The sequence below is a fragment of the Patiria miniata genome, unplaced genomic scaffold (assembly GCF_015706575.1).
Source record: "Patiria miniata isolate m_02_andy unplaced genomic scaffold, ASM1570657v1 HiC_scaffold_13, whole genome shotgun sequence".
Lineage (NCBI taxonomy): Eukaryota > Metazoa > Echinodermata > Asteroidea > Valvatida > Asterinidae > Patiria > Patiria miniata.
In genome coordinates, this window is record NW_024037051.1 from 2,658,794 (window position 1) to 2,887,521 (window position 228,728).

Below are 228,728 nucleotides of genomic sequence, written 5' to 3' on the forward strand. Positions count from 1 at the left end.
TCCCTCAATCGAGTTGGAATGTGTTCGAGGGTCCCGTAGGAGTCTTTCCAGGAAGTTTGGAGCATTTTTATTTTTTGACCAAAATTGGCAAACATTGCGAGGGGTTAGCCTTACATTTTGTCATACAATTTGGCTTAAATATGAATTTCTTTTTAATGATATATCTGTCCTAAATCGAATTGGAATGTGTTCGAGGGTCGCTCAGGAGTCTTTCCAGGAAGTTTGGAGTATTATTTGACCAAATTGGCAAACATTGCAAGGGTTTAGCCTGACATTGTTCATAAAACTTGGCTCCAATATGATTTTCTTTTTAATGATATATCTGTCCCTTAATCGAATTGGAATGTGTTCGAGGGTCCCTTAGGAGTCTTTCCAGGAAGTTTGGAGCATTTTCATTTTTTTGACCAAAATTGGCTAACATTGCGAGGGGTTAGCCTTACATTGTTCATAAGTTTTGGCTCAAATATTAATTTCTTTTTAATTTTATATCTGTCCCTCAATCGAATTGGAATGTGTTCCAGGGTCCCTTAGAGTCTTTCAAGGAAGTTTGGAGTAATTTGTTTTTTTGACGAAAATTGACAAAATAGCATGGGGTTAGCCTTACAGTTTTCATAAAATTGGGCTAAAATATGAATTTCTTTTTAATGATATATCTCTGTCCCTAAATCGAGTTGGATTGTGTTCGAGGTCCCTTAGGAGTCTTTCCAGAAGTTTGGAGCAATTTCATTTTTTGACGAAAATTGCAAAAATTGCATGGGGTTAGCATTACATTTTTCATAAAATTTGGCTAAAATATGAATTTCTTTTTAATGATTTATCTGTCCCTAAATCGAGTTGGAATGTGTTCCAGGGTCCCTTAGGAGTCTTTCAAGTAAATTTGGAGCAATTTTATTTGTTGACAAAAATTGGCAAACATTGCGAGGGGTTAGCCTTAATTTTTCATAAAATTTGGCTAAAATATGAATTTCTTTTTAATGATACACCTGTCCCTAAATCGAGTGGGAATGTGTTCGAGGGTCCCTTAGGAGTCTTTCCAGGAAGTTTGGAGCATTTTAATTTTTTGACAAAAATTGGCAAACATTGCTAGGGGTTAGCCTTACATTGTTCATAAAATTTGGCCAAAATATGAATGTCTTTTTAATGATATATATCTGTCCCTCAATCGAGTTGGAATGTGTTCGAGGGTCCCTTCGGATATTTCCAGGAAGTTTGGAGCGTTTTAATTTTTTGACCAAAAGGCAAAAAATTGCAAGGGGTTAGACTTACATTTTTCATAAAATTTGGCTAAAATATGAATTTCTTTTTAATGATATATCTGTCACTAAATCGAGTGGGAATGTGTTCGAGGGTCCCTTAGGAGTCTTTTCACGAAGTTTGGAGCATTTTTATTTTTTGACCAAAATTGGCAAACATTGCGAGGGGTTAGCCTTACATTGTTCATAAATTGGGTTAAAATATGAATTTCTTTTCATGATATATCTGTCCCTAAATCGAGTGGAATTTGTTTCAGGGTCCCTTAGGAGTCTTTCCAGGAAGTTTGAGCATTTTATTTTTTGAAAAAATTGGCAAACACTGCAAGGGTTAGCCTTACGTTTTTCATAAAATTTGGCTAAACAATGAATTTCTTTTTAATGATATATCTGTCCCTAAATCGAGTGGGAATGTGTTCCTGGGTCCCTTAGGAGTCTTTCCAGGAAGTTTGGAGAATTTTCATTTTTTGACCAAAATTGGCAAACATTGCTAGGGGTTAGCCTTACATTGTTCATAAAATTTGGCTAAAATATGAATGTCTTGTTAGTGATATATCTGTCCCTAAATCGAGTGGGAATGTGTTCGAGGGTCCCTTACAGTCTTTCAGGAAGTATTGAGCAATTTCACTTTTTGACGAAAATTGACAAAAATTGCAAGGAGTTAGCCTTATATTTTTCATAAAATTTGGCTAAAATATGAATTTCTTTTTAATGAAACATCTTTCCCTCAATCGAGTTGGAATGTGTTCGAGGGTCCCGTAGGAGTCTTTCCAGGAAGTTTGGAGCATTTTTATTTTTTGACCAAAATTGGCAAACATTGCGAGGGTTAGCCTTACATTTGTCATACAATTTGGCTTAAATATGAATTTCTTTTTAATGATATATCTGTCCTAAATCGAATTGGAATGTGTTCGAGGGTCGCTCAGGAGTCTTTCCAGGAAGTTTGGAGTATTATTTGACCAAAATTGGCAAACATTGCAAGGGGTTAGCCTGACATTGTTCATAAAACTTGGCTCCAATATGATTTTCTTTTTAATGATATATCTGTCCCTTAATCGAATTGGAATGTGTTCGAGGGTCCCTTAGGAGTCTTTCCAGGAAGTTTGGAGCATTTTCATTTTTTGACCAAAATTGGCTAACATTGCGAGGGGTTAGCCTTACATTGTTCATAAGTTTTGGCTCAAATATTAATTTCTTTTTAATTTTATATCTGTCCCTCAATCGAATTGGAATGTGTTCCAGGGTCCCTTAGAGTCTTTCAAGGAAGTTTGGAGTAATTTTTTTTTTGACGAAAATTGACAAAAATAGCATGGGGTTAGCCTTACAGTTTTCATAAAATTGGGCTAAAATATGAATTTCTTTTTAATGATATATCTCTGTCCCTAAATCGAGTTGGATTGTGTTCGAGGGTCCCTTAGGAGTCTTTCCAGGAAGTTTGGAGCAATTTCATTTTTTGACGAAAATTGACAAAAATTGCATGGGGTTAGCATTACATTTTTCATAAAATTTGGCTAAAATGGAATTTCTTTTTAATGATTTATCTGTCCCTAATCGAGTTGGAATGTGTTCCAGGGTCCCTTAGGAGTCTTTCAAGTAAATTTGGAGCAATTTTATTTGTTGACAAAAATTGGCAAACATTGCGAGGGGTTAGCCTTAAATTTTTCATAAAATTTGTCTAAAATATGAATTTCTTTTAAATGATACACCTGTCCCTAATCGAGTGGGAATGTGTTCGAGGGTCCCTTAGGTCTTTCCAGGAAGTTTGGAGCATTTTAATTTTTTGACAAAAATTGGCAAACATTGCTAGGGGTTAGCCTTACATTGTTCATAAAATTTGGCTAAAATATGAATTTCTTTTTATTGATATATCTGTCCCTAAATCGAGTGGGAATGTGTTCGAGGGTCCCTTAGGAGTCTTTTCAGGAAGTTTGGAGCATTTTCATTTTTTGACTAAAATTGGCAAACATTACGAGGGGTTAGTCTTACATTTGTCATAAAATTTGGCTAAAATATGAATCACTTTTTATGATATATCTATCCCTTAAACGAGTTGGAATGTGTTCGAGGGTCCCTTAGGACTCTTTCCAGGAAGTTTGGAGCATTTCATTTTTTTGATTAAAATTGGCAAAAATAGCAAGGGGTTAGCCTTTCATTTTTCATAAAATTTGGCTAAAATATAATTTCTTTTTAATGATATATCTGGCCATAAATTGAGTGAAAATGTGTTCGAGGGTCCTTTAGGAGTCTTTCCAGGAAGTTTGGGGCAATTTCATTTTTTGACAAAAATTGACAAAATAGCAAGAGGTTAGCCTTACATTTTTCATAAAATTTGGCTAACATATGAATTTCTTTTTAATGATATATCTGTCCCTAAATCGAGTTGGAATGTGTTCCAGGGTCTATTAGGAGACTTTCCAGGAAGTTTGGAGCATTTTTATTTTTTTTTGACCAAAATTGGCAAACTTTGCAAGGGGTTGACCTTACAGTTTTCATAAAATTTGGCTAAAATATGAATTTCTTTTAATGATATATCTGTCCCTAAGTCGAGTAGGAATGTGTTCCAGGGTCCCTTAGGAGTCTTTCCAGGAGTTTCGAGCAATTTCATTTTTTGATAAAAATTGACAAAATAGCAAGGGTTAGCCTTACATTTTTCATAAAATTTGGCTAAAATATGAATTTCTTTTTAATGATATATCTGTCCCTATATCGGGTTGGAATGTGTTCCAGGGTTCCTTAGGAATCTTTCAAGAAGTTTGGAACAATTTCATTTTTTGACAAAAATTGCAAAGGGTTAGCCTTACATTTTTCATAAAATTTGGCGAAAATATGAATTTCTTTCTCATGATATATATGTCCCTCCATCGAGTTGGAATGTGTTCCAGGGTCCCTTAGGTCTTTCCAGGAAGTTTGGAGCATTTCAATTTTTTGACCAAAATTGGCAAACATTGCAAGGGGTTAGCCTGACATTTTTCATAAACTTTGGCTCCAATATGAATTTCTTTTTTCATGATATATCTGTCCCTAAATCGAGTTCGAAATGTTCCGGGGTCCCTTAGAGTCTTTCAAAAAGTTTGGATCAATTTCATTTTTTGACGAAAATTGAAAAAAATTGCAAGCCGTTAGCCTTACATTTTTCATCAAATTTGGCTAAAATATGATTTCTTTTTAATGATATATCTGTCCCTAAATCGAGTTGGAATGTGTTCCAGGGTCCCATAGGAGTCTTTACAGGAAGTTTGGAGCATTTTAATTTTTTTGACCAAAATTGGCAAACATTGCAGTTTTCATGAAATTTGGCTAAAATATGAATTTCTTTTTAATGATATATCTGTCCCTAGTCGAGTAGGAATGTGTTCCGGGGTCCCTTAGGAGTCTTTCCAGGAGTTTGGAGCAATTTCATTTTTTGACAAAAATTGACAAAATATAGCAAGGGGTTAGCCTTACATTTTTCATAAAATTTGGCTCAAATATTAATTTCTTATTAATGATATATCTGTCCGTAACTCGAGTAGGAATGTGTTCCAGGGTCCTTTAGGAGTCTTTCCAGGAAGTTTGGAGCAATTTCATTTTTTGACAAATTGACAAAATTCCATGGGGTTAGCCTTACATTTTTCCTAAAATTTGGCCAAATATGAATTTCTTTTCAATGATATATCTGTCCCAAAATCGAGTTGGAATGTGTTCTAGGGTCCCTTAGGAGTCTTTCAAGTAAGTTTGGAGCAATTTGATTTTTTGACCAAAATTTACAAAATTTGCAAGGGGTTAGCCTTACATTTTTCATAAAATTTGCCTCAATATGAAGTTCTTTTTAATGATATATCTGTCCCTAAATCGAGTAGGAATGTGTTTCCAGGGTCCCTAAAAGTCTTTCCAGGAAGTTTGGAGCATTTTCATTTTTTTGACCAAAATTGGCAAACATTGCAAGGGTTAGCCTTACATTTTTCATAAAATTTGGTTAAAATATGAATTTCTTTTAATGATATATCTGTCCCTCCATCGAGTGGGAATGTGTTTCGAGGGTCCCTTAGAGTCTTGCCAAGAAGTTTGGAGCATTTTCATTTTTTGACCAAAATTGGCAAACATTGCAAAGGGTTAGCCTTACATTTTTCATACAATTTGGCTAAAATAGATTTCTTTTTTTTAATGATATATCTGTCCCTAAATCGAGTGGGAATGTGTTCGAGGGTCCCTTAGTAGTCTTTCCAAGAAGTTTGGGGCATTTTTCATTTTTTGACCAAAATTGGCAAACATTGCAAAGGGTAAGCCTTACATTTTTCATACAATTTGGCTAAAATGGAATTTCTTTTTAATGAAACATCTGTCCCTCAATCGAGTTGGAATGTGTTCGAGGGTCCTTTAGGAGTCTTTCCAGGAAGTTTGGAGCATTTTCATTTTTTGACCAAAATTGACAAACATTGCAAGGGTTAGCCTTTCATTTTTCATAAAATTTGGTTAAAATATGAATTTCTTTTTAATGATATATCTGTCCCTAAATCGAGTGGGAATGTGTTCGAGGGTCCCTTAGGAGTCTTGCCAAGAAGTTTGGAGCATTTTCATTTTTTGACCAAAATTTGCAAACATTGCAAAGGGTTAGCCTTACATTTTTCATACAATTTGGCTAAAATAGAATTTCTTTTTAATGATATAGCTGTCCCTAAATCGAGTGGGAATGTGTTCGAGGGTCCCTTAGGAGTCTTTCCAAGAAGTTTGGGGCTTTTTCATTTTTTGACCAAAATTTGCAAACATTGCAAAGGGTTAGCCTTACATTTTCATAAAATTGGCTAAAATATTAATTTCTTTTTAATGATATATCTGTCCCTAAATCAATTGGGAATGTGTTCGAGGGTCCCTTAGGAGTCTTTCCAAGAAGTTTGGAGCATTTTCATTTTTGACCAAATTTTCAAACATTGCAAGGGGTTAGCCTTACATTTTTCATAAAATTTGGTTAAAATATGAATTTCTTTTAATGATATATCTGTCCCTCAATCGAGTGGGAATGTGTTCGAGGTTCCCTTAGGAGTCTTTCCAAGAAGTTTGGAGCATTTTTATTTTTGACCAAAATTGGCAAACATTTCAGGGGTTAGCCTTACATTTTTCATAAAAATTGGCTAAAATATTAATTTCTTTTTAATGAACATCTGTCCCTCAATCGAGTTGGAATGTGTTCGAGGGTCCCTTAGGAGTCTTTCCAGGAAGTTTGGAGCATTTTCATTTTTTGACCAAAATTGGCAAACATTGCAAGGGGTAAGCCTTACATTTTTCATAAAATTTGGCTAAAATATGAATTTCTTTTTAATGGTATATCTGTCCCTCAATCGAGTGGGAATGTGTTCGAGGGTCCCTTAGGAGTCTTTCCAGGAAGTTTGGAGCATTTTCATTTTTTGACCAAAATTGGCAAACATTGCAAGGGGTAAGCCTTACATTATACTTGGACGCAAAAGAGATAAAGGGAAAACAAATATTCTTGGTTCTTTGCTGCAGCCAAAAGCAGCTATTTATTAGACCAAAACTTCTTGAGATACCAAACGATGGACCATCACTATGGTCCCTTAAACTTGTTAGTGGGCACACCTGACCCAAACCAATTGGACCTTTACCTTGGTCATCTTTTTGTGGACACACCTGACCCGAACCAGTTGGACCTTTACCTTGGTCATCTTTTTGTGGGCACACCTGACCCGAACCAGTTGGACCTTTACCTTGGTCATCTTTTAGTGGGCACACCTGACCCAAACCAATTGGACCTTTACCTTGGTCATCTTTTGTGGGCACACCTGACCCGAACCAGTTGGACCTTTACCTTGGTCATCTTTTTGTGGGCACACCTGACCCGAACCAGTTGGACCTTTACCTTGGTCATCTTTTAGTGGGCACACCTGACCCAAACCAGTTGGACCTTAACCTTGGTCATCTTTTGCGGGCACACCTGACCCAAACCAATTGGACCTTAACCTTGGTCATCTTTTAGCGGGCACACCTGACCCAAACATGGACCTTACTTTTGGTCCTAATTTTATTGTGTTTTTAATTCCATGTGATATTAACACAGATGTGCTGTTCAATCGTCGTACGGCTGGATCGAACAATAATCTCTCGTGGAACAGCAGGAGAGTTTGCAAGTCTGTGTAATTCATAAATCTCTAATTAACATAAAACGTTATTAAACCTACATTCTACAAAAACAGTTTTTCAAAAAAAATACCATGGCTGTCTGACTCCCGCAAATAAGGCCGAATCAGTCATTAAGGCGGAAGGAAGGGGAGGAGGCGGATGACGAAAAATAGAAGTTTTGGTCAAGTTTCTTGCTGAAAAGCTGCAACGCAATGATGGCCGCCAAGCCTCGTGGTCTTGGCTAAATACCTAGGCCATTGGACAGACCTTCCATCTGATTGGTCAGGGTAAGATATCATGAATCTTCATTGGTCAATCTAAACCTCACAATCTGCATATCAGCAAAACAAGACCATATTTGGTAAGGAATTTGTTTCCTTCGGTTTCTTGCGCAATTGGTCAACGGAACATCTTCAGATTTCGCAACCAACTCGAGACAAAGGCTGAACGTTGTTTGTTGCGCAACTCAAAAACTACATAAAAACTTAAAGTGCACCAAGTATAAAGCATTTTATCTTTCAGAGATAAAATCAATTATACTTGGACGCAAAAGAGATAAAGGGGAAACAAATATTCTTGGTTCTTTGCTGCAGCCAAAAGCAGCTATTTATTAGACCAAAACTTCTTGAGATAACCAACGATGGACCATCACTATGGTCCCTTAAACTTGTTAGTGGGCACACCTGACCCAAACCAATTGGACCTTTACCTTGGTCATCTTTTTGTGGGCACACCTGACCCGAACCAGTTGGACCTTTACCTTGGTCATCTTTTTGTGGGCACACCTGACCCGAACCAGTTGGACCTTTACCTTGGTCATCTTTTAGTGGGCACACCTGACCCAAACACATTGGACCTTTACCTTGGTCATCTTTTTGTGGGCACACCTGACCCGAACCAGTTGGACCTTTACCTTGGTCATCTTTTTGTGGGCACACCTGACCCGAACCAGTTGGACCTTTACCTTGGTCATCTTTTAGTGGGCACACCTGACCCAAACCAGTTGGACCTTAACCTTGGTCATCTTTTGCGGGCACACCTGACCCAAACCAATTGGACCTTAACCTTGGTCATCTTTTAGCGGGCACACCTGACCCAAACATGGACCTTACTTTTGGTCCTAATTTTATTGTGTTTTTAATTCCATGTGATATTAACACAGATGTGCTGTTCAATCGTCGTACGGCTGGATCGAACAATAATCTCTCGTGGCACAGCAGGAGAGTTTGCAAGTCTGTGTAATTCATAAATCTCTAATTAACATAAAACGTTATTAAACACTACATTCTACAAAAACAGTTTTTCAAAACAAAATACCATGGCTGTCTGACTCCCGCAAATAAGGCCAAACGCACAGCGTCCCAAGGGAAAGACAGACCAACAAGCATGACCAAATTACAATATGAATCAACAGTCATGCGAAAAAAGCTAAACTATAATTATGTATGCCACATTACAAAAAGGCAGAAACGGCTTGGCACAGATTATCACGAAAAACGCGATTGCCTAGAGGAGACAGATGTACTGCATCAAATGTATAGAGGGCAGACTCAGTCCACTTGAATTGTGGATGATGTAAATTACTAACCCCCATCCAACTACCCTGAGACCGCGCCCAGCGGTTCAATGTACGCCGTTTTTTCTCCATCCCTTTCTGCGACCGAGCCCCGAAATAGTACAGACGCGGTAATAAATCGGACCAAATCACTGTGGCATGCGGGAATTGCTCGGCACAAGTACGCATTGATAAAACTAATCTTTGTCTGAAGGAAAATTCATCGACCGCAATCAAATCGTTAGTTCCCAGATGAATAAGCAGAATTGACGGGGGAGGGCCAGGTATATCTGTCAACAGCTGATGTACATTACCTAGTTGTGCACCACTTTGTCCTTGCCACATCACTGTGAGTGGGAGACTTAAAGGGGCTTCCGCCCAACGCACTATCGAATCTCCCACTATCCATACTGGACCTAGGAACAATGCAAAGGACATTATGGCCGTGAATAATCACCGATTTGCTTGTCTGAAAGTATACTGGTCTACACCCCTGGCCATGGAGAACTTGGCACAGGACGTATGTATGTGTTAACCGCGTTTGAGCGCCATCGACCCATGGATTGTATGCTTTCTCGAGGGACCCCCATTTGAAATGCCACAGAGGCTGCTCCTATCCGCAAGGAATGACCTCTAATGCGGTCGGCAGGTATGTTGTTAAATGCGAGTGCTTTCTTAAGTACTGCGTTGAACTGATAACGAGTAAGGGGGCTACAATCAAAATGGCAGAAGTATGGACCTGCGTGGTGTGGACGTACCTGAGCATATGTGCGCAGCGCTGAAACTGGACAAATAGAAACATTATCAGATGGCTGTAAACATACAAGTTGTGGAGGACCACGTTGATTATTTTTACTCTGTTTAAATGATATGTTAACAGAACATCCGGAATTGTTGTGCAAAAATTCAACGTCAGAATCAGTAATCAAAGATGGTTGGGTTTGACTAGATCGTGAGTTAGCCGTGAATTCTCCAATACGCATGAAACCAAAAAAACGCACTTAAAATTGCGGCTGAAAACATTTGGGACTCATACAGAGATGAACAAACATGGGGAAGAGACTGCACGATCTGAGTTAGCATGGGTATAGAAATGGGCAGGCGAGAATCTCGTGAGGGGCGTGCGCGGCGGCAACCCTCAAGTAGTTTGGAAACCAAATAATCTTTAGTTGGGTCAGGCCAACCTTGTAACCTGTGTTTGTATCCAACTGCCGATACGTAGGTAGCAATGGTAGATGGGGAAATAGATTGCAATGATAGCCAGGCTATAAACTGCCGGATCTCATACGTATTCGCCGGGTTCACCCCTGATAGTCGCTGTTGACGAAACCGACAAAATGAAGCCCAACCCGTTTCATATGTTTTATGAGTACCTGGTGCTAATGAAGCGTCTAACAGCCGGCGCATTTCATCCTCTACCAGACCGCAGGAAGATGAGGTAACGGAGTTGGGATCGGGTCTGCTTGTGGGGCCAGTTCGCGGAAACGGGACATCTGGAAACGGGATAGAGAGTCAGCAATTTCATTGTGTACCCCGGGCACATGCACGGCTTTGAAAACAATATTATACTTCAGGCATTCTAGAACAAGTAGACGCACCAGATGCATAATCCGTGGGCAGGGAGATGATTGCTTGTTAGGCCCCGTGGATTAATTCCGATTTGCGTGCGCCCCCGTGCGCCCCCGTGCGCACGCGTGCGCACGCGTGCTCATGCGTGCTACCCCGTGCTGCACGGGTCTGCCCGCAATTGCGTGCCGTTGCGTGCCGTTGCGGGCAACTGCGTGCCATTGCGTGCTTATGCGGGCTATTGAGCACAGGCAAGGGTTGCTACACTAATCCCTAGATTAACGCTGACAAAAGAAATTGGGTAGCCGGCCAAGGCGGCACCAGACAAAGAGGTTGTGATAAATAATGAAAGGTTTGCGATGAAAGGGCTGGAGTTCCAATGACATAAAAGACGTTGGTGCCTGGCAGTGCCACAATGCATGGTGTCTGGATTACTCTTTTACGATACGTGACATTACATGTACATGTACTACACTTTACGTACGTAAGGCTAGGCTATTTTCATAGCTTTTTTTGCGTCGTTTGATTGAGCTCCGGACATATTATATTTCTTTTTATTTTTCGTTGAGAGCTTCGGTTTTAATTGAAAGACACCGAACGTTCTTACTGTAAATATGAACGTCAATTGAAAGACTGCTTTATTTATGTCATTATTCTTAATTTATATTAATCTGCATTTTTAAGAAAGTTCCACTCCATTATTCAAGTTAAACACCAATTATTGAAAGAGAAAGAATACACATCATCAAGTTCATTTTCATCATTCAACTTTATAGTCCTCCGATCAAAAGTCATGATAGGCACTGCTGTACATCAATCATAGGCCTGCACGTACGTATCGTCATGATATGTTGATAAAGTAATAGGCCTCATAATTGGGGCCGCGCCCATTGAGAGTCAAGTTGATTTTTTTGTTGCAATGGCGATCGGTATTTTATTTGCTGTAGGCCCATGCATGCACAATTGAAGTTGAATGTTTCATTGTAACTGTTGTATCCATTTTCTCATTGACATAAAAAAAAATGTTATGTGCTCTCAAATTTTCAATTTTGAATTACACCGACCCTAGTAAAATTTGCACTGACGACATTCCGGTACCCTGGCCGGGCGGATGCCAAATTTCAAAAGTAAATACATGTATCAGGTGTGTTTATGTTTATGAAGTTGATACTCCAATCAATCAAAGACTGTGACTCACATTTACATAATTAACAAGCAAACCGCGTAAAGATCGTGAGACTGTCATGGAGACATGATTCGTCGCCGGCCCCCAAAAAGTATTATTCACGTTCCCAGTGCCGGCCCGTCAAAATCAAGAGTAGTCAAGCTCCAGGAAATCGGTCACAAAATATGTAGGCTACAGCGAGTGGACGTGAACGTCCGTATGACAGCAGCAACATTAACATATGTCATATTTACCAAATCAACAAAAATGGATCTGACAGTATTGAAAACAAAAACAAAAACACAGAAATACCCCCCCCCCCTCCCGTGTATTAAGGAAATTCGAAACTGGGCCGCCTATTTTGGGGGGTATAATTTCACGAATTTTTACGGTGCGATCTAAAGAATGACTGAGGGCGCGCGCCTACGGAGTACGGTTGCGTTTGTTTTTTTTCTTAGAATATTTTGAGTGTATATTATTCATGAGCTCGGTGATATAGTATACAAATATTGAGTGGCTTAGCGTGGAATGGGAGGAATTTTATGGTATAATCGTAATATATATTATGGTTGCACGGCGCGTTATTTTCCCGAGCTCAATGAGCATGATGAGGCCGATGCCGAACTGGAGAATATTTATGGACAATAAAGATGCCTGATTGCCTCCTGTACAAAAGTATGTTGTACACAAACTACTGTATTTACAGCTGCACTGTATGGTAAACGAACTGAGCTAGTGAAGTTGAGCAGTACGATTTTTTGGTGAACTGGACAAGTTTTTCAAAAAAAAAAATTGGTGGCGCATACTGCAACGAAAAAAAAACTTATTATTTGCTTTGTTGAGAAAAAAAATGGCTAATATTAGTATTGGGATCAGATGGGAAGAGATTGGACTGATATTGTTCAAGTCAAATTGTAAACCATTTTTATTTATAAAGTTATGATAAAGACAGTTCGATTTTTCAAGTAGATTTTAATTCTACACGGTGTTTTAAATGAAAGTACCGGCTCACGCGGTAATGTTTGGGGCATTTCCTGTCCTTTCCTGGGCACTTTTATCATTTCGTTAAAATTTCCTGTCTTTTTGGAACGCGTGTAATTATTGGTACCACCAGAGTAGATGAGTCATGCTTGGCCCTGCCAAGTGTTTACAATTAACTAATGAGCGGATTAAGGGACACAATGGCTAAAGTCCAAGACGATGTCTATTGTGCATTTCTGCGGTTTGTTTGTAATGTTGTACCGCCTGGCACTGAGCCCGTTTGCGTGCCACTGCGTGCAAGTCCGTGCCAATGCGTGCCGATGCGTGCCGATGCGGGCCAGTGGGTTCAAAATCTCCTTTGTTCGAGCTTGCCTGCGTGCGCACGCGTGCGCACGGGGGCGCACGGGGGCGCACGCAAATCGGAATTAATCCACGGGGCCTTAATAATATGGACAACGGCCATATTGTCAGTGTTAAACCGCAGTTTGCGGTTCCGAAAACTAGACGCCCAACCAAGGATAGCGACCACTATGGGAAAGAGTTCGAGGAATGCAATGGATGGCGGGTGGGTTAATATATCAGAGGACCACTGACCTTGCATCCATTTCCCATCAAAATATGCACCAAAACCTATGCTAGCGGCCGCATCAGTGTACAAAGCAAGTGTTTCGTTATCCTCCCATTGCCGTCCAGAAAATGCTGATACGCCATTAAAACGCCCTAAGAATTCTAACCACATGAGTAAATCAAGTCGCGCTCCCTGAGAAATTTGTAGTGGGGCCGGCTCAAGCCTTTAGTGAGGTTGGTTAATCGTCGCAAAAAAGCCCGACCTGGGGCGATCGCCCTGCACAAGAAATTGAGTGAGCCTAATAGCGACTGCAGTGACACAAGCGTGGCCTTTGTCTTACTCAAAAATGCATGAATTTGATTACAAGTTGCACGAACTTTCTCCTGAGGTACTTTAACTAGGGCATGAACAGTATCTATTTCTAAACCCAGATACTTAATAGTTTGTACCGGTCCTTCGGTTTTCTCATTGGCTAAGGGGACATTTAGCTGGGCACACATAGATTGGAAAACATCTAGTAATCGTGAACATGAGGCAGATGAGTTGCCCACAAACAAAAAGTCATCAAGATAGTGCGTGACTAAAGATGTGTGACCCATGTGCTTAACTTGAAATTCCAGAAATGAACTAAACTTCTCAAAAAGCGAGCAGGAAATGGCACATCCCATTGGCATACATTTATCGAAGTAAAATTGACTTTCAAAGGAAAACCCAAGCAATTCATAATCGGTAGGTGAAACTGGCAACAAACGAAATGCAGACTTAATATCGGCTTTAGCTAACCAAGCCGATTCCCCCACGTTCATGATCAAATCAACGGCCTCATCGAATGAGGCATAGTGAACTGCACATCGTTCCCTGTCGATAAACTCATTGATGGAGTCACCGGCGGGGTACGAAAGGTGATGAATTAGTCGAAAAGTGTTAGGCGTACTCTTGGGAACCAATCCTATGGGGGAACACTGTAGATTAGAAAATGGCCGATTGTTATAGGGGCCCGCTATCCTGCCTTAACTGATATCTTTCTGAAGTTTTTCTTTAACGACCAAGGGGCGTTCCGATGCTGAAGCTAAACATTTGGAATCACGCGGCCTACGTGGACCGTCATACCCTAATGAAAACCCATGTTTAAAGCCATTACTCAAAATATGACCGTCATCTGTGAGCGGGTAATGTGTGAGCCATTGATCTAAAACGGTCTGATTAATTGGCGTTGGGACCACGAAAAGAATTCCCTTTTGAAGGAAGTTGAGTTATGGAAGGGGGTGGTGCAGTATGGCCTGAGGAAGTGGCAGTAAAAAATGGTTTATTGTAATGTCCGCCCTTGAAAAATGGTGAATGGAGCTCTGGGCTGACGGGGACCGGGTTGTGACTGCGTACGCTGCGTGAACACATTGCGGGGCGAACCCACTGAGCAACGTGATGCTCCGTGGCTAGGGCGCAGGCACTTGCTACAGGTATGAGCATATTTACAACCAGGAAATGCACAACCGTGATAACTATTGAAAGCAAAGCAGTGCCCAGGCCTTATGTTCTTAGAGGTCGTTGCCCCCATTTGGCTGTTAACAGCACGACTGACAGATACGTTAGTCACCGGAACCGCGGCAACCGTCACCCAGAGTTCCATGTCTATTTCTCCCCATGAACGAGACGGTTCAATTTCCATCTTTAAACGAAACTGCTCGTCATATGTACGCCACCCGAACCCTGTGAACTGGGTGGACGCCATACGAACGATTTCACAGTATTTTAGCAGTTGTGCAAATCTATGGGTGTGTTTCTCTAAATAAATTGTCATAAACGTATGAAAGGCGGATTGCCATACCAGGAAAGACTCGATCCGCTTTCGCGATGGGCCAGGTTTTTTGAGTACCAGGTTGTCTCCTTCCATTGCAAAGGTTAAATTGGAAGGCTCAGATCGTGAAAATACCGCATGTGCGGTATCGTTAAACAGTGGCGCCAAATCTACATATTGCCCGGACCAAATCTTGTCCTTTGTACTCTGGGCCACATGAAAACCCAACGATGCACACTTACTGATTTGAAACAATGGGACAGGGCGGTCATCCTCTACATGAACTCCACTAAATGGAATTGTCTGCTTAGTGTAAGAAGTACATTGAATACCATACTCACCACCCCCAGGACTACTAGAAGTGATCAAACTAGGCCTTGGCACAGAGTCATTGTTCATATTGGCATGAGGCAGTTCATCTTGTAGTTGAACTCGGGGAGGATGCACATCCAGGATTGGCTCATCCGCATGAATCTCCTCTGGGGCCGGGTTGGGGTGCGTTCGGGGTCGCCCTCGTCCACGGCCTCGTCCACGGCGAGCTGGTGGCTCCGGTGCACGACGAGCTGGTGGCTCCGATCGGTAAGCAACAGGTTGGCGCGATCTCTTCGGCTGAGGCGCTCCATCCGCATCTTCTCCGGCCGGTCGAACTGCTGTCTTCTTTATGTAAGGCATGTCTACAGCGTCAACGATGAAATACGTCGGTGTTCTGTCGTCCTTTCGTCCGTCCAACAGGAGCTGACAAGTGAGCGATTTCTCAATATCTTGGAAAATCGAGATGAAACGTGAAGACGAGGAACATGATGACGAAAAATAGAAGTTTTGGTCAAGTTTCTTGCTGAAAAGCTGCAACGCAATGATGGCCGCCAAGCCTCGTGGTCTTGGCTAAATACCTAGGCCATTGGACAGACCTTCCATCTGATTGGTCAGGGTAAGATATCATGAATCTTCATTGGTCAATCTAAACCTCACAATCTGCATATCAGCAAAACAAGACCATATTTGGTAAGGAATTTGTTTCCTTTGGTTTCTTGCGCAATTGGTCAACGGAACATCTTCAGATTTCGCAACCAACTCGAGACAAAGGCTGAACGTTGTTTGTTGCGCAACTCAAAAACTACATAAAAACTTAAAGTGCACCAAGTATAAAGCATTTTATCTTTCAGAGATAAAATCAATTTTTCATAAAATTTGGCTAAAATATGAATTTCTTTTTAATGATATATCTGTCCCTAAATCGAGTGGGAATGTGTTCGAGGGTCCCTTAGGAGTCTTTCCAGGAAGTTTGGAGCATTTTCATTTTTTGACCAAAATTGGCAAACATTGCAAGGGTTTAGCCTTACATTTTTCATAAAATTGGGTTAAAATATGAATTTCTTTTTAATGATATATCTGTCCCTAAATCGAGTGGGAATGTGTTCGAGGGTCCCTTAGGAGTCTTGCCAAGAAGTTTGGAGCATTTTCATTTTTTGACCAAAATTTGCAAACATTGCAAAGGGTTAGCCTTACATTTTTCATACAATTTGGCTAAAATAGAATTTCTTTTTAATGATATATCTGTCCCTAAATCGAGTGGGAATGTGTTCGAGGGTCCCTTAGGAGTCTTTCCAAGAAGTTTGGGGCATTTTCATTTTTTGACCAAAATTTGCAAGCATTGCAAAGGGTTAGCCTTACATTTTTCATACAATTTGGCTAAAATAGAATTTCTTTTTAATGATATATCTGTCCCTAAATCGAGTTGGAATGTGTTCGAGGGTCCCTTAGGAGTCTTGCCAAGAAGTTTGGAGCATTTTCATTTTTTGACCAAAATTTGCAAACATTGCAAAGGGTTAGCCTTACATTTTTCATACAATTTGGCTAAAATAGAATTTCTTTTTAATGATATATCTGTCCCTAAATCGAGTGGGAATGTGTTCGAGGGTCCCTTAGGAGTCTTTCCAAGAAGTTTGGGGCATTTTCATTTTTTGACCAAAATTTGCAAGCATTGCAAAGGGTTAGCCTTACATTTTTCATACAATTTGGCTAAAATAGAATTTCTTTTTAATGATATATCTGTCCCTAAATCGAGTGGGAATGTGTTCGGGGGTCCCTTAGGAGTCTTTCCAAGAAGTTTGGAGCATTTTCATTTTTTGACCAAAATTGGCAAACATTGCAAGGGGTTAGCCTTACATTTTTCATAAAAATAGGCTAAAATAGAATTTCTTTTTAATGATATATCTGTCCCTAAATCGAGTGGGAATGTGTTCGGGGGTCCCTTAGGAGTCTTTCCAGGAAGTTTGGAGCATTTTCATTTTTTGACCAAAATTGGCAAACATTGCAAGGGGTTAGCCTTACATTTTTCATAAAAATAGGCTAAAATATTAATTTCTTTTTAATGATATATCTGTCCCTAAATCGAGTGGGAATGTGTTCGAGGGTCCCTTAGGAGTCTTTCCAAGAAGTTTGGAGCATTTTCATTTTTGACCAAAATTGGCAAACATTGCAAGGGGTTAGCCTTACATTTTTCATAAAAATTGGCTAAAATATTAATTTCTTTTTAATGATATATCTGTCCCTAAATCGAGTGGGAATGTGTTCGAGGTTCCCTTAGGTGTCTTTCCAAGAAGTTTGGAGCATTTTTATTTTTTGAACAAAATTGGCAAACATTGCAAGGGGTTAGCCTTACATTTTTCATCAAATTTGGCTAAAATAGAATTTCTTTTTAATGAAACATCTGTCCCTCAATCCAGTTGGAATGTGTTCGAGGGTCCCTTAGGAGTCTTTCCAGGAAGTTTGGGGCATTTTCATTTTTTGACCAAAATTGGCAAACATTGCAAGGGGTTAGCCTTACATTTTTCATCAAATTTGGCTAAAATAGAATTTCTTTTTAATGAAACATCTGTCCCTCAATCCAGTTGGAATGTGTTCGAGGGTCCCTTAGGAGTCTTTCCAGGAAGTTTGGAGCATTTTCATTTTTTGACCAAAATTGGCAAACATTGCAAGGGGTTAGCCTTACATTTTTCATAAAATTTGGTTAAAATATGAATTTCTTTTTAATGATATATCTGTCCCTAAATCGAGTGGGAATGTGTTCGAGGGTCCCTTAGGAGTCTTTTCCAGGAAGTTTGGAGCATTTTCATTTTTTGACCAAAATTGGCAAACATTGCAAGGGGTTAGCCTTACATTTTTCATAAAAATTGGCTAAAATATTAATTTCTTTTTAATGATATATCTGTCCCTAAATCGAGTGGGAATGTGTTCGAGGTTCCTTTAGGAGTCTTTCCAGGAAGTTTGGAGCATTTTCATTTTTTGACCAAAATTGGCAAACATTGCAAGGGGTTAGCCTTACATTTTTCATAAAAATTGGCTAAAATATTAATTTCTTTTTAATGATATATCTGTCCCTAAATCGAGTGGGAATGTGTTCGAGGTTCCCTTAGAAGTCTTTCCAAGAAGTTTGGAGCATTTTTATTTTTTGAACAAAATTGGCAAACATTGCAAGGGGTTAGCCTTACATTTTTCATAAAATTTGGCTAAAATAGAATTTCTTTTTAATGAAACATCTGTCCCTCAATCGAGTTGGAATGTGTTCGAGGGTTTCTTAGGAGTCTTTCCAGGAAGTTTGGGGCATTTTCATTTTTTGACCAAAATTGGCAAACATTGCAAGGGGTTAGCCTTACATTTTTCATAAAATTTGGTTAAAATATGAATTTCTTTTTAATGATATATCTGTCCCTAAATCGAGTGGGAATGTGTTCGAGGGTCCCTTAGGAGTCTTGCCAAGAAGTTTGGAGCATTTTCATTTTTTGACCAAAATTTGCAAACATTGCAAAGGGTTAGCCTTACATTTTTCATACAATTTGGCTAAAATAGAATTTCTTTTTAATGATATATCTGTCCCTAAATCGAGTGGGAATGTGTTCGAGGGTCCCTTAGGAGTCTTTACAGGAAGTTTGGAGCATTTTCATTTTTTGACCAAAATTGGCAAACATTGCAAGGGGTTAGCCTTACATTTTTCATAAAAATTGGCTAAAATATTAATTTCTTTTTAATGATATATCTGTCCCTAAATCGAGTGGGAATGTGTTCGAGGATCCCTTAGGAGTCTTTCCAGGAAGTTTGGAGCATTTTTATTTTTTGACCAAAATTGGCAAACATTGCAAGGGGTTAGCCTTACATTTTTCATAAAATTTGGTTAAAATATGAATTTCTTTTTAATGATATATCTGTCCCTAAATCGAGTGGGAATGTGTTCGAGGGTCCCTTAGGAGTCTTTCAAGGAAGTTTGGAGCATTTTCATTTTTTGACCAAAATTGGCAAACATAGCAAGGGGTAAGCCTTACATTTTTCATAAAATTTGGCTAAAATATGAATTTCTTTTTAATGATATATCTGTCCCTCAATCGAGTGGGAATGTGTTCGAGGTTCCCTTAGAAGTCTTTCCAAGAAGTTTGGAGCATTTTCATTTTTGACCAAAATTGGCAAACTTTGCAAGGGGTTAGCCTTACATTTTTCATACAATTTGGCTAAAATATGAATTTCTTTTTAATGATATATCTGTCCCTCAATCGAATGGGAATGTGTTCGAGGGTCCCTTAGGAGTCTTTCCAAGAAGTTTGGGGCATTTTCATTTTTTGACCAAAATTGGCAAACATTGCAAAGGGTTAGCCTTACATTTTTCATAAAATTTGGTTAAAATATGAATTTCTTTTTAATGATATATCTGTCCCTAAATCGAGTGGGAATGTGTTCGAGGGTCCCTTAGGAGTCTTGCCAAGAAGTTTGGAGCATTTTCATTTTTTGACCAAAATTTGCAAACATTGCAAAGGGTTAGCCTTACATTTTTCATACAATTTGGCTAATATAGAATTTCTTTTTAATGATATATCTGTCCCTAAATCGAGTGGGAATGTGTTCGAGGGTCCCTTAGGAGTCTTGCCAAGAAGTTTGGAGCATTTTCATTTTTTGACCAAAATTTGCAAACATTGCAAAGGGTAGCCTTACATTTTTCATACAATTTGGCTAAAATAGAATTTCTTTTTAATGATATATCTGTCCCTAAATCGAGTGGGAATGTGTTCGAGGGTCCCTTAGGAGTCTTTACAGGAAGTTTGGAGCATTTTCATTTTTTGACCAAAATTGGCAAACATTGCAAGGGGTTAGCCTTACATTTTTCATAAAAATTGGCTAAAATATTAATTTCTTTTTAATGATATATCTGTCCCTAAATCGAGTGGGAATGTGTTCGAGGGTCCCTTAGGAGTCTTTCCAGGAAGTTTGGAGCATTTTTATTTTTTGACTAAAATTGGCAAACATTGCAAGCGGTCAGCCTTACATTTTTCATAAAATTTGGTTAAAATATGAATTTCTTTTTAATGATATATCTGTCCCTAAATCGAGTGGGAATGTGTTCGAGGGTCCCTTAGGAGTCTTTCAAGGAAGTTTGGAGCATTTTCATTTTTTGACCAAAATTGGCAAACATAGCAAGGGGTAAGCCTTACATTTTTCATAAAATTTGGCTAAAATATGAATTTCTTTTTAATGATATATCTGTCCCTCAATCGAGTGGGAATGTGTTCGAGGGTCCCTTAGGAGTCTTTCCAGGAAGTTTGGAGCATTTTCATTTTTTGACCAAAATTGGCAAACAGAGCAAGGGGTAAGCCTTACATTTTTCATAAAATTTGGCTAAAATATGAATTTCTTTTTTTATGATATATCTGTCCCTCAATCGAGTGGGAATGTGTTCGAGGGTCCCTGAGGAGTCTTTCCAAGAAGTTTGGAGCATTTTCATTTTTTGACCAAAATTGGCGAACATTGGAAGGGGTTAGCCTTACATTTTTCATCAAATTTGGCTAAAATATGAATTTCTTTTTAATGATATATCTGTCCCTCAATCGAGTGGGAATGTGTTCGAGGTTCCCTTAGAAGTCTTTCCAAGAAGTTTGGAGCATTTTCATTTTTGACCAAAATTGGCAAACATTGCAAGGGGTTAGCCTTACATTTTTCATACAATTTGGCTAAAATATGAATTTCTTTTTAATGATATATCTGTCCCTCAATCGAATGGGAATGTGTTCGAGGGTCCCTTAGGAGTCTTTCCAAGAAGTTTGGGGCATTTTCATTTTTTGACCTAAATTGGCAAACATTGCAAAGGGTTAGCCTTACATTTTTCATAAAATTTGGTTAAAATATGAATTTCTTTTTAATGATATATCTGTCCCTAAATCGAGTGGGAATGTGTTCGAGGGTCCCTTAGGAGTCTTGCCAAGAAGTTTGGAGCATTTTCATTTTTTGACCAAAATTTGCAAACATTGCAAAGGGTTAGCCTTACATTTTTCATACAATTTGGCTAAAATAGAATTTCTTTTTCATGATATATCTGTCCCTAAATCGAGTGGGAATGTGTTCGAGGGTCCCTTAGGAGTCTTTCCAGGAAGTTTGGAGCATTTTCATTTTTTGACCAAAATTGGCAAACATTGCAAGGGGTTAGCCTTACATTTTTCATAAAAATTGGCTAAAATATTAATTTCTTTTTAATGATATATCTGTCCCTAAATCGAGTGGGAATGTGTTCGAGGGTCCCTTAGGGGTCTTTCCAGGAAGTTTGGAGCATTTTTATTTTTTGACCAAAATTGGCAAACATTGCAAGGGGTTAGCCTTACATTTTTCATAAAATTTGGTTAAAATATGAATTTCTTTTTAATGATATATCTGTCCCTAAATCGAGTGGGAATGTGTTCGAGGGTCCCTTAGGAGTCTTTTCCAGGAAGTTTGGAGCATTTTCATTTTTTGACCAAAATTGGCAAACATTGCAAGGGGTTAGCCTTACATTTTTCATAAAAATTGGCTAAAATATTAATTTCTTTTTAATGATATATCTGTCCCTAAATCGAGTGGGAATGTGTTCGAGGTTCCTTTAGGAGTCTTTCCAGGAAGTTTGGAGCATTTTCATTTTTTGACCAAAATTGGCAAACATTGCAAGGGGTTAGCCTTACATTTTTCATAAAAATTGGCTAAAATATTAATTTCTTTTTAATGATATATCTGTCCCTAAATCGAGTGGGAATGTGTTCGAGGTTCCCTTAGAAGTCTTTCCAAGAAGTTTGGAGCATTTTTATTTTTTGAACAAAATTGGCAAACATTGCAAGGGGTTAGCCTTACATTTTTCATAAAATTTGGCTAAAATAGAATTTCTTTTTAATGAAACATCTGTCCCTCAATCGAGTTGGAATGTGTTCGAGGGTCCCTTAGGAGTCTTTCCAGGAAGTTTGGGGCATTTTCATTTTTTGACCAAAATTGGCAAACATTGCAAGGGGTTAGCCTTACATTTTTCATAAAATTTGGTTAAAATATGAATTTCTTTTTAATGATATATCTGTCCCTAAATCGAGTGGGAATGTGTTCGAGGGTCCCTTAGGAGTCTTGCCAAGAAGTTTGGAGCATTTTCATTTTTTGACCAAAATTTGCAAACATTGCAAAGGGTTAGCCTTACATTTTTCATACAATTTGGCTAAAATAGAATTTCTTTTTAATGATATATCTGTCCCTAAATCGAGTGGGAATGTGTTCGAGGGTCCCTTAGGAGTCTTTACAGGAAGTTTGGAGCATTTTCATTTTTTGACCAAAATTGGCAAACATTGCAAGGGGTTAGCCTTACATTTTTCATAAAAATTGGCTAAAATATTAATTTCTTTTTAATGATATATCTGTCCCTAAATCGAGTGGGAATGTGTTCGAGGATCCCTTAGGAGTCTTTCCAGGAAGTTTGGAGCATTTTTATTTTTTGACCAAAATTGGCAAACATTGCAAGGGGTTAGCCTTACATTTTTCATAAAATTTGGTTAAAATATGAATTTCTTTTTAATGATATATCTGTCCCTAAATCGAGTGGGAATGTGTTCGAGGGTCCCTTAGGAGTCTTTCAAGGAAGTTTGGAGCATTTTCATTTTTTGACCAAAATTGGCAAACATAGCAAGGGGTAAGCCTTACATTTTTCATAAAATTTGGCTAAAATATGAATTTCTTTTTAATGATATATCTGTCCCTCAATCGAGTGGGAATGTGTTCGAGGTTCCCTTAGAAGTCTTTCCAAGAAGTTTGGAGCATTTTCATTTTTGACCAAAATTGGCAAACATTGCAAGGGGTTAGCCTTACATTTTTCATACAATTTGGCTAAAATATGAATTTCTTTTTAATGATATATCTGTCCCTCAATCGAATGGGAATGTGTTCGAGGGTCCCTTAGGAGTCTTTCCAAGAAGTTTGGGGCATTTTCATTTTTTGACCAAAATTGGCAAACATTGCAAAGGGTTAGCCTTACATTTTTCATAAAATTTGGTTAAAATATGAATTTCTTTTTAATGATATATCTGTCCCTAAATCGAGTGGGAATGTGTTCGAGGGTCCCTTAGGAGTCTTGCCAAGAAGTTTGGAGCATTTTCATTTTTTGACCAAAATTTGCAAACATTGCAAAGGGTTAGCCTTACATTTTTCATACAATTTGGCTAATATAGAATTTCTTTTTAATGATATATCTGTCCCTAAATCGAGTGGGAATGTGTTCGAGGGTCCCTTAGGAGTCTTGCCTAGAAGTTTGGAGCATTTTCATTTTTTGACCAAAATTTGCAAACATTGCAAAGGGTAGCCTTACATTTTTCATACAATTTGGCTAAAATAGAATTTCTTTTTAATGATATATCTGTCCCTAAATCGAGTGGGAATGTGTTCGAGGGTCCCTTAGGAGTCTTTACAGGAAGTTTGGAGCATTTTCATTTTTTGACCAAAATTGGCAAACATTGCAAGGGGTTAGCCTTACATTTTTCATAAAAATTGGCTAAAATATTAATTTCTTTTTAATGATATATCTGTCCCTAAATCGAGTGGGAATGTGTTCGAGGGTCCCTTAGGAGTCTTTCCAGGAAGTTTGGAGCATTTTTATTTTTTGACTAAAATTGGCAAACATTGCAAGGGGTTAGCCTTACATTTTTCATAAAATTTGGTTAAAATATGAATTTCTTTTTAATGATATATCTGTCCCTAAATCGAGTGGGAATGTGTTCGAGGGTCCCTTAGGAGTCTTTCAAGGAAGTTTGGAGCATTTTCATTTTTTGACCAAAATTGGCAAACATAGCAAGGGGTAAGCCTTACATTTTTCATAAAATTTGGCTAAAATATGAATTTCTTTTTAATGATATATCTGTCCCTCAATCGAGTGGGAATGTGTTCGAGGGTCCCTTAGGAGTCTTTCCAGGAAGTTTGGAGCATTTTCATTTTTTGACCAAAATTGGCAAACAGAGCAAGGGGTAAGCCTTACATTTTTCATAAAATTTGGCTAAAATATGAATTTCTTTTTTTATGATATATCTGTCCCTCAATCGAGTGGGAATGTGTTCGAGGGTCCCTGAGGAGTCTTTCCAAGAAGTTTGGAGCATTTTCATTTTTTGACCAAAATTGGCGAACATTGGAAGGGGTTAGCCTTACATTTTTCATCAAATTTGGCTAAAATATGAATTTCTTTTTAATGATATATCTGTCCCTCAATCGAGTGGGAATGTGTTCGAGGTTCCCTTAGAAGTCTTTCCAAGAAGTTTGGAGCATTTTCATTTTTGACCAAAATTGGCAAACATTGCAAGGGGTTAGCCTTACATTTTTCATACAATTTGGCTAAAATATGAATTTCTTTTTAATGATATATCTGTCCCTCAATCGAATGGGAATGTGTTCGAGGGTCCCTTAGGAGTCTTTCCAAGAAGTTTGGGGCATTTTCATTTTTTGACCAAAATTGGCAAACATTGCAAAGGGTTAGCCTTACATTTTTCATAAAATTTGGTTAAAATATGAATTTCTTTTTAATGATATATCTGTCCCTAAATCGAGTGGGAATGTGTTCGAGGGTCCCTTAGGAGTCTTGCCAAGAAGTTTGGAGCATTTTCATTTTTTGACCAAAATTTGCAAACATTGCAAAGGGTTAGCCTTACATTTTTCATACAATTTGGCTAATATAGAATTTCTTTTTAATGATATATCTGTCCCTAAATCGAGTGGGAATGTGTTCGAGGGTCCCTTAGGAGTCTTTCCAAGAAGTTTGGAGCATTTTCATTTTTTGACCAAAATTTGCAAACATTGCAAAGGGTTAGCCTTACATTTTTCATACAATTTGGCTAAAATAGAATTTCTTTTTAATGATATATCTGTCCCTAAATCGAGTGGGAATGTGTTCGAGGGTCCCTTAGGAGTCTTTACAGGAAGTTTGGAGCATTTTCATTTTTTGACGAAAATTGGCAAACATTGCAAGGGGTTAGCCTTACATTTTTCATAAAAATTGGCTAAAATATTAATTTCTTTTTAATGATATATCTGTCCCTAAATCGAGTGGGAATGTGTTCGAGGGTCCCTTAGGAGTCTTTCCAGGAAGTTTGGAGCATTTTTATTTTTTGACCAAAATTGGCAAACATTGCAAGGGGTTAGCCTTACATTTTTCATAAAATTTGGTTAAAATATGAATTTCTTTTTAATGATATATCTGTCCCTAAATCGAGTGGGAATGTGTTCGAGGGTCCCTTAGGAGTCTTTCAAGGAAGTTTGGAGCATTTTCATTTTTTGACCAAAATTGGCAAACATAGCAAGGGGTAAGCCTTACATTTTTCATAAAATTTGGCTAAAATATGAATTTCTTTTTAATGATATATCTGTCCCTCAATCGAGTGGGAATGTGTTCGAGGGTCCCTTAGGAGTCTTTCCAGGAAGTTTGGAGCATTTTCATTTTTTGACCAAAATTGGCAAACAGAGCAAGGGGTAAGCCTTACATTTTTCATAAAATTTGGCTAAAATATGAATTTCTTTTTATGATATATCTGTCCCTCAATCGAGTGGGAATGTGTTCGAGGGTCCCTGAGGAGTCTTTCCAAGAAGTTTGGAGCATTTTCATTTTTTGACCAAAATTGGCGAACATTGGAAGGGGTTAGCCTTACATTTTTCATCAAATTTGGCTAAAATATGAATTTCTTTTTAATGATATATCTGTCCCTCAATCGAGTGGGAATGTGTTCGAGGTTCCCTTAGAAGTCTTTCCAAGAAGTTTGGAGCATTTTTATTTTTTGAACAAAATTGGCAAACATTGCAAGGGGTTAGCCTTACATTTTTCATAAAATTTGGCTAAAATAAAATTTCTTTTTAATGAAACATCTGTCCCTCAATCGAGTTGGAATGTGTTCGAGGGTCCCTTAGGAGTCTTTCCAGGAAGTTTGGAGCATTTTCATTTTTTGACCAAAATTGGCAAACATTGGAAGGGGTTAGCCTTACATTTTTCATCAAATTTGGCTAAAATATGAATTTCTTTTTAATGATATATGTGTCCCTCAATCGAATGGGAATGTGTTCGAGGGTCCCTTAGGAGTCTTTCCAAGAAGTTTGGGGCATTTTCATTTTTTGACCAAAATTTGCAAACATTGCAAAGGGTTAGCCTTACATTTTTCATACAATTTGGCTAAAATAGAATTTCTTTTTAATGATATATCTGTCCCTAAATCGAGTGGGAATGTGTTCGAGGGTCCCTTAGGAGTCTTTCCAGGAAGTTTGGAGCATTTTCATTTTTTGACCAAAATTTGCAAACATTGCAAGGGGTTAGCCTTACATTTTTCATAAAATTTGGTTAAAATATGAATTTCTTTTTAATGATATATCTGTCCCTAAATCGAGTGGGAATGTGTTCGAGGGTCCCTTAGGAGTCTTTCCAGGAAGTTTGGAGCATTTTCATTTTTTGACCAAAATTGGCAAACATAGCAAGGGGTAAGCCTTACATTTTTCATAAAATTTGGCTAAAATATGAATTTCTTTTTAATGATATATCTGTCCGTCAATCGAGTGGGAATGTGTTCGAGGGTCCCTTAGGAGTCTTTCCAGGAAGTTTGGAGCATTTTCATTTTTTGACCAAAATTGGCAAACATAGCAAGGGGTAAGCCTTACATTTTTCATAAAATTTGGCTAAAATATGAATTTCTTTTTTTATGATATATCTGTCCCTCAATCGAGAGGGAATGTGTTCGAGGGTCCCTGAGGAGTCTTTCCAAGAAGTTTGGAGCATATTCATTTTTTGACCAAAATTGGCGAACATTGGAAGGGGTTAGCCTTACATTTTTCATCAAATTTGGCTAAAATATGAATTTCTTTTTAATGATATATCTGTCCCTCAATCGAGTGGGAATGTGTTCGAGGTTCCCTTAGAAGTCTTTCCAAGAAGTTTGGAGCATTTTCATTTTTGACCAAAATTGGCAAACATTGCAAGGGGTTAGCCTTACATTTTTCATACAATTTGGCTAAAATATGAATTTCTTTTTAATGATATATCTGTCCCTCAATCGAATGGGAATGTGTTCGAGGGTCCCTTAGGAGTCTTTCCAAGAAGTTTGGGGCATTTTCATTTTTTGACCAAAATTGGCAAACATTGCAAAGGGTTAGCCTTACATTTTTCATAAAATTTGGTTAAAATATGAATTTCTTTTTAATGATATATCTGTCCCTAAATCGAGTGGGAATGTGTTCGAGGGTCCCTTAGGAGTCTTGCCAAGAAGTTTGGAGCATTTTCATTTTTTGACCAAAATTTGCAAACATTGCAAAGGGTTAGCCTTACATTTTTCATACAATTTGGCTAATATAGAATTTCTTTTTAATGATATACCTGTCCCTAAATCGAGTGGGAATGTGTTCGAGGGTCCCTTAGGAGTCTTTACAGGAAATTTGGAGCATTTTCATTTTTTGACCAAAATTGGCAAACATTGCAAAGGGTTAGCCTTACATTTTTCATAAAATTGGCTAAAATATTAATTTCTTTTTAATGATATATCTGTCCCTAAATCGAGTGGGAATGTGTTCGAGGGTCCCTTAGGAGTCTTTCCAGGAAGTTTGGAGCATTTTCATTTTTTGACCAAAATTGGCAAACATAGCAAGGGGTAAGCCTTACATTTTTCATCAAATTTGGCTAAAATATGATTTCTTTTTAATGATATATCTGTCCCTCAATCGAGTGGGAATGTGTTCGAGGGTCCCTTAGGAGTCTTTCCAGGAAGTTTGGAGCATTTTCATTTTTTGACCAAAATTGGCAAACATAGCAAGGGGTAAGCCTTACATTTTTCATACAATTTGGCTAAAATAGAATTTCTTTTTAATGATATATCTGTCCCTAAATCGAGTGGGAATGTGTTCGAGGGTCCCTTAGGAGTCTTTACAGGAAGTTTGGAGCATTTTCATTTTTTGACCAAAATTGGCAAACATTGCAAGGGGTTAGCCTTACATTTTTCATAAAAATTGGCTAAAATATTAATTTCTTTTTAATGATATATCTGTCCCTAAATCGAGTGGGAATGTGTTCGAGGATCCCTTAGGAGTCTTTCCAGGAAGTTTGGAGCATTTTTATTTTTTGACCAAAATTGGCAAACATTGCAAGGGGTTAGCCTTACATTTTTCATAAAATTTGGTTAAAATATGAATTTCTTTTTAATGATATATCTGTCCCTAAATCGAGTGGGAATGTGTTCGAGGGTCCCTTAGGAGTCTTTCAAGGAAGTTTGGAGCATTTTCATTTTTTGACCAAAATTGGCAAACATAGCAAGGGGTAAGCCTTACATTTTTCATAAAATTTGGCTAAAATATGAATTTCTTTTTAATGATATATCTGTCCCTCAATCGAGTGGGAATGTGTTCGAGGTTCCCTTAGAAGTCTTTCCAAGAAGTTTGGAGCATTTTCATTTTTGACCAAAATTGGCAAACTTTGCAAGGGGTTAGCCTTACATTTTTCATACAATTTGGCTAAAATATGAATTTCTTTTTAATGATATATCTGTCCCTCAATCGAATGGGAATGTGTTCGAGGGTCCCTTAGGAGTCTTTCCAAGAAGTTTGGGGCATTTTCATTTTTTGACCAAAATTGGCAAACATTGCAAGGGTTAGCCTTACATTTTTCATAAAATTTGGTTAAAATATGAATTTCTTTTTAATGATATATCTGTCCCTAAATCGAGTGGGAATGTGTTCGAGGGTCCCTTAGGAGTCTTGCCAAGAAGTTTGGAGCATTTTCATTTTTTGACCAAAATTTGCAAACATTGCAAAGGGTTAGCCTTACATTTTTCATACAATTTGGCTAAAATAGAATTTCTTTTTAATGATATACCTGTCCCTAAATCGAGTGGGAATGTGTTCGAGGGTCCCTTAGGAGTCTTTCCAGGAAGTTTGGAGCATTTTCATTTTTTGACCAAAATTGGCAAACATTGCAAAGGGTTAGCCTTACATTTTTCATAAAAATTGGCTAAAATATTAATTTCTTTTTAATGATATATCTGTCCCTAAATCGAGTGGGAATGTGTTCGAGGGTCCCTTAGGAGTCTTTCCAGGAAGTTTGGAGCATTTTCATTTTTTGACCAAAATTGGCAAACATTGCAAGGGGTAAGCCTTACATTTTTCATCAAATTTGGCTAAAATATGAATTTCTTTTTAATGATATATCTGTCCCTCAATCGAGTGGGAATGTGTTCGAGGGTCCCTTAGGAGTCTTTCCAGGAAGTTTGGAGCATTTTCATTTTTTGACCAAAATTGGCAAACATAGCAAGGGGTAAGCCTTACATTTTTCATAAAATTTGGCTAAAATATGAATTTCTTTTTTTATGATATATCTGTCCCTCAATCGAGTGGGAATGTGTTCGAGGGTCCCTGAGGAGTCTTTCCAAGAAGTTTGGGGCATTTTCATTTTTTGACCAAAATTGGCGAACATTGGAAGGGGTTAGCCTTACATTTTTCATCAAATTTGGCTAAAATATGAATTTCTTTTTAATGATATATCTGTCCCTCAATCGAGTGGGAATGTGTTCGAGGTTCCCTAAGAAGTCTTTCCAAGAAGTTTGGAGCATTTTTATTTTTTGAACAAAATTGGCAAACATTGCAAGGGGTTAGCCTTACATTTTTCATAAAATTTGGCTAAAATAAAATTTCTTTTTAATGATATATCTGTCCCTCAATCGAGTTGGAATGTGTTCGAGGGTCCCTTAGGAGTCTTTCCAGGAAGTTTGGAGCATTTTCATTTTTTGACCAAAATTGGCAAACATTGCAAGGGGTTAGCCTTACATTTTTCATCAAATTTGGCTAAAATATGAATTTCTTTTTAATGATATATGTGTCCCTCAATCGAATGGGAATGTGTTCGAGGGTCCCTTAGGAGTCTTTCCAAGAAGTTTGGGGCATTTTCATTTTTTGACCAAAATTTGCAAACATTGCAAAGGGTTAGCCTTACATTTTTCATACAATTTGGCTAAAATAGAATTTCTTTTTAATGATATATCTGTCCCTAAATCGAGTGGGAATGTGTTCGAGGGTCCCTTAGGAGTCTTTCCAGGAAGTTTGGAGCATTTTCATTTTTTGACCAAAATTGGCAAACATTGCAAGGGGTTAGCCTTACATTTTTCTTAAAATTGGCTAAAATATTAATTTCTTTTTAATGATATATCTGTCCCTAATCGATTTGAGGCAAATGGAATTGAAGCTTCAAATAATTTATCACCGCTGGACCGTTGACAGGGCTGGTTGGAAGGTTGGCCATTCCAGGTCACTCCCCTTGTGGCCACAATGATTTAAGTGCATGCCGAAACACGGCCACACAATTATTGCTTTTGGTTTTAAGATATTGCTTTTAATAGTTGGCCATTCTGATGTGGTTTAATGGATTATTAATTGTTTCTTATTATATGCTCGTGGTATTTGTGTACTCAGCTAATGACGGTTGCATTGTGTACTATTACTGATTCTGGTTTTGCATCTTAATTATCTTGCTCATGGCAATTGCAGTTCCGCGTCACCAGTTCGGACCGGAATTAACAGTATCAATACTGTATTGCTTATAATTGCGGTTTTGCTATCAAGCTTTGGAGGGGAGCAGACTTTGACAAGATTGTTTTAACTATACTTGCTAAGTATAATTGCAGTTCCGCGCTATCCGCTTCGGGCGGGAACAATCTGTGAGATTAATGCTGAACAATCTGTGGTATTGTTGCTATGTATACATGTAATTGCAGTTCTGCGCTATCAGCTTCGGGCGGGAACAACCTTTTACGTTATTGCCAAATATATTTGCAGTTCTGCGCTATCAGCTTCGGGCGGGAACATGATGTTTGGCATATTGAATAAACGGCTGCTCAGGCCACAGGTAACAAAGAATGCTGAGTGTGCAGCCTCTGATTCCGGTCTCTTGTGTCTTTGGTAGCATGCGGGGCTATCAGCTTCGGGCGGGAACATGATGTTTGGCATATTGAATAAACGGCTGCTCAGGCCACAGGTAACAAAGAATGCTGAGTGTGCAGCCTCTGATTCCGGTCTCTTGTGTCTTTGGTAGCATGCGGGGATAATCGATTTGAGGCAAATGGAATTGAAGCTTCAAATAATTTATCACCGCTGGACCGTTGACAGGGCTGGTTGGAAGGTTGGCCATTCCAGGTCACTCCCCTTGTGGCCACAATGATTTAAGTGCATGAACTAGTTCACTTTTAATGAACTGGTAACTGAAAGTTCGAGCACACGGTCACTTTTGCTTGAGCAGCCGCGCGGTTAGGTCTTGCAAGGAAGTTTTGTCTTGCTGAAAAAATCCCTCCTCCTCCCCGTTCGTAGCCACTTTTTGCACATATTCCGCTTAAAACATTGCCTTGGTCAATTTTGTTTTTTCGGATTGCTTGATTATGTTTGCGTGATTTTGCCGATTCTAGAGTGTTTGACGCAGTAATCTTGAATTTGAAGTACTCGGTTGCCATTTTTAGCGGAGCCAGAAGGAATTTCCCCCTTTTTTCCCACAGTGGTTTTGAGGGGGTTTTCGCCTTTCTTTAGCGGCATTATCACTGACAGACATGTCCGTTTGGCGGGAATTCCATTCCGAGACCACAAATAGGCCTCAGATTTTGGCCATTTTATTCTCTTTTTATGATGCTTCAGGGATTTTGCGGGCAAAGCACTTGACCCCTGCTTTTGTCGGTTCAGGCACAAGATGATTACGGGATTAATCACAAAAGGCAGTCTGTACTATTACCTAGTTTGTTGATTGATTTATACATCAGTTACACTTGAAGTTTATATATCATTATTTGAGCATATCGCAAACAAGCTTATGCCGAAACACGGCCACACAATTATTGCTTTTGGTTTTAAGATATTGCTTTTAATAGTTGGCCATTCTGATGTGGTTTAATGGATTATTAATTGTTTCTTATTATATGCTCGTGGTATTTGTGTACTCAGCTAATGACGGTTGCATTGTGTACTATTACTGATTCTGGTTTTGCATCTTAATTATCTTGCTCATGGCAATTGCAGTTCCGCGTCACCAGTTCGGACCGGAATTAACAGTATCAATACTGTATTGCTTATAATTGCGGTTTTGCTATCAAGCTTTGGAGGGGAGCAGACTTTGACAAGATTGTTTTAACTATACTTGCTAAGTATAATTGCAGTTCCGCGCTATCAGCTTCGGGCGGGAACAATCTGTGAGAATAATGCTGAACAATCTGTGGTATTGTTGCTATGTATACATGTAATTGCTGTTCCGCGCTATCAGCTTTGGGCGGGAACAATCTGTGAGAATAATGCTGAACAATCTGTGGTATTGTTGCTATGTATACATGTAATTGCTGTTCCGCGCTATCAGCTTTGGGCGGGAACAATCTGTGAGAATAATGCTGAACAATCTGTGGTATTGTTGCTATGTATACATGTAATTGCTGTTCCGCGCTATCAGCTTCGGGCGGGAACAATCTGTGAGAATAATGCTGAACAATCTGTGGTATTGTTGCTATGTATACATGTAATTGCTGTTCTGCGCTATCCGCTTCGGGCGGGAACAATCTGTGAGATTAATGCTGAACAATCTGTGTTATTGTTGCTATGTATACATGTAATTGCAGTTCTGCGCTATCAGCTTCGGGCGGGAACAACCTTTTACGTTATTGCCAAATATATTTGCAGTTCTGCGCTATCAGCTTCGGGCGGGAACATGATGTTTGGCATATTGAATAAACGGCTGCTCAGGCCACAGGTAACAAAGAATGCTGAGTGTGCAGCCTCTGATTCCGGTCTCTGTGTCTTTGGTAGCATGCGGGGATAAATCGAGTGGGAATGTGTTCGAGGGTCCCTTAGGAGTCTTTCCAGGAAGTTTGGAGCATTTTCATTTTTTGACCAAAATTGGCAAACATAGCAAGGGGTAAGCCTTACATTTTTCATAAAATTTGGCTAAAATATGAATTTCTTTTTTATGATATATCTGTCCCTCAATCGAGTGGGAATGTGTTCGAGGGTCCCTGAGGAGTCTTTCCAAGAAGTTTGGGGCATTTTCATTTTTTGACCAAAATTGGCAAACATTGGAAGGGGTTAGCCTTACATTTTTCATCAAATTTGGCTAAAATATGAATTTCTTTTTAATGATATATCTGTCCCTCAATCGAGTGGGAATGTGTTCGAGGTTCCCTAAGAAGTCTTTCCAAGAAGTTTGGAGCATTTTTATTTTTTGAACAAAATTGGCAAACATTGCAAGGGGTTAGCCTTACATTTTTCATAAAATTTGGCTAAAATAAAATTTCTTTTTAATGAAACATCTGTCCCTCAATCGAGTTGGAATGTGTTCGAGGGTCCCTTAGGAGTCTTTCCAGGAAGTTTGGAGCATTTTCATTTTTTGACCAAAATTGGCAAACATTGGAAGGGGTTAGCCTTACATTTTTCATCAAATTTGGCTAAAATATGAATTTCTTTTTAATGATATATCTGTCCCTCAATCGAATGGGAATGTGTTCGAGGGTCCCTTAGGAGTCTTTCCAAGAAGTTTGGGGCATTTTCATTTTTTGACCAAAATTTGCAAACATTGCAAAGGGTTAGCCTTACATTTTTCATACAATTTGGCTAAAATAGAATTTCTTTTTAATGATATATCTGTCCCTAAATCGAGTGGGAATGTGTTCGAGGGTCCCTTAGGAGTCTTTCCAGGAAGTTTGGAGCATTTTCATTTTTTGACCAAAATTTGCAAACATTGCAAGGGGTTAGCCTTACATTTTTCATAAAAATTGGCTAAAATATTAATTTCTTTTTAATGATATATCTGTCCCTAAATCGAGTGGGAATGTGTTCGAGGGTCCCTTAGGAGTCTTTCCAAGAAGTTTGGAGCATTTTCATTTTTGACCAAAATTGGCAAACATTGCAAGGGGTTAGCCTTACATTTTTCATAAAAATTGGCTAAAATATGAATTTCTTTTTAATGATATATCTGTCCCTAAATCGAGTGGGAATGTGTTCGAGGTTCCCTTAGGAGTCTTTCCAAGAAGTTTGGAGCATTTTTATTTTTTGAACAAAATTGGCAAACATTGCAAGGGGTTAGCCTTACATTTTTCATAAAATTTGGCTAAAATAAAATTTCTTTTTAATGAAATATCTGTCCCTCAATCGAGTTGGAATGTGTTCGAGGGTCCCTTAGGAGTCTTTCCAGGAAGTTTGGAGCATTTTCATTTTTTGACCAAAATTGGCAAACATTGCAAGGGGTTAGCCTTACATTTTTCATAAAATTTGGCTAAAATTGAATTTCTTTTTAATGATATATCTGTCCCTCAATCGAGTGGGAATGTGTTCGAGGGTCCCTTAGGAGTCTTTCCAAGAAGTTTGGAGCATTTTTATTTTTTGACCAAAATTGGCAAACATTGCAAGGGGTTAGCCTTACATTTTTCAAAAATTGGCTAAAATATGAATTTCTTTTTAATGATATATCTGTCCCTAAATCGAGTGGGAATGTGTTCGAGGTTCCCTTAGGAGTCTTTCCAAGAAGTTTGGAGCATTTTTATTTTTTGAACAAAATTGGCAAACATTGCAAGGGGTTAGCCTTACATTTTTCATAAAATTTGGCTAAAATAAAATTTCTTTTTAATGAAACATCTGTCCCTCAATCGAGTTGGAATGTGTTCGAGGGTCCCTTAGGAGTCTTTCCAGGAAGTTTGGAGCATTTTCATTTTTTGACCAAAATTGGCAAACATTGCAAGGGGTTAGCCTTACATTTTTCATAAAATTTGGCTAAAATATGAATTTCTTTTTAATGATATATCTGTCCCTCAATCGAGTGGGAATGTGTTCGAGGGTCCCTTAGGAGTCTTTCCAAGAAGTTTGGAGCATTTTCATTTTTTGACCAAAATTGGCAAACATTGCAAGGGTTAGCCTTACATTTTTCATAAAATTGGCTAAAATATGAATTTCTTTTTAATGATATATCTGTCCCTAAATCGAGTGGGAATGTGTTCGAGGGTCCCTTAGGAGTCTTTCCAAGAAGTTTGGAGCATTTTCATTTTTTGACCAAAATTGGCAAACATTGCAAGGGGTTAGCCTTACATTTTTCATAAAATTTGGCTAAAATATGAATTTCTTTTTAATGATATATCTGTCCCTAAATCGAGTGGGAATGTGTTCGAGGGTCCCTTAGGAGTCTTTCCAGGAAGTTTGGAGCATTTTCATTTTTTGACCAAAATTGGCAAACATTGCAAGGGGTTAGCCTTACATTTTTCATAAAATTTGGCTAAAATAGAATTTCTTTTTAATGATATATCTGTCCCTAAATCGAGTGGGAATGTGTTCGAGGGTCCCTTAGGAGTCTTTCCAGGAAGTTTGGAGCATTTTCATTTTTTGACCAAAATTGGCAAACATTGCAAGGGGTTAGCCTTACATTTTTCATAAAAATTGGCTAAAATATAATTTCTTTTTAATGATATATCTGTCCCTAATCGAGTGGGAATGTGTTCGAGGGTCCCTTAGGAGTCTTTCCAAGAAGTTTGGAGCATTTTCATTTTTTGACCAAAATTGGCAAACATTGCAAGGGTTAGCCTTACATTTTTCATAAAATTTGGCTAAAATAGAATTTCTTTTTAATGATATATCTGTCCCTAATCGAGTGGGAATGTGTTCGAGGGTCCCTTAGGAGTCTTTCCAGGAAGTTTGGAGCATTTTCATTTTTTGACCAAAATTGGCAAACATTGCAAGGGGTTAGCCTTACATTTTTCATAAAATTGGCTAAAATATTAATTTCTTTTTAATGATATATCTGTCCCTAAATCGAGTGGGAATGTGTTCGAGGGTCCCTTAGGAGTCTTTCCAAGAAGTTTGGAGCATTTTCATTTTTGACCAAAATTGGCAAACATTGCAAGGGGTTAGCCTTACATTTTTCAAAAAATTGGCTAAAATATGAATTTCTTTTTAATGATATATCTGTCCCTAAATCGAGTGGGAATGTGTTCGAGGGTCCCTTAGGAGTCTTTCCAGGAAGTTTGGAGCATTTTCATTTTTTGACCAAAATTGGCAAACATTGCAAAGGGTTAGCCTTACATTTTTCATAAAATTTGGCTAAAATAAATTTCTTTTTAATGATATATCTGTCCCAAATCGAGTGGGAATGTGTTCGAGGGTCCCTTAGGAGTCTTTCCAGGAAGTTTGGAGCATTTTCATTTTTTGACCAAATTGGCAAACATTGCAAGGGGTTAGCCTTACATTTTTCATAAAATTGGCTAAAATATTAATTTCTTTTTAATGATATATCTGTCCCCAAATCGAGTGGGAATGTGTTCGAGGGTCCCTTAGGAGTCTTTCCAAGAAGTTTGGAGCATTTTCATTTTTGACCAAAATTGGCAAACATTGCAAGGGGTTAGCCTTACATTTTTCATAAAATTGGCTAAAATATGAATTTCTTTTTAATGATATATCTGTCCCTAAATCGAGTGGGAATGTGTTCGAGGGTCCCTTAGGAGTCTTTCCAAGAAGTTTGGAGCATTTTTATTTTTGACCAAAATTGGCAAACATTGCAAGGGGTTAGCCTTACATTTTTCATAAAATTTGGCTAAAATATGAATTTCTTTTTAATGATATATCTGTCCCTCAATCGAGTGGGAATGTGTTCGAGGGTCCCTTAGGAGTCTTTCCAAAAGTTTGGAGCATTTTCATTTTTTGACCAAAATTGGCAAACATTGCAAGGGTTAGCCTTACATTTTTCATAAAATTTGGCTAAAATATGAATTTCTTTTTAATGATATATCTGTCCCTCAATCGAGTGGGAATGTGTTCGAGGGTCCCTTAGGAGTCTTTCCAGGAAGTTTGGAGCATTTTCATTTTTTGACCAAAATTGGCAAACATTGCAAGGGGTTAGCCTTACATTTTTCATAAAATTTGGCTAAAATAAAATTTCTTTTTAATGATATATCTGTCCCTCAATCGAGTTGGAATGTGTTCGAGGTCCCTAGGAGTCTTTCCAGGAAGTTTGGAGCATTTTCATTTTTTGACCAAAATTGGCAAACATTGCAAGGGGTTAGCCTTACATTTTTCATAAAATTTGGCTAAAATATGAATTTCTTTTTAATGATATATCTGTCCCTAAATCGAGTGGGAATGTGTTCGAGGGTCCCTTAGGAGTCTTTCGGAGAAGTTTGGAGCATTTTCATTTTTTGACCAAAATTGGCAAACATTGCAAGGGGTTAGCCTTACATTTTTCATAAAATTTGGCTAAAATATGAATTTCTTTTTAATGATATATCTGTCCCTAAATCGAGTGGGAATGTGTTCGAGGGTCCCTTAGGAGTCTTTCCAAGAAGTTTGGAGCATTTTCATTTTTGACCAAAATTGGCAAACATTGCAAGGGGTTAGCCTTACATTTTTCATAAAATTTGGCTAAAATAAATTTCTTTTTAATGATATATCTGTCCCTCAATCGAGTTGGAATGTGTTCGAGGGTCCCTTGGAGTCTTTCCAGGAAGTTTGGAGCATTTTCATTTTTTGACCAAAATTGGCAAACATTGCAAGGGGTTAGCCTTACATTTTTCATAAAATTTGGCTAAAATTGAATTTCTTTTTAATGATATATCTGTCCCTCAATCGAGTGGGAATGTGTTCGAGGGTCCCTTAGGAGTCTTTCCAAGAAGTTTGGAGCATTTTCATTTTTTGACCAAAATTGGCAAACATTGCAAGGGGTTAGCCTTACATTTTTCATAAAATTTGGCTAAAATATGAATTTCTTTTTAATGATATATCTGTCCCTAATCGAGTGGGAATGTGTTCGAGGGTCCCTTAGGAGTCTTTCCAAGAAGTTTGGAGCATTTTCATTTTTTGACCAAAATTGGCAAACATTGCAAGGGGTTAGCCTTACATTTTTCATAAAATTTGGCTAAAATATGAATTTCTTTTTAATGATATATCTGTCCCTAAATCGAGTGGGAATGTGTTCGAGGGTCCCTTAGGAGTCTTTCCAGGAAGTTTGGAGCATTTTCATTTTTTGACCAAAATTGGCAAACATTGCAAGGGGTTAGCCTTACATTTTTCATAAAATTTGGCTAAAATAGAATTTCTTTTTAATGATATATCTGTCCCTAATCGAGTGGGAATGTGTTCGAGGGTCCCTTAGGAGTCTTTCCAGGAAGTTTGGAGCATTTTCATTTTTTGACCAAAATTGGCAAACATTGCAAGGGGTTAGCCTTACATTTTTCATAAAAATTGGCTAAAATATTAATTTCTTTTTAATGATATATCTGTCCCTAAATCGAGTGGGAATGTGTTCGAGGGTCCCTTAGGAGTCTTTCCAAGAAGTTTGGAGCATTTTCATTTTTTGACCAAAATTGGCAAACATTGCAAAGGGTTAGCCTTACATTTTTCATAAAATTTGGCTAAAATAGAATTTCTTTTTAATGATATATCTGTCCCTAAATCGAGTGGGAATGTGTTCGAGGGTCCCTTAGGAGTCTTTCCAGGAAGTTTGGAGCATTTTCATTTTTTGACCAAAATTGCAAACATTGCAAGGGGTTAGCCTTACATTTTTCATAAAAATTGGCTAAAATATGAATTTCTTTTTAATGATATATCTGTCCCTAAATCGAGTGGGAATGTGTTCGAGGGTCCCTTAGGAGTCTTTCCAAGAAGTTTGGAGCATTTTCATTTTTGACCAAAATTGGCAAACATTGCAAGGGGTTAGCCTTACATTTTTCATAAAAATTGGCTAAAATATGAATTTCTTTTTAATGATATATCTGTCCCTAAATCGAGTGGGAATGTGTTCGAGGGTCCCTTAGGAGTCTTTCCAGGAAGTTTGGAGCATTTTCATTTTTTGACCAAAATTGGCAAACATTGCAAGGGTTAGCCTTACATTTTTCATAAATTTGGCTAAAATAGAATTTCTTTTTAATGATATATCTGTCCCTAAATCGAGTGGGAATGTGTTCGAGGGTCCCTTAGGAGTCTTTCCAGGAAGTTTGGAGCATTTTCATTTTTTGACCAAAATTGGCAAACATTGCAAGGGGTTAGCCTTACATTTTTCATAAAATTGGCTAAAATATGAATTTCTTTTTAATGATATATCTGTCCCTAAATCGAGTGGGAATGTGTTCGAGGGTCCCTTAGGAGTCTTTCCAAGAAGTTTGGAGCATTTTCATTTTTGACCAAAATTGGCAAACATTGCAAGGGGTTAGCCTTACATTTTTCATAAAATTTGGCTAAAATATGAATTTCTTTTTAATGATATATCTGTCCCTAAATCGAGTGGGAATGTGTTCGAGGGTTCCTTAGGAGTCTTTCCAAGAAGTTTGGAGCATTTTCATTTTTTGACCAAAATGGCAAACATTGCAAGGGGTTAGCCTTACATTTTTCATAAAATTTGGCTAAAATATGAATTTCTTTTTAATGATATATCTGTCCCTCAATCGAGTGGAATGTGTTCGAGGGTCCCTTAGGAGTCTTTCCAAGAAGTTTGGAGCATTTTCATTTTTTGACCAAAATTGGCAAACATTGCAAGGGGTTAGCCTTACATTTTTCATAAAATTTGGCTAAAATATGAATTTCTTTTTAATGATATATCTGTCCCTCAATCGAGTGGGAATGTGTTCGAGGGTCCCTTAGGAGTCTTTCCAAAAGTTTGGAGCATTTTCATTTTTTGACCAAAATTGGCAAACATTGCAAAGGGTTAGCCTTACATTTTTCATAAAATTTGGCTAAAATAGAATTTCTTTTTAATGATATATCTGTCCCTAAATCGAGTGGGAATGTGTTCGAGGGTCCCTTAGGAGTCTTTCCAGGAAGTTTGGAGCATTTTCATTTTTTGACCAAAATTGGCAAACATTGCAAGGGGTTAGCCTTACATTTTTCATAAAAATTGGCTAAAATATTAATTTCTTTTTAATGATATATCTGTCCCTAATCGAGTGGGAATGTGTTCGAGGGTCCCTTAGGAGTCTTTCCAAGAAGTTTGGAGCATTTTTATTTTTGACCAAAATTGGCAAACATTGCAAAGGGTTAGCCTTACATTTTTCATAAAATTTGGCTAAAATAGAATTTCTTTTTAATGATATATCTGTCCCTAAATCGAGTGGGAATGTGTTCGAGGGTCCCTTAGGAGTCTTTCCAGGAAGTTTGGAGCATTTTCATTTTTTGACCAAAATTGGCAAACATTGCAAGGGGTTAGCCTTACATTTTTCATAAAAATTGGCTAAAATATGAATTTCTTTTTAATGATATATCTGTCCCTAAATCGAGTGGGAATGTGTTCGAGGGTCCCTTAGGAGTCTTTCCAAGAAGTTTGGAGCATTTTCATTTTTGACCAAAATTGGCAAACATTGCAAGGGGTTAGCCTTACATTTTTCATAAAATTGGCTAAAATATGAATTTCTTTTTAATGATATATCTGTCCCTAAATCGAGTGGGAATGTGTTCGAGGGTCCCTTAGGAGTCTTTCCAGGAAGTTTGGAGCATTTTCATTTTTTTGACCAAAATTGGCAAAATTGGCTAAAATATTAATTTCTTTTTAATGATATATCTGTCCCTAAATCGAGTGGGAATGTGTTCGAGGGTCCCTTAGGAGTCTTTCCAAGAAGTTTGGAGCATTTTCATTTTTGACCAAAATTGGCAAACATTGCAAGGGGTTAGCCTTACATTTTTCATAAAATTTGGCTAAAATATGAATTTCTTTTTAATGATATATCTGTCCCTAAATCGAGTGGGAATGTGTTCGAGGGTCCCTTAGGAGTCTTTCCAAGAAGTTTGGAGCATTTTCATTTTTTGACCAAAATTGGCAAACATTGCAAGGGGTTAGCCTTACATTTTTCATAAAATTTGGCTAAAATATGAATTTCTTTTTAATGATATATCTGTCCCTCAATCGAGTGGGAATGTGTTCGAGGGTCCCTTAGGAGTCTTTCCAAAAGTTTGGAGCATTTTCATTTTTTGACCAAAATTGGCAAACATTGCAAGGGGTTAGCCTTACATTTTTCATAAAATTTGGCTAAAATATGAATTTCTTTTTAATGATATATCTGTCCCTCAATCGAGTGGGAATGTGTTCGAGGGTCCCTTAGGAGTCTTTCCAGGAAGTTTGGAGCATTTTCATTTTTTGACCAAAATTGGCAAACATTGCAAGGGGTTAGCCTTACATTTTTCATAAAATTTGGCTAAAATAAAAATTTCTTTTTAATGATATATCTGTCCCTCAATCGAGTTGGAATGTGTTCGAGGTTCCCTTAGGAGTCTTTCCAGGAAGTTTGGAGCATTTTCATTTTTTGACCAAAATTGGCAAACATTGCAAGGGGTTAGCCTTACATTTTTCATAAAATTTGGCTAAAATATGAATTTCTTTTTAATGATATATCTGTCCCTAATCGAGTGGGAATGTGTTCGAGGGTCCCTTAGGAGTCTTTCCAGAAGTTTGGAGCATTTTCATTTTTTGACCAAAATTGGCAAACATTGCAAGGGGTTAGCCTTACATTTTTCATAAAATTTGGCTAAAATATGAATTTCTTTTTAATGATATATCTGTCCCTCAATCGAGTGGGAATGTGTTCGAGGGTCCCTTAGGAGTCTTTCCAGGAAGTTTGGAGCATTTTCATTTTTTGACCAAAATTGGCAAACATTGCAAGGGGTAAGCCTTACATTTTTCATAAAATTTGGCTAAAATATGAATTTCTTTTTAATGATATATCTGTCCCTAATCGAGTGGGAATGTGTTCGAGGGTCCCTTAGGAGTCTTTCCAAGAAGTTTGGAGCATTTTCATTTTTTGACCAAAATTGGCAAACATTGCAAGGGTTAGCCTTACATTTTTCATAAAATTTGGCTAAAATAAAATTTCTTTTTAATGATATATCTGTCCCTCAATCGAGTGGGAATGTGTTCGAGGTTCCCTTAGGAGTCTTTCCAGGAAGTTTGGAGCATTTTCATTTTTTGACCAAAATTGGCAAAATTGCAAGGGTTAGCCTTACATTTTTCATAAATTTGGCTAAAATATGAATTTCTTTTTAATGATATATCTGTCCCTAATCGAGTGGGAATGTGTTCGAGGGTCCCTTAGGAGTCTTTCCAGGAAGTTTGGAGCATTTTCATTTTTTGACCAAAATTGGCAAACATTGCAAGGGGTAAGCCTTACATTTTTCATAAAATTTGGCTAAAATATGAATTTCTTTTTAATGATATATCTGTCCCTAATCGAGTGGGAATGTGTTCGAGGGTCCCTTAGGAGTCTTTCCAAGAAGTTTGGAGCATTTTCATTTTTTGACCAAAATTGGCAAACATTGCAAGGGGTTAGCCTTACATTTTTCATAAAAATTGGCTAAAATATTAATTTCTTTTTAATGATATATCTGTCCCTCAATCGAGTTGGAATGTGTTCGAGGGTCCCTTAGGAGTCTTTCCAGGAAGTTTGGAGCATTTTCATTTTTTGACCAAAATTGGCAAACATTGCAAGGGTTAGCCTTACATTTTTCATAAAATTTGGCTAAAATATGAATTTCTTTTTAATGATATATCTGTCCCTCAATCGAGTGGGAATGTGTTCGAGGGTCCCTTAGGAGTCTTTCCAGGAAGTTTGGAGCATTTTCATTTTTTGACCAAAATTGGCAAACATTGCAAGGGGTTAGCCTTACATTTTTCATAAAATTTGGCTAAAATATGAATTTCTTTTTAATGATATATCTGTCCCTAAATCGAGTGGGAATGTGTTCGAGGGTCCCTTAGGAGTCTTTCCAGGAAGTTTGGAGCATTTTCATTTTTTGACCAAAATTGGCAAACATTGCAAGGGGTTAGCCTTACATTTTTCATAAAATTGGCTAAAATATTAATTTCTTTTTAATGATATATCTGTCCCTAATCGAGTGGGAATGTGTTCGAGGGTCCCTTAGGAGTCTTTCCAAGAAGTTTGGAGCATTTTCATTTTTTGACCAAAATTGGCAAACATTGCAAGGGGTTAGCCTTACATTTTTCATAAAATTGGCTAAAATATTAATTTCTTTTTAATGATATATCTGTCCCTAAATCGAGTGGGAATGTGTTCGAGGGTCCCTTAGGAGTCTTTCCAAGAAGTTTGGAGCATTTTCATTTTTTGACCAAAATTGGCAAACATTGCAAGGGGTTAGCCTTACATTTTTCATAAAATTTGGCTAAAATATGAATTTCTTTTTAATGATATATCTGTCCCTCAATCGAGTGGGAATGTGTTCGAGGGTCCCTTAGGAGTCTTTCCAAAAGTTTGGAGCATTTTCATTTTTTGACCAAAATTGGCAAACATTGCAAGGGTTAGCCTTACATTTTTCATAAAATTTGGCTAAAATATGAATTTCTTTTTAATGATATATCTGTCCCTCAATCGAGTGGGAATGTGTTCGAGGGTCCCTTAGGAGTCTTTCCAGGAAGTTTGGAGCATTTTCATTTTTTGACCAAAATTGGCAAACATTGCAAGGGGTTAGCCTTACATTTTTCATAAAATTTGGCTAAAATAAAATTTCTTTTTAATGATATATCTGTCCCTCAATCGAGTTGGAATGTGTTCGAGGTTCCCTTAGGAGTCTTTCCAGGAAGTTTGGAGCATTTTCATTTTTTGACCAAAATTGGCAAAAATTGCAAGGGTTAGCCTTACATTTTTCATAAAATTTGGCTAAAATTGAATTTCTTTTTAATGATATATCTGTCCCTATATCGAGTGGGAATGTGTTCGAGGGTCCCTTAGGAGTCTTTCCAGAAGTTTGGAGCATTTTCATTTTTTGACCAAAATTGGCAAACATTGCAAGGGGTTAGCCTTACATTTTTCATAAAATTTGGCTAAAATATGAATTTCTTTTTAATGATATATCTGTCCCTCAATCGAGTGGGAATGTGTTCGAGGGTCCCTTAGGAGTCTTTCCAGGAAGTTTGGAGCATTTTCATTTTTTGACCAAAATTGGCAAACATTGCAAGGGTTAGCCTTACATTTTTCATAAAATTTGGCTAAAATATGAATTTCTTTTTAATGATATATCTGTCCCTAAATCGAGTGGGAATGTGTTCGAGGGTCCCTTAGGAGTCTTTTCAAGAAGTTTGGAGCATTTTCATTTTTTGACCAAAATTGGCAAACATTGCAAGGGGTTAGCCTTACATTTTTCATAAAATTTGGCTAAAATATGAATTTCTTTTTAATGATATATCTGTCCCTCAATCGAGTGGGAATGTGTTCGAGGGTCCCTTAGGAGTCTTTCCAGGAAGTTTGGAGCATTTTCATTTTTTGACCAAAATTGGCAAACATTGCAAGGGGTTAGCCTTACATTTTTCATAAAATTTGGCTAAAATATTAATTTCTTTTTAATGATATATCTGTCCCTAAATCGAGTGGGAATGTGTTCGAGGGTCCCTTAGGAGTCTTTCCAAGAAGTTTGGAGCATTTTCATTTTTTGACCAAAATTGGCAAACATTGCAAGGGGTTAGCCTTACATTTTTCATAAAATTTGGCTAAAATATGAATTTCTTTTTAATGATATATCTGTCCCTCAATCGAGTGGGAATGTGTTCGAGGGTCCCTTAGGAGTCTTTCCAAAAGTTTGGAGCATTTTCATTTTTTGACCAAAATTGGCAAACATTGCAAGGGGTTAGCCTTACATTTTTCATAAAAATTGGCTAAAATATTAATTTCTTTTTAATGATATATCTGTCCCTAAATCGAGTGGGAATGTGTTCGAGGGTCCCTTAGGAGTCTTTCCAAGAAGTTTGGAGCATTTTCATTTTTTGACCAAAATTGGCAAACATTGCAAGGGGTAAGCCTTACATTTTTCATAAAATTTGGCTAAAATAAAATTTCTTTTTAATGATATCTGTCCCTCAATCGAGTGGGAATGTGTTCGAGGGTCCCTTAGGAGTCTTTCCAGAAGTTTGGAGCATTTTCATTTTTTGACCAAAATTGGCAAACATTGCAAGGGTTAGCCTTACATTTTTCATAAAAATTGGCTAAAATATAATTTCTTTTTAATGATATATCTGTCCCTCAATCGAGTTGGAATGTGTTCGAGGGTCCCTTAGGAGTCTTTCCAGGAAGTTTGGAGCATTTTCATTTTTTGACCAAAATTGGCAAACATTGCAAGGGGTTAGCCTTACATTTTTCATAAAATTTGGCTAAAATATGAATTTCTTTTTAATGATATATCTGTCCCTCAATCGAGTGGGAATGTGTTCGAGGGTCCCTTAGGAGTCTTTCCAGGAAGTTTGGAGCATTTTCATTTTTTGACCAAAATTGGCAAACATTGCAAGGGGTAGCCTTACATTTTTCATAAAATTTGGCTAAAATAAAATTTCTTTTTAATGATATATCTGTCCCTCAATCGAGTTGGAATGTGTTCGAGGTTCCCTTAGGAGTCTTTCCAGGAAGTTTGGAGCATTTTCATTTTTTGACCAAAATTGGCAAAATTGCAAGGGGTTAGCCTTACATTTTTCATAAAATTTGGCTAAAATATGAATTTCTTTTTAATGATATATCTGTCCCTAATCGAGTGGGAATGTGTTCGAGGGTCCCTTAGGAGTCTTTCCAGGAAGTTTGGAGCATTTTCATTTTTGACCAAAATTGGCAAACATTGCAAGGGGTAAGCCTTACATTTTTCATAAATTTGGCTAAAATATGAATTTCTTTTTAATGATATATCTGTCCCTCAATCGAGTGGGAATGTGTTCGAGGGTCCCTTAGGAGTCTTTCCAAGAAGTTTGGAGCATTTTCATTTTTTGACCAAAATTGGCAAACATTGCAAGGGGTTAGCCTTACATTTTTCATAAAAATTGGCTAAAATATTAATTTCTTTTTAATGATATATCTGTCCCTCAATCGAGTTGGAATGTGTTCGAGGTTCCCTTAGGAGTCTTTCCAGGAAGTTTGGAGCATTTTCATTTTTTGACCAAAATTGGCAAACATTGCAAGGGGTTAGCCTTACATTTTTCATAAAATTTGGCTAAAATATGAATTTCTTTTTAATGATATATCTGTCCCTCAATCGAGTGGGAATGTGTTCGAGGGTCCCTTAGGAGTCTTTCCAGAAGTTTGGAGCATTTTCATTTTTTGACCAAAATTGGCAAACATTGCAAGGGGTTAGCCTTACATTTTTCATAAAATTTGGCTAAAATATGAATTTCTTTTTAATGATATATCTGTCCCTAAATCGAGTGGGAATGTGTTCGAGGGTCCCTTAGGAGTCTTTCCAAGAAGTTTGGAGCATTTTCATTTTTTGACCAAAATTGGCAAACATTGCAAGGGGTTAGCCTTACATTTTTCATAAAATTTGGCTAAAATAAAATTTCTTTTTAATGATATATCTGTCCCTCAATCGAGTGGGAATGTGTTCGAGGGTCCCTTAGGAGTCTTTCCAGAAGTTTGGAGCATTTTCATTTTTTGACCAAAATTGGCAAAATTTCAAGGGGTTAGCCTTACATTTTTCATAAAATTTGGCTAAAATATGAATTTCTTTTTAATGATATATCTGTCCCTAAATCGAGTGGGAATGTGTTCGAGGGTCCCTTAGGAGTCTTTCCAGGAAGTTTGGAGCATTTTCATTTTTTGACCAAAATTGGCAAACATTGCAAGGGTTAGCCTTACATTTTTCATAAAATTTGGCTAAAATATGAATTTCTTTTTAATGATATATCTGTCCCTAAATCGAGTGGGAATGTGTTCGAGGGTCCCTTAGGAGTCTTTCCAAGAAGTTTGAGCATTTTCATTTTTTGACCAAAATTGGCAAACATTGCAAGGGTTAGCCTTACATTTTTCATAAAAATTGGCTAAAATATTAATTTCTTTTTAATGATATATCTGTCCCTCAATCGAGTTGGAATGTGTTCGAGGGTCCCTTAGGAGTCTTTCCAGGAAGTTTGGAGCATTTTCATTTTTTGACCAAAATTGGCAAACATTGCAAGGGGTAAGCCTTACATTTTTCATAAAATTTGGCTAAAATATGAATTTCTTTTTAATGATATATCTGTCCCTCAATCGAGTGGGAATGTGTTCGAGGGTCCCTTAGGAGTCTTTCCAGGAAGTTTGGAGCATTTTCATTTTTTGACCAAAATTGGCAAACATTGCAAGGGGTTAGCCTTACATTTTTCATAAAATTTGGCTAAAATATTAATTTCTTTTTAATGATATATCTGTCCCTAAATCGAGTGGGAATGTGTTCGAGGGTCCCTTAGGAGTCTTTCCAAGAAGTTTGGAGCATTTTCATTTTTGACCAAAATTGGCAAACATTGCAAGGGGTTAGCCTTACATTTTTCATAAAATTTGGCTAAAATATGAATTTCTTTTTAATGATATATCTGTCCCTCAATCGAGTGGGAATGTGTTCGAGGGTCCCTTAGGAGTCTTTCCAAAAGTTTGGAGCATTTTCATTTTTTGACCAAAATTGGCAAACATTGCAAGGGGTTAGCCTTACATTTTTCATAAAATTGGCTAAAATATTAATTTCTTTTTAATGATATATCTGTCCCTAATCGAGTGGGAATGTGTTCGAGGGTCCCTTAGGAGTCTTTCCAAGAAGTTTGGAGCATTTTCATTTTTTGACCAAAATTGGCAAACATTGCAAGGGGTTAGCCTTACATTTTTCATAAAATTTGGCTAAAATAAAATTTCTTTTTAATGAATATCTGTCCCTCAATCGAGTGGGAATGTGTTCGAGGGTCCCTTAGGAGTCTTTCCAAGAAGTTTGGAGCATTTTCATTTTTTGACCAAAATTGGCAAACATTGCAAGGGTTAGCCTTACATTTTTCATAAAAATTGGCTAAAATATTAATTTCTTTTTAATGATATATCTGTCCCTCAATCGAGTTGGAATGTGTTCGAGGGTCCCTTAGGAGTCTTTCCAGGAAGTTTGGAGCATTTTCATTTTTTGACCAAAATTGGCAAACATTGCAAGGGGTAGCCTTACATTTTTATAAAATTTGGCTAAAATATGAATTTCTTTTTAATGATATATCTGTCCCTCAATCGAGTGGGAATGTGTTCGAGGGTCCCTTAGGAGTCTTTCCAGGAAGTTTGGAGCATTTTCATTTTTTGACCAAAATTGGCAAACATTGCAAGGGGTTAGCCTTACATTTTTCATAAAATTTGGCTAAAATAAAATTTCTTTTTAATGATATATCTGTCCCTCAATCGAGTTGGAATGTGTTCGAGGGTCCCTTAGGAGTCTTTCCAGGAAGTTTGGAGCATTTTCATTTTTTGACCAAAATTGGCAAACATTGCAAGGGGTTAGCCTTACATTTTTCATAAAATTTGGCTAAAATATGAATTTCTTTTTAATGATATATCTGTCCCTAATCGAGTGGGAATGTGTTCGAGGGTCCCTTAGGAGTCTTTCCAGGAAGTTTGGAGCATTTTCATTTTTTGACCAAAATTGGCAAACATTGCAAGGGGTTAGCCTTACATTTTTCATAAAATTTGGCTAAAATATGAATTTCTTTTTAATGATATATCTGTCCCTAAATCGAGTGGGAATGTGTTCGAGGGTCCCTTAGGAGTCTTTCCAAGAAGTTTGGAGCATTTTCATTTTTTGACCAAAATTGGCAAACATTCAAGGGGTTAGCCTTACATTTTTCATAAAAATTGGCTAAAATATTAATTTCTTTTTAATGATATATCTGTCCCTCAATCGAGTTGGAATGTGTTCGAGGGTCCCTTAGGAGTCTTTCCAGGAAGTTTGGAGCATTTTCATTTTTTGACCAAAATTGGCAAACATTGCAAGGGGTTAGCCTTACATTTTTCATAAATTTGGCTAAAATATGAATTTCTTTTTAATGATATATCTGTCCCTCAATCGAGTGGGAATGTGTTCGAGGGTCCCTTAGGAGTCTTTCCAGGAAGTTTGGAGCATTTTCATTTTTTGACCAAAATTGGCAAACATTGCAAGGGGTAAGCCTTACATTTTTCATAAAAATTGGCTAAAATATTAATTTCTTTTTAATGATATATCTGTCCCTAAATCGAGTGGGAATGTGTTCGAGGGTCCCTTAGGAGTCTTTCCAAGAAGTTTGGAGCATTTTCATTTTTTGACCAAAATTGGCAAACATTGCAAGGGGTAGCCTTACATTTTTCATAAAATTTGGCTAAAATATGAATTTCTTTTTAATGATATATCTGTCCCTCAATCGAGTGGGAATGTGTTCGAGGGTCCCTTAGGAGTCTTTCCAAAAGTTTGGAGCATTTTCATTTTTTGACCAAAATTGGCAAACATTGCAAGGGGTTAGCCTTACATTTTTCATAAAAATTGGCTAAAATATTAATTTCTTTTTAATGATATATCTGTCCCTAAATCGAGTGGGAATGTGTTCGAGGGTCCCTTAGGAGTCTTTCCAAGAAGTTTGGAAGCATTTTCATTTTTTGACCAAAATTGGCAAACATTGCAAGGGTTAGCCTTACATTTTTCATAAAATTTGGCTAAAATAAAATTTCTTTTTAATGAAATATCTCCCCTCAATCGAGTGGGAATGTGTTCGAGGGTCCCTTAGGAGTCTTTCCAAGAAGTTTGGAGCATTTTCATTTTTTGACCAAAATTGGCAAACATTGCAAGGGGTTAGCCTTACATTTTTCATAAAAATTGGCAAAATATGAATTTCTTTTTAATGATATATCTGTCCCTCAATCGAGTTGGAATGTGTTCGAGGGTCCCTTAGGAGTCTTTCCAGAAGTTTGGAGCATTTTCATTTTTTGACCAAAATTGGCAAACATTGCAAGGGGTAAGCCTTACATTTTTCATAAAATTTGGCTAAAATATGAATTTCTTTTTAATGATATATCTGTCCCTCAATCGAGTGGGAATGTGTTCGAGGGTCCCTTAGGAGTCTTTCCAGGAAGTTTGGAGCATTTTCATTTTTTGACCAAAATTGGCAAACATTGCAAGGGGTAAGCCTTACATTTTTCATAAAATTTGGCTAAAATATGAATTTCTTTTTAATGATATATCTGTCCCTAAATCGAGTGGGAATGTGTTCGAGGGTCCCTTAGGAGTCTTTCCAAGAAGTTTGGAGCATTTTCATTTTTTGACCAAAATTGGCAAACATTGCAAGGGGTTAGCCTTACATTTTTCATAAAATTTGGCTAAAATAAATTTCTTTTTAATGATATATCTGTCCCTCAATCGAGTGGGAATGTGTTCGAGGGTCCCTTAGGAGTCTTTCCAGGAAGTTTGGAGCATTTTCATTTTTTGACCAAAATTGGCAAAATTGCAAGGGGTTAGCCTTACATTTTTCATAAAATTTGGCTAAAATATGAATTTCTTTTTAATGATATATCTGTCCCTAATCGAGTGGAATGTGTTCGAGGGTCCCTTAGGAGTCTTTCCAGGAAGTTTGGAGCATTTTCATTTTTTGACCAAAATTGGCAAACATTGCAAGGGGTTAGCCTTACATTTTTCATAAAATTTGGCTAAAATATGAATTTCTTTTTAATGATATATCTGTCCCTAAATCGAGTGGGAATGTGTTCGAGGGTCCCTTAGGAGTCTTTCCAAGAAGTTTGGAGCATTTTCATTTTTTGACCAAAATTGGCAAACATTGCAAGGGGTTAGCCTTACATTTTTCATAAAATTTGGCTAAAATATTAATTTCTTTTTAATGATATATCTGTCCCTCAATCGAGTTGGAATGTGTTCGAGGGTCCCTTAGGAGTCTTTCCAGGAAGTTTGGAGCATTTTCATTTTTTGACCAAAATTGGCAAACATTGCAAGGGGTAAGCCTTACATTTTTCATAAAATTTGGCTAAAATATGAATTTCTTTTTAATGATATATCTGTCCCTCAATCGAGTGGGAATGTGTTCGAGGGTCCCTTAGGAGTCTTTCCAGGAAGTTTGGAGCATTTTCATTTTTTGACCAAAATTGGCAAACATTGCAAGGGTAAGCCTTACATTTTTCATAAAATTGGCTAAAATATGAATTTCTTTTTAATGATATATCTGTCCCTAAATCGAGTGGGAATGTGTTCGAGGGTCCCTTAGGAGTCTTTCCAAGAAGTTTGGAGCATTTTCATTTTTTGACCAAAATTGGCAAACATTGCAAGGGGTAAGCCTTACATTTTTCATAAAATTTGGCTAAAATATGAATTTCTTTTTAATGATATATCTGTCCCTCAATCGAGTGGGAATGTGTTCGAGGGTCCCTTAGGAGTCTTTCCAAAAGTTTGGAGCATTTTCATTTTTTGACCAAAATTGGCAAACATTGCAAGGGTTAGCCTTACATTTTTCATAAAATTGGCTAAAATATTAATTTCTTTTTAATGATATATCTGTCCCTAAATCGAGTGGGAATGTGTTCGAGGGTCCCTTAGGAGTCTTTCCAGAAGTTTGGAGCATTTTCATTTTTTGACCAAAATTGGCAAACATTGCAAGGGGTAAGCCTTACATTTTTCATAAAATTTGGCTAAAATAAAATTTCTTTTTAATGAATATCTGTCCCTCAATCGAGTGGGAATGTGTTCGAGGGTCCCTTAGGAGTCTTTCCAGAAGTTTGGAGCATTTTCATTTTTTGACCAAAATTGGCAAACATTGCAAGGGGTTAGCCTTACATTTTTCATAAAAATTGGCTAAAATATTAATTTCTTTTTAATGAATATCTGTCCCTCAATCGAGTTGGAATGTGTTCGAGGGTCCCGTAGGAGTCTTTCCAGGAAGTTTGGAGCATTTTCATTTTTGACCAAATTGGCAAACATTGCAAGGGGTAAGCCTTACATTTTTTATAAAATTTGGCTAAAATATGAATTTCTTTTTAATGATATATCTGTCCCTAAATCGAGTGGGAATGTGTTCGAGGGTCCCTTAGGAGTCTTTTCAAGAAGTTTGGAGCATTTTCATTTTTTGACCAAAATTGGCAAACATTGCAAGGGGTTAGCCTTACATTTTTCATAAAATTTGGCTAAAATAAAATTTCTTTTTAATGATATATCTGTCCCTCAATCGAGTTGGAATGTGTTCGAGGTTCCCTTAGGAGTCTTTCCAGGAAGTTTGGAGCATTTTCATTTTTTGACCAAAATTGGCAAAATTGCAAGGGGTTAGCCTTACATTTTTCATAAATTTGGCTAAAATATGAATTTCTTTTTAATGATATATCTGTCCCTAATCGAGTGGGAATGTGTTCGAGGGTCCCTTAGGAGTCTTTCCAAGAAGTTTGGAGCATTTTCATTTTTTGACCAAAATTGGCAAACATTGCAAGGGGTAAGCCTTACATTTTTCATAAAATTGGCTAAAATATGAATTTCTTTTTAATGATATATCTGTCCCTAAATCGAGTGGGAATGTGTTCGAGGGTCCCTTAGGAGTCTTTCCAAGAAGTTTGGAGCATTTTCATTTTTTGACCAAAATTGGCAAACATTGCAAGGGGTTAGCCTTACATTTTTCATAAAATTGGCTAAAATATTAATTTCTTTTTAATGATATATCTGTCCCTCAATCGAGTTGGAATGTGTTCGAGGGTCCCTTAGGAGTCTTTCCAGGAAGTTTGGAGCATTTTCATTTTTTTACCAAAATTGGCAAACATTGCAAGGGGTTAGCCTTACATTTTTCATAAAATTTGGCTAAAATATGAATTTCTTTTTAATGATATATCTGTCCCTCAATCGAGTGGGAATGTGTTCGAGGGTCCCTTAGGAGTCTTTCCAGGAAGTTTGGAGCATTTTCATTTTTTGACCAAAATTGGCAAACATTGCAAGGGGTAAGCCTTACATTTTTCATAAAAATTGGCTAAAATATGAATTTCTTTTTAATGATATATCTGTCCCTAATCGAGTGGGAATGTGTTCGAGGGTCCCTTAGGAGTCTTTCCAAGAAGTTTGGAGCATTTTCATTTTTTGACCAAAATTGGCAAACATTGCAAGGGGTAAGCCTTACATTTTTCATAAAATTTGGCTAAAATATGAATTTCTTTTTAATGATATATCTGTCCCTCAATCGAGTGGGAATGTGTTCGAGGGTCCCTTAGGAGTCTTTCCAAGAAGTTTGGAGCATTTTCATTTTTTGACCAAAATTGGCAAACATTGCAAGGGGTTAGCCTTACATTTTTCATAAAATTGGCTAAAATATGAATTTCTTTTTAATGATATATCTGTCCCTAAATCGAGTGGGAATGTGTTCGAGGGTCCCTTAGGAGTCTTTCCAAGAAGTTTGGAAGCATTTTCATTTTTTGACCAAAATTGGCAAACATTGCAAGGGGTAAGCCTTACATTTTTCATAAATTTGGCTAAAATAAAATTTCTTTTTAATGATATATCTGTCCCTCAATCGAGTGGGAATGTGTTCGAGGGTCCTTAGGAGTCTTTCCAAGAAGTTTGGAGCATTTTCATTTTTTGACCAAAATTGGCAAACATTGCAAGGGGTTAGCCTTACATTTTTCATAAAATTGGCAAAATATTAATTTCTTTTTAATGAATATCTGTCCCTCAATCGAGTTGGAATGTGTTCGAGGGTCCCGTAGGAGTCTTTCCAGGAAGTTTGGAGCATTTTCATTTTTTGACCAAAATTGGCAAACATTGCAAGGGGTAAGCCTTACATTTTTCATCAAATTTGGCTAAAATATGAATTTCTTTTTAATGATATATCTGTCCCTCAATCGAGTGGGAATGTGTTCGAGGGTCCCTTAGGAGTCTTTCCAGGAAGTTTGGAGCATTTTCATTTTTTGACCAAAATTGGCAAACATTGCAAGGGGTAAGCCTTACATTTTTCATAAAATTTGGCTAAAATAAAATTTCTTTTTAATGATATATCTGTCCCTCAATCGAGTTGGAATGTGTTCGAGGTTCCCTTAGGAGTCTTTCCAGGAAGTTTGGAGCATTTTCATTTTTTGACCAAAATTGCCAAAATTTCAAGGGGTTAGCCTTACATTTTTCATAAAATTTGGCTAAAATATGAATTTCTTTTTAATGATATATCTGTCCCTAATCGAGTGGGAATGTGTTCGAGGGTCCCTTAGGAGTCTTTCCAGGAAGTTTGGAGCATTTTCATTTTTTGACCAAAATTGGCAAACATTGCAAGGGGTAAGCCTTACATTTTTCATAAAATTTGGCTAAAATATGAATTTCTTTTTAATGATATATCTGTCCCTCAATCGAGTGGGAATGTGTTCGAGGGTCCCTTAGGAGTCTTTCCAAGAAGTTTAAGCATTTTCATTTTTTGACCAAAATTGGCAAACATTTCAAGGGGTTAGCCTTACATTTTTCATAAAAATTGGCTAAAATATAATTTCTTTTTAATGATATATCTGTCCCTCAATCGAGTTGGAATGTGTTCGAGGTTCCCTTAGGAGTCTTTCCAGGAAGTTTGGAGCATTTTCATTTTTTGACCAAAATTGGCAAAAATTGCAAGGGGTTAGCCTTACATTTTTCATAAAATTTGGCTAAAATATGAATTTCTTTTTAATGATATATCTGTCCCTAAATCGAGTGGGAATGTGTTCGAGGGTCCCTTAGGAGTCTTTCCAAGAAGTTTGGAGCATTTTCATTTTTGACCAAAATTGGCAAACATTGCAAGGGGTAAGCCTTACATTTTTCATAAAAATTGGCTAAAATATTAATTTCTTTTTAATGATATATCTGTCCCTAAATCGAGTGGGAATGTGTTCGAGGGTCCCTTAGGAGTCTTTCCAAGAAGTTTGGAGCATTTTCATTTTTTGACCAAAATTGGCAAACATTGCAAGGGGTAAGCCTTACATTTTTCATAAAATTTGGCTAAAATATGAATTTCTTTTTAATGATATATCTGTCCCTCAATCGAGTGGGAATGTGTTCGAGGGTCCCTTAGGAGTCTTTCCAAGTTTGGAGCATTTTCATTTTTTGACCAAAATTGGCAAACATTGCAAGGGGTTAGCCTTACATTTTTCATAAAAATTGGCTAAAATATTAATTCTTTTTAATGATATATCTGTCCCTAAATCGAGTGGGAATGTGTTCGAGGGTCCCTTAGGAGTCTTTCCAAGAAGTTTGGAGCATTTTCATTTTTTGACCAAAATTGGCAAACATTGCAAGGGGTTAGCCTTACATTTTTCATAAAATTTGGCTAAAATAAAATTTCTTTTTAATGATATCTGTCCCTCAATCGAGTTGGAATGTGTTCGAGGTTCCCGTAGGAGTCTTTCCGGAAGTTTGGAGCATTTTCATTTTTTGACCAAATTGGCCAAATTTCAAGGGGTTAGCCTTACATTTTTCATAAAATTTGGCTAAAATATGAATTTCTTTTTAATGATATATCTGTCCCTATATCGAGTGGGAATGTGTTCGAGGGTCCCTTAGGAGTCTTTCCAGGAAGTTTGGAGCATTTTCATTATTTGACCAAAATTGGCAAACATTGCAAGGGGTAAGCCTTACATTTTTCATAAATTTGGCTAAAATATGAATTTCTTTTTAATGATATATCTGTCCCTCAATCGAGTGGGAATGTGTTCGAGGGTCCATTCGGAGTCTTTCCAAGAAGTTTAAAGCATTTTCATTTTTTGACCAAAATTGGCAAACATTTCAAGGGGTTAGCCTTACATTTTTCATAAAATTGGCTAAAATATTAATTTCTTTTAATGATAATCTGTCCCTCAATCGAGTTGGAATGTGTTCGAGTTCCCGTAGGAGTCTTTCCAGGAAGTTTGGAGCATTTTCATTTTTTGACCAAAATTGGCAAAAATTGCAAGGGTTAGCCTAACATTTTTCATAAATTTGGCTAAAATTTGAATTTCTTTTTAATGATATATCTGTCCCTATATCGAGTGGGAATGTGTTCGAGGGTCCCTTAGGAGTCTTTCCAGAAGTTTGGAGCATTTTCATTTTTTGACCAAAATTGGCAAACATTGCAAGGGGTAAGCCTTACATTTTTCATAAAATTGGCTAAAATATTAATTTCTTTTTAATGATATATCTGTCCCTAAATCGAGTGGGAATGTGTTCGAGGGTCCCTTAGAAGTTTTTCCAAGAAGTTTGGAGCATTTTCATTTTTTGACCAAAATTGGCAAACATTGCAAGGGGTAAGCCTTACATTTTTCATAAAATTTGGCTAAAATATGAATTTCTTTTTAATGATATATCTGTCCCTCAATCGAGTGGGAATGTGTTCGAGGGTCCCTTAGGAGTCTTTCCAAAAGTTTGGAGCATTTTCATTTTTTGACCAAAATTGTTAAACATTGCAAGGGGTTAGCCTTACATTTTTCATAAAAATTGGCTAAAATATTAATTTCTTTTTAATGATATATCTGTCCCTAAATCGAGTGGGAATGTGTTCGAGGGTCCCTTAGGAGTCTTTCCAAGAAGTTTAAAGCATTTTCATTTTTTGACCAAAATTGGCAAACATTGCAAGGGTAAGCCTTACATTTTTCATCAAATTTGGCTAAAATAAAATTTCTTTTTAATGATATATCTCCCCTCAATCGAGTGGGAATGTGTTCGAGGGTCCCTTAGGAGTCTTTCCTAGAAGTTTAAAGCATTTTCATTTTTTGACCAAAATTGGCAAACATTGCAAGGGGTTAGCCTTACATTTTTCATAAAAATTGGCAAAAATATTAATTTCTTTTTAATGAAACATCTTTCCCTCAATCGAGTTGGAATGTGTTCGAGGGTCCCTAGGAGTCTTTCCAGGAAGTTTGGAGTATTTTCATTTTTTGACCAAAATTGGCAAACATTGCAAGGGGTAAGCCTTACATTTTTTATCAAATTTGGCTAAAATATGAATTTCTTTTTAATGATATATCTGTCCCTCAATCGAGTGGGAATGTGTTCGAGGGTCCCTTAGGAGTCTTTCCAGGAAGTTTGGAGCATTTTCATTTTTTGACCAAATTGGCAAACATTGCAAGGGGTTAGCCTTACATTTTCATAAAATTTGGCAAAATATGAATTTCTTTTTAATGATATATCTGTCCCTATCGAGTGGGAATGTGTTCGAGGGTCCCTTAGGAGTCTTTCCAAGAAGTTTGGAGCATTTTCATTTTTTGACCAAAATTGGTAAACATTGCAAGGGGTTAGCCTTACATTTTTCATAAAAATTGGCTAAAATATAAATTTCTTTTTATGATATATCTGTCCCTAAATCGAGTGGGAATGTGTCCGAGGGTCCCTTAGGAGTCTTTCCAATAAGTTTGGAGCATTTTCATTTTTTGACCAAAATTGGCAAACATTGCAAGGGGTTAGCCTTACATTTTTCATAAAATTTGGCTAAAATAAAATTTCTTTTTAATGAAACATCCTCCCTCAATCGAGTTGGAATGTGTTCGAGGGTCCCTTACGAGTCTTTCCAGGAAGTTTGGAGCATTTCATTATTTTTGACCAAAATTGGCAAACATTGCAAGGGGTAAGCCTTACATTTTTCATAAAATTTGGCTAAAATATGAATTTCTTTTAATGATATATCTGTCCCTCAATCGAGTGGGAATGTGTTCGAGGGTCCCTTCGAGTCTTTCCAAGAAGTTTAAAGCATTTTCATTTTTTGACCAAAATTGGCAAACATTTCAAGGGGTTAGCCTTACATTTTTCATAAAAATTGGCTAAAATATTAATTTCTTTTTAATGATACATCTGTCCCTCAATCGAGTTGGAATGTGTTCGAGGGTCCCGTAGGAGTCTTTCCAGGAAGTTTGGAGCATTTTCATTTTTGACCAAAATTGGCAAAATTGCAAGGGGTTAGCCTAACATTTTTCATAAAATTTGGCTAAAATTTGAATTTCTTTTTATCATATCTGTCCCTATATCGAGTGGGAATGTGTTCGAGGGTCCCTTAGGAGTCTTTCGGAGAAGTTTGGAGCATTTTCAGTTTTTGACCAAAATTGGCAAACATTGCAAGGGGTAAGCCTTACATTTTTCATAAAATTGGCTAAAATATTAATTTCTTTTTAATGATATATCTGTCCCTAAATCGAGTGGGAATGTGTTCGAGGGTCCCTTAGAAGTTTTTCCAAGAAGTTTGGAGCATTTTCATTTTTTGACCAAAATTGGCAAACATTGCAAGGGGTAAGCCTTACATTTTTCATAAAATTTGGCTAAAATATGAATTTCTTTTTAATGATATATCTGTCCCTCAATCTAGTGGGAATGTGTTCGAGGGTCCCTTAGGAGTCTTTCCAAATAGTTTGGAGCATTTTCATTTTTTGACCAAAATTGTTAACACTGCAAGGGGTTAGCCTTACATTTTTCATAAAAATTGGCTAAAATATTAATTTCTTTTTAATGATATATCTGTCCCTAAATCGAGTGGGAATGTGTTCGAGGGTCCCTTAGGAGTCTTTCCAAGAAGTTTAAAGCATTTTCATTTTTTGACCAAAATTGGCAAACATTGCAAGGGTAAGCCTTACATTTTTCATCAAATTTGGCTAAAATAAATTTCTTTTTAATGAATATCTCTCCCTCAATCGAGTGGGAATGTGTTCGAGGGTCCATTAGGAGTCTTTCCTAGAAGTTTAAAGCATTTTCATTTTTTGACCAAAATTGGCAAACATTGCAAGGGGTTAGCCTTACATTTTTCATAAAATTGGCAAAAATATTAATTTCTTTTTAATGAAATATCTGTCCCTCAATCGAGTTGGAATGTGTTCGAGGGTCCCGTAGGAGTCTTTCCAGGAAGTTTGGAGCATTTTCATTTTTTGACCAAAATTGGCAAACATTGCAAGGGGTAAGCCTTACATTTTTTATCAAATTTGGCTAAAATATGAATTTCTTTTTAATGATATATCTGTCCCTCAATCGAGTGGGAATGTGTTCGAGGGTCCCTTAGGAGTCTTTCCAGGAAGTTTGGAGCATTTTCATTTTTTGACCAAAATTGGCAAACATTGCAAGGGGTTAGCCTTACATTTTTCATAAAATTTGGCAAAAATATGAATTTCTTTTTAATGATATATCTGTCCCTTTATCGAGTGGGAATGTGTTCGAGGGTCCCTTAGGAGTCTTTCCAAAAGTTTGGAGCATTTTCATTTTTTGACCAAAATTGGTAAACATTGCAAGGGGTTAGCCTTACATTTTTCATAAAAATTGGCTAAAATATAAATTTCTTTTTATGATATATCTGTCCCTAAATCGAGTGGGAATGTGTCCGAGGGTCCCTTAGGAGTCTTTCCAAGAAGTTTGGAGCATTTTCATTTTTTGACCAAAATTGGCAAACATTGCAAGGGGTTAGCCTTACATTTTTCATCAAATTTGGCTAAAATAAAATTTCTTTTTAATGAAACATCTCTCCCTCAATCGAGTTGGAATGTGTTCGAGGGTCCCTTACGAGTCTTTCCAGGAAGTTTGGAGCATTTTCATTTTTTGACCAAAATTGGCAAACATTGGAAGGGGTAAGCCTTACATTTTTCATAAAATTTGGCTAAAATATGAATTTCTTTTTAATGATATATCTGTCCCTCAATCGAGTGGGAATGTGTTCGAGGGTCCATTAGGAGTCTTTCCAAGAAGTTTAAAACATTTTCATTTTTTGACCAAAATTGGCAAACATTCAAGGGGTTAGCCTTACATTTTTCATAAAAATTGGCTAAAATATTAATTTATTTTTAATGAAATATCTGTCCCTCAATCGAGTTGGAATGTGTTCGAGGGTCCCTAGGAGTCTTTCCAGAAAGTTTGGAGCATTTCCATTTTTTGACCAAAATTGGCAAACATTGCAAGGGGTAAGCCTTACATTTTTCATCAAATTTGGCTAAATTATGAATTTCTTTTTAATGATATATCTGTCCCTCAATCGAGTGGGAATGTGTTCGAGGGTCCCTTAGGAGTCTTTCCAGGAAGTTTGGAGCATTTTCATTTTTTGACCAAAATTGGCAAACATTGCAAGGGATAAGCCTTACATTTTTCATAAAATTTGGCTAAAATATGAATTTCTTTTTAATGATATATCTGTCCCTCAATCGAGTGGGAATGTGTTCGAGTGTCCCTGAGGGGTCTTTCCAAGAAGTTTGGAGCATTTTCATTTTTTGACCAAAATTGGCAAACATTGGAAGGGGTAAGCCTTACATTTTTCATAAAATTTGGCTAAAATATGAATTTCTTTTTAATGATATATCTGTCCCTCAATCGAGTGGGAATGTGTTCGAGGGTCCCTTAGGAGTCTTTCCAGGAAGTTTAAAGCATTTTCATTTTTTGACCAAAATTGGCAAACATTTCAAGGGGTTAGCCTTACATTTTTCATAAAAATTGGCTAAAATATTAATTTCTTTTTAATGAAACATCTGTCCCTCAATCGAGTTGGAATGTGTTCGAGGGTCCCATAGGAGTCTTTCCAGAAAGTTTGGAGCATTTTCATTTTTTGACCAAAATTGGCAAACATTGCAAGGAGTAAGCCTTAAATTTTTCATCAAATTTGGCTAAAATATGAATTTCTTTTTAATGATATATCTGTCCCTCAATCGAGTGGGAATGTGTTGGAGGGTCCCTTAGGAGTCTTTCCAAGAAGTTTGGAGCATTTTCATTTTTTGACCAAAATTGGCAAAAATTGCAAGGGGTAAGCCTTACATTTTTCATAAAAATTGGCTAAAATATGAATTTCTTTTAATGAAACATCTGTCCCTCAATCGAGTGGGAATGTGTTCGAGGGTCCCTTAGGAGTCTTTCCAGGAAGTTTGGAGCATTTTCATTTTTTGACCAAAATTGGCAAACATTGCAAGAGGTAAGCCTTACATTTTTCATAAAATTTGGCTAAAATATGAATTTCTTTTTAATGATATATCTGTCCCTCAATCGAGTGGGAATGTGTTCGATGGTCCCTGAGGGTCTTTCCAAGAAGTTTGGAGCATTTTCATTTTTTGACCAAAATTGGCAAACATTGCAAGGGGTTAGCCTTACATTTTTCATAAAATTTGGCTAAAATATGAATTTCTTTTCAATGATATATCTGTCCCTCAGTCGAGTGGGAATGTGTTCGAGGGTCCCTGAGGAATCTTTCCAAGAAGTTTGGAGCATTTTCATTTTTTGACCAAAATTGGCAAACATTGCAAGGGGTTAGCCTTACATTTTTCATAAAAATTGGCTAAAATATGAATTTCTATTTAATGATATATCTGTCCCTAAATCGAGTGGGAATGTGTTCGAGGGTCCCTTAGGAGTCTTTCCAAGAAGTTTGGAGCATTTTCATTTTTGACCAAAATTGGCAAACATTGGAAGGGGTTAGCCTTACATTTTTCATAACAATTGGCTAAATATTTATTTCTTTTTAATGATATATCTGTCCCTAAATCGAGTGGGAATGTGTTCGAGGGTCCCTTAGGAGTCTTTCCAAGAAGTTTGGAGCATTTTCATTTTTGACCAAAATTGGCAAACATTGCAAGGGGTTAGCCTTACATTTTTCATAAAAATTGGCTAAAATATTAATTTCTTTTTAATGATATATCTGTCCCTAAATCGATTGGGAATGTGTTCGAGGTTCCCTTAGGAGTCTTTCCAAGAAGTTTGGAGCATTTTTATTTTTTGACCAAAATTGGCAAACATTGCAAGGGGTTAGCCTTACATTTTTCATAAAATTTGGCTAAAATAGAATTTCTTTTTAATGAAACATCTGTCCCTCAATCGAGTTGGAATGTGTTCGAGGGTCCCTTAGGAGTCTTTCCAGGAAGTTTGGAGCATTTTCATTTTTTGACCAAAATTGGCAAACATTGCAAGTGGTAAGCCTTACATTTTTCATAAAATTTGGCTAAAATATGAATTTCTTTTTAATGATATATCTGTCCCTCAATCGAGTGGGAATGTGTTCGAGGGTCCCTTAGGAGTCTTTCCAAATAGTTTGGAGCATTTTCATTTTTTGACCAAAATTGGTAAACATTGCAAGGGGTTAGCCTTACATTTTTCATAAAATTGGCTAAAATATTAATTTCTTTTGATGATATATCTGTCCCTCAATCGAGTGGGAATGTGTTCGAGGGTCCCTTAGGAGTCTTTCCAAGAAGTTTGGAGCATTTTCATTTTTTGACAAAAATTGGCAAAAATTGCAAGGGGTTAGCCTTACATTTTTCATCAAATTTGGCTAAAATAAAATTTCTTTTTAATGAAACATCTGTCCCTCAATCGAGTTGGAATGTGTTCGAGGGTCCCGCAGGAGTCTTTTTTAGGAAGTTTGGAGCATTTTCATTTTTTGACAAAAATTGGCAAAAATTGCAAGGGGTTAGCCTTACATTTTTCATCAAATTTGGCTAAAATAAAATTTCTTTTTAATGAAACATCTCTCCCTCAATCGAGTTGGAATGTGTTCGAGGGTCCCTTACGAGTCTTTCCAGGAAGTTTGGAGCATTTTCATTTTTTGACCAAAATTGGCAAACATTGGAAGGGGTAAGCCTTACATTTTTCATAAAATTTGGCTAAAATATGAATTTCTTTTTAATGATATATCTGTCCCTCAATCGAGTGGGAATGTGTTCGAGGGTCCATTAGGAGTCTTTCCAAGAAGTTTAAAACATTTTCATTTTTTGACCAAAATTGGCAAACATTTCAAGGGGTTAGCCTTACATTTTTCATAAAAATTGGCTAAAATATTAATTTATTTTTAATGAAACATCTGTCCCTCAATCGAGTTGGAATGTGTTCGAGGGTCCCATAGGAGTCTTTCCAGAAAGTTTGGAGCATTTTCATTTTTGACCAAAATTGGCAAACATTGCAAGGGGTAAGCCTTACATTTTTCATCAAATTTGGCTAAATTATGAATTTCTTTTTAATAATATATCTGTCCCTCAATCGAGTGGGAATGTGTTCGAGGGTCCCTTAGGAGTCTTTCCAGGAAGTTTGGAGCATTTTCATTTTTTGACCAAAATTGGCAAACATTGCAAGGGATAAGCCTTACATTTTTTCATAAAATTTGGCTAAAATATGAATTTCTTTTTAATGATATATCTGTCCCTCAATCGAGTGGGAATGTGTTCGAGTGTCCCTGAGGGGTCTTTCCAAGAAGTTTGGAGCATTTTCATTTTTTGACCAAAATTGGCAAACATTGGAAGGGGTAAGCCTTACATTTTTCATAAAATTTGGCTAAAATATGAATTTCTTTTTAATGATATATCTGTCCCTCAATCGAGTGGGAATGTGTTCGAGGGTCCATTAGGAGTCTTTCCAGGAAGTTTAAAGCATTTTCATTTTTTGACCAAAATTGGCAAACATTTCAAGGGGTTAGCCTTACATTTTTCATAAAAATTGGCTAAAATATTAATTTCTTTTTAATGAAACATCTGTCCCTCAATCGAGTTGGAATGTGTTCGAGGGTCCCAAAGGAGTCTTTCCAGAAAGTTTGGAGCATTTTCATTTTTTGACCAAAATTGGCAAACATTGCAAGGGGTAAGCCTTAAATTTTTCATCAAATTTGGCTAAAATATGAATTTCTTTTTAATGATATATCTGTCCCTCAATCGAGTGGGAATGTGTTGGAGGGTCCCTTAGGAGTCTTTCCAAGAAGTTTGGAGCATTTTCATTTTTTGACCAAAATTGGCAAAAATTGCAAGGGGTAAGCCTTACATTTTTCATAAAATTGGCTAAAATATGAATTTCATTTTAATGAAACATCTGTCCCTCAATCGAGTGGGAATGTGTTCGAGGGTCCCTTAGGAGTCTTTCCAGGAAGTTTGGAGCATTTTCATTTTTTGACCAAAATTGGCAAACATTGCAAGGGGTAAGCCTTACATTTTTCATAAAATTTGGCTAAAATATGAATTTCTTTTTAATGATATATCTGTCCCTAAATCGAGTGGGAATGTGTGCGAGGGTCCCTTAGGAGTCTTTCCAAGAAGTTTGGAGCATTTTCATTTGTTGATGAAAATTGACAAACATTGCAAGAGGTTAGCCTGACAGTTTTCATAAAATTTGGCTAAAATATGAATTTCTTTTTAATGATATATCTGACTCTAAATCGAGTGGAAATGTGTTTTAGGGTCCCTTAGGAGTCTTTCCAGGAAGTTAGGAGCATTTTCATTTTTTGACGAAAATTGACAAACATTGCAAGAGGTTAGCCTGACAGTTTTCATAAAATTTGGCTAAAATATGAATTTCTTTTTAAATGATATATCTGACTCTAAATCGAGTGGAAATGTGTTTTACAGTCCCTTAGGAGTCTTTCCAGGAAGTTAGGAGCATTTTCATTTTTTGACCAAAATTGGCAAACATTGCAAGTGGTTAGCCTTACATTTTTCATAAAAATTGGCTTAAATATTAATTTCTTTTTAATGAAACATCTGTCCCTCAATCGAGTGGGAATGTGTTCGAGGGTCCCTTAGGAGTCTTTCCAGGAAGTTTGGAGCATTTTCATTTTTTGACCAAAATTGGCAAACATTGCAAGGGGTAAGTCTTACATTTTTCATAAATTTGGCTAAAATATGAATTTCTTTTTAATGATATATCTGTCCCTCAATCGAGTGGGAATGTGTTTGAGGGTCCCTGAGGAGTCTTTCCAAGAAGTTTGGAGCATTTTCATTTTTTGACCAAAATTGACAAACATTGCAAGAGGTTAGCCTGACAGTTTTCATAAAATTTGGCTAAAATATTAATTTCTTTTTAATGATATATCTGTCCCTAAATCGAGTGGAAATGTGTTTTAGGGTCCCTTAGGAGTCTTTCCAGGAAGTTAGGAGCATTTTCATTTTTTGACCAAAATTGGCAAACATTGCATAAAATTTGGCTAAAATATGAATTTCTTTTTAATGATATATCTGTCCCTCAATCGAGTTGGAATGTGTTCGAGGGTCCCTTAGGAGTCTTTCCAGGAAGTTTGGGGCATTTTCATTTTTTGACCAAAATTGGCAAACATTGCAAGGGGTTACATTTTTCTTACAAAATTTTTCATAAAATTTAGCTAAAATATGAATTTCTTTTTAATGATATATCTGTCCCTCAATCGAGTGGGAATGTGTTCGAGGGTCACTGAGGAGTCTTTCCAGGAAGTTTGGAGCATTTTCATTTTTTGACCAAAATTGGCAAACATTGCAAGGGGTTAGCCTTACATTTTTCATAAAATTTAGCTAAAATATGAATTTCTTTTTAATGATATATCTGTCCGTAAATCGAGTGGGAATGTGTGCGAGGGTCCCTTAGGAGTCTTTCCAAGAAGTTTGGAGCATTTTCATTTTTTGTCCAAAATTGGCAAACATTGCAAAGGGTTAGGTTTACATTTTTCATACAATTTGGCTAAAATAGAATTTCTTTTTAATGATATATCTGTCCCTCAATCGAGTTGGAATGTGTTCGAGGGTCCCTTAGGAGTCTTTCCAGGAAGTTTGGAGCATTTTCATTTTTTGACCAAAATTGGCAAACATTCAAGGGGTAAGCCTTACATTTTTCATAAAAATTGGCTAAAAAATGAATTTCTTTTTAATGATATATCTGTCCCTAAATCGAGTTGGAATGTAATCCAGGGGCCCTTAGGAGTCTTTCCAGGAAGTTTGGAGCAATTTCATTTTTTGACCAAAATTGGCAAACATTGCAAGGGGTTACATTTTTCTTACAAAATTTTTCATAAAATTTAGCTAAAATATGAATTTCTTTTTAATGATATATCTGTCCGTAAATCGATTGGGAATGTGTTCGAGGGTCCCTTAGGAGTCTTTCCAGGAAGTTTGGGGCATTTTCATTTTTTGACCAAAATTGGCAAACATTGCAAGGGGTTACATTTTTCTTACAAAATTTTTCATAAAATTTAGCTAAAATATGAATTTCTTTTTAATGATATATCTGTCCGTAAATCGATTGGGAATGTGTGCGAGGGTCCCTTAGGAGTCTTTCCAGGAAGTTTGGAGCAATTTCATTTTTTGACGAAAATTGACAAAAAATTGCAAGGGGTTAGCCTTACATTTTTCATAAAACTGGCTAAAATATAAATTTCTTTTTAATGAAACATCTCTCTGTTTCGTTTTCAAAACTACCGTACATCTGCCGAGCAGATGTAAATATCAAACTAAACCAAAGTATAAAAGATAGAGGATAAAAAAATCAAAAAGTTATGTGCTAGTCAAGCTTTCAGGGATCGGTCTGAGCCATAACAATGCCCCAGCCAATCCCTTAGTTCTCTTCCGGGGTCTCGGCGTCCCCGAACAATACACACTTCCTTCCCTGTCCATCCATATAACCCCAGAGGGCCAGGCACCATGTAAAAGCAAAGCAGCTAATAATTGTAATAATTGTTGGAAATCCAACTTTTGATGTTTTATTTTGTCATTACTGTTTTACTCTTGCTTAAATTTGTTTTAGCTTGTAAATCAAATGTTTGACTTGCTGTTTGATATTTATGTCTAAAAAAACCCCGTAATGAATGAATTAATGATAAAAAAACTGAAAGACAGAACTGAATCACACCAATTGTGTTCGTGCACGCCCGATGTCATTAATGACCAAAGTGTCCTCTACACATTCGGGATGTTATTCTCATCGAGAGTCTTGAAGGGTTTGTGAAGCAGATTGTTAGGGAATGGGTAAGTCGATACACAACTCTTTGGTTGAGGACTGTGTTAACCGTGGCCGTTTATTCCACAACAACATTAAATACACATTGATTGATTGAATTGGTTAAAGCGAGCTGAGAAAACGTTTAAATCGAATGAACTGAATGAGTTGAACCGAGTGAGTAGGTGAAATTGAATGAACTGTTCGCATGACAGAGACTAGAATGAGGAACTTCTCACAGGGCAGTACTTATATACTGGTGGAACAGGAATACTTAAGAATGGGAAAACTATCCTTGATTCTCAAAAAGATGACTATGAATGAGTAATATAGTACCTTAAAACAATGATCAAGTAACATTAGGTTTTCAACTGAGAAACTGACCAGTAACGTGTGTGGGCAGTGAAGGTCATTTACTCTGTATAAAACTATAGGGACTACACATTACATATGCATGCGTGAGTATATGATACAAGGAAAGCAATGAGAATTAATCGTTATACAGGAAAGATCTTTAAGAAGGTTCAAAAAGGAACATTGATAATTAAAGTGTGATAATTAGCTAAAAATGAAGACAAATTGATCATTAAGAATTGACAATCTGAAAACGCTACAAGATTTATTGCAAGAACGACCAACAAATTACTGTAAATTATGGACAACTGATGCAAGGAATAACACTATATGTACAATGTTTAATGAAAGAAAGTTCTACAAGTTGTTTTTCTTGTGGTGTGGAGGAAGTGCTACCCCTATTTTACTCTCTCACTGGGCGCTGATCAGTGCGGCTGATCTTGAGAGAGTAGGAACATTACTGCCCATGCTTAATAAGGCAGATAAGGGTTTGGGACCTCGGCCTCCTGGCCGCTAGCTACGAATGCCACGAGGAAATTCGGCTCCCTCTTGCCGGCCATTGGATTCATGACTATCGTGTATTGGGACTCGTACATCACACGCCTGCTGCGCTGTCTTCTTTTTCGTAACCGGTAGACCAAGCAACACCAGATGCCCAGTAACAACAGGACCAGGGCCACCGCTCCCACCAAAAGGAATACGGCCGCCACCTGTGATATGGAACCTGTAATGCAGCAACAAAACTAGGTAGTTAATTGATAGGTCGGTCGTGTATTCTGGAAACGATTGTCTTGTGATGTCTCCAGCTCTTGCTAGAAAACAAAGTAACTTTGCGAAGCCAATGATTCCAATTGTTCATTAAAATGGAAGTTTATGGTGATGAATACAGGGTGAGTAAAAAAAACGTAACCCAAATGTCAGGACCATTGTTTTAATGACATTTGGCATGTAGCACTTTCCAAATCTAGGATAAATTAGCCTATGAAAGCCCAATTCATAAGCTTTCATTTAGTACAAGAACCATTCAAATCATTTATGTAATTTTCAAGTTACGGAATTTTGAAAAGTTGTTAACAGTTTTTGAAAAGCACATGAATGATTTGAAAGAACATACAAAGAATGCAATTAAAGAAAGCTTACGAATAGGGCTTTCATATCCCAGAAGTGCTACATGCAGAACTTCACTAAAACAATAGTCCCAACATTTGGGTTTCGGTTTTGTTTACTCACCCTGTAGAATGTGATTTGATCCAGAATCGGATTCCTTTTTGAAAAAAAGTTCAGAGTTCCCCTTCGTTATTACGATTTTTTTTTAACTAAACAATTAATGGCGAAATGCTTGTTTCAACAGAAACACTTCCCACGTACCTTGTTCTGATAAAGGTGCGACAGAAACTGTTGGTGTTGGACTTTGATGTTCATCGATTTGTACAGGAATGATCGACTCACAATTGGAGCCTGTAAATCCAGTCGAGCATCTGTGATTGGACGACAACATAAACTCATGAATAACCATTAGTGACCTACAAATGCATGTGATTGGTTTGGATTCTATATAAGGACATCATCAGGTGTGTTGTACATTGACGTAAACATTCTAACAGTGAAGATTTAAAGGACACTGCGCCCTGGAAAACACCTAATTGTGCTACAAAACGCGTTTTGAAAGAGATAATGGTAATCGGAAAGAACATTTAAAAGTAGGTTATGAACATCCACACAACTATTCTTTAAAAAGTGGGCGCTTTTGTAGTACTCTTGTGTTATTCGTCCAAAAACGACTTGTGGGGTCCACTTTTGCGACCCTAAATACTAGACACAAACACAATGTGTATCGTACATTGCATGAAAACAACAGGAAACACGCACCATACTCCGTCGTGTCTGATGTAAACAATCAGTGTTTTTTCGTCTTTTCTCGGGAACTGTAAGACATTAGGTTGGTTTCCTTTCACCCAGATGTTTGAAATGGGATTAAGTAAACAATCCAAAACTGGCAGTGTTAGGTGCTAACAATAAACTCAAATTGTTTAAAATGTTGCTTTCCTTCACGTCCGCTTGTTTACTTACCTGCAAGTATACTCGAACACTGGATACTGCCCGGAGACATCGCACGTTCCTCCGTTCTGGCAGAAGTTTGATGGGCAAGCAGTTGTGGAGACTGCAGTACACAAGAGAAAACATTCAGTGCAAGTGCACACTAAGCTCGGACGAAAAATGCGACAACGATGGTACATACGAAGCACTTCTCGTCAATTGTTCATTTCCTCCTTCTGAATACTGCCCAGCCACTACGGAAAATACCACGTGACTAAAACAATACTGCACATATCTTGCCTCTTTTCACAACATTTTCACAAACAACTTTTTAAACGAATTGTTACAAACAATTTTCAGAGTGCGGTTGCTGACGGAATGACATTTGTTAATTTTTGTAAAATATTTTTGTTCAATCTTTCGGCGACCGACCGACCAACCGAAACGACGTGATAGCTAAAATGCAAGATATTTTAAAAAGGAATCATGTCTCAAGAGGTCAGACTGTATATTGTAGTTAAAATGGAAGATACAACATTGCAAACATAATAAAACGAAATGATCCAATTATCACGGAATGCCTTACTGGATTATTAGGGAATGAGTCTGAAGCATCCTGTAAAATCGTGGCTCCTGGTGTGCTGACATTTTCAAGACAAATGGTGTTTTTTCCATCGCTGGCTAGCCGATTAGTGTTGGAGAAAACTAGCTTTTTTTGAAACACTACTCCTAATTTTTCTAATTAGTTTATTCCGCATTTTCTTTGCAATTGATTACACACTTGTGAAGGGGTACAAGCCTTATAGACTGATTCTCTGACTTTACAATTCCCCGAAACCTATAACTTGCTCCGATTCATCTTAAGTGGGGTCAGGGAACCAGACTACAAGAACATGATTGGTTTTCTTGGTTTTTCCAGCATCTACAAGCCCAAAACGTAAAACAAGTCATTTTAAACAATATTGCTATATCATACCGATCTTCCAAATTCATTTATTTCTGAAAATTGTAGAAAAAGCAAATGTTGTAAAATCCATTTAAGGATTGACGTGCATATCACTACAAATGCTGAAAGATTTCACACCGGTGCAAAACAGCTTGTCCATCCAAAAAAAAATCATTTCGTATGAAACAACTCCCACTCACCCATAGCAGTTACTTCTGAGTTAACATTCAGTGTGGTCTGTCCGTCTGTGAGAGGCCTTGACGATGACAAAATCGCCAATGACGACTCGATGACAGCAGCGGTTATATTCGAATCGGCCGGGACCTGGATAACACCCGTGAATACCATTACGCCGTCTTTTTCCGACACCAGGATGGGAAAGACACGACTAATGCCACTGGTTGCAGCCAACCGCCTCAGCTCAGCTTGAATCTACCAGCCACCATACACAAGTATAGAAACCTCCCATAAATAATCATCCGAAGGTTCTACAGCGGTAACCAGTTTTTATAGAAAATAAAAGTAATCCTTCTTCTGTTCAGAACTGACTTTTGCAGATGACTATCCCGTACCAAAGTGACTTTTGCAGGCTAAAGCAGTCTCTTTTCGTCAGATAAACTCATGTTTGTTGTTATTTTGAAAGCACGTTCAAAGAAAAAGTGACTTTCCTAGCTTTTTTTTTGCAGTCTGACGTGAGATGAGCACGTTGTTGTTTTCACAACATGATAGCTCGACACAATGAAAGTCCGATGCTGATTGGCTGCTTAAAAAAATAAATTAAATAGTTTTTTTATCAGCCAATCAGCATTAAGCTCTCATTGAATCCAGCTTTCATGTTTGCCATATTTGTTTTTAGTCTGTTTCCTGGTTGTCGTCGTTGTCGTTTAGTTACCATGGCCTTAATATCAAGAAATATCAGAACGTCACTTTTGAGTGTCATTTAGTCAGTTGTTTTTGGGAGTCTTTTAAAGTATATATGAACGTGGTCCTAAAGATAAGGATTAACAAAATAAAAGCAAAAGGGCTTAACCCAATATTGAACCCCAAGAAATTGACATACCACACCAGCAACAGCGGACAACAACTCAGGCTCACTAAGATTTTCAAGAAGTAGTTCGGTTCCGTTGATCCCTTCCACATTCAGCTCAATCGTAACTGCCCTGAACCCTAAAAAATACCACGCAACGAAACCTGTGGATTAATCTTTACCAAAGAAACTCCAGATAAATTGACCAATGTGTCTTTAAAAATATTGTCTGTACTTTTATTCAAGTGACACCTGCACCTTACAGAAAAAAACGGGAGAGTTTTTCGCTGTTGACCATAGCTCAACACGCCGTAGAAGTGTGACATCACGCGGGGACGTCTAAAGGGCAGATCAATAACACGATTTTTTTTTTGGGGGGGGGGGAGAGATCATGGAGGATGGCCCCAATGCTTTGGGTTCCCCCAAAAAGTTGGATTCTAAATGCTCTGTGGTGCAATCTGAGGCAATTTTGTATCATTTGAACAATTGTTTTATAAGCAAACACCACCATTTTACGGCATGGGGTCAGGGCCACTCAAGGGTCCCGGAAAATGTTTTGATTTTAGATGCTCCGTGGTGCGAACTGAGGCAATTCCTGACCACTTATTATTTTTGAAGCAAAAGATGGTCGTGTACGCAGTGCCTTTTTTGAGACGTCGCTTAAAAAGAAACAAACATGGGGGGGGGGGGGGGTTGACCCCCTGCCCCCCGTTGATCCGCCGTTGGGACGTCTCCAAAAGTGACCATTCCTCAACCTCGTCCCCAGGGTGTCGAGCAGTACGCGCCCACAACTACCTGCTCTCTCACCCTGGTATTGGATCATTTGCATGTGCAAGATTTTTGAACACGTATGCAAATGAGGAATAGTCTGGTGCCTGCATGTGCGTTACATTAACGTTTGTTTTTGTATGTGGTGTCTGGGGTAAAAACAGCATCAATCGTCATGCCGTGAGTTATGAAAACACGATTTTTTTGGAAGTTAAAATGTTACAATCTGGCCCGCCAATATGCAGTGTCACATTCATTTCATATTAATATGAGCAAACTGCAAATGAAAGGAAATTTTTTGAAAAGGCGTGGACGTTATAATTACAATAATTGTGAAAACACGTAATGCACGTTGAAAGTATCAACACCAACTACACGATATAAATCCATTACTAGCAAATTGCGGTATCGAATCAGGATACAGGAAGAAATTTTCCTATCCAGGGCTTACTATTGGAAACGAGGTTGGAAATGAAGTAAGCACTGGGTACGAGGTTGACCATTCCACCCAAAATCTTGTCTGTCATTTTTACTGTACGATTTCAACGGGAGATCTATAGGTGAACATTTCTACTTGAGATTTCTGAGACATTAAAAATTAACAAGACTGGAATATAAGACATTGTTTCGTAGCCGACTAGACTGTACGCATCCCTCAGAACGTGACGGAGCCGTTATTTTGCTATTTTCCAACGGATCAAACCTTAATGAAAAAGTGGGTCCCGTGCTATCGCTATACGTCACGCCAAGTTTGTGCGGAACGTTTGACCTCGGCAACGCGTGATCTCGACGGCGTTCGACGTAACCACTTCTACGGCGTGCATCAACAAATGCAAATTAGGCGACGGCTGATAAATAAGGAAATTGCAAGCCCGTAACGTTAACTGTCCATGTCGACCTATGAAATGTGTGTTCATAAATAAACACAAGGTATATATTCAGCAGCTGCAAGACTTTACAGTGTGACCAAAAATGCAACCCTAAAAAATTTGCCTTAAAAGAAACAATCTGTGGATTTTTTTGGGGTTGCTGAGAAAATGATAATTATGTAAAAGTAGTCTTTTTTTTAGCCTGTTCACAAATACTTCAAACAGTGAAATATTTACTTTAAGCCTACTGTGAAATTTTCTCCATTTGTGCAATGTCTTTTGTATTTTGACATATTGACGATGCTGAAAAGGTTTAACATTGGACTAAAAAGGATGAGATACCTGCATGTTTAGGTGAAAAATAAAAAGCATTTTCATCAAATTCATTTGTGCTCTTGTCATGTTATTTGTCGAGTTCTTTGTAAGGATTAGGACATGCACAAATAGGAAGAGTGAAAATTCCTTACTGTGGTATTTATTGTATACAGGATAAAAAATGACTAATTTTACATAATTGGCATTTTCTCAGCAACCCAAAGTGCTATTTTCATAATTGCTTTAGTATTTTAAAGAAATATCTCTCAGCGCTAATCTGATACCCCAAGCAGAAAGATCCACCGATTTGTTCGGAGACAAATGTTTTAGGGTTGCATTTCTAAGGTCACCCTGTATATTAAACGAACCGTTCTGGGTACAATTGTTTGTGGAACTGTCCAAGAAGAATCCATCCAATTCTCGACAGGCACACCTGTAACGTGCGGGTCGTTCTTCGAAGGGAGCTGGCAGGCAATATTGGCCAGGTGTAGCAGTACAGAGTACAGGATTCGCTGCACAAGGATCTATGTTTGCCAAACAAAGACATGAATGAAATTGCCCAAACAAAAATTACAATGCGGGCTATGAGGACTGTAATGAGTCACAGATTAGACTCGAGTCATTTTAAAGAAGTGACTCAAGTTGAGTCGAGTCATTAGGTGAAGAAGGTCAAGTCGAGTCGAGTCGAATCACAGAGTGTAGTCGAGTCGAGTCAAGTATTTAGCTGCAGGAGTCAATTGAAAATGAAAATAAACAGGGGGGTTGCCAGCTGATCGCCATTCAACTAATTGGGACACTGACACTCAAACCACGGATGTATATGTAAACATTCTAACGTGACGTGAACAAAAACCGGCACAGGTGTAAGTCATTGCAAATATTTCCCCCCAAAGTTTTGCTTTTATTTTTGGGACTCGAGTCTTAATTATAAGCCTTCCTCGAGTCGAGTCGAGTCATTCTGATGAGGGGTTCGAGTCGAGTCGAGTCAACTACTCGCAGCGACTTTGAGTCGAGTCGAGTCATTTGCCCTTAGGGACTCGAGTTGAGTCGAGTCACCAAAAATTCTGGCTCGAGCCGGACTAGAGTGGAGTCATTGAATCGAGTCATCACAACTCTGATTTATGAAGACAAGTGTCAAGTGATGGGCAAAAGATGTTACAAATCATGTACATGTTAATCCGTTTACACATTTAGAAGGGACATATTGGCCCTTTAGGGAGATGAACATGCCCAGTAGGAGGATAAATTGGATACAACTAGTCTCTAGAGTATTTTTAGAGTATTTCTAGAATTCTTAAGGAAAAGGGACGAGGCAAAAAAAAAGTGCAACACATGAACATTTATCATTCTATAGTGTAAAACGTGGACTGTTGGTAAAGGCGATGATAATGATTAATCCGTTTTTGTAACATCTGAGGTGGTAAATAGGCTCTCGTTATTTTGTCTAAAACATTTTTTTTACCTGTTTCACAGCTGTTGTCCACACAGGTGTCGACACAACTGAAGCTGTTTAAACCATCTACACAACTTTCCCCGTCCGGGCAAGGGTTTGGATCACAATTGTCAATGTCTGGAAAAATCATACACAAAAAATAAATTATGCCATATTGTTCATAATTTATCTATAATGACTCCGGTTTTATACAGGGTGAGTTAAAAAAGCACACATGTTGGGACCATTGTTTTAGTGAATGTCTGCATGTAGCACTTTCAAATTCAAGGATATAAAAGCCCAATTCATAAGCTTAATTCCTTGTAGTACACAAATCATTCAAATCACTCATGTAGTTTTTAAGGTACGGAATTTTAACCACAATCACCGTTTTAATATTCTGTCCACGGATCACAAAAAAGGTGTGTTCTTTCGGCCAAACGAAAACAAATCACATAAGAAAGTGTGTGTGAATTGTTTTCGTTTTGCTGAAAAATTGCACACCTTTTTGTGATCCATGGACAGAATTTTAAAACGGTGGTCATGTTTATAGTTCCGTGAGTTGAAAAGCACATAAGTGATTTGAATGATTCTTGTAACTAAAAGAAAAGCTCATGAACTGGGCTTAGATATCCTAGATTTTAAAAGTTCTACATGCAGAACATCACTAAAACAATTGGCTCCGTGCGCCAAAAAAAGAGGGCGCCCTTTCACCTAGCAACGACGTCTCATGGGCGGGACATTTAGCTGGTTGACGCGCACCGTTCCTTGTGTGTGACGCACGTACAGCAGGGGATTTGTACTATGTACACGCAGTGGTACGGCCGTGCGTCGCGGCAAAATTGCAGTCAGGCAAGATGGCGTCGGTCGGTCACCTCCAAATGTACTTTCTATACCGGGGAGGGGGTACTTGTGAACGAAGCGGATAGTCCCCGACATATGGGTTTCCTTTTTTATTACTCACACTGTACACTCAGTTAAAAATCAAACGAACCTGTATCGCAGTCATGTCCTGTAAATCCCTCTACGCAGATGCAGCTGTGGCTATCCATACTGACTTCACAAGTTCCTCCATTCATACATGGGTTTGGGTCACAGTGATCTTCAACTGAAAGTTAAACAAAAATGCCAAACTATTCTAAATATCTTAAAGACAAAACTGAGGTATTGACGTCAATGATCACTAGATACTTGATCATGGAACTGCCTTATCGTGTGACTTATAAAGAAATATACACAAAGCAGATACAGGAGGGAGCAATATTAAAAAACAAGAGTTCTGCAATTAAACTTACCCATATCATTAATTGAAAGCTTCAAATCCAATGTACTTTGTCCATCAGTTAAGGGTCTTGCATTAGCCTGATTCGATAAGATTTGCATGATGATATCAGCAGTTACAGGTGAATCCACCGGGACGAAGACGTCACCTGTGAAGACTACACCATCTGGTCCAATAGAAATCGAACCATTGACGGATTCAACGTCGCTTGTTGTTGCATTCTCTCCGAGTTCACGTGCAATCTGAAGCGGGAGTTAGTGTCAAAATAATAATAATTAGCCTAATTATAACTCAAATGCCATCCACATCATGCTTGGAAATGTCACTGATGAGGTTCCAGCGTTCAGGACTTGAAATGTCACTGCATCTGACTTACCACTCTGGCCACCAGTTCTGCCAACTCCATTGAAGTTGCGGAGTTAGGATCGATGTAGTCTGAGGAGTTGAGAGCCGTGCCATTATCTCCTCCAATATTCAATACAATGCTGACTGATCTCAGACCTGGAAAAACAAAATAGCATTTTGAGACCGATCTTAACATTACCTGAGACGATGCATAAGATTCTCTAAAATGATGCCACAAGTTTGTAATGTGCTTCCTTAGAATGATCACTGGCAAATGACATCTGTGTTCTTAATGGTGTTTTCACCAGTTGACCGAAAGAAGTGTTAAAAATAACTTTTACAATTATGTTCTTACTACAATGAGCATATCTCCATACATGAGCTTAAGACTGAAGCAACTTACTCGTAGCAGTAACCAAATCCAGTTTACTCTGTCCATCAGTTAAGGGTCCTGCAGCAGCCTGATTGGATAAGATTTGCATAATGATTTCAGCAGTTACAGGTGAATCCACTGGGACGATTACATCACCTGTGAAAACTACACCATCTTGTCCATTAGAAATCAAACCATTGACAGATTTAACGTCGCCTGTTGTTACATTCTCTCCGAGTTCACGTGCAATCTGAAAAAAAAAACCGGGTTAGGATCAAAATAGTATCATCACGTTGATGCCTAATTATAAACTCAATGAATCAGCTAACAAACATCACATTCTGAGAAGGTACTGACGAAGTTCCAGCGTTCCGGACTTGATATGTGATTGCATCTGACTTACCACTCTGGCCACCAGTTCGGCCAACTCCATTGAAGCTGCGGAGTTGGGATCGGTGTAGTCTGAGGAGTTGAGAGCCGTGCCATTTAATCTTCTAATATTCAATACAATGCTGACTGATCTTAGATCTGAAGAAAGAGAGTAATTTTTAGAACGATGTTACTTCTAGACGAGACGATTGCAGATTTTTTTGTAAAATGATACCACATGTTTAAGAGATTATGTGATGTATTTCCTTAGAATGATCACTGTCGAATATCACATAATGTCCGTAATGGTTTTGTTCAGCGGTTGACCAAAGAAGTGTAAAAGTTACCGGGAAAACCCGTACTTACCACGAAGGACCCATCACCAGACATGAGCTAAAGACTTAAGTAGCTTACCCATAGCATCACCTGCATCCAGTGTACTCTGTCCATCAGTTAAGGGTCCTGCATCAACCCGATTGGATAAGATTTGCATGATGGTTTCAGCAGTTACAGGTGAATCCACCGGGACGAAGACGTCACCTGTGAAGACTACACCATCTGTTCCAATGGAAATCGAACCATTGACGGATTCAACGTCGCTTGTTGTTGCATTCTCTCCGAGTTCATGTGCAATCTGAAAAAGGGAATTAGTGTGAAAATAATTAACTAAGTTGATGTCTAATTATAACATGAACGGCATTCACTTCATAATGGGAAATGGTACTGGTGAGGTTCCAACGTTCAGGACTTGATCTGTCATTGCAATATGACTTACCACTCTGGCTACCAGTTCTGCCAACTCCATTGAAGCTGCGGAGTTAGGATCGGTGTAGTCTGAGGAGTTGAGAGCCGTGCCATTTACTCCTCTTATATTCAATACAATCGTGACTGATATCGGACCTGGAAAAACAAAACACCAACCGGAGACCGATGTAAGCTTCTAATTCAGCTGAGACGATGAAAAGGATTTTCTAAATGATGCTTCGTACCTTTATCTATGATGTGCTTCCTTAGAATGATGACTCTTGAAAGTTACATCGTGTCCTTAACGATTTTTTTTACCAGTTGACCAAAGAAGTATTTAAATTAGCGCTTAAAATCCTGTACTAACCACAAAGAACATACATGAGCTTAAAAATGAAGCTACTTACTCCTAGCAGTAACCACCTCCAGTGTACTCTGACCATCAGTTAAGGGTCCTGCATCAGCCTGATTGGATAAGATTTGCATGATGGTTTCAGCAGTGACAGGTGAATCCACCGGGACGAAGACGTCACCTGTGAAGACTACACCATCTGTTCCAATAGAAATCCGACCATTGACGGATTCAACGTCGCTTGTTGTTGCATTCTCTCCGAGTTCACGTGCGATCTGGAAAAAAGCGAGTTTAGGGTCAAAATAATATCATCCCGTTGCTGCCTAATTATAAACTAAATGAATCAGCCAACAACATCACATTCTGAAAAGGTACTGACGAAGTTCCAGCGTTCAGGACTTGAGAAGTGATTGCATCTGACTTACCACTCTGGCCACCAGTTCTGCCAACTCCATTGAAGCTGCGGAGTTAGGATCGGTGTAGTCTGAGGAGTTGAGAGCCGTGCCATTTACTCCTCTAATATTCAATACAATGCTGACTGATTTTAGATCTGAAGAAAGAGAGCAATTTTTAGCCCGATGTTATTTTCAGGAGAGACGATTGCAGATTTTTTTGTAAAATGATACCACATGTCTAAGAGATTATGTGATGTATTTCCTTAGAATTATAACTGTCGAATGTCACATAGTTTCTGGAATGGTTTTGTTCAGCGATTGACCAAAGAAGTGTTAAAGTAACCGGGAAAAACCCGTACTTACCACGAAAGACCCATCACCAGACATGAGCTTAAGACTTAAGTAGCTTACCCATAGCATCACCTGCATCCAGTGTACTCTGTCCATCAGTTAAGGGTCCTGCATCAGCCTGATTGGATAAGATTTGCATGATGGTTTCAGCAGTTACAGTTGAATCCAACGGGACGAAGACGTCACCTGTGAAGACTACACCATCTGTTTCAACGGAAATCGAACCATTGACGGATTCGACGTCGCTTGTTGTTGCATTCTCTCCGAGTTCACGTGCAATCTAAAAAAGGGAATTTTAATGAACTCAAGTTGATGCCTAATCATAAACTTAATGAATCAGCCAACAACCTCTCATTCTGAAAAGGCATGGATGAGGTTCCAGCGTTCAGGACTTGGAATATGATTGCATCTGACTTACCACTCTGGCCACCAGTTCTGCCAACTCTACTGAAGCTGCGGAGTTAGGATCGGTGAAGTCTGAGGAGTTGAGAGCCGTGCCATTTACTCCTTTAATATTCAATACGATGCTGACTGATCTCAGACCTGGAAAAACGAAACAGCAATCGGAGACCGATGTTACTTTCAGCCGAGACGATTGCAGACTATTCTCTTAAATGATACCACATGTCTAAGAGATTATGTGGTGTTTTTCCTTAGAATGATCACTGTCGAATGTCACATAATGTCCGTAATGGTTATGTTTAGTGATTGACCAAAGAAGTGTTAAAGTAACTGGGAAAAAAACCCTAACTTATCACGAAGGACCCATCACCAGACATGAGCTAAAGACTTAAGTAGCTTACCCATAGCATTACCCGCATCCAGTGTACTCTGACCATCAGTTAAGGGTCCTGCATCAGCCTGATTGGATAAGATTTGCATTATCGTTTCAGCAGTTACAGGTGAATCCACCGGGACGAAGACGTCACCTGTGAAGACTATACCATTTGTTCCAATGGAAATCCAACCATTGACGGATTCAACGTCGCTTGTTGTTGCATTTTCCCTGAGTGAACGTGCAATCTGAAGCGGGAGTCACGGTAAAAATAATAATGTCAAGTTGATGCCTAATTGTAGCCTAATTGCTATATACATCATAATAGGAAAAGGCACTGATGAGATTCCAACGTTCAGGACTTGAAATGTCATTGCATTTGACTTACCACTCTGGCCACCAGTTCTGCCAACTCCATTGAAGCTGCGGAGTTAGGATCGACGTAGTCTGAGGAGTTGAGAGCCGTGCCATTTACTCCTCTAATATCCAATACGATGCTGACTGATCTCAGACCTGGAAAAGCAAAACAGCAATCGGAGACCGATGTTAGCTTCAAATTCAGCTGAGACGATGCAAAGGATTTTCAAAATGAAGCTACCTACCGGGATCTGTGATGTGCTTCCTTAGAATGATGACACTTAAAAGTTACATCATGTCCTTAACAGTTTTATTTTCACCAGTTGACCTAAGGAAGGATTTGAATTAGCTCTTAAAATCCTGTACTAACCACAAAGATCACACATGAGCTTAAGACTGAAGCAACTTACTCCTAGCAGTAACCACATCCAGTGTACTCTGACCGTCAGTTAAGGGTCCTGCATCAGCCTGATTGGATAAGATTTGCATGATGGTTTCAGCAGTTACAGGTGAATCCACCGGGACGAAGACGTTACCTGTGAAGACTACACCATCTGGTCCAATAGAAATCGAACCACTGACGGATGCAACGTCGCCTGTTGTTGCGTTCTCTCCGAGTTCACGTGCGATCTGGAAAAAAGCGAGTTTAGGGTCAAAATAATATCATCCCGTTGCTGCCTAATTATAAACTAAATGAATCAGCCAACAACATCACATTCTGAAAAGGTACTGACGAAGTTCCAGCGCTCAGGACTTGAGAAGTGATTGCATCTGACTTACCACTCTGGTCACCAGTTCTGCCAACTCCACTGAAACGGTGGAGTTAGGATCGGTGTAGTCTGAGGAGTTGAGAGCCGTGCCATTTACTCCTCTAATATTCAATACAATGCTGACTGATCTTAGATCTGAAGAAAGAGAGCAATTTTTAGACCGATGTTACTTTCAGGCGAGAAGATTGCAGATTTTTTTGTAAAATGATACCACATGTCTAAGAGATTATGTGATGGATTTCCTAAGAATTATCACTGTCGAATGTCACATAGTTTCTGTAATGGTTTTGTTCAGCGATTGACCAAAGAAGTGTTAAAGTAACCGGGAAAAACCCGTACTTACCACGAAGGACCCATCACCAGACATGAGCTTAAGACTTAAGTAGCTTACCCATAGCATCACCTGCATCCAGTGTACTCTGACCATCAGTTAAGGGTCCTGCACCAGCCTGATTGGATAAGATTTGCATGATGGTTTCAGCAGTTACAGGTGAATCCACCGGGACGAAGACGTCACCTGTGAAGACTACACCATCTGTTCCGATGGAAATCGAACCATTGACAGATTCAACGTCGCTTGTTGTTGCATTTTCTCCGAGTTCACGTGCAATCTGGAAAAAATCGAGTTTTCTATTAGTGTCAAAATAATATCATCCCGTTGATGCCTTATTATAAACTAAATGAATCAGTCAACAGCATCACATTCTGAAAAGGTACTGATGAAGTTCCAGCGTTCAGGACTTGAAAAGTGATTGCATCTGACTTACCACTCTGGCCACCAGTTCTGCCAACTCTATTGAAGCTGCGGAGTTGGGATCGGTGAAGTCTGAGGAGTTGAGAGCCGTGCCATTTACTCCTCTAATATTCAATACGATGCTGACTGATCTCAGACCTGGAAAAACGAAACAGCAATCGGAGACCGATGTTACTTTTAGCCGAGACGATTGCAGACTATTCTCTTAAATGATACAACATGTCTAAGAGATTATGTGGTGTATTTCCTTAGAACGATCACTGTCGAATGTCACATAATGTCCGAAATGGTTATGTTCAGCGATTGACCAAAAGGTGTTAAAGTAACCGACAAAAAACCCGTAGTTACCACGAAGGACCCATCATCAGACATGAGCTAAAGACTTAAGTAGCTTACCCATAGCATCTACCGCATCCAGTGTACTCTGACCATCAGTTAAGGGCCCTGCATCAGCCTGATTGGATAAGATTTGCATGATGGTTTCAGCAGTTACAGGTGAATCCACCGGGACGAAGACGTCACCTGTGAAGACTACACCATCTGGTCCAATGGAAATCGAACCATTGACGGATTCAATGTCGCCTGTTGTTGCATTCTCTCCGAGTTCACGTGCAATCTGAAAAAAAGGAATTAGTGTCAAAATAATGAACTCAAGTTGTTGCCTAATTATAAACTTAATGGCTCAGCCAACAACCTCACATTCTGAAAAGGCACTGATGAGGTTCCAGCGTTCAGGACTTGAAAAGTGTTTGCATCTGACTTACCACTCTGGCCACCAGTTCTGCCAACTCCATTGAAGCTGCTGAGTTTGGATCGGTGTAGTCTGAGGAGTTGAGAGCCGTGCCATTTACTCCTCTAATATTCAATACAATGCTGACTGATCTCAGGCCTGGAAAAACAAAACAGCAATCGGAGACCGATGTTAGCTTCAAATTCAGCTGAGACGATGCTAAGGATTTTCAAAATGAAGCTACCTACCGGGATCTGTGATGTGCTTCCTTAGAATGATGACACTTAAAAGTTACATCATGTCCTTAACAGTTTTATTTTCACCAGTTGACCGAAGGAAGGATTTGAATTAGCTCTTAAAATCCTGTACTAACCACAAAGATCACACATGAGCTTAAGCCTGAAGCAACTTACTCCTAGCAGTAACCACATCCAGTGTACTCTGACCGTCAGTTAAGGGTCCTGCAGCAGCCTGATTGGATAAGATTTGCATGATGGTTTCAGCAGGTACAGGTGAATCCACCGGGACGAAGACGTCACCTGTGAAGACTACACCATCTGGTCCAATGGTAATCGAACCGTTGACGGATTCAACGTCGCTTGTTGTTGCATTCTCTCCGAGTTCACGTGCAATCTTAAAAAGGAATTAGTGTCAAAATAATGAACTCAAGTTGATGCCTAATTATAAACTTAATGAATAAGCCAACAACCTCACATTCTGAAAAGGCATCGATGAGGTTCCAGCGTTCAGGACTTGAAATGTCATTGCATCTGACTTACCACTCTTGCCACCAGTTCTGCCAACTCCATTGAAGCTGCGGAGTTGGGATCGGTGTAGTCTGAGGAGTTGAGAGCCGTGCCATTGACTCCTCTTATATTCAGTACAATGGTGACTAATATCAGACCTGGAAAAACAAAACAGCAATCGAAGACCGATGTTGGCTTCTAATTCAGCTGAGACGATGCAGAGGATTATCTTAAATGATGTTACCTACCTGGAGCTGTTCTGTGCTTCCTCAAAATGATCACTCTTGAAACTTACGTCATGTCCTAAACGGTTTTTTACACCAGTTGACCGAAAGAAGTATAAATTAAAAGAACATACATGAGCTTAAGACTGAAGCAACTTACTCCTAGCAGTAACCACATCCAGTGTACTCTGTCCATCAGTTAAGGGTCCTGCATCAGCCCGATTGGATAAGATTTGCATGATGGTTTCAGCAGTTACAGGTGAATCCACCGGGACGAAGACGTCACCTGTGAAGACTACACCATCTGGTCCAATGGAAATCGAACCATTGACGGATTCAATGTCGCCTGTTGTTGCATTCTCTCCGAGTTCACGTGCAATCTGAAAAAAAGGAATTAGTGTCAAAATAATGAACTCAAGTTGTTGCCTAATTATAAACTTAATGGCTCAGCCAACAACCTCACATTCTGAAAAGGCACTGATGAGGTTCCAGCGTTCAGGACTTGAAAAGTGTTTGCATCTGACTTACCACTCTGGCCACCAGTTCTGCCAACTCCATTGAAGCTGCTGAGTTTGGATCGGTGTAGTCTGAGGAGTTGAGAGCCGTGCCATTTACTCCTCTAATATTCAATACAATGCTGACTGATCTCAGGCCTGGAAAAACAAAACAGCAATCGGAGACCGATGTTAGCTTCAAATTCAGCTGAGACGATGCTAAGGATTTTCAAAATGAAGCTACCTACCGGGATCTGTGATGTGCTTCCTTAGAATGATGACACTTAAAAGTTACATCATGTCCTTAACAGTTTTATTTTCACCAGTTGACCGAAGGAAGGATTTGAATTAGCTCTTAAAATCCTGTACTAACCACAAAGATCACACATGAGCTTAAGCCTGAAGCAACTTACTCCTAGCAGTAACCACATCCAGTGTACTCTGACCGTCAGTTAAGGGTCCTGCAGCAGCCTGATTGGATAAGATTTGCATGATGGTTTCAGCAGGTACAGGTGAATCCACCGGGACGAAGACGTCACCTGTGAAGACTACACCATCTGGTCCAATGGTAATCGAACCGTTGACGGATTCAACGTCGCTTGTTGTTGCATTCTCTCCGAGTTCACGTGCAATCTTAAAAAGGAATTAGTGTCAAAATAATGAACTCAAGTTGATGCCTAATTATAAACTTAATGAATAAGCCAACAACCTCACATTCTGAAAAGGCATCGATGAGGTTCCAGCGTTCAGGACTTGAAATGTCATTGCATCTGACTTACCACTCTTGCCACCAGTTCTGCCAACTCCATTGAAGCTGCGGAGTTGGGATCGGTGTAGTCTGAGGAGTTGAGAGCCGTGCCATTGACTCCTCTTATATTCAGTACAATGGTGACTAATATCAGACCTGGAAAAACAAAACAGCAATCGAAGACCGATGTTGGCTTCTAATTCAGCTGAGACGATGCAGAGGATTATCTTAAATGATGTTACCTACCTGGAGCTGTTCTGTGCTTCCTCAAAATGATCACTCTTGAAACTTACGTCATGTCCTAAACGGTTTTTTACACCAGTTGACCGAAAGAAGTATAAATTAAAAGAACATACATGAGCTTAAGACTGAAGCAACTTACTCCTAGCAGTAACCACATCCAGTGTACTCTGTCCATCAGTTAAGGGTCCTGCATCAGCCCGATTGGATAAGATTTGCATGATGGTTTCAGCAGTTACAGGTGAATCCACCGGGACGAAGACGTCACCTGTGAAGACTACACCATCTGGTCCAATGGAAATCGAACCATTGACGGATTCAATGTCGCCTGTTGTTGCATTCTCTCCGAGTTCACGTGCAATCTGAAAAAAAAGGAATTAGTGTCAAAATAATGAACTCAAGTTGTTGCCTAATTATAAACTTAATGGCTCAGCCAACAACCTCACATTCTGAAAAGGCACTGATGAGGTTCCAGCGTTCAGGACTTGAAAAGTGTTTGCATCTGACTTACCACTCTGGCCACCAGTTCTGCCAACTCCATTGAAGCTGCTGAGTTTGGATCGGTGTAGTCTGAGGAGTTGAGAGCCGTGCCATTTACTCCTCTAATATTCAATACAATGCTGACTGATCTCAGGCCTGGAAAAACAAAACAGCAATCGGAGACCGATGTTAGCTTCAAATTCAGCTGAGACGATGCTAAGGATTTTCAAAATGAAGCTACCTACCGGGATCTGTGATGTGCTTCCTTAGAATGATGACACTTAAAAGTTACATCATGTCCTTAACAGTTTTATTTTCACCAGTTGACCGAAGGAAGGATTTGAATTAGCTCTTAAAATCCTGTACTAACCACAAAGATCACACATGAGCTTAAGCCTGAAGCAACTTACTCCTAGCAGTAACCACATCCAGTGTACTCTGACCGTCAGTTAAGGGTCCTGCAGCAGCCTGATTGGATAAGATTTGCATGATGGTTTCAGCAGGTACAGGTGAATCCACCGGGACGAAGACGTCACCTGTGAAGACTACACCATCTGGTCCAATGGTAATCGAACCGTTGACGGATTCAACGTCGCTTGTTGTTGCATTCTCTCCGAGTTCACGTGCAATCTTAAAAAGGAATTAGTGTCAAAATAATGAACTCAAGTTGATGCCTAATTATAAACTTAATGAATAAGCCAACAACCTCACATTCTGAAAAGGCATCGATGAGGTTCCAGCGTTCAGGACTTGAAATGTCATTGCATCTGACTTACCACTCTTGCCACCAGTTCTGCCAACTCCATTGAAGCTGCGGAGTTGGGATCGGTGTAGTCTGAGGAGTTGAGAGCCGTGCCATTGACTCCTCTTATATTCAGTACAATGGTGACTAATATCAGACCTGGAAAAACAAAACAGCAATCGAAGACCGATGTTGGCTTCTAATTCAGCTGAGACGATGCAGAGGATTATCTTAAATGATGTTACCTACCTGGAGCTGTTCTGTGCTTCCTCAAAATGATCACTCTTGAAACTTACGTCATGTCCTAAACGGTTTTTTACACCAGTTGACCGAAAGAAGTATAAATTAAAAGAACATACATGAGCTTAAGACTGAAGCAACTTACTCCTAGCAGTAACCACATCCAGTGTACTCTGTCCATCAGTTAAGGGTCCTGCATCAGCCCGATTGGATAAGATTTGCATGATGGTTTCAGCAGTTACAGGTGAATCCACCGGGACGAAGACGTCACCTGTGAAGACTACACCATCTGGTCCAATGGAAATCGAACCATTGACGGATTCAATGTCGCCTGTTGTTGCATTCTCTCCGAGTTCACGTGCAATCTGAAAAAAAAGGAATTAGTGTCAAAATAATGAACTCAAGTTGTTGCCTAATTATAAACTTAATGGCTCAGCCAACAACCTCACATTCTGAAAAGGCACTGATGAGGTTCCAGCGTTCAGGACTTGAAAAGTGTTTGCATCTGACTTACCACTCTGGCCACCAGTTCTGCCAACTCCATTGAAGCTGCTGAGTTTGGATCGGTGTAGTCTGAGGAGTTGAGAGCCGTGCCATTTACTCCTCTAATATTCAATACAATGCTGACTGATCTCAGGCCTGGAAAAACAAAACAGCAATCGGAGACCGATGTTAGCTTCAAATTCAGCTGAGACGATGCTAAGGATTTTCAAAATGAAGCTACCTACCGGGATCTGTGATGTGCTTCCTTAGAATGATGACACTTAAAAGTTACATCATGTCCTTAACAGTTTTATTTTCACCAGTTGACCGAAGGAAGGATTTGAATTAGCTCTTAAAATCCTGTACTAACCACAAAGATCACACATGAGCTTAAGCCTGAAGCAACTTACTCCTAGCAGTAACCACATCCAGTGTACTCTGACCGTCAGTTAAGGGTCCTGCAGCAGCCTGATTGGATAAGATTTGCATGATGGTTTCAGCAGTTACAGGTGAATCCACCGGGACGAAGACGTCACCTGTGAAGACTACACCATCTGGTCCAATGGTAATCGAACCGTTGACGGATTCAACGTCGCTTGTTGTTGCATTCTCTCCGAGTTCACGTGCAATCTTAAAAAGGAATTAGTGTCAAAATAATGAACTCAAGTTGATGCCTAATTATAAACTAAATGAATAAGCCAACAACCTCACATTCTGAAAAGGCATCGATGAGGTTCCAGCGTTCAGGACTTGAAATGTCATTGCATCTGACTTACCACTCTTGCCACCAGTTCTGCCAACTCCATTGAAGCTGCGGAGTTGGGATCGGTGTAGTCTGAGGAGTTGAGAGCCGTGCCATTGACTCCTCTTATATTCAGTACAATGGTGACTAATATCAGACCTGGAAAAACAAAACAGCAATCGAAGACCGATGTTGGCTTCTAATTCAGCTGAGACGATGCAGAGGATTATCTTAAATGATGTTACCTACCTGGAGCTGTTCTGTGCTTCCTCAAAATGATCACTCTTGAAACTTACGTCATGTCCTAAACGGTTTTTTACACCAGTTGACCGAAAGAAGTATAAATTAAAAGAACATACATGAGCTTAAGACTGAAGCAACTTACTCCTAGCAGTAACCACATCCAGTGTACTCTGTCCATCAGTTAAGGGTCCTGCATCAGCCCGATTGGATAAGATTTGCATGATGGTTTCAGCAGTTACAGGTGAATCCACCGGGACGAAGACGTCACCTGTGAAGACTACACCATCTGGTCCAATAGAAATCGAACCACTGACGGATTCGACGTCGCTTGTTGTTGCATTCTCTCCGAGTTCACGTGCAATCTAGAAAAAAAGGGAATTAGTGTCAAAATAATGAACTCAAGTTGATGCCTAATTATAAACTTAATGAATCAGCCAACAACATCACATTCTGAAAGGCATCAATGTGAGGCTCCAGCATTCAGGACTTGAAATGTGACTGCCTCTGACTTACCACTCTGGCCACCAGTTCTGCCAACTCCATTGAAGCTACGGAGTTAGGATCGGTGAAGTCTGAGGAGTTGAGAGCCGTGCCATTTACTCCTCTAATATGCAATTCGACGGATACTGTTTTCAGACCTGGAAACCAAGAAGCACTGTATGTAGTTTCAAATGTTTATTAAAGTTAATTGCACGTATTGTGAAACGCGCCCTCTTACCGCGTGCATTAGTGAGATGTGTCATAAGTTCTAAGACACTTGCACCTTCCAGTGAGTGAAATAATATTGCAACTTCAATCAAAAGGCGTACTGTGGTGGTACCATGATTGCCTCTGGATGGTACGCATCCAATTGAATCGCTTGTTCAAAATTAAAAACAGCGCTAAGTTAACTAAAGTGTCAGTTCATTTACCTTCGGATTTTTTTTGCTGAAGTTGACAATGGAGGCGCTTTTTGTTTGATCAAAAACATTTATTGTATGTCTTCATACTGACTACAACAACATCTTAAATTGGCCTACTGCCTATGGCGTCTACAGCAAATGTTCGCCATTGAAAATATTAAATTTCAGTCGCAAACTGAGTAACCGATGAAACGGTCGTGGAAGCATTTCGAATAAAAACATTACCTTCCGTTGTTGACTCTGTTGATGAGGCAGACGTCATTCCATCTGAATTTTGTTGAATGCTTGATGTAGTGTGTCCCACTGTGGTTACTTGATTGCTCCACGTTGTCGGTTCATTCATCACTCCGTCTGTTGTTGGTTGTAGAGCTTCTTTCGTGGTTGGTTGAATGTTTGCTGTAGTCGGTCCTTTCATTTCTCTGTCTGTGGTTTGATAAATGACCCCATCTGTGGTTTGTAGATTACTCGACGTTGTTGCCCCCTTCATTTCTCCGTCTGTTGTTGGTTGTATGTCTTTCTTTGTGGTTGGTTGAATGTTTGACGTTGTCAGTCCATTCATTGGCAATGTCGTGGTTAGTTGTATAACTTTCATTGTGGTTTGCTGATTGCTTGATGTTGTCCTTTGATCAATTGGTCCGTCTGTGGTTGGTTGTATGTCTCCTGTGGTTGGTTGAATGTTTTCCGTAGTCGGTCCTTTCATATCTCTGTCTGTGGTTGGTTTATTTACGTCCTCTGTTGTTTGTTGATTGCTTGACGTTGTTGGTCTCTTCATTAGCTGTGCCGTAGTTGGTTGATTGACTTCCTCTGTGGTTGGTTGACTGTTTGGCGTTGTCTGTCGGTCCACTGATCCGTCTGTGGTTAGCAGTATCGCATCCTCTGTGGTGAGCTGAACGTTTGGCGTTGTCGGTACATTCATTGCTACGTTTGTGGTTGGTTTATTGACTTCCACCGTGGTTAGGTGATTGCTTGACGTTGTCAGTCCATTCATTGGCATTGTCGTGGCTAGTTGTATGACTTTCATTGTGGTTTGCTGATTGCTTAATGTTGTCCTTTGATCAATTGGTCCGTCTGTGGTTGGTTGTATGTCTTCTGTGGTTGGTTGAATGTTTTCCGTAGTCGGTCCTTTCATATCTCTGTCTGTGGTTGGTTTATTTACGTCCTCTGTTGTTTGTTGATTGCTTGACGTTGTTGGTCTCTTCATTAGCTGTGCCGTAGTTGGTTGATTGACTTCCTCTGTGGTTGGTTGAACGTTTGGCGTTGTCGGTACCTTCACTGCTACGTTTGTGGTTGGTTTATTGACTTCCGCCGTGGTTAGGTGATTGCTTGACGTTGTCTGTCGATCAACTAATCCGTCTGTAGTTGGCAGAACAACTGCTTTTTTTGTTACTTGCATTTTTGACGTTGTTGGTTGCTTCATTGACCCCTCTGTTGTTGGTTTGAAGTGTGGTGTTGTTAGCTCTTCGGTGGTTGTTTGGACGACTGATTCTATGGTTTTGCAAATAGTGGAAGTGAAATACAAATTTCGTATTATTTTACTGAGTTTGAAAATATATGGAGTCACTTCAATCCTTATCAGGAGTAGCACTTTTTCTTATCGCATCACAAGAATTTTTCACAGTTTTAGTTTAAATTTCATAAAACGCACATTGTTAATGGTCATGATGTTCCCTTTACCAAACCTTGATGTTAAGATCTTTAAATATTACCAGGTGTCATCAGGTGAGTTTAATTCAAACCAAACTTTGTTGGAAAGATTAGATTAATTGAAATTGTTAGTTTTTCCGGTCTGTGGTTTCGTAAGCGCATGATTCGAGGCTCTGTTTGCCCATTTCTTTTCTTGTTATCAATATGGTGTATTTTTTTTGTAAGGCCGCAGAACGCCGCATGCCCCAATCTATGATATATTAGCTTAAGTTGTCTACCGACACTCATTCAAATGAGCCATGTTTTGTCGACCGTAAACTTGAAAAATGGACTCTCTGTTGCAAACTCTTGGTGGCGCACTGCATTGTGAATCACCCGAATTGTAGTTCAAGAGCACACATTTTTACCTGTAACCTCAAATGTGAAGCTCTCTTCTTGCAAGCAACCAGCCAGGTTGGTCACTTCGCATATGATTGTGTGGGGTCCGAGGCCGAAGACACCACCGGTCACACTCAGACTGGTACCGTCGCCGGAGTCTGAGCACGTTATGGGCTGGGAATCAGAATCTGTTGCCGTTACCTCGTCCCAAGTCACTGTAACTGTTGACTGTCCGGCCTCGAGAGTCTGGGTGCTAACAGTTGGAACTGTCAGAGATGGAAAAGCTGTGGACAAAAACAAACATATAAACAACACTAATCAAAACTCGTGTGGTCGGAGCCAACTCGATATCGCGCAGGCTTGTGTATTTCCTATTCCCGGGCAGTTCGACATTACTGAGTATACAGTATGTCCCCCCAAAAAGTGTCCGTCTGACTATTTTTTTGAATAACTACAATACTATTTGGGTAAATTTTGGAAACTTTTGGTTGTGCAGATACCACTAGGCCGTGGCCTCGACCTCTGAGTTTCATTTAATTTCAGTAACGCATCACTACACAATTGTCAATTGATCACACAACATCATTCTTGGACGGTTGGGATTGAAATCATTTGCTTGGCTACCAGTCATCGTGTCAAGACATCAGTTTCATGCTTTAGGGCAAATGATTCAAATCCAAAACCTCATCAGGCTTTTCTCTCACAACATGCAGGAACACAGCTTACATAACACAGCACTGGAATTTACTAAGGCATGGAAGCTGGTCACAGTTATCAAAAATGCTGCTCAGTTATTGATTAGTATGCAGTGATGCATGACTGAAATAAAAAAAACTCATAGGGGTTGTGACCAAGGTTAAGGAGTATCTGCACAACCAACAAAATTCAAAATTGACCTCATATTTTTTATTTTTGTAGTTATTTCTAAAACAGTCAGACTGCCACTTAAGTTTGTTGGGATGTAGTGTGTGGTCCTTTGGTGGGAAACAAGGCAAAATAAACAGTTGAAAATACTTCACTTCCAACATCGCAACTTTAAACCATGAATGCCACTTGAGGCTTTTTAACAATGAATGGACCGATCCAGTAAGCACCGCCCCATGGTATTCTGACCAATCACAGCCGTGATTTATGTCCGACATGCATGCACAAAAGTCCGACATGCGTGTACGCGCGTATGATGCGCGCGGCAGGAAAATGCAGTGTGGCATTGGAGAGGAGCACGCGGTTAATTTGCCCACGTGCGCAGTGGGAGGGGCTTACTGGATCGGTCCATTCACCGTCAAGAGAAGTTTACCTGCTACAGAGAAGGTAAAACTGGACGAGTCAGTACTTCCATCGGAAAACCCGACTGAACAGGTGAGTATGTGGGACCCTAGTCCAAAGTCTCCACCCATGAGGGTGATGCTGGTTCCGCCTCCTGAGTCCGCACAAGTGATGGGACCGTCCACAGTTGCCATCTCCTTGTCCACGGCGGTAACCTCCATCCAGTTCAGTGAAACGGATGCTTGGCCAGCATCAACACATTGATTCTCAACATCAGGCACGAGCACGTAAGCCGCTGTGGGATTAACAAAACCACATCAAAACTACGGTATTCGAAAACAAAGAAACAACATAGGCCTATGTTACAACTGATAATGTAGTAACCAACGGATAATGTATCACCAACCACCGTGCGGTGCACCAACCGATAATGTCACACAAATTGACCGATACTGTATCACTAACCGATAATGTAACAGAAATTGACCGATAGTGTAGTAAAAATGTACTACGTCAGTCGATTGTTGTTACATTATCGGTCTTAACTGATAATGTAAAAAAATATTGACCGATAGTGTAGTAACATTTACTACACAATCGGTCAATTTCTGTTACATTATCGGTTAGTGATACAGTATCGGCCAATTTGTGTGACATTATCGGTTGGTGATACATTATCCGTTGGTTACTACATTATCAGTTGTAACAGGCCTATCAGTGTTACTGTTTTGCCAAGTTATGCACTTGATATTTGCGTCTCGGGATAATGTAAGCTCATGGTGAATTCCAGTGAGCACAGAATCAGCATAACCAGTGTGTCTGCAAACTGGTCAGAAATAACCCGCAAAAAAGTGTTTCTGAAAGTGGCAGAATTTAACAATTCACAGGGACCCTGCTTCGAAACGATGATAGTTTAGTTAACTCAGCAAAATGTACGAGTAAAGGGTTTTCTCTCCTTCAGCTGGCCTAGCGGACTATGTTACAGTTTGGTAACACTGCAGCAACACGATGCAAACTGACTTACGTTCACCGCAGATGTAGTTCATCTTGACATTGCAGTTTCTATCTCCCCAAGCGTTGTCCATATCAGTCTGCAAATTTCCTTCATCATTAGATATAAAGACACAGTCTTCTCCATTGCCCCCATCTGGCTCAGCTGGACTTTTATTCTCATTCCAGAAAAACACGTTCTACATTTCATGTAGGGAAAAAAACACACTATAAAACCCAAATGGCTTGATATTTGATTGTTTTTCAAAATGTAAAGACAGACGCTTTTGTCCATCTGCTAAACAGAAAACCCCAAAGTGGGTCATCTGCATTGGCGTCGCCAGGATTGTTTCTTGAGGGGGGCAAAGCTCATTTCTCCGAAATCCCTGTACTTCTTTAGCATATTCTCGATTTACCATTTTACGAGGGTGGTCAGGGGCATTTGCCCCCCTCCCGAACCCATTTTATCAACAGCAATATGACTTTGCGCCTCTTTTCCCCCTTTTTTCTCTTTTTTTTTTGGCCGGGGGGGGGGGGTGGGGAGTGGGAGAGGGGGCAAGCACCCCACTTGCCCCCCCCCCTCCCCGCGACGCCATTGGTCATTTGACTCACTAGGGACGCAGTTTGTATGAGGACCTCTCAAAAAAGATGTCCACACAAACACTGTAGCAGTGACGTTGTGTGGACTTGCCCAAAATACGTCCACACAAGGTTCCCCCTCTCTGGAAAACACGTTTAGAGGCATTTTTGGGGGTTAGGTTTATCCGTCGCAAAATGAAAAGAAACACTCAAGGGAATCACAGTAAAAAAATTGGGTTGAATATAATAGCGCTATATAAATAATTTGTATTATTATTATTGAAAGAGTTTTCACATTGTGAGTAAAATGAGCTTTTCTGACAGGTTTTTTTAAAAAACTACACGAAAACAAAGGAATGTCCACACTAGGTTTGTAACGTAACTATGTAATACTTGTCAGGTTCTACTTATGAACTGGTCACAGCATTTTTTTTTGCAGCGGTGTAAATAATAAAAACACTGTTATTCGGGTAAATTAATAATGTGCTTTGATTTTTCTGATTGGTTATGCCACCATTTGAAGATCGATTCCTTCTGTGAAATATAGTTGGTTCTGGGGTTGGGGTGGAGGTAGGTGCAGGGGCAGGGGTGGGTTGGGTTGGGGTGGCCATAGCAATAGCGTTATGCATAAGTACACTCGTACAATGTATATGTTAACCCATTTATCCATTTGATAAACTAACCGTGTCGGTTCCATCGACCCACATATAGGTACCTTCGTCATCTTGGTCATTCAGCCCAATCCAGTACTCATAAGTGTCAACAAGGTTTTCTGATGGTAAAATACCCCCCAAAAGAAGAAAGAATTAAGATATAGAAAATTAAAATACAAAAGCATTTCGGAGAATGTACAGAAATAAAAAGTACAGAGAAAGACAGGCAGACATGGGTTCCAAGTAACTCAATGTGGTTCAAGGTTCAAATTTTTGTTTGTATATTAGTATCATTCGAAAGTTGTCAACTTGGTAAACAGCCGATCAGCCACACTGAGAATGGTAAAATTCATAAATTTAACAAACTAATCTATTTTTAGTGTACAATGTGAAAGAGAAGAGTGTCTTTTGAGTTTAAACACAACATTAAAACACTTAATTGAACCCTTTTTTTTTTACATGTTTGTATCTACGACATATTTAGGTTTATGGATGTGATCGTACAAAAGCCTAGGCATCGTACAGAAGCCTAGTGTAAAAGTAAGTAAAAATGACGTCGGGTTGAAGTCAAATGTCAAAAAATCGGTAAAACGCAATTAGAAATATTAATTTCACTTTTGTTTTTATAGGTTATTTTTATTATTGATGGCACTAACAATCCTTCATACTGTGAAAAAATCCTTACCGTGTTACACGTGATCTGTGAAGAAAAAAATGGGTACACCCCAAAAAGTGTGTTTAGCAATTAAACACAATTTTCCTATCACTTTGTAAACATGTTTAGAAGCTAAACATAATGTGTTCAATTCCTAAACATCAATGTTCAATTGATAAACACTATCCATCCTCCCTCTAAACATGTTTGGTATTTAAACATGTTTACAAACTGATAGCAAGAAAGCGTTTAGAAAAGCGTTTAATTGCTAAAAACAGTTTTTGCAGTGTACCAAAAGTGTTTAAACTCTATTAGAACCATATAATACCGTGTAAATAGTATTGTTGCTGTGCACTGTGTATGCTGGCTAGTTGACCACCGTCGTCACGACAGTCGCCCAAGGCCGTTGCCCAATTCACTCTCTGACCTTGACTATTAAAATTGACTATTTTGAAGCAGAAATCTCCCTCTCGTTGCCAGCCTGCTGCGGATGGGCAACAACTTCCTGGAGAATCAAAGTACATGTATACGTATATTACTGGGGTAGCAAGGTCATTTTGGGGTGGGTGATGGGGGGGGGGGGAGGAAGTGTATGTAATAGACCATGCGAAAGCCATGGTCTTTAACTGATAAGTTAGGCAAGACAACCGCATCTTGACCTCTAGATTTTGACCAATCAGCGGGAGCTTTCTATATCCGGTCTTCGGTCATTCACCCGTTGCCGCGTCATAGACTAGTCAATGTAATAGATCATGGAGAAAGCCATGGTCTGTAACAGTCGAGCAGATTCGCTGATAAATTATGCAAAACAAAAACAGCTTGACCTCTAGATTTTTACGAATCAGCGGGCGCTTACTATACCGGGTCTTCAGTCATTCACCCGTTGTCGTGTCATAGACATGGATCAAAAAAAGTTACCGAATACGCGCCCGGCTGTTGTATTACAAAACACTGCTTTCGAATTGACCAATCACAGTTTTAGTCCTGATTTGGGAATAAAAAGAAGTCACGATTAAGGAAGGTCGACTCCGATGGGCTGAGGCGCGAGATCGCATAAAAGGTGAAAAAAGGGCACTTGTGTGCAAAAAAAGGGAACTTTGAGGGGGGGGGGGGGGGTTAACAGCTATAGGAATAAAAGGCCACATGTGCACACGATGCCACTCTTTAAAAAAATGTGTGTGTGTGGGGGGGGGGGGATACCCCCTCACACCCCCTGCTGATCACGCCATGTGTCAAATATAATTCAACAATCAATGTCCGTTTCAAACTGGCGGTCCAGGGTCGCGTTCAACAATAATTAAACAAAAGACAAGACAAGCAAAATAAAGCTGGACACAGAGTACACAGTTCTATTTCATCGATAGGATATGCCAATTCACTGGGCTGGGCATGTTGCCTTCACATTGGGACAGATTTTGCTGATTCAATCATCCAATTTTTACCCCTTAAAGCCGGGGTGCGGCTATAAACGTGGCCGCTAATCCTCACTAGAATGCAGTTGCCAGCAGCGGTATGCCTTTGCACACGGCTAAGGGAAAGTTCCACAGCCGCTGCTCTAGGCTGTCCCGCGCTACCACACAAAGGCTGTGCAGTCATGCGGGTCACTTACTCTATGAATGGAGGAATTATGCGTGACCAAAATATGATGGCCTTGCCGTGACAGAAGCACAAAGGCGTTGGGATCCGTGCCATTAGGCAACCTATCAGGGTTGTTTTGCCTGGTTGAGCCGATTATCTGTAATATGCCCGACTCGGCATAATGGTAATCCGTGAAAACGGAAGCCATTATAGTAATCTCTATCAAAGTCCATGGAAGGACAGGTATTTGTTCTGTGTCACGTGTTCAAGACAAATTGTGCTTTCATTGTCACTGAAGTTGAAAAACATTTTTTCCATAAGGGCGCACCATGCAAAGGGTCCTTAACCCTAAAGGGGACGGGTTATTTTTTGACCATCTCACAGTGGTGGTGGGGGGGGGGGGCTCCTGATCTCGGCCATCGAGTGACGAAAAGTTATGAAACTTGGTTTGAACATACCCAAGGAATTTCATCACTATATAGGTTAAAGGGTTTTGAAATTATGGCTTATCATTATTCATATGCACAAATTGGTAATTGTGCTTTGTGTACGCTACATAATATGGGGAAATTTATTAGTTTTTTTTTATCAAAAGATGAGCAAGACTCGAGGCTAAAAAGTCAGGAAAGCTGGAGTCGGGATTTTTTTTGTAAGGGTATCGCGGAAAAAGTTGAGGGGGGGGGGAGATCCCAACGACCCTTTTAGGGTTAAATAAAATTGTCTAAAGCATACAAGTGACTGGATAACTATGAGGACGTCTGAAAGATCCAAAATGGCTACCATTAGACCTTAAAAGTGCTAAAAGTGCATGCATTTACCCGTTCGCCAGATATCATCAAGCAGTCTTGCCAAACCTCGGTTTTGATGAGATTCAAATTAACAAATACTTACTGGCCTGTAGTTACCCTAAAAAACGAAATGGAAACTCACGTAAAAATGATATTAAGATAGTTTGCCAAGAAAAATAATTCGCCTAAAACTCCAGTCCATTTACGGACACATCCTCCCTCCCCCCCTTTGTTTTTGTTTTCTGAGCTTACGATGATGTTATCATAGTTAACACGAATATTCACATATTTTTGTATAAGGTTAACTGTGCCTGTAATTAACTTTGTGAATTCGAAGCTCATCGATATTGAGGTTTGGCAAGAATACTGGATAATATCTGGGGGAAAAGTTAAATGCGCGCATCTTTATAGTCTTGTGCGACATGTGGAAAATCGGCCCTCTAATCAGTTCGCCGTTCCCAACAGTCCTTCTTAAGCTGTTGGAAAAAAATAGTATTATTTGTGACAAATAATGTTTGTGAAAATAATATTTGACAAGGCAAGCAACAATAGTTCGTTCTCCTCCTAAGGAAAAACAACTAAAGAAGCAGAAATAATAGAGAGAAGTACAAGACAGCCATAATTCCCCCAACTAATTTAACATCAAGCTGAATCATCTAATTTAGAATGAGAAACCCTTTTCCTTAATGCGAAACATTATTTAAGCAATATTAATATTGAGATAGTAACTGTTTAATTGAATACGTTTGAGTCTCATCAACAAAGAAGCGAATCAAGGCTACGTGAAGAGGAAAGTTTGGGTGTAAAACTGTGTTTAGCAATGAAGCACAATCTTGCTATCACTTTGAAAACATGTTAAGAAGCTAAACCTTATGTGTTCAATTTCTAAACATTTATGTTTAATGTATATTATTACTATCCACCCTTACGCTAAACATGTTTAGTATAGGTTTTCACAGCTATTTTAAACGATTTTTCATTCAAATTCACCAACTCTCATTTAATTTCGTCCACAAAAATGTACAAGCTTTTAACTAAACCAATTTAGTCATTCAGCATTCAATTATAATCTATTGTCACCCTCTATAGTCAACGGGTCGAGAATATTCGTCATTTCAGATCAAATTCGTCTAAGCTGTTGCCGGATGGTAGCATTCAGAGATCAGAATTCGTCTTATATAAACCATTTACAAGAATTCGATTTCTGAATGACAGGGTTCGGCGTAGACGGTACGAGACAAAATCGGATACTCAGAGTCGAAAACTAAATTTGAAATTGTCTGACAAAAGACAAAATTAAGCATTGGAAGTTCATTAAAGTTATGTTGCTGCAGGACGACAGAATTTCATTAAACGAATCGGTAAATTCGAACGAATAATGTTTTTAAAAACCTATACTCAAACATGTTTACAAACTGATAGCAAGAAAGTTTTTAGAAAAGTGTTTAATTTTCAAACACAGTTTTTGTAGTGTATAGTCTTCTTGTTTTGCTTGGGACATTCCACATTCCTTAGGCCTAACACCCCCCAACACACAAATGTGTAATACCTTACCTGATTCCGTGGGTTCTCCCCAAAATATTCTTATGGGATTTTACCTCCCACCTCTGAAACTGTCATTCTTTTTCACTATCTTCTTTCTACATGTTACTTCAGGCTTGCGATCTATACAGTGCCCATATATGGCGCTTTTGAGGAATTTTTGGTTACATTACCAGAAATGAATAAATAAAAAGAAGAAGAAATTAACGCGAAAGTAAGATGCCGAATCTATGTTTACAGGGAACGGAGTGCCCATCTCTCTTTCTTTAGCGATTGGGCCAGACTAATATGCTGCCTGTGCTCCACCGCTAGACCACACGTGCTAGTGATTGGCAATAAACATACAAGTGACAGCTGCTTATCACCGTTACCATATCTAAGAACTACTGGAAAAGTACTGAAAAAATTACTTTACCTGCGAAAACTGCAGAGAGAAACAAAATGATCTGGAAGAGCAGTAGTGGAGACCTGGGATGCAAAGCCATCTCCCCTGTTTGACACTTTCATCCGTCAGCATAGATCAGTCGTAAATATCCGATTTGATATCCTAAGTAACTATTAAGAAATGAAAATCCAAGCCGCCTTATAACGGCCTTATCCCATATACTGCCCTGTGTCCTTGCCTCCCTGTGATATTAACTGGTGCCAATGCTGGCCTCATCTTTCACATCACGAAGAGGTGGTACAGACACATTGTCTGATTGGCCAGCAAAGATTTTATGAAAGGCCCACAAGTGGCTGATTGGTCCGTTTCTGTAAACCATCCCCCTAACCTCCCCCGTCATGGCCCGTTGGTAAATAGACCACTAGATCATGTCTAAGTCATAAGGTTGACTGGTATTTATCGCCCCGCCGCTCAAATTCAATGGGCTTTCAAATGCTTATCGATGCATGAGGGGAAGGACACGTTCATCCAAGATTCCCTAAAACCGTTTTTTTTTGTGGGCTTGGTTGTTTTTCTCATCTTCTTCCCAGTACTTAATACAAATGTAATTTTACAATGACAGACGGCCGCTTTTTAAGTATACCTTCATGCCCGACAGTCCGAAAAGTTGCCTTTCTGAAGTAAATTACTATAATCAAATAATCAACATCTTTGGATGATCTTTCTGTTTCCCGACAGTATAAAATTGTCCCATATAAATGTCAATAAGTTGATGCACCAATGCCTTTTTAAAAATTTTAAATGCCATTTAAATTCAGACAGCCCTATGTTCCGACAACCCTTAACGAATATTTTAGCTCGAATTGACTTGTGCTTTAGGGGTCAGATACTTTGTGTTTCATGCCTTTCTCCATTCAAATACCCTTTTTTCAACGGGCTTACCCCCCCCCCCCAAATAATTTGTAAAGAGTGCCCTTTTGTTTAAGAAGTGGCCTTTTTTTCGGAACAAGTGACAGTTAAAAAAAGAAGAAGTGGTGCCCTTTTTGTGGCATTTACCGTTTTGGGTGCCTTTTACTGAATTTCGCATATGTATCGCCCTGAAAAGCACCATATGTTGGCCGTTTGTGTGCATAATCGTCGGTTTTGAGACAGCGCCCCCTTCGAAAGATGAAATCTTACGACCATTCACTATCGCACAACATGTCAGATACCCCCTTTCCCAGCTGGCTACGCCTGGTTCGAGTGTTGCCGATCAGCAGACAAATACGTAATTAAAGTATATCAAGATTGCGGGTACTACAAGAGCGGATGCAAAACACAAATGGGGGGGGGGGGGCAAAAATTGGTCTCACAGAGTTTTGAGGAAAAGATTGTGGTGTATGCAATGCCTACCTTTATTGCGACGTACGTCACTTTTTAGGGGGGGGGGAGCGAAGGGACATGGCCCCCGGTTGGCACCGCCGCCCCCCCCCCCCACACTTTTGATCCGCCCTTGGGTAACACACCATATTGAAAGTTATCTTTTCTTCGAAGAATTAGTTCTGAAAAAAATCGGATTCCAAATGAACGACATCTGGAAACAACTCATCCAGCAGTATAAAAAAAGGAGCCTGGTCATCAACCTTGATTTAAATCATGGGTCACTGATCACGAGTACCGGGTCGCTCATCCGTAACCTGCCCAGCGCTAATTCGACCTCGCGTCAAACTGGGTGGTAAACACCAATGATGAACACCCCCCCCCCCCTCTTCCAAAAAGAAACAATGCTCAGAACTCTTCAAGGTGCTTAAGAGCCATATCAAATATATATACCCTTGAAATACTTCACAGACGCCACTTTAGATCCACATGGTGGCACACAATAAGGACATCCAATAAGGACATCCACACAGCAGGCATACATCCAGGAGTCCTAAGTGTAACGTTTCGACACCCCCCAAAACGCACACTCTTTATACAGTACGTACTTGTATATTTTTGACTCATTGATATGTTACCCAGCTGTCATGTGGTAACGTTATTTCTATTGGGCAAACAAAAAGAGAAGACTGTTGTGAGTACGTCTGATCACTTTGCCAAAATATGTGAAAGTGTTTATTCAAACATCATAATAAACAAACAATGTAAAAGAAATAGGTAAGGTCAGTTTCCTCAATAATAACGTTTTAAATCAGTATGGCCAATACTATCAAACTTCAGGAGAAACATCACTTTAAAAACTAATGGTCAACGACATGTACTATCTAACCTACAGGGGAAACTTAACTTAATAATCTGATGGCCACAACTACCAAAACTCTTATCTGCCATTGAGTCTTTGACCTTGACCAAAGGGTGATGGTCAAAGAGTGGTTACACAGCAGCCCTTTGACCAAATACTGTGCAATTTGGCTATTGTGCAAAGGCACTGGGCCCGGCGACGGCCGCCGGTGATTGTATGCTCTATCTGTCGGTGCACAGGCCATCGGCGCTGTTTTCTTATTGGCTCATTCTGGTTTACACACAAACCATCGGTACCGATGGTTCGTGTGCTTCGTGCTTTGACCTCTTTGACGACTGATACAATAATGGACAACCTGGCAGTGAAAACTGACAGTGATACACTCCTGTTTTATTGCAACGGTACTAAGGTAATCCCTATAAACTGTTTCTTCATTGGAAGATTTTTTTACGATTTAGGCCTAATGTTCATTTAATTAATAACCTATGACTTTTCAAGTGGTTTAACCTTATACGAGACTTTATTGGAATTCGACCCGGCCTAGCTTGTACATTTTGGCCATTCGCCACCACTACCGCTTATTACAGCCTTACGGTTGCGAAGGCTTTGCGTCGTGCAGGAGCGTAGCAAGGCCATTTTTATTGGGGAGGGGGGATTCCTTGCCAAAGGCACGTGCCTGTCCGTCCGTGCTGAAATGTAGACACTTTTTTTTTTCTTCGGACACTTTGGCTCCGTAATATCAAATATACGGGTGGGGGGGAGAGGGGCAGGTACCATGTGTCGATATTAATGAAGGAGCCATTTTATAGATTTTATAATAAACTTGCTTTTTGGAAACTATCCATTCCTCATTCGTGTAGTATAATATTCGGCACGATTTTTGATAAAGTTTGTTTTTCGTCAAAAGAGTATTTTAACACGATTTTTAAAGCCGTGATGTCAGGGCCAAGCACTGACGACTTTTCTGTACAAATATGTACCCCAAAACGTAGCTAATTGAAAATAGCTCATAAGCTGTCAGATGCGTAATCGGAAAACAAATACCCAATGTACAAGATGTGCATCAATTAACAAGTATTCTTTTGCATGAATTAGTTGCCAATAATTATCGATGACAAGGCCCCTAACCAGTTGTAAACCAAACTCTTATAACTGTTGCTCCATCACATTAGTAATCCCTGAACAAACAATTCCAATTAAAAGTCTACTGCATGACCCTTGGATGCTACCTGTAACTAAGTAAATTATCTAGTAAACCGCACAGAGAAATTAACTATACTGTGTGCATTACAATAATTTTTAAAAGTTGATCGAAGAAACAAAGTTGAGCGGAGTCTGAGCGGGGTCTGAACCTGTCACCTCCTGATTGCCGTTTCGGTGCTCTACCAACTGAGCTATCTAGCCCTGTGATGGCGGTTTCCCATATTGACTATGCCCTTGTTACAGGGGCGCTAGTCACAAACCCGTGTATACCATGTAGCCAGGGATCACGCCCAAAGTCAGGCTTTTAGCAACATTAGCAACATGTGAAATAGAAAAAGGGGCTCAGACAGACAGGATAAGACATTGACAAAATGGGGAACCGCGAACATAGGGCTGGATAGTTCAGTTGGCAGAGCACCGGAACGGCAATCCAGAGGACGCAGGTTCAAACCCTGCTCCACTCATATCGTCAGGATCAAGGACCTGGAAATATGTTTACTCGATATGAGTGGAGCAGGGTTTGAACCTGGGTCCTCCGGATTGCCGTTCCGGTGCTCTGCCAACTGAACTATCCAGCCCTACTCTCTAAATTCCAAAGAGTGAAATTAGGGACTAGACGTTTTAGAGTGAAAATCACTCTCATTTTCGATTGAAATAGTCAGAAAAAGAACCTCTTCGGTTGAAGCTCGAGTAAAAACTCGATCTTTATACGATGAAAGAAATTTCACTCTAAAACGTCTAGTCCCTAGTTTCCGACTGTGGGAGTGAATTTTCGCTCGAATGGAGTGAATTTTTCACTCTTTGGAATTTAGAGAGTATGTTGGCGATTCCCCATTTTGTCAATGTCTTATCCTCTCTGACTGAGCCCCTTTTTCTATTTCACATGTTGCTAATGTTGCTATAACAGCGTGACTTTGGGCGTGATCCTTGGCTACATGGTATACACGGGTTTATATAGGGCTGGGTAGCTCAGTTGGTAGAGCACCGGAACGGCAATCCGGAGGACGCAGGTTCAAACCCTGCCCCACTCATATCGAGTAAACATATTTCCAGGTCTTGGATCCTGACGTTGATCCTGCACTGACGTTGCTGACATACCTCCGCACCAAATGTATCCTTTGAACAAGACTGCAAATAGTTGTACGCTTTTCTGATAAACATTTTGTAAACATGACCACTAAAGTGGTCTGCAACTATATTACGTGTGCGTCGAGACGCTTACGTACTCTCCTAATCGAATTCAAGGTTTAGGCGAGTTTGAAGATCACGAACGGAAAACTGAGGCGCCGTTGTTAATGGTCAAAATACTATTAAAAAGGGACTTGAAAAAAATCCATCAAAATGAAATAAACAAAAGTATCGACCGTATCGTTTGCTATATACTACGAAAAGTGAATCCGTAAGAAGAAAAGTGAAAGAAGGAAGTGATCTCAAAAAAGAACCTAATCCTCGGGAATCATTAAAGATGCATGTCTTTGTTTGAGTGAATCTAAGATGTTTTGAGCTTATTCTCCTCAAACCGCACATTAAAAAACAACAAAAACAAACAAAGTTTGACGGACCAACAAATCGTACACGACCTCCAACCGTTGACGTTCATCCTATCGTGGACGCTATTTTCCTCTTGTTACGAGTCAACGATTGAATGCAAATCGATCTTATGTGGACCCAGCAATACTATAGCTTAATAAGTTGGAAACTGTAAGTTGAAATGACGAGAACTGTAAGTTGAAATGACGAGAGCTATTGCAGTGTCCTTAACACATAGAATTAAGTACGCCTGACTGGTAGTAAGCTAGGATGTGGGGAAGGAGGTTGTGGGGCATGTACCGTCATGGTGTCCAAATACTCATCCAAGGACAAAACTATCAGGTGAGAGATTTTTGTTTGGATGTGTTCAAGTACAGAGTGATTAAAAAAACCCGAAACCCAAATATCGGAACTATTGTTCTATTGAAGTTCTGCATGTAGCACTTACAAAATCTAGGATATAAAAGCCCAATCCATAAGCTTTCTTTTAGTACAAAAATCATTCAAATCACTCATGTACTTTTCAAGTTACGTAATTTTAAACACAAACCACCGTTTTAAAGTTCTGTCCACTTATCATACAAAAGGTGTGCGTTCTTTCAGCAAAACGAAAACAATTCACACACATCCCTATGTGATTTGTTTTCGTTTTGCTGAAAGAACACTGAACTTTTTGTGATCCGTGGACAGAACCTTAAAACGGTGGTTGTGTTTAAAATTCTTTCATTGTTTCAAAGTGATTTGAATTAATTTTGTACTAAAAGAAAGCTTATAAATGGGGCTTTCATATCTCAGATTTTGAAAGCGCTACATGCAGAACTTCACTAAAACAATGGTCCCAACATTTGGGTTTCGTTTTTTTTTTGACTCACCCTGTACAGTTTCATCATGTAAGTCAATAATCATCAAAAGGGCTCTGTTTCATAGATTCGTCGAATGTAAACTGCAATATAATAATGTGCGCGGTTTGTCTAATTGATAGTGATGATGCATTGCTTATATGGCTTCATACCCAATTTCTCAGAGCGCTTTACATTTTATCAACCTTAGCTTGGTCACCATTATGAGGACATGGCATCAATTTTTTCTGTTTTGGCAGCTAGCGAGTCTGCTTTCTATCTCCAATGGTACCATTTTATACTCTAATTTTTATAGGCCATGGTAGTTAAGTGTCTTGCCCAAGAACACAAGCCCAATGTTCCAACCTGCCATTGACAAGCTTAGGCTTATTATGGCTTGAATTAATTGCTTTTTCATTTACAATTTTAATTATTTGTTTTTCCAAGACACAATTTATATTTATTTTCCTTTATTGTACATGCTATATGAATTGTATTTTGTTTATGGTTGTATATAAATAAATGTTATATTGAATTGAATTGAAGGGTTCGCACCCACATACCGTCGGACATAGCCTTCAGAACATACCTGTAGGGAAGGCCTTTTACTCTTTTTGTTCCTCTGTTACTATTAAATTCTCCAACTTCGTGGCTCGGGTTTCTCTAGAGAAGGGAACCTAGATTTCTAAAGACTGACTTGTGGGGTCGGTTGTCCCTATTGTTACTCTGTGCACTTGGTTACCCCATCAGGCAGATGTACACGTAAGTAGGTAGACCGTACCATTTGGACCAAAAGCATTAAGTACCTATATGGCACAATGCAGGATCGTTTCGTTTCGGGGTCATTAACTGTTATTTACAGCATTTTAAACGACGATTGTGGCACAGTTTTATTACATTTCAGATATAGATTTGTATGGGTTTTTTTGATAGTCACATTGCAGTGAATGCCTGCCTGACCCCCATCTGTTCTGTGCACGGTATGGCCGTCACAACTGTGGAAGGGATCGGCAGCACCACGACCAGACTCCATCCAGTACAGGTATGTTCCGCGGCCGAGTAGTGTCCTAAATAGTTTGAGTTGAAGATCACGAATACAAATATTACGTACTGGATTTGATAATATGCAAGGATTTTTATTGTGTTTTGAAGGGATGTGCCAAAACATTCCTAAAAGCTATGTTTTTGATTTTTTTTATAAGTATGCCTGGTAGCAACACTAAACACGTCTGTTCAACGAAACAGCAGTATCAAGACATTTAGTTTTAGCTTTAGCAGATGACATTGATCACACTGAAATGCCTTGATCAAGAAAAATAAGACCGCTGTTTTGGTTCTAGGGATCGAGACTATGTTGCCTGTCCGAAGATCTAGTTCAAAACACCAAAGACTCAAGACCTAAGACCAGGGACTCAATGCAATGACCCTAAACCAGAGACAAAGGACTCAAGACATAGGACACACCACCCAATTGCCAAGAACCTGGACCCAGGAGCGGGTACCAAACCCATGATCTAGGAACCAGGACCCAGAACGCAGAACCCAGGACCCAGGACCAAGGACCCAAAAACAATGAACCAGGACCTAAGACCACGGACCAATGCATACAACCCAGGACAAAACTCTTTGACCAAGAACCAAGGTCAAACGACTTCGGACAGAGGACCTAGGATCAAAGCCAGAAACACATTGAACCTAAAACCCAGAACTCAAGAAACCAGGACCAAAGACCACTGGCATAGTACCCTTACACAGACACTGGACCAGGGACTCAGTCACAAATGACCAAGAAGCCTGTAGCCACAACCAACAACCTGGGTCCCAGGAACCGGGGACAACGGCCAAGGAGCCTTCACCCAGGAGGTAGCACTCAGGATACAGGATCAAGGGCCAAGGATCCGGGAGCCAGGACCAAGGATCCTTTGCCAAGTAACTCTGGCACCAAAACACACAAAAACTCGGTGCATTGACCTTTGCTCCAGGACCCAAGACCTTTGACCCGAGACTCAGGATCAAGGGCAAAGAACCCAGCACCCAGGACAAGAGACATATGAACAAGGACCAAGGTCCCAGAACCCAAGACCCAGAACCCAAGACAAGGGCCTTCACCTATCACCCAGGACCCACGACAAAACCTGGACCAAGAGCTAAGGACGAACGACCAAGGACCACGGAACATATCAACAGACCAAGGACCCAAGACCCAGGACTCAGGAACTTGTATAGTTACCAAAGACCCACAACCCTAGAGGCTCAGTCTAAGACCCAAGACCTGAGACCATGGACACAGGAGGTAGGACCAACAACTTAGGACAAGGGTCAAGGGAACAATGGTGAAGGACTCTCGACCAAGTTGTATGACTATAGACCCAGAATCAAGGGCAAAGGACCCAGGATCAAGGTCCAGGTTCAAGGATCCAAAACACAGGACACAAAACACAGGACTAAATGCGTAGGACAAAGGGATTAGGAACAAGGGCAAGGAATATTTGACCCAGGACCTTTGACCCATGATTCACAAGTTCAGGGGCGCTGGACCCGGAACCTAAGACATATGACCTAAGATTCAGGACGAAGGACCCTTGACCCATTAAATCTAGACCTGGAACATAGCAGCCGTGATTAAGGATCGATTGACCCAGGAACAAGGAATATGGGCCAAGGACCTTCAGCCAGGAGGTAGGACCCAGGACCGAGGACACAGGCTTAAGGGTCACGGACCCAGGTCCCAGAACTTAGTGCCAAGGATCTAGGACCCAAGAACGATTTCCAAAAATCCTTGGCATATACCCAAAGACCGGGGACCTACACCCTAGGACCAATTAGGATTCAGGATCTAGGACCAAGCACCCAGGACCCATCACCCAGGACCAAGTCACCCTGGACCAAGGATCCAGTACCTAGTCCTGGACTCTGAACCTAGGCCCCAGGACCCAGGATCTAGGAACCAGGAACCAAGATCCAAGGCCAATTCACCCAAGAACCAGGACCTTGGACCCAGGATTCAGTCACCCAGGACCCAGTCACCCAGGATCTTGGACCCAGACCCAGTAAGCCTGGACACTGAGCACAGGACCCATAACTCAGGAACCAGGAACTAGGACACATTTAGACATAATGCCCATGTCTAAGATCTAAACGATCTTCTGACCAAAACCAATGACCAACTGCCAAAAACTAAACAGAGAAGGCCAAAGCCAAACACCAAACTTTGAAGTTAGGAACCGTAAGAGAAAACACTTGAATCCAAAACTAGACGAAGCAAAGACTAAAGATCACACCAAGAATATAAACCAATAGAACCAGAATTAAGACACCAAACACGTTGTACGTTTAACGTAAACTGTCCTTCCTTTAGGAGCGCCTTGCCAAGGCCCACGGTTCCCAATGTGGTTTCTGTACTCCTGGTATTGTCATGTCAATGTACACTCTGCTGAGAAACATATTACAACCTACTATGGAGGAGATTGAGAGCGCTTTTGAGGGCAATCTGTGTCGTTGTACGGGCTACAGACCCATCTTACAAGGCTACAAGACATTCACCAAGGTTTGCTCCTTTTTTTTCTATTAAAACCTGTCTTTTCATCTGTTTGCTTGGATAACTTTAAATAGTAGAACTAACTCTTATTATAACGGGTGCACCACGAGGTGACGTATCGTCTATGGACTTCGTGAACATGATACGTCACCTCGTCGTGCGACTGATTGCTAACCATAAATATCGAGAAGCCCTCATTCACTATAAATGAAGAAAATTGCCTATAATGCCTGAAAAGTAAGAAGTATCCTCTTGAAAATTGAAACTCTCGACACCAAAGAGCCTTACGTTCTGAATGGTTTCCATGCACATTATTTTGTGTACAGAAGCTGCCGTATTGAAAGCTAATGAAAATAATGATAGCAGGTTGCTGCTTAACTACTACATGTATGTAACAAATGACTGCTTTGATGCGGGATATGACGTTTTGAACCCGCGAGGGGCGCATATTACCCGAGGCGCAGCTATGGTGCTATGCGCCCCGAGGGTGTTCAAAACGTCATATCCCAAATCACAGCAGTCAACAATTGTTTTGTTTTACCGCTGTCTTGGATTCTTTCAATGTATTTTGATGTAAAAATCCCGAAACAAACGGCACTTAACACAACAATCATGACAACCTAACAGCAACTCACATGCATGTCACGTGCTCGAAACAGCTGATCGTCTGCTAGTTCGCTGCTCCCACTCATGTGTGAAAACACAGTAAAAATAGCGTGGGTACCAACGATACAAGCGTATCACACCGTACGTACCGCACGCACTATTAGTTTTTCCACACACCACGAGGCCGAAGGCCGAGTGGTATGTGGGACACAGACGCACTACAGTTTCCGTGTTCCACGAGCGCAGGCTTGATAACGAATTTATCTTTAAAGGGGCACTACGTCCTGAAAAATGGAAAGAGAATTTTAAAACCTTAAGATCAGGTAGAATGCGGATGTGCGCAAGAGGACCATGGTGAATGCTATATAGAATCATTGCAAAAACGTTCATTTTTTTCCCTTAAATATAGGATGGATGCTGTGGAGGAACCAACACTACATGTTGTAAGAACATTCCCAATGGCATCAGTGTACAAGAGGAAGGTGTAAGTATCAACAGGATGTTTTATATATTTTTGTTTTCAGTTCTAGAACTTAACTTCGAAGTATGTGAAGCTTATGAGTTCAAGGATCGTCTTTAATTCTCTCATTTGAATAGTAGACCTACATTTATACAGTTTAATAAAACACAATCATTGTAACAGTGATTGGATCAATGAGTTCTGAAAAAGAATGTATAAGCTGTTCAAAATGAAACACTTTGGTCTGCAAAAAATGTTCCAAGTTGCACACAATACATAGGATAATTTTGTGTATCTGATGTTAGCAGTAAAAGCTTGGACATGGTTCTCAAGAAATAGCGCGAAGTCAAGGAAAAGATGAGAGTAAATAGAAAAAAAAAATTTCCGGTTTTTAAATAGGTATTGACAACACTGTTTGATGCAAGCAAGTTCATGCCCTTTGACCCTTCCCAAGAACCCATCTTCCCTCCCGAGCTCATGGTAAGTTAGGAAGTATCAGTTTTGAAAATACCAAATTTCAGTTGAATGTCGTAAAAGGATTGTCCATGAAATAACTCAATGTGTGTTGACCAGTGCCTTTGGTGCCGCACTGTTTAATTTATTGCTGTCTTCGGAGAAAACGAAGGAAAAGACCGTGATTACTGAGGAAAAAAACAGGTGTCATTAAAAGCTGCAATTTTCCGAGGAAATGTGTTGGTTTGCTGAAAATAATGATGAACATCATGCTAATTCTCTAGATCAATTTGTACGAGATGGACTCCAGACCCCGGACGTTTGTTGGGGTTCGGGTGGCCTGGTTTCGTCCCGTCACACTGCAGCAGCTGCTGGAACTGAAGGCTACCAATCCAAAGGCGAAAATCGTTGCTGGCAACTCGGAAGTTGGTTAGTGATGATGTTCAATATTTCCCTTCCGAGGACTTAACCGGGTGACTAAAGTATTAAAACTGGTGACAGTCATTCTCTTCCACAAATAAATCAAGTCTGCAAGAACTAATGTGCCTATGGAATGGGTTGAAGTCACTTCCCATAGACATTGATAATTATGGTTGTAGCCAGCCTCGACTCTATAAGATCGCGCAAGGCATGATGTGAAACAACATGGCGCAGCAAGATCCTGCCCGAGGGGAACGAGGTTGGGTTGTTGCCAAATAATGCGGACGCGGCCATATGTTATGGTAGGAATGCAACGTACACTACTCGGGTACGCTTCGTGCGCACGCGCAACTATTTACCCCAGCAAGATACTGGTAAAACAAATCTTTCCTTTGAAAGCTCAAGGAAACATACCATAACATGTACCTCTAACCTTTGATAGGGCCTTATAGATAAGAAACCAGGTTAAACGTGCACTGAATCTCAAGATGTGTAGATCATCTGTTGGTTTCTTGAGATGAAAAAAAAAACCCAGGTAGCTAAAGTAAGATGGCTTTAAAAAAAAAGTCACTAAACACAATAACTTTGCTTTCAAGGAGCTTAAATACAAAGGCATCTATAAATCATAATATGAATGAGAAAATCAACACATTTCTTTTACTATTCGTGATTTTATAGATTGCAGTACTCAATTTGTTTTGTTTTAATGTAATGAAGGTGTTGAAGTGAAGTTTAAGAATCAACACTATCCTGTTCTCGTTGATCCCACTCACATCCCTGAGCTGACTAGCGTCGAGAGGACGCCCTCTGGAGTTAGAATTGGCGCCGCCGTGTCTCTGACGTCAGTCAGTGATCACTTGAAGGAAATCATACAGAAAGAACCAGGTATGCTTCAGATGTCAGATTTTTCATCAATGTTCCACGGATACACAGACCCAGAAAACATTGCTTTGTTGGTGTTCACCAAAATGAAATATTTGGTATGAATGGTTAAATTTAACCAGAGACTACAGTTTGAATACATTTATTTCCTTGCAGAGCATAAGACGCGTGTCTTTGCGGCCATTGTGGAGATGCTGCGCTGGTTTGCTGGACATCAGATCAGAAATGTGGCGGTAAGTAAAATTAAACCCTATTCTCCGACGTCGAGTGAATGGACTTCACGCATCCTCGTGGTAAAAAACACATACCAGTCTGTAAGTGTCCTTCATTTACAGTGTAAATGAAGGACACTTCACTAATCTTGAGCCTCCTTGCGCTTAAGCCTATGCAAGGGTTACTCTGTAAATTCCAAAGAGTGAAATTAGGGATTAGACGTTTTAGAGTGAAAATCACTCTCATTTTCGATTGAAATAGTCTGAAAAAAAAAGAGCCACTTCAATCGAAGCTCAAGTGAAGCTCGATCTTAACGATTGAAGAAATTTCACTCTTCAACGTCTAGTCCCTAGTTTCCGACTGTGGGAGTGAATCTTCACTCGAATGGAGAGAATTTTCACTTTTTGGAATTTAGAGAGTAACGCAGTCAAGCCATACTCCCTGGTATGTACACGTTCAGTTGGATACAAATTGAACGCAATTCGTGTGGAAAGCAACGTTTGGTTTTCAGCTAGTTATAATCGTGTCTCAGAAACCACGATAGTGAAAGTGTGTTTTTAATTAATGGACATTTTCTACCAGAGATACGAAGGGGGCACATTTTTATAGCTTTTTTTCAGAGAAGTCCTGTTCTATGGCAAATGTAAGCTCGCTAGATCTTATTACACTTCGAACTGATGAAGGAAGATTTTTAAATGTCTTTCAGACCATCGGTGGTAACATAGCAACAAGCAGTCCTATTTCTGACCTCAATCCGTTGTTTATGGCAGCCGTCTGTACCATTGAACTTGTTTCAAAATCAGGTGAGAAATTTATGGACAATTTGACAATTACGCATGACTTTGGAAATTGGTTGATTTGTTGTGACTTTTCTTCTTTTCTTTTGTGGAAGAAAAATATGTCATGAATTTATACTTAATAAATATTACATGTCCACCAATGCCTTCAAAACACCTTTCTTAGTTCAGATTTTATGTAAAAACAGGTATAGGGCATGTCATATGATGTAGAAGATATTAAATCCGAATCATCATTGTGTGGAATTTACGAATAAATCAAATCAAATCAAAAGATCGCTAAATGGTTGGTTGATTTGGTACATCAATCAGGTAAACGTACTGTGAGCATGGACGGCAATTTCTTCACCGGATATAGGAAGAATGTTATCAAGACAGACGAGATAATCTTGGCTATCAATGTCCCCTTCACGTGTGAGGTAAAACAAAGAAGAATATACTAAAATCTTTGATTACTTATGATGTATTTTCTTTTAAAAAAATGAATCAACTCAGGCAACATATTTGTTGGCCAGTCATAATTCCCCAATATCTTAGATGAAATTTAAAGTTTCCAACAATCACTCTGCATTGTACCTCGGGTAGTTGAACGCCTTCTTGACACAAAATTGAACCTGATTAAAGTGTTGTCCGTGATCGCTCTGTGTGGTTCCTCGCCTAACACATTCGTTGTGTTTTCCTGCACTCGATTCAAGTTCGAGTGATATAAATTACAGGTTTTAGTCCGTGCACCCGATTCACTCAAAACACAGGCAATTCCGATTGTTACCAACGAGCAGCAGTGAATTGGTCCTTGTTTATAATAAAACAAAACGAAATCTTATCTTAACAGCAGGATACCTAAAACCAAAAAATAATTTACAACAATGAAAATTGTAATCTAGTCAATCACAAGTCAATCGTAGGCCAATCGTAAAATCACTCCCAAGTCAATCACAAGTCAGTTACAGGTCAGTCACAGGTCTGTCACGAGTAATCCCATCTTAATCCAGTCTCAAATGGCAAGTTGGCGAAGCGACAAGGCCATTCGCTGTCACGGCTCGTCTCTCGTTACTAGTGACAATGGTCTTGTGATGTGACTTGCGATTGAGTTATGGGAGACTCGATTACAACTCTTGATCAATAACCAAGGATCCGGTGATCTTACACTCCACATAGAACGAGTACTTCTACGGCTACAAGCAATCTCCACGTCGCGAGGATGATATCGCCATAGTCAATGCTGGTATGAGAGTAGTCTTGAAGCCTGGTACTAATGAAGTACAGGATTGCAGCCTTTCTTACGGTGGCATGGCGCCAACAACAGTCCTGGCTACGAAGACAATGAAGAACATAACGGGAAGGTAGGCAGTGGTTACATCGTTAGTAAATTCATTGCTGGCCACAGACGGTGCCAACCTAGTGTCCTCTTTGTATATCTGACTTCCTGACTGACTTACTTGCTGACTCACCGACTGTCACTTGTGACTTAGCTTGCCAGTAGGCTGGTGAAGGGAGCCGGGCAGTTCTATCGTATGGGATGACCCATACGATATGGGCTAAATACGGTCATTTGTGTACATCAGATGCACGAAAGTACTCCCAGGGAATATCGGAACTTCTCTGAAGTAATTGAAGAGATTGTTTGCACTCTCGGACCATCTGGCAGACTTGTATTCGAGTCACCTAACATCGAGTCCGAGTCCGAGTCACTTCTCCCGAGTCCGAGTCCGAGTGATGCAGGTCGAGTCCGATCCGAGTCACGAGTCACAAATGTCGAGTCCGAGTCCGAGTCACGAGTCCCCTATAATATACAGTGTATATTGGAATTCAATTTTGAGGTAGGCCATACTGCTAACTTACAACATTCATAGTGTGAATACTTCAATTTTTTTCACAGCTTTTCTCTAATTTAATGAACTGGAAATGCATGACTAACATGTCAAATAAGGCACGGCCCCAGTGTCAGGAAGGGAATAATCTGGTACCGAACTCTATGAAGCTTGCATTTACGCAAGATCAAATGTGGACGCTGGGGTTCATGTTTCGATTTCCCAAATCAAAATATATTTGTAATGATATTGTTGACAAAATAGGTGATTTGTGGTAAATTTGGTCGAGTCCCGAGTCACACAGGTCGAGTCCGAGTCCGAGTCATTTGTCATTCAAGTCCAATTCATGAAGAAAAAATGGGGCTCGAGTCGGACTCGAGTCCGAGTCACGAGTCATATAAGTCTGCTAACTAGGCTTGCCTTTCTCTGTTTCCCCCTTTTTTCTACTGAGACCGGTTAAAGATTCTTCAAAATTAATGAGCAGCGTGGCTATTGGAAGCCTTATAAGAAACCTAGGAGAAGCCAGTGCAGTACGATACCACTATAGCTGCTCTCCCCCTGCATGGTACAGGATCGTTTGCAAATCCAAAAAAAGTGGATGTGATAGTGAAAACACGTAATACACGTTTAACGTTAGAACACCAAGTACATAATTTGTCACAAGGTTACAATGTACTAGATTTAGCCGAGATTTCAACCATCTTTCCCACAAGGTGTTGGAGTGATGGTTTAGTGGAGGCCATGGCCTCCTTTCTGCTCGAGGATCTACCTCTATCGCCCGGTGCCCCAGGCGGTATGGAGCCCTATCGGCAATCACTCACCCTCAGCTTCTTCTTCAAGTTCTACCTCGCTGTCCTGGAGCAACTTAGACTCGAACAGGTGATTTTGAGGGAAAAGGGGAAAGGGACCACATTGCTCCCCCTTCCCAATCTGTTGTCTTGTGTAGGCTGCGTTAATTTGAACTTATTTTATTTATTTTTAGTTCACGGCAATGTATTATCTTGGCAATACCATTTACTTTCAACAATTTAAACATTTGTGACGCCCCATCCATTTAAAATCTTTAACACGTGACATGTGCACATCGATTTCTCGTTTCATCGTTTTTACCATATTTTATCAACTATGTTTAACCAATCTATGTGGTTTTTTTGGTGTTTTTTTTGTGTGGAGTGAAATAAGGAAGGCTGACAATGATGTCTAAATCTCTTTTGAGAAAGTTGTTAAGAATGTTTATCATTCGACGTTTCAGTCAGTATGATCTGATCTTCTTCAGGACCTCCGAACCATTGTCCTAAAGGGAATATAAAACATTTGCAAACATTGAAAAACAAAACTATCGAATTATTATGAAATACCTTCCTGGACTGTTAGTGAATGACAGTCTAAAGCATCCTGTAAAATCGTGGCACCAGGTGTGTTGTCGTTTTCAAGAAAAGTGGTATTGTTGTATCAATTTCCAACGCTGGTCGGTCGACCAGCGTTGGAAAAACCTGACTTTTTTCAACTACTGCCTCCAATTTACCAAATAAATTCAGTCCACATTTTGTTTGCAATTGTTTAGACGCCGTGAACGGGTGCAATCTAGCTAGACTGGTTCCCTGACCTGACAATTTCCCGACGACTATAAATTGCTCCATTTCATCTTAAGTGGGGTCAGGGAACCAGACTACAGGTACATTATTGCTTTTCCTGGTTTTCCAGCATCTACGAACACGAAACTTCAAACAAGTCAGTGTAACAATATTTGCTGTAAAATACTAACCCCAAAGCCATCCATTTCTGAAAATTAATGCAAAAGCAAATATTGAATATTCTCTTTAAACATCACTCAAGATTATATCTTGGGAGTGTGACCGCAAACATTGCGCCGATTGTTATTGGTTATTCGTTTTAAATCTTTGTCAGCCTGGCATTATTAGTGGCTCAGCCGTTCCACCTTCCTACAAGTCAGCCAATCAGCCCTACCATAAGAACTCAGCTCGAGGTGTTCAGTTGTATCAGGTAATTTGATCCGACAACATTCAACAAGACACAGACCCAGGTGAAGCGAATCTCATCATTTCGACCTTGATATAAAAACAAGGTCTGAACATTTGTCATAAGTATTTCCCGTGTTTTCCCTTCGATTTCTACCCAAAATCTACGCAGAGGTTTCTTTGGAATAACCACTTTGTTCAAGCACGAAGCAATACAATGGTTCTAGTTGTTCATGCTCCCCATAGTCTCGCAAGTACACTACTTTCTTGTGCGTCACAAAGAAAACCATAAGCAGACATGACACGCTACCAAATCAATTCAACAGAAGAAAAGGTATTTGCCATTCACGATTTGCCACACTAAAAAGCAAAATAAAATAATAGAAGCCACCACAACCGTAGCTTGCGTGGAATAACATATTTATCCGATTTTAAACGAACAAAACGGGAAACACACAGAGACTGACAGACATTCACCGACTCTGATAAAAAAAGACTTATAATTGCAGGCCAGGATAGAATGCATTACAATTATCACTCTTTTTCGAGTCATCAGGAGAAAAAAAAACAAATCAGTTAATGTTATTTCTCACGTCACCTGGAGGTACCATCGGGTCAACCTGATTCAGACGCAGTTGGTCGACCTTTGACCCATCAATCTGCCTTCAAACAGGCCACAGGAGAAGCTATATATGTGGACGATATGCCGCCTATTAAAGGTATACGACGACATTTACCCATTTTAAACAACCATACACAATATATGTATCTAAAAAAAATTACAGAATATGTATTTTGGAGATACTATTCTGAAGTTCGAAGGGTTTTGAGCTAGGCCTACACTTGATTCTATAGATCCTGATTTCTCTTGCATCGCAGATTTTCGTTATATTTTGTGCCGTTTCGATACAGAAAATAATTGCTGTTTATTAGTGGAGAAAAACATTATGTCCTGTTAAAAAATATAGTTCCCAGTATGGGCCGTAAGTATATTTGCGAGAAAGTAGATTTGACGTAACAATCGGATAGCGAGTGAGTAGCAGTGCGTGAGAATCACACGTTTTGTGTATTCTTAGAACACATAAACGAACTGTATAATTGTTCAGTAGAAAGTAACTTTCAATAATTTTACCTTGTTATATGTAACAGCATATTGAAATGTTTTGCTACCATTGGTAAAAGGGATATTGTAAGAGATTGACAGTACAACACAGAAAAACCACAATGCAATTTTTCTCTCAAAAGATGTACAGGTTGCTCTTAAGTAAATAACAGAGAGAAGTCAAGGGTAGTATTTGCATCATCAAACTCCGCACCATCGTATCACCACTCTACCATACCCAGTGTTGGCAGTTTCCTTTTACAATGCATTCGTTTAATTTATGGTCTATTGCATTCAACTAGTTCCGAGCCCCAACGCATGCATGCGGAAAATTTGGCTATGAGAATCTTTCAGGATTCTTATGTCTTCATTTTCTGAAATAGGTGAGCTGTACCTTGCATTGGTCATGAGCAGGAAAGCACACGCTAATATTCTGTGAGTATATTTGTTTTTCATTCCCATCGGGTAATCAAAAGTCACAAGTCATGTAATTTTTAGGTCTGTTCACGATCCCATTTTAAGACATTAAAGTTTGTGACAGGGTGAATAAAAAAAAGTAGGTTGTTCAAAATACCAAAGGAATATGTACATGTTATTGGCCAGTAACTGTGAACATTTTCAAGTAATTTGCATACCCTACTCCAAGTAATTTCTATTTTAATAGAAATACAAAAATTTTGGAAGCGATGCTGGATGTTAGAGCACTTTTTTTAACTTCTCTATCTCTGCTTTACGTTAGGTCTGTCGATACCACGGTAGCTCTAGCACTGAATGGCGTCCACGCGTACGTGAATGCCGACGATGTGCCCGGTAATAACTTGCTAGGATCGTCACCAGTGTATGACGATGTCCTGTATGCAGATAAAACGGTGAGCTTCGTTTGTTCATTACATATTTGTGATGTTGACAAATCCCAGTCCACAAGCACTTCCCCTCATTATTAAAAGTGCTGTGAAGTGTGAGGTGTGTTACTTTGTACAGTAGAATGCCGCTATACCGAACACCACTTTAACGAACATTTGGCTATACCGAACATCATCCTTGGATCCCGGTTTTAATGTACAAAACGTACCGAACATTGCTGTTGGAAAAAAGTCAACAGACTAACAAAAAATCCACCGGGTTATTTGTGCAACTTTTAATTCCCGAATGTCAAATGAAATATGGTTAGGCCTACATCATGTTTAAATGTTGAAGAGCATAGATGGCTATTATTTCACTAAGGAATAAAAGGGAAAACCACACATTTCTGAGTTTTGTAACGACTCCTCGTGCGGCCGCGGGATGTGAGAAATGCCAGTTCACAATTGCTCAAAGAGGGTACTGGCTGTTCATTTTCTATAGGGCTTACCGAACGATCGCTATTACGAACATTTTCTGTGAATCCCGCGATGTTAGTTGTAGCGGCGTTCCAATGTACTTCGGAAAGTGATGATAGTCTGCGTTTGGAACGGAGATAAAGACAGCATGTTCAAATCATTCACATCGATTTGTTTAAAACACTAACAGTCAACTAAGAATGTAAGTGATGTGGGTTGAGTTAGCATAGGCCTACAGAACTCTCTTTATAGGTTATCCCCCCGCCAAAATTGTTTTCCCTTTCTTTAATAAAATATCTCAGCTATTTCGTTTTGAAAATGTCATTATTTTTTCTTTGGTCTTGTAATCGTCAACTATACGGCAGCCATCGGAAGTGATTTCTTTTCACTCGGTGCCCACTCATGAAAATGTAATTTTACACAAAATAGTTTTTTTTCGATTTGTTTCTATTTCTTAAAACATACCTTACTACTGCCGATTCAGTACAAACTTTTAAGGACTCTTTTTTTCCACCAGGTGAATTGTGTAGGTCAGGTGATCGGGGTGATAGTAGCTGACAACCAGGCTATCGCGCAGAGAGCTGCCAAGTTGGTGCGAGTGGAGTACGAAGAGCTGCCGGCTGTTTTCACCATAGAGGTAGGATAAATTAAATCTTGTTCCTAGTCCTTACGTACACTGATTGGGTTTGGCCCTTCACCACAGTGCTATCCGAGGGCATACGAGAAAAACAAGTTGAGGGACTCGAACCCATGAACTCCTGCTTATAGTACAGACGTCTTTTCCAATAGACCATCGAGCCTTCGGGGTCGGTTCAAATCTAATGTTTGTAATCAGAGGGTACCGCAATGTTAGCGTTATACCAAACCTTTTTGACTGAGTAATTTGCACGCGTGGGAATATGGGGTTAGATGTTGACAGAATACGATGCAGAGCTGCTGCTGGTGATGAAAAGGTACAATATGAATATGAAAGTACAAATAAGTAAAGACGATCGACTTTTGAGTTCAACTCATCGATCTCCAAGTGAAATCCGGTCTCATGCCGTACTGACAAAGGTTAAAGTACACAAAAAGTTTCATTAAGAAAATTCCAGGATAGGCCATCCCCGATATTCCAATAGTCAGGTGGCTTAGATCTTAGGGTCATAAGAATCTGTCTGCCGAGTTCGGTGCTTTGGACCAGTTGGTTACGATTCCTACCATAAGCCACTTGACTATAAAGCCATAATGTTTGTTTACCCGATTGCCTAATACTGAACATTAGATCATCACCGAACTTTTTGAAGCCGCGCTAGCGTCTCTACAACATCCACGCTGGCCAAGATAGTGTTACCCGCGTACGTCGTGTAAGACGGTACGACGTACAAGAAGACTATCCTGTCTAGCAAATATGCTCTACAGGTATGAAGGAATAAGCTTCTACAACCTGCACAAATGGTTTATAACTTAAACCATTTAAGGGTTTTGAAATAAAAACCGAATGATCGTTGTTTCTTAATCAGGATGCCATAGAACAAAACTCATTCTTCCCTGTAAGCCGGTGCATCCAAACGGGAGACTTGGACCAAGGCTTTGAGACTTCCGATCACATCATTGAAGGGGAGGTGCGGAGCGGTGCTCAGGAGCATTTCTACCTGGAGACATGGACAACCTTGGTCATCCCGGGAGAGGGAGGGGAGGTCGAGGTCATCTCGGCCAACCAATCACCGTCCAGAACACAGGTATGAGCCGGTTGCCATAGAAACGTTTTTTTTTTATCTTAATCTGGATTATAATTTTTCCCTCTGAACATAAAACAGGCTTGGGAATTTTTTTTAAAAATTGTTAGCCTACCTGTCAAATGGTATTAAAGGACAAAAATTCGTCGGTAAATATTTATTTAATTCTGAGAAACTCTGCCCGAAATAGTACAGGCAGTCGGTACATAAGCAAAATTTGTTAAGGATATGACCAATAGCTGTTTCTTTATTGAATTAAAAAAGGGTTCCTTAATTCGTAAAAAAAGTGAGCAACGGTATTCGGTTGAGTTATTCTGCATTCGCTACGACAAGTCGTGGTTAAAATATTCATTTTACAATTACAGCGGAACACGCACTGAAAAGTGGCAATGTCATTGATGTAATATATATCCATATATAGGTGGAACAAAAAATATATCACATTTTGCATGTTGAAATTGGGATTAAAATAAGACACCAGAGGGGAGCTAGGAAGTCTGATCGTCCCCTCTTTGCGTTGCCGCTCTTCTCAAATGGTGTAAAACTACACTTACCAGAGTCATAGTTCATACTCTTAAACCTAGTTTTGACATCGGGGTAAGAAACGAGAGAACAGCGCAACCATTAACAAGACCCAAACTGCATCGCAGACATACGGAACCCATCATCCGCAAATGTCACCGACAAACCAGACTGAAGCAAACTATCTCGCAGACGATCAACTTTGCCGACGCTTCCGCGCACTGTCTGCGCAGTCTGCATTGAAGCGCACATGTCGATATTGAAACTATAGGCTCAACTGACGAGCAAGTTTACGACTATTGGGCATCAGTCTGGCAGCGCTCTCTTTTCTGCAGAGCTATTGTCTTATGGGTCTTCGGGAATTACAACTCACATAGGCACATACTGATAACAGACGTATAGCCGTAGCTCTGGAGGTCCGTTTCGAACCCGACCCAATCATTATAACTCTCTCCTCTTTTTATTTCATTTCAATCAATTACAGAGCCTTGTAGCGGAGGCGTTAGGCATCGCAAGCCACAAGGTGGTATCACGTGTCAAACGACTAGGTGGCGGGTTTGGAGGCAAGGAGGCCAGGGCGTGTCTTCACGCAGCAGTGTGTGCCGTCGCAGTAAACAAGTAATGGTCTATTACTAAACCTGGCTAAGTTTATAGGGTGGAAATATTCAAGTGGAGATAATCAACGGGCGATTAAACGCACACTGATAAAGACATTTCCATGGTGCCGGTTAAAAAGTAAAAAGGCACACAATCTGCGATGTGAAACGTGAATTTAACAGAAAATTAACGGTTGAACCGGCCAGAGAGGCCCAAACGAAGCTATTATGTGCATAGTATACACTACGCGCATACATGTACTTGATTCCACCAAGTTGGTATCCGCAGAACACTTTTGTTTCTATGAGTTGATGAAATGTATAAACATTAAAACCACAATCGTATTCCCTTAGTATTGTTTCAGGTTTATGATCCAAAAAGTACGGAGCTTTTAAAGGGACATAGAGGGAAAAAAAATTGAAAACATCTTCGTTAGAAAGAAAAAAATCTTCGTTCGAACGAAAAAAATCTGCGTTCGAACGAAAAAAATCTGCGTTCGAACGAAAATAATCTGCGTTCGAACGAAAAAAATCTTCGTTCGAACGAAAAAAATCTTCGTTCGAACGAAAAAAATCTTCGTTCGAACGAAAAAAAATCTTCGTTCGAACGAAAAAAATCTGCGTTCGAACGAAAAAAATCTGCGTTCGAACGAAAAAAATCTTCGTTCGAACGAAAACAAATCTTCGTTCGAACGAACAAAATCTGCGTTCGAACGAACAAAATCTGCGTTCGAACGAACAAAATCTGCGTTCGAACGAACAAAACTTTTCGTTGTTTTCCCGAAAGATGTTTTGAACAATTAAGTATATCAACTAATGGCTTAAGCCGTGTTTGTTTGGGCTTTCTTTATGCATGAGCCTTACAGACTCGCAAATAAAGAAAAGCGGTCTTATAAACATGACATTAAATCATTGGTTTTCGGTGACTTTTTGTGAGTTTGTAATTGGTATTTATTTTAAAGCCTAAAGCTTTTGAAATTGACATTGCTGTTTACTTTAAAGTACTCGTGGTTTGGCTAAAGGTTTTAACACTTGTGTAATAACAGGACCCTTTCAGGACCCTACTTTGCAAGAAAGGCCAGAAATATTGTGGTGCCAAATCACTATCGAACTAAACATGGGAGAGAAAAGCACCTGTTCATCATCGGGATTCAAAACCAAGACCAGTTTCATAATTGGGGTATAATTTGCAGGGGGCACTTGGGGGCCTGTTTTTCTTGGGGGGGGGGGCACTCAATCAGTTATGTCACAGTTAAAACACTGACCAGGGGGACTACCACCAGATTTTTCCTTCTCTAATTTCATAGTGCAGGCTGTGACGGCCCTTGCAAAGAGTCCTGGGTTTCAATCCTAATGAGAACCATATTTTTTTTTTATCTTATCCCATATTTGCTTCTTTCATTTCGATCAAGCACCACGGTGTTAATCTTGATTTTTTCCCGTTATCTATATATGACGACACCATTGGTGTAAAATATAACCAAATTCTTGGAATTAACTTTTAAATTAACCACGTCGTCAGCAATGGCGTCTGTGTCTCCGGCCGGCAGCCCAAGAAGGCAGATTTTTTTCGTTCGAACGCAGATTTTTTTCGTTCGAACGCAGATTTTTTTCGTTCGAACGAAGATTTTTTTTCGTTCGAACGCAGATTTTTTTCGTTCGAACGCAGATTTTTTTCGTTCGAACGCAGATTTTTTTCGTTCGAACGCAGATTTTTTTCGTTCGAACGCAGAGTTTTTTCGTTCGAACGCAGAGTTTTTTCGTTCGAACGCAGATGTTTTTTCGTTCGAACGAAGATTTTTTTTCTTTCTAACGAAGATGTTTTCAATTTTTTTTCCCTCTATGTCCCTTTAAAAGCTCCGTAAAAAAGCAAATACCAAGTTCAGAAAAAAAAGGAGAGACTTTCGGCAGATCACAATTATTTCATATTAAATTTATTAAATGACCCTTGCCCTACGGAACTTTACGTTAAGCATCGATGATAAAAGATTGGTCCTGGTTCCAGATCCATTTTCCTTATTATTCTTACCAAAGCACAGCTCATATTTTTTTCATTGACATACGTGTACATTAATCTTCTACACTTTATGACAGAGTCAAGCGTCCAGTCCGCTTAATGCTCGACCGAAACGAGGACATGATGATTTCTGGCACACGTCATCCTTTCCTAGCCCGCTACAAAGTTGGAGTAACGAGCTACGGGCAGCTGAGGGCGCTGGAGGTCGATCTGTACTCTAACGCCGGCAGCACTTACGATTGTTCGCCGAGTGTAAGACGCTTTCTTTTTTTGAGAAAGTAGATTTTTACCAAAAAGACGTAATTTTAACTTGAATAAATTTTTCACGATGGTTATGCCGCATGTCTAATGGACCGTTCCGTATTTATACATAAGCCCCGCCCCCTTTGTACAAAATGGGACTCCTTTCCCTTTCATTGGTTAAAACCTCTCACGCGACCGGTCACCTCCTAATATAATTATATTCACTTAGGCATGCGCAATACTACTAACTAGTCCGTATTTCATAGAAACCTAAATTCACGCTACATCAGTTCATACTTCACGCGAATGCAAAATTTGACGTCACAAAGCATTCGCGCCGCAATTCGCCGGGGTTAATCCGCCGTGTAATCGCCGTGAATTTTTTTTCACGGCGAAACTGGTATTTATCCGCAAATTCACGATGTTGAAATTCATTGTATGAAAATACCTTCAACTATTTCGAGTTCGCAGCAAGAAAACATGCCTTGACGTCACAAATTCACAAAGACCACTCAAGGCGGCAGCTACCGTCGGTGGAAAAGAGTAAGAAAACAAAATGAAGTTAAAGAGGGAAAATAAACTTGGAAAAGCAAGCTCCAACACATGAGCCCATTTCCTAATTCACGCGGGTCATAAAAAACTATCAGGTTTGCGTTGATCTTTGTATTCCATTTCTCCTATGTTATCATCGTCGTTCATCGTTGTAGGTACTTGAGCGGTCGATGCAGAATGTTGACAATTGCTACAAGTGTCCCAACGTCAAAGTCACCGGTCATATGTGCCGTACCAATCTGGCATCCAACACGGGATTCCGAGGTTTCGGGAGCCCCCAGGCAATGCTGGTTGCGGAGACGATCATGTCAGAAATCGCCTTGAAATGTGGACTGACGCAGATCAAAGTAAGCCCAATGACCTTACCTTCAACACTGCAGCGTTGGAATACTAAATATCGGTCCCGAGACGCAATTTTTCGTTGTCTCAGTCTTGACTCTGTCTGGAACCGTTAAGGTTTTGGTCTCAGTCTTGCTCTCGATGTCCAAGGACCGACTTGGCCGCCACCAGGTTGAGTGCCTTGAGTTTATATATTTCAATGTTCAATTGCACCGAACTGCATTACATTCCATTTCTTCACCTCTGTGCATAAACTTCATTAGTGGGGTCGATGTTTTGCACATTGGTCCCATTCCTTGCCCAACTATGGATGATAATGACCTTTTGACTTCGTTCGTTAATCTTACAGGTCAGGGACGTCAATTTTTACAAGGATGGCGACGAGACATTCTACGGCCAGGAGTTAAAGCATTGGAACCTCGATAAATGCTGGGACCAGTGTCTTGTTCAGAGTGACTACAACAATCGCAGACTAGACGTGGATGAGTACAATCGGTAAGATTATCGGCAAGGAAATGTATCGCAGGAGTCACTTTGTAGGTGACGCCAAACACGCAAGAAGGCTTTGCCTTGTCTGATCGTTTACAAAAGGTTACAGGTTTAGTTAGTTGTTTTGTTTCATCCTAGGCCCGGAAGTATACTTCTTCCACTGACAAGGTCAAACTGTTTGTTTTCAATATAGTGGATCTAGGATTTTTCAAAGGAGAGGCTAAGGTTTTTAAGTCCAGATTTTTCGTGGGCTGTTGACGTGTTGCAAGTAACACCGACAGGCTGTCTGTGTTAAAGAGGTCAAAGGTTTGTGGCAATGTGATTAAGATTTGCGATATTTCACGACGTAATGTCTGGATTATGGCATTACGAATATGGCAGTATTCTTTAGTTAATGTTAATGGAAAAAAAACATTAGTCAAACGGACTGGGAGAGAGGTTAGTCATCCTATATAGGCTTTCCTTTATATCCGTTCTTTTAGTCAAGGCCAATGTCTGTCTGATTGTTCGTCTCGTGATGACAGATTATCAACGATGGTTGTTACAATTAAGTTAGATATTTTATTGCAAATTCGACAAGTAACCTGAAAGGTGCCTTCTTGTATTTCGTTTGTTTTTCACAGTAAAAATCGATGGAGGAAGCGCGGTCTGGCCATTACACCGACAAAGTTTGGTATCTCCTTCACCGTCAAATACTATAATCAGGTAGTCATTACATATAATGTCAGTCAACAAATTCTTAGTTAAGGTTGTATGGTTCGACATTATACTGGAGACTAACGTTTCAGAAACGATCAGCATATTAGCTATGTCGGGATTTGTAATCTAGGATAAAGTTGCTTGGAGTTGCTCCAACGGCGCCTATAGGCGCCGTTGGATACGATTCTTCGAGGATATCTGGGCACGATTCGTATTCCTGGGGTTTCAGAACCTTCTAAAATTTCATCAAAGAAAATGAGCCTGGCCCTGCACTCAAAGGGCAAAGGTTTTCTCCAGGTTTGTACTCCTAAATGCAGAGTCCCAATTGAGCCACAACTGTGAACCCCATTCGACACAACTTCTGAACCTCAATAGGGCCATTTCGGGCACAATTCATGAATTGTTTTGTTCGGACTGTTCCAGGCCGGTGCGTTGGTGCACATCTACAACGATGGTTCAGTCCTGGTTTCCCATGGAGGTACCGAGATGGGTCAAGGGTTGCACACCAAGATGATCCAAGTAGCTAGCAGGACGCTGAGGATTCCTCAGGAGAAGATTCACATTAATGAGACCAACACCAGCCAAGTGCCGAACACCTCCTCGACTGCTGCCAGCTTCAGCTCCGATCTCAACGGCATGGCCATCAAGGAGGCTTGTGAAACACTCCTGCACCGACTAGAACCGTTCATCCAAGACAATCCCAAAGGTACCTGGGAGAGCTGGGTCGACGCCGCGTACAAAGACCGCATCAGTCTGTCATCCACGGGATTCGGCAGGGCGCGTGATCTGTACTTCGACTGGGAGAAAGGGAAGGGGGATCCCTATGCCTACTTCGTATACGGTGTGGCGGTCTCTGAAGTGGAGATTGACTGCTTGACTGGGGATCACCAGGTGCTACGGACCGACATCGTCATGGATGTGGGTGACAGTCTCAACCCGGCAATCGATATGGGACAGGTATAATTGTAGTGCCCATTGAGGTCTAAGGAGGTCTCCCTAACATGGGTTGAAGCCACCTAGGATTAAAGAAGAGAAAAAGAAAGAAATGGGCTGATATCACAGTGTCTTAATGAGCAACTACCTCAAAACCACAGATGTACAAGCGCAGAAGTACTAGCTAAATTATTTTTAAAATGTCTTTGATTCATGACAGGTGTGTATGATAAGCAATTACTGCAACATTTTCTTTATTGATTAGTTAGAAGACACCTAAGGCTAGAGGCAACAGGAAACAAGAAAACAAAGAAATACGGTTACATGATCACGGGTACCGGATATGTTACCAAGACGAGCAACTTAAAACGCGAAAGTACCACCTGAGGACGTTTTGAATATGGCCTAGATCTGTGCAGAGTTGTGCAGTTACCTTCTTCTTGTCCACGATTATATAAATATAATCGGACTTTGTGAATTACATCTTCAGATTGAGGGAGGGTTTATCCAGGGCTATGGCCTGTTTGTCCTGGAGGACTATCGGGTCAGCCCGTCTGGTCAGCTGCTGACCACTGGTCCTGGATTCTATAAGATTCCCAGCTTTGGCGACATACCGGCCGAGTTCAATGTCAGTCTGTTGACCAGGGCACCTAACCCATTGGCCATCTGCTCATCAAAGGCAAGTAATTTATTCTACTGAGACTTTGTTTCGTTCTTAAGCCCGACATTACCTCCAAGATCATTTAAAATTCTGCAAATATTGTTGAAGAGGTTAACATGCATGCATGCTTACTAATACTGGGAGGCTAGTATTAAGTAAGCCGAAATGGTATCTGATTTTTTTTTTGCAGGCTGTTGGAGAACCTCCCTTGTTTCTCGCAGCTTCCATCTTCTTCGCCATCAAGGATGCCATCCAATCAGCCAGGGAGGATGCTGGCATCCCTCGAGCATTCCGTCTAGACAGTCCAGCCACGGCAGAGAGAATCCGCATGGCATGCCAAGACCAGTTCACTAAACAGGTTAAGACCAAACGACTAACATCCACATAGCAAATATAAAAATAAACATATTAACGGCTCAATAGTTGTACGCTGGCATATCAGCAGCTATTATCCTTGATCGACAAGCCTTTTTACGAAGCATGCATTCCCAGGGGAAACAGTCAAAGAGTATATCATTGATAATATCAATTTCAAACTTTGAAATATTGAAATCTCAATACTTGACCAGTCGCCCTTATTTATGTGAGAAAAATAACGATTCTGTTTTCCTCCATTTCAGATTTCAACTCCAGAGGAAGGAACATACAAGCCGTTTTTCCTGCGTCCTTAAATTCGAGATGGAGCCAAAAGTTGACTTAGCATATTAGTAAAATAAGTGCCAAAAAGTAATGCACTCTAGTTTTCATGTCCCGTATTTTGAGCACGGTTTTTGATTTTTGAAGAAAACTGCACAAATAATGAGATAATAATGAAATGACATATTTAGAAGCCACTGTATTTTTAATGCAAATTAATAAAGTTATAAAAAAGGAGGAATCCTTGGCAACTTGTGAAACATATTCTTACTTTTACATCTTTTTTTTTCCTTGCCGCGTGTAAAACGCAAACAAATTGTACTGTTGTGTTTACCTAGTGTGCCTTTTAATACTGATTCGGTTAATTATCGGCCACAAACGCATTCTTAAAAGAAAAAAAGAAAATAAACGAAGACCGGATGACGTACTTACCCAGCATGCAGTATGTGATATGTATGTTGCTCCGGACTAAGTTTTCGAACGAGAATTTGTGAACACCTGGTCTTAGCTCTGAAGTGCGAGACGTTGAAGAGGTTTACGTCTTGGCGGGTCTGAATGAAAACTCCATGATCAAAATCAAAATCACGGAAAGCCTCTTCCAGCATTGCCGACAAGAAGATGGAGAGCAGTGTGGTGCCATGGACACACCCTTGCTTTACCCATTTGTTACGGTGGCGGTGTCCGATGTTTCACCGTATTTCACCTGACGTGGCCATCATTCCAGTATGTAGTACCTCTACCATTCTAGTGAATTTCTCCGGGCATCCATGTTTTCTCAACAGCTGCCACAGCCCTGTCCTTCCCACAGTATCGAAGGCCTTGGTAAAATCCACAAAGACCACATAGAGTGACTGCCCTGTTCAATACATTTTTCCTGGAGACAGAAGATTATGTTCACTGTGCTTCGGTTTACGTGGAAGCCACATTGTGTCCCCGGTATTATTTCTGGTGTTATGTAGGTAGTGATTCTGTTCGGGAGGATCCTAGTGAACGCTTTGCTAGTTATGGAAAGAAGTGAAATCCCTCGATAGTTTCCACAGTCTGTTCGATCGCCTTTCTTAAAGATTGTGACGATGGTAGCTTCTTTTCATTCCTGTGGTATACAAAATCCTCTTCTCATGCTTTACTGATCATTTTGAGCAGTCTGTAGGTAAGTATGAATCCACAGTCTCTCCAGATTTTTGAAGGGATTCCATCGGCGCCAAGAGCTTTACCATTTGCTAGAGAGGCAACCGCTTTCACTACAACTCTTTCATAATTGGTGTCTTATCTAGTATTGTTATGACATCTTGCTGTTGGATGTTGGCAAGTGTTGTGGCTTCAATGTCACCAGGTACATTGAGTAGCTTCTGGAAATGCTCTGTCTACCTCCTCAGGACACTCTTACTGTCTGAGAAGATCTCCTTGATTCTGTGGACCCCAAACTTCTCTGAATCCCTGATAGAAATATCATTCCTGTCTGCTGCCCGCTGAAGGTCTTTTGCGTTCTTTTCCCACCATACAGTTTTCTAGTGTACTTTTGTAACAGCCCGTAAATGTCTTTATACGCTGCCACTGTGGATCTAGTACTTCTAGTCTGTAACACTCTTTGGTGGTCCAGGTCTTTCTTTTGCATTAGTAGTTTCAGTTTGGAATCTTTAGGATCGAACCAATCTTGGTGTTTCCGATTGGGCTTACCAATAGCATATTTTGCTGTGTCATACACAACTTTCCACTCCTGGTCCAGTGACGAACATTCCTGTATTTCCATAGTGCCTCTTTCATCTCCTCTTCTAACCTTTTCTTTACTCAACAGTATGAAGCTTTACAGTGTCTAGCTTGAAGGGTCTAGTAGAGCCTTGTCTGTTGTGTTTAGGCGAATGGTGAAGGTGACTTTGGATCTTAGCAACTGGTGATCGGCCCAGCAATTAGCTCCAAACAGCTCGGGTGCTGTGGATATCCATCTTGTCTCGCTGCCTCGTATAAAATGATGTAATCGATCATATGCCAATATGTCTGGAACGGGGTGCATCCAGGTGGTTTTGTGATTGTCCCTCTTCTTAAACAAGCCAAATGCACACACACACAAAAACACAGGGCAAGCCTCTCTGCTTTACAAAACAGGTTTATTGAATATCAAACGGCGCAATTTTTCCATATTGTGTTCGTTTCAAATATATCGATGAAGATGAGTTTTTGTACATGTACATTTTATATTGTACAACATTCTTGTAACTTCAAACTGGCGGTCCAGGGTCGCGTTCAACAATAATTTAAAAACAAGACAAGGCAAGCAAAATAAAGCTGGACACAGAGTACAAAGTTCTGTTTCATTGATTGGATATGCCTATTCACTGGAAGTCTTTTCATGTTGGGCATATATATGTTGCCTTCACATTGGGCCAGATTTGCCGATTCAATCATCCAATTTTTAACCCCTTAAAGCCGGGGAGCGGCTATAAACGTGGCCGCTTATTCTCACTCGAATGCAGTTGCCAGCAGCGGTATGCCTTTGCACACGGTTAAGGGAAAGTTCCAGAGCCGCTGCTCTTGGGCTGTCCCGCTACCACACAAAGGCTGTGCAGTCATGCGGGTCACTTATTCTATGAATGGAGGAATTATGCGTGACCAAAATAAGATGCCCTTGTCGTGACAGAAGCACAAAGGCGTTGGGATCCGTGCCATTAGGCAACCTATCAGGGTTGTTTTGCCTGGTTGAGCCGATTATCTGTAATATGCCCGACTCGAGCGATCGGCATAATGGTAATCCCTGAAAACGGAAGCCATTATAGTAATATATATCAAAGTCTATGGAAGGACAGGTATTTGTTCTGTGTTTTGTGTGCAAGACAAATTGTGCTTTCATTAATTGTCACTGAAGTTAAAAAACATTTTTTCCCATAAGGGCGCACCATGCAAAGGGTCCTTAACCCTAAAGGGGGCCTGGTTATTTTGACCATCTCACAGTGGTGGTGGAGGGGGGGGGGGGCTCCTGATCTCGGCCATCGTGGAATTATGGCTTATCAATTATTCCTATGCACAAATTGGTAATTGTGCTTTGTGTACACTACATAATATGGGGAAATGTATTAGTTTTTTTATCAAAAGATGAGCAAGACTCGAGGCTAAAAAGTCAGGAAAGCTGGGGTCAGGTCGGGATATTTTTGTAAGGGTATTGCGGAAAAAGTTGAGGGGGGAGGGGGCAGATCCCCACGGCCCTTTTAGGGTTAAATAAAATTGTCTAAAGCATACAAGTGACTGGAAAGCTATGAGGACGTCTGAAAGATCCAAAATGGCTACCATTAGACTTAAAAGTGCTAAAAGTGCAAGCATGTACCTTTCCCCCCTGATATCATCAAGTAGTCTTGCCAAACCTCGGTTTTGATGAGCTTCAAATTAACAAATACTTACTGGCCTGTAGTCACCCTAAAAACTTAATGGAATATTACGTTAAAATGATATCAATATAGTTTTGCTAAGAAAGACAATTCGCCTATAATTTGAGTCCATTTACAGACACATCTCCCCGCTTTGTTTTTGTTTTCTGATCTTACGATGATGTTATCATTGTTAACATGAATATTCACATATGTTTGTAATAGGTTAACTGTGCCAGTAGGCCCTAATTAACTTTGTGAATTCGAAGCTCATTAATTTTAAGGTTTGGCAAGAATACTTGATGATATCTGGGGAAAAGGTAAATGCGCGCATCTTTAGACTTGTGAGATCGAATTCGTCTTATGAAAACCATTTACAAGAATTTGATTTCTGAATGACAGGGTTCGGCGTAGACGAGACGAAATAGAATACTCAGGGTCGAAAACGTGTGCTCATTGTTTGAATTTGCTTGGACTAAATTTGAAATTGTCTGACAAAAGACAAAATTAAACATTGGAAGTTCATCAAATTTATGTTGCTTGACGAATTTCGATAAACAAATCGGTGAATTCGAACGAATAATGTTTTTAAAAACCTATACTTTAACATGTTGACAAACTGATAGCAAGAAAGTTTTTAGAAAAGTGTGTAATTGCCAAACACAGTTTTTGCAGTGCAGAGTCTTCTTGCTTTGCTTGGGACCTCCCACATTCCTTAGGCCATACAACCCCCCCCCCCCCCAAACACACAAGGGTGTATTTACCTGCAACCGCCGACCCCTATTTGTCCCTCTTCTGTTTGTAACTTAAATTTTTAAGAAGACCCCGATGTGTTTTGCAGACGATCGTAAATTAGGGACCTTCGGGAATTGTCGACCTTATTGTCCTCTATGTTTCCACGTCCCCCATTGAATGCAGAAACAAACTCACACACCCTTAATCCGGCCCCGGACCGCCTTTTTAATTTGTGACTCCGATAAAACACTGACATTTCGAGGTACAACAAAATAATGTAACAAATTGACAGTAAAGCAATCCTTATAAACCTGCAAGAACTTTTTTGGATGTAGCCATATTTATCATAAACAATCACAATCTCTTATTATGGGGGATTTCTTGACCTTGTTCGAGTTCCCACGTTTGGCAACCCTTCGCCTACTTTTAGCCAAATTAACGGACACTACCTTTTTTCCCTGTTTTTGTTTTCAGTGGGTGAAATATCAAAATGTTATCATTTGTTCACATGATTCTCCATTTAGTTTATTAGGCTATGCCAGTCACTAACTTTGTGAACTTTAAAATCACGGCAAGACTTCTTGATGATATCTGGAGTAAATGCCCACAACTTTAGGGTATAATGGTTGCCATTTTATCTGTTATATGTCCTCATAAATATCCAGTCACGTTTTGCTTCAGAAAAAGTTATTTACCTAAGGATATGTAAGCAGAATCCCCAAATAGATTTTTCAAAAAACATAAAAAATAAAAATAGCCCAAATATTTTTAAAAAAAATAACATATTATATGGCAGCTATTTACGATTTATGCAGAATAGGCACTCCTTCCAAAAAAGAAAAAAAAAAATCAGGTGTACTCCTTCTAAATATGTTCTCTACGGCTATGCGAATTTATCTGCCAAATGTGGTGTTTTTGGACCAGTCTGTCACGATGTATGTTATAGGGATTAAGGTCAGGATGGCGTAGCGGTACTTTCGTCGCCTTCCCCCGCTGTGGCCCGGGTTCGAATCCCGCCCGGGCCAACATGTGGATTAGACTTTTAGTCATTACCTGATTCCGTCGGTTTTCCCCAAAAAAATCTTATGGGATTTTACCTCCCACCTCTAAAACTGTCATTCGTTCTCACTATCTTCTCTCTACATGTTACTTCAGGCTTGCGATCTATACCGTGCCTATATATGGCGGCTTGCGATCTATACCGTGCCTATATATGGCGCTTTTGAGGAATTTTTACAGGGAATGGAGTGCCCATCTTTCTTTCTTTAGCGATTGGGCCAGACTCATATGCTGCCGGGGGGGGAGAGAGATCGCCACACCTCCTCAACAGCAAGTCTGTTACCTTCCCAGCTGGGTTGAGAGGAGAAATTGAGGTAAAGCGCCTTACTCAAGGGCACAACACGCATGGCCACGGCGGGGCACTTACCCACAACGTCACGATCCTGTGCTCCACCGCTAGACCACACGTGCTAGTGATTGGCAATAAACATACAAGTGACAGCTGCTTATCACCGTTACCATATCTAAGAACTACTGGAAAAGTACTGAAAAGATTACTTTACCTGCGAAAACTGCAGAGAGAAACAAAATGATCCGGAAGAGCAGTAGTGGAGACCTGGGATGCAAAGCCATCTCCCCCGTTTGACACTTTCATCCGCCAGCATAGATCATTCGTAAATATCCGATTTGATATCCTAAGTAACTAATAAGAAATGAAAATCCAAGCCGCCTTATAACGGCCGTATCACATATACTCCCCTGTGTCCTTGCCTCCCTGTGATATTAACCGGTGCCAAGGCTGGCCTCATCTTTCACATCACGAAGAGGTGGTACAGACACATTGTCTGATTGGCCAGCAAAGATTTCATGAAAGGCCCACAAGTGGCTGATTGGTCCGTTTCTGTAAACCATCCCCCTAACCTCCACCGTCATGGCCCGTTGGTGAATAGACCACTAGATCATGTCTCAGTCATAAGGTTGACAGGTTTTTATCGCCTCGCCGATCAAATTCAATGGGCTTTCAATCAGGGTTCGACTTTAGTGATAGCCCGCTAGCCAAATGCTAGTCAAAACAGCGGCGGGCTAGTCAAACTACTCCTGAAGTATAGCCCGGTTGGCGAGTCAAAAATTATTGGGACACGCCAAAGATAAAAGGACTTTGTTTCTAATGTTGTTAAATGTTCAGGGTTAAATTATTAGATCTGCTTATTAAAAACACTATTAAACAAGATTGCCTCAGGTAACACGTTTACATGTAAGCATATTGTTGTTTACGAGACGCTCTACAAAAGAAGAAAAAGATGCACGGCTGGCTACTGCCAAATAAAAGGTAAGGTCGAACCCTGGCTTTCATACTTATCGACGCATGAGGGGAAGGGCACGTTCATCCAAGATTCCCTAAAACCGATGTTTTTTTTGTGGGCTTGATTGTTTTGCTCATCTTCTTCCCAGTACTTAATACAAATGTAATTTTATAATGACAGATGGCCGCTTTCAAAGTATACCTTCGTGCTCAACAGTCCGAAAAGATGCCTTTCTGAAGTAAATTACTATAATCAAATAATCTTTGAATGATCTTTCTGTTTCCCGACAGTATAAAATTGTCCCATGTAAATGCCAATAAGTTGTTGCACCAATGCCTTGTTTTAATCTTCTGCTCAACTGAATGGAATGTAAAAAGAAGTGGTGCCCTTTTTGTGGCATTTACCGTTTTGGGTGCCTTTTACTGAATTTCGCACATGTATCGCCCTGAAAAGCACCATTTATTGGCCGTTTGTGTGCATAATCGCCCCCATCGAAAGATGGTACCAGCGCCCCCCCCCCCCCCCCCCCCACCCGCTTTTTGAATTTACGGAGGCCAAGTGTCCGGAGAAAAAAAACTGTCTACATTTCACCACGGATGTGCAAGTGCCGTTCTTCAATTTTTTTTTTTACCCCCCCCCCCTCCAATAAAAATGACCGTGCTACGCCACTGTGTTTAACCCCTCGTTACCTACAAGGTCACACTTACAGGCCTAAACATTGTCCAGGATGGTTAAGGGTTGTTACTGAAGAATATCATTTTTTTCAATGGGAAATATTATGTTTATTCACATGATTGTGTACATGGTGAAACATAGGCTACATTTTGTAGTGGTGTCGGAATATAGGGGTGTCAGAACATAGGGGTGTCGGAAAATAGGTTGAGCTGTCGGAACATAGGGGTGTCGGAACATGCAGGTGTATTACCGTACGGGGTACTCTCCCACAGTAATTTGTACAGAATCTCTACTTGCAGCACAAACTGTCCCACAATTCCATGCAACACATAACACCATGATATCGCACGCATCCAAACTATCTGATAAGGGGTCTACGGGGGCGGATCCAATTTTGGCTCAAGGGGGGGGGCAGTCAAGAGGGGGCATATGCAACTTTCTGCATGACTTTCATATTTAATTTTGCCCGAGAGCGAGGAGTGATGCTCGTACCATCTTCCAATGGGAGCGCTGCTGAAATCTCACGACCATTCACACTATCGCACAACATGTCAGATACCCCCTTTCCCAGCTGGCTACGCCTGGTTCGAGTGTTGCCGATCGGCAGACAAATACGTAATTAAAGTATATCAAGATTGCGGGTGTGTTCATATTCCTCCATGGTAATACCAAGAGCGGATCCAAAACACAAATGGGGGTGGGGCAAAAATTGGTCTCCCAAAGTTTTGAGGAAAAGATTGTGGTGTATGCAATGCCTACCTTTATTGCGACGTACATCATTTTTTTTTGGGGGGGAGGAGGGACATGGCCCCCGTTGGCACCCCCCCCCCCCCCCCCCCCCACTTTTGATCCGCCCTTGGGTAACACCATATTGAAAGTTATCTTTTCTTCGAAGAATTAGTTCTGAAAAAAATCGGATTCCAAATGAACGACATCTGGGCACAACTCATCCAGCAGTATAAAAAAGGAGCCTGGTCATCAACCTTGATTTATATATCATGGGTCACTGATCACGCGTACCGGGTCGTTCCTCCATGTTCATCCGTAAGCTGCCCAGCTAGCTCTAATTCGACCTCCGTCAAACTGGGTTGTAAACACCAATGATGACCCCCCCCCCCCCCTTCCAAAAAGGTACAATGCTCAGAACTCCTCAAGGTGCGTAAGAGCCATATCACATATGCCCTTGAAGTACTTCGCAGACGCCACTTTAGATCCACATGGTGGCACACAATAAGGACATGCATCCAATAAGGACATCCACACAGCAGGCATACATCCAGGAGTCCAAAGTGTAACGTTTCGACACCCCCCAAAACGCACACTAAATTTATACAGTACGTACGTACTTGTATATTTGTGTCGCATTAATATGTTACCCAGCTGTCATGTGGTAACGTTATTTCTATTGGGCAAAGACAAAAGAGAAGACTGTTGTGAGTTCGTCTGATCACTTTGCCAAAATATGTGAAAGTGTTTATTCAAACATCATAATAAACAAACAATGTAAAAGAAATAGGTAAGGTCAGTTTCCTCAATATCAAACTGTAGGAGAAACATCACTTTAAAAACTAATGGCAAACGACATGTACTATCTAACCTACAGGGGAAACTTAACTTAATAATCTGATGGCCACAACTACCAAAACTCTTATCTGCCACCGTGACCATACCAAAGGGTGATGATCAAAGAGTGATTGCACAGCAGCCCTTTGACCAAATACTGTGCAATTTGTCTATTGTGCAAAGGCACTAGGCCGACGGCCGACGGCCGCCGGTGATTGTATGCTCTATATATCTGTCGGTGCACAGGCCATCGGCGCTGTTGTCGTATTGGCTTATTCTGGTTTATACACAAACCATCGGTACCAATGGTTCGTGTGCTAAGTACTTTGACCTCTCTGACGACTGATACAATAATGGACAACCTGGCAGTGAAATCTGACAGTGATACACTCCTGTTTTATTGCAACGGTACTAAGGTAATCCCTATAAAACGTTTCTTCATTGGAAGATTTTTTTTATGATTTAGGCCTAATGTTCATTTAATTAATAACCTATGACTTTTCAAGTGGCTTAACCTTATACAAGACTGTATTGTTATTCGACCCGGCCTTGTACATTTTGGCCTTTCGCCATGCACCACTACCGCTTATTACAGCCTTCGGTTGCGAAGGTTTTGCGTCGTGCAGGAGCGTAGCAAGGCCATTTTTATTGGGGAGGGGGGATTCCTTGCCAAAGGCACGTGCCTGTCCGTCCGTGCTGAAATGTAGACACTTTTTTTTCCTTCAGACACTTTGCCTCCGTACAATCAAATATACTGGTGGGGGGGGGGGGGAGGGGCAGGTACCATGTGTCGATATTGAAGGAGCCATTTTATAGATTTTATAATAAAACTTGCTTTTTGAAACTATCCATTCCTCATTCGTGTAGTATAATAATTGGCACGATTTTTGCTAAAGTTTGTTTTTCGTCAAAAGAGTATCTTAACACGATTTTTAAAGCCGTGATGTCAGGGCCAAGCACTGACGACTTTTCTGTACAAATATGTACCCCAAACTGTAGCTAATTAAAAATAGCTCATAAGCTGTCAGATGCGTAATCGGAAAACAAATACCCCATATACAAGATGTGCATCAATTAACAAGTTTTCTTTTGCATGAATTAGTTACCAATAATTATCGATGACAAGGCCCCTAACCAGTTGTAAACCAAACTCTTATAACAGTTGCTCCATCACATTAGTAATCCCTGAACAAACATTCCAATTAAAAGTCTACTTGGATGCTACCTGTAAGTGTTACTTATCTAGTAAACCGCACAGAGAAATTAACTATGTGCATTACAATAATTTTTAAAAGTTGATCGAAGAAACAAAGTTGAGCGGGGTCTGAGCGGGGTCTGAACCTGCCACCTCCTGATTGCCGTTTCGGTGCTCTACCAACTGAGCTATCTAGCCCTGTGATGGCGGTTTCCCATATTGACTACGCCCCTGTTAAAGGGGCGCTAGTCACAAACCCGTGTATACCATGTAGCCAGGGATCACGCCCAAAGTCAGGCTGTTAGCAACATTAGCAACATGTGAAATAGAAAAAGGGGCTCAGACAGAGAGGATAAGACATTGACAAAATGGGGAACCGCCAACATAGGGCTGGATAGTTCAGTTGGCAGAGCACCGGAACGGCAATCCAGAGGACGCAGGTTCAAACCCTGCTCCACTCATATCGTCAGGATCAAGGACCTGGAAATATGTTTACTCGATATGAGTGGAGCAGGGTTTGAACCTGGGGCCTCCGGATTGCCGTTCCGGTGCTCTGCTAACTGAACTATCCAGCCCTACTCTCTAAATTCCAAAGAGTGAAATTAGAGACTAGACGTTTTAGAGTGAAAATCACTCTCATTTTCGATTGAAATAGTCAGAAAAAGAACCTCTTCGGTCGAAGCTCGAGTAAAAACTCGATCTTTATACGATTAAAGAAATTTCACTCTAAAACGTCTAGTCCCTAGTTTCCGACTGTGGGAGTGAATTTTCACTCGAATGGAGTGAATTTTCACTCTTTGGAATTTAGAGAGTATGTTGGCGATTCCCCATTTTGTCAATGCCTTATCCTCTCTGACTGAGCCCCTTTTTCTATTTCACATGTTGCTAATGTTGCTATAACAGCGTGACTTTGGGCGTGATCCCTGGCTACATGGTATACACGGGTTTATGACTTCTGACAAGCGCCCCTTAAAGCTACAGTCCATCATTTGTAATTTGTGCATTTTGTTCCTTTGAAGCAACAAAAGAGTTCAAAATCTAATGAAGGATACTAAGCAACTAACCTGATGAAGTTTCAGCTAAGCTTCAGCTGTACATTCCGAGAAAAACAGCATTCTAAGATCTCAATTTCAAATCAAAAGTTACTGAATCATGTTTTGAATTGTTTTGAATTGCAGCTATACGCGACGTAGCGCACTGATCCGACGAATTATAACAACCGCGCGCGCGTGTGCGTCGTTCCAATGCTTGTGCGTGCTGCGCTGAATAACAAAACGAACTACTAATTTAAATTTTCCTACGGTGCTTCTTAAGAATCACCGTTGGAAATGCCTTCTTTCGTTGATTACTTCAAAATGACAGCTTCCCAGAAAGAATAATTTCACAGGGAGTTTAGTTCCCTTACTATCTTTCAACCAAGTTTGTTTTTCAACAATAATTACGCCAGTTACTTTTCGGATGGCTGCAAATGATGGACTATAGCTTTAAACAAGGGCATTGTCAATATGGGAAACCGCCAACACAGGGCTGGATAGCTCAGTTGGTAGAGCACCGGAACGGCAATCCGGAGGACGCAGGTTCAAACCCTGCCCCACTCATATCGAGTAAACACATTTCCAGATCTTTGATCCTGACGTTGATCCTGCACTGACGTTGCTGACATACCTCCGCACCAAATGTATCCTTTGAACAAGACTGCGAATAGTTGTACGCTTTTCTAATAAACATTTTGTAAACATGACCACTAAAGTGGTCTGCAACTATATTACGTGTGCGTCGAGACGCTTACGTACTCTCCCAATCGAATTCAAGGTTTAGGCGAGTTTGAAGATCACGAATGGAAAACTGAGGCGCCGTTGTTAATGGTCAAAATACTTTTAAAAAGGGACTTGAAAAAAATCCTTCAAAATGAAATAAACAAAAGTATCGACCGTATCGTTTGCTGTTTACTACGGAAAGTGAATCCGTAAGAAGAAAAGTGAAAGAAGGAAGTGATCTCAAAAGGGAACCTAATCCTCGGGAGTCATTAAAGATGCATGTCTTTGTTTGAGTGAATCTAAGATGTTTTGAGCTTATTCTCCTCAAACCGCACATTAAAAAACAACAAAAACAAACAAAGTTTGACGGACCAACAAATCGTACACGACCTCCAACTGTTGACGTTCATCCTATCGTGGACGCTATTTTCCTCTTGTTACGAGTCAACGATTGAATGCAAATCGATCTTATGTGGACCCAGCAATACTATAGCTTAATAAGTTGGAAACTGTAAGATGAAATGACGAGAACTGTAAGTTGAAATGACGAGAGCTATTGCAGTGTCCTTTACACATAGAATTAAGTACGCCTGACTGGTAGTAAGCTAGGATGTGGGGAAGGAGGTTGTGGGGCATGTACCGTCATGGTGTCCAAATACTCACCCAAGGACAAAACCATCAGGTGAGAGATTTTTGTTTGGATGTGTTGAAGTACAGAGTGATTAAAAAAAAACGAAACCCAAATGTCGGAACTATTGTTTTATTGAAGTTCTGCATGTAGCACTTTCAAAATCTGAGATATGAAAGCCCAATTCATAAGCTTTCTTTTAGTACAAGAATCATTCAAATCACTCATGTACTTTTCAAGTTACGGAATTTTAAACACAATACAAACCACCGTTTTAAAGTTCTGTCCACTTATCATACAAAAGATGTGCGTTCTTTCAGCAAAAAGAAAACAATTCACACACATCCCTATGTGATGTGTTTTCTTTTTGCTGAAAGAACACTGAACTTTTTGTGATCCGTGGACAGAACCTTAAAACGGTGGTTGTGTTTAAAATTCGTTCATTGTTTTAAAGTGATTTGAATGAATTTTGTATTAAAAGAAAGCTTATGAATGGGGCTTTCATATCTCAGATTTTGAAAGCGCTACATGCAGAACTTCACTAAAAACAATGGTCCCAACATTTGGGTTTCTTTTTTTTTGACTCACCCTGTACAGTTTCATCATGTAAGTCAATAATCACCAAAAGGGCTCTGTTTAATAGATTCGTCGAATGTAAACTGCAATATAATAATGTGCGCGGTTTTTTAATTGATAGTGATGATGCATTGCTTATATGGCTTCATACCCAATTTCTCAGAGTGCTTTACATTTATCAACCTTAGCTTGGTCACCATTATGAGGACATGGCATCAGTTTTTTCTGTTTTGGCAGCTAGCGAGTCTGCTTTCTATCTCCAATGGTACCATTTTATACTCTAATTTTTATAGGCCATGGTAGTTAAGTGTCTTGCCCAAGAACACAAGCCCAATGTTCCAATCAGGGTTCGCATCCACATACCATCGGACATAGCCTTCAGAACATATACCTGTGGGGAAGGCCTTTTACTCTTTTTGTTCCTCTGTTACTATTAAATTCTCCAACTTCGTGGCTCGGGTTTCTCTAGAGTAGGAAACCTAGATTTCTAAAGACTGACTTGTGGGGTCGGTTGTCCCTATTGTTACTCTGTGCACTTGGTTACCCCATCAGGCAGATGTACACGTAAGTAGGTAGACCGTACCATTTGGACCAAAAGCAGTAAGTACCTATATGGCACAATGCAGGATCGTTTCGTTTCGGGGTCATTAACTGTTATTTACCAGACAGCATTTTAAACCACGATTGTGGCACAGTTTTATTACATTTCAGATATAGATTTGTATGGGTTTTTTTGATAGTCACATTGCAGTGAATGCCTGCCTGACCCCCATCTGTTCTGTGCACGCTATGGCCGTCACAACTGTGGAAGGGATCGGCAGCACCACGACCAGACTCCATCCAGTACAGGTATGTTCCGCGGCCGAGTAGTGTCAGAAATAGTTTGAGTTGAAGATCACGAAAACGTAATGGTACCTTATCGATCAATTATATATGGTGAAAAGATGGGATAACCCAAATTTTGCAGTTAGTTAGATAACCCAATATGTGAAATGTCTGATCTTAATAAATATAAAAAAAATTACATACTGGATTTGATAATATGCAAGGATTTTTATTGTGTTTTGAAGGGATCTGCCAAAACATTTTTTTTTTTTATTTTTTTTTTTATAAGTATGCCTGGTAGTAACACTAAACACGTCTGTTCAACGAAACAGCAGTATCAAGCCATTTCGTTTTAGCTTTAGCAGATGACATTTATCACACTGAAATGCCTTGATCAAGAAAAAGAAGACCGCTGTTGTGGTTCTAGGGATCAAGATTATGTTGCCTGTCCGAGGATCTAGTTCCAAATACCAAAGACTTGAGACCTAAGACCAAGGACTCAATGCAATGACCCTAAACCAGAGACAAAGGACTCAAGACATAGCACAAACACCACCAAATTGCCAAGAACCTGGACCCAGGAGCGGGTACCAAACCCATGATCTAGGAACCAGGACCCAGAACCCAGAACCCAGGACCCAGGACCAAGGACCCCAAAACAATGAACCAGGACCTAGGACCATGGACCAATGCATACAACCCAGGACAAAACTCTTTGACCAAGAACAAAGGACAAACGACTTCGGACACAGGACCTAGGATCAAAGCAAGAAACATTTTGAACCCAAAACCCAGGACTCAAGAAACCAGGACCAAAGACCACTGGCATAGTACCCTTGCACAGACACTGGACCAGGGACTCGGTCACAAATGACCAAGAAGCCTGTAGCCACAACCAAAGACCCGAAACCTGCGTCCCAGGAACCGGGGACAACGGCCAAGGAGCCTTCACCCAGGAGGAAGCACTCAGGATACAGGATCTAGGGCCAAGGACCCAGGATCAAGGGCCAAGGATCCCGGAGCGAGAACCAAGGATCTTTTGCCAAGTAACTCTGGAATCAAAACACACAAAAGCTCGGTGCATTGACCTTTGCTCCAGGACCCAAGACCTTTGACCCGGGACTCAGGATCAAGGGCAAAGAACCCAGCACCCAAGACAAGAGACATATGAACAAGGACCAAGGTCCTAGAACCCAAGACCCGGAACCCAAGACCAGGGCCTTCACCTATCATCCAGGACCCACGACAAAACCTGGACCAAGAGCTAAGGACAAACGACCAAGGACCACGGAACAAATCAACAGACCAAGGACCCAAGACCCAGGACTCAGGAACTCATGCCGTTACCCAAGACCCACAACCCTAGAGGCTCAGTCTAAGACCCAAGACCTGAGACCATGGACACAGGACGTAGGACCAACAACTTAGGACAAGGGTCAAGGGAACAATGGCCAAGGACTCTCGACCAAGTTGTATGACTATAGACCCAGAATCAAGGGCAAAGGACCCAGGATCAAGGTCCAGGTTCAAGGATCCAAAACACAGGACACAAAACACAGGACTAAATGCGTAGGACAAAGGGATTAGGAACAAGGGCAAGGAATATTTGACCCAGGACCTTTGACCCATGATTCACAAGTTCAGGGGCGCTGGACCTAGAACCCCAGACATATGACCTAAGATTCAGGACGAAGGACCCTTGACTCATTAAATCTAGACCCGGAACATAGCAGCCGTGATTAAGGATCGATTGACCCAGGAACAAGGAATATGGGCCAAGGACCTTCAGCCAGGAGGTAGGACCCAGGACCGAGGACACAGGCTTAAGGGTCACAGACCCAGGTCCCGGAACTTAGTGCCAAGGATCTAGGACCCAAGAACAATTTCCAAAAATCATTGGCATATACCCAAAGACCGGGGACCTACACCCTAGGACCAATTAGGATTCAGGATCTAGGACCAAGCACCCAGGACCCATCACCCAGGACCAAGTCACCCTGGACCAAGGATCCAGTACCTAGTCCTGGACTCTGAACCTAGGCCCCAGGACCCAGGATCTAGGAACCAGGAACCAAGATCCAAGGCCACTTCACCCAAGAACCAGGACCTTGGACCCAGGATTCAGTCACCCAGGACCCAGTCACCCAGGATCTTGGACCCAGACCCAGTAAGCCTGGACACTGAGCACAGGACCCATATCTCAGGAACCAGGAACTAGGACAAATTTAGACATAATGCCCATGTCTACGATCTAAACGATCTTCTGACCAAAACCAATGACCAACTGCCAAAAACTTAACAGAGAAGGCCAAAGTCAAACACCAAACTTTGAAGTTAGGAACCGTAAGAGAAAACACTTGAATCCAAAACTAGACGAAGCAAAGACTAAAGATCACACCAAGAATATAAACCAATGGTACCAAAATTAAGACACCAAACACGCTGTACGTTTAACGTAAACTGTCCTTCCTTTAGGAGCGCCTTGCCAAGGCCCACGGCTCCCAATGTGGTTTCTGTACTCCTGGTATTGTCATGTCAATGTATACTCTGCTGAGAAACAGACCACAACCTACTATGGAGGAGATTGAGAGCACTTTTGAGGGCAATCTGTGTCGTTGTACGGGCTACAGACCCATCTTACAAGGCTACAAGACATTCACCAAGGTTTGCTCCTTTTTTTCTATTAAAACCTGTCTTTATATCTGTTTGCTTGGACATCTTTAAATAGTAGAACTAACTCTTATTGTAACGGGTGCACCACGAGGTGACGTATCGTCTATGGACTTCGTGAACATGATACGTCACCTCGTCGTGCGACTGATTGCTAACCATAAATATCGAGAAGCCCTCATTCACTATAAATGAAGAAAATTGCCTATAATGCCTGAAAAGTAAGAAGTATCCCCTTGAAATTTGAAACTCTCAATATTAAACAGTTTCCATGCACATTATTTTGTGTACAAAAACTGTGGAATAGAAAGCTAATGAAAATAAGGATAGCAGGTTGCTGCTTAACTACTACATGTATGTAACAAATGACTGCTTTGATGCGGGATATGACGTTTTGAACACCCGAGGGCGCATATTACCCGAGGCGCAGCTATGGTGCTATGCGCCCCGAGGGTGTTCAAAACGTCATATCCCAAATCACAGCAGTCAACAATTGTTTTGTTATACCGCTGTCTTGGATTCTTTCAATGTATTTTGATGTAAAAATCCCGAAAACAAACGGCAGTAAACACAACAATCATGACAATCTAACAGCAACTCACATGCATGTCACGTGCTCGAAACAGCTGATCGTCTGCTAGTTCGCTGCTCCCACTCGTGTGAAAACAAAGTAAAAATAGCGTGGGTACCAACGATACAAGCGTATCACACCGTACGTACCGCACGCACTATTAGTTTTTCCACACACCACGAGGCCGAAGGCCGAGTGGTATGTGGGACACAGACGCACTACATTTTCCGTGTTCCACGAGCGCAGGCGTGATAACGAATTTATCTTTAAAGGGGCACTACGTCCTGAAAAATGGATAGAGAATTTTAAAACCTTAAGATCAGGTAGAATGCGGATGTGCGCAAGAGGACCATGGTGAATGCTATATAGAATCATTGCAAAAGCGTTCATTTTTTTCTTTAATATAGGATGGATGCTGTGGAGGGACCAACACTACATGTTGTAAGAACATTCCCAATGGCATCAGTGTACAAGAGGAAGGTGTAAGTATCAAAGGATGTTTTATATATTTTTGTTTTCAGTTCTAGAACTTGACTTCGAAGTATTTGAAGCTTATGAGTTCAAGGATCGTTTTTAATTCTCTCATTTGAATAGTAGACCTAAAACACAATCATTGTAACAGTGATTGGATCAATGAGTTCTGAAAAAGAATGTATAAGCTGTTCAAAATGAAACACTTTGGTCTGCAAAAAATGTTCCAAGTTGCACACAATACATAGGATAATTTTGTGTATCTGATGTTAGTAGTAAAAGCTTGTACATGGTTCTCAAGAAATAGCGTGAAGTCAAGGAGAAGATGAGAGTAAATAGAAATTTTTTTCCGGTTTTCAAATAGGTATTGACAACACTGTTTGATGCAAGCAAGTTCACGCCCTTTGACCCTTCCCAAGAACCCATCTTCCCTCCCGAGCTCATGGTAAGTTAGGAAGTTTTTAATTTAATTGCACTGTTTAATTTATTGCTGTCTTCGGAGAAAACGAAGGAAAAGACCGTGATTAGTGGGAAAAAAACAGGTGTCATTAAAAGCTGCAATTTTCCGAGGAAATGTGTTGGTTTGCTGAAAATAATGATGAACCAAGGGCGGATCTGGGGGGGGGGGGCAAAGGGGGCCATGGCCCCCCCAAAACGAAACCAATTTTTTTTTTTTTATGTGACACCGCAATAAAGGCAGGCAATGAGTACACCACCATCTTTTCCTCAAAAAATCATTAGTTAAAGTGGTCAGAAATTGCCTCAGATCGCACCACAGAGCATCTAGAATCCAAATTTTTTTTCGGGGCCCTTAAGCGGGCCCCGAACCCCACGCCGTAATTTTTGGGACCCACTTTTTGGGGGGAACAAATTTTTTTTGGGCCCCCCAAAAATTGTGTTCTGGATCCACCCTTGTGATGAACATCATGCTAATTCTCTAGATCAATTTGTACGAGATGGACTCCAGACCCCGGACGTTTGTTGGGGTTCGGGTGGCCTGGTTTCGTCCCGTTACACTGCAGCAGCTGCTGGAACTGAAGGCTACCAATCCAAAGGCGAAAATCGTTGCTGGCAACTCGGAAGTTGGTTAGTGATGATGTTCAATATTTCCCTTCCGAGGACTTAACCGGGTGACTAAAGTATTAAAACTGGTGACAGTCATTCTCTTCCACAAATAAATCAAGTCTGCAAGAACTAATGTGCCTATGGAATGGGTTGAAGTCACTTCCCATAGACATTGATAATTATGGTTGTAGCCAGCCTCGACTCTATAAGATCGCGCAAGGCATGATGGGAAACAACATGGCGCAGCAAGATCCTGCCCGAGGGGAACGAGGTTGGGTTGTTGCCAAATAATGCGGACGCGGTCATATGTTATGGTAGGAATGCAACGTACACTTCTCCCGTACGCTTCGTGCGCACGCGCAACTATTTATCCCAGCAAGATAGTGGTAAAACAAATCTTTCCTTTGAAAGCTCAAGGAAACATACCATAACATGTACCTCTAACCTTTGATAAGGCCTTATAGATAAGAAACCAGGTTGAACGTGCACTGAATCTCAAGATGTGTCGATCATCCGTTGGTTTCTTGAGATGAAAAAAAACCCAGGTAGCTAAAGTAAGATGGCTTTAACAAAATGTTACTAAACACAATAACTTTGCTTTCAAGGAGCTTAAATACAAAGGCATCTATAAATCATAATGTGAATGAGAAAATCAACACATTTCTTTTACTATTCGTGATTTTATAGATTGCAGTACTCAATTTGTTTTGTTTTAATGTAATGAAGGTGTTGAAGTGAAGTTTAAGAATCAACACTATCCTGTTCTCGTTGATCCCACTCACATCCCTGAGCTGACTAGCGTCGAGAGGACGCCCTCTGGAGTTAGAATTGGCGCCGCCGTGTCTCTGACGTCAGTCAGTGATCACTTGAAGGAAATCATACACAAAGAACCAGGTATGCTTCAGATGTCCGATTTTTCATCAATGTTCCACGGATACACAGACCCAGAAAACATTGCTTTGTTGGTGTTCACCAAAATGAAATATTTGGTATGAATGGTTAAATTTAACCAGAGACTACAGTTTGCATTCATTTTTTGCCTTGCAGAGCATAAGACGCGTGTCTTTGCGGCCATTGTGGAGATGCTGCGCTGGTTTGCTGGACATCAGATCAGAAATGTGGCGGTAAGTTGGCAGATAAATAAATAATAACATTATGTTTAACAAAGTCCATGTAAACCTCCGAAGAAATAGCGCTCATAAAGTAAAATTAAACCTTATTCTCCGACGTCGAGTGAATGGACTGCACGCATCCTCGTGGTAAAAAACACAAACCGGTCTGTAAATGAAGGGCACTTCACTAATCTTGAGCCTCCTTGCGCTTAAGCCTATGCAAGGGTTACTCTGTACATTCCAAAGAGTGAAATTAGGGATTAGACGTTTTAGAGTGAAAATCACTCTCATTTTCGATTGAAATAGTCTGAAAAAAAAAGAGCCACTTCAATCGAAGCTCAAGTGAAACTCGATCTTAACGATTGAAGAAATTTCACACTTCAACGTCTAGTCCCTAAGTTTCCGACAGTGGGAGTGAATCTTCACTCGAATGGAGAGAATTTTCACTTTTTGGAATTTAGAGAGTAACGCAGTCAAGCCATACTCCCTGGTATGTACACGTTCAGTTGGATACAAATTGAACGCAATTCGTGTGGAAAGCAACGTTTGGTTTTCTGCTAGTTATAATCGTGTCTCAGAAACCACGATAGTGAAAGTGCGTTTTTAATTAATGGACATTTTCTACCAGAGATACGAAGGGGGCACATTTTTATAGCTTTTTTTCAGAGAAGTCCTGTTCTATGGCAAATGTAAGCTCGCTAAATCTTATTACACTTCGAACTGATGAAGGAAGATTTTTAAATGTCTTTCAGACCATCGGTGGTAACATAGCAACAAGCAGTCCTATTTCTGACCTCAACCCGTTGTTTATGGCAGCCGTCTGTACCATTGAACTAAGTTCGAAATCAGGTGAGAAGTTTATGGACAATTTGACAATTACGCATGACTTTGGAAGTTAGTTGATTTGTAGTGGATTTTCTTCTTTTCTTTTGTGGAAGACAAAATATGTCATGAATTTATACTATATTACATGTCCACCAATGCCTTCAAAACACCTTTCGTAGTTCAGATTTTATGGATTGTTAATAAAACAACTTAAAGCAATTTATCCTCCTAATGACTATCTGTAATCACAAAATTACCACTGTAAATACATGTTTTGGACATGTCATAATGACGTAGAAGATCGCTTAATGGGTTGGTTAATTTGGTACATCAATCAGGTAAACGTACCGTGAGCATGGACGGCAATTTCTTCACCGGATATAGGAAGAATGTTATCAAGACAGACGAGATAATCTTGGCTATCAATGTCCCCTTCACGTGTGAGGTAAAACAAAGAAGAATATACTAAAATCTTGGATTACTTATGATGTATTTTCCTTTAAAAAATGAATCAACACAGGCAACGTATTTGTTGGCCAGTCATAATTCCCCAATATCTGAGATGAAATTTAAAGTTTCCAACAATCACTCTGCATTGTACCTCGGGTAGTTGAACGCCTTCTTGACACAAAATTGAAACTGATTAAAGTGTTGTCCGTGATCGCTCTGTGTGGTTCCTCGCCTAACATATTCGTTATGTTTTCCTGCACTCGATTCAAGTTCGAGTAATATAAATTACAGGTTTTAGTCCGTGCACCCGATTCACTCAAAACACAGGCAATTCCGATTGTTACCAACGAGCAGCAGTGAATTGGTCCTTGTTTATAATAAAACAAAACGAAATCTTATCTTAACAGCAGGATACCTAAAACCAAAAAATAATTTACAACAATGAAAATTGTAATCTAGTCAATCACAAGTCAATCGTAGGCCAATCGTAAAATCACTCCCAAGTCAATCACAAGTCAGTTACAGGTCAGTCACAGGTCTGTCACGAGTAATCCCGTCTTAATCCAGTCTCAAATGGCAAGTTGGCGAAGCGACAAGGCCATTAGCTGTCACGGCTCGTCTCTCGTTACTAGTGACAATGGTCTTGTGATGTGACTTGCGATTGAGTTATGGGAGACTCGATTACAACTCTTGATCAATAACCAAGGATCCGGTGATCTTACACTCCACATAGAACGAGTTCTTCTACGGCTACAAGCAATCTCCACGTCGCGAGGATGATATCGCCATAGTCAATGCTGGTATGAGAGTAGTCTTGACGCCTGGTACTAATGAAGTACAGGATTGCAGCCTTTCTTACGGTGGCATGGCGCCAACAACAGTCCTGGCTACGAAGACAATGAAGAACATAACGGGAAGGTAGGAAGTGGTTACATCGTTAGTAAATTCATTGCTGGCCACAGACGGTGCCAACCTAGTGTCCTCTTTGTATATCTGACTTCCTGACTGACTTACTTGCTGACTCACCGACTGTCACTTGTGACTTAGCTTGCCAGTAGGCTGGTGAAGGGAGCCGGGCAGTTCTATCGTATGGGATGACCCATACGATATGGGCTAAATACGGTCATTTGTGTACATCAGATGCACGAAAGGACTCCCAGGGAATATCGGTACTTCTCTGAAGTAATTGAAGAGATTGTTTGCACTCTCGGACCATCTAGCAGACTTGTATTCGAGTCACCTAACATCGAGCCCGGCCGAGTCCGAGTCCGGTCACTTCTCCCGAGTCCGAGTCCGAGTCATGCAGGTCGAGTCCGATCCGAGTCACGAGTCACAAATGTCGAGTCTGAGTCCGAGTCACGAGTCCCCTTTAATATACAGTGTATATTGGAATTAAATTTTGAGGTAGGCCCTATTCTCACTTGCAACATTCTAGTGTAAATACTTCAATTTTTCTAATTTAATGAAATGGAAATGCATGTCTAACATGTCAAATAAGGCACGGCCCCAGTGTCAGGAAAGGAATAATCTGGTACCGAACTCTATGAAGCTTGCATTTACGCAAGATCAAATGTGGACGCTGGGGTTCATGTTTCGATTTCCCAAATCAAAATATATTTGTAATGATATTGTTGACAAAATAGGTGATTTGTGGTAAACTTGGTCGAGTCCCGAGTCACACAGGTCGAGTCCGAGTCCGAGTCATTTGTCATTCAAGTCCAATTCATGAAGAAAAAATGGGGCTCGAGTCGGACTCGAGTCCGAGTCACGAGTCATATAAGTCTGCTAACTAGGCTTGCCTTTCTCTGTTTCCCCCTTTTTTCTACTGAGACCGGTTAAAGATTCTTCAAAATTAATGAGCAGCGTGGCTATTGGAAGCCTTATAAGAAACCTAGGAGAAGCCAGTGCAGTACGATACCACTATAGCTGCTCTCCCCCTGCATGGTACAGGATCGTGTGCAAATCCAAAAAAAGTGGATGTGATAGTGAAAACACGTAATACACGTTTAACGTTAGAACACCTAGTACATAATTTGTCACAAGGTAACAATGTAATAGATTTAGCCGAGATTTCAACCATCTTTCCCACAAGGTGTTGGAGTGATGGTTTAGTGGAGGCCATGACCCCCTTTCTGCTCGAGGATCTACCTCTAACTCCTGGTGCCCCAGGCGGTATGGAGCCCTATCGGCAATCACTCACCCTCAGCTTCTTCTTCAAGTTCTACCTCGCCGTCCTGGAGCAACTTAGACTCAAACAGGTGATTTTGAGGGGAAAGGGGAAAGGGACCACATTGCTCCCCCTTCCCTATCTTCCCTATCTGTTGTCTTGTCGTGTAGGCTGCGTTAATTTGAACTTATTTTATTCATTTTTAGTTCACAGCAATGTATTATCTTGGCAATACTATTTACTTTCAACAATTTAAACATTTGTGACGCCCCATCCATTTAAAATCTTTAACACGTGACATGTGCACATCGATTTCTCGTTTCATCGTTTTTACCATATTTTATCAACTATGTTTAACCAATCTATGTGTTTTTTTTGGTGTTTTTTTTAAATCACTACTATTCGTGAGTGAGAGATTTTATTAATGAAAAGTGTGTGGAGTGAAATATGAAAGGCTGACAATGATGTCTAAATCTCTTTTGAGAAAGTTGTTAAGAATGTTTATCATTCGACGTTTCAGTCAGTATGATCTGATCTTCTTCAGGACCTCCGAACCATTGTCTTAAAGGGAATGTAAAACATTTGCAAACATTGAAAAACAAAACTATCGGATTATTATGAAATACCTTCCTGGACTGTTAGTGAATGACAGTCTAAAGCATCCTGTAAAATCATGGCCCAGGTGTGTTGTCATTTTCAAGGAAAGTGGTATTGTTGTATCAATTTCCAACGGACGACCAGCGTTGGAAAAACCTGACTTTTTTCAACTACTGCCTCCAATTTACCAAAAAAAATTCAGTTCACATTTTGTTTGCAATTAAGACGTCCGTGAACGGGTGCAATCAAGCTAGACTGGTTCCCTGACCTTACAATTTCCCGACGACTATAAATTGCTCCATTTCATCTTAAGTGGGGTCAGGGAACCAGACTACAGGTACATTATTGCTTTTCCTGGTTTTCGAGCATCTACGAAAACGAAACTTCAAACAAGTCAGTGTAACAATATTTGCTATAAAATACTAACCCCAAAGCCATCCATTTCTGAAAATTAAAGCAAGAGCAAATATTGAATACTCCCTTTAAACACTCAAACGAGATATCTCTTTGTAGTGTCATCGCAAACATTGCGCCGATTGTTATTGGTTATTCATTTTAAATCTTTGTCAGCCTGGCCTTATTAGTGGCTCAGCCGTTCCACCTTCCTACAAGTCAGCCAATCAGCCCTACCATAAGAACTCAGCTCGAGGTGTTCAGTTGTATCAGGTAATTTGATCCAACAACATTCAACAAGACACAGACCTAGGTGAAGCGAATCTCATCATTTCGACCTTGATATAAAAACAAGGTCTGAACATTTGTCATAACTATTTCCCGTGTTTTCCCTTCGATTTCTACCCAAAATCTACGCAGAGGTTTCGTTGGAATAACTAGTTTGTTCAAACACGAAGCAATAAAATGGTTCGAGTTGTTCATGCTCCCCATGAATAGTCTCGCAAGTACACTACTTTCTTGTGCGTCACAAAGAAAACCCTAAGCAGACATGACACGCTACTAAATCAATACAACAGAAAAAAGGTACGTGCCATTCACGATTTGCCCCACTAAAAAGCAAAATAAAATAATAGAAGCCACTACAACCGTAGCTTGCGTGGAATACCATATTTATCCGATTTTAAATGAACAAAACGGGAAACATACAGAGACTGACAGACATTCACCGACTCTGATAAAAAAAAGACTTTTAATTGCAGGCAAGGATAGAATGCATTACAATTATCACTAGGCTATATTTCGAGTCATCAGGAGAAAAAAAAAACATCAGGTAACGTTATTTCTCACGTCACCAGGAGGTACCATCAGGTCAACCTGATTCAGATGCAGTAGGTCGACCTTTGACCCATCAATCTGCCTTCAAACAGGCCTCAGGAGAAGCAATATATGTGGATGATATGCCGCCTATTAAAGGTATACAACGATATTTACCTTTGGGCTCATAATTATATTATTATATATTTAAACAACTATACATGTATCTAAAATTGTATAGAATATGTATATTGGAGATACTATTCGAAGTTCGAAGGTTACTGTTTGTGTTGTACACTGGATTCTATAGCTCCCGATCTCTCTTAGTTCACATAGCAGATTTTCGTTATATTTTGAGACGTTTCGATACAGAAATAACTGCTGTGTAGTAATAGAGAAAAACGCATGTCCTGTTCGAAAATATAGTTTCCAGCATGGGCCGTAAGTATATTTTCGAGAAAGTGGATTCGACGTAACAACCGGATAGCGAGGGAGTAGCAATGCGTGAGAAACACAAGTTTGGTGCTTTTTGAAAATACACAAACGAAATAATTGTTCAGTAGAAAGGATCTTTTAATAATTATTACATGTAAGAGCATATTGAAATGTTTTTCTTCCATTGGTAAAAGGGATATGGTAAGAGATTGACGGTACGACACAGAAAAACTAAAAGGATTTTCAAGTTGCTTCTAATTGAATGGAAAGAGAAAAGTAAAGGGAAGTATTTGCATCCTCAAACTCTGGAACATCGTATCAGCACTCTACCATACCCCGTGTTGGCAGTTTTCTTTTTACAGTGCATTCAGGGGCAGCGGAACCGAAAAGGGGGGGGGGGGCTAAGGGGGGGGGGGGCACCTGCGGACAAGTCGACATTTCAGCACGGCTGTGCAAGTATCCCTTTTTGGTGATGCCCCCCAGTTTGCGTGCATTCGTTTAATGGTCTTTTTGCCTCCACCTAGTTCCGAATCCGAACGCTAGGTAAAGACGGCGCTCTTAAACTTTCAAACGATTCTTTGAAAAAAATGTGGCTTTTCTGAAACAGGTGAGCTGTACCTTGCATTGGTCATGAGCAGGAAAGCACACGCTAATATTCTGTGAGTATATTCGTTTTCCATTCCCATCGAAAGTCATAACATAATCAAAACATAACAAAACATAATCAAAAGTCACAAGTCATGTAATGTTTAGGTATGTTCACGATCCCATTTTAAGACATTAAAGTTAATGACAGGGTGAATCAAAAAGAAAGTTGGAAAATTAAGGTTTATTTTAATTACCATAGGAATATGTACATGTATTGACCAGTAACTGTGAGCATTTCACGTAATTTGCATACACTACTCCAAGTAATTCATATTTTAATAGAAATACAAAATTCAGCTGTATACCTCCATTTACCGATACGCATTGATGAATAATCATGGGCGTCGCAAGGGGGGAGGGGGCAAGGGGGATGCTTTCCCTAGACAAGCAAAAGAAAAAGGACAGAAAGGGGAAATAAAGAAAAAGAGGCGCAAAATCATATTTCTGTTAATTTAATGGGCGGGGGGGGGGGGGGAATGTCCCTGCCCATCCCCGAACCAATGATCAATCGGGAAAATGCTGGAAAATATAGGGGTGGGGGGGGGGGCTTTTTCCCCCTCTAGAAAAAAATCCTGGTGATGCCCATGTGAATACCCGTTACAATGAACGAAAACTGCCAAAGGAACGCAGACAAAAATCACCGTTTTATTTTCAGAACAAGATTGAATAGTTTTCATCTCATAATCAAAACACAAAATCTGACAGTCCTGACTCATAGTAAATCTCGTTTCAATTGAAATGCCTGTGGGTAATCTCTGGTCCTCACTCGGCCGAATAGCTTTAAGGCATTTAGCATAATGCCAGGGACAGCTGTGAAAATGGGTTCTCTTATTAAAAACATCCGTAACATCTGATACTCCTGATAGCAAGGATAAATTTCAGTAATTCTTGTTGCTTATCGACAGATGAGTGGAAGAACATGTATACCCGTGTATTATATGCTTCATTGGATTGCTTTATAAGGCAAAAATAATTAATCCAGGTCATTTTGTTTTGACTCGCATTGTATAGTGTTGGCACGTGCTGTCCCACTAGTCAACGACAGTTTGCATTTGATATTTTTCATCAATTATTTCTCGTTCCTTACATAATTTCCTGATTACTATTTCTCTTTTGAAGACTAAGTTTGAATTTGTAGTGATTTTTATCATTATATTAAAATGACTTTGAAATAGTCCGTAAATCTCATTTAGGGGGCCTAAGCGCGATGAAACTAATAAAAACATATAGGCCTATAAATGAATTAAGTACCGGTACTCTTTTCAATGCTGCCTTAGTTTTCGATTTCCAAATCTTCAAGATGCCTGAAAAAAAGTTTTGGAAGCGATATGCTGGATGTTAGGGCACTTTTTAAACTTCTCTATCTCTGCTTTGCGTTAGGTCTGTCGATACCACGGTAGCTCTAGCACTGAATGGCGTCCACGCGTACGTGAATGCCGACGATGTGCCCGGTAATAACTTGCTGGGATCGTCACCAGTGTATGACGATGTCCTGTATGCAGATAAAACGGTTAGCTTCGTTTTTTCATTATATTTATGTGATGTTTACAAATCCCAGTCCACAAGCACATTCCTCCCATTATAGGTTTTCCCGGCCAATTTCCTGAAATGTTCATTTACTTCTGAAAATCGGTCATAAAATCGGTCATTCTATATTCGTCTGAATTTGGATGTACGTCTTTAATCCCATTTCAATTCAACGAAAGTTCAATTGTTTTCATTGTCCGTGCATTCGGTTTTGAGAAACAGACGGCCAATTACGTTACCTGTGCATTCATTTACGTAAGCATACCATTTCTAAATTGATTTCAGGTACAGCTAATTTGATTGACGGCGGGTTAATGAAAAAAAAAATTTCCTAATTGTATCTTGTGTCGATGGCATTAACTAAAAGTGAAATAGAATGGTGAATGTGTGAAATCGCCCTCTAAAAGCGAAAAAGAAGTCTTGTAAACGAATCAGAATGGACACAAACGAAAGTTGCTGCTTAATCACTTAATTGATTGAACTGAAATGGAATCGAATGGCCTGTTAGCAAAAATGAAACGTGTGTTCAGAGCGATTCTCAAATTCAGACGAAAATGAATGCCCGATTTTCAGAAATGAATGACTAGGAAATTGGCCAGGAAAACCTATATTAAAAGTGCTGTGAAAGGCGAGGTGTGTTTGTACTTCGTAAAGTGATGATAGTTTCTGCTTGGAGATAAAGAGATTATGTTCAAACCATTCACATTGATTTGTTTAAAACAGTCAACTACGAATTTAAGTGAAGTGGAGAGAGTAAGCATACAGCACTTTCTTTATAAGTTATCCACCCGCTAAAAGAAATATTTCTCTTTCTTTAATAAGAAATCTGAGCCATTTTGTTTTGGAAAATGTCAATATTTTTTCTTGGGTCTTGTAATCGTCAACTACGGCAGCCATCGGAAGTGATTTCTTCTCACTCAGTACCCACTCATGAAAATGCAATTTTACACAAAATAGTTTTTTCCGATTTGTTTCTATTTTTAAACACACCTTACTACTGCCGAATCAATACGATCTGTTAACGACTGTTTTTCCACCAGGTAAATTTTGTAGGTCAGGTGATCGGGGTGATAGTAGCTGACAACCAGGCTATCGCGCAGAGAGCTGCCAAGTTGGTGCGAGTGGAGTACGAAGAGCTGCTGGCTGTATTCACCATAGAGGTATGATACATTAAATCTTGTTCCTAGTCCCTACGTACACTGATTGGGTTTGGCCCTTCACCAGTACCTAGTGCCATCCGAGCGCATACGAGAAAAACAAGTTGCGGGACTCGAACCCATGACCTCCTACTTATAGTACAGGCGTGTTTTCCACTAGACCATCGAGCCTTCGGGGTCGGTTCAAATTAAATGTTTGTATCAGAGGGTACCACAATTTTAGCGTTATACCAAGCCTGTTTGACTAAGTAATTTGCACGCTTAGGAATATAGGGGATAGATGTTGACAGAATACGATGCAGAGCTGCTGCTGGTGATAAAATGTCAAAAGTACAAATAAGTAAAGACGATCGACTTTTGAGTTCAACTCATCGATTTCCAAGTGAAATCCGGTCTCATGCCGTACTGACAAAGGTAAAAGTACACAAAAAGGTTTCATTAAGAAAATTCCAGGACAGCCCATCCCCGATATTTCCAATAGTCAGGTGGCTTAGATCTTAGGGTCATAAGAATCTATCTGCCGAGTTCGGTGCTTTGGACCAGTTGGTTACGATTCCTACCATAAGCCACTTGACTATAAAGCCATAATGTTTGTTTACCCGATTGCCTAATACTGGACATTAGATCATCACCGAACTTTTTGAATCCGCGCTAGCGTCTCTACAACATCCACGCTGGCCAAGATAGTGTTACCCGCGTACGTCGTGTAAGACGGTACGACGTACAAGAAGACTATCCTGTCTAGCGAAGATACTCTACAGTCATGAAGGAATAAGCTTCTACAACCTGCAAAAATGGTTTATAACTTAAACCATTTAAGGGTTTTGAAATAAAAACCGAATGATCCTTGTTTTCTTATCAGGACGCCATAGAACAAAACTCATTCTTCCCTGTAAGCCGGTGCATCCAAACGGGAGACTTGGACCAAGGCTTTGAGACTTCCGATCACATCATTGAAGGGGAGGTGCGGAGCGGTGCTCAGGAGCACTTCTACCTGGAGACATGGACAACCTTGGTCATCCCGGGAGAGGGAGGGGAGATCGAGGTCATCTCGGCCAACCAATCACCGTCCAGAACACAGGTATGAGCCGGTTGCCATAGAAACGTTTTTTTTTTATCTTAATCTGGATTATAAATTTTCCCTCTGAACATAAAAAAGGCTTTGGAATTTTTTTTTTTTTTAATTGTTAGCCTACCTGTCAAATGGTATTAAAGGACAAAAAATCGTAGGTAAATATTTATCTAATTCTGAGAAACTCTGCCCGAAATAGTACAGGCAGTTGGTACATAAGCAAAATTTGTTAAGGATATGACCAATAGCTGTTTTTTTATTGAATAAAAAAAGTGTTCCTTAATTCGTAAAAAAAGTGAGCAATGGTATTCGGTTGAGTTATTCTGCATTCGCTACGACAAGTCGTGGTTAAAATATTCATTTTACAATTACAGCGGAACACCCACTGAAAAGTGGCAATGTCATTGATGTAATATATATCCATATATAGGTGGAACAAAAACTATATCACATTTTACATGGTGAAATTGGGATTAAAATAAGACACCAGAGGGGAGCTAGGAAGTCTGATCGTCCCCTCTTTGCGTTGCCGCTCTTCTCAAATGGTGTAAAACTACACTTACCAGAGTCATAGTTCATACTCTTAAACCTAGTTTTGACATCGGGGTAAGAAACGAGAGAACAGCGGAACCATTAACAAGACCCAAACTGCATCGCAGACATACGGAACCCATTCATCCGCAAATGTCACCGACAAACCAGACTGAAGCAAACTATCTCGCAGACGATCAACTTTGCCGACGCTTCCGCCCACTGTCTGCGCAGTCTGCATTGAAGCGCACAAGTCAATATTAAAACTATAGGCTCAACTGACGAGCAAGTTTACGACTATTGGACATCAGTCTGGCAGCGCTCTCTTTTCCGCAGAGCTATTTTTTGTCTTATGGGTCTTCGGGAATTACAACTACATAGGCACATACTGATAACAGACGTATATAGCCGTAGCTCTGGAGGTCCGTTTCGGACCCGACCCAACCATTAACTCTCTCCTCTTTTTATTTCATTTCAATCAATTACAGAGCCTTGTAGCGGAGGCGTTAGGCATCGCAAGCCACAAGGTGGTATCACGTGTCAAACGACTAGGTGGCGGGTTTGGAGGCAAGGAGGCCAGGGCGTGTCTCCACGCAGCAGTGTGTGCCGTCGCAGCAAACAAGTAATGGTCTATTACTAAACCTGGCTAAGTTTATAGGGTGGAAATATTCAAGTGGAAATAATCAACGGGCGATTAAACGCACACTGATAAAGACATTTCCATGGTGCCGGTTAAAAAGTATAAAGGCACGCAATCTGCGATGTGAAACGTGAATTTAACAGAAAATTAACGGTTGAACCGGCCAGAGAGGCCCAAACGAAGCTATTATGTGCATAGTATACACTACGCGCATACATGTACTTGATTCCACCAAGTTGGTATCCGCAGAACACTTTTGTTTCTATAAGTTGCTGAAATTTATAAACATTAAAACAACAATCGTATTCCCTTACTATTGTTTCAGGTTTATGATCCAAAAAGCAAATACCAAATTCAGAAAAAAAAGAGACTTTCGGCAGGTCACAATTATTTCATATTAAATTTATTAAATGACCCCTACCCTACGGAACTTTACGTTCAGCATCGATGATAAAAGATTGGTCCTGGTTCGGATCCAGATCTATTTTCCTTATTATTCTTACCAAAGCACAGCTCATATTTTTTTCATTGACATACATGTACATTAATCTTCTACACTTTATGACAGAGTCAAGCGTCCAGTCCGCTTAATGCTCGACCGAAACGAGGACATGATGATTTCTGGCACACGTCATCCTTTCCTAGCCCGCTACAAAGTTGGAGTAACGAGCTACGGGCAGCTGAGGGCGCTGGAGGTCGATCTGTACTCTAACGCCGGCAGCACTTACGATTGTTCGCCGAGTGTAAGACGTTTTTTTTGTTGAGAAAGTAGATTTTTACCAAAAAGACGTAATTTTAACTTGAATAAATTTTTCACGATGGTTATGCCGCATGTTTAATGGACCGTTCCGTATTTATACATAAGCCCCGCCCCCTTTGTACAATTTTCACAGTGTGTGTAAACACATGACTCAAAGTCCTTATCTAATTGGTCAATACGAACGGGTTGGATGACATACATGAAGGTTCCATTTTCTGTCTATCTTGTGCCGTCCCTTTTAATTAATGCCGGAGTCGAATGAAAATCAGACTCCGTGAAAATGGGACTCCTTTCCCTTTCATTGGTTAAAACCTCTCACGTGACCGGTCACCTCCTAATTATATTCACTTAGGCATGCGCAATACTACCAACGAGTCTGTATTTCATATAAACCTAAATTCACGCTACATCAGTTCATACTTCAAGGGAATGCAAAATTTGACGTCACAAAGCATTCGCGCCGCAATTCGCCGGGGTTAATCCGCCGTGTAATCGCCGTGATTTTTTTTTCACGGCGAAACTGGTATTTATCCGCATATGTTGAAATTCATTGTGTGAAAATACCTTCAACTATTTCGAGTTCGCAGCAAGAAAACATGCCTTGACGTCACAAATTCACAAAGACCATTCAAGGCGGCAGCTACCGTCGGTGGAAAAGAGTAAGAAAACAAAATGAACTTAAAGAGGGAAAATAAAGTTGGAAAAGCAAGCTCCAACACATGAGCCCATTTCCTAATTCACGCGGGTCATAAAAAACTATCAGGTTTGCGTTGATCTTTGTATTCCATTTTTCCTATGTTATCATCGTCGTTCATCGTTGTAGGTACTTGAGCGGTCGATGCAGCATGTTGACAATTGCTACAAGTGTCCCAACGTCAAAGTCACCGGTCATATGTGCCGTACCAATCTGGCATCCAACACGGGATTCCGGGGGTTCGGAAGCCCCCAGGCAATGCTGGTTGCGGAGACGATCATGTCAGAAATCGCCTTGAAATGTGGACTGACGCAGATCAAAGTAAGCCCAATGACCTTACCTTCAACACTGCAGCGTTGGAATACTATATCTCGGTCCAGAGACGCAATTTTTTCGTTGTCTCAGTCTTGACTCAGTCTGGAACCGTTAAGGTTTTGGTCTCAGTCTTGCTCTCGATGTCCAAGGACCGACTTGGCCGCCACCAGGTCGAGTTCCTTGAGTTTATATATTTCAATGTTCAATTGCACCGAACTGCATTACATTCCATTTCTTCACCTCTGTGCATAAACTTCATTAGTGGGGTCGATGTTTTCACATTGGTCCCATTCCTTGCCCAACTATGGATGATAATGACCTTTTGACTTCGTTCGTTAATCTTACAGGTCAGGGACGTCAATTTTTACAAGGGTGGCGACGAGACATTCTACGGCCAGGAGTTAAAGCATTGGAACCTCGATAAATGCTGGGACCAGTGTCTTGTTCAGAGTGACTACGACAATCGCAGACTAGACGTGGATGAGTACAATCGGTAAGATTATCGGCAAGGAAATGTATCGCAGGAGTCACTTTCTAGGTGACGCCAAACACGCAGGAAGGCTTTGCCTTGTCTGATCATTTACAAAAGGTACCAGGTTTAGTTAGTTGTTTTGTTTCATCCTAGGCCCGGAAGTATACTTCTTCCACTGACAAGGTCAAACTGTTTGTTTTCAATATAGTGGATCTAGGATTTTTCAAAGGAGAGGCTAAGGTTTTAAAGTCCAGATTTTTCGTGGGCTGTTGACGTGTTGCAACTAACACCGACAGGCTGTCTGTGTTAAAGAGGTCAAAGGTTTGTGGCAATGTGATTAAGATTTGCGATATTTCACGACGTAATTTCGGGATTATGGCATTACGAATATGGCAGTATTCTCTAGTTAATGTTAATGGAAAAAAAAACATTAGTCAGACGGACTGGGAGAGAGGTTAGTCATCCTATATTATAGGCTTTCTAATTCCTTTATATCCGTTCTTTTAGTGAAGGCCAATGTCTGTCTGATTGTTCGTCTCGTGATGACATATTATCAACGATGGTTGTTACAATTAAGTTAGATATTTCATTGCAAATTCGACAAGTAACCTGAAAGGTGCCTTCTTGTATTTCGTTTGTTTTTCACAGTAAAAATCGATGGAGGAAGCGCGGTCTGGCCATTACACCGACAAAGTTTGGTATCTCCTTCATCGTCAAATACTATAATCAGGTAGTCATTACATATAATGTCAGTTAACAAATTCTTAGTTAAGGCTGTATGGTTCGACATTATACTGGAGACTAACGTTTCTGAAACGATCAGCATATTAGCTATGTCACGATTTGAAATCTAGGATAAAGTTGCTCGGAGTTGCTCATAAGGATACGATTCCTCGAGGATATCAGAATCTTCCATGGGCACGATTCGTATTCCTGGCGTTTCAGAACCTTCTAGAATTTCATCAAAGAAAATGAGCCTCCCTGCACTCAAAGGGCAAAGGTTTTCTCCAGGTTTGTCCTCCTAAATGCAGAGTCCCAATTGAGCCACAACTGTGAACCCCATTCGACACAACTTCTGAACCTCAATAGGGCCATTTCGGGCACAATTCATAAATTGTTTTGTTCGGATTGTTCCAGGCCGGTGCGTTGGTGCACATCTACAACGATGGTTCGGTCCTGGTTTCCCATGGAGGTACCGAGATGGGTCAAGGGTTGCACACCAAGATGATCCAAGTAGCTAGCAAGACGCTGAGGATTCCTCAGGAGAAGATTCACATTAATGAGACCAACACCAGCCAAGTGCCGAACACCTCCTCGACTGCTGCCAGCTTCAGCTCCGATCTCAACGGCATGGCCATCAAGGAGGCTTGTGAAACTCTCCTGCACCGACTAGAACCGTTCATCCAGGACAATCCCAAAGGTACCTGGGAGAGCTGGGTCGACGCCGCGTACAAAGACCGCATCAGTCTGTCATCCACGGGATTCGGCAGAGCGCGTGATCTGTACTTCGACTGGGAGAAAGGGAAGGGGGATCCCTATGCCTACTTCGTATACGGTGTGGCGGTCTCTGAAGTGGAGATTGACTGCTTGACTGGGGATCACCAGGTGCAACGGACCGACATCGTCATGGATGTGGGTGACAGTCTCAACCCGGCAATTGATATGGGACAGGTATAATTGTAGTGCCCATTGAGGTCTAAGGAGGTCTCTCTCTAACATGGGTTGAAGCCACCTAGGATTAAAGAAGAGAAAAAGAAAGAAATGCGCTGGTATCACAGTGTCTTAATGAGCAACTACCTTAAAACCACAGATGTACAAGCGCAGAAATACTAGCTAACTTGTTTTAAAAATGTATTTGATTCATGACAGGTGTGTATCATAAGCAATTACTGCAACATTTTCTTCACTGATTAGTTAGAAGACACCTAAGGCTAGAGGCAACAGTAAACAGGAAAACAAAGAAATGCGGTGGCATGATCACGGGTACCGGATATGTTACCAAGACGAGCAACCTAAAACGCAAAAGTACCACCTGAGGACGATTTTGAATATGGCCTAGATCTGTGCAGAGTTGTGCAGTTACCTTCTTCTTGTTTACGATTAGCAATGACCCGTAAGATTGTTCTGCTTAGAAATATAATCGGATTTTGTGAATTACCTCTTCAGATTGAGGGAGGGTTTATCCAGGGCTATGGCCTGTTTGTCCTGGAGGACTATCGGGTCAGCCCGTCTGGTCAGCTGCTGACCACTGGTCCTGGATTCTATAAGATCCCCAGCTTTGGCGACATACCGGCCGAGTTCAATGTCAGTCTGTTGACCAGGGCACCTAACCCACTGGCCATCTGCTCATCAAAGGCAAGTAATTTATTCTACTGAGACTTTGTTTCGTTCTTAAGCCCGACATTACCTCCAAGATCATGTAAAATTCTGCAAATATTGTTGAAGAGGGTTAACATGCATACATGCTTACTAATACTGGAAGGCTAGTATTAAGTAAGCCGAAATGGTATCTGATTTTTTTTTTGCAGGCTGTGGGAGAACCTCCATTGTTTCTCGCAGCTTCCATCTTCTTCGCCATCAAGGATGCCATCCAATCAGCCAGGGAGGATGCTGGCATCCCTCGAGCATTCCGTCTAGACAGTCCAGCCACGGCAGAGAGAATCCGCATGGCATGCCAAGACCAGTTCACTAAACAGGTTCAGACCAAACCACTAACATCCACATAGCAAATATGAAAATAAAGAACTAAACAGCTCAACAGTTGTCCTGCTGGCAGATCAGTAGCTATTATTCTTGATCGACAAGCTTTTTTACGAAGCATGCATTCACAGGGGAAACAGTCAAAGAGTATATCATTGATAATATCAATTTCAAAATTTGAAATATTGAAATCGCAATACTCGACCAGTCGCCCTTATTTATGTGAGAAAAATAACGATTCTGTTTTCCTCCATTTCAGATTTCTACTCCAGAGGAAGGAACATACAAGCCGTTTTTCCTGCGTCCTTAAATTCGAGAAGAAGCCAAAAGTTGACTTAGCATATTAGTAAAATAAGTGCCAAAAATAATACACTCTCGTTTTCACGTCCCGTATTTTGAGCACGGTTTTTGATTTTTGAAGAAAACTGCACAAATAATGAGATAATAATGAAATGACATATTTAGAAGCCACCGTATTTTTAATGCAAATTAATAAAGTTATAAAAAGGAGGAATCCTTGGCAACTTGTAAAACATATTCTTACTTTTACATCTTTTTTTTTCTTTGCCGCGTGTAAAACGCAAACAAATTGAACTGTTGTGTTTACCTAGTGTGCCTTTTAATACTGATTCGGTTAATTATCGGCCACAAACGCATTCTTAAAAGAAAAAACAAATAAACGAAGACCGGATGACGTACTTACCCAGTATGCAGTATGTGATATGTATGTTGCTCCGGACTAATGTCTGAACTCACGTGTTAGCGACAAGAGCGATGTCATCTGCGAATAGAAGTTCTCGAACGAGAATTGGTGAACACCTGGTCTTAGCTCTGAAGTGCTTTACCATTTGCTAGAGAGGCAACCGCTTTCACTATAACTCTTTCATAATTGGTGTCTTATCTAGTATTGTTATGACATCTTGCTGTTGGATGTTGGCAAGTGTTGTGGCTTCAATGTCACCAGGTACACTGAGTAGCTTTGGAAATGCTCTGTCTACCTCCCCAGGACTCTCTTACTGTCTGAGAAGATCTCCTTGATTCTGTGGACCCCAAACTTGTCTGAATCCCTGATAGAAATATCATTCCTGTCTGCTGCCCGCTGAAGATCTTTTGCGTTCTTTTCCCACCATTACAGTTTTCTAGTATACTTTTGTAACAGCCCGTAAATGTCTTTATACGCTGCCACTGTGGATCTAGCACTTCTAGTCTGTAACACTCTTCGGTGGTCCAGGTCTTTCTTTTGCATTAGTAGTTTCAGTTTGGAATCTTTAGGATCGAACAAATCTTGGTGTTTCCGATTGGGCTTACCAATAGCATATTTTGCTATGTCATACACAACTTTCCACTCCTGGTCCAGAGACGAACATTCTTGTATTTCCATAGTGCCGCTTTCATCTCCTGTTCTAAACTTTTCTGTACGCAACAATATGAAGCTTTACAGTGTCTAGCTTGAAGGGTCTAGTAGAGCCTAGCTTGTTTGTTGTGTTTAGGCGAATGGTGAAGGCGACTTTGGATCTTGGCAACTGGTGATCGGTCCAGCAATTAGCTCCATACAGCTCGGGTGCTGTGGATATCCATCTTGTCTCGCTGCCTTGTATAAATGATGTAATCGATCATATGCCAATATGTCTGGAACTGGGTGCATCCAGGTGGTTTTGTGATTGTCCCTCTTCTTAAACAAGCCAAATGCACACACACAAACACAGGGCAAGCCTCTCTGTTTTACAAAACAGGTTTATTGAATATCAAACGGCGCAATTTTTCCATATTGTGTTCGTTTCAAATATATCGATGTAATGTGATGAGTTTTTGTACATGTACATTGTACAACATTCTTGTAACTATTATGTTTATTTCAGTACGGGAGTATGTTACGTTTTGACCTGCTATAGCATATGAGGAATAACCACATTAAAGTTAGAAATGTTTAAACAATGTTGTAGAGCACAGCTCGTTACCTTTCCAGTGGCACCAAATTTATAGCTGAAGCTCATTATTATCATGGTTTACATATTTCTATTTCAAATTCATGGAATTCAGCCTTTGGCTTCGGTAGTAATTATGCAAAATAAATCACAAACCACCTGAATACAATTTAAAAAAAATTGAATACCTTTTAAACTGGTTATTTGACAAGGAGTTGAATTTGTGTCCTTGTTTTTGTTAGCTATTAGTTTCGGTTATTTCGTCTTCTCCTATGAGCAATTAATCATAATATACAAAAAAATATAAACAAAGCTCCCTGCAGTTTTAATTACCCGTAAAATACTTAGAATTTACCTAAGGCATACTATCACCATGATCAAATATCATGTTTTATATTTTATTGAATAAGTTGTATGGGTTGACCTTCAAGGAACAGGACCACTTTCCTGGTAATGAGACACATCTAAGGAATTGCCAGTTTAGCCACAAGGTCCGCGCTGGTTGATGCTGGGCTGCACCGAAAGGCCACAGTGAATCAGCCCACCGACTTATAAGGAAATGCGATTGTTCTATTAATTTGCCTAGCCCTGCCCCCAGATACAAGTTGACCAAACACCTTTAATCTTGTATTATTAATGTTCAATAGTTAGTGAACAATTCCTAATAAGGCAAGAAAACCTGTAAGATAGCTGTTAGATTGGAATGTCCATTACCTGTATAAAAACCCAGTAGAATCTAGAAATCAGACAGAGAGCGTCACAGCCAACCGAATAAACCTTCAGCTCAAGTACAACTTCGTCTCATACTGTCTTCCTTTGTCCATATAACCTCACGGGTTAAAATACTGTAAAAAGCATAATGTAGTAAACAGTGTACTGTGTAAGGCATTTTGCAGTAACTGGAAAAAAATCCCCGAAACCTAACAATTACCTAAAAAATCCCCCAAAAGTAGCAAACGTACTCCTCCCCCCCCCCCCCCCCCCCAAAAAGGAATGAATACAGATTGTTCAAAAAATTGTGCAGGCACTAATATCCTTAATTTCTGTTATGGAAATCCGTTCATGCAAACCAGAGAGTGATCTAACAGATTATAGAAGGCTATGGGTTTTTCACTCATTCCAAGGGGATGGGATTTACACATTTTAACTTAATTTACATCAGAGTGAAAAGTCCCATGATGCATTTTCACTGTGTAAATCCCACTGGAATGGGTGAAAAATCCATAGCCTTCTGTTAGATCTCTGGTGTGCATGAACGGATTTCCATGGCACTTTCACTGATGATTCACAAGTCAGAGTATAATTAATATGAAATGAAGTAGTTTTTGAGAAATGATATCATCTTGCACAACTTTTTTGGGACACCTTGTACATGTAGAAGAACGGCCCATCGTTAGTTTACCAGATTTCTATGTGCCACCATTTTTATTAAAACCACATTATCGTTTTAGTTTTCCTTTAACTTGTTCATAGGCTTTTAGTCCATCTCAATATTTGAATTGGAGGTTCTGAAAAGAACCTAACTCCAAGAACACGACGACTTCATACCACTGGTTCTTTTCAGAACCACAATTTCAAAAGAAGACATTAGTTTCACTAACATCACTTTTCTTTCCCATCTATAACCATCTCTGTCTACAGAGTTTATAAAGGCTACAATATTTGATTTGGTTTGGAGGTTCTGAAAAGAACCGAACTCCAAGAACATGACGACTTCTCACCGCTGGTTCTTTCAAAAGAAGACATTAGTTCCACTAACACCACTTTTCTTTCCCTTCTATAACCATCTCTGCCTACAGAGTTTATAAAGGCTATAATATTTGATTTGGAGGTTCTGAAAAGAACCAAACTCCAAGAACGTGACGACTTCTCACCACTGGTTCTTTTCAGAACAACACTTTCAAAAGAAGACATTAGTTCCACTAACACCACTTTTCTTTCCCATCTATAACCATCTCTGCCTACAGAGTTTATAAAGGCTACAATATTTGATTTGGAGGTTCTGAAAAGAACCAAACTCCAAGAACATGACGACTTCTCACCACTGGTTCTTTCAGAACCACACTTTCAAAAGAAGACATTAGTTCCACTAACACCACTTTTCTTTCCCATCTATAACCATCTCTGCCTACAGAGTTTATAAAGGCTACAATATTTGATTTGGAGGTTCTGAAAAGAACCGAACTCCGAGATCACTTCTCACTAACACAACTTTTCTTTCCCATCTATAACCATCTCTGCTTACAGAGTTTATAAAGGCTAAACAATGAACAAAAATATGTTTTTTTTTCTATAACCAAAAGAATTTGAAGAATTAAAACATTTGCTTTTCGGGACAAGAGTCAATCTTGCTGTATTTTGTCTCGTCGAGGTATATGCTGTCAGAACTCTCCGGTGTAAGTTGTTGACTTGTGAAGATCGGTGTTGTGACATGGCTCCAACGCTGAAAATCAGATGAATAAATAAATAAAGATCATTCATCAGGAATGCACAAAACAAACACCTGAGCATTTTTGGACACTGAAGAAATTTTAATTTTTGCTCAAAGTTAATCTACACTCAACCAAAATAGAAAGTCCCCCTTAATACTTTTTCGTCTAACTCAAAAACTACTGGGCATATCTTGCTCAAATTACAACTGATCAGTACAGAAATTCCTCAGCAATCCTGCTATAGTCTTTGTTTGGCCCAAAACAGTGATAATGTGTACACAATTATGCAATTTATGACAAATGGTCCCCCCCCCAAAAAAAAGTTGCACTTTTGTAAACAGGCAAGGTGAGTGGTGAACCACAACTTGCACGTATACAAAACGTGCAATTGTTTTTCGGTAGCATTTGTCATAAATTGCATAAATTCGTACACATTATCACTATTTTGGGCCAAATAAAGAGTATGGCTGATTCCCAAAAAAGTATTGGAAGGGGGGGGGGGAACTTTGTTTTTTGGTTAAGTGTACCTTTTTCTTCATAATTTTGGTTTAAAATATAAAAACGTACAAAACAGATATTCAAAACAACGATTGGGCCAAGAAAAAGATTGTGTTTCTATTAAATTGAAAAAAAAAGGAGGGTGGGTGGGCAGGTAATTTGTTTTTGTTTACTCTAAAATTTTATAAGTAGTGTGCATGTGAATTTCTACGTTGGATGGGATCGAAGCAGAGGTAATTTTCTTCTTGGCTTTATCTGATTGACGGTCTGGTTGTTTGTATCGATAACAGAGTAAACGTCAAGCTCAGCTAAAAACAAATGAGATAGAACAAGTCACAAGCTATGTGCGTGTACATGGCAAGGCACTACAGGAAGTTATACAATATTTGCTTTTGCTGTAATTTTCTGAAATAGATGGATCTTGGGGGTTTAGTATTTTATACTAAATACTGTTACACTGGCCCGTTTAAAGTTTTGTGTTCATAGACGATGGAAAAACCAAGATAAACATGCTGTTCTCGTAGTCTGGTTCCCTGACGCTACTTCTAACCAAGCGGAGCAATTTATAGGCGTCTGGGAATTGTCAGGTCAAGGGAACCAGACTAGCCAGCTTGCACCCGTTCACGGATGTGTAACCGATTGCAAACAAATGTGGACTAACTAAATTTGGTAAATTGGGGGCAGTATTTGAAAAAGCCATCTTTTTTCTAACGATGGTCGGCCGACCGTAGTTGGAAATTATTCAAAAATTTAACTTTTCTTTAACACGACAGCAAAGTAAACTCTTTGTTTTGATGTTTACAAAATGTCACATGTTACCTTAAGGATATCAAGTCTCTCTTTACCTAACAATTTCTCGGTACTTGGAAAAAGTTCTGTGCTAGCCACTCTTTGATAATTGTCCCCTAGTCATGACCTTACCTCACGTATAGTTCCCCGCGCTGTGGCCAACTTGTACACAAAGTAAACGGGTATGCACACAATGGAGCTGAGGGCAAAGAACCAGCCTATACCTTCACCCCAGAGCGGGAAGGTGTAATCGTTGTATTCTAACGGTTTCCAGCCCACCACACTGAATATCCAGATGGCCTATGGAGAGATAATTGCCACAATTAGCAAATGGTCTTGTGCATGACCAAAGAGGGCGCTGTAGCAGTACAGTACCATTTGTGACTGGCTCCACAAAAAAAAGAGTATTATGTCGCAAAAAAAGTGAAATTGAGAAACATACATGGTAGGTGTAAGCCCACAATGTAATCTTTCATTTGGCATATAATTGAGCCCCACAGCCCCTCCTAATCTGGAGATATGATGTATTTTCATATTAAATACTTTCTTGGAGTTCAAATTACATAAACGAGAAAACAGGCTTTGAAATAGCCGTCTTTGTTGTAGAACAACAGAACAACGGACACACGAAATGGTTGTTTTTTCCACTTTGTTCATCAAAATCAACATTTCTGTGAATGAAACCTGAAACTGTAGGTATTAAAGATGTCATTCGTGATAAAAAATGAAAATCACATTTTTACAAAATTTTCACCCTCTTAATGTTGAGCGCCATTACACAATTATGCTCAGCATGACATAATATACTCTTGTTTGTGGAGCCGGTCACATTTCGGCGCATAAACAGAAGTGACTCCATTTTATTGCAGGCTTTCAAGCAGACCCAGGTGAAAAAGTAAGAGAACACTGGGATAAAAAAACACAAAAACAAAACAGAATAAAAGTAAGACTTTGGAGACCAAAATCAGGATAAAAGTAGAACTTGCGGGCTTTCAGGAGTAGTTTTCGTTGATGCATGCTCACCCATGTCCACAGCATCATAAGCCTCATTTGGCATGTTCTGTACTCACAACACTTGTGCTCCATCCTCAACAAAGCTCTTGGAAGTACAGTTGCAGTACTCCTGCGCCTAAGCCCGTCATTGTGTGATTTACAAATGATAGTGTGTAACACTGTCATGAAATATATTCAGTGAGATTTCATTTTCGCAGTTTTCATATAAAAAATAGAAAAAATAGGAATTTCAAGGAAAACAGTATGAAAAGTAGGAGCAAGGTAAAGAACACAAAGAAAAATTAGGAAGCGGGAATACTTGAAAGTCTATTATTGGTAAAAGTTACAAGTTCTTACAATTTGAACATTACATTAGTACAATCGTTTACTGTTAGCTTGGGTACTAGACTGCTTGATAAATGGGATTTCGGTTTGATAACCAACAGAGGTGTACTGCATATCACAAAATCAAATGGTTTACACATGGTTCTTATTTAGGCGGCAGTGTTTTTAGAGAAATAAAATATTGGCCAAAAATATTCTTCAGACACTATAGAGTGCAGTGGTGAAACTACTTTGAATGGGGAAGGGTGTTGCGTGTCGGTTCTATTATTTTCAGTTTGAACTTCCTAAAATGAGGTATTCGCCTCAATAAAATAAAAACGGGTACTGGGCATGAAATAGGGAAGTCACCAAAAAAGAGGAGGAAATTCCAAGCTTTCTAATATTCACTGCAGTTTGTGAAAAAAAACCCGAAAATCAGCTGATCTGAGAAAAAGTTGCATGCCTGGCCCTCCTAAAGCCTTAAGTCTCAAGACTTTATTGCCTCTACTCCAGCTTGTTGGCCTATTCAGCAGCTTTATAGTGCACTGCTCCGACACATCTTTGGATTGAGAACAGCCAATACATGTACTAAAAAATAATAACCAATTTTGTCTTTTAAATACAAATCAACAACAACTCCTCACCAGTGCTATGCCTGGGGTGAAGAACATCCAGCACCATTTGAACCACACAAATGGCCGGTAGCCAATCATTCTTTCAATATCCTGAAAGAATCTCTCACCGCCTGAAGACAACAAAAAAAGTATCATTAAAAAGAATCAGTAGTTTGTTGAACATTTTGTGGGTGTGGACCTAAATGTACAGTGGCCTGTGATGGAGCATATGCAATTTCTGAAACCTTGGCTTTTTTCTACTGCTAGGATTGGTTCCAGAATCCTGATTACAAGTCGTCACCGTTTTCACGAAGAGCCACATATGCAAAAATTACAATTTTTCGATTTTGATTTTTTTCAATATTTCGCATTAAAACAATGTACTTAACCATTTTGAAATGTTTCTGTAAGCAAAACATCATTAATTTCTCAGTTACATTAATGTTGCAAGGGGCAGAAATCACGATAAATGCATTTTGCGTTTTCACGAAGAGCCACATACACTTTGGCCCTTTGAACGCGTACAAAACCCATTGCACGGACATACGTAAAAATAGGTCAAATGAGATTTGCGTTTTCACGAAGAGCCACTTATCTTTGTTACATTTTCAGCTGCGCGCCCATACTCACGCGCGCCTATGGAAATACACGTTGAACAGAAAGGGCCAATATATCGGAAACCTGAATTTGCGTTTTCACGAAGAGCCACATATCTTTACTAATTAATTTTCACTTATTAACTGCTGTATTAAGTCTTATTACCGGGTTTATGTAAAACTTCAGCTCACGTAGAATCGTGTGATGGTTTTCTTGCTGCACAAAGTTGTTGCAAAGTAGTATTTCTTGCAGTTTTAAAATATGAGAAACTGTACTTCTTTTGCGATTATCTCGAAAACACTTTTCTTCAAAATCAACATAATATATATAGTTATATGTGGCTGTTTGTGAAAACGGTGACGAAGTGGTCAATCTTATGAGTAGTTTAATTGCGGTATATACCCGCTGCCAAATGAACATCAGATTTGAGCCAGCCAACAGATCCCATTAGCTCGGTGGTGGAGTGGTATTAGACAATTTGCACTAGAAACCAGGATGTATTGGGTTCCCGCAATCCCACATGAGTCATTTTTTTCCAACTTTCACTCGAGAGGTAACACACTGTACAGTGTTATTACACCTCGGTGAAGGGCAAAACCTAATATTGATTAGAGAATGGTTAATTGCTTTGAAAGCAGTGGTAGGGGTGTGTGGCTGGTCACTCTTCAGTTCCACAATCATGAAATCCGTGAGGAACCTATTTTTCAGGCCATTACCCTGTTCTGTAAGTTTGGGCTCCAGACAGGATACTTTCTGACCACTTTTGATGAGCGGCCCTTGGACAGGGTGTACGTACTGGTTTGCGTGCGTATATAGTCATAGCGTCTAAGCCTGCAGCATCAGGCGTCATTAGCAATGCGTTCATATATCTCTCCCAATGCATGGTCTCCCCTTACTCTTCCTTTCTTACCGATGAAGGGGTACTTGAGCCCATAGGGTCTACATACGGTCTACCCATTTTGTCTACCCAGTAGTAAAGTAAGGATCTTTTGTAAAAGATACAGCCAAGGCATTCTGGTATAGATCTTAATAATGCTGCCACCATATGTTCCCTGTATCCAATAACGGTACTGAATGATGTTTTTTTTGCAGAAAGCAACCAGAATATTTTTCCTTCCAGCCTCGCCTTGGTTAAGTATGGGAAAAAAATCAAGATGGCCGCAAAACGATAATGGTCTATACTGACCTGCTTATTTGTATGGTGATTTGATTCTCCATCTAACCTTTAACCAGTTTGCCCTGGAAGACGTGTATACCCGCAAAGGTTTTGAGGTATTCGGAAAGGATGACGGATAAACACGCAGGGAGCAATTAGGCTGGAAATATCTGTCAGCGACCCGCTCGCAGCGAGCGAGGCCGGAAATACGAGTGTATACTGCCCGAGGGTGATGGCCTGAACCCGTCTGGCATTGAGGTCGAGTGAAAAGTAATCCTGCGCCTTGTTCGGTTCTTGTTAAAATAATCCCAGCGTGAACTGGTTGAATCAGTTGATGAAACGTCTATGGAATCACTACATGCCCTCACCATAAATCCATCCAATTGTAACGGTTTCAAAGAATGCCATACACAGCAAGACCATGCCGCTGGCTGAGTAATAGTCATAGACCTGGAATACATACATTCCTCCCTGAAAAAAAGTGAAAAGCGACTGTCATTATTTTACAAATGGAGGAAATTATCATTCAAAGTAAGTTTAAAGCCCGAGTCCATCATTTGCAGCTATCCAAAAAAGTAACTGGCGTAATTATTGTTGAAAAACATACTGGTTGAAAGATAGTAAGGGGACTATACTCCCTGTGAAATTATTCTTTCTGGCAAGCTCTCATTTTGAAGAAATCAACGAAAGAAGGCATTTCCAACGGTGCTTCTTAAGAAGCACCGTAGGAAAATTTAAATTAGTTGTTCGTTTTGTTATTTGGCGCAGCGCGCACAAGCATTGGAACGACGCACAGGCGCGCGCGGTTGCTATAATTCATCGGATCAGTGTGCGACATCGCGTAAAGCTGCAATTCAAAACAATTCGAAACATGATTTAGCAACTTTTGATTTTAAATTGAGATCCTAGAATGCTGTTTTTCTCGGAATATACAGCTGAAGCTGAACTGAAACTTCATCAAGTAAGTTGTTCAGTATCCTTCATTAGATTTTGAACACTTTTGTTGCTTCAAACAAACAAAATGCACTAATTACAAATGATGGACTATAGCTTTAAAATAAGATCAATCCAAGTAAACTACACATGTAGATGTAGTAATTTCTCCAACTAAAGTATTGTCATGATTGTCAACAATGGTCAAGCAAACACAAATAAAAAAACAACACAATGTACAATAAATATCTTTTGCAGTATTTTTTGCTTTATTTTTTTTTCATACAAATTCAAGAACACGCAACTCCCCTCCAAAATGTATTGTTTCTGTTATGGGTTTGATTTTGAGGTACGTTGCCTTTGTTGGTCAATAGACAGATTATTGTTATAAGGATATGAAAGCATACACAATGACATTTGTCAAGTTGAAAATATAAGAAATTTTGTCAGAAAACTCTGAAAAGATTTAATGGCTTACATTTGTTACCATGGCCAGACCAAAGGCATAGGAGACAGTGCAGACAACCAGTATGAAGTACTCCCTGTTGTATCCCTTGCGCAGTTTGGGGAACAGGTCTACTACAGCAGTGACGAAGCCTTCCACAGCTACAAACTAGATATTCAAAGCAATGGGAGGTGGAATTAACAGAAGGCTATTTGATGAGCACAACTCAAGAGTCTTTAATGTTGATTTCCAGGCTCTTCAACAAATTTCAGATTTTTCCTAACGAGCGTTTAAAGCTACAGTCCATGGATTGCGCACGGGGTTGCTATATTTCGTTTGAATCGGTGCGCAACATCGCGTAGCTGCAATCGGCTTAGTGAGAACGCGTCTCGGACGCTGAACTCAGGCCCGGCTCAAAACTTGATTCAGCAACTTCTGATTTGAAATCGTGATCGTAGAATGCTGTTTTTCTCGGAACATACAGCTGAAGCTGAGCTGAAAATTCATCAGGTTAGTTGTTCAGCACCCTTCTTTAGATTTTGAACACGTTTGTTACTTCAAATAAACAAAATGCACACATTACAAATGATGAACCGTACCTTTAATTTGTATGTTTTAATTTAAAAATTACTATCTATATTGGGCATCTTATAAAAACCAAATGAAATAAAGCTTTTTTATTTGGGGTTGCTTTTGCGCCTTGAAATCAATTACAATCGTCATAAAACTTAAGATTTACTCCTGGGTGGAGAGAAGCATTGCAACTGCGACAAAGTGTCTTGCCCAAGGACACAGCACCAGAAGCCCAGACTGGGCTCACTGCTAACAACCTGCGGAATTATCCACAGATCTTGAGTTGGATGCACAGGCCATGAGAACATTGCTATCCTTACCATGGCCAATTTTTGTTGTTTAAAATTTTCTTTTTTTGGGGGGGGGGGAGGGAACAGGTTGTCTGAGTATAATCACCCTTTGTCAAACGGAGCCTCTCTGTATAATTAACATCTGATATGACAGCAAGGCAAATTTTATGCAACCCAGCCTAGCAGCCAATCGGAGTTGACTGTAGAAACTGTATATAGCGTCGTTTCGATCAGAATACAACGGATTGTTGTATTACAAAAACTTGGCAGCCAAATTGACCAATCCACAGCTTAGTCCACATTTCTGATTGAAACGACGATCTGAAATGAGGACTAAGCTGACCAATCCACAGCTAAGTCCACATTTGTGATCGAAACGACAATCAGAAATGTGGACTAAGCTGACCAATCCAGTAAGTCCACATTTCTGATCAAAACGACGATCAGAAATGTGGACTAAGCCGTTGATTGGTCAATTTGGCTGCCAAGTTTTTGTAATACAACAGGTTACGGAAGAGCTGATAGAAGACGCCCGCTGGTCAGAATCTCGAGGTCAAGATGCAGTCTTGTTTTGCATCATTAATCGCCGAATCTGCTCATATATCATAGACCCTTGCTGTTTAAGGGGATATATTCCACGTACAGACTAGGGAAATGGGGGTGTCTTGAGATTATCTATAAAAAGATCACCTGGCTGTCCAGACCCATTAGTAAGAGCATGAAGAAGAAAACACAGGCCCAGATAGGAGCAGCAGGCATCAGAGAGACAGCCTTAGGGTAGGCAATAAAGACAAGCCCTGGACCTGTCAAAGATGAATAAAAATGCATGGGCAAAAATCATATTCAACGGATTTCTCATTCAGCTGATTGCAGTTGCGTGATGTCACGCACAGAACCGACGAATAACAGCAAATGTGCGCACATTTGTGTCGTACCAATGCTTGCGTGCAATCGTTCATGGATTTGCTTAATATACTAACGAAAATTTCGAAAAATGCATCACTTGAAATACTTTAGGAAATTCCCGCCTTTCATTGTTTTCTTCAAAATGACAGCATGCCAGACGGAATAATTTTACAGGGAGTTTATTGCAATCTTAAAAGCAAGTAAGCTTTTCAACAATAATTTTGTCAGTTACTTTTTGGATAGCTGCAACTGATCTACTTTACCTTTAAAACAGGGATTATATAAATTCAATAAAAGATATTAAATTTTCCTCTAAAGTAAAAGCAACTTCTAAAAGTGTATTGTTCCACAAATCATCTGCTTAAAGGAAATATACATGTACATCATTTGCTTTTGCTGTAATTTTCAGAAATGGATGGAATTGGGGGGTTGGAAATATATAGCAAATATAGTTACACTGACTTTTTTGAGGTTTTGGGTTCGAAAATGCTATAAAAACCAAGAAAACCAATCATTTTCCTGTAGTCTGGTTCCCTGACTTCATTTAAGAAGAAACAGAGCAGTTTACATACATTGGGGAATTGTAAGGTCAGGGAAACAGTCTAGCTGGCTTGTACCCGTCCATAGGTGTGTAATCGATTGCAAACAAGTGCGATGGTCAACTGGGGCCAGTATATGAAAAAAAGCCAGTTTTTTCCAACGCTGATCGGCCGATCAGCGTTGGAAATTGATACAAAAATACCACTTTTCTTGAAAATGACAGTATACCAGGTGCCATGATTTTACAGGATGCTTTACACTGTCATTCACTAACAGTCCAGCAATGTATTTCAAAATGATTTGGTAGTTTTATTTTTTGATGTTTGCAAATGTTGTATTTTCCCTTTAAATTTATTTTGGGGAAGAAGAAATGAGAAAAGACCCACCTTTGTCAGCCACCTCACTGATGTCAATTTTTTGCTCGTGGGCCATGAAGCCTAAGACAGAGAAGATGGTAATGCCTCCATACAGACTGGTGAAGCTGTTAATGCTGACTATGATCAAGGTATCTCTGGAGATGGAAAACACAAAGAAGAAGAAATATATGTGTGAATCAAAGTTGTCGTTGAGTTAATTGAGATGGATAAAGATTTCAACAAACTTAGGATACATTCAACATGTCCTAGCTTCCCTAGCAATGCGGTTTAAACTCATCTTAACATAAGATCGGTCCAAGGGTTGTCTTATCTCATGATTACATGCGCTATATTGTCTCGAAATCAGTGCACTGTCTTTGCGTAAAAGGGCAAGTTGAGTTTACGGCCTATGGCCACAGGTTGGAAATTTAATTTAACGCAAGAGAAGGATAACTGCTGGAGAAACAGTTTTTAAAAAACGTTTCCGACACTTGGGTAGTTTTAATAATAATTCGCTTTTATTTTAGAATTATAATTATGGGCTAACACCTAATTAACAACATTAACGGTTCTTGAAAATGAGTGAGGACCGGGGAACGAATTGGGTAGTCATAATTGAGGGTAAGGCCAAAAAAAAAATAGTCAGTCTCTGGTCAGCGCGCACGTCGATTTTAATCATGCGCGTCAATCCTTTTTTTTCTTAAAATGTTCCACGATAGCTCCAACACCGCCTCTATTGCCGCACCTCCTCATTTTTTTTTTACCCAAGAGCACCAAGGAATGGGAAATTGCACCAAGGCAAATGATCGAGGGCACCAAGGCAAATTATGGAGTACACCAATGTACATGAGGACACCCAAAAAAGCAAAATAGTACCCCACCTTGCCTGTACAATCCAAGCTTGAAAAAAAAAAAAAAGCCGCGTCGCTGCATCAATTCCGGAACTTTGGTCTGACCAGAGACCGAATATTTTTTTTTTTTTTGCCTAATACTGAAGTGTTTTTTTTTGTGAACTGTGACTGTGAAATACCGGAGAATAATTATTTTCCAGATGAAACTTCAACCCCGCATTTGCTTTTGCATATTTCTTATCAACGAATGTTTTGTCACAAGGTAAAAACAAACATGATTCAATAAACAAACAACAACAAATTGGGAATTTGGTCATCGTTTAAGAGATAAAATTCCCTCAACAGTATTTTGATACGTCTTGCTTAGGCCAAAAAAAAAAAGGAAAGGTTTCTGGTATGGAGCTTGCCCAAAAAGTGGTGCGGCGCCGCGGCTTTTTTTTTTTTTTACCTGATTTTTTTGCTTCAAATGTCGGTTGATGACTGCAAATGGTCCCCGACTAAACTTAGTGCAAATATATGGGAGCCCAGAGAGGCCACATAAAGCTTATTCTCGACCATAACCCAATCTAAAAACACGTTAAAATTGTGCAGCAGCAGGATTCCAGTCAAACCAGTGAGTTTGGCGGTTTTGAGACATCATCTTTCATTGAAAAAAATAATAATTTCATTTTGCCGACGCGCATGGCTACTGCGCATACCAGACACCGGAGACTTTTTTTTTTTGGCCTTAAGAAGCGTTAAGTACAATTGATCCTAGGACGCTTCTTAGCTAGGATCGATCTTAAAGAGGGACTCGTCTTCAGTCCAAAGATGAGTCCTAGGTAAGATAAGATGAGTAATGTTAAATTGGCCCCTGGACTGTTTGACTCTCTTACTTGTAACAGTTGTTGTGGAATGCGTTGTAGCTACCTAGGGCAGTCAGGCACCCTATACCAATGGCATAGGAAAAGAAGATCTGTGTGCCGGCATCAATCCATACCTACATGGACAAGGGGGAAATTACAAAATGTTTCCATTAGGCTATAGTGGGACCACGGACATGTGCAACCGTGAGCGGCTGCAGGGCAAATTACACACGTAAGACCTTGGTTCCATGCTTGATACGGATTTTTATTGTCCCCACAGGCGCTCCATAATGAAAAGTAGCGCGCATCTACTCAACCGGAAATGTCCACACAAGCTTTAACGTGAGAAATGACCACAAAGATTTTTTACACTAAATTCCTTGTATCTTCAGAACGGACGGTCGCACAAATCTGGGGGTTGCAGATTATGAAATTCATTCTTCTGGCTTTAAGTCTATTTATGTCTGGCTTGGAAGAGCAGAAAAACCACTGATCATTTTTTTTTGGAAAATGTGGGGTATGAGGCAATTGTCTATGGAGCGGAACAGAAAATGACAGTTTGTGAGAGACCTTCGGTTGTTTATCTCAACGTATCTCAAGAACCCAATGTCAGAGCACACTGGGGGTAGCGGTTTTATAAAGAGGATGAAATTCTCTTTCCATTCATATAAAGCTCAATTTTATTGGTTAAGAAACCACTGATCATTTTTTCGTCAACGTTTTCCCCCAAAGACTGGATTTGTTGCAGAGGTCAGTCTTGTGAGTGCACGTGACCTAAGCCCACATTGTTGTGTTGGGCCGTTCCACTGACTCGGGGGGGGGGGGGGTATTACCATGTTTGCCATGGAGTATCATGCAGTATGTACGTGTACATGTCATAGAGCTGTATTATACAGTTCTATGTTACATGGTATATGCACATGATGTTCACTAATTTCGTTTAAGTTTGACTTGTATTTTTTAGGCCTCAATGTTCACTTTTGTGACAATGTTCATGGACTTGCCGAAGCTTCACTTAATGCACTCATACTTGCCATTGGCACTGAATTTTTATAACCATGTTTACCTTAGTCCAGTTTTTTTTTTCTTGTAAGTTGTTCATTTAACAATGTCATTTTATGCATACACTCGTGGTTTGCGACAAAATATATGTAAACGGATCGTTGAAATGCCAAAAAAAGTTACACAAAGGCTGCCGTGCTTGCTAGATGTATGTGGTGTATACGGAAGGACGTCCCTTAGTGTGCACGATGTACCTTTTGAGAATGGAGGATCCTATGTGGTAGGCTGGCCAGCGTGTTGCGTGTGGTATGCAAATCGCAAGGTCAATTGGACAAGCTGTGGAGCTGTCTCACACACACAGTGATCTTTTGCGCGTTTGGGCCCCAAACTTTTCATTATGCGATTTTTCTCGAGAAAACTCGCAATCGCATGACACATGATGTAGCATGTGTACATGCATAAACTGTCGCTGTGCGGTCGACCGGGAGTCGTTGTACAAAAGTTTCAATTCACTCGTTTTGACGAATTAATTTTCTTCATTTATCGGTTTCGAGGAGAAAAGAAATACTTGCGGAAATTTCCAGCAGGTTTGTGATCTTCTTTCTCGCTTTCTTAGGCGAAACGAATCAGTCTTATTTTCCGAGAAAATCTTTCGATCACACATGAATGGCGGCCATTTTGTCTTCACGAGTCAACCCCCCCCCCCCCCCCAAAAAGGAGGGGAAAAAAAGGAAAGCGTTTTTAATAATCAAACCAGAGAGCAAGTACAGGGCAAATAAATCAATATAGTCTGTATAATCAGTGCTTGTGTAATACTGGAGTTAGGCCTATATCACTTGATTCCATCCATATTGTGTAAAATTGAGCATATACTGTATTTAACATTTGACTTTCTACATAAGTCTCTGCTTTTATACGATTGCTTCCTGGAGACCTCTGTCACTTTTTATCCATTAGCAAGACATGTCATCAGTTTTAGCATTAACCTTGCACTGAGTTAGATAAAAAAATAAAGTAAATGAAGTGAACCAAACGAAACCTCATTCAATTTCTGCATAAACACCGTTCCTACAGTTCCAGGTCACTGCAAAATTACTCATTCCGCATGATTCAGCTCAAAGTCAGTAAAGCATATTAATAGTCTCTTTATAGAAATTGTAAGGTATCTAGGTATTGAATATGCCCAGCGAATTTGCCCTCACTGTAATCTGGAGGCTGAATCTGAAATCCATTTTTTACTAAATCTTTTAACAGTGCTCTTCAGGAACAAATGTTTAACTCTTACAGTGCCCGCGAAATTTGAAAAGTTTAACCCTAAAGTGACCAACTTCGAGTGTTTTTTGTAATTGTTCAAAATTCTGTAAAAAAAAAAGTAAATAAGTTTTATCCACTAAATTTGTTGTGTTTGCTCTCTGGTATATCCTTGTTATATTGGAAAGTCAATTGTAGTCACATACATAGTGATACACCCCGGCCTGAAACACTGTCCAGCACACAGGGGAATTCCGCACTTTTTGCAGAAAATACAAGTGTCAGTGCTGCGCCCTCTCGCAAGAACTCGAATGAAACAAATAAATACAGGTCGTACCTGAATGAAAATGATATTATTAGAAAGAGCGAGAGCGCCCCCTTGTGATAACATGCTTACTCTACCTCGTACATGTACGAGGTTTGGCGATTTTAAGTATGAACTTTACCTTGTACATGTACGAGGTTGGCACTGTCGAACTAACAAATATACCAAGCATGTACGACTTTGGCACTGAAAGAGTTAACTTTGTAAGTGAAAAACATGCACACTTTCAGATGCTTACATACAGTCAACAATTTATATTTCTTATGAGTTCAACAGATGAAGCTATTGTTAATTGTGTTGCCAAATTCATTCTTTTGTTTATGAACTTAAAAGAAAATCTTAATGTGTGATTGCTCTAGATGACTTTGCTTTGCTTTCTCCGGCCAATGCATATTTCAACATTCAGGTTTAATATGTTGATGTAAACCCTCCCCGGGGTAAAGGGGTGTGTTCCAAGTTGGAATATAAAACAAATAAACGAATGAATGAAATTAATATGCCTTTTGTTGGTCAACCCTTTTGTACTGAGGGCAGATAATATGGCCCAAAAAAAATAGTTCTGCTTCCGATTACATGGAATTTGAAAATAGGGCAGGTAGGTAGGGATTTTCTTATTGTTTTTGCCAATTGTTTTTTGGGTACAATCATATGGAGGCATCTGCTCGTAGTCAAGGGTAAAAGGTAGAAATTGATGGTTTTGTGGGTTTTTTTTCTCATTTTTCCCATAAAAAAGTTGGGGTAGGGCTGTTAGAAAGGTGTCGGTAGGGAAACCGGAAGCAGAACTATTATTTTTTTGTGGCCTTACCTGACTGTCAGCAAGTCTTGTGATGTTGGGCTTGAGGTAGAATATAAGGCCACTCCCTGCTCCGTCCAGAGTGACACCGCGGATCAGGAGAATGGTAAGCACCACGTAGGGAAAAGTGGCAGTGAAATACACAACCTGCAATAAAGTGATACGAAATAAACAGAATGGAGTTGGAGCGAATGGGCAGTATGCACAACAGTAAGACTTTCAGCTGATGTGAATACAAAATGGCACTATCAGGGACAGCGGAAAAAAATAGAAAGTGGGAGGGGGGGGGGGGGGAGCAAAGCACTGTCACTGCAATGTATATGTAGGCCTTCCTAACGATCCAAAACAATCATTTGCTCCTGTTACAGAAACTAGACTTACTTTTTATGTTTACCCAGATATGGGCTCGGTGCACAAGTACCCCTTCAACGGCTAGAAAACGAGAGTTGGGGGTGACATAGACTGGTTCCCGGTGCATCCACGATCCAAACTTATTTGGGGTAGGGATTACTCTGCGAGACCATAACAATTTGAAATCGACTGTATTCGCATGCCGACGACGCCTAACGCTCACATGCGAGGGCGCTGTACAGCTTAGCTTTGTGCACATTCAGGATCATGAACTTGTGCGTACATTGTACTTAGCGCGCGAACGAGTCCCGTACGCACACGCAGTGGGGTCCCATCCAAGGGGCTCTCAAAGTGGTAAAAACGCGCCCTCTTTTGTTGGAGCACAGAGCTCATAGGGCTTAGAATACAATAAATATTTTGGGACCTGCCAACAGCATTGCCCCCCCCCCCTCCCCAGTGGAAAAAGTTTGCACTTATTTGAAGGAATGTGCACATCACTAAATCCATCATATCAATTAATGCCCAATAGCCCAGGGGGAAAAGCCACTTTAGAGGGTGCACCATGCACTGGGGTCCGCATAAAATCTGTTTGTATTTCATGATCTTCAGACTGAATTAATATTCTGACGAACCCCATGCCGTAACTTACAATTGTAAAAGGCTTCGCGCTCGCATTTGATCTGTTCAAGGTACCGGTATGAACCCCCCCCCCAACATTTGAGAAGCAATAGACGCCCCTGCCCCAGACTAGAATATTTCAATTTTGATCACCTTGCCTGTGGACTTGACCCCTTTCCAGATGCAGAAATAAACAAGCACCCAGGCTAGAAGCAGACAGAGGGCCAGCTCCCACTGCACGGATCCTAACTCCTCAATTCCTGATGACATGTGCAACACACGCCGCCTGTAAAAAGTCAACAGAACATTCTATTTCACAAAGAAAGCCTGTCTAAAAACAAAATCCTTTAAAAAATAGAAGATATTTACAAAAAGGAAACTAACACCGCGTTCCCACTTGAATTGGGAAAAGGTGGATCAAGATCCGGCATTTTGGTGTGATCATTATCTTACCGCAACGAAACCGCAAGACGCGTTCCCACTTATGCTTGATCCACCTTTTCGTACGGAAATGTCGGGTCCGAAAGGTCACTGAGTTCGGAATTACGCGCGCTCTGTGGGAGTGCCATTGTTGCATGGTTGCATGCTAGGCCAGGATGGGTCAGTTTTCAAACAGCACTATCAGAATTCACCGGCAAAAATTATGCGAATTCACCAACATAAATCACGGATCCGTAGAGGATCCGTGCGTGCATAAATTAACAGGTGAAATCCAAGATCACAGCAGAAACCAATGCATCGATAAGGGATTCCCTGGTTCTGAAGCTTCTCATTGGTTAGAAACGGTCACATGATGAACTACGACATCATTTTCCAATTTTCTATAATCAATACTTCAGATTTGTCACCTCCGTACGTACCGCGTTATCGGCACTATTCTCATCGCACACTCGTAAGCTTTTCCATGATTCTGTGCCAAAGTGAAGTCTTTTGGTGAGTGCGGACTCAGAGTCATTTATGGATGGAAAAATGAGTAAAATTTCACGAATGAAAAAGGTTTAGTAATGGACGAACACGCAACAACAATAAGGCCTAGTGTAGTTTTATGATACCACGTGCGCTTTTGCATGCGCGGTGCTAGCCCGTAGTTCAGCGGTTGTTTATTGTGCATGTTGTATACGCTGGAAATGTTCACATGAGCTACACGCCTGAAAACGTGTTTCTTCGTTCATGAGACCGCAACATTTTCGCGCCACTCGTGCACCGGGCGGATGTTAACAGGTCAAATTGCCGGATCAGATCCACCTTTTGCGTTCCCATCTGATCGTGATCCGCCAATTGCCGGATCTGATCCACCAATTGGGGGATCTGTATCCTGGTCCAGAGGTGGATCAGAAAAGGTGGATCTGATCCTGATCCACCTTATAACGGTTAGCGTTCCCACTACACACAATTGCCGGATCTGATCCACCAATTGGGGGATCTGATCCGGCAATTTGACAAAAGGTGGATCAGATCCCCCAATTGGTGGATCAAGTGGGAACGGGGTCTAATACTCTTCCAATAAATCAAGAACACTTTGTCCTTCCTGAGTTCCTCCATGTCTACAGTAACCTGATTAAGGTCAACTCAGGCTGTCAAACAACCTTTTCAACTTATCAACTCATTATAGGATTAGTGGTAATAAGTATCACCACTAATCCTATAAGAGTTTTATAAGGGATGAAATGGATCCTGTCTTGACACTTGGCACACAGTGTTTATAGGAACAGTTATATTCATTATATGCCCAGTAGGGTGAGGGAAACTGGTGTGTACTAGTTAGTAGGTTTTTTTTTCTTGTTTTATAACAGATTGAGGAATTATCCCTGTGGGATTGACTTTGTGACTCAGACTTGTGACTGACTTGTGATTTGACTTGTGATCTTTCTTGTGACCATGGATAGAGTTTACTGCAACTCTAAAGATTATTTTTTTTGGGGGGGGGTAATTTCAACCCTTGGTCACAGAGAAATAAGATATGGATTTATGCCAGTGATAATGACAAAATTATTAAACTAAAAGACAGAGGTATCTTACTCAAAGAATTCTTCAACAGGAGAAGTATATGTCTCATTCACACAGGTCTGGTTGAAGTCCTCTTCATATTGAGCCAAAGACACTGGGCTGCTTTCATTGATCACATTTGCGTAAAACGAAACATTACTCACACAAGATGTGTTACTATCCTGTGTAACAAAAGTTTGAAATAAAATACAATAAAATAAATATGTCAAGATTAGGCCAAAAAAAAAAAAATATTCGGTCTCTGGTCAGACCAAAGTTCCGGAATTGACGCGGCCACGCGGCTTTTTTTTTTTTTTTTTTTTTTTTTTTTTTTTTAAAGCTTGGATTGTACAGACAAGGTGGGTACTATTTTGCTTTTTTTGTGTCCCCATGTACATTGGTGTCCTCCATAATTTGCCTTGGTGCTTTCGATCATTTGCCTTGGTGCAATTTCCCATTCCTTGGTGCTCTTTGGTAAAAAAAAAAAATGAGGAGGTGCGGAAATAGAGGGCGCTGTTGGAGCTACCGCGGAACATTTTAAAAAAAAAAAAGATCGACACGCATGATTAAAATCGACGCGCGCGCTGACCAGAGACCAACTTTTTTTTTTTTTGGCCTTATAGGCCCATGTTAATGATTAGATTCACAAGGTGACAAATTGCATTAGAAATTCACTCTCATAATAAGTGAAACACTGCACTCATAATAAAAAAAATAACAAAACATATATTAAAATTTTGTGCACAAAAACCCCGGCATCAGGGGTTTTAGAAAATGACCAAAGTAGCGGTACTTTTGTTTTTGGACTATGTAGGTAGGACATCAATTCTGAACCAGCTCAGAAATTAATTCAACATGTATTGGAGACATCAATGACAACAAAAACAGCCCCTTTGAGTTCAGTGCGATCACACCCCCACGCCATCACACGCCTAAAAGCTTCCTGAGAAGTGCGAATAATCGCACGCCTGAATCCCTCAGTACCGCACATCCTCGGCATACATTTACAGCATAATTTGTGAAAAATAAAGTACGGCGGTGAAGAAAAATTGGCTTTATTGTAAACCAAGATGAATATTATGAAATATATCCCAGCTTGGACCACACGTGTAGAATCACACACCTAGAAAAATCACTCGCCTAGAAAATCACACGCCTAGAAAATCACACGCCTAGAAAAATCACACACCTTAAAAAATCCAGGTGTGCTTTTTTCCACACACCTGTGATTTTCAAATCAGAAGGACTGTTCAGTAGGGCTTGGTCATGATTACAGCTGCACAAGGCTTTTCTCTGTTGTAAAGTGTACCCAGTGTACGCTCTATTGACTTCTGAATTATTGGAGCACAATCTGTACGTGTGTTTACATTGAATTCTAAGCATTTGAACCAACCTTCCCGGGACAACAGACATTTGCATTTTTGACTTCAGGCATGACCAGCAAATTGTGGAGATTTGAGCATGTATTAAATTCAGGATCCGTGTAAACGGCTGGAAACACACAAATTCTGGCACAAAACTGTATTACATGTATTATAATGAACAATTATCAACATGCAGAAAGTTATTAAAACCAAACAGATCTAGACAGACTTTTATTTAACTTAATAATTCTTTATTTCACTACGACCGTAGGAAAGTGCAGAAATCTAGGGCTCTTTGTCGAGTTCAGCAGTATGACACTGGAAACACAAAGGCCCCAAAAATGAACACAATCAGTGCGCATATACTCTCTTTTTCCGACTAAAAATTCGCTCCATCCCACTGAAACTACATGCATAGGACAAGACAATTTTGGAGTAAAATTAATTCAATGGAAATCAAGTTTTCATTGAAATGCCTTTATTCTTAGGTGATTCTTTTTCGAAACACTTTACCATGCTTGCCGTGCCAGTAAACTAGCTAATTATAACTGTCATCAGGAATCAACTACATTAAGGGAACAAAATTCCAAGACTAATGCATGCAGGGCCAAGACTTGAAACCAGTTCAACTGGTTTCAACTGTGCCAGTTCAACTGGGAATTGGTGACTGGTTTTGACTGGTTTTGAACTTGTACATGTATATGTGACTTTGAACCAGTAAAACCAGTTCAAACCAGTCACCAATTTCCAGTTAAACTGGAATTTTCACCTAGGTCTTTTAAATGGCTGTTGGAGTTGACTGCCCTAGACCAAAAAAAAAAATCTAATGTTTATTGCTGATTTTAGGACTGGGAACTCAACTTACATCATATGTGTCTCGGCAACGTTCGGTGTTCCATTCATGGTTGCAGCTGGACCAGGGGAGTTCGGTGGTGAACGAGGAGAAGAGATACAGAAGACACCAGGCCAAGATGATGATGTAGTAATGATTCATCCAGAATGTGATCAAGGTGGTGGCGTAACCAATGCCTATCCAGATGGATGAAACATTAAAAAAAAAATTATAAATAATTTCAAACAAAAAAACAGTTGTTTTTTTTCGGGGCAACGTTTGTGGAAAAGACCCCCTCTTCCACCCCCCCCCCTAAAAAAAGACAAGAAAAAACAATTTTAGTCAGAACTTTGTATACGGAAATTCTAACTTAACTTACAATGTTTTGAAATTGGTACAATGTAACGGTAGTTCCATGACTTCAAATTGCTTATCATGTTTATTTTCTGAATATCAGGTCACACTCGTACCCCTTTTGTATACTTAACACATTTGGAGCAAATGAAAAAAATATGGCGACGGAGTTCTTCTGTCAACTATAATTAAACTCTTGATATCAGACATTCACCCCAATTGAGGGATCTGTGGACCCTCTTTAACAAAAGTGTCAACATACAAGTTACCGGTATGTAAATAACAATTAATTGTGCTGTTACTCTCATATCTGTGAATGTGGCATGACAAATATACGTGTAGATCAAAGTGAAGTACAAACGTACAACTCTTTGTGAATGCAGAATCAAAATTTCAGTTTCTAAACAGCAACCATATGGAGAACTTTGCCACCCATGCGTGCAGAAAATCAAAGCCCTGCATTCTCTGCGGTCACACACAACGGTGCATTGACCCGGTGACCTGCATAGCCCCACTGCGTAGACCGGACTATACATAAACAGCAGGTCGATCCTCGGAACAAAAGCGACGTCTGATTTGACAAGAAAAGTGCCCCTTGTTCTTCTCAACCAATCTAAACAGTTGTTACATGAATGGAAAGCTTATTGTGTTATCTTTCAGAAACCGTGCGAGGTAATTGTATGCGACCGGGTTCAGACGTGTGCTGTTCGAAGAAGTAAACCCGCACCCTCAAAAATCGGGGAAATGTGCCGTGATCTGCATAGGAAACGCGAAATTTTCACTGAGTTGCCCGTTTTTCAATGAAAAAGTGCACATAATTATTCGCCTTTCATCATAAAGAAATTATATTCATGTGAAAGAGGAAAATCTGTATTTTGTGATGCGATGCGAGGAAGTAAGTTTAACCGACACACTTTCCGTATATTAACGAAAGTTTGCTCAGAGCGCCTAGACACTTCCCACGTAAACAGAGCTCCACTAGTGGCCAGTGAGCAAATGCTCCCTACATGTAGTTCTCCATATGTTTCTCAAAAATCCCTCAAAATCGAAACAGATGCTTGCTGGTCCCAGAGAGTCAGCCTATTGTCATGTTTGTACGATCTCGCTGACTGACTGACTGACTGACAGACTAATTGACTAACTGACCACTTGACTGACTAATTGATTGACTGACTGATTGACTGACTCCCCCTTTCTAATTGAATGAGTGACCGACTGATTGATTGACTGACTGACTCCCCGATTGACTGACTAATTGACTGACTCCCCGACTGACTCCCCGACTGAGTGACTGACTGAGTGACTCCCCGACTGACTGCCAACTGACTGACTGACTCCCCCCCCCCCCCCCCGACTGACTGATCGACTGACTGACTGATTGACTGTCTCCCCGACTGACTCCCCGACTGACTGATCGACTGACTGACTGATTGACTGTCTCCCCGACTGACTCCCCGACTGACTGATCAACTGACTGACTGACTGACTCCCCGTCACTATACTGGTAGTTAGACCGGTAGTCTGGTCCGAGCTATCATTGTATGACTTTCACTCCCTAAATACGCTATATAGCAAACTAAAGACAATCATGGTCACGGCCGGTTGTTGGCATATCAACAGGATCACATGCTCCACCAAATATTACGGCCATGCACCAATGCTGTTTTGTGTTTTTCCTTATATGGAAACCTGTAGAAATGACATGCGGCCGTGACTTTCATTTAGTATGTGACAGTAAAAATCGCATTGCAACCGTGTGCTCGTTCGCCATGGCCGATCCGGTTGATATGTCAGAAGCTTGTTTTAATTATAAAATAACCTAAGACAGTTTACCCATTCCCACTGGTCGAGCGCCTGTTACGTGGCCGGTCTTAACAGAAAGTATAAAAACAGAAAGTATAAAATTGTTGAACAAAATCGTTGGAAATTTTAGATTTTGACTTGTTTTGACTTTTGGACTGAAAAGTTGTGACTTTTTGACCCTGAAGGTATTTATGAATGGGAATAAATATGTGCTAATTGGTCGGTATCAAAATTACGTTCAAGACTGGTTTGAGTCTGAAACTCGGCTGATAATTATCAGCACAAGACTCCAACCAGTCTTAAACGTAGTGTTTATCACCTCCCAAGCACATATTTATTCCCTTATTTACATTCTACATGTCATTCGATGTCAACAAATTTCCTACTAGTTCATTTGAAGAGCTACCCTAACTAACTAGGGAGTGTGATTAGAATTGGAGGATTCAGGACTGTTAGGGATAGCTTTATCACTAAAACTGTTTTTCAATTGTGACTTTGACTGTTTTTACTTTAGGCTGGTCAAAGAGAGTCGGGAAGTGCTATTGTATAGGATTACCCCGTAACACCAATGAATGAGCCAACTTGTGGAGACCTCAAATGTACCGGTATGACAAGGCTTCCAGTGAATAGCCAATCTTAAAAAAATTGAATAGAAAAAAGTGACCTTATTTTTCCCCCCAGCTTCAACATGTGGAGGCCATTTTATATGCAATTAGCATTTTTAGCAGGAACACCTATTACAAATGTTTTCAAGAATAGGCCTAAATATACACACCTTTAAAGACTGGGCATATGTTCCATGCTTTGATACCGCCGAGCGACATGAACTGTCCCAAGGCGACTTCCATGAAGAACAGTGGAATACCCCCAGCAATTGCACATATCAAATAGGGGATCAGGAATGCACCTGAAATTAAAACAATTAAATACCAGTAAGTTTACGTCAAAACGGGGCATTTTAAAAGCTTAAAATTGTACTTTGTTTCTCTACTTTTCAGTGCTATTGAATACATTTTGGTTGTTGGGATGTTCCAAAAATACCTCGAAATCCACATTTTGTTTTGGAAAGATTCCCATATCTGACCATCATTTTCCCCAGACCTAGTATCAGCCATCAGAATGTGATAATGGGTCTAGGCCTATGTCCCACAAAGTCAAATTTAGCAGGAAAAATATTGGAATAGGACCGGAAAAAAAAAACACTTAAAATTTTTCAGACCAGTCTATACGGTTTGTGCACAGGATGACAAGTGATGGCGACATATGGGAATCTTTCCCGCATTTTTTCTCATCCAAAAAAGAAAGGGGGGGGGGGGGTGATTCAATAGCTCTTCCCCCCTGGTCAAAAAGTGCAGGGGGATGTATACCCCCCCCCCCCCCCCCCCCCCCGCGGATTACGCCCATGGAAGTTGCCCCCTTTTCTGGATAAAGTAGCCCTTTAATTGCCCCCACCCCCGCGTGCCACAAACACTCATCAATTGAAGACTTCATACTTTTTGCCGGATGACAATACCAAGAAGTTTTTCTAGAGGGGGCAAAACATATTTTTCCCAAAGAAATCCTGTATTTCTCAATAGGCCTAGATATTCTTGATTTATCAGTTGTAGGGGGGGGGGGGCAGGGACATTTTGCCCCCCCCCCCCAACCCATTAAATTTACACCAATATGACTTCGCGCCTCTTTCTCTTTTTTCTCTTTTTTTTGCTTGGGGGGGGGGGGGAGAGCGCTCCCCCCCCCCCCCCTTCGCGACGCCCATTCCTGTGAGTGTTGTGTAGCATGTGCCCCGTTAGCAGGCGAGGCTAGCTATTCCAAAGTTTCCAAACCTCAAAATGTAAACTTTCTGATCTGTTCCTCTCACAAAATACAACTTGTTCCCTGTTCGCTTGACTTGGGAGCTTGGGAGTCCATACAAAATATAGTAGGGTTTTATTATAATGATACTGTACTGAGGGATACCACCTACCGCCACCATTTTTGTAGCAAAGATACGGGAAGCGCCAAATGTTGCCCAAACCCACAGCAAACCCGACGCACGACAGTATGAAGTCCATCCGCCCGCTCCATTGCTGCCTCGGCTTCTCTCCGTCGCCAGTGCCGCTTGCAGTCGTCATTTCTACACTTTCTTGATCTTTTTGCGAGTCGCTGCTCAGTTTGGCAACGGCCAAGGCCTCCTGCTTTTCGCCGTCGAGCGGTGTTGTTTCTGACATGTTTAAAGCACAGCCGATCGATCACCTTTCCCAAGTTTTGAAATGAACTCCCGCCGTACGTTGAACTTGAACTGACAAATATAAGAGAAATGGCGGTACGGTGTGTGCGCTATATAGCTAGCTATCACTGCACTGCACTGCACTGCACTGTGATGTGCACGTGGAGTACTATAGCCCAGCCCGCCAACGTTTACATAATGATATTGGACATGATAATAAACCAACGCGCAGCGCGCAATAGTGATTTTCCATTGTTTTAATGCATAGCGCGTCTCTATTCATATTCATCTAAAAGTTAGATGGGGTGGGGCCGGCGAGATAGCGCATGGGCCCGTAAGGGCGGAGGGCCATAGTCAGTGGGCTTACGGTCGAAAATGACCCCCCATATGCAATTTCGGGTACATTCTTTGAAACTCTCAGGATCACTAGAGGATACCTCAAGAAGTTCAAAACCACTTGATGCCATTTTTTTCTGACCCTTTTGTGGGCGTGGCCATGATTTTAAAAAGTGGGGGCTTCGCGCGTAAAAAATTATAAAAAAAAAAAAATCTTTTTCACATTTGGACAGTTAACTCAAGTGCTACATCACAAGAAAAAAAAATTCCACAATTGTGCCTCTTTGGGGGTGGGGCAACCTTTTAAATAAGTGGGGGCACACGTTGCTAACAGAAAATCGACCTGTAACAGGCAATCTTGAGCTTTTTTGTTTTGTTTTTGTATTTGTTACAATCCCTTATAATTTGGTGTGGAAAACAGAGTTTTGAGTTAAGGCCAACAAAAAAAGTATCCGGTTTCTGGTATGCGCGCGCGTCGCCGTAGCCATGCGCGTCGGCAAAATGAAAAGGTTTTTTTTTCAATGAAAGATGATGTCTCAAAACCGCCAAACTCACTGGTTTGACTGGAATCATGCTGCTGCACAATTTTAACGTGTTTTTAGATTGGGTTATGGTCGAGAATAAGCTTTATGTGGCCTCTCTGGACTCCCATATATTTACACTAAGTTTTGTCGGGCACCATTTGCAGTCATCAGCCGACATTTGAAGCAAAAAAATCTGGTAAAAAAAAAAAAAAAAAGCCGCGTCGCCACACCACTTTTTGGGCAAGCTCCATACCAGAAACCGGAGACTTTTTGGGGGGCCTTAGAAGACAAACGAAGGACGCTCACAGGGGGAACGGAATGATAGAAACGCGTTAAAGGGAATGAAACGAACTCCAGTGATGTGCACTGAATGAGACACAATAGCATGAATCTGGCAAAGGGACAGAGACAATGAGCATACAGGATGGAATAATACTTTATTTATTCAGATAAATTGGTAAAAACACCTGTCTCCCCAAAATACAACTATCCAATTAAAAGTAGTATACCAAATGTGATTAAAAACCGTCCAACAGAGTAAAAATACATTAACAACAATAATTCCCTTAATTACAATAATTCCCTAAATAATATGAAAAATCTGTGCGACAATTACATGTAGTCGTGTATATTATAATTATTTTGAGTTGCATTATAACAGTGTGTTAATTATCTCAAATTTCTGAAAGATTAACGAAATACAAAGTCAATTGCAAGACTGAGCAGGAAAATATATACTAGAAAAACTGCATAGTTATATTTCTACAGAAATTTTATTGATAGAGGATAGTCGTTGTGTTTTCCAAGCTTTTGATAGCATTTTTGAATACAACCGTTGAATGTCAATGAATGGAAAAATAAAAGTTTTGAATTTAAGGGACGGAGCAGCGTTTTGTGCATTTTCACTTTGACGTAGGCCATGATGACATTTCATGCCAGATTGATTTATTTCCTTAAACTTGAGCACCCTTCGTATTTCTTAGACCTCATGGGTAGACTTTATGAGTATAGCGGCCGTCTTATAGGGCATCCTTTGTTATTTTAATTCAGTAACAATGAGTGCTTAAAAGGTTTATTTCTGGTATGTCACAGCAAGACAAATGTATTGCCTTGATGACTGCTACCTATAAGGTCCATATACGCCTTTTTTGAAATATTGTGGGCAAGAGAGAGCGCCTTTTTTTCAGTGGGTGACCTCTCTTGTATATTCACCCCGCAAATGTATTATATTATGTTATTCATTTTTTTAAAACTATTTCATTGAAAATAAATCATGACAGAAAATAATTCTGGTATGCGCGCGCGTCGCCGTTGCCATGCGCGTCGGCAAAATGAAAAAGTTTTTTTTTTCAATGAAAGATGATGTCTCAAAACCGCCAAACTCACTGGTTTGACTGGAATCATGCTGCTGCACAATTTTAACGTGTTTTTAGATTGGGTTATGGTCGAGAATAAGCTTTATGTGGCCTCTCTGGACTCCCATATATTTGCAGTTTAGTCGGGCACCATTTGCAGTCATCAGCCGACATTTCAAGCAAAAAAATCAGGTAAAAAAAAAAAAAAAGCCGCGTCGCCGCACCACTTTTGGGCAAGCTCCATACCAGAAACCGGAGACTTTTTTTTGGGCCTAAGCAGGGTTGTATATCACTGTTATAGAAGGGAATAAAGTCCTTGTTTGACTTAACAGGAGGTTTGAGTTATCAACAGTTTGACATTTTGAGATTTCCCTGTAGTTTATTTTGTCCTGACAACAATGTTGACCTCGTTTTATTACACACAAACTGCAATAGCCTTTTTAACTTCAAATTTATTTATCTTCACTTCATTTATAAAAATGATATTATTAAATGTGGTACTCGGTCATTGGAAATATTGTTTGAAAATGACAAAGTTCAATATTAAAAGTAAAACTTATCAAACTTGGGTGATTTAGTGAATCCTTTATAAGTCACTTGTAATTGGACAACATATTTGGCATTTAATATCCATGACCTTATTTAGTAATAGAAAAGTGTGAGACTATATTGTCAATAGTTTCAGAATCCAGATTACACAAGATGGATTACACAAGATTTGTTTCACTTAACAGTTTTAAATTTGGCATATCACCATAAATGATATGATTGGTGATGTACTTCAAGATTGGATATATCAAAAGGATTTGTAGCCACCGAGTAGAGAAACACATCTTAGGCTGAAACTTTGATGACTATATTGCCAATAGTTTCTGAAAACCCAATCCACATGAAGGCCCAGACAGAAATCGAACCCTGCGAGGAAAGTAACCAATGAGCCAACCTGACTCCCCAAGCGCCAACCTGGCTCCCCAAAGATTCAAGAAAAGCATGTGACCAGTTCAAATTATAAAAGTATTTTAATAACTACAAACCCTTTACCTTAACATTCCAGCATGGTTTTCCAAAGCGAAACAGTTAGGCAAACCTCTTGACAGAGGCTTGGGATATCAAGTTTTCCTTCTGATATATCCAATCTTAAAGTATGGCACCAATTATATTAATGATACATATATTCAGTGATATGCCATATTTAAAACTGTGACACACAAAAAATGTTGTGTAATCCATCCAGATCTGGATTCTGAAACTATTGACAATGTAGTCTCACACTTTTCTATTACTAAATAACGTCATGGATATTAAATACCAAATATGTTGTCCAATTACAAGTGACTTATGTAGGATTCACTAAATCACCCAAGTTTGGCAAGTTTTACTCTTAATATTGCAATTTGTAATTTTCAAACTTTATTTCCAATGATCGAGTACCACATTTCATAATATCATTTTTGTAATTGAAGTGAAGATAAATAAATTTGAAGTTAAAAAGGCTATTGCAGTTTGTATGTTATAAAACAAGGTCAGCATTGTTGTCAGGACAAAATAAACTACAGTGAAATCTCAAAATGTCAAACTGTTGATAAATCAAACCTCCTGTTAAGTCAAACAAAGACTAATTATTCCCTTCAGTTGTATAACAGTGATATACAACCCTGCTTGACTCAAAACTCAGCTTAGCTCACATTTTGAGCCCATTCTCTCAAAGTTTGACTTATCGAGATTTCACTGTATATCAAAACATAAATGTCTCATAAAATTGATTATTTGTCCATTTGTACATGTATGTGTACAATATGCCAGATATGTTAAAAACGGCTGCCATTTTAATGGTCAATGGGGGGGGGGGAGTGGGGTGGAGCAGAATGTCACTTGTTGAGGTGTCCAGAGGTGTTTGTGAGAGTTTGAAAGAATGTGCAATAATCCATATGGGCTCGCACAAGCTTCCTTTTGGAATACACGTATGCCCCCTTTTTATGAAAGAAGTGTGACACGCCCCTCAAATGGGAGCCAAAGGATTTATGAGTTGACATGTAAACGTTTTTTCCTTGGCAAATTATAATGGATTGAAACAAAAACAAAAACAAAAAACCTCAAGATTGCATTTTACAGGTCGATTTTCTGTTAGCGACATGTGACCCCCACTTTTTAAAATGTTGCCCCACCCCCAAAAGAGGCAAAATTGTGGATTTTTTTCCTTGTGATGTAGCACTTGGGTGAACTGTCCAAATGCGAAAAAGAAAAGTAACATTTTTTTAAATATTTTTTGCGCGCGATGCCCCCCACTTTTTTTAAATCATGGCCAAGCCCACAAAAGGGTCAGAAAAAAATGGCATCAAGTGGTTTGGAACTTCTTGAGGTATCCTCTAGTGATTCTGAGAGTTTCAAAGAGTGTACCCGAAATTGCACATGGGCCACCACAAGCCCACTGACTACCAGGGGGACCATCCCAATCGACACTGGTACGACGTCCTCAGTTCTCAGTTTTTATTTGAATATCTGTGTTCAACTGTCAGTACTTCGGTTCAGGTGTTTATCCATTTCTTGTGCGCAGGTTTAAATAAATGTTCAACAGTTGAGATGCGGTACATCCCCCAGATAGGGTAAGCCTCAGGTAACAACAACAACAACAGCCGATTTCACGCCACTTGCATGCACTGGCATAACTCCATTTTCGCCACATTTAAAACGTTATGTGCGCAATTAACATTTCAGAAAATTTCAGAAAATTTTATTTTCTACCTTGCATTCGATTGCACGAGTTCCTTCAAAGAAAGTATTCACAGCAGCCCACCGGCATAAATTCATTCAATGAAATCATTTTATTTCATTAACACTTTGGCCCAAACATGCACACAATAATCACACCTGCATTGGTTTCATAGAAATAATTACACAATGCCGTCATCTGATTGGTGCCGTGAGTCGTTTATCACGTCTTTCAATAATTATTCGCCCCAACTCCCAACCAACGCCAAGGCCCGGCCGCACCGAAATAAGTTCCATGGCACAGTCACACAATGAATTAGTGGCTCTGACCAATCAGATGACGAGGATTTACTCAGATTTATATCCGGTTCGTTAGTGAAAACGTCACACACGTGCGTGCGCGTATTAACGAGCCAGATACAAAACAAAATGTTTCACATTCGTGCAATGGAAAGAATTGCATTCGGTGACAGATGGAAAGTTCCATTCCAACATTCCATCTGTCACCTTATAATAATAATAATAATAATAATAATAACTGGATTTGTATAGCGCCAAATTACCAAAGGATACTAGGCGCTAGAAAAGAAGAAAGCGGAATAGAAGACAAAAAACAACAAAAGAAGGACATGCAGCTACGTTTGGGGGAAAAGGTAGGTCTTGAGAGCCTTTTTGAAGGAAAAGACACTGCCCGAGTTTCTGATGGAGATGGGCAGGTTGTTCCATAGCCGGGGGGGGGGGGGGGGGGGGGCAACAGAGAAGGCCCTGTCACCAGCCAATTTATGTGACTTGGGGATGACAAGAGACTCACATGCAGAAGAACGAAATACCATTGCACTCATATAAACAATCATTATTGTTTATAATTATGCACATCAATGCAAAACCTTCATAAGCAGTTTTCCCCATCACTAAACACCTTTTCACAGGCACAGGTCATTAGGGAATTTGTTTTGTATTAGGACAGTGTTTAAGTGCTCCTGGTACGGTAGATACAGTTTCCCTATTGTTTCAACATATCAACTGACAGAAAATGTTTCGTGCATGTTGTTTCATGCCTTGGCACACCCATTTTTCATCGGTTGCAAAAATTCCATTTCAGACACCAGTCTCAAGAACTTTCGAGTTTTAACATGTAGGTGTAGGAAGTATAGACTATATAGGCAATCTAAGAAGCTCCCCATATGTACATTTCTGAGCACAAACTGTTATTGTCTTGTATATCTTGCGATTCTCATACACACACAACTTAATTCGTAGAATTTTGCATCACTCAACCCCAAATGTAAAAGGTCATTGTTAGGAAACACAACTACAGTGCACGAAACTTCACTGTGTAACGCCACTTGTACAACAAAAATGTAGATCATATTATGCAGCGCGGTTCTAGAACCAATATTTTGCCATATTTTCAATGGGGAGCGCCAATAAAATCCTAAAATCATTCACACTATATTAACTAATGCACCCTTGTCACGGCTATTTCTTCTTTAGGGGGAGACCATATTCGCATGTACATCACAATCCTTCTTTTGCTAATGCATTTTTGTTTTAAGGAATTAATTTTTGGGGGGCTAGAGAAAATTTTTGGGGGCTACAGCCCCCACTAGCCCCCCCCGTAGAACCGCGCCTGATATTATGACAGATCATGCTCAGAATGGATAAAGTTTTGTGCGGCTCTCTTGTCTTTAAGTACTCATTTCGATATCGTTTTTAGAGAGGTGACACATCACAATTTCACAGCAAACAGGAAGAATAACCACCAATAAATTCACTTACGTGTTCGAGGATTTTTTAGGCACATGGAGAAGAAACCACAAAATGCGACATGCGAACGGGACGACCTACGTAGACGATATACACTGCATTCAGTTTCTGACAATACTTCAAGCCAGCTCTTTCAATTTCAAGCGAAATGCATTCTAAAGTACTAAGGATAACAAAACAGAGGCTCCTCCACCTTTTATCCAATTGACCCAGTCGAAAGATCAGAATGCCTTTATAACAGTGAGTGACCATTGCTGTTACCTAACGCTTTGTGGGTTCAATAAAAGCCCTTCCAAAGTTTGGAGGCCTTTAAGGCCTCCAAACTTTGGAAGGACTTAATAGTATAATGCTATTTTATTCACACAAGGATTTTTTTTTTCGTGTTAACCACAAAAAGGGTCAACGTTGGTTGTTTTCATAGCACACAGTGCATTGTAAGCTGAAGTATACTCGTGGGAAAAACCAACACAATATAGCACAACAATATTTTAAATAAGTGTTAACAAGTCAGCAACGACACAGTATATCTCAATGTAGCAGTATAAACCTTGTAATAGGATATTAGTGGCAGCAATAGTAAAATGTAGCAAAATAATTTGCAGCATTTGACCTTGACCAATTCATCAATAATGGCATCATTATTATGTTGCAATCAGTTTTCCATGCAAAGAAAACCTATAAACTAGTAGCTAAGAGAATTAGCCAGAAAATTGCCTAACCCAATAAATCCACAATTGCTGTATAACATGTACTTTTTTTCTCTCCAAATAACTAAATACATTTACTTCAGCAAGAATGTGAAGGTATATTTCAGATTGAAATTTTGCTCAATGCGCAAATTCAACACTCCAGGTAAAGATTAAACATCAAACAATCGATAATTATTGACAACAATCAATAATGGTAATAATACTAAACAAATGTAATAATAAAATATTACACATTCAATTCTTTAAAGACAAAACTAAAAGAATATCCTTGGAAATGTGAGGATTGTCGGTGGTTTCAAAAATAAAAACTCAATAGTTAAAACAAGTCAAGCAATGCGACTGATTTCCAGGCTGCAGTACAATGGAAGTTCGTGCTGAAACCAGAGATCTAGCCCAGCGTTCTCTTTTGTACCTACCTCACTGACTGGCTGTCACTTGTGAATAACGCAAGGCTATCTTATTCAGGATTACCCCATAAACCTGAATGCTAAATCCGGCCCCTTGTAAAGGCCAGAGTGGTAGTATTAAGTCTCTCACGAGGCAATTTGGCCCGTCAGGCCTTTATCTTCGGTTTCCTTTGTATGAAAGGACTGAGAACATTTCTATTCCCCTTGGACGGGATGCTAGTCCATTGCAGGTTAGGCCAAAAAAAAAAATATTCGGTCTCTGGTCAGACCAAAGTTCCGGAATTGACGCGGCCACGCGGCTTTTTTTTTTTCTTCAAGCTTGGATTGTACAGACAAGGCGGGGTACTGTTTTGCTTTTTTGGTGTCCTCGTGTACATTGGTGTCCTCGATAATTTGCCTTGGTGCTTTTGATCATTTGCCTTGGTGCAATTTCCCATTCCTTGGTGCTCTTTGGTAAAAAAAAATTGAGGAGGTGCGGAAATAGAGGGTGCTGTTGGAGCTACCGCGGAACATTTTGGAAAAAAAAAAGATCGACGCGCATGATTAAAATCGACGCGCGCGCTGACCAGAGACCGACTTATTTTTTTTTGGGCCTTACTCCCCAGCTAACGCCAGTACCCCTTTTAACCTCCTGGCTGAAGAGAGGCAAGTGGGGGTGAAGTGGCTTGCCCAAGGACACAAACATATGACCAGCAGCTGGATTCAAACCCCTGACCCTCAGATCATGAGTCACAAACTCTAAATACTAGGCCACTATCTCCCCTATTTGTGAAGACGCAAGATGCAGAAACGCAAGACACACCTAGCCTGAAATCTTTGACTTGCCAGCATTGGAGAAATGTTTGCAACAACATTGACACCATTCATACTAGACCTCTCTGTTTTTGTATTTCAGTTGCAATTTGAAATGCTTTAGCATCATACTAAACTGGATGGACTTCAACACCCTAACAATATCTACAAATCCCACACATTGCAAGTCCCTTCTTTATTTAATGATTTTATCACAACACATCTTTGAGAGACCAATCAAAGTGCGATGTCACTGTATAATCATGCAGACCCCTGCAAAGGCAAAAAGCATAGTGCCAGCTACTGCACAAAGCAACTGAACAACGATATGTCCACATGCAGGAATTTTGGTCAGGCTCCAAAATCCATATACCTATAAAGATATTGCAATACATATAAAAGTATTCCAGTAAACAGCATACACAAAAAAGTACTCTAAGAACTGTTAACTATTGTAACAACACAATCCTTTCCAAGGAAAAAATCATAACCACATTGCAATAAAACACAACTACAGTCTACCGTAATCCAGTGAGTGTTTTATAGTAAAAATACAGAAGCAGTGCGAAGTTACTGGTTCTGAGGTGTTGGCTGATCAGACTACCTCCTGACATGATGTAGTCTCGGTCCAAGACTGCATTTTTATCCCCTTATTTTGAAGCCAGTCCCATGACAAATGCAGTTATAAGTTGTCGCAGCGGTGGAGGTATCTACCAACACGATAAATCAAATCCAGTCTTGGCAATGTTGGCAGCGATACCCAGGCAATTCAGAGCATACCTGTACCTCACACGCATGCATTAGCTTGAATACAGTGTGCGCGAGGTATGCTCGGAAAGTCCAGGGTAGGGCTGCCAATATTGCCAAGACTGGATTGGATTCATCTTGTTGATAGCAAACTTGCTGGTCACAGACCGGATGTACAAGGGGAATAAGATCCAAATCCAGTCTTGGCAATATTGGCAGCCCTACCCAGGACTTTTCGAGCATACCTCGCACGTATGCATTAGCTTGAATACAGTGCACATGAGGTATGCTCGGAATGTTCTGGGTAGCGCTGCCAATATTGCCAAGACTGGATTGGATTCATCTTGTTGATAGCAAACTTGCTGGTCACAGACCGGCTGTACAAGGGGAATAAGATCCAAATCCAGTCTTGGCAATATTGGCAGCCCTACCCAGGACTTTCCGAGCATACCTCGCACATGCATCAGCTTGAATACAGTGCGCGCGAGGTATGCTCGGCATGTTCTGGGTAGGGCTGCCAATATTGCCAAGACTGGATTGGATTCATCTTGTTGATAGCAAACTTGCTGGTCACAGACCGGATGTACAAGGGGAATAAGATCCAAATCCAGTCTTGGAAGAAGACTAGACATTAAGTGGAGGTAGTCATTATCAGCCCAACACCGACGGACCAGTAGTTGTGCTTCCTTCCTAAAACAAAACCACGTTGTACATTCCATCTTTTAAAAAAACATGTTTTGTATTATGTTTATAACACCTCATATTTAGTTCACTATTGAATATGGGAAGTCTGTTGGAAATCCGTCCCTCGTAATGCGCAGAATCGTTTGTCCGTTATGCACATTGTTGTAATGGTACCGCCAGCAGCCTCACTGGGACCGTTAACCAATCAAAGATGTGCATTATTTTTAGGCTCATAAATATGTATGAGATGTTAAAGTTACTAACACACAATGTGTCAGCGATTTCACTCACACATTATACAATTTGTTTCACAAAACACTGACCAAACTGTAGATTCTATAGAAAACATAAATTGACTACTGTTTACATTTCTGGGGAAGGAATATAAATGAGGCTATGTGCCTTGCTCAAAATGGTATCCATTAGATTATTAAGCCTGAGTTCCACTATACATGTATGCACATGCCAATCATATAGGACTTGTGGACTTTAAGTTTCACGAGCCAGACAACAACCAACGCTGACGCCAAATAATAATACTGCTGAATACAAGACATACTCTACATGGTAGTGTAAAACATAATGGACAAATTTTGTTTGATTACACACATACGTTTTAATAATACAGAGTCTCAAATTTTATGACAAGCTTACATTGCAATAACAAATGGATCTGATCCTTTGATTTGCTTTACAATAATTTTAATAACATAATTCTCTCGCCACCCGTGCATGTATGTGTTCATACTATGCACTTGATTTAGTGCTTTGACTTAAAGAGATATTCCGGCCTGAATCCCGTGAAAATGTATGTTTTGGATTGTTTACTTATCCTATTTGAAAGGTCTGGTTGAAAGGAGACTAACCAAATGTCTTACCGTTCCCGAGAAATGACGGGGAAAAAAAGGATTGTTTACATCTGACGGGGCAGAATTTTGTGGCACATGCATGTCCAGCCATGTCCATTCAATGTACGGTACTTCATGTGCGTGAGGTATACAAATGTTGTTTCTCGCATGTCCGCAAAATGCGATGCACTGGTGGAACATGTGGGGCATGGCAGGATTCACGACTAGCACCCAACAGCCCGATTTTTAAGAGTTATAATTTTTGACCCCCGAAATGCATCCTCGCAAGAATAACACAAAAACAATGTTTATATCCTACTTTCAAACGCTCTTTCCAATTAACATCTTTTCATTTAAAATGCATTTTGTTACCCAACTGGGCGCACTCTAGGACGTAATGCCCCTTTAATCAAAATAATAAAGTTTCTACTGTAGTAGTGCTGTAGGCGGGTCCATCACAAGTCCTCATGAGACCTCTTCACAAGTCCATTCAAAGTCCATCACAAAGCAATTCAGTCTAAAGGTACCGGTTAGGTCACAAACTGTGCAAATGAGCTCTGATAAAAGCATTCCTTCTAGTCATTATTCACCCCCCCCTTTACTTCTGACTGGACTTGTGAAAGGGTTTGTGTTATTTGTGGCCGGCCTTGTGATGGATTTAATCACCTGCGACACCACCTAAACCCCCCCCCCCCCAAAGGCCAATTGAGGCCCAAAACCCCAATTGTTGTGTTGGCCTCACATGATAAACGGTCCGTTGGACAGGGTATTTAAGTTGTTTGGGGCCAACCCATTCTTCTTATTGACGAGTACATTTTAAAAAGGGACACATGTCTCAAATATAGCCATAGTTTATAACATTTGTGTTTTCAGATGATTTCGTTTTCGGTGATTGAGTCATGAACTTTAAAGGGAATGTACAACATTTGATGTTGCTGCAATTTTTCAATTTAAAAAAAAAAATAAAATAGGTTTGGAGGATTATAATGTTATAGCAAATATTGTTTCACTGACTTGTTTCACGTTTTGGGCTTGTAGGTGCTGAAAAAACCAAGAAGACCAATCATGTTCTTGTAGTCTGGTTCCCTGACCCCACTTAAGATGAAACAGAGTAGTTTGTACACTTTGGGGATGTAAGGTCAGAGAATCAGCCTGGTAGGCTTGTACTCCTTCACAGGTGTGTGATCAATTGCAAAGAAAATGTGGAATAACTAAATATGAAAAATTAGGAGCAGCTTTTGAAATACGCCAGTTTTCTCCAACGCTGGTCGGCCGACCAGCGTTGGAAAAATACAAGTTTTCTTTAAAATGTAAGCACACCAGGAGCCACGATTTTATAGGCTGCTTTAGACTGTCAGTCCCTAACAATCCAGTAAGGTATTTCGTGATAATTGGATCATTTCGTTTTTTGATGTTTGCAAATGTTGTATCTTCCCTTTAAACAGTTTAATTTGTTTAATTTTCCAGTCAACATGTCCCATTTTCTCGAAGCTTATGACCAATATTTTGTCAATAATTCCATTCGATTACCAGTTCCCCACTACCAACGTACACAAAAATGCTCAGGCTATAATGAACTGCACGCCCCAACTATGCTGCGTACATGTACATATAGTATGCATGCAATACAATGTACAGTGCATGTACACAAGTGTACGACGGTATGCAGTGCATCACACACATGCCCCAGGACTCGGCCTGTTTCCTACCCAACGGTTGCACGTACAAAATATGGTAAATTCAAACTGTACTACCATTTACTTATGTACGTTTTGCAAAATTACTTATGTAAGAAATGCAAAATAATGGCTTTACAAAGAACAAGTAACGGCAAGGTTAAAAAAGTTCATTTAATTTGTTTCAATAAAAATTAAAAAAACGCCTATGGATTTCCAGGTTTTAGGTCCGTCTGGTGAGGGCAACACAACAACTTTTTGTTCGGCCTGACAAAAACAACCAGAAAATGCTATTTTTATACAACAACACGCAAGTGTGTATTTGCCTGCAATTGGGGACCCCCTATTGTCCCTCTTTTGCTTGTAATTTAACTTTTTAGGAAGACCTCCCATATGTTTTGTACAAATCGCCAAATTGGGGACCTTCGGGAATTGGGGACCCTATTGTGTGACGTATTTTTCAACGTTTCTACTGCAGAAACAAACTCACTTACACACTCCCTTTTGACTGGTTGCCTCCACTCTTATTGGTCACTTTCTGTGCCCGGAATGTCCACCTCCTGGTCGTCCGACGAGTCGATGGACCGCTCAGAGGTCTTGTGGGTCCTGTGGACCGAGTCCTCGCCGAGAATCTCGCAGAGTTCGTCCAGACGGTCCTGCATGCCCGGCACGCCGGACAGCTGCGTCTCAAGCCTCTGCTTCTCCTCGTTGAGGGAGAGACGCTTGGTGATGTTGAGCTCGTCTAAGCGCCAGCCACCCTCGCCGTCAAACTGGAGCAGGTGGGTGTGGAACTCCTGCAAGATGGAACATTGGTTGAATGTACATCAGCAACAAGTACGTGGTTCACTTCAGGTGTTTCCCTGTGTCTCCTGTTTAGGTATTTTTGCTTGGAATCATCCCGATGAATCCTCAAAATGACACATTCTTTGGCCTCCGGATTCGCAAGGGCAACAAGCCCCATGTAAAGTTAAAGTTACTACTTCCCGAATCCTGCAAAATCTTCTCAAACCTCCCATTGGATTTTGACGGAAAGGTGCTCGGCTTGCAGTTAGACCATATAATTAATCTCTTCTGAAAAAAGACCTTTGTTGAGAAGAGTGTTGTAGTTGAGACCCTGCAAGACCATCACAAGACCAACACAAGACCTTCAGTCTCACTAGACCTAAGACATTATGACGTCACACGCTTTGTTTACATGTACGCTTTCCTATGAGAGCCAAGCGGGACGCGTCCCACCTGGCTCTCATAGGAAGGGCACATGTGAAAAAGAGTGACGTCATTATGTTTCAGGTCTGTTCAAGTCACAAGCCATTCAAATGAACAGCAACAAATGCATTCCTTCGTCATTGTTCGTGCCCTGTTACTTGTCGCTGGTCTTGTGCTTGCTCTACAATTGGTCTTGTGATGGTCTCAACCACAACACTGGTTGAGAACTGGTCTCAATGTTTTGGGCATTGTACTCGGTCATCCATTCTAGGATGGACAGCGTATACTGTCCGAAACGTCGAGAAAGATTCTAAACACCAATTTGTTTTATTCCAGAACCTCACTTCTTCACAGAAGAGATTAATTCCATGCTGTACCTGCAAACCTTCCACTTTCATGTACCACTTAGGGCTGTCTTGAATATACCAAATACCTGAACATTCGATCGTCAACCGAATATTCCAATAGCTTTTTGCCGGGTGAATATTCGGAACAAAAACAATTACGTACACACGTTATACACACAAGACAGTGACGTTATTTTATCATAAAATTGCGGCGCTTTATTGTCAGGTGACACTTAAAGGGACACTAGGTCCTGGAACAGCCCAATTGGGCTACAAAACGTGCTTTGAACGAGATGATGTTAATCGGAAATAACATTTAAAAGTAGGATATAACAACTATCCTTTCAAAACTGGGCGTTTTTTTGTGTTATTCCTGTATTATGCGTGCGAGAACGAATTTCGGGGTCCACTTTTGCGACCCCATAAATTCGAGCTGTTTGGACGCTAGTTGCGATTTCAATTGTAAAGTGTTTGCCTTTTGCGGACGTTGAAGAAACCAGTGATTGGTCACTGCTGTTCCGAGACACACAATGTGTACATCGTACTAACTGAGAATTAGAATGACACGAAAAACGTATTCGTACTCCGTCATGTCCGATGTAAACAAGCGGGTTTTTTTTGGTCTTTTCTCGGGAACGGTAAGACATTAGGTTGGTTTCCTCTCAACCAGATGTTTAAAATAGGCTAAGTAACTATCCAAAACATAAAATTGTCGGGGATTTCAGGACCTAGTGCCCCTTTAAATTGTCGATGGTAACTATTCCTTCACATCCTTTTAGGAGCTGAAAGCCCTTTACAGTTTTAAAATACATACTGCAAAACACTCATGCGTCCCATAGCGATTGCCACACGCAAATTTGAATATCCGAATATTTGGTCAAACACAGTTCCAGTAATCGAATACTAAATTATTTGAAAATGGACAGCCCTAGCTAGTAGCACTCCACCATGCAAAGCTTCAAATCACATTTTTGGCAGAGTTAATTATCAAGCTGTCCTCTTACCAGAGCGAAGGCCTGTGCGTGATCGTCAGCATGATGATCCCCGCATCCTTGGCCCGCTGGAAAATCTTGCCTTCCACGTCGATGCTCACGGCACTGGTGCATTCGTCCAGCAGAGCAAACTTAGGCCTGGTGGCACAGAAGCAGAGAGGGAAAAAGGTTGATGAGTTCATCAGTTTGAAAAATATAAACTGCAGTAACTACAATTTACAGGTACCGCTGTAAATTCTAACCTCAATTACTTCTATTTTGCATTGATGTACAGCGTATAAAACATGTACAGGCAGAGTGCAGCACCCGATTTCATCAAACTCTTCGTAACTTACGATGCATCGCAGCGATGCGACGCGTCATATCTCTACGATGCGTCGCAGCTGCGACGCGTCCTGCGATCCATTTCACAAAACACGTCGTAAGTGCGACGCATCGTAGGTGTATTTATAGCACAACTCGGTGTCTGTTTATGTATTTAGTCAGCGTACAGTAAATAGTCGTCTGATATTCAACAAAGAGTTTATGGCATAAAGCTGGCTTAGAAATGACTCTTCTTATTTTGCGACGACCACTAGACACGTCTTAACTTGCGACGTGATTTAAGCCGTTGTCAAGGAACTTACGACGCGTTCAACACATCGCAACTTTCGTGAAATGGAAGATACAACGCGTCGCGAGTTGCGACGTGTTACACGTCGTAACTCGAGTTGCGACACGTCGCAGCGCTTTGTGAAATCAGGTGCTGGACAAAATTTAATTAATTGATTTAATTTATTTCCAAACACCATAAAAGTTTTTACAATGACAATTTAGGTAGAATATGTAAAAATTCAGTGATGAATGGGAATACTGGCACCAAGCTTAAGCTTGTACTTATAAACTTATACATGATATGAATCAAATAGCAAAGCAATTGGAACAAATATATTATATCCTACAGTTTTTATTTTTAACTTATGTAGGATTTAGTTATCATTGTTCAAGAGATACATGTATTCCCGTAAATGTACCTTTAAGGAGACATTTTTTTGGTCATAAGTTATACCTTAGGGAGACAAAGTAGATTAAGGAGACATTTCTATGTCTCCCTGGTGTCACAACTCCTATTTAGAGGCAAAATTTTACCGCCACAAATATGCTAGACAGATTGCTCATGGTCCAAAACATAAATGTACCAACATCAATGGGGGTAAGATAAGTTGGAAATTGGGGTAAGGGGTCATGAAAAATTGAAAATGTTTGTGCACAACCCTAAGGAATGTCTCCCTTATAAGGTACCATTCTCGGTAACTATTATTTCTATAATAAGATGATATTTTGCGTCGGGGTGATATAAATCAAATTAGGTTTTGCCCTTCACCGACGTTTTATGAGGTACCCGCTGCTTTGTACATCAGATTCGAACCAGCCAACCGATCCCGTTAGCTCGGTGGTCGAGTGGTAAGACATCTGCACTAGAAAGCAGGAGGTCGTGGGTTCGAGTCCCACCCGAGTGATTTTTTCCATCTTTCACTCGGGAGGTAACACACTGAGTATACAGTGTTTAAACGTCGGTGAAGGGCAAAACCTAATTTGATTTATTATTTCTATAGTTTTTGTTTGGAACCACATGATTGGATGGAAAGGGGGAAAGAGTGTTCGTAAGATAAGTCCTCAGTGTTTCACTGTGGATGTTTAGTTTCTTACTGTTGGTAGAAGAGTCTTGCCATTCCCATGCGTTGCTTCTCACCGCCTGATAACACATCCTTCAGTCGCGCACTGCATCCCAACCTGTGTTCACAATACAAGTAGATCTCTTTTGAGTAAATCAAGCTGGCTAAAAAAAAACCCCAAAAGATCGAGGTATGTCATCTATTTTCAGGTGGGCTTTGATAATCTGTTCAATTTCTTGTGGTCTTAATATCAGAAACAGAGCAAAGTAATGATTTTTTGTTATTTGTTGTTAATAACAGAGTAATTATGTGCTTGGCCAGTTTTAAACAAGTACGTTTAAAACCTGGTTGGGCCTGGACGCGCGGATAATGGCCCGAGCTGAAGGCGAGGGACATCACTGGCGACCAGGCCCCGAGCTGGTTTCAAACGTATACCTGCCAATTAACAATTGTTGACTGCTGTGATGTGGGATATGATGTTTTGAACATCATCGAAAAAGTTGAAAAAGTCAGTTTTTCACCCAAAAATCCAACTTCACCAAAATTCCTCAAAAACATCACACGAGGGTGCCTAGAGGCCAGAATTGAATTCCCTGAAGAGTTTAACTCATTACATTCATTATCCAGTGAGAAAAGAACAATTTTAGGTTTTTTACAAAATGCCCCCAAAACTTCAAGACTTTCCATAGCCGGCATCATCGAAAAAGTCAGTTTTTGACCCAAAAATCCAACTTCACCAAATTCCTCAAAAGTTCACACGAGGTTCTAGAGGCCAGAATTGAATTCCCTGCAGAGTTCAACTCATTACATTCAGTATCAAGTGAGAAACGAACAATTTTAGGTTTTTACAAAATGCCCCCAAAACTTCAACGCTTTCCATAGCCGGCATCATCGAAAAAGTCAGTTTTTCATCCAAAAATCCAACTTCACCAAATTTCCTCAAAGTTCACACGAGGTGCCTAGAGGCCAGAATTGAATTCCCTGAAGAGTTCAACTCATTACATTCAGTATCCGATGAGAAAAGAACAATTTCAGGTTTTTACAAAATGCCACCAAAACTTCAACGTATTCCATAGCCGGCATCATCGAAAAAGTCAGTTTAGACCCAAAAATCCAACTTCACCAAATTTCCTTAAAAGTACGCACGAGGTGCCTAGAGGCCAGAATTGAATTCCCTGAAGAGTTCAACTCATTACAATCAGTATCCAGTGAGAAAAGAACAATTTAAGGTTTTTACAAAATGCCCCAAAACTTCAACGCTTTCCATAGCAGGCATCATCGAAAAAGTCAGTTTTTCAAACAAAAATCCAACTTCAACAAAATTTCCTGAAAAGATCACACGAGGTGCCTAGAGGCCAGAATTGAATTTCCTGAAGAGTTCAACTCATTACATTCAGTATCTAGTGAGCAACGCACAATTTCAGGTTTTTACAAAATGCCCCCAAAACTTCAACGTTTTCCATAGCCGGCATCATCAAAAAAGTCATTTTTGACCCAAAAATCCAACTTCAACAAATTTCCTCAAAAGTTCACACGAGGTGCAGAGAGGCCAGAATTGAATTCCTGAAGAGTTCAACTCATTACATTCAGTATCCAGTGAGAAAAGAACAATTTTAGTTTTTTTACAAAATGCCCCCAAAACTTCAACGTTTTCCATAGCCGGCATCATCGAAAAAGTCAGTTTTTCACCCAAAAATCCAACTTCACCAAATTTCCTCAAAAGACCACACAAGGTGCCTAGAGGGCACGAATTGAATTCCCGAAGAGTTCAACTCATTACATTCAGTATCCAGTGAGAAAAGAACAATTTTAGGTTTTTTACAAAATGCCCCAAAACTTCAACGTTTTCCATAGCCGGCATCATCGAAAAAGTCAGTTTTTCACCCAAAAATCCAACTTCACCAAATTTCCTCAAAAGTTCACACGAGGTGCCGAGAGGCCAGAATTGAATTCCCTGAAGAGTTCAACTCATTACATTCAGTATCCAGTGAGAAAAGAACAATTTTAGGTTTTTACAAAATGCCCCCAAAACTTCAACGTTTTCCATAGCCGGCATCATCAAAAAAGTCAGTTTTTCACCCAAAAATCCAACTTCACCAAATTTCCTCAAAAGTTCACACGAGGTGCCTAGAGGCCAAAATGAATTCCCAAAGAGTTCAACTCATTACATTCAGTAACCAGTGAGAAAAGAACAATTTAGGTTTTTTACAAAATGCCCCCAAAACTTCAACGTTTTCCATAGCCGGCATCATCAAAAAAGTCAGTTTTTCACCCAAAAATCCAACTTCACCAAATTTCCTCAAAAGTTCACACGAGGTGCCGAGAGGCCAGAATTGAATTCCCTGGAGAGTTCAACTCATTACATTCAGTATCCAGTGAGAAAAGAACAATTTTAGATTTTTACAAAATGCCCCCAAAACTTCAACGTTTTCCATAGCCGGCATCATCGAAAAAGTCAGATTTTGACCCAAAAATCCAACTTCATAAATTTCCTCAAAAGTACGCACAAGGTGCCTAGAGGCCAGAATTGAATTCCCTGAAGAGTTCAACTCATAATCAGTATCCAGTGAGAAAAGAACAATTTTAGGTTTTTACAAAATGCCCCAAAACTTCAACGTTTTCCATAGCCGGCATCATCAAAAAAGTCAGTTTTTCACCCAAAAATCCAACTTCACCAAATTTCCTCAAAAGTTCACACGAGGTGCCTAGAGGCCAGAATTGAATTCCCTGAAGAGTTCAACTCATTACATTCAGTATCCAGTGAGAAAGAACAATTTTAGGTTTTTACAAAATGCCCCCAAAACTTCAACGTTTTCCATAGCCGGCATCATCAAAAAAGTCAGTTTTGACCCAAAAATCCAACTTCACCAAATTTCCTCAAAAGTACACACAAGGTGCCTAGAGGCCAGAATTGAATTCCCGAAGAGTTCAACTCATTACATTCAGTATCCAGTGAGAAAAGAACAATTTTAGGTTTTTTACAAAATGCCCCCAAAACTTCAACGTTTTCCATAGCCGGCATCATCGAAAAAGTCAGTTTTTCACCAAAAAATCCAACTTCACCAAATTTCCTCAAAAGTTCACACGAGGTGCCGAGAGGCCAGAATTGAATTCCCTGAAGAGTTCAACTCATTACATTCAGTATCCAGTGAGAAACGAACAATTTTAGGTTTTTACAAAATGCCCCCAAAACTTCAACGTTTTCCATAGCCGGCATCATCGAAAAAGTCAGTTTTTCACCCAAAAATCCAACTTCACCAAATTTCCTCAAAAGTTCACACGAGGTGCCTAGAGGCCAGAATTGAATTCCCTGAAGAGTTCAACTCATTACATTCAGTATCCAGTGAGAAAAGAACAATTTTAGGTTTTTTACAAAATGCCCCAAAACTTCAACGTTTTCCATAGCCGGCATCATCGAAAAAGTCAGATTTTCACCCAAAAATCAACTTCACCAAATTTCCTCAAAAGTTCACACGAGGTGCCTAGAGGCCAGAATTGAATTCCCTGAAGAGTTCAACTCATTACATTCAGTATCCAGTGAGAAAAGAACAATTTTAGGTTTTTACAAAATGCCCCAAAACTTCAACGCCATAGCCGGCATCATCGAAAAAGTCAGTTTTTCACCAAAAATCCAACTTCACCAAATTTCCTCAAAAGTTCACACGAGGTGCCTAGAGGCCAGAATTGAATTCCCTGAAGAGTTCAACTCATTACATTCAGTATCCAGTGAGAAACGCACAATTTTAGGTTTTTTACAAAATGCCCCCAAAACTTCAACGTTTTCCATAGCCGGCATCATCAAAAAAGTCATTTTTGACCCAAAAATCCAACTTCACCAAATTTCCTCAAAAGTTCACACGAGGTGCCTAGAGGCCAGAATTGAATTCCCTGAAGAGTTCAACTCATTACATTCAGTATCCAGTGAGAAAAGAACAATTTTAGTTTTTTTACAAAATGCCCCAAAACTTCAACGTTTTCCATAGCCGGCATCATCGAAAAAGTCAGTTTTTCACCCAAAAATCCAACTTCACCAAATTTCCTCAAAAGTTCACACAAGGTGCCTAGAGGCCAGAATTGAATTCCCGAAGAGTTCAACTCATTACATTCAGTATCCAGTGAGAAAAGAACAATTTTAGGTTTTTACAAAATGCCCCCAAAACTTCAACGTTTTCCATAGCCGGCATCATCGAAAAAGTCAGTTTTTCACCCAAAAATCCAACTTCACCAAATTTCCTCAAAAGTTCACACGAGGTGCCTAGAGGCCAGAATTGAATTCCCTGAAGAGTTCAACTCATTACATTCAGTATCCAGTGAGAAAAGAACAATTTTAGGTTTTTACAAAATGCCCCAAAACTTCAACGTTTTCCATAGCCGGCATCATCGAAAAAGTCAGTTTTTCACCCAAAAATCCAACTTCACCAAATTTCCTCAAAAGTTCACACGAGTGCCTAGAGGCCAAATTGAATTCCCTGAAGAGTTCAACTCATTACATTCAGTATCCAGTGAGAAAAGAACAATTTTAGGTTTTTTACAAAATGCCCCAAAACTTCAACGTTTTCCATAGCCGGCATCATCAAAAAAGTCAGTTTTTCACCCAAAAATCCAACTTCACCAAATTTCCTCAAAAGTTCACACGAGGTGCCGAGAGGCCAGAATTGAATTCCCTGAAGAGTTCAACTCATTACATTCAGTATCCAGTGAGAAAAGAACAATTTTAGGTTTTTACAAAATGCCCCCAAAACTTCAACGTTTTCCATAGCCGGCATCATCGAAAAAGTCAGATTTTGACCCAAAAATCCAACTTCATAAAATTTCCTCAAAAGTACACACAAGGTGCCTAGAGGCCAGAATTGAATTCCCGAAGAGTTCAACTCATTACATTCAGTATCCAGTGAGAAAAGAACAATTTTAGGTTTTTACAAAATGCCCCAAAACTTCAACGTTTTCCATAGCCGGCATCATCGAAAAAGTCAGTTTTTCACCCAAAAATCCAACTTCACCAAATTTCCTCAAAAGTTCACACGAGGTGCCTAGAGGCCAGAATTGAATTCCCTGAAGAGTTCAACTCATTACATTCAGTATCCAGTGAGAAAAGAACAATTTTAGGTTTTTACAAAATGCCCCCAAAACTTCAACGTTTTCCATAGCCGGCATCATCAAAAAAGTCAGTTTTGACCCAAAAATCCAACTTCACCAAATTTCCTCAAAAGTACACACGAGGTGCCTAGAGGCCAGAATTGAATTCCCCGAAGAGTTCAACTCATTACATTCAGTATCCAGTGAGAAAAGAACAATTTTAGGTTTTTTACAAAATGCCCCCAAAACTTCAACGTTTTCCATAGCCGGCATCATCGAAAAAGTCAGTTTTTCACCCAAAAATCCAACTTCACCAAATTTCCTCAAAAGTTCACACGAGGTGCCGAGAGGCCAGAATTGAATTCCCTGAAGAGTTCAACTCATTACATTCAGTATCCAGTGAGAAAAGAACAATTTTAGGTTTTTACAAAATGCCCCCAAAACTTCAACGTTTTCCATAGCCGGCATCATCGAAAAAGTCAGTTTTTCACCCAAAAATCCAACTTCACCAAATTTCCTCAAAAGTTCACACGAGGTGCCTAGAGGCCAGAATTGAATTCCCTGAAGAGTTCAACTCATTACATTCAGTATCCAGTGAGAAAAGAACAATTTTAGGTTTTTTACAAAATGCCCCCAAAACTTCAACGTTTTCCATAGCCGGCATCATCGAAAAAGTCAGTTTTTCACCCAAAAATCCAACTTCACCAAATTTCCTCAAAATTCACACGAGGTGCCGAGAGGCCAGAATTGAATTCCCTGAAGAGTTCAACTCATTACATTCAGTATCCAGTGAGAAAAGAACAATTTTAGGTTTTTACAAAATGCCCCAAAACTTCAACGTTTTCCATAGCCGGCATCATCGAAAAAGTCAGTTTTTCACCCAAAAATCCAACTTCACCAAATTTCCTCAAAAGTTCACACGAGGTGCCTAGAGGCCAGAATTGAATTCCCTGAAGAGTTCAACTCATTACATTCAGTATCCAGTGAGAAACGAACAATTTTAGGTTTTTACAAATGCCCCAAAACTTCAACGTTTTCCATAGCCGGCATCATCGAAAAAGTCAGTTTTTGACCCAAAAATCCAACTTCACCAAATTTCCTCAAAAGTTCACACGAGGTGCCTAGAGGCAGAATTGAATTCCCGAAGAGTTCAACTCATTACATTCAGTATCCAGTGAGAAAAGAACAATTTTAGGTTTTTACAAAATGCCCCAAAACTTCAACGTTTTCCATAGCCGGCATCATCGAAAAAGTCAGTTTTTCACCCAAAAATCCAACTTCACCAAATTTCCTCAAAAGTTCACACGAGGTGCCTAGAGGCCAGAATTGAATTCCCTGAAGAGTTCAACTCATTACATTCAGTATCCAGTGAGAAAAGAACAATTTTAGGTTTTTACAAATGCCCCAAAACTTCAACGTTTTCCATAGCCGGCATCATCGAAAAAGTCAGTTTTTGACCCAAAAATCCAACTTCACCAAATTTCCTCAAAAGTTCACACGAGGTGCCTAGAGGCCAGAATTGAATTCCCTGAAGAGTTCAACTCATTACATTCAGTATCCAGTGAGAAAAGAACAATTTTAGTTTTTTACAAAATGCCCCCAAAACTTCAACGTTTTCCATAGCCGGCATCATCGAAAAAGTCAGTTTTTCCCAAAAATCCAACTTCACCAAATTTCCTCAAAAGTTCACACGAGGTGCCGAGAGGCCAGAATTGAATTCCCTGAAGAGTTCAACTCATTACATTCAGTATCCAGTGAGAAAAGAACAATTTTAGGTTTTTACAAAATGCCCCCAAAACTTCAACGTTTTCCATAGCCGGCATCATCGAAAAAGTCAGATTTTGACCCAAAAATCCAACTTCACCAAATTTCCTCAAAAGTTCACACGAGGTGCCTAGAGGCCAGAATTGAATTCCCTGAAGAGTTCAACTCATTACATTCAGTATCCAGTGAGAAACGAACAATTTTAGGTTTTTACAAAATGCCCCCAAAACTTCAACGTTTTCCATAGCCGGCATCATCGAAAAAGTCAGATTTTGACCCAAAAATCCAACTTCAAAATTTCCTCAAAAGTACACAAGAGGTGCCTAGAGGCCAGAATTGAATTCCCGAAGAGTTCAACTCATTACATTCAGTATCCAGTGAGAAAAGAACAATTTTAGGTTTTTACAAAATGCCCCCAAAACTTCAACGTTTCCATAGCCGGCATCATCGAAAAAGTCAGTTTTTCACCAAAAAATCCAACTTCACCAAATTTCCTCAAAAGTTCACACGAGGTGCCTAGAGGCCAGAATTGAATTCCCTGAAGAGTTCAACTCATTACATTCAGTATCCAGTGAGAAAAGAACAATTTTAGGTTTTTACAAAATGCCCCCAAAACTTCAACGTTTTCCATAGCCGGCATCATCGAAAAAGTCAGTTTTTCACCCAAAAATCCAACTTCACCAAATTTCCTCAAAAGTTCACACGAGGTGCCGAGAGGCCAGAATTGAATTCCCTGAAGAGTTCAACTCATTACATTCAGTATCCAGTGAGAAAAGAACAATTTTAGGTTTTTACAAAATGCCCCCAAAACTTCAACGTTTTCCATAGCCGGCATCATCGAAAAAGTCAGATTTTGCCCAAAAATCCAACTTCACCAAATTTCCTCAAAAGTTCACACGAGGTGCCGAGAGGCCAGAATTGAATTCCCTGAAGAGTTCAACTCATTACATTCAGTATCCAGTGAGAAAAGAACAATTTTAGTTTTTACAAAATGCCCCAAAACTTCAACGTTTTCCATAGCCGGCATCATCGAAAAAGTCAGATTTGACCCAAAAATCCAACTTCATAAATTTCCTCAAAAGTACACAAGGTGCCTAGAGGCCAGAATTGAATTCCCTGAAGAGTTCAACTCATTACATTCAGTATCCAGTGAGAAAAGAACAATTTTAGGTTTTTACAAAATGCCCCAAAACTTCAACGTTTTCCATAGCCGGCATCATCGAAAAAGTCAGTTTTTCACCCAAAAATCCAACTTCACCAAATTTCCTCAAAAGTTCACACGAGGTGCCGAGAGGCCAGAATTGAATTCCCTGAAGAGTTCAACTCATTACATTCAGTATCCAGTGAGAAAGAACAATTTTAGGTTTTTACAAAATGCCCCAAAACTTCAACGTTTTCCATAGCCGGCATCATCGAAAAAGTCAGATTTTGACCCAAAAATCCAACTTCATCAAATTTCCTCAAAAGTACGCACGAGGTGCCTAGAGGCCAGAATTGAATTCCCCGAAGAGTTCAACTCATTACATTCAGTATCCAGTGAGAAAAGAACAATTTTAGGTTTTTTACAAAATGCCCCCAAAACTTCAACGTTTTCCATAGCCGGCATCATCGAAAAAGTCAGTTTTTCACCAAAAAATCCAACTTCACAAATTTCCTCAAAAGTTCACACGAGGTGCCGAGAGGCCAGAATTGAATTCCCTGAAGAGTTCAACTCATTACATTCAGTATCCAGTGAGAAAAGAACAATTTTAGGTTTTTACAAAATGCCCCCAAAACTTCAACGTTTTCCATAGCCGGCATCATCAAAAAAGTCAGTTTTTCACCCAAAAATCCAACTTCACCAAATTTCCTCAAAAGTTCACACGAGGTGCCGAGAGGCCAGAATTGAATTCCCTGAAGAGTTCAACTCATTACATTCAGTATCCAGTGAGAAAAGAACAATTTTAGGTTTTTACAAAATGCCCCAAAACTTCAACGTTTTCCATAGCCGGCATCATCGAAAAAGTCAGTTTTTGACCCAAAAATCCAACTTCACCAAATTTCCTCAAAAGTTCACACGAGGTGCCGAGAGGCCAGAATTGAATTCCCTGAAGAGTTCAACTCATTACATTCAGTATCCAGTGAGAAACGCACAATTTTAGGTTTTTACAAAATGCCCCAAAACTTCAACGTTTTCCATAGCCGGCATCATCGAAAAAGTCAGTTTTTCACCCAAAAATCCAACTTCACCAAATTTCCTCAAAAGTTCACACGAGGTGCCTAGAGGCCAGAATTGAATTCCCTGAAGAGTTCAACTCATTACATTCAGTATCCAGTGAGAAAAGAACAATTTTAGGTTTTTACCAAATGCCCCCAAAACTTCAACGTTTTCCATAGCCGGCATCATCGAAAAAGTCAGTTTTTGACCCAAAAATCCAACTTCACCAAATTTCCTCAAAAGACACACAAGGTGCCTAGAGGCAGAATTGAATTCCCTGAAGAGTTCAACTCATTACATTCAGTATCCAGTGAGAAAAGAACAATTTTAGGTTTTTACAAAATGCCCCCAAACTTCAACGTTTTCCATAGCCGGCATCATCGAAAAAGTCAGTTTTTCACCCAAAAATCCAACTTCACCAAATTTCCTCAAAAGTTCACACGAGGTGCCTAGAGGCCAGAATTGAATTCCCTGAAGAGTTCAACTCATTACATTCAGTATCCAGTGAGAAACGAACAATTTTAGGTTTTTACAAAATGCCCCCAAAACTTCAACGTTTTCCATAGCCGGCATCATCGAAAAAGTCAGTTTTTGACCCAAAAATCCAACTTCACCAAATTTCCTCAAAAGACCACACAAGGTGCCTAGAGGCCAGAATTGAATTCCCTGAAGAGTTCAACTCATTACATTCAGTATCCAGTGAGAAACGAACAATAAAAATTTTTTTTTTTACAAAATGCCCCCAAAACTTCAACGTTTTCCATAGCCGGCATCATCGAAAAAGTCATTTTTCCCAAAAATCCAACTTCACCAAATTTCCTCAAAAGTTCACACGAGGTGCCTAGAGGCCAGAATTGAATTCCCTGAAGAGTTCAACTCATTACATTCAGTATCCAGTGAGAAAAGAACAATTTTAGGTTTTTACAAAATGCCCCCAAAACTTCAACGTTTTCCATAGCCGGCATCATCGAAAAAGTCAGTTTTTGACCCAAAAATCCAACTTCATAAAATTTCCTCAAAAGTTCACACGAGGTGCCTAGAGGCCAGAATTGAATTCCCTGAAGAGTTCAACTCATTACATTCAGTATCCAGTGAGAAAAGAACAATTTTAGGTTTTTACAAAATGCCCCAAAACTTCAACGTTTTCCATAGCCGGCATCATCGAAAAAGTCAGATTTTGACCCAAAAATCCAACTTCACCAAATTTCCTCAAAAGTACACACGAGGTGCCTAGAGGCCAGAATTGAATTCCCCGAAGAGTTCAACTCATTACATTCAGTATCCAGTGAGAAAAGAAAATTTTAGGTTTTTTACAAAATGCCCCCAAAACTTCAACGTTTTCCATAGCCGGCATCATCGAAAAAGTCAGTTTTTCACCAAAAAATCCAACTTCACCAAATTTCCTCAAAAGTTCACACGAGGTGCCGAGAGGCCAGAATTGAATTCCCTGAAGAGTTCAACTCATTACATTCAGTATCCAGTGAGAAAAGAACAATTTTAGGTTTTTACAAAATGCCCCCAAAACTTCAACGTTTTCCATAGCCGGCATCATCAAAAAGTCAGTTTTTCACCCAAAATCCAACTTCACCAAATTTCCTCAAAAGTTCCACGAGGTGCCGAGAGGCCAGAATTGAATTCCCTGAAGAGTTCAACTCATTACATTCAGTATCCAGTGAGAAAAGAACAATTTTAGGTTTTTACAAAATGCCCCCAAAACTTCAACGTTTTCCATAGCCGGCATCATCGAAAAAGTCAGATTTTGACCCAAAAATCCAACTTCACCAAATTCCTCAAAAGTTCACACGAGGTGCCGAGAGGCCAGAATTGAATTCCCTGAAGAGTTCAACTCATTACATTCAGTATCCAGTGAGAAACGAACAATTTTAGGTTTTTTACAAAATGCCCCAAAACTTCAACGTTTTCCATAGCCGGCATCATCGAAAAAGTCAGTTTTTCACCCAAAAATCCAACTTCACCAAATTTCCTCAAAAGTTCACACGAGGTGCCTAGAGGCCAGAATTGAATTCCCTGAAGAGTTCAACTCATTACATTCAGTATCCAGTGAGAAAAGAACAATTTTAGGTTTTTACAAAATGCCCCCAAAACTTCAACGTTTTCCATAGCCGGCATCATCGAAAAAGTCAGTTTTTGACCCAAAAATCCAACTTCACCAAATTTCCTCAAAAGCACACAAGGTGCCTAGAGGCCAGAATTGAATTCCCCGAAGAGTTCAACTCATTACATTCAGTATCCAGTGAGAAAAGAACAATTTAGTTTTTTACAAAATGCCCCCAAAACTTCAACGTTTTCCATAGCCGGCATCATCGAAAAAGTCAGTTTTTCACCCAAAAATCCAACTTCACCAAATTTCCTCAAAAGTTCACACGAGGTGCCTAGAGGCCAGAATTGAATTCCCTGAAGAGTTCAACTCATTACATTCAGTATCCAGTGAGAAAAGACAATTTTAGGTTTTTACAAAATGCCCCCAAAACTTCAACGTTTTCCATAGCCGGCATCATCGAAAAAGTCAGTTTTTGACCCAAAAATCCAACTTCACCAAATTTCCTCAAAAGACCACACAAGGTGCCTAGAGGCAGAATTGAATTCCCCGAAGAGTTCAACTCATTACATTCAGTATCCAGTGAGAAAAGAACAATTTTAGGTTTTTTACAAAATGCCCCAAAACTTCAACGTTTTCCATAGCCGGCATCATCGAAAAAGTCAGTTTTCACCCCAAAAATCCAACTTCACCAAATTTCCTCAAAAGTTCACACGAGGTGCCGAGAGGCCAGAATTGAATTCCCTGAAGAGTTCAACTCATTACATTCAGTATCCAGTGAGAAAAGAACAATTTTAGGTTTTTACAAAATGCCCCCAAAACTTCAACGTTTTCCATAGCCGGCATCATCGAAAAAGTCAGTTTTGACCCAAAAATCCAACTTCATAAAATTTCCTCAAAAGTACGCACAAGGTGCCTAGAGGCCAGAATTGAATTCCCCGAAGAGTTCAACTCATTACATTCAGTATCCAGTGAGAAAAGAACAATTTTAGGTTTTTTACAAAATGCCCCAAAACTTCAACGTTTTCCATAGCCGGCATCATCGAAAAAGTCAGATTTGACCCAAAAATCCAACTTCATAAAATTTCCTCAAAAGTACGCACGAGGTGCCTAGAGGCCAGAATTGAATTCCCTGAAGAGTTCAACTCATTACATTCAGTATCCAGTGAGAAAAGAACAATTTTAGGTTTTTACAAAATGCCCCCAAAACTTCAACGTTTTCCATAGCCGGCATCATCGAAAAAGTCAGTTTTTCACCCAAAAATCCAACTTCACCAAATTTCCTCAAAAGTTCACACGAGGTGCCTAGAGGCCAGAATTGAATTCCCTGAAGAGTTCAACTCATTACATTCAGTATCCAGTGAGAAAAGAACAATTTAGGTTTTTACAAAATGCCCCCAAAACTTCAACGTTTTCCATAGCCGGCATCATCAAAAAAGTCAGTTTTTCACCCAAAAATCCAACTTCACCAAATTTCCTCAAAAGTTCACACGAGGTGCTAGAGGCCAGAATTGAATTCCCTGAAGAGTTCAACTCATTACATTCAGTATCCAGTGAGAAAAGAACAATTTTAGGTTTTTACAAAATGCCCCAAAACTTCAACGTTTTCCATAGCCGGCATCATCGAAAAAGTCAGTTTTTCACCCAAAAATCCAACTTCACCAAATTTCCTCAAAAGTTCACACGAGGTGCCTAGAGGCCAGAATTGAATTCCCTGAAGAGTTCAACTCATTACATTCAGTATCCAGTGAGAAACGAACAATTTTAGGTTTTTTACAAAATACCCCCAAAACTTCAACGTTTTCCATAGCCGGCATCATCGAAAAAAGTCAGTTTTTCACCCAAAAATCCAACTTCACCAAATTTCCTCAAAAGTTCACACGAGGTGCCTAGAGGCCAGAATTGAATTCCCTGAAGAGTTCAACTCATTACATTCAGTATCCAGTGAGAAAAGAACAATTTTAGGTTTTTACAAAATGCCCCCAAAACTTCAACGTTTTCCATAGCCGGCATCATCGAAAAAGTCAGTTTTTCACCCAAAAATCCAACTTCACCAAATTTCCTCAAAAGTTCACACGAGGTGCCTAGAGGCCAGAATTGAATTCCCTGAAGAGTTCAACTCATTACATTCAGTATCCAGTGAGAAACGCACAATTTTAGGTTTTTACAAAATGCCCCCAAAACTTCAACGTTTTCCATAGCCGGCATCATCGAAAAAGTCAGTTTTTCACCCAAAAATCCAACTTCACCAAATTTCCTCAAAAGTTCACAAGGTGCCTAGAGGCCAGAATTGAATTCCCTGAAGAGTTCAACTCATTACATTCAGTATCCAGTGAGAAAAGAACAATTTTAGGTTTTTTACAAAATGCCCCCAAAACTTCAACGTTTTCCATAGCCGGCATCATCGAAAAAGTCAGTTTTTCACCCAAAAATCCAACTTCACCAAATTTCCTCAAAAGTCACACGAGGTGCCTAGAGGCCAGAATTGAATTCCCTGAAGAGTTCAACTCATTACATTCAGTATCCAGTGAGAAAAGAACAATTTTAGGTTTTTACAAAATGCCCCCAAAACTTCAACGTTTTCCATAGCCGGCATCATCGAAAAAGTCAGTTTTGACCCAAAAATCCAACTTCACCAAATTTCCTCAAAAGTTCACACGAGGTGCCTAGAGGCCAGAATTGAATTCCCGAAGAGTTCAACTCATTACATTCAGTATCCAGTGAGAAAAGAACAATTTTAGGTTTTTACAAAATGCCCCAAAACTTCAACGTTTTCCATAGCCGGCATCATCGAAAAAGTCAGTTTTTCACCCAAAAATCCAACTTCACCAAATTTCCTCAAAAGTTCACACGAGGTGCCGAGAGGCCAGAATTGAATTCCCTGAAGAGTTCAACTCATTACATTCAGTATCCAGTGAGAAAAGAACAATTTTAGGTTTTTACAAAATGCCCCCAAAACTTCAACGTTTTCCATAGCCGGCATCATCGAAAAAGTCAGATTTGACCCAAAAATCCAACTTCATAAAATTTCCTCAAAAGTACGCACAAGGTGCCTAGAGGCCAGAATTGAATTCCCGAAGAGTTCAACTCATTACATTCAGTATCCAGTGAGAAAAGAACAATTTAGGTTTTTTACAAAATGCCCCCAAAACTTCAACGTTTTCCATAGCCGGCATCATCGAAAAAGTCAGTTTTTCACCCAAAAATCCAACTTCACAAAATTCCTCAAAAGTACGCACGAGGTGCCTAGAGGCCAGAATTGAATTCCCTGAAGAGTTCAACTCATTACATTCAGTATCCAGTGAGAAAGAACAATTTTAGGTTTTTACAAAATGCCCCCAAAACTTCAACGTTTTCCATAGCCGGCATCATCGAAAAAGTCAGTTTTGACCCAAAAATCCAACTTCATAAATTTCCTCAAAAGTACGCACAAGGTGCCTAGAGGCCAGAATTGAATTCCCGAAGAGTTCAACTCATTACATTCAGTATCCAGTGAGAAAAGAACAATTTTAGGTTTTTTACAAAATGCCCCCAAAACTTCAACGTTTTCCATAGCCGGCATCATCAAAAAAGTCAGTTTTTCACCCAAAAATCCAACTTCACCAAATTTCCTCAAAAGTTCACACGAGGTGCCGAGAGGCCAGAATTGAATTCCCTGAAGAGTTCAACTCATTACATTCAGTATCCAGTGAGAAAAGAACAATTTTAGGTTTTTACAAAATGCCCCCAAAACTTCAACGTTTCCATAGCCGGCATCATCGAAAAAGTCAGTTTTTCACCCAAAAATCCAACTTCACCAAATTTCCTCAAAAGTTCACACGAGGTGCCTAGAGGCCAGAATTGAATTCCCTGAAGAGTTCAACTCATTACATTCAGTATCCAGTGAGAAAAGAACAATTTTAGGTTTTTTACAAAATGCCCCCAAAACTTCAACGTTTTCCATAGCCGGCATCATCGAAAAAGTCAGTTTTTCACCCAAAATCCAACTTCACCAAATTTCCTCAAAAGTTCACACGAGGTGCCGAGAGGCCAGAATTGAATTCCCTGAAGAGTTCAACTCATTACATTCAGTATCCAGTGAGAAAAGAACAATTTTAGGTTTTTACAAAATGCCCCCAAAACTTCAACGTTTTCCATAGCCGGCATCATCGAAAAAAGTCAGTTTTCACCCAAAAATCCAACTTCACCAAATTTCCTCAAAAGTTCACACGAGGTGCCTAGAGGCCAGAATTGAATTCCCTGAAGAGTTCAACTCATTACATTCAGTATCCAGTGAGAAAAGCACAATTTTAGGTTTTTTACAAAATGCCCCAAAACTTCAACGTTTTCCATAGCCGGCATCATCGAAAAAGTCAGATTTTGACCCAAAAATCCAACTTCACCAAATTTCCTCAAAAGTCACACGAGGTGCCTAGAGGCCAGAATTGAATTCCCGAAGAGTTCAACTCATTACATTCAGTATCCAGTGAGAGAAAAGAACAATTTTAGGTTTTTACAAAATGCCCCAAAACTTCAACGTTTTCCATAGCCGGCATCATCGAAAAAGTCAGTTTTTCACCCAAAAATCCAACTTCACCAAATTTCCTCAAAAGTTCACACGAGGTGCCTAGAGGCCAGAATTGAATTCCCTGAAGAGTTCAACTCATTACATTCAGTATCCAGTGAGAAAAGAACAATTTTAGGTTTTTACAAAATGCCCCCAAAACTTCAACGTTTTCCATAGCCGGCATCATCGAAAAAGTCAGATTTTGACCCAAAAATCCAACTTCATAAAATTTCCTCAAAAGTCACACGAGGTGCCTAGAGGCCAGAATTGAATTCCCGAAGAGTTCAACTCATTACATTCAGTATCCAGTGAGAAAAGAACAATTTTAGGTTTTTTTACAAAATGCCCCCAAAACTTCAACGTTTTCCATAGCCGGCATCATCGAAAAAGTCAGTTTTTCACCCAAAAATCCAACTTCACCAAATTTCCTCAAAAGTTCACACGAGGTGCCTAGAGGCCAGAATTGAATTCCCTGAAGAGTTCAACTCATTACATTCAGTATCCAGTGAGAAAGAACAATTTTAGGTTTTTACAAAATGCCCCCAAAACTTCAACGTTTTCCATAGCCGGCATCATCGAAAAAGTCAGTTTTTGACCCAAAAATCCAACTTCATAAAATTTCCTCAAAAGTACACACGAGGTGCCTAGAGGCCAGAATTGAATTCCCTGAAGAGTTCAACTCATTACATTCAGTATCCAGTGAGAAAAGAACAATTTTAGGTTTTTACAAAATGCCCCAAAACTTCAACGTTTTCCATAGCCGGCATCATCGAAAAAGTCAGTTTTTCACCCAAAAATCCAACTTCACCAAATTTCCTCAAAAGTTCACACGAGGTGCTAGAGGCCAGAATTGAATTCCCTGAAGAGTTCAACTCATTACATTCAGTATCCAGTGAGAAAAGAACAATTTTAGGTTTTTACAAAATGCCCCAAAACTTCAACGTTTTCCATAGCCGGCATCATCGAAAAAGTCAGTTTTTCACCCAAAAATCCAACTTCACCAAATTCCTCAAAAGTTCACACGAGGTGCCTAGAGGCCAGAATTGAATTCCCTGAAGAGTTCAACTCATTACATTCAGTATCCAGTGAGAAAAGAACAATTTAGGTTTTTTTACAAAATGCCCCCAAAACTTCAACGTTTTCCATAGCCGGCATCATCGAAAAAGTCAGTTTTTCACCCAAAAATCCAACTTCACCAAATTTCCTCAAAAGTTCACACGAGGTGCCGAGAGGCCAGAATTGAATTCCCTGAAGAGTTCAACTCATTACATTCAGTATCCAGTGAGAAAAGAACAATTTTAGGTTTTTACAAAATGCCCCCAAAACTTCAACGTTTTCCATAGCCGGCATCATCGAAAAAGTCAGTTTTTCACCCAAAAATCCAACTTCACCAAATTTCCTCAAAAGTTCACACGAGGTGCCTAGAGGCCAGAATTGAATTCCCTGAAGAGTTCAACTCATTACATTCAGTATCCAGTGAGAAAACGAACAATTTTAGGTTTTTACAAAATGCCCCCAAAACTTCAACGTTTTCCATAGCCGGCATCATCGAAAAAGTCAGATTTTGACCCAAAAATCCAACTTCATAAAATTTCCTCAAAAGTACACACAAGGTGCCTAGAGGCCAGAATTGAATTCCCGAAGAGTTCAACTCATTACATTCAGTATCCAGTGAGAAAAGAACAATTTTAGGTTTTTTACAAAATGCCCCCAAAACTTCAACGTTTTCCATAGCCGGCATCATCGAAAAAGTCAGTTTTTCACCCAAAAATCCAACTTCACCAAATTTCCTCAAAAGTTCACACGAGGTGCCTAGAGGCCAGAATTGAATTCCCTGAAGAGTTCAACTCATTACATTCAGTATCCAGTGAGAAAAGAACAATTTTAGGTTTTTACAAAATGCCCCCAAAACTTCAACGTTTTCCATAGCCGGCATCATCGAAAAAGTCAGTTTGACCCAAAAATCCAACTTCAAAATTTCCTCAAAAGTACACACGAGGTGCCTAGAGGCCAGAATTGAATTCCCGAAGAGTTCAACTCATTACATTCAGTATCCAGTGAGAAAAGAACAATTTTAGGTTTTTACAAAATGCCCCCAAAACTTCAACGTTTTCCATAGCCGGCATCATCGAAAAAGTCAGATTTTCACCCAAAAATCCAACTTCACAAATTTCCTCAAAAGTTCACACGAGGTGCCTAGAGGCCAGAATTGAATTCCCTGAAGAGTTCAACTCATTACATTCAGTATCCAGTGAGAAAAGAACAATTTTAGGTTTTTTACAAAATGCCCCCAAAACTTCAACGTTTTCCATAGCCGGCATCATCGAAAAAGTCAGTTTTTCACCCAAAAATCCAACTTCACCAAATTTCCTCAAAAGTTCACACGGTGCCGAGAGGCCAGAATTGAATTCCCTGAAGAGTTCAACTCATTACATTCAGTATCCAGTGAGAAAAGAACAATTTTAGGTTTTTTACAAAATGCCCCCAAAACTTCAACGTTTTCCATAGCCGGCATCATCGAAAAAGTCAGTTTTTGACCCAAAAATCCAACTTCACCAAATTTCCTCAAAAGTTCACACGAGGTGCCTAGAGGCCAGAATTGAATTCCCTGAAGAGTTCAACTCATTACATTCAGTATCCAGTGAGAAAAGAACAATTTTAGGTTTTTACAAAATGCCCCCAAAACTTCAACGTTTTCCATAGCCGGCATCATCGAAAAAGTCAGTTTTTCACCCAAAAATCCAACTTCACCAAATTTCCTCAAAAGTTCACACGAGGTGCCTAGAGGCCAGAATTGAATTCCCTGAAGAGTTCAACTCATTACATTCAGTATCCAGTGAGAAAAGAACAATTTTAGGTTTTTTACAAAATGCCCCCAAAACTTCAATTTTCCATAGCCGGCATCATCGAAAAAGTCAGTTTTCACCCAAAAATCCAACTTCACCAAATTTCCTCAAAAGTTCACACGAGGTGCCGAGAGGCCAGAATTGAATTCCCTGAAGAGTTCAACTCATTACATTCAGTATCCAGTGAGAAAAGAACAATTTTAGGTTTTTACAAAATGCCCCCAAAACTTCAACGTTTTCCATAGCCGGCATCATCGAAAAAGTCAGTTTTTCACCCAAAAATCCAACTTCACCAAATTTCCTCAAAAGTTCACACGAGGTGCCTAGAGGCCAGAATTGAATTCCCTGAAGAGTTCAACTCATTACATTCAGTATCCAGTGAGAAACGAACAATTTTAGGTTTTTACAAAATGCCCCCAAAACTTCAACGTTTTCCATAGCCGGCATCATCGAAAAAGTCAGTTTTCACCCAAAAATCCAACTTCACCAAATTTCCTCAAAAGTCACACGAGGTGCCTAGAGGCCAGAATTGAATTCCCTGAAGAGTTCAACTCATTACATTCAGTATCCAGTGAGAAAAGAACAATTTTAGGTTTTTTACAAAATGCCCCAAAACTTCAACGTTTTCCATAGCCGGCATCATCGAAAAAGTCAGTTTTTCACCCAAAAATCCAACTTCACCAAATTTCCTCAAAAGTTCACACGGGTGCCTAGAGGCCAGAATTGAATTCCCGAAGAGTTCAACTCATTACATTCAGTATCCAGTGAGAAAAGAACAATTTTAGGTTTTTACAAAATGCCCCCAAAACTTCAACGTTTTCCATAGCCGGCATCATCGAAAAAGTCAGATTTTGACCCAAAAATCCAACTTCACCAAATTTCCTCAAAAGTACGCACGAGGTGCCTAGAGGCCAGAATTGAATTCCCCGAAGAGTTCAACTCATTACATTCAGTATCCAGTGAGAAAAGAACAATTTTAGGTTTTTACAAAATGCCCCCCAAAACTTCAACGTTTTCCATAGCCGGCATCATCGAAAAAGTCAGTTTTTCACCAAAAATCCAACTTCACCAAATTTCCTCAAAAGTTCACACGAGGTGCCGAGAGGCCAGAATTGAATTCCCTGAAGAGTTCAACTCATTACATTCAGTATCCAGTGAGAAAGAACAATTTTAGGTTTTTACAAAATGCCCCCAAAACTTCAACGTTTTCCATAGCCGGCATCATCGAAAAAGTCAGTTTTTCACCAAAAAATCCAACTTCACCAAAATTTTCTCAAAAGTTCACACGAGGTGCCGAGAGGCCAGAATTGAATTCCCTGAAGAGTTCAACTCATTACATTCAGTATCCAGTGAGAAAGAACAATTTTAGGTTTTTTAAAATGCCCCCAAAACTTCAACGTTTTCCATAGCCGGCATCATCGAAAAAGTCAGATTTTCACCCAAAAATCCAACTTCAAATTTCCAAAAGTTCACACGAGGTGCCTAGAGGCCAGAATTGAATTCCCTGAAGAGTTCAACTCATTACATTCAGTATCCAGTGAGAAAAGAACAATTTTAGGTTTTTACCAAATGCCCCAAAACTTCAACGTTTTCCATAGCCGGCATCATCGAAAAAGTCAGTTTTTCACCCAAAAATCCAACTTCACCAAATTCCTCAAAAGTACACACGAGGTGCCTAGAGGCCAGAATTGAATTCCCTGAAGAGTTCAACTCATTACATTCAGTATCCAGTGAGAAAAGAACAATTTTAGGTTTTTACAAAATGCCCCCCAAACTTCAACGTTCCATAGCCGGCATCATCGAAAAAGTCAGTTTTCACCAAAAATCCAACTTCACCAAATTTCCTCAAAAGTTTCACGAGGTGCCGAGAGGCCAGAATTGAATTCCCTGAAGAGTTCAACTCATTACATTCAGTATCCAGTGAGAAAAGAACAATTTTAGGTTTTTACAAAATGCCCCCAAAACTTCAACGTTTTCCATAGCCGGCATCATCGAAAAAGTCAGATTTTCACCCAAAAATCCAACTTCACCAAATTCCTCAAAAGTTCACACGAGGTGCCTAGAGGCCAGAATTGAATTCCCTGAAGAGTTCAACTCATTACATTCAGTATCCAGTGAGAAAAGAACAATTTTAGGTTTTTACAAAATGCCCCAAAACTTCAACGTTTTCCATAGCCGGCATCATCGAAAAAGTCAGTTTTTCACCCAAAAATCCAACTTCACCAAATTTCCTCAAAAGTTCACACGAGGTGCCTAGAGGCCAGAATTGAATTCCCTGAAGAGTTCAACTCATTACATTCAGTATCCAGTGAGAAAAGAACAATTTTAGGTTTTTACAAAATGCCCCAAAACTTCAACGTTTTCCATAGCCGGCATCATCGAAAAAGTCAG

The 228,728-nt window shown here is 39.6% G+C and overlaps 5 protein-coding genes, 2 long non-coding RNA genes and 1 other non-coding gene across 8 annotated transcripts; 3 read left to right on the plus strand and 5 right to left on the minus strand.

The window, feature by feature from the left end:
- Positions 1-7,934: 7,934 nt before the first annotated feature.
- Positions 7,935-8,398, minus strand: LOC119719785. Its single transcript, XR_005269996.1, has 2 exons — positions 8,351-8,398; positions 7,935-8,197 (listed from the first exon to the last, which is right to left on the minus strand). It is a non-coding gene; the product is annotated as an uncharacterized LOC119719785 (long non-coding RNA).
- A 58,246-nt stretch (positions 8,399-66,644) lies between these two features.
- On the minus strand, positions 66,645-98,940 carry LOC119721491 (mucin-17-like). Its single transcript, XM_038191569.1, has 49 exons — positions 98,694-98,940; positions 94,699-94,875; positions 93,746-93,834; positions 92,518-92,683; positions 91,525-91,788; positions 90,257-90,511; positions 88,431-89,690; positions 87,817-87,941; positions 87,446-87,665; positions 87,095-87,219; positions 86,729-86,948; positions 86,350-86,474; positions 85,981-86,200; positions 85,630-85,754; positions 85,264-85,483; positions 84,885-85,009; positions 84,516-84,735; positions 84,165-84,289; positions 83,799-84,018; positions 83,420-83,544; positions 83,052-83,271; positions 82,701-82,825; positions 82,335-82,554; positions 81,956-82,080; positions 81,588-81,807; positions 81,205-81,329; positions 80,829-81,048; positions 80,448-80,572; positions 80,078-80,297; positions 79,699-79,823; positions 79,339-79,558; positions 78,954-79,078; positions 78,596-78,815; positions 78,215-78,339; positions 77,845-78,064; positions 77,469-77,593; positions 77,108-77,327; positions 76,728-76,852; positions 76,355-76,574; positions 75,983-76,107; positions 75,620-75,848; positions 75,319-75,432; positions 74,355-74,462; positions 73,261-73,416; positions 70,974-71,080; positions 70,114-70,345; positions 69,001-69,091; positions 68,299-68,408; positions 66,645-67,654 (listed from the first exon to the last, which is right to left on the minus strand). The coding sequence occupies exons 1-49, from the start codon at positions 98,761-98,763 to the stop codon at positions 67,401-67,403; spliced, it is 9,327 nt and encodes a 3,108-aa protein (XP_038047497.1). The 5' UTR covers positions 98,764-98,940; the 3' UTR covers positions 66,645-67,400.
- A 2,177-nt stretch (positions 98,941-101,117) lies between these two features.
- Positions 101,118-129,724, plus strand: LOC119719791 (xanthine dehydrogenase/oxidase-like). Its single transcript, XM_038189285.1, has 29 exons — positions 101,118-101,293; positions 103,141-103,198; positions 103,863-103,959; positions 105,390-105,498; positions 107,815-108,003; positions 109,010-109,084; positions 109,460-109,540; positions 109,798-109,942; positions 110,651-110,818; positions 110,972-111,048; positions 111,735-111,831; positions 112,138-112,244; positions 112,984-113,168; positions 114,350-114,515; positions 115,545-115,640; positions 116,220-116,334; positions 117,101-117,152; positions 117,457-117,586; positions 118,554-118,673; positions 119,539-119,757; positions 120,761-120,894; positions 122,967-123,141; positions 123,840-124,031; positions 124,373-124,518; positions 125,136-125,217; positions 125,635-126,168; positions 126,635-126,823; positions 126,996-127,163; positions 127,426-129,724. The coding sequence occupies exons 1-29, from the start codon at positions 101,183-101,185 to the stop codon at positions 127,474-127,476; spliced, it is 4,068 nt and encodes a 1,355-aa protein (XP_038045213.1). The 5' UTR covers positions 101,118-101,182; the 3' UTR covers positions 127,477-129,724.
- On the plus strand, positions 103,046-103,118 carry Trnaa-ggc. The gene has a single exon. It is a non-coding gene; the product is annotated as a tRNA-Ala (tRNA).
- Positions 124,964-133,261, minus strand: LOC119719801. Its single transcript, XR_005269998.1, has 2 exons — positions 133,095-133,261; positions 124,964-126,227 (listed from the first exon to the last, which is right to left on the minus strand). It is a non-coding gene; the product is annotated as an uncharacterized LOC119719801 (long non-coding RNA).
- Positions 133,262-136,276: 3,015 nt separating this feature from the next.
- On the plus strand, positions 136,277-165,858 carry LOC119719806 (xanthine dehydrogenase/oxidase-like). The gene is made up of 29 exons (XM_038189303.1): positions 136,277-136,489; positions 138,889-138,946; positions 139,611-139,707; positions 140,970-141,078; positions 143,530-143,718; positions 144,703-144,777; positions 145,131-145,211; positions 145,708-145,852; positions 146,558-146,725; positions 146,879-146,955; positions 147,696-147,792; positions 148,107-148,213; positions 148,952-149,136; positions 150,311-150,476; positions 151,553-151,648; positions 152,233-152,350; positions 153,234-153,285; positions 154,655-154,784; positions 155,842-155,961; positions 156,821-157,039; positions 158,050-158,183; positions 158,770-158,944; positions 159,785-159,976; positions 160,318-160,463; positions 161,091-161,172; positions 161,580-162,113; positions 162,609-162,797; positions 162,971-163,138; positions 163,402-165,858. The coding sequence occupies exons 1-29, from the start codon at positions 136,379-136,381 to the stop codon at positions 163,450-163,452; spliced, it is 4,071 nt and encodes a 1,356-aa protein (XP_038045231.1). The 5' UTR covers positions 136,277-136,378; the 3' UTR covers positions 163,453-165,858.
- On the minus strand, positions 164,859-198,483 carry LOC119719817 (sodium- and chloride-dependent GABA transporter 2-like). The gene is made up of 15 exons (XM_038189314.1): positions 197,798-198,483; positions 190,852-191,166; positions 189,664-189,795; positions 186,765-186,928; positions 184,569-184,717; positions 182,703-182,835; positions 181,593-181,727; positions 178,240-178,343; positions 176,544-176,668; positions 175,402-175,514; positions 173,882-174,016; positions 172,839-172,941; positions 170,748-170,848; positions 168,919-169,086; positions 164,859-167,510 (listed from the first exon to the last, which is right to left on the minus strand). Exons 2-15 carry the CDS (start codon positions 191,093-191,095, stop codon positions 167,382-167,384), a joined length of 1,935 nt encoding a protein of 644 aa, XP_038045242.1. The 5' UTR covers positions 191,096-191,166; positions 197,798-198,483; the 3' UTR covers positions 164,859-167,381.
- A 4,892-nt stretch (positions 198,484-203,375) lies between these two features.
- LOC119719826 (ATP-binding cassette sub-family D member 2-like) lies at positions 203,376-207,969 on the minus strand. Its single transcript, XM_038189324.1, has 3 exons — positions 207,884-207,969; positions 206,207-206,332; positions 203,376-204,443 (listed from the first exon to the last, which is right to left on the minus strand). The coding sequence occupies exons 2-3, from the start codon at positions 206,306-206,308 to the stop codon at positions 204,174-204,176; spliced, it is 372 nt and encodes a 123-aa protein (XP_038045252.1). The 5' UTR covers positions 206,309-206,332; positions 207,884-207,969; the 3' UTR covers positions 203,376-204,173.
- Positions 207,970-228,728: the final 20,759 nt, after the last annotated feature.

What these genes read in the sequence shown, in the direction of transcription:
- LOC119721491 (XM_038191569.1), bottom strand. Translation starts at nt 98,763, where the DNA reads ATGGCTTTGCATCCCAGGTCTCCACTACTGCTCTTCCAGATCATTTTG. An exon ending in GGATGTGGTTACTGCTAGGA is followed by an intron (nt 82,826 to 83,051) that starts GTAAGTTGCTTC and finishes TTGTTTTTCCAG; the next exon opens with GTCTGATATTAGTCACCATT. An exon ending in CAGAACTGGTGGCAAGAGTG is followed by an intron (nt 82,555 to 82,700) that starts GTAAGTCAGATG and finishes TTCCTTTTTAAG; the next exon opens with ATTGCACGTGAACTCGGAGA.
- LOC119719791 (XM_038189285.1), top strand. Translation starts at nt 101,183, where the DNA reads ATGGTTCGTGTGCTTCGTGCTTTGACCTCTTTGACGACTGATACAATA. An exon ending in TCCTGTATGCAGATAAAACG is followed by an intron (nt 117,587 to 118,553) that starts GTGAGCTTCGTT and finishes TTTTTCCACCAG; the next exon opens with GTGAATTGTGTAGGTCAGGT. An exon ending in TGGCCATCTGCTCATCAAAG is followed by an intron (nt 126,824 to 126,995) that starts GCAAGTAATTTA and finishes TTTTTTTTGCAG; the next exon opens with GCTGTTGGAGAACCTCCCTT.
- LOC119719806 (XM_038189303.1), top strand. Translation starts at nt 136,379, where the DNA reads ATGGTTCGTGTGCTAAGTACTTTGACCTCTCTGACGACTGATACAATA. An exon ending in AAAGCACACGCTAATATTCT is followed by an intron (nt 153,286 to 154,654) that starts GTGAGTATATTC and finishes GCTTTGCGTTAG; the next exon opens with GTCTGTCGATACCACGGTAG. An exon ending in TGTGCCGTCGCAGCAAACAA is followed by an intron (nt 158,184 to 158,769) that starts GTAATGGTCTAT and finishes ACTTTATGACAG; the next exon opens with AGTCAAGCGTCCAGTCCGCT.
- LOC119719817 (XM_038189314.1), bottom strand. Translation starts at nt 191,095, where the DNA reads ATGTCAGAAACAACACCGCTCGACGGCGAAAAGCAGGAGGCCTTGGCC. An exon ending in CCTGTTGAAGAATTCTTTGA is followed by an intron (nt 182,836 to 184,568) that starts GTAAGATACCTC and finishes GACTTTTTACAG; the next exon opens with GCGGCGTGTGTTGCACATGT. An exon ending in CAGTGAGGTGGCTGACAAAG is followed by an intron (nt 175,515 to 176,543) that starts GTGGGTCTTTTC and finishes CATCTTTGACAG; the next exon opens with GTCCAGGGCTTGTCTTTATT.
- LOC119719826 (XM_038189324.1), bottom strand. Translation starts at nt 206,308, where the DNA reads ATGCACCAGTGCCGTGAGCATCGACGTGGAAGGCAAGATTTTCCAGCG. An exon ending in ACGCACAGGCCTTCGCTCTG is followed by an intron (nt 204,444 to 206,206) that starts GTAAGAGGACAG and finishes TCCATCTTGCAG; the next exon opens with GAGTTCCACACCCACCTGCT.